Raw genomic sequence first — 288358 nt, 5'->3', positions numbered from 1 at the left:
CCTCTGTCGTCCCCTTCTCCTCCTGCCCTCAATCTTTCCCAGCATCAGGGTCTTTTCCAGTTCTTTACATCAGGTGGCCAAAGTATTGAAGTTTCAGCTTCAGCATCAGTCCTTCCAATGTATATTCAGGACTGATTTCCTTTAGGATTGACTGGTTGGATCTCCTTGCAGTCCAAGGGACTCTCAAGAGTCTTCTCCAACACCACAGTTCAAAAGCATCAATTCTTTGGCACTCAGCCTTCTTTATGGCCCAACTCGCACATCCACATAAGACTCCTGGAAAAACCATAGCTTTGACTAGACAGACCTTTGCTGGCAAAGTAATATCTCAGCTTTATAATATGCTGTCTAGGTTTGTCATAGCCTTTCTTCCAAGGAGCAAGCATCTTTTAATTTCCTGGCTGCAGTCACCATCTGCAGTGATTTTACAACCCAAGGAAAGAAAGTCTGTCATTGTTTCCATTGTTTCCCCATCTATTTGCCATGAAGCGATGGGGCCAGATGCCATGATCTTAGTGTTTTGAATGTTGACTTTTAAGCAGCTTTTTCACTCTCCTCTTTCCCTTTCATTAAGAGACTCTTCAGTTTCTCTTCGCTTTCTGCCATACGTGTGGTGTCATCTACATATCTGAGTTTACTGATATTTCTCCCAGCAATCTTGATTCCAGCTTGTGCTTCATCCAGCCCAACATTTTGCATGATGTACTCTGCAAAGAAGTTAAACAAGCAGGGTGGCAAGATACAGCCTTGGTGTACTCCTTCCCCAATTTGGAACCAGTCTGTTGTTCCATGCCCGGTATTTTTTCAGACTTACTCTTCTCTTCCTCTCCCACTGGGACTCCTGCAGTACAAATGTTCAGCCCTTTATTATAGTCCCACTAGTGTCAGGGTTCTGTTTATTTTTTCTCAGCGTATTTTACCTTTGTTATTTGGAATGATGCTAATTTGGGTATTAAAAAGGAGAAACATTACTCTGTTGACAAAGGTCTGTATAGTCAAAGCTATGGTTTTTCCAGTAGTCATGTATGGATGTGAGAGTTGGACCATAAAGAAGACTGAGCACTGAAGAATTGATGCTTTTGAACTGTGGTGTTGGAGAAGACTCTTGAGAGTCCCTTGGACTGCAAGGAGATCAAACCAGTCAATCCTAAAGGAAATCATTCCTGAATATTCTTTGGAGGAACTGATGCTGAAGCTGAAGCTCCAATACTTTGGCTACCTGATGTGAAGAATGGACTCTGGAAAAGACCCTGGTGCTAGGAAAGATTGAAGGTTGAAGGAAAAGGGAATGACAGAGGATGAGATGATTGGTTGGTATCACTGACTCAATGGACATGAGTTTAAGCAAACTTAAACTCATGGTGATGAGTTTGGGAGATGGTGATGGACAGGGAAGCCTGGTGAGCTGTAGTCCATGGGGTCACAAAGAGTTGGACATGACAGAGCATCTGAACAACAACAAATTTGTGTAATTTTTATTGTTCTATCTTCAAGCTCACTGATCCTTTCCTTTTCTCTTCCATTTTCTTGTTGAGCTTTATATTTTAGTTAGTGTAGTTTTCAGTCCTAAAATTTTCATTTGGCTCTTCTTTATACCTTTATTTCCTTACTGAGACTCTTTATGTTTTCCTTTGTTTTAAGCATGTTAATAAATTTTTATGAGTGCTGGTTTAAAATCTTTGATATATAATTAAAATTTTCTGTCACCTTGGTGTTGGCATCTATTGTCTCTCTCCATTCAGTGTGAAATCCCCATGGATCTTGGTATAATGAGTGATTTTTCTATTGAAACATGGACATTTGGAGTGTAGTTCTGTGAAATTCTGGGTCTAATTGAAGCTTTCTGTTTGCACTGGCTTGCTCTGACACTGTTCCAGCATGGAAAGAGGGGGTAAGAGGGCCACTTCTTTATAGCTAAGTGGGGATAGAAGACCAGATTCCCCACTTGGTCTCTGCTGACACTCGAGGGCAGGGGTTCCTCATTAATGCTGGGCAGAGGTGGGAGCTCCAGCACCTCACTATGCCTCCACCGATGCCTTCTTGGCTGGAAGAGATTAGATTGCTTCATTACTGCTCCCCACATGGCCACCACAAGTCCCTTGGGGGTGGGTGGCCTTTTACCACTGAACACTGATGAAAGTCCTGTCTCTCCAAGAGTCCTAACACTACCCCACTGGGAAGCAGGAGGGGCACCTTATTACAAACCCTTGGATGTCAGAGTTTAGGCTCCACATCTGACATCTGCTGTTGTGGGAGCTGTAGTTTTTGCCATGGTGTCTGAAGTAGAGCAGTTAATTCCTAACAGTTTTCTCTCTTGCAAGGTTGCCCTTTCCATGATCATTTGGCTAGAGAGAACAGACCTTTCTTAAGGCTTTTTTTTTTTTTTTTTTTTTTTTTTTGGTTTGTACCCACTGGCATCCCCAGGGTGCAGCTTCTCCAGCACTCATGCTTAGATCTAACATGGGGAAAAAAATCCCTTCTCTCAACTCTCAAAGAATCTTTTTATGTTTCTTTTATATATAATTTCCAGGCTACTTCTCAGAGGAATAGGGAAAGTACTCCATCTTCCCAGAAACAGACTTTGCTATGTAGCCTCTGAGACTGGCTTCTTTACTCAGCAGAAGGCTTTTGGGATCCATCTATTGATACCTGCTCTTGCGCCTATCAATAATTTGTTTTCTCTCTCTCTCCTTAACTTCTGAGTATTCTATTACATGTACCATTTTGTCTATACATTAAACTTTTGAAAGGCATTTTGGTTTTTTCTAGTTCGTGGGCTTATAGAGTTGCTGTAAATATTCATGCACAGATTTCTGCATGAACGCAAGTTTTCATTTTTCTATGGTGAATACCCAGAAATAGAATGGCTGAATTCTATGTTGAACTTTATAGGAAATTGCTAATCTGTTTTCCAGAATGGCTGTACTATTTTGCATTCTCACCAGTAGTATATGACAGTTCCTGTTACTCCATATCCTTACTCACACTTGGTGTTCTTATTATTTTTATTTTAGCCGTTCTAATGATGGTACTCATTGTGGTTTTCTTTACATTTCCCTAATAGCTAATGACACTTGACACTTTTTCATGCACTTAATTGCTATCAACATCTTTGCTTCAGTGAATTGTCTATTCAAGTCTTTTGCCCATTTTTTTCCACTGGCCTGTTTGTTTCTCTTTTTTTCCTGTTGAATATGAGTATTCTTTACATATCCTGAATACAATAATAACCTTTCAATATTATAAAACTAAAGCAAGGAGAGAGAAAGAAGAGAGGAATAAGGCAATCTAATACAATCAGCCATCACACCACAGCTTTCTGCCTGCAAAGTACTTCTCCTGAGGCTCAAACATGTAGCCTTGGCCACATTAGGACTATTTTCTATCACCAACAGAAGTCACAGCCTACTTAAAGTTCATGTTCCAAGTAATTGGTGTCTCTTCCCATGCCCCATTCTCTTCATAACTCACAAAATCCAATAAAGTAGAGCACGGGCTTAGACATTTGATGAGTGCTTGTTTTCACATTGTGATCTCCTAGATAACAGGGACTATGTCTGCTTCATTTTGCTTTTTCCTAGAACCTAGCTCTTTTCTGCATTCATTCAAATAATATTTATTTAGTTCCCTTTGTGTGCCAGGCAGTTTCTACTGAAAATACAATGATGAATAAAACAGAAATTGTTCATGGACTCATGTTCTTTCAGAATTAAGTCTGGAATATAGTAGATGCCTATGCTGTGTGGTTATTTTTACATTTCTTTTCTTGTTAAAAGATTTCCCCCTGGAGTTAATTGCCTTTAAAAAAATTGTTGGTCTATTTCCATATTGTTTCATTTAATTAAATCCTCTAACAATTATACCAAATTCCTATTAATAGTTTTCATATGCTCAAACACATCTATTTCCATTTTTTTCCTGGATATTTCTTAAGGAAAGTCCTCTGTATTCTTTTCCAACTGGACTAAATGCTCTCCAGGACTGAAACATGTCTGTTTTTCTAAGTCTTCTTTTATAACCTAGGTTCTTAGATACCAAGTTGTTTTCTTTTTAATTTTTTTAAATTTAAATTTATTTATTTTAATCGGAGGCTAATTACTTTACAATATTGTATGGGTTTTGCCATACATCAACATGAATCTGCCACGGGTGTACACGTGCTCCCCATCCTGAACCACCCCTCCCACCTTCCTCCCCATACCATCCCTCTGGGTCATCCCAGTGCAGCAGCCCCAAGCATCCTGTATCCTGCATCGAACATGGACTGGCAATTCGTTTCTTATATGATATTATACATGTTTCAATGCCATAATTTACTCTTTATTTTTCTGGAGTGCATGCTCTAGTACCTTTAAAAATATATATATGTGTGAAGTTATTTTTAAATCCATTCATGTCTCAAAATGAATTACTATATTCTCATATTTGATTAATAGTTTAGCTGGATATAGAAATCTAGATCAAAAATGATTTTCCCTCCAATGTTTTGATGCATTTCTTGATTTTATTCTACTTTCTAGGTGTTGAGATGTCTGATAACTTTCTGATTCTTGATCTTTTGCATGGACCTCTTTTTCTCTCCAGAAGAATACAGGAACTTCTCTTTGTCTACTATGTTCTGAAGTTTAACAATATAGTGCATTGGTCTGGGGTTTTATGCATTCATTGTAGCAGACATTCCAAGGCTTCTTTCATTCTGAAGACATGTGCTTTAGCTTGCAGAAATGTTCCTGTACCTTTTTTTTTTCATCTCCTCTCCCCTGATTTAATTTTCTCTCTTTCAGAAACTTTTATTAGCCTGATGTTGGACACTTTTATATAATACGTACCTGGATTTGTACAGAGAAGGGAGGCAACACACCAACAAGCCAAATCCTAGCTGGATTTACCTCTTTCTCCCTCCACTCTCTTTGCTTGCCTGTGTCATTTTTGACCAATAACCATTTTATTTATTTTGAACTTAAAAAAACTGTAATATAATTTCTTTACAGTGCTGTGTTAGTTTCTGCTGTACAACAATGTGAATCAGCTATATGCACTCTTATATACCTTCCCTCTTGAGATTCCCTCCAACCCCTCACTCCCATTCCACCCCTCTAAGTCATCACAGAGCCCTGAGCTTGGCAAAAACCATTTTAAAGTAGAAGTTATTGCTGCCCCACTCCCATGGCTTGATGTCATGTTTGTCCAGTTCAGATGATGTAGATGTTTGTCCTGACATCCATTCATCTTATATCATTTCATAGGCTTTTCTTTAGGATAAGCCCCCTTGAAGCATCCTGAGTGTTCAAAGTACTCAGAAGGAGGCCGTTTTTCCAGGAGCCAGCTGGGAGTGGAGGATGGAGCAGGGAAGCGTGTCCTCAGTGACCTGCTGTGATGGTGACCAGCCGGAGACCTTGCCTGGAAATGGGTAGAGGCATGAAAGGGCACCCTGGGAGGGGGCGTGTGAGGGCATCGTGCCCTCCCACTCCTCTGTAAGGGTGCCCCTAGCCTGTGTGTTTGGATAAAGAGTCCTAGCCCTTTTGAAAACAGGATGTCATCCCTGACTATTAAAAACTGCCCTGTGTGCCTGCCATCCTGCCTGACCTCAATCCCTGAGTTTTGGATAATCCAGAATCTTGTCTCCTCCTTAGCACTCGTTCCAACAACCCCTGTAATAAATTCCTCAGGAAACTTGGTGTCCTAGAGCTCCATATACAATACTTCTTTCAGAGGAAGGGCTCTGAGGGCTGTAGGAAGGAGCAAACTGAGGGAAGAACAGGCTGCAGTTTCCTCTGAGTGTAGCGTGGGTTCTGAGTTGTTCTTTGATTTTCCCTTCCTCCCAACTCTAAGCAAGGCTCGCTTGCTTTCCTAAAGAAGTGGCCAAAGAAATGTGTGCTGATTGTGGACTCCATTTCTAGACTGGCCCAAGTCTAACTCAGCACATGAGAGGGTTACCCCAAACCTGGGGTCAGGGCTGTGCCCCCAGGTATAGCTTGGCAAACCTTCTAGAAAGGATAGGCAGGACCCACTCTGTCCTCTCCCTGGCTTGTGGAAGACTCTCCAGCAAAGCACCACTCCAAACTCAGCAGACCTCCAGCCTGGTTCCAACCACACAACGTTCAGAGGCAGATTACAGAACCCTGGGTCATGCTCAGGAGGGGCTGAGCCTCCTGCAGTGGTTGAACTCCGTGTGGTCACAGGCCAGGGCTGCAGATCAAAACCTATGTCTGCTCAGCAGGGCTTTGCCATTAGTTTGCTATTCAACTTGGGCCAAAAACCAAACCAATCACAGCCTCAGCTTCCTCCTATGAAAACAAGGGAAATATTTCTCCCTACAGTTTGATTTGCAGTGAGACATGTGTTCCTGCTTGAATCTTAGCATTATTACTTATTCACTGTGCAACTGAGGGTGAATTATTAATTTTCTCATCTATACAAATGTAGAAAATAAATACAGTAAACATAGTTGTTGTAAGGAGTACAATAGTATTGTAAGGTTTAACACAAGGTTGAAATAACCACTATCACCCACCTCTGGAAGGTTCTAGTCCTCTCCCCTCTCCACACCACATCACTGATCATATGTGCTCCTCTCAGATCTAACTTGACATATGACTGTTGCCCGGAATATATTTAGTAAATTGAAAGGGGAAGAAAGGCCAATATTTTTTCTCAAACACTAACTGTTCTCAATATTTTGGATCTTTTTGATTCTGTCTTTTACATATGACTCAGTGCTTGGAACAGTGTCATACATATATTTGACATTTAGAAAACATTTGCCGAATAAACAAATTTAACAAAGATATGTAGAGAAATTGGGGTGCAGTTATTATGGATAAGTGAATTAAACAAAAATATGATGTTACTTTTTCTGCCCCCTAAGTTTGCTCACGCACAAGCCAGAAACCTGGGTATCTTTTTTGGGTCCTCCTACTCCACCACCTTCCATGGCCAGTTGATCAACACATTTGGTTCATTCTACCTCCTCATTATCTCTCAGGGTTTCCCTGGTGGCTCAGAGGCAAAAAATCCTCCTGCCAATGCAGGAGATATGGGTTTGATCCCAGAGTTGGGAGGATCCCCTGGAGAAGAAAATGGCAACCCACTCCAGTATTCTTGCCTGGGAAATCCCATGGACAGAGGAGCCTGGCGGTCTATAGTCTATGGGGTCACAAAAGAGTCAAAAACAACTTAGCAACTGAACGACAATTCTCTCTCAAGATTGTCCTCTCAACTCCAAACCCTGCACGGCATCCCAGGTTGAACTGGGGCATCTTTTGTCTACCGCCACAGCCTCCTCATTAAATAACCTACATCATCTTTTAAACTCCAGTTGGATCCTCCCACTCTCTTGCTTAAAATCCTTCAGTGGCTCCCCAATATCTGTAAAATGATTTCCAAACTCAGCTAATTATGAGAACACTTTAGGAAGAACGTTAAAAAAATCAAATCTCTGATGGTGGGTCCTAGGATCTGTGTGCATTGAAAGTTGCCCAAGTGACCTTGAAAATTAGTCAGATTTCAGAACCATAGGTTTCCAGGCTAAAAACCCAATGTTTGGACTTCTGTGGTGCTCCAATGGCTAAGACTCCTCACTCCCAGTGCAGGGGGCCCAGGTTCATTCCCTGGTCAGGGAACTAGTCCCACGTGTTGCAACTTAAGAGTTCCCATGCTGTAATGAAAGACTCCACATGCTGTAATTAAGACCCAGTGCAGCCAAATAAATAAATACATATTAAAAGAAAAATAAACTCTGAAGTCACACATTGCTCAGAATAAATAACAACTCCATATTTGAAATCTTTCTTATTAAAAAACCAAACAAACCCAATGCCTTTGCGTGATGTGGAAGGTTTTCCATGACAACCTTCTCTCCCCGCCTTCCTCTTTAGTAACCTTTCAGGTCTCCTCCCCTTCTTGAATGTTATGTTCCAGCACAGCTGAAAGCTGACAGTTCTCATACATGATGTTATTCCATCTCTGCTTTGAGCATTCTACCCCTTCTTCTCGCAATGCACTTCTCTACCCTACCCCCTGATAATTCCTATTTATCCTTTCAGCTTCATCTCAGCCATCAATGAGTTCATACAGAATGGCTCCATTTATATAAAGCTTAAAATAGGCAAAACAAATCTATGCTTTAGGGCCAGGTCAGTGGCTACTTCTTGGGGGCTAGGGGCGGTGGGTAGCAACTGGGAGGGGACAAGAGTGCGCCTTCTGGGATGCTGTGTGTTTCTTGATCTGAATGCTACTTCCACAGATTTATTCCAATTTCTGAAAATGCATCAAATTGCACAGTAGTGACTTGTGCAGCTTTTTTATGTTGAAACTCACATGAGAACTCCACTCACATGACACTTCCTCCAGGAAGCCCTTGTGGATATCCTCCCTTAGAGTCCAAACATCCTTTCCTGTTGCCACTCTGTCTGGTTCAACTCGATTTTTGGTGTTTAGCCCTCTGATATCATTGCTTTATTGCCATATCCGTCTCCCTACCTAGACTGTGAGCTACTTGAGGACAAGATGGGAGAATCCCCCGCACCTTCCCAGCGCTCTCATCCAGCTCAGAGCTATATGGAGAAACGTCCATGGATGAATGAAGAGAAAGCGAGCATCAGTGCAGTGGCAGTTACTCTTTCTACCCTTTTTTCCTGCTGAGAATACATAGTGTTTTGCTATTAATCTTTTAAGCAACCAGACCAAGAAATGTAAATGACTCTCACATGCCTCTCATGCTTGAGAAAAACTGACTACATCCCATAGCAGGGGCTCCAGACTCCACAACCCCTGAGGCTCACTCTGCACTCCCAGTGCCCCCCAGCCAGTAGCAGCTCTTCTGACCTCGTCGCCTGTAAACATCACCACCCAGAAGAGTTTCCATGGGATCACCCAATTGGCATTTGGTCACTGTCTTCCATTATTGCTTAGCTGGAGAAAACACTCCTGGCAAGTCATAAAACAACAACAACATTTTTTAAAAGGCTTTTAGGACCAGGGGGAGGTCTGTGGCCACTTCTGAGCTAACAGCAGACTCATTCCTTGGCAGGGATGTAAAGCTGGCAGAGTTCTCCTAGGATACTCCTCCCTTTCTTGCATCCTCTCTACCCCTACGCTTCCCCTGCATCCTTTCAGGAGACCCGCTACCTGCAGGTACCTAGGTTCTAAGGCTGGAAATCTCTCTTCCAACTAGCAGTTCTAGCTTTGGGGATAATGGCCACTTATATCTCAGTGTATAGTCAGAATCAGTTCCACTACAGTGAAAGAGTTCTGGACTTAGAACCATCAAATCTGGGTCTCAGTTCTCTTGAGGTCACCTACTGTCTTTGGACAAGTCACTCTAATTCTCTTGCTCTCTCTTTTTCTTAAACAAAATTTTATTTATTTATGTTTAGCTGTGCTGGATCTTCACTTCTGTGCAGGACTTTGTCTAGTTGTGGCGAGTGGGAGTTACTCTCTACTTGCAGTGTGCAGGCTTCTCGTCACAATGGCTTCTCATGCTGTGGAGCACAGGCTCTAGAACGTGTGGGCTTCAGTAGTTGGGCTCAGTAGTTGTGGCACACGGGCTTAGCTGCTCCAAGACATGTGGGATCTTCCCAGATCAGGGATCAAACCCACATTTCCCGCACTGGCAGGCAGATTCTCCTCCTTACCACTGAGCCACCAGCGAAGCCCCTGTCTTGCTCTTTTTGTAAGAACTGAGACATGAGCACAGATTGCTGTGAGCATTCACAATGACATAGGTTAATGCAAATGATTTACACACTGTGGAGTTCCACACACATATGAAGAGTAGTCATGGTGTGAAGAGGAGTCCACCTTTTCAAGGAGCCATTGCATTTTAAACCTTGTATCTTAAAGGAATGTCAACCACCACTGACCAAGATGGTGGGAGTGGGCACAGGCGGAGGTCAGAGGACTTTCTAGTAAGTGCACTCCAAGATGACTCACCTTCTTCAGGGGACTGTATTTCCATATCTGGAGCATCCTGCCTCACTAGTTTTAAACAGACTCAAACCTGAGTTTGCAGGACCCCTTTCCTGTATAGGAAGACCTATTCTCTAAGGCTTAATTGAAGCTCCAGTCCCATTAAGTGGACATCCTTGAGGGCCCACACCAGCCTGATGTCCCTTTGGGTAGAATTTGTGTAGTTCTCTGCCAACATCTATAACACAGGTACTCAGGCAAAGCCAGATGGGCAGGAAAACACATACCTCTGTCAGCACATAATATCATTGGTAGTGAATGGATAAAGTGAGTTTTGAAAGGCCATTTGTAGCCAAGGGTCTTCAGTTCACCAAAGAGAGAAAAAGAAAAAACCAACACCCAGCACCTAATTTTTTAAAACAGTCTCAACAAAGGATGCTCTAAGCCTCCCTCTGAGCTAACCATTACAGGGTATTTATGGGGGAGTGTCCAAGGAACTCCAGGTGAACTCATAGTGCCATCAAGTAAGAATATCTGATGGCGTGAAGGCTAAAGTACTTTCCTGTGAAGTTGGCCTGTTTGTCTCTTAAGCATCCAGGGAAGCAGAAGATGCTCATCCTTCGAAGTTCAAGGCCATTGATACAGCACCCAGTAACACAGTGATTATAATGAGAGGCTTTTGGTCTGATAGGCTTAGGATGGAGTCTTTGTTCTGCCATTTAATCACCAATGCAGGAGACCCGGATTCAATCCCTGGGTTGGGAAGATCCCCTGGAATGGTAAATGGCAACCCACTCCAGTATTCTTCTCTGGGAAATCCCATGGACAGAGAATCCTGGTGGGCTCACTAAGTTGGACATGATTTAGTGACTGAACAACAGTGAACATTGGGGATACATATATCTTTTTAAATCAGAGTTCTCATCTTTTCTGGATATATGTCCAGGAGTGGGACTGTAGGTCTATTTTTAGTTTTTTAAGGAACCTCCAAACTGTTGTCCATAATAATTGCAGCAATTTACATTCCCACCAACAGTGTAGGAGAGTTCCCTTTTCTCCACACTCTCTTCAGCATTTATTATTTGTAAAAATTTTTTTTGTAGGCTTTTTAATTATGGCCATTCTGACTGACGGCCACAGGACTGGAAAAGGTCAGTTTTCATTTCAATCTCAAAGAAAGGCAATGCCAAACAATGCTCAAACTACTGCACAATTGCACTCATCTTGCATGCTAGCAAAGTAATGCTCAAAATTCTCCAAGCCAGGTTTCAACAGTAAGTGAACTGTGAACTTCCAGATGTTCAAGTTGGATTTAGAAAAGGCAGGAACCAGAGATCAAATTGTCAACATCCACTGGATCCTCAAAAAAACAAGAGAGTTCCAGAAAAACATCTACTACTGCTTTATTGACTATGCCAAAGCCTTTGACTGTGTGGATCACAATAAACTGTGGAAAATTCTGAAAGAGATGGGAATACCAGACCACCTGACCTGCCTCTTGAGAAATCTGTATGCAGGTCAGGAAGCAACAGTTAGAACTGGACATGGAACAACAGACTGGTTCCAAATAGGAAAAGGAGTACGTCAAGTCTGTATATTGTCACCCTGCTTATTTAACTTCTATGCAGAGTACATCATGAGAAACACTGGGCTGGAAGAAGCACAAGCTGGAATCAAGATTGCCGGGAGAAATATCAATAACCTCAGATATGCAGATGACACCACCCTTATGGCAGAAACCAAAGAAGAACTAAGAGCCTCTTGATGAAAGTGAAAGAGGAGAGTGAAAAAGTTGGCTTAAAGCTCAACATTCAGAAAACGAAGATCATGGCATCTGGTCCCATCACTTCATGGTAAATAGATGGGGAAATAGTGGAAACAGTGACAGGCTTTATTTTTTTTGGTCTCCAAAATCACTGCAGATGGTGACTGCAACCATGACATTAAAAGACGCTTGCTCCTTGGAAGAAAAGTTATGACCAACCTAGACAGCATATTAAAAAGCAGAGACATTATTTTGTCAACAAAGATGCATCTAGTCAAAGCTATCGTTTTTCCAGTGGTCATGTATGGATGTGAGAGTTGGACTATAAAGAAAGCTGAGTGCCGAAAAATTGATTCTTTTGAACTGTGGTATTAGAGAAGACTCTTGAGAGTCCCTTGGACTGCAAGGAAATCCAACCAGTCCATCCTAAAGGAAATCAGTCCTGAATATTCATTGGAAGGACTGATGCTGAAGCTGAAACTCCAATACTTTGGCCACCTAATGTGAAGAATTGACTCATTGGAAAAGACCCTGATGTTGGGAATGATCGAAGGCGGGAGGAGAAGGGGATGACAGAGGATGAGATGGTTGGATGGCATCACTGACTCAACAGACATGAGTTAGAATAAATTCCGGGAGTTGGTGATGGACAGGGAGGCCTGGAGTACTGCAGTCCATGGGATCACAAAGAGTCGAACATGACTGAATGACTGTTCATTGTGGCTTGATTTGCATTTCTTTAATAATTGGTGGTACTGAGCTTCTCCTCATGTGCCTGTGGCCACCTGTGTATCTTCTTTGAAGAAATGTCTATTTTGGTCTTTTGCTCATTTTTTTGATTGGGTTTTTTTTTTTTTTAAATATGAAGTTGTATGAGGTATTTATATATTTTGAAAATTAAGCCCTTGTCAGTCGAATCGTTTGCAAATATATTCTCCCATTCTTCAGGTTGTCATTGTTTTTCTGATGACTTCCTTTGCTGTGAAAGGCTTTTAGGAATTTTCCTGGTGGTCCAGTGGTTAAGACTTGGGACTTTCACTGCAGTGGGTGCAGGTTTGAACCCTGGTTTGGGAACTAAGGTCCTGCATGCTGCATGGTGTGGTTTAAAAACAAAACAAAACAGGGGACTATTTTGTGATTTCCCTGGTGGTCCAGCAGCTAAGACCTCACACTCCCAATGCAGGGGGCCTGGGTTCAATTCCTTGTCAGGGAACTAGATCCCACGTGTCACAACTAAGACCTGGTGCAGCAAAATAACTAAATAATTTTTTTTTTTTTTAAAAAAAGCTTTTCAGTTTCATTCAGTTCAGTTCAGTTAAGTCGCTCAGTTGTGTCCGACTCTTTGCGACCCCATGAATTGCAGCACGCCAGGCCTCCCTGTCCATCACCAACTCCCGGAGTTCACTCAGACTCACGTCCATCGAGTCAGTGATGCCATCCAGCCATCTCATCCTCTGTCGTTCCCCTTCTCCTCCTGCCCCCAATCCCTCCCAGCATCAGAGTCTTTTCAAATGAGTCAACTCTTCCCATGAGGTGGCCAAAGTACTGGAGTTTCAGCTTTAGCATCATTTCTTCCAAAGAAATCCCAGGGCTGATCTCCTTCAGAATGGACTGGTTGGATCTTCTTACAGTCCAAGGGACTCTCAAGAGTCTTCTCCAACACCACAGTTCAAAAGCATCAATTCTTCGGCGCTCAGCCTTCTTCACAGTCCAACTCTCGCATCCATACATGACCACAGGAAAAACGATAGCCTTGACTAGACGGACCTTTATTGGCAAAGTAATGTCTCTTCTTTTGAATATGCTATCTAGGTTGGTCATAACTTTCCTTCCAAGGAGTAAGTGTCTTTTAATTTCATGGCTGCAGTCACCATCTGTAGTGATTTTGGAGACCAAAAAAGTAAAGTCTGACACTGTTTCCACTGTTTCCCCATCTATTTCCCATGAAGTGATGGGACCGGATACCATGATCTTCGTTTTCTGAATGTTGAGCTTTAAGCCAACTTTTTCCCTCTCCTCTTTCACTTTCATCAAGAGGCTTTTGAGTTCCTCTTCACTTTCTGCCATAAGCGTGGTGTCATCTGCATATCTGAGGTGATTGATATTTCTCCCGGCAATCTTGATTCCAGCTTGTGCTTCTTCCAGTCCAGCGTTTCTCATGATGTACTCTGCATAGAAGTTAAATAAGCAAGGTGACAATATATACAGCCTTGACGTACTCCTTTTCCTAGTTGGAACCAGTCTGTTGTTCCGTGTCCAGTTCTAACTGTTGGTTCCTGACCTGCATACAGATTTCTCAAGAGGAAGGCGGGGTGGTCTGGTATTCCCATCTCTTTCAGAATTTTCCACAGTTTATTGTGATCCACACAGTCCAAGGCTTTGGCATAGTCAATAAAGCAGAAATAGATGTTTTTCTGGAACTCTCTTGCTTTTTCCATGATCCAGCGGATGTTGGCAATTTGATCTCTTGGCAATTTCAGGTTGGCAATTGACCCCACGTCCAAGGAGCGGTGGCTGCTCGGGCGCAGGAAGGCCTAGAGGAGCTATCCCACGTTGAAGGTCAGGAAGGGCGGCGGTGAGGAGATACCCCTCAGTTTCATTAGGTCTCCTTTTTTTTTTTGCTTTTATTTCTTCTGTCTTGGGAGACTTATCTAAGAAACGATTGCTACAATTTATTGTCTGAGAATATTTTGTCTATGTTCTCTTCCATGAGTTTTGTGGTAATGACAGTTATTTTAAAATTTTGCTTCAGAACTAATTTCCTAGCAAATGGTCCTATACATGAAGACTCAGACTTCAGTAAAACACAAGCATAGTTAAATTCTATTTTTATCCTCCCAAGATTTGTTAGGAAAGAGAGATAGGATATCCAGAGAAAGGGTGAATTAAGGGATGTGATTTTCTATCACTCCATCCAGGATGTGGTACAAGCTGAAGGTGAAAAATGTATATGGGGGTTCATTCCAATAGCCTTAAAGTCCCACCCAAGGAAACCAGAGGCTGGGGGAGGGAATGGGAGTCAGTGTTTCATGAGGACAGAGTTGAGTTTGGGAAAGTGAGAAAGTTCTGGAGATGATGGTGAGGATGTTGCGTGATGATATAAATGTGCTTAATGCCACAGCTGTGTACCTAAAAATGGGTTAATATGGTAAGCTTTATGTTCTATATATTTATCACAATTCTTTAAAAAGACTCATCTGTGCAGTGGACTTCAGCCCTTAACAAGCTACTTTGGCTGTTGATAGGCAACTATCTATTGCTTGCATACTCAGTCATGTCCAACTCTTTGCAACACCTTGGACTGTCACGTACCAGGCTCCTCTGTCCATGGGGTTCTCCAGGCAAGAATACTGGAGTAGGTTGCCATTTCCTCCTCCAGGGAATCTTCCCAACTGAGGGACTGAACCTGCATCTCTAGCATCTCCTGCATTGCAGGTGGATTCTTTACCAAAGATTGATTCAACCTAGGCAGCCCATTCCAGATAGAGAGTTGTTGTAAGCTTCAGACTGTCACACACTGGCCATCTCTCATGGGGCCAGCTGGGGATCATCTCGTTTCTAAATGAGAATGAACAAGGATGGGGCTTCCCATGCACAAATGACTCCCCAAACTTTCAAAAACATTTGGCTAAAAGAAAAGTAGGCTCTTATCACTTCAACCACACCTTAGGCACTTAATCCCGCCTACCAGATTATAGTCACTTTGCATCAGCCAGTTTCCTAGTTATGCCTACAAGCTTCAACTATTTTAAGGAATACTCAAGTAACAAAGGACAGTCTCTTTATAAAGTGGACTCTGCTGAGGAGCTTCCAGTCCAGAAAAGGGATTATTCTGCCCAACCCTATTATAGTATATGGTCCATAAATATTTACTAAGCAACTGACTGGTTCATCGATTCCTTAATTCATTGATTCAGCAAACGCATACGAAGCACTCACTGCCCCAAGACTCGAAAGCCAGAGATGAGTAAGACATAGACCCTGATCTCAAAAAACTTAAAACTCAGTGGAAGATTATAAAAAGCTGACCATAATACCAGGAAGAATGAAATAGGTGCTTTAGGTGAGCTGCAAGTAAAGTACTGTGGGAGCTCAGAGGGAGAGCAGTTGCCCAGCACAAAGGAGACAATCACTAATATAAGTCTGATGCATGTGATGAACAATGAACAGAGTTGCACTGCCGGGCTCCCAGCGGTCTGCAAGGCGGTGTCCCATGCCCCACTTCACATCTGTGCTGCATGCTCACTGCAGACTCTCACCTGAGGCTCTGCAAAGGGCCCAGGAAATTAGGTGGCCAGCCCCTCCCAGCACTCTTGGCTCTGCATTTCTCCACTGAATTCGGGCCAGCATTGATTCTTCAGCATTGCCAACATGTCACACCACTTTACAAAGCCAGCATCTTACAAGCTCAGTTAATAACTCCCTAAGTGGATCTTAGGAGTCTCAGCCTGCAGAAAAATCAGTTCACTTCTGAACCCTGTTGTGACGAATCATTCCCCCCATTTATTAGATAGAGATCTTATCAATTTGGGAGATTGTTTTGCTCTGCCTATAAAATAGAAGAGAGAGAGAGAGAGAGAGAGAGAGAGAGCGCGAGCACAGGGCAAAAGTTAAAGGAAGGAGATGTGTATTGGCATCAGGGATTTTGTCAAGAGGTAGTGCCCAGGAGTGGACAATTTCCCTTTTGTATGAATAGAATAACTTGAGGAATTAATACAAGAAAATCCTAGCAGGATTCTAATTTTTCATAATCACAAGGTTTGGCACTTGTCAGCTTTGAGGTTTCCAAAGTGTCAGTCTGAGGGCTGAGTGGAACCAAAGAGGAGCCTTTGGAAAATGTGATCTCAACAGCTGGGGGATGCCTTGGGTCGGGGAGCACTGGAGTGGTCCAGGAGACAGTGTGAGTAGAGAGCTGTGAGTGACCGAGCAAGGAGTGGGGTTTGCAGTGCAGGATCTGGATTGGGGTCCTGACTCTCCAGATAACTGTACATGAGGCCTTACAGAAATCACTTCACCTTCATGAATCTCAGTTTTCTCAGTCTTTAAAATGGGGGTATTACATGTATATGTATGACTGAGTTCATTTGCTGTTCACCTATAACTATAATAACATTGCTAAATCAGCTATATGTGTGTGTTAGTCACTCAGTTATGTCCGACTGTTTGCAATCCCATGGACTGTAGCCCACCAGTCTCCTCTATCCATGGAATTCTCCAGGCAAGAATACTGGAGTGGATAGCCATTCCCTTCTCCAGGGGATCTTTCCAATCCAAGAATCGAACCTGGGTCTCCCACGTTGCAGGCAGGTTCTTTACTGTCTGCACCACCAGGAAAGTCCTGAATCAGCAACACCCCAATACAAAACAAAAAGTTAATTACAAGGCAGAGAGAGACTCACTGACTTAGGAACGGACTTGTGGTTGCCAGGGGAAGGATAATGATAGAGAGTTTGGGAATGACATGTACACACTGGTGTGTTGGAATGGAGAACCAACAAGGACATACTGTATATAGTGCATGAAACTCTTCAATCTTGTGCGGTGGCCTGGATCAGCGGGGTCGGGGGAGTTTGAGGGGGAATGAATACTTTTATATGTGTGGCTGGGCCCTTTTGCTGTTCACCTAAAACTATCACAACATTGTTAATCAACCATATCCCAATAACAAGTTTTTTAAAATGGGGGTATTTATATCTTCTCTGACAAGATGGGCCAGAGACTCAAACACCAAGAAATTCCTTTCTAAAAGATAGAAATCAGTCTAAGGAAGACTTAGATGCAATGAATTTGCAGGCCAAAGACTGCAGATCTAGAATAGGGTTAGCACACATTAAGAAATCTGCTTTGCTTTTCTTTCTTCTTCTTTTGAGTGTTGAATAGTCCATTGAATAGTCCTTACCTCTTAAGATTTCTAGCTCCCTAAAATGAGCATTAATTCTAATTATACTGCTAATTACTAATTCTACTTATTGAGCACTTTCTCTGGTCAGATTGGGCTTCCCTCCTATCTCAGTTGGTAAAGAATCTGCCTGCAATGCAGGAGACCCCAGTTCGATTCCTTGATCAGGAAGATTCTCTGGAGAAGGGATAGGCTACCCATCCCAGTATTCTTGGGCTTCCCTTGTAGCTCAGCTGGTAAAGAACCTGCCTGCAATGTGGGAGACCTGGGTTTTATCCCTGGGTTGGTAAGATCCCCTGGAGAAGGGAAAGGCTTCAATATTCTGGCCTGGAGAATTCCATGAACTAAGTCCATGGGGTCACAAAGAGTCAGACACGACTGAGCGACTTTCACTTTCTTCTGGCCAGAAAGAAATGTAATCCTCAAAACATTCCTATCAGATAAGAATTGCACAGATAAAGAAGGAAAGAGTCAGAGAGGGGAGTAATCTGTCCAAAGAGATTACTGGTCATAAAGCTAGAGGCAGAGACAGGTTTCAGATCTGGAGCTAGATCTTCTTTGAAGGTTGGTTCTGAAGATAAGGGAAGAGGATGGTTAATTCTGAACCAGTGTTATAGTTTCCTAGGCCATAAAGGATGAACCCTAAAGTGTCTCCCTTCTCTCTCTCCCTAGAAGCTTTGCTGTAGGAGAGTGGAGAAAAACCAAAGCATTATGGATGAAATAGACCAGTGCTGCCTGAACAGTAATCTAAAGAAGAGTAATTATGATTCTAGCAGCCACATTTATGGAGCAGTTACTATCTAGGCTCAGTACTTACCTTCATCTCATTTTAACCTGTAAAACTTCCCCATTTTATAAGTGGGTAAACAGATTGGTGGAGATGGAAATTCCACTGTCCACATCGTATACTGCAATGCTGCAGGACCCCTCTTGTTTCTGCTGCTTTCTCTTGAGACTTGAACCCATGGATTATATTAGTGTTGCTTGTGCAGCTCCCCCACTGCCAAGGCTAATAACCTTGGAAGAGAGCTGGTTTCTGGAAACTCAGCCTGCAGAGTACTTTGGACCTGCATAGGTCTTTGCGATTGCTTGCTTGTTGTACCGTGGATTTTGGCTGAGTTTGAGTTAGCCACAGAGGTTCAAGTCCCACACAGCTGGGTTTGAGTCCCAGCACATGGGTTCGAGTCCCAGCACATGGGTTCGAGTCCCAGTTTGTGGTAAATGGTTTTAGTAAGGCTGCCCCAAGGGTCATCAAGAGCCATGCTTCTGTGGCTACTCCACTGGTAAGAGTGCAGTATTTTAGATCTAGTATTTTATTGCATACCCATGCTCAATCAAACAAATAAAATAGGTTCTTAAATGATATAAAAACACAAAAACAAAAACAGAGTCTTGGAGTCCCAGAGACTGGTTATTTAGGTCAAAACAAACAATCCTTGTTTACAGCTCACAAAACACAGCCTGGTTTTGAGCAAGTGGTTAAGGTTGTCTTCAGCCTCTTTCCCTCCCACTCAACCTCAATATACAGACACACCCTTGGTGGTCCCCACATTTGACCCTCATGCTGGCAAGTGCCCTAAACCCACACGCTACTCTGGTTGTCTAAGTTGCTTCCACCCTGCACAGAGCCCCACGTTCCGGATTTTCTAAACCCCTATCCACTCTCTCCAAAATTAACCCATATCTCCCCTCCCCCACTCCTACTGAGACTAGAGGGAAGGGGTCAGGGCGCAACCATTAAAAAAATGACGTAGCCCTTGAGAATACAACAGACTGGTTAGAACTGATCAGACCCAAGATGGCTGAAGATTCAACTTCCGGTAGATCCTGAGGCTCACTATATGCTCACTGTAATACATTAGCATATGCTAAACAGCACACCCACAGGTGCAGGACACTTCCCAGGATGACCATAAAAGGCCCCAAAGTGGGCAGTGGCTCAGTTCCTGGAAATGCCCTCCCCTCCCCCAAAATAGTTGGAATAATTGGCTTATAAAATTACCCAGCCCATAAAAACTACCCCCTATCTTGGGCTGCTCTCACCCTCTGAGATGGACCGCATTCTGTCTATGGAATGTGTATCTCTCAATAAACTATTAATACTTTCACTTTACTATGGCTCACTCTTGAATTATTTCCTCCACAAAGCCGAGGATCCTCCCTTGTCGGTGCATCCCAAGGACTCACTGAAAACCTGGGACATGACCCTCCTCTTGCTGGGTAACCTTGGGCCTGTCAGTTAACCTTTGAGCTTCAGGTTCTTAATTATGAAACAGTGGTATCAACAATTATCCTGGAGGGTTCTTGTAAGGTCGATGATATGCCCTTTGTAAAATATTTATTATAGTGACTGGGATGTAGTTGCTCAGGAAGTTAATATTCTTTCCCTTCTGAAGGACTCACAGTTTGGCCATTGGAATATGTACAATGGTGTCACGGGAAAATGGGGTGCAAGAGGACAGTCATTGGCTGCTCTAAATTTTAGCTTCCCAAAGTTATGGGGGATAGACTTTATTCACTTGTGTATGTCCCTGATCTGATGTAGTGCCTACAAGTAACAGGTGCCAAATAAATGTTACTGAATAAATGAATAGATGAATGGACAAATGAATGGATGAGTGAGAGCAATCGGTACATTGAAATGAAATGGCCATCAACTCAAAGGTTAGCCTTCTCAGATATCATCTTTATGTGTTTGGATTCTGAAGACAGTTCTGAAGTTATGGTGCCATTTTGGTGTGTGCCTTTCTTACCAGTTGGAGAAAAACAGAAACTTGTTCAGAGGGAAATATCAGGGTTGAAAGGAGATCCCAATGACTTATCATGAGGAAGATTCATTGAGACTATCGGAGAAGAGAATGTTCTGTGTTCAAATATTTGAAAGTTGGGTAGAGGGTACGTGGAAGAGCATGTGGGTTGTTTGTTTCTCAAAGCCATTAGAACTAGGATCAGAAGTGATACTGTGGTGGGGCTGACTTACCATCAGCGTATTCTATTCTGTGCATACATTCAACAAGCACTTTTGGTCATTTCCTGTATCTGAGGCACAATAGAAGCTTGTCCGAAGAAGGAATTGTATGTACATTTTTATGCCACTTCAAGAGAAGCAGTAAGCAGTTGCTAGTGCTTCTCTTAGGGTCTTGAAAAATGTATGTACTTGCAAGGAATTCTGAAGTTTAAGCATTATTATGTTTTCTATCAATCCACTCCTGATTCGGTTCCCTCTTCCCTGTACATTCTCTCCTCCCTTAGTTAAAAAAAAAACAAGCAAATATGTTTAAATATCCATACCCTCTTTTCCTTAGATGAAAGAGAAAACGCTGAATATTTTTTTCTAACTTGAATTAACATTGTATGGACTGCATAGCAGTACACTGAATCATCTTCATTCCTTTTCACAGCTGCATAATGCTCCATTTAGAGGATACACCATGGTTTATTCTCTATCAACAGACATTTGATTCATTTTCAGTCTTTTACTCTCTTAATAGTGAGCCAATGAATGGCCTTGAGTATCACCTTAAATTTTTTGCCAACATATCTTTGGGATAGCATCCTAGAAGTGGGATTGCTGGGCTGAAGGGTCAGTGCATCTAGAATTTTGTTGGATACTGCTGAGTTCTCTTCCATGGGGCCTGTAGCCGAGGTCTCTCTTAATACTCGCCTCTCCCCGCATCTGCTGTTTGTTCACGAACTGCCCAGCAGTGTGGCCCACTGACTCCCTCCAGAGTTGCCTGAATCCAGACAAGTCAAAGAAGAGAGAGCATCTGAGGGTGACATGACGGCAGGTTGGGGAGGGCCCTGAGTGGAGACATTTAGCTGGCAAGAGTGTTTCTAAACCCAGAACTGTCCAGGGCTGCCAGGAGTCAGTAAACCTTTGTGATCTACCTCTGAGTTGGGAGATGATTCATGACAATATCGATATTAATCATTTGAATGATAATAAGTGACTAGGGAGAATGGGTAAGGCCTGTAAAATGGGTAAGGCCAGATGTGCCTCCATGCATCAAGGGAGGAGGGGAGAGGGCCTCCAGACCCCAGGGCTGGAAGAAAAGGACCTCAATCCTTCCCTCCAGGGAGACCCTGCCATTCCTCATTCATCTCAGCCAGTATGTCCACACTCCCAGACAAAGGCAGTAAGCTGGACGGCAGCTGCCAGGAACTTATTAGCTTATTTATAGCACAGGCTACTCTCACCCTCACCCCTGTAAAACTGCGTGAAGAGAACAACTCAGCAGGAAGGGCCGCACGGCCATCTGCGATTCTGTTTCCACAACAAATGCCTCGCAGCTGCAAGTCATCTGCTGGGCTCCCGTCTGTTCTGCTTGGGCACTTGAGCTGATGGCATTCAGCTGGGGCAGGGCCAGTGGAATCCCAACCCTCTGTCACCTCATCCCTTCCCAGGAACAGCCTGACACCCAGACGGCCCTGGAGGTCACCCTCTGTGCTCCGGAGAGAATAAAGAACAGTGCTGAGACTTCCCTGGAGGTCCAATGGTTAAGACCCTGCACCTCCATTGCAAGGGGCAGGGGTTCGATCCCTAGTTGGGGAACTAAGATCCCACATGCCCCACGGCTTGGTCAAAATCAAACAAACAAGAAAACAAAACAAAAACAGTTCTGGGACTAGTTTGCAGCCCATGGTTGGGGGAGGGGGTGGGAAGTGGTGGGGAGGCACAGACAGCCCTGAGACATCCTTGGCAGGTACCTCCACTTCTGCCCCAGTCCGCAGCAAATTGAGATTTTTTTTTTTTTAAAGGCTTGGAGCGCCTAGGGTCATAGAAGGAAGTGGCAAATTCCCATTAAGCACAGAAGCAGGTGGGTGAGATCCATCAGAAATGGGGCAAGTACACTCCAAAATATGCCTCCTGCTTGGAAAACTCAAAAGACTGGTTTTATGTCCACATTTTGTCACTGATGCAACTATTGAATCAGGCCCATGCTATTTTTAAATTGTGAGGGCCATGCTTCATTGTAAAAACAAAACAAAACAAACTGTTAGGAGCAGTCAAGACCCTTGTTCAGATCTGCCCATCTTAATTCAGCCAGCCAGGAGTCTCTCCCAGGCGCTTGCAATCAGTCTGGAGCTGTGAAAAAAAGGTGGCAAATAGACCCTACCTTCCACTGGTCCTACTCTTCCTCCTGACTCCAGCCCATAATGAATGGGGTGTTTCCCCATCACCAAGAGGCATTGATTAATTACGATTTTCAGTGCTCACCAAAAAGAAACCACCATCGCTACATCTGGAACACGGCTGACAACTGACTCGAGGATTCAAGTAGCTACTGTCAGGATGTTAAAAGCCTAGATACATGCTCAGTCACTTCAGTCATGTCTGACTCTTTGCGGTCATATGGACAGTAGCCTGTCAGGCTCTTCTGTCCATGGGATTCTCTAGGCAAGAATACTAGAGTGGGTTGCCATGCCCTCTTTCAGGGGATCTTTCCAACCCAGGGATTGCAGGTGGATTCTTTACCACTAAGCCACCAGGGAAATCTGGAAAGGCTAAGAGGTAATATCTCTTTCTTCCCAGGCTGGGCTCCATGGATGGCAGGGTGCAGTGTGGGAACTGAGGGACTGGCCTCAGGAGACCCACGGCTTTCAACTCTTTGCTGAGAGCTCAGCCGAACCATCCACTAACCACACCAGCCAAGAAGGGCACCCTCTCTTAACTCTCAGCCCACTTGGTGTCTGTTCTCATCTCCTGGTTCTCAGATTCTTGATTTTATACCCTAGATCCTTTATCTGTTCCTGGTCCCTTTAATTTGGCTAATTGCTGATCCTGGTCTTTTGGACTTAAAATTTCTCAGTTCAGCCCATAGCAGTCCTCACTCCGGCTCCCAGCAATGAAGGACAGCATCCCATCCTGATAGCTAAACTCCCCTGATGTCCCTCCCCAAAGAAAGCAGATGAGGGGTCCACTCTCATGAGATCTGTGTGCTGAGATGTTAGAACACTGGGTCTGAAACTGAATCCCCATAAAGCTGAATTCCCTTGCTGAATTTATAATTAACCTATCTCAAACTTTATTCTCTTTATTGTCCTGCTCCCAGTTTCCCTCAAGATTAAGGAGTATCAAAGAAAAAGGGGAGATTGAAACCAAGCAGGACACTACAGGGCTTTCCTGGGTATAAAATCCCCTCAATCTTCCCCATTTCTTGTTTGTAGAAAAGGGCTTTAGTCTCCTAGACCTTCCCTGAGTTCCAAAGAGTAGATTCAAGCAGTTACTAATTAGGAAAGTGAGGGAATGTAGAAACACAGGGAAAACAATCAAGAAAATAGTTCAGCAACGAAACAGAGTTCTAGTTCATCCTCAAGGGATATATCTAAGAATCTGACACAGGTCTTTGAGTTGCTCATCAGGAGCTAAGACCTCCACTTCATCCAGACAGAGGATGCTGACTGCATGCTGACCACCAGCATGGAGATATCAGCCTCCTTGGAAGCAGAAGGTTAGTGGTTAAGATTCCTGAACTACCACTCTGTTATCTTCAGTTTAGTCACTCAGTCGTGTCTGACTCTTTGCAACCCCATGAATCGCAGCACGCCAGGCCTCCCTGTCCATCACCAACTCCCAGAGTTCACTCAAACTCAGGTCCATCGAGTCAGTGATGCCATCCAGCCATCTCATCCTCTGTCGTCCCCTTCTCCTCCTGCCCCCAACCCCTCCCAGCATCAGAGTCTTTTCCAATGAGTCAACTCTTCGCATGAGGTGGCCAAAGTACTGGAGTTTCAGCTTCAGCATCATTCCTTCCAAAGAACATCCAAGGCTGATGTCCTTCAGAATGGACTGGTTGGATCTCCTTGCAGTCCAAGGGACTCTCAAGAATCTTCTCCAACACCACAGTTCAAAAGCATCAATTCTTCGGCCCTCAGCTTTCTTCACAGTCCAACTCTTGCACCCATACATGGCCACTGGAAAAACCATAGCCTTGACTAGACAGACCTTTGTTGGCAAAGTAATGTCTCTGCTTTTGAATATGCTATCTAGGTTGGTCATAACTTTTCTTCCAAGGAGTAAGCGTCTTTTAATTTCATGGCTGCAGTCACCATCTGCAGTGATTTTGGAGCCCCCCAAAATAAAGTCTGACACTGTTTCCACTGTTTCCCCATCTATTTGCCATGAAGTGATGGGACCAGATGCCACGATCTTTGTTTTCTGAATGTTGAGCTTTAAGCCAACTTTTTCCCTCTCCTCTTTCACTTTCATCAAGAGGCTTTTTAGTTCCTCTTCACTTTCTGCCATAAGGGTGGTGTCATCTGTTATCTTACGACCAACCAATCAGAAGAAAGTCACGCCCCCTGCAACTCTCACGGCAAATGTTGCCTTTAAAAGCCCTTCCGGGGAACACATGTATACCTGTGGTGGATTCATTTTGATATTTGGCAAAGCTAATACAATTATGTAAAGTTTAAAAAGAAAATAAAATTAAAAAAAAAAAAAAGCCCTTCCCTGAAAGCCATCAGCAAGTTTAGGTCTTTTGAGCATGAACTGCCTGTTCTTCTTGCTTGGCAACTGCGGTATAAAAAACTGTACTTCGCTTTGCCACAACCCGGCATCAGTAAGTTGGCCTTGCTGCACACTGTGAAGCGAACCCAAGTTTGGTTCAGTAATAGGTCCCTACCCGACAGGGTGGAGCGGGGGCATCAAAGCCTGCAGAAGCCAGTTCTTGAGGGATGGGCTTCCTGACCCATCCTCAGAGCAGAGTCCTGGACCTGCAGATCCAAGAGGCTCTCAGATCAGAGCTAATCTGGATTCTCAGCTCTGCAGCGAAATGGTCATGAGGTCAGTGACGTCACCCCTTTGTGCTGCTCCCTGCCTCTGTGTCACACTTGTGGAAAGGGAATGTAGCCTGCCATTCCAGTAGACAACACATGCTGCCCCACCATCCAGCCATCGGCCACTGCAGCTAGCCTCCCCTTATAGTGTAGCATGAGGGGAATTCAGGATGGAGAGAAACAGGAAATATTCTGTTCTCTGGAAACTGGGCCTAGATAGTTAAGATGCACATCTAAGGAATAATTTCAGTGAATTCAGACTCCGGCATCTTCCCACTCAAAGTGCTAAAATCATTACCTTGAGATGTCATTTTCTGTGATTAGCAATAATCTTTTCATGTTAGACCACATGGTTTTGTTTTCAGCAAAAACTCCTGTATATCCTGGCTCCTTCCTGACCTCTTCAGAGCGGTGCCTCAGAGCCATCCAAGAGGCAGCCTCCTGGGCTATAGTCCTGAGGAAGGTTCCCAATAAAACTTTATTTGTACCTTTCAGGTTGTGTGTTTTTCTTTGGTTGACATACTCCTTCTCTTCCAGGCTCTTCTCAGAGAAACGAGGCTTCCACTTACCTCCTAAAGAATATGTATTCCAGACACTTAGCGCTTCCTGTGTGCCACCCTTATTTTATAGATGAGGACGCTGAGTCACAGAGAGATAAAGTAACTTTTCCAAGGTCATCCAACCGGTAAGTTGCAGACTCAGGATTCAAACCCAGAAAGATTAGCCCTATCCGCTATGCAGAGTCAAATGGAGAGCTCCTGGCATATAATACGTGCTTGGCAAAAGGTAGTAGGATTAATATATTACCTCAGCTTAGCCTCAGCTGTTCTTTTTTACTATGTAACATTGGACTATGACAGAGAGGTCACTTGGTAAAGGGCCAGTTGTAGTCAAGTCAGGGGGACAAAACTACACAAAGTGATTCTGAGTGCCTGACCTTTGGCATTCATATTTCATAAGAGCCGGTTTGTACAAAAAGCCATACCAGATAATAATTTCTAACTTTGCTGAGGCACAAATCTGAATCATAGATACTATTTGGAAGTGAGTTCATGGGCACTGGTCTCAAGCACTTCATATTCCCTTCCCCTGACACAGCCAAAGGGCCAGCCCGACCCTCCTCCCCAGCCTCCCACATCCCCAAGGCAGTTCAGGAACCTGCTTCCCAACTGTCGAATTCAAGTTTGATTGTTCTATAATGAGCATCTGATTTCCTGAATTCCCTGCCCTGCATTACCCTCTGTTCTCCTATCTTCAGTGTTTCTCTGGGTATTTTCAATATGGAAGGGGATTCACCAGAATAGCTTCTAATTAGGCCTGATATTTTACTTGCTGAGGAGGCAATATTCATAGCATTAAGAAGGAACAGTCAGAGCAAAGGCATCACAGAAAATGAGAACAACCAGCCAGGTATTATACGTACAAATGGTCCCTCTGCCATTCTCACCAAGCTGAAAACAAATATTCTGAGATCATTGACTAGCAGCCAATTAAGTTAAATATCTAATTAAAAGAGAATTGGAACTGCTTTAAAATTGAACATATTAAATATTTGCCAATCCACACATGGTGGAATTGGGGGTTCTGAGTAGCAGCAGCAAATAAAATAGCTAGAGGTCTTAGCAGAAAGAAATGCAGAAAGCCTCATTTCTAAGGAAAATGCACAGATGGCCATTTTAAACCCACCTGGGTGAATACTTGATGCCTTGGAGGACGAGAACGTGCCGGCCGTGTAGATTGCAGGGGCAGTACCATTGTTCGGAAGCAGGCTAGCACTGGCCAGTGTTTCCTATTGTGTGGATGTTCCTGACAGAGAAGGAGAGCGTGGAATTTCCGCAGGGTGGCCAGAGGGCAACAGATTCTCTTCCAGTGTAAGTATGTCTCAGATATTGCATGGGACATATCTATACTAAAATTGTATTTGTTGTTTATCTGAAATTCAAATTTAACTGGGCATCCTGTGGTTTTGGCTCAATTTGGCCACTGTAAATCTATGTGTGCAAGTAACCCTCACGACCCAGAAGAGTAGCTGAGAGACAAAGGAACATCCTGGAGTGGCTCATGTGCCGCGAGGCTGTCATCTGAGTGTCTGGGCCCTTGCATCTTCATCTGGACAATTGGGAGATGCACACTTACTGTGCCGAGTTGTTGTTAAGTATCATTGGTGGAGTTATAAGGCACCTGCCTGTCACATTTTATATATTTAGTCAACAGTAGCTGTTATGCCATGTAGACAGTCTGTAGCCAGGAAGCAGCACACAGCACAGTAGTGCACAAAACAAGTTAGTTCTTATCTCCAAAGGAAAGAGAGTTGTTAGGTAAGACTAAGCATCATTTACGCATACCTACTATATACCAAGTACTTTGCAACATTATCTCATTTCAGCCTCATAACAACCCTACATAATAGGTATGATGATCCCCTTTTCATGGGTATGAAAACTGAAGCACAGAGAATTTAATTTAAATTTTATTTTTGGTCACACAGGGTCTTCGTTGGTGCACGCAGGCTTCCTTTAGTTGCGGTGAGCTGGGGCTACTCTTCATCGCAGTGTGCAGGCTTTCCATTGCAGTGGCTTCTCTTGTTACAGAAAATGGGCTCTGAGGTGCTGGCTTCAGTAGCTGCAGCACATGGGCTCAGTGGTTGCGGCTCGAGGCCTCCAGAGTACGGGCTCAGTAGTTATGGTCCGTGGGCTTCATTGCCCCTCAGCATGTGAAATCTTCCTAGACCAGGGATCGAACCCATGTCCCCTGCATTGGCAGATGGATTCTTTTCCACTGGGCTGCCAGGGAAGTCCAAATTTGACTTAATTTAATTTAAAATTAATGTTACAGGTAATGTTACATAAGAGACAGACCTGAGGTCCAAACCTGCTTAACTCCACATCCTGCACTCTTTTCTTTGTATTATTCTGTCCCACACCCCCAGATTCCAGGCAGGCACAATCCTGCTAGAATAACACATTAATCTGTTTGCCACAGAAGTGGCACTTTCTTAACCTCTTCACCTGAAGAGTTTTCACCTCTGATTATTGGAGGATTTCCTTTTCCTGTGGGAACCCAGCTACAGTCTCATGTGAAGTCAGTGAAAAATAGTTTTGGAAATTTTGAAACTCACTTTACTGTCAGCCTCACTGTTGTGCCTCCTTTGCACAAAGACAGATAATTGGAAACTGTTAAAATCAGAAAATACATAATCTTTTTATGTGGCTGGTGGGAAATTAAAGAACTATAAACTCTTTACATGCTTCTCTCATGGCCCATTCTGTCCTCATACACACTCCTCCATGTTTTTTAATGAAACCAGGAAGGCTTGTTGCTCCTTTCTGCTTAGGAGCTTGACTAGTGAGAACAGAAAATAAAATGGTGGGCAGGAAGGCTGCTGAGCTGGAAAAAGAGACGTTTTGCAGGGTGGCATTCAGAAGTCAGTATCTCTTTGAGCAACACGAGGGATCCTAGCTGGGGATCTCACTTAGGAAGGAAGAATCTCTCCCTTTGAGGGCAACCACAGTGTGGGAAGAACAGGACTCAGTGTTATTTCTTGCAGGACTGAAGGTATCAGAGAGACTTGGGGGAAGATGTAGGAGCAAGTGTAACACGCCAGAATGGGAAGTCAGACATAAAGCCGACAGTGTATGGAGAAATGTCCATCAGTCATATTTAAACTACTTCTCCCTCCGCTGACCTGGTCAGTTACCTACAATGTCAAGATGTGGACACAGACTCAGTGACAGCCAAGAATTTTTCCAGTATGTGCCTTCCTCATCAGACTTCATCTTGAACGTTTTATTGTTTTATTGAAAAGAACACCCCAGTATTTTGGGATTACACCCTAATTCTACTTAGTTCCATATTGTAATTTGACTCAGGCAAAGAACAACCTTTTCACCTCGCCCTTTACAATAGTAAGTTCCTTGAAAGGCACTTTGACGGGCTCACTTTGCTCTTTACTGAAGCTTACCCTTTCCCTCTTGTCTTCTCTCTCCCTCTGCAATCTCTTTCTCTTTCACGCTCCTTCTACTTTGTCAGCAAAACTTGTCTTTACTGGAGCAACCCCAGTAGACGATACATTCCCTTTCTAAGCTATGTCCCCACGTCAGAGCTGGTTCCGTGCCCATCTCTCCACTGGACTCCCTCTTTCATATCATTCATCCTTGGCTCACTAATAAATCACCCAACATTTTGCAACCCATCTCTAGGCCCTCTCCTTGGGCACAGATGGAGGCCCAGCCCCTCTTCTGCACTCCTGGATCTGAGATCTGGTGGCGCTTCAATACTGAGTTTATGTTTGAATGTCAGTGCAGAGCTGTTTACACATCTGCAGGCCCAAAGGGGCTCATTTACCTGGAGCTCTGACCTAAGCAGAGCTAGTTACAAGCCCCAGGGGCCCCTCAAGGGCTTCCTAGGCCATCTCGACAAGGGTGCAATTAGGGAGCTGTGGAGAATCATGGTTGCCCAAGTCAGGCTGCAGCTTCCAACAACAAGCTTTCTGACTTGCTACCAAGCTTCTCCCCTTGTTTATGTCAGCAGGTTCTCAAGTTGGAGATTTCCCAGTGGGGCTAAAGCCTTTGATACAGAACTATATTTGTCATGTGTTTATGTGCAAGGCAGGTTCTGAGACGCCCTCTTAGCCCACGTCTCTGAGCTCCCACTCGGGGCCAGATGTGTGGAGACAGGTCGGCTCCATAATGTCTGTGGCTTATCAGACACTTTCTTTAACCCAGTGATTCTGTAGCTTCAGGGCTGCCTAAGAGTGCGTGAAGAAAGCGGAGCTCTCTTTATATCTGTTTACAGGGATTCTGAAGCCATAGCAATTTGGAACACAACTTGTTCTTTTGCAGAGGTGGGAGTAAAGAACTGTGGTTCTTCTCATTTTTCTGTCGGTGTAGTGGATCTGCTTCATGCTCCCAGAGTGTGGCTGGTGTGAAAGGGAGAAGTATCCAGTAAAGAACACTGATTTGGTTTCCTTGGGTTGAGCGGTGGGGAGTAATGTTCATGAACATTAAATAGGTGATATTAAATTTTCTTCATAACAAGTGATGGTGGTGGTAGTGATTCTGGTGCTGGTGTTGACGGTGGAGTTAGAAGAGGAAGATGAGGAAAGAGAGGGATGCTCAAGGGAAGGACACATTTCTGTCATTATTGCTTCTGTTTCTGAGATCTTGGCTTGAACGATAGTCCAAATGGCATTCCCTTCCACTAGCTGCCCTATTAACTCTGAGTTTTGCTGTTGTTTAGTCACTAAGTTGTGTCCGATTCTTTTTCGACCTTATGGACTACAGCCCGCCAGGATCCTCTGTCCATAGGATTTCCCAGGCAAGAATACTGGAGTGGGTTGCCATTTCCTTCTCCAGGGAGTATTCCCGATCCAGGGATCGAACCCACCTCTGCTACATTGGCAGGCAGATTCTTTCCCACTGAGCGACCAGGGAAGCCCAACTCCGATTTTACCAGTATTCAAAATCAAGTTGTATGTTCAATGACTGGATCTGAAATGAGACAAGTACAGTAATTTCTCACAAAGCTTCCCAATATCAAGGTTGCTTGAAGAGAGTTGAATCGTCCGTAGGTGTCATTCTTCTTTAGCTCATTTTGTCACTTTTAGATACAGAAAGAAATACTAGGGAGGATTATAGTGTTTTGTACCCAAAAACTGCTGGAGGAGAAAAGGCATGGACTTTGGAGTCAAATAGATGAGAGTTAAAATTCCAGGCTTTGATTTCCTAGTTAATCACACTCTTTAAGCCTGACTTACCTTATCCATGAAATGAGAATAATAACACATGCCTGACCAAGTTATGCAGATTAAGTGAGACAGGGCCTGGCTTAAAATCAGTTTCTTTGACGCTCATACCATTTCCAGCAGGGGGTCTAAGACAAGATGAAGATGCTCGCTCGAGGCAGTTTTATTCTAACTTTCTGCTTCTCCTCCTTCTAGTCTCAGCCAGAACCAGTAGGCACTTCCTGTCCCAAACATTTTTGACGAGTCATATTTTCATTTATTAAGAATCATTTTGATTCCTGTGACTTAGGAATAACAAAGCTTCAGACATCAAAACAACCATTTAAAAAGAAGAGAGAGAGAATGCAAGTGTTCACTTGGTTGTTTTTTCAAATGCTGCCCAACTGTTTTTTTCCACTGAATGGACTGATACTGTGGTTGACTTAACCATGTGAAATGATTCTATAACAGTTTTTTTTTTTTTTACAATATCGGATGTTTTCCTTGATGTCTGGCCCAAATGCTTTTGTCTATGTTATTCTGTTACTCCTACTTATGCCATCTAGTACCTGAATAAAATATTTAGATTCCACCACTTGAATTTGTTCCTTTAAAATATTTATAAACCATAGTCATGACTTTGTCTAGTCCAATGCTATACATATTTAATTTTCCTTTATATACAAGTTCTAGTTTCTCTACATCACTTGTTTCCTCTTTTGAAATCTTTCCAAAGTTGCTTTTGCCTTGAGATGAGGAGATGCCTCTTAGTGGATTGTTATCAAACAGACTGTACAAAATAGCTGTTCTGGAACCTGGGGTATATCTGAAAGGTAGATTTCCTGACCTCACTGCCAGTGATTCTGATACGTGGTTCTGGGATGTAGGATCCTGGAAAGTGCATTTTAACAAACCCACATCTACCCTTACACCGTCTCCAGGTAATTCTGATGTGGGTTCCCTGTAGACACCTCCCCTCTTGGAAGCAATGTCACATTGTAGTTGATACAGTAACATGACATATAAGCCATTAGTTTCCCACGTTCTGATTTGCAATCGCATTCAGGCCTGTCTTCCTTAAATTACAGCAAGGTCACCTTGATTTCTATTTGAGTATTCCCAGACTGTCCAGTCACGTACATCATTTTGGTTTACAACTGCATATGGCTAAGCATATCCATTAGAGACAGCTTTTACCCATTTAAGTTCTAGAAGTTTCTCCCATTTCTATGCTCTTCAGTTTCTGGGTTGAAGGGCATAGGATAATGAAGGGGGGCTTTCACTGCTACCCACATAATCCTAGAAATCTAGCATTCTGCATCCTATGTAATTACTATTCACATCACATTTTTTATATGATTGTGACTCCAGTTAATAATAGCAATTATATTTGTGCAGCACTATATGACTTGCAAAATATTTCACTTCTATGATTTCATTTGATCTTCACAATAGCTCTGGTGTGGAAAGCAGGTTAGGCATCACACAGTTTCCATTTTACAGATGAGAAAATGCCCGGAGAGAATAAGAAAATTGGCCAGGGATTTATAACAGGTAAACAGAGGACCCAGGACTTAAAATGATGAATCTACTCTTTCATGACCCTCCACCTTAAGGCCACAATTTTTATGTTATCAGATCTATACTCTTGAAAGTTTGCTGATTAATGAATAATAATATGACTGCTTCACTAAGATATCTGTTACTCAGTATAGCTGTTTGAAATGGGAAGGATATATTCAAGTAGCACACTTTTAAGCTGCTTCTTAATCATCGCATTGATATTGTCCACAATTATATGTGCACTCAGTCGCTCAATCATGTCTGATTCTCTGCGACCCCATGGACTGTAGCCTGCCAGGCTCCTCTGTCCATGGGATTCTCCAGGCAAGAATATTGGAGTGGGTGGCCATTTCCTCTTCCAGGGGATCTTCCCTCCCAGGGACTGAACTTGCCTCTCCTGTGTCTACAGGCAAATTCTATACCTCTAAGCCACCTGGGAAGCCCCCACAATTATGTAACAGTTCTTAATTCCTCGAAGTTGTATTTTGAAAGTTAAAATAAAAGGCAGTGGCAATTCAGCACACTGTGAAAAAATACACCTATTATACCTCAAGGGTTCAGCCCACACAGACGCCACTGGCCAGAGAGAGAAGATAAAAAGGAGATCTCAGTTCTTGAATAAAGCCTAGGCCATGTGTCTAGTTGTCCCAGGCTACTGTCAGTCAATAGGCCATAGTTACTGAAAAGTATTTATTGGACACTGTTTATATCCAATCAAAGATCAGCACAATAAAGGACAGAAATGGTATGGACCTAACAGAAGCAGAAGATATTAAGAAGAGGTGGCAAGAATACACAAAAGAACTATACAAAAAAGATCTTCACGACCAGATAATCACGATGGTGTGATCACTCACCGAGAGCCAGACATCCTGGAATGTGAAGAGGATTTTTAGGGCAATGAAACGACTCATTATGCTACATAATGGTGGATACATGTCATTACATATTAGTCAAAACCCACAGAGCGTACAATACCAAGAGCGAACCCTAATGGAAACTATAGACTTTAGATGATGATGCTTCAGTGTAGGTTCATCAGGTATTGCAAGCATACCCCTCTGATGGGGGTGTTAATTATGGGTAAGCTATGCATGGGTAGGGTCATGACATATAGGAGAAATCTCTAGACCTTCTGTTCAGTTGTGCTGTGAACCTAAAATTGCTCTAAAAAATTAGAGTCTATTTAAAAATTGCATTAGGATGCCATTTATTTTGTTTACTGAGGCTTTTGTTGTTGTTGTTACCCCTATAAATTCTGTAACTACTCCTGTTGCCAGAGGCCCGGGGATCTGTCTTCCAGGACCTGTGTTTCGGGGGATACTCAGAGTTCCTTTGCAGAAGCTTGACATCAGCTAGGATCTGGCCTGAGTAACTGCTGATCCTTAAGGCTCACTCTGCTTCCTTGGTCCTCCTCCCCTTCCACTTTTCCTTCCCTTCCCCTCCAGTAGCTCTCACCTCTGCTTCTCCCCCAGTCTCTCTCTTTCTCTCCTCAACACCCTCTCACCCCAACATCCACACTTGGGCTGTGTATTCTCTGCGGTCTGCTCTATCTCCCTCCTCCCTGCCCTTCATTCACAACTGCCTTGTGATGAGGGAAGAAGCTCTTGAACACCTGTGAAATCCTGTCTGGGCGGCAAAAGACATGCTCATTGGCTGAATCATCAACACAATTCTGCCATGTGTAGGAGTAGGCCCCAATTCCCCCACAGTTCTCTCTTCTGTTTTCCTCCCTCAAAAGGACCCTGAACCCTGAAAAGAGGCTGTAGAACAAGAATATGGACTGCCTGCCCTGGCTGACTGCAGGGCTCAGATGGTCCCATCTCTTGTGGCTTCCCACATACCATGGCTGGGCATACACTCAAACCATAAACTCTGACAATGGCCACACATCCCTGTGTTGCTCACAAAGAACAGACAAACAGAGGCACAGGCAGGTGATGTCACATCAATCATAGGTATGACCAATCGGGACAAGATAGAGGTTTAAACCTAAGTTTTTTGACCCACCGTCTTGTGTTCAATGAGAAGCCCAGGTGACTCAGTGGCAAAGAATCCACCTCCCAAATGCAGGAGCTGCAGGAGATGTGAGTTCTATCCCTGTGTCAGGAAAATCCCCTGGATAAAGAAATGGCAACCCACCCCAGTATTCTTGCCTGAGAAATACCATGGAGAGAGGAGCCTGGTGGGCTACAGTCCATGGGGTTGTAAAGAGTAGGACACGACTGAAGAGACTGAGCATGCCTGTGTTCATTCCATTATTCCATGGACTCCCCCCTTTACAGCCCTCGACCCCATCACACCCAACTCTTTGAAAAGTCACTTCAGTCCCAGATCAATTGGTGTGAATGGGCCAACAGTGACGTTTTTAAATTGCAGACTTTTGGCTTAATAAATTCAAGACACTCTTCAGGTCTCCATAGACACATGCAGTCACTAGTAAAAGAAAAAAAGTCTCTCCTGCATTTTCCCTCTAATCTGAATTTATTCACCAACTTTTCTCCAGTATCTCTGCAGAGCCTTTTACAAATTGCCACTTGCAACCCTGCTAAAGGATGAAATGTATTGATGCACTCTTTCAGGCAGTGCTGTGGACTCTAAAAGCACAGACACTGCACCAGTGAATATGTGCCTGTATTGGATTTCTCAGCTGAACATCCTCAGAAGCCGGGACTGTTGCTTTTCCACACCAGCAGGCAAGGTTTGTGGTCCCTGAGCTCGTGGGAGGGCAAAGTCCTGTAGAGAGGCCATTGTTTTCCTTGCCTTTGCAGATAGCATGAGATCAACTAAATGATGGTGGCCAATTTCCAAGACCAAGTGCAAGAGCAATTAGGGGTACCGTAATGGGAAACAGTAAACTGTAGAAGATATTTGTAATCTAGCCAACAGAAGTCATGCTTTTTCTGGGAAACTGAAGTACTGAATGTTTGAGAGCCTAATGGGTTTTGAAGCCTCAGTAAGTGTGTGGGGATAGGCGCCAGGAGTGAGCAATCATTGTGACCGCAAGCCACCTCAATCCATATCTGAGAGCCCCACTGAGAATGGAAAGGCTCCAGGCTCTGGAAGCCATAAAGTCGTTCAGATTTGGGAGGCCCTGGGGAAGGCCCATCCTCAGTGCTCTCCGGGCAGCCGCAATTAAAACGTAACCTCTTGTCAGACACTGATGTAGGTGCTTTACGTATGTTATCTTGGCAAACCCTCACCACAGCGCTACTTGGACAGGTGCGACACGCTTATTGCAAAGATGGGGAAACTGAAGCTCAGAGAAGTTATAACCATGCATCTATTAAGAGGTAGAGCAAAATCCAAACTCAGTTTTATCTGATTCCAAAGCACATGCGTTTAACTACCCCAAGAGGCCACCTTACCTTCATTCATTCAGCGCTCAACAATATTGAGTGAGCATCTTCACTGTGCCCAGGCTTTGGCTAAGTATTCAGGCTTCGCTGATGAAAGAGATAAGGGACCATACCTTCCTGGAACTTGAAATCTAATGAGTGAGTGTCAGGTCTGCCCTTATGGTTGAGTAGGTTGGGTCCTCCACAAAGTCTCTTGGCCAGAGCCAGGGCTGGGGGGTGAGAGGTAAGTGGGTGCTGAAACCCAGTTTGCATTCTTCTACCTGCCCACAGAGCTGCATCTTTCAAAGGAAGCAATTTTTAAATATTTTCCCATAGCTTTATGAGAGCTATCTGGAAGTGCCCACCTTCCCTACACATTTCAAGTTCATGTCACTCTAAAAGACATGACTTGACATGGTGTGATAGGGCCCATGACAACCTTCAGGGCCCAGGGAATGTAAATCTGCACCAGGCCAGACTCTGGACAGTAAGGAGCTCAATAGCAAATCCAAAGAGAGTGTAGTCTGATCCATTTGACCTCCACTAGTGAAGCCCACACCCACTTCCAGGGAATCCTGACTAATCAACCAGGACTTGAACTAATTCCCTCCAGAATAGCGCTTGCATGAGGGAATCTTTCAGGGATTCCCAAAAATAGCACCTTCTCCAGATAAGGCTGAGCCTCTCGCTTAGCCCTGGATCTGCAGGTCTTCTCACAGCTGCCAGGCCCAGGGATGCTGTAAGGAAGGCTTCCAGAGATACTAATTGCAGGGAATAAGCCAGAAGAAAGGTCAAGGTGATGTCAAGTTCAAAGCCCAGAAACAGGAGGAGAGTATCCCTATTAGCAGAAATAGAGGCTAAAGAATGAGTTATTTGCGTATCCCAGATTTTAAGTTCCAATCATATAAGGGCTTGTATTTAAGGAGCCTTCATGCGTGAGATATTGTGTATAATTCTTCCCCAAATCCTAATATGATTCCCTTTTGATAGATGAGGAATTAATACCCAGACAAATCATTTGGCCAAGGTCACATAGCTAGGAACCCAGGTCTCCTTCATTGCAGGCAGATTCTTTACTGTCTGAACCACCAGGGAAGCCCAGAAGTAGAGCTAGACAGTGAGACATGGGTCCACTTGACTTGGGTCCACAGAAGACACGTGATTGTGTTTCAGCTTCCAAGGTGATGTCCTCAGCTCTAAGGATAAGGGAAGTGAGACAAAGGGAAGGTAGAGCAGTGAGGCAGATCGAGAGAAGGGAAAGGAGAGAGAAGCAAAGGGAGTAGAGGGCTGACCTAGTAAATTCTCACAGATGAGAAAGAAATACTGAGTTGGCCAAAAAGTACGTTCGAGTTTGTCCATAAGATGTTATGAAAATAACATATGGAATGTGTTACCACAGTTAGCTCTAAGTGGAGTTCATGGGTCTCAGCATCCAGGGCAGAAAATGAGTCAGAAAGGAGATTTTGTGCTTCTCTTCTGATCTCTCTTTTTACATCCAAGGGAAAAGAAGCCCTGAGACGACTAGCCTCTCCCACGAGACTCCCCAGGCTGTCCCAGAGGCAGAGCCAAGGCTGAACCCTGGATCTCCTGGCTCTTGGATCTGATCCTTTCCATGACCCCCTGCATGGGCAAGATCTGACCAGTGACCATGATGCTATAAACGGCTGTGGTCGTCCACCATCCAGTGCCTAAGCACCCGCCACTTGGCACCCACCTTCGTTATGTGGCTTGCAGAAAACACTGCCCTGGTCATATGAGCTTCACAGGAATGGAAAATTCCAGGTCAGTGAACAACCCTCCCTCCAGGTATCCTTCTTACCCAACCCTGCCTTCAGAGGCTCCCCGGCCCTCTGCCCCACCAGCAGTTAATATTTCACTCGGTGAGACTTGAGGGAACAAAGAACACGCATGAAGCTGGCCTTGAAGGGCCAAAGGTAGGCGCCGATGGCATCTGATGCAGCTCATAAATAAGAACAAATGTACTTTGGATGAGAACTGGCTTGGCCTCCTGCAGAACAGCTGGGCAGGCTATTCATAGGCGAGCAGAGCGTGCTATTTGCGTCTGCCTGGCATTTGAATGAGGCTCCCCTAACTGCGGCTGCCTGGCCGAGCAGATGTGAATCACGAGCCTCATTCACGAGCGAGGAGTGGCAGGGGCAAAGGCGACCTGCCTCTCCAGTGCAGCCAAGGGCATCCAGGGCCAGGAGGGGTGTGTCCAGGGATATCTCCTGCCCCTCTGGAGGGCTTGGGATCCAGAGAGTGCATTTTGTAGGAATGTCAGCCTGATCCCTCTCCACGTGGATGCTATGTGTCCTTGGACCCTTCCTGATCACCATCTTCATCCAGCATGTTGAGTGTGTGTTAGTCGCTCAGTGGTGTCCAACTCTGCATGGACTGTAGCCCACCAGGCTCCTCAGTCTATGGAATTCTCTAGGCAAGAATACTGGAATGGATTGCCAAGCTCTTCTCCAGGGGATCTTCCCAACCTAGGGATTGAACCCTGGTCTCCTGCATTGCAGGCAATTCTTTATCGTCTGAGCTACCAGAGAAGCCCCACCTTTGTCCAGGCTCCAAGGCAAACACAGGAGACCATCCACAGCCCCTCCAAGGCCCACAGAGAGGCCAAGCCCCCTCACCAGGCTGTGGTCCAATATCTCAGGTTTCTTGCATGAGAAAGCCAAGTGGAACGACTGTGGAAGGGCAATTCCCAGATGTTGCACTGAGTCCCCATGCCACCTGTTTCCTGGCAACCATACAACAAGCTTTCATGCTGGGGACTAAAGCGCTGAGGCTGGGGGGCAATGAGTGTGAATTGACTGACGTATGGGTGATTCTTTCCCATCCTTAGCACCAGCCACCCTGGAGATGTCACCCACTGCTCCTTCTCCTAGTTATGCAGTTAAGCATAGTTCTGGCTGGTCCTGAGGCAAGAATATGCCTTAAGGAGGGTCCACTCTGGTCCAAAGTCACCCCAAGAGGTCCACCCTAGGCCTAGGTACATCTAAGGAACCCTGAAAGAGTGCTTCCAGGGCCTCACTGCAGAATCAGCTCCACTCATAGCAGCCTTAATGGTTCATATCCATCTCAGGCCCAAAAGAAAAATTCCAGCTATACACCAAAAACAAAGTAGCATTTAAGTCCATCGACCCCACACATCAGGAATGGGCCAGGTCCTCCTTCCTGGTGGTCTCCACTTCGCTACACTGTTTCCCCCACTTCTGCTCTCACAGACTGGAAGGCCCCAAGGGTTCTGCACACGATGACACTGGGGGCCTGCGAACACCTAGTCAAGCCTTAGGTGTGTTTGGAGCTCATCCGGCTGTGGATGGCTCAGCTCCCCAGCTGAGCCAGGAGCTTCTCCAGGAACGTGCTGTGACTTCCTCTCAGTAGCCCCACACAGACGCTCACAGCTGGCACACACGCAAGGAACTCCCACGCATTTAACACCTGACCACATCTCTGCAGCACCTAGACTTTGTTCCCAATAGGGAGGGACCTCTCACTGTGGGTTTCTGTGGGCCCTACTGTCAGCTCGGACACAGAGTAGGTACATACTCACCACGGTTAATCTGACTTGTCTACCCTGAGGAAATACGTCTGCAAGTGATTCAACATTATGGCATAACAGACACAGACAGGACCATCTGATGCAAATTTACACTAATGAACATATTATGGTAGATGCTATGGATTCAAAGACTGATGCAAATTCCACCTTCAACAAACTAGTAACCTATTTAGAAAATTATACTTTTCCAGCAATCCTACTCCTGGGCATATACCTGAAGGAAACTCTAATTCGAAAAGGTACATGTTCTGCAATGTTTATAGCAGCACTATTTACAATAGCTGAGACATGGAAGCAACCTAAGCGTCTGCCAACAGATGAGTGGATAAAGAAGATGTGACACATATATACAGTGAAATACCATAAAAAAGAATGAAATAATGCCATTCGCGGCAACGTGGATGGACCTAGAGATTATCATACTAAATGAAGTCAGACAAAGATAAATATCATATAATACCATTCATATGTGGAATCTAAAAATAATGATACAAATGAACTTATTTACAAAACAGAAACAGACTCTTAGACTTAGGAAACAAACTTATGGTTACCAAAGGGGAAGGTGGGTGAGGAATAAATTGGGAGTTTGGGATTAGCAGATACAAAATACTATATATAAAATAGATAATCAAAAAGGATTTACTGTATAGCACAGGGAACTATATTCAATACCTTGTAATAAATTACAATGTAAAAGAATCAAAGACATATATATATCAACTGAATCACTTTGCTGTACACCAGAAACACGTAACATTGTAAAATCAACTACACTTCAGTTTTTAAAATTAAAAAAAAGGAATTATACTTTTTAATATTCTTTGTGAGCAAAGATGGTTCATACATAGAAGACATGGTGTTCAGGCTGTTTACATAGAAAAAGAGCAGGGTCTCCTGCTAAATCATACCTTCACTCAATGTTTATGGGCATCTACTTGGTACCAGGTTGCTCACTTAAATTAAACAAGGCACAGGTGAGTGCTGCATGGATAACTCACAGTCCAGCGGGGCCAAAGGCGTGTTTCAGGGAATGCCTTACCCTGGGGCAGGTGTTGCTGAGAAGTACGGCCTAAGCTCCTTGGAGGTGGGGGAGAGAGATGAATTCCTCCTGAGGTCAGGAAACGAGGATACAGTTTGAGAAGTTCTCCCAAAGGAGGGGCCATTTGAAGGATGGACAGATCCAGACGGACAATAGCAAATTCTGGGCTAGAAAGTGAAAGTGTTAGTCGCTCAGTCATGTCTGACTCTCTGTGACCCCATGGACTATAACCTGCCAAGCTCCTCTGTCCATGGAATTGTCCAGGCAAGAATAATGGAGCAGGTTGCCATTCCCTCCTCCAGGGGATCTTCCCTGGAGATCAAACCTACATATCCCGCCTTGAGGGCTGATTCTTTATCGAATGAGCCACCAGGGAAGCTGGAGGACATTAACAAAGGCGTCCAAACCCAGCTGTGTTTTGGGAATGGACTTGTCTCCCTGCAGCTACTATGGGGGATGGCTGGGTGACAGCATGAGATCAGGCGACACCTCTGGCTAGGGGATGAGTCCTTTGCTTCTCTTGAATAGGTCTGCCTGTCTTGAGGATACTTCCCAGTCTGAAATCGCTGCCTGGATCCACTTTTCCTAGAGAAGAGTTGGGTGAATGGCTAGAGCTGGGTGAACGGACTTTCTGACGTGCAGGGCAGAACTTTAGCTGGAAAGCAGGACCCACAGCATGACCAAGGACACCCTGGAGCACCTGGCAGGAGGCCATGCATGACCACACCTCAGGTCTGACCAGCTAAGTTTGGACAGATCCACTCTAGCTCTTTCCCCTTCATGTGACCAAGAACCTTATCATAAAAAAGCTGTAAAAATGCCAAACTTTAACCCTATTAAAGTCACACTGTTCTGGCCTTGGCCAGCCTGATGGGATTTTACAACTCACCCTCCACAACAGGAGTCCTTGAATAGCCCGAGGCCTGCCAGAGTCCATGATGAGTGACTAATGCCTTCACAGACTGGAGCCCACCCCCATTCCCACCCTCCCCTGGCCAATCCCCCACCTTGGCTCACTGTGACCTTCCACAGCGGCCTCCTGTTCAGTGACAGGTACAAAGTGAGAAATTTCCACTGTTCTGGACCTCGGGAAGAATGTATGAGTGTACCCTAGAGGGCTCATCAGCTAACATGGTATTTTCCTTGGGATTAATGAAGCGTGATGGAATTCTTAGCTGCTGTTGTAATGATTAATATGTCAAGTCAATATCACAAGAGAGGTGAACAGGAAAGGGATGCAGGAGTGAGCATGGGGCAGGGGTGGTTAGGGAGGGGGAAAGTGAGAAGGGCAGAGAGAAGGCAAAACTGGCGAAGGGAAAGGGAAGACAGAGAAGAAAAGGGGAGGGCTGGGAGACAGGGGGAAGGGGGCTGATGGGGTTTTATTCCATGGGTTACATTGGATCAAACAGGCCTAAGAACTTTGGTGGGGTGGGGGGCGGTGGTGGCAGTCCTCCTGCCCTGGGCCGTACTGGTAGAAAGCTGGGTTGAGTCAGTTCAAAATGAGCGCTCTCCTGGGAGTGGTTGTGAATAGAATGCTCTGCCTACATTGTGTCATGGGACGTCATGGGCGCTTGACAACTAAAGGATGTGTTTTCTCCCCAGAAAAATATGCAGAAAGAGAAACTGTGCAACTAGTGTCCGGGGGCTCACCAAACACCTAACCTTCATAAAAGAGCGAAAAAACAGCCCTGGACTTCCCTGATGGGCCAGTGATATAGATTCTACCTGCCAATGTAGGGGACATGGGTTGATCCCTGTTTGGGGAACGAAGGGCTTCACTGGTGACTCAGACAGTAAAGAATCTACCTGCAATGTAGGAGACCTGGGTCTGATCCCTGTTGCTAAGATCCCTTGAAGAAGGGAATGGCTACCCACTCCAGTATTCTTGCCTGGAGAATCCCATCGAGGGTGGAGCCTGGAGGGCTATAGTCCATGGTGTCGCAAGGAATCCAACATGACTGACTAATAATTTTGCTTGGGGAACTAAGACCCCACATGCCACAGGGCAACTAAGCCTGTGTGCCGCAACTACTGAATCTGTGCTCCAGAGCCCGTGAGCCACAACAAGAGAGGCCACTGCAATGAGAAGCCCACACAAACCACAGCTAGAGAGCTGCCTCCACTCACCTCCATCAGCGAAGGCCCACATGCAGCAATAATGACCCAGCATGGCCAAAATAAATGGGATAAATTAAGAGAGTAGTATGGAAACATACGCTACCATATGTAGAAATAGATAGCCAGTGGTAATTTGCTGTACGACTCAGGGAACTCAAACCAGGGGCTCTGTAAACCTAAAGGGGTGGGATGAGGTGGGAGGTGGGAGGGAGGTTCAAGATGGAGGGGACATATGTATACCCATCGCTGACTCATGCTGATGTACGGCAGAAACCAACACAATATTGTAAAGCAATTATCCTTCAATTAAAAAGAAATTTTAAAAAGAAAAAAAATCCCAGCCCTGTGTCTAACTGATGGTTTCAGCAGCTGGAAGTGTGTCGTATGTCTCAGCACCCCTCTGCAATGGGGGGTCTTCTGCAAACAGGTTTGAGAAGGGAACAGTGGCATCAGTCATGTACTTCCTTTCTGCCAAGCCCTCACCTTGCTCTGCAAGGATATGACCCAGCTCCTCCGACCCTCAAGCCCACAACTGAGGCAAACCCCAGGAGACTACACTCGCTGGTCCCCTCCCCTGCTCCAGGCCATCCAGATGCTCCCACAAGAACTGGCGTCCACCCTGAGCATGCTTGTGCCCCAAGTCCTTGAGGCCAGCTCACAGAGAGGCTGAGGGATGGTGGTCACGCTGCCAAAGGGAAAGATATTTGCAATGTAAATCAGTCCTGCCAAGCCAGGCTTTTTCCTCTCCTGCTGATTATTTTCATCAGGATGTATTATAATAATTTCATATTCTGTATAACCATGGGCTGGCTCTGTGTAAACACCCTCACCTTTATTGAAATCACCTGTCAGTTACAGGTCTCTGAATTCTCTTTCCTGTCCTTGCATCTACTCTTATCAATCACATCATGGGCCAGGTGGTTCAAGTTTACAGAACCCCATGTACTATCCTGTGGACCGTCACATGTAGTAGCTTTCCTAAAAGCAGAGGGGAGAGAATCAGGTTCTGGATGCCCTGAATGGTTAAAGTATCTCTGTGATCAGAAAACAGTACAAAGCTCCACTACAAACCCTGGCTTACGTTACAGCGGAAACCTGGCTTACATTTTCAGCAGAGGAAAGCATTACCTAATTCACAATCGCATTTTACGATTGCATTTTGGAATATATTTTTACACCTAATATTGATTTATCTATTCAGTTCTTTGTCCACATTAAAACCATTGGTAAGTGGACTTGACTCCAACACAACCACTTACAGAGCAGCTGGCCCAGGGGCTCACCAGTGTGTACTGAGCCCCTACCTACCCACCCAGGGCTTCACGTGGGACCCAGACCATGTTTCCTTAAGGCAAGAGGTCCTGAGACTTCCCTGGGGGTCCAGTGGCTAAGACTTCATGCTCCCAATGCAGGGGGCTCAGGTTCTATCCCTGGTTAGGGAACTAAGAATAGATCCCACATGCCACAGCTAAAAATTCTGCATGCCACAATGAAGATGGAAGATTCTGAGTGCTGCAACTAAGACTCGGTACAGCTAAATAAATAAACAAATGTTTTTGGAAGGAAAGAAAATAAAGGTCTTGCAAGGCAAGCTGTCTGGCCTTCTGACCTTCACCTGTGGGGAAAGGCAGGATTACATGATGAGAACCCCATCGATCAACAAAGAAGTCATGGTCTCAACATCCCTTCCCCACCCTACATGCCTGAGTGGCATCATGGGAAGAGGCAGCTGGAGCTCCTCTAAGGAGGAAGGGACCCATCGTCTAAAACTACCATGTTTCTAGTTCTCAGACGGGAGCTTTCATATTTCTACCACCTGCTATAGCATACCCACGATAACTGTTAGCTGTTTCCTTGATGGCCAAGTCCGGTATAGCATAAACCCCTAGCCCCTGTGCCTGGCACAGTGCCTGGCACCCACTGGCACTCAGTTAATGCACTGTAGGTGGTGGTGGTATCAAAGCACAGGGGCCAGATCAGGTGAAGGGGGGGTTGGTTACAAAGGATCACCAAACGTGGCCAGCAAGATGTCATTTCATTAAAAACCCTGTCCCTTGGCTCTTTGACAACAGGTGGGAACAAGGGCTCTCAAGGGAGAAATCAAACAGTCCCTTCTTTTTCGTCCTCTCTTCCAGCTCTGACTGCCGTCCACTCTCACGCCCAGCATCTGCCTCCCAAAGTCTGGACTGAACTCTGTGTTCTGGGAAGGGTGGAGTTTCTTACAGGAAAGTGAGTGGCAGGGGAGGTGAAAAGGGCAGTCTGGGTGGGGTGCTGGTGGGGCTGAGGCCACTGGGGCCTCTTCAGGCACAGGCAGGAAGGAGCAGGATAAGACTGCCCAGGGTGGGAGGTGGGAGTGTGTAGGGGAACCAAAATGGGGTGGAGGAGCCTTTCCTTCCGTCTTCCCCTCCCTGCAGCCATACCTTCACTTCCAAACATTTGACTCCTCACCCAGGGCAACCTGGAAACTCTACTGTTTTAGGTAACAGATGAAAGCAGAGAGCAGCCATGACCCTACATCCTTGTAGCTGCCTTGAGACCCCAGACCCTGGACCTCTTCCCAAATGCTCAGCTTCTTCGTCCGAGGAGGATAAGGGGAACATGGCTGGAGCTAGCCTGGAAAGGAAGCAGTTACAGACACCAGCTCTTTGAAAGGAACAAAGGCCATACAAATCCAAGGGATCAGCCCATCCCCAGGACCCCAAGGGTGACTGCTTCGTAGATAGACAAGGCACACCCATTTCCATGGGGATCATTTCATGGCTCGACAAAGCACCAGTGAGGAGTTGGCATGGGCATCTCCTCTGTGCCTACATCCCTTTCGGGCAATCGTCCTGTCCCTTACATTGGGTTCAGCTGCTATGGCCTCTGTGGAACAGTTAAGACTCCTGTAGCCTGGAGATAAAGTGAAGGCCCTTCTTTGACACCAGTAAAGGCTCTCATCATCCCCCCAAAGCATTGGAGACCTGGAGATATCCATGCCTTAATAACCAGAGTTGCTGTGCACTCTATCTAGGATCTAATTTACCTGGCCAACTCCATGTCCTAAACCCAGCATTTCTTCAATAAAGCCCATATCCATTTATCTTTATCTTGTGGCTGAAAATAACTCAAACTCCTGCTCTTTGTTCTTTAAAGGTGAAAGATTATGTCTATTAATAATACTTATCAAGTCTTTAGAGTCCCTGTTGAGCTCCTAGGGTTAATTCAGGCTCCAGTAAATCCAAAGTCTGGCTGGGAGACAGGAGGTGGCAGGATTTCACCTGCAAGGTCAATTTTTATCTAGAACAGGGCTATGCTGCATTCATTTGCCACCAGTGGAATATAAATATCAACCCACCAGGAATGATAGATTTTGACATGAGGAGTGGTGGGCTATTCAGAAATTTTAAAACAAAAAGCCTACGAGAAATTTATATGTCTTAGCACCAAGGGGACAGAAGAGCTAATACCTGTCATGTTGAAAGTGTCCTTACTTCTCTCCCTGCTCCCCAGTTTGATGACAGGTTCCCTTCTCATCCTTCCCATTAAAGCTTCAATTTCACCCTCTCACAGTGGCTTCTAGGACCACTCCTTCTAAGCAAATCCCATCTGCTATTCTTTTTAAAAAAATTTTTAGTTATTTACTTATTTTTGGCTATGCTGGGTCTTCATTGCTGTGTGGGCTTTTCTCAAGTTATTGCAAGCAGGGGCTGCTCTCTAGTTGCAGGGCATCTCACTGTGGCAGCTTCTCTTGTGGTGAAGCAGGGCTCTGGGGGGAGCTGGCTTCAGTGGTTGCAGCTCCTGGGCTCTAGGGCCCGGGCTCAGTAGTTGTGGTGCGTGGGCTTAGTTGCTCCATGGCATGCAGGATCTTCCTGGACCAGGGATCAAATGCATGTCTCCCACACTGGCAGGCAGATTCTTTACCACTGAACCACCAGGGAAGCCTCCACCTGCTATTCTTATCTAGGCAACGGGAACAGCCTGAATGAAGACTATAACTCAGGACAGAGTGTGGTATTTCTAGGGACGGGTGGATGGCCAGGGTGACTGCACTGTGAATGCCGGGAAAGCAGTACAAGATAAGGTTGGAGAACTGACAAGGAACAATCTGTGCAGAACTGGCAGGCCACTGTGAGAGGTTTATCCTTTATCCCAATGTCCAGACCAGGGAAGAAGGATTTGCAAACATTTTTCAGCATGTTTTAGTACTGTATTTCTTTTTATGGCTGAATAGTATTACATTGTATGTATATATCACAATTTGTTTATCCATTTATCTGTTAATGGACATTTGGTTTGTTTCTATCTTGTGGTTGTTATGAATTATGCTCCCAGAAGGAGTATATGTTTGTAAAATTTGTACCTATCAGATTGACAAAGATTAAAAACAACATTGAGATATTTTAAATTTCTTTGATGTTATAATGTTATTCGTACCAGTGGCCAATGAATATGTTCAAGCATAATCAGATTCCTTGATGTGGACAACAGCAGTCTTCTTGATGTTTGTCATCAATCAGTGAATCTGGAAACACGTGGTGGGTACTTTGTTGCTGATGCTGTTGTTCAGTTGCTAAGCTATATCCGACTCTTTGTGACCCCATCTGCAGTATGCCAGGCTCCACTGTCCTTCGCTGTCTCCCAGAGTTTGCTCAAATTCATGTTCATTGAGTTGGTGATGCTACCAAACCATCTCATCCTCTGCCGCCCCCTTCTCCTTTTGCCTTCAGTTTTTCTCTTCATCAGAGTCTTTTCCAATGAGTCAGCTCTTTGCATCAAGTGGCCAAAGTATTGGAGCTTTAGCATCAGTCCTTCCAAAGAACATTCAGGGTTGATTTCCTTTTGGATTGACTGGTTTGATCTTGTTTTTGGTCCTGGGCTATGTGCTGTGGCTGGTTGGATTTTTGAAAGAAGTTGTTTGCGAATGGACCCAAGAATCTGCACCTCTTTTCATTGGTTTAAGCAAAGTGATTCAGCCATGGTAATAGCACTGATTCAAGCCATACTGCAGGTTAGTGTTTGCGGAGACTCACTCCCCTAAGTTAGCCCCTTGGAGTAGAAGCGAACTGTCTAGAGGGTTCAGTGGAGACTAAGGAGATAAACCACATCACAGTGGGGCTTGAGCCACAGGGGGACCTGCCTGGAGCTGAGCAGACCGGCTGAGGGCTCCACGGAGCCTCAGGCTCTTTGGGGCCACTTTCATGGCTCCTCCATTTCTAGGGCGTAAGAGCCTCTGCCCGCCTCACCCCTCCTCCAGCCTGCCCGCTTCACTGCCCCGCCACCCTCCCCTGCAGCCACCCCACCCTTCCCTGGAACACAGAGTTCTCTGCTGTGGACTCTGGGAGGGCCCTGTATCGGGTGCCAGATGCAAGATGTGCTGCAGTGAGGAGAAGGAAGGAGGTAACTGGGAGGGAGGGAGAGAGGAGAAGAAAGGGACTGTTCTGGAGTTTCCCCCTCATGCATTCCAGCCCTTTCTTTTGATAAAAAGCAAAGGGAGTAATTTTTTTTTTAATAAAATGAAATCAAATTTTGTTTGTTGGATTTGGTCAGCTTCCTTAGTGGCTGAGACAGTAAAGAATCTGCCTGCATACCCAGGGAGACTGCAAAACCTGGGGAGACCCAGGTTTGATCCCTAGGCCAGGAAGATCCCCTGAGGAGGGCATGGCAACCCACTCCAGTATTCTTGCCTGGAGAATCCTATGGACAGAGGAGCCTGGTGGGCTACAGTTCACGGGGTCCCAAAGAGTCAGACTCTACTGAGCTACTAACACTTCCTTTTCCATGATCCCACTCAGCTTCCACATTGCCCCTCTCTTTCAGGACCCTCATCCGCAGTGGCAGCAACTACAGGAAGTACCTACGTGTGTGAGGCAAGGACAGGGCCCAGGAGTTCAGGTGGCCAGCTGTCATGTTTGCCAGGACCAAGGCTTCCCAGGACATGAGACTTCCAGTACGAAAACTGGGACTGCTGCTGCTGCCGCTGCTGCTGAGTCACTTCAGTCATGTCCGACTCTGTGCGACCCCAGAGATGGAAGCCCACCAGGCTCCCCCGTCCCTGGGATTCTCCAGGCAAGAATGGAGTGGGTTGCCATTTCCTTCTCCAATGCATGAAAGTGAAAAGCGAAAGTAAAGTCGCTCAGTCGTGTCCGACTCCTAGCGACCCTCTGGATTGCAGCCTACCAGGCTCCTCCGTCCATGGGATTTTCCAGCCAAGAGTACTGGAGTGGGTTGCCATTGCCTTCTCCAAACCTGGGACAGTCCCAGGCAAATTGGGATAGCTGGTCACCTTAGCAGGAGCTGACCATCTGGTAGAGTCAAGTTGACAAGTCATAGCACAGTGTGGCTTGTGGGCAGCAGCAGATGGAATAAAGAGCTTCCCCTTAGAACTGGAAACCTCTTCTTGGCCCTTAGCTCCCTTCCTGAAAGGACCCCAGTGCCTGTTTCCATGATGCCAAAGCTAAGCCCCTAGGACGGGCAGGCAGTGGTGTCGAGACTGGGCAGTCTCTGTCGTTTTCTAAGATCACTTTCATTATATCAAGCTGTGGGAGCCTGTCCACTGGCTCTGTAGTCAAAGGTCAGCTAAGGACAGGCAATTAGCTTGCCCCTTTGGGCCTTTCTCTTGGTGACACCACCTCTGAATTCAGAACAAAGGCTTCTCATTTTGCCTGCGCACGGAGTGTTGAATGTGAGAATGCTGCCACCTGCTGGTCACATGGGGCTGCTTTTCAGGAGGTGCGCTGACACCCCCGGAAGAAGAGTGACAGGTGATCCCAGGGACTGCGGAGCCCACAGGCCACAGTAAGACCTCCCAGAGTGCCCAGGGCCAGACCTCTAGGGAGAAGCAGCCAAGGACACCCTCAAAGTACACCTGGAAGAGCCCTGGAAGCCCCCCAGTGTCTGCACTCTCAATCCGGCTGTGGATTCCGAGAATTCCCAACTAGGCTGGATGCTCTTTTAGCTATTCAGTACAGTCCTCTGGGCCCCAAAGGTGTGCTGGAGCAGGCTGCACCAGAACCCACAATTAAATATCCAGAAATTGTACAAGCTGGCATAGCAGCTTGAAATCAGTCCTGGTAGGCCTTGCCTGGAAAATCCCATGGATGGAGGAGCCTGGTAGGCTGCAGTCCATGGGGTAGCTAAGAGTCGGACACGACTGAGCGACTTCATTTTCACTTTTCACTTTCATGCATTGGAGGAGGAAATGGCAACCCACTCCAGTGTTCTTGCCTGGAGAATCCCAGGGACAGTGGAGCCTGATGGGCTGCCGTCTATGGGGTCGCACAGAGTCGGACACGACTGAAGTAACTTAGCAGCAGCAGCAGCATAACATTTACACCATGAAAATTGGCAAATGCTACAAATCTCCCACCCCACCCCACTCGAGTGGCTTTGCCAACACGCCACTGCAAAGCCCCTGTCAAGCTTCAAATACTGTCAACTGGAAGAGGGAATGTATCAGCCTGCTAGCAGGAATTTTCTCAGATAAAATTCCATACCAAGTATGGAATCAGTATCAGAGAAAAGAGATATATTCTAAGAAGGAGGTTGTGGGGAAGACATTTAAAAAAAAAAGAAACTCCCTAAGAACTATGGGACTTCCCAGGTGGCGCTAGTGGTAAAGAACTCACCTGCCAAAGCAGGAGACAAGAGAAGCAGGTTTGATCCCTGGGTTGGGAAGATCCCCTGGAGGAGGGCATGGCAACCCACTCCATTATTCTTGTCTGGAGAATCTCATGGACAGAGGAGTCTGGCGCGCTAGGGTCCACAAAGTCCCAAATAGTCAGACACAATTAAAGCGATTTAACGGAGAAGGCAATGGCACCCCACTCCAGTACTCTTGCCTGGAGAATCCCAGGGACGGGGGAGCCTGGTGAGCTGCAGTCCATGGGGTCGAACAGAATCGGACACGACTGAAGCGACTTAGCAGCAGCAGCATGCACACAACAACTACTTAATGATTAATGGCCCTGGCATCAGAAACACTTGGAGTTGAGGGACAGAGCTGCTCCTTGGGAACTGGAAGACACTGAGCAGACGGCTTCACCTCTTAGCTCCCAGTCTATCTGGAATGAGGGCAATATTAGCAGCTTCCTCGCATGGTAGCTGTGAGATGATGCACTTAAATGCTTAGAATGTTGCCAGGCACAAAGCGAGCACTCAACACATATTAAATATTATCAGTCATTGATTAGAATCACAACTCAGCAGGCTTGGAACTGATCTTGCCATCTCCTTACTAAAACCAGTTTCACCTCTAAGCGTCCTTCACAGGGTTGGGCTCCTCCATTCTCCGCAGCAGCTGAATGTTGACATCAGCCTCACTTGGGGCTATTTATCTGCAGTTGTCCCTGCAGTTAGAACAGAGGACAAGGTATCCCCTAGAGCACAGAAATAAGGTGATAAGGTAACATCCTGAATGTAAAAACATTTAAGATGCAAACAACAGATGCTAGCAAAGTGCAGATTTTCTGTAAATGGGTTCCTGGCCATCCAGTACATGAGTTCAGAAAGGGAAGGATTCGGATATGATTTTAACCTATATGACCTGAATCCTCTTAAATCATATTGCCTTCTAGCCAGAAGGAAGCCAGAAGTCTGACATTTCTGATTACAAATCAGCTGGTCAGATGTAGTCATGTGACCACACTTAGATGGTAGAAAAGTGGAAAGGGTCTTGACTCAAAGCAGGGATAGGAGACATGTGTCTAACTGAAAACTAGGGGTTCCATTTTTAGGAAAGGGCTTCTCAGGTGGCTCAGTGGTGAAGACCCTACCTGCCACTGCAGGAGACGCAGGTTCAATCCCTGGGTCAGCAAGATCCCCTGGAGAAAGAAATGGCAACCCACTCCAGTATTCTTGCATGAAAAATCCCACAAAGAGAGGAGCCCAGCAGGCTATAGTCCATGGGGTCGCGAAAGAGTCAGCCATGGCTTAGTGATTAAACAATAATCGATATAAGCAACATAATCAAAATAAACAATAACATTTTTAGGAAAGGAAGAACAGATATTTGGGCGGGGGTAACCCACAGACTCTCCCACTGTGGATCAGTTTCTCCAGGCCTGCTCACTTCTTAACCTCAGGGTACCTCTAGACAACAATTCCCAGGATAAGCTACCCTAAATCCAGGCTGGGCAGGTGGCTGTGTTCCCTCCTGAATGTTCTGTCTGCTTCAGCATGAGGCACAAACCCCACATCCCATCAGGCACGGATCCCCACTCTATTACCTCTACAGCTCTTTTCCAAAGTTTCCCTTCTTGCCCGTCCTGCTCTCCCCACGGCACTTCAGGCCTCCATGATCACCAATCTGGGTGACTGTAATAATCCCTCATTGTTCTTTCTGCCTGCACTCTTGCTCTCCTTCAAACCCTGCAGCCTACACATCACTCTTCCTATAAAGCACAGGTCCCACCATGACACATTCCTGCTCAAGAATGTCCGTGGTTTCCCAGATCCTGCCCCAGATTTCTTGAATCTTGAAGGTTTCCTGTGACCAGGCCTTTGCCTGAATTTCTAAACCATTCTCCTTCACACATGTGAAGCTCCACAGGAAAGGGCTGCTCACCCCTCCTAGGCTATGACTGTGCCTCCTGCCTCCCTGTCTTGGCTCTGCTACTCCCTCTGTTGGCATCTTTTTCCTTCTCACTCAGCCTGTCTAGATCTTACCTGTCTCGCAAAGCTCAGGTCAAAGCCTGCTTCTTCCAGGCAGCCTTACCCAAGCTAGAGCTACTCCCACCCTCCCAAGCATTGGCACAGAATGTCCTGCTTCTATCAGGCTTGGATTGAAAGCATTTCTGCATTCCCTACTAGCATGAGCCTCCACAGGGCTGAGGGCCATGCTTGCTGGCATCTGGCTCTAGTACCTGCCATGTCGGTGAATCACAATAAATGTTGTAGATGGGATTTGCAGAGGAGGAATAGTGCTGCATGGAGGCAGGGCACATGGGGACTGGGTGTGAACTTGAACAGCTCACACAATGACCTATGAACCCGATGCCAGGGTGACCATTTACACCACTCGGGGAGCAAATTCAGACTCCATCAGAATATGCAAATGTAGTTACAGACCTTCCACAAAAGGGGAGCACCTTCTGGGCTTGTGTTTGAGGGGTTGCCTGAGGGAATGGAGTGGGACTGGTAAGGATGCCTGTCATCTTTCCCATTTTTTTTTAAGGATCAAGTGTGAGTAGCCATGAACATCAAAGCTTTTCGTGCAGGGCGGTGGGGGTAAGGCATTGACAGGAAACTTTAAATCATCTAGACAAACCTGTCATTTCTCAGTGAGGAACCCCAGTCCCAGAGCAGCAAGGTGGCTTGCCCAAGATCACATGGTCATAGTATCAGGCAGTACTTAGACTGTCCCAGTTTCCTGGCTACTATGTTCTGCTCCACTGCACAAGCTCTCCAGGTTAAAGGCACCATTAATTCCCAAGGAAACATCAACTTTTGGGAAATATGAGGTCATGGGGGTTACACACAGATTGTGTGTTTGTTTTTATGCTGGCCATTAAAAATTATTTTATGCTATACAACCCAAGAAGGAAGGCATGCGGTCAATTTTCAAAGCTTAAATTTTACATGTTCCATCTGCTATTTAGATTTTCCCCCTCTGTTCAATGTCACCTTTTTTCCTTAGAAAGGTATCAAAACAGCTTTTCCTTAAAAACTACTATATATATAAAATAGATAAACAACAAGGTCCTACTATGTAGCACAGGGAACAATATTCGATATCTTGCAATAAACCATAATGGAAAAGAATATGAAAAAATATATAGATGTAACTAGGTCATTTTGCTGTACAGGAGAAACTAATACAACATTGTGAATTAACTAAACTCCAATTTTAAAAGTTTTAATGGCTTTTCCAATTTTCTGAGATGTCTCACTAGGAGCCCCCATCCTGACTCCAGCTTCTAACTGGCTAGATTTTAGTGCAATAGATAAGACTTGTGACCATAGGCTACTGAAAAGCCCTTTGTGTGTGGATTACAAGGGGGTCACTCAGTTTCTCGTTCATTACACCACGCAGCTTTTTTGAGTTGCAAGGTTAAGGCCGGGGCGAAACGTTGATGGAAGGGAACATGAAGCACCAAACTGGTCTGTGTTTTTGTTCCCTCCAACCCACTTAACCTCCCTTAGCCGGTGAAGGTTATGACTCCAGCCCAATTCTCTAGTGACTCACTCCAGGAAAAGGACATGTGATGAGAACCTGGCTCTCATGGGACTGCTGGTCAGCGGTGCCAAGACAGAGATGGTATTGTTCAGGGAAGCCTCGGGAAGTCAGATATCCGGAGACAAGCATGCATGGGCAGCTCACCCCGCAGGCTGCAGGAGAACATATGTCCCCCACTGATCAGCCTCTGTATTTACTTCCACAAGGGCATTCAGAGGACTTCTGCAACGTTTATTCTCTTCAGTCTCAAATGCGGCTTCTCAGCGGGCCAGGAAAGGAAGGGATCGGCGTTCCTGGAGACCGGCTAAAAGCTTGGGTGCCTTGCCTGTTGTCACATTTAGTTCCATTCCCACATTAAGAGAAACATTTTTGCCTTTCACTTTTTACAGACGAGGAAATTTAGGTGCATGGAGTTTGAGTTTGGCCAGGCCCAGCCAGCTATTAAGTGGCAGACTGAGGAATCAAACCTGGGTCTAGGTTGACGTTAAAGGGTATTTCCAATGCCAGAAATGGGTGTCCTTTCCACGCTGTTTTCCAGCCTTCTGATAAAAGAAATGTTCACATATTGAGATATAGGGAAGTCATTCTGGCTTATACATGAGTTAACTTGAACTTTATGCTAACTACAATAGCTTGTTTGTGGCCTATCAAACATACGTGCTAATTCCGCTTTAATCATTAAAGAAAAGGGCTTCCTGGCCAGAAGTAAGGAATGTCAGTGTTAGAAACAGAGATCAAATACGCCTCTTCCTTTGATGATAAGATTCCTTTCCCAGGTGCCAAGACCATACTGTATGTGCTGCGTGTGGACACGCTGGTCTGTTTTTCTGAAAACTTGAAGACATGTGTCCCCACTTTGTTTAACGTTCTTTGTTCTGGCAAAATATAAAACTGTGCTGAAAACCCTGCTTCTCCAGAGCAGTTTCTCAGAATAATCTGGAGAACAGGCTTCAGGGCTAGTCCTCGGTTTGGCTGAAATAAAACTCTTCTCTGTTCTCGTTATTGATCGTTTATTGTTTTCGTTGACACCTCCTCTAAGGCAAGGCAAGTGGTACTGGCCACTGACCAGATGCTTCTGGAAGCTTTGTCTCTCCACTTACTTCCAAACTCAGTTTTATTCTGACCTCTTTCACTCCATATCTTCACCCTTGAAGACCCTTGCAAATGCACTTTCCCCATGAATGGTTCCTGAGCACATAGTTTCAAGAGATTTCTCCCCCATTCTCTCCTGCCCTCTGACCTTCTCAGCCCATGCTGCAAGCTCAGCCTTCATAGGGACTGTAGTTCAGCTCACTGAAGTTTGCACGTGCATTCGTAAACTCCCAGTTGTGCTCTAAACTCCTCAAAGGTGTTGGGAACAGCCTTGTAGAGCCTTGAGAAGGCTTAAGCATAACAAATAATAACAGGTACTGAATGATTACCTGGTTAATTTTTAGGAGAGGCTATGGGAGTCTCCTCCTTTTTGCCTTCAACCTTTCCCAGTCACGGTCTTTTCCAATAAGTCGCCTGTTCGCATCAAGTGGCCCAAGTATTGGAGGGGAAGGTGTCAAGAGGATAAGATGGTTGGATGGAATCACCAATTCAATGGACATGAACCTGGGCAAACTCTGGGAGATGGTGAGGGACAGGGAGGCCTGGTGTGCTGCAGTCCATGGGGTTGCAAAGAGTAGGACACAACTGAGCAACTGAACAACATGGGACTCTCTATGATTCTCTTAGGTAAAGAAGTACAGAAAACTCAGACAAGTGGCTGCTATCTCTGGCTCTTTAGCCAAGACTCACCTTTGCATCACAGTCTATAATCCTCTCCCCAACCTTCTGGAGGTCTCAGAGGAGACAGCCCTTTCCCTGCACTAAATCCATGCCTTCAACCAACCTGCCAGTCCTGGGCGGGGGACATGGGGTGGTGGGGGGAACCCTGCCCACTGGGCCCTGGGGCTTGGCTGAGTGGTCCAGGCTTTCTGGCAGCCTTGCCTGTTCCTTTGGCCCTTTCTCAAGTCTGGGTGCTCACTCCAAGCACCTTCCCAGGGCTCCATGATGAGGGCCTAATCATACAGGTCACCACCAATGTCTCAAATCCCCTCTAGGGACATATCTGCCAGCACAAACCCCAAATCTCATTTCTTTCTCCCTGGGATCCTGCCTGATTCCTTTCCCCTTAACTTACCATCCTTCCTTTCTGGGCACCTGTTTGTCTCCAGCACCAACACCCATGTGGCATGCCTGCTCCCATCTCTCACCCCTCCTCCCACCCCCAGGTCCCTGGGTCTTCAGAGTCAGCACCGCCCCTCCACACAGCTTGCTTCCTCCCCTCCTTTCTTCCTGTCTCTCCTCCCAGCCAGGCTCCAGGCACGGAGAGCACTGTGGCCCACCACATGCCCTATCCTAGCCCCCAGATTGCCCACCCACACCCGGGGGCCAGACCTACCCCTGGCTCTGAGCATGCACTTGCCTGTCTCCCTCACTCAGCTGGGAGGACCCCAAAGGTGCCACCACCTGTTACCTTGGTTCCTGATAACTGGCCCTGTGATCGCTATATTGACATTGGTCAATCACTGGTAACTGAAGGTGGAAATGAATGGCAATTGAGTTAATGGTGTTGGTTCTGTTCTCAATGCAGGAGATCAATTTACATTCGCAACTTAGGACCTTCCCTGGTGGCTCAGTTTTAAAGAATCCGCCTGCCAGTGCAGGAGACACGGGTTCAATCCCTGGTCTGGGAAGATCCCACAAACCGCGGAGCAGCTAGGCATCTGTGTGCTACAACTCTTGAGCTTGTACTCTAGAACCCAGGAAACACAACTATTGAGCCCACGTGCCACAACTACTGAAGCTGCACACCCTAGAGCTCATGCTGAACAGGAGAGGCAACCTTGATGAAAAGCCCCCGCTCTCTGCAACTAGAGAAAAGCCCGAACAGCACCAAAGACGCAGCACAGCCAAAAATAAATAAATAAAACGACATTCACAGTTCAGCCCCTGCCTGGAGGTCCCTGAAGTAGACTTGGAAGTATGGACTAGCAAAGGTGCTGTATCTGGAGGGCCCTAAACCTCAGATACGCAGATGACACCACCCTTATGGCAGAAAGTGAAGAGGAACTAAAAAGCCTCTTGATAAAAGTGAAAGAGGAGAGTGAGAAAGTTGGCTTAAAGCTCAACATTCAGAAAACGAAGATCATGGCTTCTAGTCCCATCACTTCATGGCAAATAGATGGGGAAACAGTGGAAACAGTGTCAGACTTTATTTTTTGGGGCTCCAAAATCACTGCAGATGGTGATTGCAGCCATGAAATTAAAAGACGCTTACTCCTTGGAAGGAAAGTTATGACCAACCTAGATAGCATATTCAAAAGCAGAGATACTACCTTGCCAACAAAGGTCCATCTAGTCAAGGCTATGGTTTTTCCAGTGGTCATGTATGGATGTGAGAGTTGGACTGTGAAGAAAGCTGAGCGCCGAAGAATTGATGCTTTTGAACTGTGGTGTTGGAGAAGACTCTTGAGAGTCCCTTGGACTGCAAGGAGATCCAACCAGTCCATTCTAAAGGAGATCAGTCCTGGGTGTTCATTGGAAGGACTGATGCTGAAGCTGAAGCTCCAACACTTTGGCCACCTCATGGGAAGGGTTGACTCATTTGAAAAGACTCTGATGCTGGGAGGGATTGGGGGCAGGAGGAGAAGGGGACGACAGAGAATGAGATGAATGGATGACATCACCGACTCGATGGACATGAGTTTGAGTGAACTCTGGGAGTTGGTGATGGACAGGGAGGCCTGGTGTGCTGTGATTCATGGGGTCGCAAAGAGTCAGACACGACTGAGCAACTGAACTGAATTGAAGTCTACAAGATGAGGACCCAGACAGAACAGTGACTTGCCCAGGGTCATCTGGTGTGAGTCACAGATCAGACTGGACCCAACTCTCTGATTCCACCACAAAGGCACTGCCTCAGTCATGCCTTCATAGTAGTAATACACTTGCTTTGCTTCTAAAAGTGTAATTCAGACCTGACTCTCCTCCCAGTGATTTCTAAATAGTGAGGGCTGTTCTTGGACTGCTAACTCTAGCTGCTGCTGCTGCTAAGTCGTTTCAGTCGTGTCCGACTCTGTGCGACCCCATGGACTACAGCCTACCAGGCTCCTCCATCCATGGGATTTTTCCAGGCAAGAGTACTGGAATGGGGTGCCATTGCCTTCTCTGTAACTCTAGCTAGCACTGATGAATCCTCTGAGGAGGAATGCACACAGGCAGGCAGGGATGCTGGCATCCTGTTCGGTCCTGCAGGATGTGCAACATGTGCAAGGTTGAGATGACACACTTGAGGCGTTCCTCTCTGCCTCCCACACCTGGCATTGTGCATCTCCCACCCTGCCACACCCTTCATCCACAGTTTGTTGGAGGCTGTTCTGGCTTCCCCCACCCCTGCCAGCATCATTCTTGTTGAACCTATTAGGGAGTTATTGTTGTTTGCAGCAAACAGCTGATGCCTCTGGAAAATGTAGCATTTGCTCATCTCTGTTCCATTTATCTTGTAGTTGGTACATTTTCTCTTCTTTATTAGCAGGGGCACTTACTGGAAAACTAGATCTCTGTCACTTAGTGGTTTCATCTGTTACTTCTGTTCAGAACCCACCTGGAGTCAGAATCCCATCTCTGTGACAGAACAATTGGTTGCTATGGAAACTATTGTACCACCCCGGGCACAGGCTCGCCTGCAGAGAAGCAGAGCTGCTGCACACAGAGGGTGGGGGAGGGATAAGGTGTTACAGAGTTCCGGGCATGACCTGTTAGACTAGTGACGGACTTTTCTAGGTCACTCTTCTCCTTCTGCTCCTTTTCCTCCCAAAACACTGTGTGTGTGACTTCACTTATCCATACCCTGCCCCCAACACCCGCACCCCCCACGGCCCCCTCCACTAACCACTCCACCCAAACTTGAAAATCTTCCCCTACCTTCTCTCTTCTGCCTCCAAGTCCAGCTTAGAGCTGGCTTCCTCACTCTGTGGTTAACCACACCTGAAAAGGCCTTCTTTAATCTAAACCTCCCAATTGTAGTGACTTTGCATTTAATTTATTTGAATGGAATCACTTGCTTAGTTTCTCATTGTGCTATTTTTTCCCCTCCTTCTTATCAAGCTCCTATACTTTCTCTTCCCAACGGTATTCTGGCCCCATCAGAGCACACCTGGGCCAGTGGTGTGCTCCCTCTCACAGACCCCAGGCCAGGCTCTGCTGACCACACACACACACACACACACACACACACAAGTGCAAGTGTTAGTCACTAAGTTGTGTCCGACTCTTTGTGGCCAACTCTTTGTGACCCCATGGACTGTAGCCCATCAGGCTCCTCTAGCCATGAAATTCTCCAGGCAAGAATACTGGGGTGGGTAGCCCTTCCCTTCTCCAGGGGATCTTCTTAACTCAGGGATCGAACCCAGGTCTCTTGCATTGCAGGCAGATTCTTTACTGTCTGAGCCACCAGGCAAGCTCTGCTGACCACAAGTCCTTGATAGATGCTACTCTTTGACTCCCAGAAAGCAGACAGACTCAGCCCCCAAGTGTGTCCGATTAAATCTACTCACTCTTACTTCCTGAGGATCAATAAGCCAGAGCGACAGACAAATTGTATAGCTCTGGGTATCATTTTGAACTTTTGACAAACGAATGAAAAGGAAAAACTCTAAAGCTTCAGTTGCCTGAAATACCCTCAGCTGATAAACAATGAAAAAGCAGTGCTTTGTTATTTAGAAATGTTTTATTTTTGTGGGTTTTAAATCAATTTCCTCTTTCAAGTTTTTCTTTGGTCTCATTTGCCTGTCACCTGGGACAAACGCAAGGAAACGTTCACCCCCGAGGCCCCGGACCCGCCTAGGTTGAACGTGGCCAGAGACCCTCTTCTGCATTTTCATGTGAAGGGCTACGCATGACTGCCCAGCCTAATAGCAGCTCCTCGTGCCTTGGAGAGCCTGGAACCCTTCCAGAGCACTCTTTAGATGAGGTTAAGCTTACAAACCTGAGTGTGGATTTGGGGTTATCCCTCTGTCAAACGGGCAACGTCCTTTTATCCAGCGCCTGGGAGCGCAGGGCCAGTGAAGCCCCCTCTTGCTGGGTGTGGTTGTAGGTGAACAGAGCTGTGCTGGATCACAGGGCGAAGGAGGCAACGTTGGATTTGGGGGTCCAACCTCCTTTTTCCGGAACCTGCCCTCCAGTCCCCTGTGGTGGGAGTAAGCCGATGGACATGTCCCCGTTAGCTAAGAAAGGGGCAGAAGTCAGGGGGCCTCCAGGTGCGAATCAGCCTTGGAGCTGGACGGAAGCCACTTCCCAGAAACTCCCTGGAAGAACGCCGGGCATGCGGGCTGCAGCTGCTAGGAAGGGCACCCTGAGCCCAGCAGTGAAAGCGTAGCTCTCCCAGCATTCATACCACGGCTGAGTCTGCTCATGAAAAGAGGTGCTGCCCCTTGAAGGCCCCAGCACACCAAAAACGAGTTCGGGCGTGGGTGCAGGGGATGGGCTCTGCGTGGGCAATTGCGCACGCGCGGGAGAAAAGACCGGATGTGGGAGGGGCCTGTCTTTCCCCAACCCTTAGGGCTGTTTCCCTTGTTGCAGGGGCGGGTCCCCTGAGGCCTGAGGAGGTGTTGGCAAGGTGTCCTCACCAGGTGAAAGCCCAGAATAAACACCGAACCTGGATCCCTCTGGCAGTGGGGCTGCAGAAGAGCTGGCTTTGGCCCATGGTGGCTGGGAGAAGGGGATACCCCTTTAACTCCAGGCTTGTCACCCCAGGGCCATGGGGAAGCTTGCCCTTGCCCTTCCCAGTGGGTACGGAGAAACCCTCACACCAGTGTCAGCCCCTCTGCCGCCCCAGCTTGAGAGAAGGCCTCTGTTCCCCATGGGATGAGGTTCCCTCTTGCTCTGCCCTGACTATAAGAGAAGAGGAAGTGCCCCCAGTGGCATCGCCCATGGGACAAAAGATGTTGCCCAGCAACGTCTTCACGTTTATTACAGTTACTGAAGGAGTCTAGGGCACTCTCCAAAACTCACTCACTGCTCGAAGGAGAGGCCAGAACTCCAACTCAGGCTGTGTGGCCGGAGCTCAGGTGGTGCGGAGGCCACGGGGGGCTCCTTCTGAGTTGGCCGCTCCAGAGACAGACCACAGGCTGGCTTTAGAGCCTTGAGGGGTGAGAGGCACAAGGGGGAACCCAAGACAGCCAGATTCCAAATGTTCCTTGAGCATCTGGGTGAGGTGCTTGGTCTTTTTCCAAAGAAGTAATTTCTTTCTGGGAGAGAGGGAAAACAAAGCTCAAAAACCAGAGCCTCAGAAATAGCCTGAGGCTGATCAGCCCTGAGGCCAGTGGCTATGGTCTCCCACGACAGCCTTGTCTGAAATAATAGAGGAGCCGGTGCACCAGGCCCCGTTTGCAAAATAGGTACCTTAGGCTCTGTCAGCCCAGATCCAGGAGTCAGACACTTCTTCAGATGCTGCTTCACAGGAGGGGAGGGAGGGAGGGAAAGGGGGAAAGAGAGAGAAAGAGAAAAAGAAAAGGGAAAGAAAGGAAGAAGGAAAGAAAGAAAAGAGCACAGAGAAGTGGAAAGGTGGGGCACCCAGCCAGAAGAGGACTGGGCAACCAGAGTGCCTGGACCAGGTCTGGCTGGAGTTGGAATAACTGCATTATGGGAAAGATTGAAAGGTTAATATGAAACCAGCTGATGCTGAAAAAGAACAATTAGGAAGGTTAAGGGGCTTCATATGAGGTTAATGGCTGCTGGAGGATAAAGTTTACAGCTTCCAGGAAAGAAGTCTGGCTCAGAGTAATCTTTTTCATTGATGGTTCTTGGTTGGGTTTTGCTGATATATTTTTTTCTTCTGGATAATTTAGAGAAAATGACCATTCATTCAGGTGAGATTCATTCTCTCCTTCTCTCCCCTACCCTTCCCCTTCTTCTCTCTTTCTGTTTGGCAATGTCCACTTATCTGCAGGTTTTGGAATGAGTTTTAGGGTCCCACCTGTACCATTTCCCCCCAGTGAGACTTGTGATGCTCAAGAAGAATATTCTCTTCAGTGCTGGTTGTGTTATGGGGGTATTTCAGGCCAGTAAGTGGTTTCATAGATCAATAGCTCAGCCCAGGAAAGGTGTTCTGCAAGCGTGCTCAGTTGCTAAGTCGTGTCCGACTCTTTGCTACCCCATGGACTGTAGCCCACCAGCTTCCTCTATCTGTGGAATTTTCCAGGCAAGAATATTGGAGTGGGTTGCCATTTCCTCCTCCAGGGGATCTTCCCAACCCAGATATCAAACTCTTGTCTCCTGCATCTCCTGCATTGGCAGGCAGATTCTTTACCACTGTGCCACCTGGGAAGCCCCAGAGATGTTCTGAGGTAAAATGTCAAAGAGTTAACTCAAGTGTGGAGAGCCAGCTAAGGAGACTGGGGCAGGGGATTCCCAAGCTTCTGCAACCCAGCAGCAACTTGGTTTCCCCCAGAGAGCTTTTAACATAACAGACTCCCAGCTCCACCTGGACCAGCTGAATTAGAACCTCTGTAGGAGCCCTTGGGAGTCTGTATACAAAGTTCCCCAGGCAACCTCAAGACCAGCCAGTTTGGGAACCACTGGCCCAGGGGCACAAGGAAGAAAGGCAAGGGCTGGGGCTACTGGCCCTTTACAGCATACTTGGTCATTTGTGTGACTTCCTAGGTCCCATCCCAGCTGTGGGTTTCTTGGAACAGACACTTTGTTTTACTCATCTTTATAGTCCCTGCAGAAGGCTGACCACATCCAGTTTTCAAGTTCACATTTTCAGAAGCCTGGGTGGTAGAGACCCAACTTGCACAAGACCACAGGAGCCCTGAGATGGTAGGGCCCTTAGAGACGCTCCAGTGCAGTGGTTTGCAAACTGTGCCCTGGGGTTCCACCGTGGAACCTCAGAGACCGCCAAGAGGAAAGAGCAGAAGCCCATGGAAGGGCTCTTCAGGCTCCCCTCCCCCTCCCCCTCTTCAGCCTCTTCCCCTCCACCTCCCCCTCTTCAGCCTCTTCCCCTCATACAGCTCTGTGTTACCGCTAAAGAGGAGCAGAATGTCACTTAAAATATGCCACTGGGACCTATAGGTCATTTTGAATTAGGATTTAAGAAACAGCCAGTGCAGAAAGACACCCTGACCCTCTTTTGTCCTCCTGAAAGCAGGAGACAAATCTCCCATTGAAAGGACCCTCCTTGTACCAGGAGGAAGGAAAGCGTCCTTATCACCAGAGACAGGAAATTTGGGGCCCAGAAGGCAGTATAAACAAACCCGGTTAGCTCTTCACCATTTATCCCCTTGGCTTGTCAACTCTTCACAAATGTGTTATTTCTTTATCTAAAAGGCCTAGAAGCTTCTTTTTCTGGTCACTTCAGGTCTTCATTCTCCTGTGAAGACATTCATGTACATGTAAAAAACTGATAAAATGCACATGTTTTTCTTTCATTGATCGGTCTCTGTCAGTTTAATTTTCAGACCCAGCCAGGTTCCCTAAGATGGTGAAGGAAAACTTCCCCTCTCGGTGCTATTTTTTTTTTTTTTTAAATAAAGACCCAGAATGGAAACAACCCAAGCACCTCGGAATGGGTGGATACATTTTATTTATTTATTTTTAATTTATTTATTCGTGGCTGTTGCTACGAGTGGGCTTTTTCTAGTTGCAAGAAGTGGGGGCTACTCACTAGTTGCGGTGCACAGGCTTCTCCCTGTGGTGGCTTCTCTTGGGGCAGAGCTAGGGCTCTAGGCGCACAGGCTTCAGCAGTTGCAGCACTCGGGCTCAGCAACTAAGTTAGTTGCTCTACGGCATGTGCAGTCTTCCCAGACCAGGAGTCAAACCCGTGTCCCTTGCATTGGCAGGATTCTTATCCACTGGACCACGAGGGAAATCCTCCCTACGCTATTGCAATCACCTATTTGGCTTTCCAGCTCCCACCCTCAGCAACCCCCAGTCCCAGTGCCTATCAATTTTCCATCCAGTGTCCAGAATAATTCTGTCAAACATAATGCTGGTCAGGTTGCTGTTTCATTCAAGAGCCTACATTGGATTTCCATTTCACTCACCCACAATCTGAGGTCCCCACACATCCTTGCCTGGCTGCCCCTTGCTCATCTGCTCCAGCTACACTGTCCCCTTTGTGCGCTGAACATACAGGCAGGGTCTAATCACACTGTTCCTTCTGCCTGAAACACTCTCCCCCCAGATGTCTGCCTCGCTGCTTCCTTTTTTCCTGACTACCACATACCATAAATGGTGCCCCATCCCATCAACCTCCAGTCCCTTCCTTTGCTCTGCTGAGTGTCTTTTCTACCAGGACATAAGCTCCAGGAGGAAAGGGACTTTGTTTTGTTCATACTGTATCCCCAGCACCGACAACAGTGCCTGGCACATAGTTCGTTGTTCAGTCGCTCAGTTGTGTCCGACTCTTTGCAACCCCATGGACTGCAGCATGCCAGGCTTCCTGTCCTTCACCATCTCCCAGAGTTTGCTCAAACTCATGTCCATTGAGTTGATGATGCCATCCAACCATCTCATCCTCTATCGTCCCCTTCTCCTCCTACCTACAATCTTTCCCAGCATCAGGGTCTTTTCTAATGAGTCGGTTCTTTGCATCAGGTGGCCAAAGTGCTGGAGCTTCAGCATCAGTCCTTCCAATGAATATTCAGGACTGATTTCCTTTAGGATTGACTGGTTTGATCTCATTGCTGTTCAAGGGACTCTCAAGAATCTTCTCCAGCACCACAGTTTCAAAGCATCAGTTCTTTGGCACTCAGCCTTCTTTATGGTCCAGGTGCTCCATTAAATAAAGCTGTTTCCTGAAATAATCAGGTTGGTTTTCAGTCTAAAATCATTCTGTACATTTTCTCCTTTATGCATGTCTATATTTTCTGAATTTTCTGCACTCACTGTATATCACTTTTAGTCACAAAATGAGCAATAAATGATGCCTTCTCCAGGACCATTCTTTAGGGGACCCTCTGGGGTCTGATTGGCGCCAGGTCTGTCCTTGGAGCCATAAGGAGACTAGGAGCAACCACTGGCTGCTGTTGGTGAACTGGGAACTTAGTCGTGCCAGGTAACAGCATCTTGTCTTGGAGTTAGCGGGAGAGCTGAGGAGAGGGGAGAGCAGGGAAAACATAACCAACAACGGCTGCGATACACACCCCTCTCTGCTCTGCGCAGTGCACACACAGACGCAAACACTTGAAGGCCCCAGCCTCCCAGGCCTGCCCCAGAGACGGCCCTGCTGCCCTGGGCCGAGGTTTCGCCGGCACCACCTGCTTTCCTCCCTTGTCTCTTTTCTTTAGGGGCCCTCTCTGGGCCCGGTAGCTGCCGCCTCCGCTCCTTTGAGTGACTGAATCTAAAACAAAGGGGCAGCACTGTGGCCCTGGGGGCAGGTCTCAGGCTGAGGGAGCCCCTCGTCTGGTCTCTGTGTCAGGGGCCCTGCCTCCCTAATGTTGGTGGCACTCCCAGGTCGTCCCATGACTCAGAGTTCCTGTTCACAGGAGCTCAGCAGTTCCGGACAACAGCACAGCCTCACACACTAGAGGCGATTCAGGAACTGAAAGCCCCTTCACTTGGTCATTTTCTGGTGGAATCTTTTCTGATCTGCTTCCGTAAAGCTCATCCGAAATAGACGTGGGAAAAGAGAACTAGGAGGCCTCGTTTCCTGTCCAGCCCCAGAGCTTCCCTCATGAGAGTAACTCAAAGCCCCAGAACCTGGCTCCTGCCTGTCTTCTTGTGAGGCACCAGCCAGGTCCCCCCACCTCCAGGGACAGAGCTGCTGTCTCCTGGGCTAAGACGAGCCTGGGACACTAAAGAGCCCGGCTCTGTCAACTTCTAGAAAGGGCCAAGTGGCAAATACTTTAGTCTTTCTGAGACACCTACAGTCTGGTCTCTGTCGCCTCTGCTTTTCCCCCCCAAAACCATTCTTAGTTCTTAGAAATATAAAAACCATTCTTAGAAATATAAAAACCATTCTTAGTTCACAGCCCTCACAAAATACAGACTGTAAAGCTGGGCAAGATACAGTCCTTGAGCCAAATGCAGCCCCCCACCTGTTTTTGTGAAATGAGGTTCTATGGGAACATAGCCACACTGGTCTGCCATGTGGCTGCTTTCAGACTCTAATAGAATCAGGCAGTTGCAACAGACTATAACCTTCCTGGTGACTCAGTGGTAAAGAATCCTCCTGCCAATGCAGGAGATATGGGTTCAGTCTCTGGGTTGGGAAGATCCTCTGGAGAAGGAAATGGCAACCCACTCCAGTATTCTTGCCTGGAGAATCCCATGGACAGAGGAGCCTGGTGGGCTACAGTCCATGGAGTCACAAAGAGTCAGACACAGCTGAGCACACATGAACACAACAAGAAGGCGGACAAAACCTGAAATAGTTACTATCTGACCTTTTATAGAAGACATTTGCCAAGACCTGCTTCAAAGTCCTAATATAAATGACTCACAGGTATGCCAGCTTTTAAAGTACTTCACACACATTCCTACTTCTTACTGGAAACATTGTTTGAGATTAGTAATTGTTCCATTTTACAGATGAGGAAACCGAGGACTGGAAAGGTTAAGGCTTACCAAAGGTCACACTGCTAATGGGTATTTTGGACCAGACAAAGCTGCTCTGGAAAGAGCAATCTCTGAAGCTTGGAGTCTACCTCTTGATCAGCTCCATCAGGGAAGGAGACAGTAAGCAGGTCCCCGGTACAGCCTCAGAGAGAGACACTGGGCATGGAAAGCAGCCGGGCTGACCTGCACAGGCACTTCTAAGAGTCTCGTGAAATGAGCAGGGACTTCCTAGTGGTCCAGTGGTTAAGAGTCTGCCTTACAATGCAGGGGACACAGGTTTGATCCCTGCTCTGGGAACTAAGATCCCACTTGCCATGGGGCAACTAAGCCTGCAAATGCTGTGACCACTGAACCTCTGTGCTCCAGAGGCCCTGTGCACAACTAGAGAGCCCGTGCACTGCAAGGAAAGACCCTGAGTGCCACAATTAATTAAAAAGTCCTCAATGCAAGTCCATTTTGTGCAAGTCCTCGGCACAAAAAGTTCAGAGAATATCTTCAGAGGCTGTCTGTGCACAGGGAAGGCTACTGGCTGACTGGCTGGCAGGAAAGCCACCCTTTCAAATCCACATTTGGCTTCTGTAAATAGTTAACAGGTAGTCATATCACTGTGAAGAGCAGGGAGCCACAGCAATCTTCTCACGGGGTTCTGGAGAGGGCCTTGCATCCCGCAGGCTCCCAGGACTGCTGTTTCCTGCAGAACTAAAGATGGCAACGCCATCACTGGTGTGAGAGAGACTCCCAGTGGACACTGGTGGTATTGCCACCCCTAAGAATCATTTCAGAAACACCCTCAGGTTCCTAGGAGCTCACTTCCTGGGCTGGGAGTGTAAAGGGCTGGTGTCATCTTGGAATCGTCGTCCCAGTACACACACTCAGGTGAAACTAAATGACTGTTGTCCTACTCCAAACCCTCCCTGAGGAAGGCTGGTGTGTGCAGCTCTCACAATGCTGCCATTTCAAAGAACGAGTTAGGAGTGCTTCCTTCAAGCCTTTGTGACCTTTCCTGCGCTTTTGGAGTCTTATCCATGGGGTGTGTCTGACTCCTGAAAACAGTTAGCCTTTGTGAAGCTTTGTTTGCTTTTCCTTCAGTCCAGCTTTGCTCCAGGACCTGTTTAGTGTGTCTCATGAAGTTATTAGTTTTGGCTATTGCCATTGTTCATGAGGTTTTTTTTTTTTTTTTTAATTGGAATTAAGCACCACAATTATAAATTAGGATCCCCAGTATTTCTAGAAAAGTCAGACAACACTGGTTCTAAGTGTTGAAGTCAGTGGTGGAAACTAGGGAGCTGGTGCCCCTAGAAGGGTTCTCCTGTTTGCCACAGCCCTCACTGCTCCCTAGTACCTCTTAGACTCATGTGAGTACCATGACCCTCTCCTGCAGAGCACTCGTTCCTCAGGGATGGAATTCCACGTGTATTGATTTAATATACTCCTTAGATGATGAGTTCAATGATGCCATCATGGAGATATTTTATTTTTCTATTTATTTTTAAATCCCTAGTGCCTAGGTGCCTAATTCACATTTGCTGAAGGAAAGTGGTGGCCAGAGGAAGAGGGAAGGGAAGAATTACTAATGACTTTCTGCAGTTGAAACAGAGAGAACTTAAATGACTTGCTCAGATTCACAGAACTAGCTAGTGACACAGCAGAAAGTTGGACCCAAATTTCGAAGGCACATTTCTACTCCACTTTATCATTCTCTGTTCTGGGGCCTCTGCAGGCCTCTTTGGACTGTGATGAAAAAATTGCACCCTGAAAATTGTTATGGCTTTGGAGGCATGCCCGGCCTGGCTCCTGACAGAGCTGGTGTGGGGGAATTGGGCTGCAGCTGGCTCCCTCTGTCACATGTAGGAGCAGCGCAGCCCTCTGGGCCCCCTCCAGGTGGGCTCCTGGGGCACCATGGCCACACTTAGTGGACATGTAAGACCCGGGATAATCAATCTGTTGGAAGAAGAAATGTGACCATCTGCCACGTTCTTGGGATTCCCAGGTGACTCAGTGGTAAAGAATCTGCCTGCAATTTAGGAGACCCAGGTTTGATCCCTGGGTCAGGAAGATACCCTGGAGAAGGAAATGGCAACCCACTTCAGTATTCTTACCTGGAGACTCCCATGGACAGGGGAGCCTGCCGGGCTACTGTCTGTGGGGTTGCAAAGAGTGGGAGATGACTGAGTACACACAGTATTAGGTTGATTTAGACATAAGACCTGTCAAAAGCATGTTAATCTCCATTTACAGATGAATAAACAGGTCCAGAGATTGAGTTTCCAAAAGTCACACAGCCAGTCAGTGCAAGAACGGGTTTTTAGACTTGATGTGTGAAATTCCTGAGCAAATTGTTACACCATGATACATGACAGCCTTGAAAAAGGACAGACCTGATTCACGTCCAGAATATAAGAAATTAACATCAAAAGAGTAAGGAGAGAGCAGGACCTAGGACCCAAGGAGGAAGTGCCAGTTGGAGGTCGGGAAGCAGAGGCTGCATGAGTGAGGGAGGAACTGGCGCTGGGCAGAGAAGGACAGCGATGATGCGCCTGAAGTTCAATGCACCGTCCTCTTTCTCCCGGCTGTGCCCTGCCTCTGCCCCTCAGTGCATGCGTGCTCAGTCGCTTCAGCTGTGTTTGACTCTTTGCGAACTCCTGGACTGGGCCCACCAGGCTCCTCTGTCCATGGGATTCTCCAGGTAAGAATACTGGAGTGGGTTGCCATGCTTTCCTCCAGGGGATCTTCCCAACCCAGGGATCAGACTCGTGTCTCTTGCAGCTCCTGTGTTGCAGGTGGATTCTTTACCGCTGAGCCACCAAGGAAGCCCCTTACATCTCAGACTTCTGAGCAAAAATATGTTTTATCTCCACTCTCTATGGACGCATAATTTCTCAGCAATCAGATGTCCTAGATCTGGAAGAAGAAAGTGGTGGTCCAGAGGCTTGGCTGTCCAGTTCAAAGGAAAATGCAGGGATGCGCTCCCATCCTTAGTGTTGAGTCTCTGACCCCTGCTTCAGAGAAAGGGGCTCAGGGTGGGAAGGGAGGAGAAACCGCTGTGTCCCAGGGAGGCGAGGCTCAGGAGCTCAGGCTTCCCACTGGGTGACTTCAGGCTCTTGTTCTGGAAATCATTTTCCTCCCTCTAGAGGGAGGGGTTAGGTGGGATGGCCTCTTGTGCTCTGTGGTTTCATGCTTCTCCAGCCCAGGCCTGGGGTGCAGGCAAGTGAGATAAGAACAAACACAATGGTGATGAAGAGTCATCCAAGACATTGTTTAATGGATGAGCCCAGAGCCTTTGAACAGCCGAAGATGGTGTTTGAAACTTATCTCACCGGCATGTACTTTGAACCTGGAGAGTTTCGTGTTGTCCATGAGAAAAACGATTGTAGATGTGAATAGTCTGTGGGTGCTGTGTTAATGGCAAAGGTCTGAGTGTCAGGCCCAGGTTCAAAAGATCAGGTCTTGGGTAGACGGCTGACCCTCTTTGAGCCCCAAACGCCTTGTTTTTGGAAGGTGCACACCTCACAGGGCGGCCAAGGGGTTAGATGAGTTTCCATAGAGGGAGCATCTAGCACGGGACCTGGTAGAATTCCTACAAATCATCTGTCCTCCTCCCCCCACCCCCCCACTGGAGACGACTTAGCACACACGCACGCACACTCCACTACTATACAGAAGAAGACTGATGGTCAGAAAGGGCTTCAGCACGTAAACAGAATTGAGATCTGAATGTTCGTCTGCTGGGTTCAACCCCAAAGCGTCTTCTCCTCCTGCCTTCAATCATTTCCCGCATCAGGGTCTTTAACAGAGTCAGTTCTTTGCATCAGGTAGCCAAAGTATTGGAGTTTCAGCTTTAGCATCAGTCCTTCCAATGAATACTCAGGATTGATTTCCTTTAGGTTGGACTAGTTGGATCTCCTTGCAGTCCAAGGGACTCTCAAGAGTCTTCTCCAACACCACAGTTCAAAAGCATCAGTTCTTCGGTGCTCAGCTTTCTTTATGGACCAACTCTCACATCCATACATGACTACTGGAAAAACCATAGCTTTGACTAGACAGACCTTTGCCGGCAAAATAATGTCTCTGCTTTTTAATATGCTGTCTAGGTTGGTCATAGCTTTTCTTCCTATGGTTAGTCAAGGCTTTTTTAGTATTGTCACTCCAGCTCCTCATAAACATTACTATTTACATAGGGTCTTGATGTTTACAGTGGTTTCTCTTACCCACTGTGATGTGGGGGGAGAGTAGTATTAATATTATCATTATTTTTCAGGTAGGACTAGGCTCAGGATGTCCCCTGACTTGCTGGAGGCCATGGCCCCCTCATCCACCTCTGAGAATCCTTCTCTGCATCTTGCCAGTATGGCTCCTCTGCCCTTTCATTCTTTAGCCCTAAGGCCTAAGGGGTTCTTGTCACCCAAAGGTAGAGTTGAGGGGAGGACCTACAGTCAGAGCACTCGTGAGTTCAGTGGTAACAAGACTGCTCTTTCTTTCCAGGGATTGAGTCATTAATAGTTCCTTAAATATGCCCATTCTGCAACTTAGAGTGACATTCAGTCTGCCAGTGATTACTGCTGCCGTGGGTGTGGCATGAGAGGGTGGATGAGTCATTTCACCCAGAGGCGCTCTCATCCGGGGCAGAGTTCTGTGGGGCTCACCAGCCCCTCCTGCCTGCCCCAGTCAGCCAAAGGGCTGAAACCTCTCCCTCTGACCACAGCAGTTCCTCAGGAAACTCCCCCACCAGGCTGCAGCTTTCTGACTTTGCTCCACTTTGTAACCCCTTCCTGGCCCAGCTTGGAACCCAAGGGTAGGCCCAAGCCTCGAGATTCTGGCCTTGTCCACACCATTTGCTCCTAGATAATTCTCAGGCCCCGTCATATCAGCTAAGGTCTTGGGGTCAGGCACACCTGGGTTCAAATCTTGGTTCTACCACTTACTGGCAATACAAATTCAACCATGTTGCTACACTTCTACAAATCACTGCTTTCCCATCTGTGTAATGGGAATAATAGCACTGCCTTACCTCCAAGTGAGGGGCGAGATGCAGCAGGCAATGGACTTAGCACGGTGACTGGCTCGTAGCAGATGTTCAGTGAATTTCTGTGTGTGTGTATGTGTGTGACTGTATGTCTCTCCTGAGCACCCAACTCCCCTCTACTGCGGTTCTGTTTTGCTTTTGTTTTTTACCACATATCAATATGAGTACCACAGGGCTAACCATTTGTATCTTCCCAAGCATCCTGATTTCACCCCTCCTTTTTCCTTTGGCTCTAACCTCTTCTATACCATTTTATTTTTCATAGCCTTTTGCAACTTTCATGTCCTCTGTCCATTTTTAACAGTTTATAATAACAACATACCATAGCAATATAACATTTTTCAGTCTTATCCAACAGGACAGGGAGTGGAAACTGATGGACTAGCTGCAAAACATTAACTGAAGCAATGAATTATTTTCTTTAAAAAAAGAATAAAAATTTGCAAAAGAGGAAAAACAGGCAATTCACAGAAGAGCAAGTGCAGATGCTCAAACAAATATGAAAAAGTGTCAGACTCTAGTAATCAGGGAAATGCAAATGTAAATAGCATTGAGCTGCTTCTTTACTTCTAACAGAATGATCACAGTTTTAAAAGACTGATAATACTGGGTTGGCCAAAAAGTTTGTTTGGGTTTTTCCATACCGTCTTATAGAAAGAAACCCCCGTATGAACTTTTTGGCCAACCCAATACCTATTGTTGGTAGGAATGCAGGGATAAAGGTTACTTTAATCATTGCTCTTGGATTCCATAGCTTTTGCAAATCACCCTGGCACCATCCATTAAAATTAAAAATACATAACCTATACCTTTTGCCTAGCAGTTCCTGAAAATCTACCCCATAGAAATTAAAATATCGGAATGTATGGCTATGTGCATAAGGATGTAGAATTAACCTTTTATCATGGAAAACAAGCAAAACCTAGAAACAGAGAAAATGCCCTTCGAAAGGGGTATTGTTGAATATATTATAACATGCCAGGGAATATTCTGCAGCCATTAAAAAGAATAAATTGGAGCTATGTCCCGTGACTCACGGGGATTGCCATGAATAATTGATGAGAAAAAGCAAAGTGCAGGAAATTGGTTATAAAATTTTAAAGATGAAATAATGCTACTGTCCCTCCCCCACCCTCCCTACCCCAGGTCCCCACTGTGCAAATGAGCCAATACACATGAGCATGGAGAAGAACATGGCAGTGTCCTGACCCAGTGGCCACTATGGTTTTGGGGGGGAGGATAGTTGTGTGGCAGGAGAGAGATGGGAGAAAGGAAGGGAGAACCCAATCTGAAGAAAAAAGAAAAGGAAAAAAGACGGCATTGAAATTTATGTGTGGTATGTATATATATATTTAATAGGGGCTTCCCTGGTGGCTCAGATGGTAAAGAATCTGCCTGCAATGCAAGAGACCTGGATTTGATCCCTGGCTCGAGAAGATACCCTGGAGAAGGGATGGCTACCCACTCCAGTATTACTGCCTACAGAATTCCATGGACAGAAGAGCCTGGTGGGCTACAGTACATGGGGTCCCAAAGAGTTGGACACAAGTGAGCGACTAAGCACAGCACAGCACATAACATGTATAGATTTAGGTATTAATGTAAAAATATCTGTGTGAGTAGATATAAGAAGAAAATTTTAAGTTATATGTACAAACCTTATATATTTTTGTTAACCTAAAGCCACCAAATGTACATTTCCTTCACCAATGGTTTCACAGACAGCCAAGATCTTTTCACTGAGAATAAGCCTGTTTTGCAGGGGGTTTGGCCCTATTCTGCCTTATGTACAAAAATCACACATTTAGTGCTTTGTCCTATAGTTTCTAATTTCTGTTTCTATAGACTGCACTGAGAACCTAGACACTTGGAAAATAAGTTTGTACAGGAATCGTTTAGATATTATGCTTCCCCTCAATCTATTCAGTTGTCTTGCCTACATGCAATTCAACAATAAACTTATTTTAGGATGTCACCTTTACTGTTTTTCCAAAACTGTCGCCTGGGTTCTTACAGAAACAATGACTCTTTTTCTCTTCTATTCACATTTCCTCAGTTTATGTGACATTTGTTAAGGTACAACGGCATAAAACAGACGTGGGAACAAATATATCTCTCTCTAGGTGACATTCACATCAACAGGTAGACGCCATTGTATGTGGCCTCCCGAAAGGTGTGGGCACCCTCTGGTGGCACATTCAATGTGCACCGCCACGTGGGAGCAGCACTCAGTATGTTTCACTGAGAGAAGGCACAGGGCCACGGATCCTGGCCAGTAAGTTACCAGAAGTAGAACTTCATTGGAAACCCTTCTGTGCTGTGAATTGGTAATCTCTGCTGGGTCACATCCAGCTCTCTGATCATCACTCTGTCGATTATCCTATGATTAAACATCTAAGGTTGCGTGTGGCTGTGCGAGTCATGGAGGTTTGCAGCCTTCTTCCTGCAATGCATCCTGGAATGTTCTTGTTAATATGGCAAAACATCTGGGTCAAGTGGCCTATCTGGGGTGGGCAGACCTCATGCTTACAATCTTGTCTTGGGACAGCTGATGCAGGGCTGAGACAGGACTCTGGCCCACCTTCAAATCCCCTGCCTGTGTAACTTTGGGAATGTCATCTTACATTACTACACCTGTTCCCTTGTTTGCAAAATGGGGTGATATTATTTAATTCACAGAGGCTCACATGAGATGAATGTTTTTAAAAGTATTTGCAGAAGGATAAGATCATCTGGATTATTTTCATCTGTGTACACCCTATATGGTGTTATCACTCACCTAGAGCCAGACATCCTGGAATGTGAAGTCAAGTGGGCCTTAGGAAGCATCACTACAAACAAAGCTAGTGGAGGTGATGGAATTCCAGTGGAGCTATTTCAAATCCTGAAAGATGATGCTGTGAAAGTGCTGCACTCAATATGCCAGCAAATTTGGAAAACTCAACAGTGGCTAAAGGACTGGAAAAGGTCAGTTTTCATTCCAATCCCAAAGAAAGGCAATGCCAAAGAATGCTCAAAGTACCACACAATTGCACTCATCTCACACGCTAGTAAAGTAATGCTCAAAATTCTCCAAGCCAGGCTTCAGCAATACGTGAACCGTGAACTACCAGATGTTCAAGCTGGATTTAGAAAAGGCAGAGGAACCAGAGATCAAATTACCAACATCCGTTGGATCATCGAGAAAGCTAGAGAGTTCCAGAAAAACATCTACTTCTGCTTTATTGACTATGCCAAAGCCTTTGACTATGTGGATCACAATGAACTGTGGAAAATTCTTCAAGAAATGGGAATACCAGACCACCTGATCTGCCTCCTGAGACATCTGTATGCAGGTCAAGAAGCAACAGTTAGAACCAGACATGAAACAACAGACTGGTTCTAAATCAAGAAAGGAGTACGTCAAGGCTGTATATTGTCACCCTGCTTATTTAACTTATATGCAGGGTACATCATGAGAAATGCTGGGCTGGATGAAGCACAAGCTGGAATCAAGATTGCTGGGAAAAATATCAATAACCTCAGATATGCAGATGATACCACCTTTATGGCAGAAAGCGAAGAAGAACTAAAGAGCCTCTTGATTAAAGTGGAAGAGGAGAGTGAAAAAGTTGGCTTAAAGCTGAACATTCAGAAAACTAAGATCATGGCATCTGGTCCCATCACTTCATGGCAAATAGATGGGGAAACAATGGAAACAGTGACGGACTTTATTTTGAGGGGGCTCCAAAATCACTGCAGATGGTGACTGCAGCCATGAAATTAAAAGATGTTTGCTCCTTGGAAGAAAAGCCATGACTAACCTAGATAGCATATTAAAAAGCAGAGACATTACTTTGCCAACAAAGGTCCATCTAGTCAAGGCTATGGTTTTTCCTGTGGTCAGGTATGGATGTGAGATTTGAACTGTGAAGAAGGCTGAGCGCCAAAGAATTGATGCTTTTGAACTGTGGTGTTGGAGAAGACTCTTGAGAGTCCTTTGGACTGCAAGGACATCCAACCAGTCCATTCTGAAGGACATCAGCCCTGGGATTTCTTTGGAAGGAATGATGCTGAAGCTGAATCTCCAGTACTTTGGCCACCTCATGCGAAGAGTTGACTCACTGGAAAAGACTCTGATGCTGGGAGGGATTGGGGACAGGAGGAGAAGGGGACGACAGAGGATGAGATGGGTGGATGGCATCACTGACTCGATGGACGTGAGTCTCAGTGAACTCCGGGAGTTGGTGATGGACAGGGAGGCCTGGTGTGCTGCAATTCATGGGGTCGCAAAGAGTCAGACACGACTGAGCGACTGATCTGATCTGATCTGATCTGATCACTCTGTATAATAGGCTCCAGTTTCATCCACCTCATTAGAACTGATTCAAATGCATTCTTTTTAATAGCTGAGAAGTATTCCATTGTGTATATGTACCACAGCTTTCTTATCCATTTGTCTGCCGATGGACATCTAGGTTGCTTCCATGTCCTGGCTTTTGTCAACAGAGCTGCGATGAACATTGGGGTACACGTGTCTCTTTCAATTCTGGTTTCCTCGGTGTGTATGCCCAGCAGTACTCCTGAATATTCATTGGAAGGACTGATGCTGAAGCTGAAACTCTAATACTTTGGCCACCTAATGCAAAGAACTGACTCATTGGAAAAGACCCTGATGCTGGGAAAGATTGAAGGAAGGAGGAGAAGGGGATAACAGAGGATGAGATGGTTGGATGGCATCACTGACTCGATGGACATGAGTTTGAGTAAGCTCCTGGAGTTGGTGATGGACAGAGAAGCCTGGCATACTGCAGTCCATGGGGTTGCAAAGAGTCAGATACAACTGAGTGACTGAACTGAACTCAACTGTACTGAACTGAACACCCTATATGTTTTTTGTAACAACAGGATGGCATGAGGGTTTACAACAAGGAGCCTACCCTTTGGAGGCAGATAGAGGGGATCTGGAAACACTTTCACCAGAATTTCACTGTACCTCCTGGTGCAAGTCACTTTCTCTCTCTGAGCATTAGCTTTGTCATCTGAGAAGTGGAGAACAAGAATCGGAAAATCACATCTAGCTTGAGCAGTGATGGTGGTGGTGGTGCTTTAGTCGCTAAGTCATGTCCAACTCTTGCGACCCCATAGACTCTAGCCTGCCAGGTTCCTCTATCCATGGGATTCTCCAGGCAAGAATACTGGAGTGGGTTGCTATTTCCTTCTCCAGGGTTTCTTCCTGACCTGGGTCTCCTGCATTGCAGGCAGACTCTTTACCAACTGAGCTACGAGGGAAGCCCAACGTTGAAGAGAAACCGCCTATGGTGAGAATTAGAGATTAGGGTCCAAAGATGTCTGGAACACAGGAGAGGCCAGATAGATGTCATTCTTGTGGACATGACTTAGTCCACAAGCTAAGATCTAAAAGAAACTTCATGTCTTTTAGTTTCTATAACTCAAGTCATTTCTCTTGAGTTCTCGTTTTGTTGGTAGAAAACTTCAACCCCAACCCTTCTGGGGAGCACCCCCACTCTGGCTCTGTGGACTGTGACTTTATGTTGAATGACCTGAGGTTTGAGGGTGCTTGACCTTGATCTTTTGCCCACACAGGTTGGCCTGGATCTCCTTTGCCCTGTCCATCTGACCTGTGGCTCTCTATTGCTTATAGGACACGGTTAGAGTGTGCAATTATCTTTGTGGCTTGGTACACAGAGCCAGGAACCAAATGAGTGCAAGACAATAGGGAAGGGTAGGGCCTGTGGATAAAGCCATGCCCATCTAAAAACATCAAAATCCGAAACAAATGGTTAACACCGTGAGGGCCAAACAAAAAAAAAGGGGCCTCTCTACTCCTCTGTAGTCACAGTGGGCCTTCCCTCACCTCGGCCTCGGCTGGGAATACTCATTCCCAGGGATCAGTTTTTCAACTTGTCCAAGCTCTACAAGCAAGGCCTTTCCTCCCATTTCTGGTGCTCCCTATCCCTTCCTTGTTGTATTTTCCTCCATAGCCCTTAGTGCTGTACTTTCCTTATTTATCCTGTTTAGTGTCTATTCCCCTCCATTAGAATGCAGGTCCATGAAGGCAGGTTTTCATTTCTTTTGTTTATTGTTATATCCCAAGTGCCCAGAACAGTACCTGGCACATAGTAGGCACTCAATAAATGTGTTGAATGAAATAAAATAGATGGATTTTTGAATGGATGGACATATGGATGACTGAGTGAATTCACTGTTGAATAGTCGAATTGGTTTCCTCTCTCCCCTTCCTATGATACTTGTGCTTTCAGAAGGTTCTCATCTGGGCTGCAGCTAGGTTGAGGTCAGCGAGGCACTCACTTTGGGTACAAAACTTAACAGAGAACCAAAAAAGCTCAGCAATTAAATAAGGATATTTAATGCAATCATTTGAAAAATCAAAATTAATGCCAAAAACTCTGTGATGAGCAAAATCTCAAATTTTTAAATGAAGACATGATCTGAAAGAAACTGCAGTGAGCTAAACTGAAAATTATTTAAGATTGTCACTTGATCAAGAGGAATTCTCAAACATGGCAATGTTCTGAATTGAAAATAAAGTAAGCAAAGAGGCAGGATTTGAAAGTTTTATGAGTTTCTTTCATTAAAGCCAGGAAAGTAACAGTCTAATTCTGGGGTTGGTATAAGTAAAATATTTAAATGTAAAATAATGTTAGGTTTTAATATTAATTAAGACTTTTCAATTTTCTTTTTTTTTAATAACACTGTACAGCTTGAGATATTAGTTCCCTGACCAGGGATTGAACCCAGGCCCACAGCAATGAAAGCACAGAATCCTGACCACTGGATTGCCAGGGAATTCCTTTTTTCATTTTTTTAAAAGCTGTTTTAATGTTCTGGAAAAATATGACTTGTTAAGAAAATACATGCACACACAGGAGCACACACTTTTCTTTTGCTGTAGGGTCTTATATGGGTTGCTTCTCAGTAGACACATGATGTCAGTAGACGCATGTCAGCTAAGCAGCTTTATGAGTCATCCCTCCCCAACAGGCCTCCAGAATTTTCACAGCCTGAACTACTTTCATCTAAGTGAGTAAGAGGAACCTCCATACTCTCCCCATAGTGGCTGCAACAATTTACATTCCCCCCAACAGTGTATGAGGATTCTCTTTTCTCCACATTCTCACCAACACTTGCTATTTCCTGCCTTCTTGATAACAGCCATTCTAACGGGCATGAAGTGATGTCTCACGGTGGTTTTGATTTGCATTACCCTGTGATTAGTGATGCTGAGCACCCTTTCATGGGTCTGTTGGCCGTCTGTATGTCTTCTTGGGAAAAATGTCTTTTCAGCTCCTCTGCCATTTTAAAATTGGGTGTGTGTTTTTACTGTTGTTACTGTTGAGTTGTATGGTTTCTTTACAGATTTTGGATATTAGCGCCATCCTGGATATATGATTTGCAAATATCCTCTCCTATTTGATAGGTTGTCTTTTCATTCTGTTGATGGTTTCCTTTGTTGTGCAGAAGCTTTTTAGATTGACATAGTTCCATTTGTTAATGATCCAGCTTTCCCACTTCTGCGTATTTATCCAAAGAATCTGAAAACAGTAGTTCAAAAAGATATATGTATCCCTATGTTCATCACAGCATTATTTAAAATAGGCAAGAGATTAAAAACAACCTAAGTTCCCATCAATAGATGAATGGATAAAGAAGATATGGTATATATACATATATATGTAGATATATAGATACACACACACACACAATGGAAAAAAAATGAAATCTTGCCATTTGCAATAACATGGATATACCTTGAGGTTATTATGTTAAGTGATATAAGTCAAACAGAGAAAGAAAATAACCTATGATTTCACTTCTATTGGGAATATAAAAACAAAAACAAACAAACAAAAAACAAAATAAATAAACAAACCAAATCAAACACAAAGATATAAAGAATGGATTCCCTGGTGGCTCAGATGGTAAAAAAAAAAAGTGAAGTCGCTCAGTCGTGTCCGACTCTTTGCGACCCCGTGGACTGTAGCCTGCCAGGCTCCTCTGTCCGTGGGATTCTCCGGGCAAGAATATTGGAGTGGGTTACCATTTCCTTCTCCAGGGGATCTTCCCAACCCAGGGATCGAACCCTGGTCTCCCACATTGGAGGCAGACGCTTTAACCTCTGAGCCACCAGGGAAGCCCCCGTGGTAAAGAACCTGCCTGCAATGTGGAAGATCTGAGTTCAGTCCCTGGGTGAGGAAGGTCCCCTGGAGAAGGAAATGGCAATCCACTCTAGTACTCTTGCCTAGGAAATCCCAAGAACAGAGGAGCCTGGTGGGCTACAGTTCATGGGGTCGCATGAACACAATGGAGCAACTACCACTAGGCTACCAGAGGGTAAAGGACTGGGGGAAGGGGAGGACAAAACAGGTAAAGGGGATCAACTGCGTGGTGACAGATGGAAATGAAATATTTGGTGGTGAGCACGCTGCAGTGTTTACAGAAGTAGAAACATGCAGTACTCATGAATTTATGAATGTTATAAACCAATGTCACCTCAATAAAAAACACATTTAAAAATAAATATTAAAAAGGGAAAGGAGGGCTTCCCTGGTGGTTCAATGATAAAGAATCATATCAAAGCAAGAGACATGGGTTCAGTCCTTGGGTCAGGAAAATTCCACATGCCACAGAGCAACTAAGCCTATGTGCTACAACTGTAGAGTCTGTGCTCTAGAGCCCAGGAACCACAACCACTGAGCCCACATGTGGCAACTACTGAAGCCCATAGGTGTAGAGTCCGTGCTCCACAACACGAGAAGCCGCAGCAGTGAGAAGCCGTGCACCGAACTAGAGAGTAGCCCTTGCTTGCTGCAAACAGAGACAAGCCTGTGACGCAAACAAGACCCAGCACAGCCAAAAATAAATCAGATAAATAAAATTTTAAAAAAGATAAAGATGTAAGATGTGAGAGGATCACAGGAGTCTGGTGAGGGAGGTGGTCTTGATTGGGACATTTTTCAGTGATTCCCAAATCAAGACACATAGGCCTACTACTTTGATCATTAGTTTTCCGTTTTCAAGAAGGGATTTTTTCCCTAATTATTTATTTATTTATGTGGCTGTATCGGATCTTTGTTGCAGCATGCAAACTCTTAGCTGTGGCATGTGGGATCTAGTTCCTGGAGCAGGGATCAGACCTGGGCCCCCTTCATTGGGAGCGTGGAGTCTTAGCCACTGGACCACCAGGGAAGTTCCCAGGAAGGAATCTTGAAAAAGAAATATTGAGAGGAAAAAAACAGATCAAGAAGAGGAAGAGCCTGGCAAAAGAGGAAGGGCTTTCTTATTATGCAGGCATCAGACGTTAACACAGGCAGCCCGGGCAACCCACACACTTGCTCACTTTGCTCTCACTTCCGCCATCGTCTACTCCTTCCATTCTGACCTGGAGGAATGGGTACCTCCCAAGATGACACGTGCCACAACCCCTCACAGGGTGCTGAGCTGAGCCAGGCCTCTGACTACATGGCCTCAGTGGCCAGTGCCATGTTTCCTGGGGGTGCTGTATAAGCCTGACGCTTGGTGAGGGGTTAAATCTGAGGGTGGATGTTAGGAGACAACCCTGGTGTCACACAAAAGCACTGGAGCCGAGGCTGAGATTTTCAGGCTCCTGCTTCTGGCCCCTTCGCAGGACTACCTGTTGAGTGGCTGGTCCAGTTCCCTTCCCTCTCTGGGCCCCAGGCTTTTCATCTGTCTAATGAGACCTGGGTTCAATTCCTGGGTCGGGAAGATCCCCTGGAGAAGGAAATGGCAACCCACTCCAGTACTCTTGCCTGGAGAATCCCATGGACAGAGAAGCCTGCCATGGGGCTGCAAGAGTTGGACACAACTTAGTGACTAAACCACCAATGAGACCTCTGAGGACCCCTAAGCTTTGAATCTAGAAGGTAGAACTCAGCATAATATTTGGTGCCTTTGATAGGTGGTCAACACAAGTGGTTAAAAGCAAGTCCTCTCTCTAGAAAATACATAAATTATGGATAAATTTTTCCTTTGAGTGAACATAAAACTTGGAAAAGCATTTCCAAGGACTCCCAACTATATGTAGAAAATAGACCACAGGCGCCTGTCTTCTCACAGTGTGGTTGGTGGTCAAGAGGCCTCAGGGGCCACATTGCCTGGGTTTGAATCCTGGTCTGACTGACCTCAGACAAGTGCACATCAGTTGTCTCATTTCTGAAACAAGGAAAGTTCTAGGACCTGCTTGTCCCTTGGAGAGGGCTACCAGTGGAGACAGAGTTTTGGGGAAAAGGGGCCAAGATGCAGAGATGGGTGTGACTAAAACCTAAGGCTGAAGGCTGAGGCTGTAGGGTAGACAGTTGATGGTGAAAAGGAGGTTCCAGTGGCTTTGCAAGAGGACACCCCCAGGAGGAGGACAGGGGTGGGAAGCACGAGGCAGTGTGGAAATGGGAGTGTGGAAGAAGGCAGATGACTGGGGGATGTGTACATGGGGCAGAGCCCGGCTGAAGAGGGAGAAGGGAGAGACAACGGGACAACCTGTCTCAAGATTCCAAATTAAACTCTGGTTTAAGGGGCTTTCATAGGTTCACTTCAGCTAGTGTCTGAAGCTAGTTCTTTGCGCAAACTTCCAAACAGGAGGTTGTCTTTTGACCTGGTAACTTTGGGTTCTGGGTAGAGAAACAGAGTCCTGAGAGGAAGAAGTTGCATACATAGCCTTTCAGCCTCCAAAGAGCTGAGCCCAGGCTGAGAAGCTGATGAGGAAGTCCTGCTTCAGGATAGGAGGGCAGTCCCCTCCTATTCTTTTTTTTTTTTTTTTTGGCCAGCCACTAGGCTTGAGGGATCTTATTTCCCTGACCAGGGATCAAACCCATGCCCCATGCAGTGGAAGCTCAGAGTCTTAACTGCTCGGTGTCTGATTAAAGCTCGGAGTCTTCCCGTCAGGGAAGTCCCAGTTCCTTAGTTTTTTTAGTAATGACAGTTTTATTAGGACATAATCCACATACTATACAACCACCTATTTAAAGTGTACAGTTCAATAATTTTAGTCTCTTCAGAGGTAGGCAATCAGTTCTAGAAGGTTTTCATCATCCCCCCAAAGAAACCTTGTACTCATGAGCAATCACTCCTTCCCCACACCCAACATCCTCCTCCCAGCCCTATATGGAAATTTTGTATAAATATAATTATATAACATGGGATCTCTTTTTAAAAACTGGGGTGCTGCAGACTCAGTCATGTCTGACTCTTTGCTACCCCATGGACTGTAGCCCACCAGGCTCCTCTGTCCATGGAATTTTCCAGGCAAGAATACTGGAGTGGGTTGCCATTTCCCTCTCCAATATATTTGCTCTATAATGTTGTTAGTTTCTCCTGTACAAAGAAGTGAGTCAGCTGTATGTATACATATATCCCCTCCCTCTTGGGCCTCCCTCCTACCCCCCAATCCCACCCTCTAGGTCATCACAGAGCACTGAGCTGGGCTCTCAGCACTGTACCACGGGTTCCCGCTAGCTAGCTATTTCCCATACGGCAGTGCCCATTGGCTTCTCTCACTGAGTATATTTTTAAGGTTCATCCACTTTGTAGCATGAATCAGAACTTCAGTATTTTGAGTTTTGAAAAACATTGTTTAATGTTATACAAACACAATATAGGTATACTCTGTGGTAAATATCATGTGGGTCAAGAAATAACAACGTTAACTCCCCTAAAGCCCTCATACCCCTTCACAGTCAGTATTCCCTCCCCACCCCGCCAACCACTTAGAGTAAGAATGACTTTTTCTTTACCATGTATCATCAAGCATTTGCATTCCTAAAGACCTTTATTACTTTTTATATTAAGTATTATTCCACTGTATGGATAGACCACATTTTATTTATCTATTTATCCATGTATGTGTATTCGGAGTATTTCCATTGTTTGGCTGCTGTGAATAATGACCTATGAACATCCACGTGCAAGTTTTTGTCTGGACGTATTTCTCTTGGGTATATACCAATGGGTGGGATTGCTGGGTCTTATGGTTACCTTCTTCTTCCTTCACATACACTTCCATTTTAGGACCTGGTATATATCCCACAAACGATCACAGGTCTGCCTGCCCTGCCACACTATGAGCTTCCTTCATCTTGAATACCCCACCGAACCTAGTATCTGTGTGTGTACTATGTGTGTGTGCAAAGTTACACGTCATGTTTGACTCTTTGCAACCTCAGGGACTGAAGCTCACCAGGCTCCTCTGTCCCTGGGATTCTCCAGGCAAGAATACTGAAGTGGGTTGCCATGCCCTCCTCCAGGGGATCTTCCCGACCCAGAGACTGAACCTGCATCTCTGCATCGCCTGTACTGCAGGCTGATTCTTTACCACTGAGTCACCAGGGAAGACCAACCTAGCACCTAGAAAGCACTAAAATATGTAAGGGGCCCTCCACTGCTTCAGATGATGCTTACAGGCAGAATAAGAAGAGGTCTTGAACTGACCATCCAATCTTATAAGAAGGCCTGGCAAGCTTGATCTCGGCAAGATCTTGGTAAGCTTGGCAAGTAGTGAGAGTGAAAGCCTGACTGACCTGTGTTCAAGGAAGAATGGAGAGAGAAGAGTCAGAAAAAGAAAGTACAGATCATTCTTTTGAGGAACTTTTCATAAAAGAGAGCAGAAAAGTGAGACAAGAGCTGGACGGTAAAGTGTAGTCAAGAGTATTTTGTTTTTTCTTAAAGATATGAGAAATGACAGTATGTATGATGTCATAGATAGCTAAGAGCTGATGATGGGAGAGAGGGGTGGACAAAGACAAGAGTGATGTCCTTGTGTAGATGAGGGGAGATGGGATCCCATGCAGAAGCAGTGTGAATGATCCATCCCCTGAAAGTCACATTGAAACCCTAACTCCTGCTGTGACTATATTTGGAGGTAAGGCCTGGGAGGAGGGGATACAGGTTAGATGAGGTCATAAGGGGAGGCCCCCAATCCAACAGAACTGGTGCTCTTCTTAAAGGAACAGATACCAGAGCTCTTCTCCCTGCCATGTGGGGACATAGCCAGACAGGAAGAGACCTCACCAGGAACCACACTGGCCAGCATCTGATCTGGGGCTTAGCCTCTAGAACTAGGACAAATACATTTCTGTTTTTTAAGTCACCCAGTCTGCGGTATTTTGTTATGGCAGCCCAAGCAGACTAAGACAAGAGGAGAGACTGGTTTTAGGAGGAGCGAGACAAGTTCACCCACAGTAACAGGAGGGGAGGCAAGGCACATGGGTGCTGATGCAGCTGGGTGTGAGGTGTGGGAGGGTGGGGAGTGGGAAAGGGGGTCTCCTCAGTGCTTTTTTTCAGTGATATAGAAAGCACGATGAGAAGTTGAGAATGAGGACACAGCGTTATCGGTGTAAGAAGAGCAAAATGATGAAGCAGCGAATGGACCAGCGTGATCCAACGAGGACATCTGAGAAACACTGGGAATCCCTTTGAGGTGTGCAGTCATTGAAGTGAAACTCATCAGCCAGGTGGTATGTTTTTCTCCAGGATGTTCAGCGGTTTGAATGGAGGGAAGGGAACTAGGACAAGTGAGTATAACCACAGCTGGGGTCTGGCCAAGTACAGGGGTAAAGAGTGAGGGTGGAGTTGCACTGATGAACACTGGAGACCCCAAATAGTGAGGAGAAGGAGGACTCAGAGGGGATTAGGGCCAGGGAAGAGGCAGGGTCGCCAGCTTGCAGGTCCTGGCTGGATTGCTGGAGTTTTGGATTAGGGCCCCTTGGGGTTGTGGTGTGGAAGACAGCAAGCAAAGAGGACATGCTAAGACGGCATGCTAGTGAGGGGCTGCTAAGTGAGGGGGACTAAGATAGTGAGGGACTGCGATATTGCTGAAAAGACCAGGAGCGGGGTCCAGGCAGTGCTGGGAAAGGAAGCTGAGATCCCTGGGGGAGACCATGCCAGGGTATTGGAAGTTACAGGTTTTGAAAACACTCCAATTCTGAAAGGGGCAGTGTTGAGAGTGGTTTCCACCTGGTGTTAAAATCTTCATGGCATGAGGAATAACAAAGATAACTCGGAAAAGGGCTATTGGGTGGTATGGGTCTGCTGGTGTGAGCATCAGAGCTGGAGAAGGAGCAACAGTCTGGAAGCAGAGCTGAGCCAGGATGATGCCCCTCCTCCCCCGAGCCATTGCACAAGCCACAGAGGAGAGGAGAGCTTGCCCTCGAGATGGCTGCCCGTGTTCATGAGGACAGAAAGGGGACGTGGACATTCATTAAAGAGGATACAAGGGGTTTTACTGGTGATAGATGGGGTCAGAAAAGGCCAACGAGACCATATCGGGACCCAAGCCTGGAAGATAAAGGAAATTCTGGGAGTTGCTTCGTCATATATATATACATACTTACATTATTTACAAACATTTACATCACTAGAAAAACACGTGTAATTAATAATTAAGGAACAAGCGAGTATCTAGTGATGTTCAGTGTGAGTGGCAGAGCAGAAACTAATGCCTGTTGTGTGTTAGTCCTTGTTTCTTCTAGGAAACGTCTTATAAACGGTCAATTTCAGGCAGACTTTCAGTTTCCTCAAGAAGAAGGTAATACATGAATGGTAAATCAGATGCCTTCCCGAAGCGATTGAAATAACTTAATTACCAGGTGTTCCATTTCATCTTCTGTTACCAAACAACAGGCACTATAAAAGAAATATCTCATATTAGAATAAAACACAGTCCATCTGTGCTGCAGTATACGACCCTCTTATTCTAATGCAGGAAGCACTTTTGTAATAAATCCATCAAAAGCAAGAGTTCTAGGGAGCAGAGATGGAGGGAGACTGGTCTTGGGTCCTTATGGGATGGTAGCTGGAGATCTCCCAGGAGTGCTATCCTGGTACACAGCACAAATTCAGAGCCCCAGCTTCTCAAACCAACTCAGTCTTGATCTTTTTACACTTGTGCTTTTCGCGTTTTGTTTTTCATCTGACATTTACTCTTCTATGTGACACATACAAGGATTTTAACTTTTTGTTTCTTCAAATATTTTCTAATTATGCTGTCATTTTAAAAGTAACTTCTCTTCACTACTTTAAGATGGAGTTTTTTTTTAATCAGATGCGTAATTCCTGTACTAAATATTACTTGATTATTATTTTCATTATGATGTTTGCCAAGTGTAGGATGGGAGAGAACTTATTTGACATCTTGCCATGTGCTGAATGGCTTGAGAGAGTATACTTGCTGATAACGTGAGTGGAATGATGACTTTAGTGTAATTACTGAGCCTATGACATGAACTATTTCTTTTATGAAGAATTAGAGCTCACTTTCTTCATGCTGAATTGAATCCTGGTATCTCCAAATAACAGACCTGAGCTTGTTAAGACCCATAGGTAAACTGCCACCCCTTCTAACAGCCATTTCCTTTGCCACAAGAATATCCTGGCCGTGGTTTTCTTCTTTCAGCTTCTATTCCTGATTATTTGTCTTTGTGGTGATAACAGAACACCCTTGAGTGACTCAGAGTAAATCAACCCAGCTACAGCCCTGCCTGAGAACGTTCCTTTGAACTGAGAAAAGGTCATTTCATGGCTTTTTTTTTTTGTCTTCCCCACAGTCTGTATTTCCATAGACCAGATCAGACCAGAGTTCCAAAAGATCTGCATGACTTTGGTAAAAGGAGTTCGTAAAAAACTGTCCATTAGTGTTCATTTTCATGTCCATTTGTGCTGGACATGAAAAGATGTTCAGGATCATTAGTCATTAGAAAAATACAAATTAAAACCACAACAAATTCTTGTTTTATATCTTCTAGTTTGGGGAAAATTAAAATAAAGAAATTTGACAACAAAAATAATTAGTGCTGGGATCAGAGGGGTTAGGTAAAGGAAATAGGCATTTTCCTTACTAAGAACCTTGTTGTTTAGTTTCTGACTCATGTCTGACTTGTTTGTGGCCCCACGGACTGCAGCATGCCAGGCTTCCCTGTCTTTCACTATCTCCCAGAGCTTGCTCAAACTCATGTCCATTGATTTGGTGATGCTATCCAACCATCTCCTTCTCTGTCACCCCCTTCTTCTCCTGCCCTCAATCTTTTCCAGCATCAGGGTCTTTTCCAATGAGTCAGCTCTTTGAATCAGGTGGTCAAAGTATCGGAACTTCAGCATCAGTCCTTCCAATGAATATTCAGGGTTGATTTCCTTTAGGATTGACTGGTTTGATCTCCTTGCTATCTAAAGGACTCTCAAGAGTCTTCTCTAGCACCATAATTTGAAAGCATCAATTCTTCAGTGTTCAGCCTAATTCTTTATGGTCCAACTCTTACCATCCGCACATGGCTACTCAGAGATGTGACAAATTTGCATTTCTTCCTGGTTATGCTTGTCCCCGCCTCCCCCATTCCTCCCCCAGCCCTGCCCCCCCACCACATCTGTTAACCCTTTAATAATTGAGTTTAGGGAACTCCCCTCTGCAGCCACAGTGGGCTCTTTAAATCTAAAAGGCATTCTTAAATAGGTAAGAAACACACAAAATACAAAATCTGAGCAGCCAACAAAAATATACCAAGAAAAGTAAGCTCCTCTCCCACACCCAGCCCCAAGCTACCTATTTATTCCTCAGGATGTTACCCTGAGATGTCAGTTTTCTCTTCCTAGCTCATCATCCCAAGGCAATATTTTTCATGAAAAATTCTAGTGCCACAGAACCTACAAATGCCTCCCTACTCCCATATCACTCATTTTAATGCTCTTGACTTCCAAACATTTTCTTGCAAATATGGTTAAATTTGATGCTAAGCAGGCCGACATCTTTATCAATAACAATGATGTTTGGTTCCTGCCTATGTCTCCGCCTCTGCTGCTTCTCCCAGCTGGAATGCCTTCTGTTTCTTACATGCCCATCCATTCTCCCCAGTGTGACCTTAAGTTTCTCAGAGGTAGGATCCCTAATATATGCTTTCTCTGAATCTCATACAACGTCTAGCCTCACTGGGTACCCTGATCTCAAGCCATCGGCTCACACAGTGCCTGCCATCTAGTCATCTCCATAAGAGTGCTTGTTGAAAGAATAAAGGAGCAAGTAAAGGAACAAGGCCTGGACTACCCCGTCACCTTTCTCAGTGGCCCTGGATGACAGCCCTCCCATGAACAACATCTCCTGTCATTGTTCATGAAGGCCACACATCAACTGTTACCATCAGGATCTCAGCAGAGGCCCTGCCTGGGATCTCACCCTCACCTGCCCTCACGAGCACTGCTTCAGATCTGAACGCCCCACCTCTGACCATAACCTCCAGGTCTTCTGCTGCTGCCCCCACACTGCTAGCACACCTGCCTCTCACCTCATCCGTGGCCGATCCCTTCCCACCCTCTCTCCACGGGGCCTCCTAGCCCACCAACCCCTGGTGGCCTCAGTACCCCTGCCCAGCCTGCACCCTGCAGCTGGCTGAGCTGTCTTCTAGAATCCCTTGCCCCAGGCCTTCTGCAGTAGCTGACTCGCCAGGTGACTTGGTCACTGTCCTGGCCAGCAGCTGGAGAGAAAGAAGCCTCCCAGCCCACCCAGTGGTCCCAACGGTAACACTGCTCTCAGACCATCACTGCCATCACCCTACTCCAACCACTCACCCAGTGGCTTTCATGAAAGCCAGCCAAATCGCTCAGCCAAGCCAAAGATCTTGACCACCGCCCTCCTCCTCTGCCTCCCTGAAGCTCTAATGCATGGCCTCTTCCCTTGGATCCATAACAGGGTGCCACCTGGCTCTCCTCCTGGACTCCTCCACCTCGCCCTCCACTTGAGGGCCTCCGGCTTCTATTTCTTGGTGAGCTCAGATGCTCTGGGAAGCTGTTACTGTCCTGACAAAGATGCTCCCCAACTTGTAACCTCAGCCCCAGCCCCTCAAGCCACTTCTCCAACTAGGTGCTGGATATCTCTACCCACGTAATGTGCCTGCACCCCAAACTCGGCCTGACTGAACACAAATCCACCTTCTCACACAAGGGCTCCATCTGACTCCTGCTATGTCTGGCAGTGCTGCCAAGGGTTGAAATTCCTGTTGCTTTTGGCTCCTTTCTTGAAGAAGAGTCATAACCAAAATAGCTAACATTTATTGGGCACCATTATGAGCCAGTCCTCCTCCAATGTGGGAGATCTAGGTTCGATCCCTGAGTTGGGAAGATCCCCTGGAGGTGAGGGCATGGCAACCCACTCCAGTATTCTTGCCTAGAGAATCCCATGGACAGAGGAGCCTGGTGGGCTACAGTCCATGAGGTCACGAAGAGTCGGACACGACTGAGCTACTAAGCACAGCACAACATGAGCCAGTCACTCTGAAGCATTTTGATTACACCAATTTGCTTGGTGGCTTCCCTGGTGGCTCAGATGGCAAAGCGTCTGTTTGCAATGCAGGAGACCTGGGTTCGATCTCTGGGTTGAGAAGATCCCCTGGAGAAAGAAGTGGCAGCCCACTCCAGTACTCTTGCCTAGAAAATCCCATGGATGGAGGACCCTGGTAGGCTACAGTCCATGGAGTCGAAAAGAGTTGGACACAACTCAGCGACTTCACATTCACACCAATACAGCTTCTCTTCTGCTTGGCTAGATTTATCCACTAACCAGTGTCCCCATGTTTTGCCTCTTGTCTATTTATTCATTGTATGCTTTACCAATACAGACATCTTCCCAAAGCATAGTGAAGTCGCTCAGTCATGTCTGATTCTTAGCAACCCCATGGACTGCAGCCTACCAGGCTCCTCTGTCCATGGGATTTTCCAGGCAAGAGCACTGGAGTGGGGTGCCATTGCCTTCTAGCTCTGCTCAAAAATCCTCAGTGGTTTCCCAGAAATAAATCACTGAACCTCTTGGTAGTTCTCTCTCAATATCCTGGCCTGGCTCAACCCCTATCCCATCAACATATGCTGCCTCAAAAGGGGTGACTTGCCACCCCCAACCCTGCACTTTCCAGACCTGAGCTTTACTCTTCCCCAAATTCCTAAAAGTCTAGCTCATTGGCCTCTGCCTCCTGACCATGGGGATTCTGCAAGGACAGGGACTTCTGGATCTCCTTAAGGCAACTTCCTTCACCCATGGCCACCATTCATTGTGTTTGGATCCTATCTTTTGTTCATGATGCAGGCCCAGCTCTGACCCTGGCTCCCTAAGTGAACCTTATCCTTGGCTCCATTTTCCTGGGATAGAAGAAGGAGGGAGTATATTTTTGGTGGTTAACAGGATAACCCATGGAATCTGAAGACCTAGATTTGAATCCCAGCTCTACCATTTATGAGTCACGTGACTTGACTTCTCCAAGTCTTCCATTTGATGTCTCTAAACAAGCTGTAAAGATACCCCCATGCAAGGCTCGATGAGAGGACTGAATGAGATGTTACATGGAAAGTGACTGGTTGGTGCTTAATGAACTATGGTGAGTAATCTGCTGATATTACTTATTACTGTTCAAGGCAAGTGACAGATAAGTAGAACCTGGCTCCCCAAAGAACAGGCCCTCTACATGGGGGTTGTTCTGCTTTCAATACATGATACATACCGTGCCCACTGAGCAGTCTATGGGTTACTTACCTAGGCCCCTAAATTTCACTGGCTACGACGTCCCAGAAAACCTACAAATGAAGACATTTTTGTCTCAATTAAAGAGCTGGAAAAAAAAGCTAAATTGTGGGGTTGCTGGCTAGAGGCCTGAACTGGGAAAACTCAAGAACACAGCCCTGTCAAGCTGGTCTTTCCTACTCTCCTAAATGCTCACATCAAATTGGCTACTGAGTTGAGCCAAAGAGTTGTTCAAAAATTGGTCATCAGATGATAGAAAAACAAAAACTGTTGATGAATGTTTTCTATAGAAACTTTGCATGAAGCTAAAGATGGAGGGAAGGCTAGAATATTCTGGACCAGCGCTGCCCAATAGGGATTTAATGTAAGCCACATAAGTAATTACACATGCTTACTAGCCACATGATACAGTAAAAAGAAATGGATGAAATTAACTTTATTAACTAGCCCAACATATCAAAAATATTACTGTAACAAATAATCAGAATAAACATTATTAATCAGATACTTTACATTCCTTTTGAAATAAGTCCTACAAATCTAGTGTTTATTTTATACTGATGGCATACCTCAGTTTGGACTCTCATATTTAACGGTTTCAACAGCCACATGTGGCTACCATTTTGACAGCACCAGTTTGGATGTTAAGATATGGTCTCACATGTATCCCTCAGTTTCCTCCCCATCAAAGGCACCAGTTAGCCTGGAGCCATGCTAATGATCCAGCAGCTGAGTCCACAAGGTTGAATGAGCTTGTCAAAGTGTCAACTAGCTGACTCTCCCGTTTTGATGGCTCCATGCCAAATACCTCATCTTTCCAATTCATGGCTTTAGGATTGAGATGCTTACTGAAGTAATTATTTGTTACTTTTTGGTGGGGGGTGGGGGGTGGGGGGGACTATATGGTGCTATCAGTACCTCCGCTGGGGTAACTTTCCTTCCATTGAATAAAGGTTTATTTTTGTTTGTTTTAATAAGTCAGTCAGTTGTTTTGGAGTTACATGGGTACACAGGGCTCTTTTTTTAGGTTCAGGAGTTGCGATTGTAGACATCTTACCCCCCACCCCCCCAAAAAAACATATGAGTAGAAAATTATTTTGGTTTCTGGGTACCAATCTGTTAAAGAGATTATTAACTATACTACTGCTATTTGAGGATTAAAAATAAATTTTTAAAAGAACACTTGAGTTCCCTGATGTTTTACTTATTGGTAATGATGCCTTAAAACCTTCTTCAGCTGAGTTTTTTATAACTTGTTTAGAGGAGATTCAGTTGACTGATAGTTGATTACTTAGAGATCTTCATGGTATTTGAAACCTATAATATAGAAATGGTATCTTTGGGAAATCACATTCTAGGGCCAATACCCCAAAATAGACTAGGTCAGTATTGGCCTATAATAGAACTTTCTGAAGTGATGGAATTGTTCTCTATTTGGTCTAACATGGTAGCCACTAGCCATCTGTGAACACTTGAAATGTGGCAAGTACGACTGAGGAACTAAATTTTAAATTTTGTTTAATCTTCATTGATTAAATTTTATATTTAGATTATTACATGAGGCTAGTACCCACCATACTGAACAGTGCAGGTCTAGGGAAACTGAAATCTAGTTTGTGAACTTGATTCAAGACACAAGTATGAAATGACATGGATCCAGGATGCCTTCACCTTGTGGAAGGCTTACTCTTCAACAATCCCTATGGGAGTGACGAATTGTAAGTTTCCTCTTGGCGAAGGCTGATACGGAAACTGTTAGGGCTTCAAGAACCCCTAGTCTGAAATTTACAAACTGGTCGGCATCCTCTAGGACTTAAGGAGGGGTTTCTTATCACCAGGAAAGAATAGGCTGGGACAGGGTCACCAGTTCTCCAGGGCATATGGGTTGCCTTCTGGATTTGGCCCAAGATCTCAGGAGACTGAGGAAGGCAATACAAGTAATACCATGTCAGCTTTACCCTCTCCACATCACCTGACTCAATAAAAACTCCGCCTTACCTCAGACTTGCTTCTGGGCTGTAAGTCATGGGAATTATGACCACAGCAGCCAAGACGAAGAATTTTGGGTTTTTTTGCAAAGTCTGGCTTGGAGACCAGAAGTGTAACATACGTTGAGGCAGACCATAGACAGGAGGCTGTGGAATGGTCCCAAGTATTACTGGCTGTGTTCCCACTCCTGTAATGCTCTCTATGGCCCAAGGATTCCTACCGCCTCAGGATAATGCAGAATCTCAGGGAACCCAATACACCCAGGAACCCCAGCCAACAAGTACAACAAAAAAGGTTTTGTGAAACAACTAAAATGTCAAACTTTGTTTTCATCTTCAAATTAATCATTTTCTGGCCTTTGAAAAACCAATTCCCATTTGAAAACTTTTTAAGGAAAAAAGTATACATACATTTTAAAAACAGCAAGCCACATATTACTGCTGGCAGTATGGCAAAAAGCACATACCTATGCCTTGTATTATCTGGAAAAAAAAAAAAAAGAAATACAATTAGCTGAACTGACCAAAACAGATACAGCTGACCCTCCTTCTATGCAGATTTCATATTTGCAATTTACCTATTCCCTAAAATTTATTCAAACCAATACCTGCAGTACTTTCATAGTCATACGCTGACACGGGCAACAAAATGCTGAAAACTGTTGTTCCCAACCGAGGTTCAAGGCAAAACTCTGCCCTCATGTTTTGGCCCTTATACTGTAGACACGATCCTATTTGCAATCTCCTTAGTGCCCACATGTTCCACATTTTGTGCTTTTTTGTTGCTTATTTCACTGTCTAAACTGGCCCTCAAAAACAGTGCTGAAATGCCAGAAGGACCATAATTGATGCTTAAATGAAGCTTATTTAACCCGTGTATTCTCTCTATAAGACACACAGCATTTCCCAAACACAAGCAGGCTGTGTGAGTCACAGAGAGAATACGCATGTTAGATAAGCTTCATTTAGGCATCAGTTATGGTCCTGCTGGCTGTGAATTTCACCATTCGTGCATTAATCACATATATTAAATAATGTGTCTTTAAACAGAAACACACATAAAACAAGGTTTTATATTGATTCCTTTTCAAACATGTGACCAGAGACTTGCAGGAACCTAACCCTATATCTCCCCTGGGAGTAACGATTCAATATTCACTAATTCTGTGTTCACAGTGATTGAATAAAACATAACTACATGAATAAGCGGCTTCCCTGATAGCTCAGTTGGTTAAGAATCCACCTGCAATGCAGGAGACCCCGGTTCGATTCCTGGGTCAGGAAGATCCCCTGCAGAAGGGATAGACTACCCACTCCAGTGTTCTTGGGCTTCCCTTGTGGCCCAGCTGGTAAAGAATCCACCTCCAGTGCGGGACACCTGGGTTGGATCCCTGGGTTGGGAAGATCCCCTGGAAAAGGGAAAGGCCACCCACTGCAGTATTCTGGCTTGGAGAATTCCATGGATATGGGGTTGCAAAGTGTTGGATATGACTGAGCGAGTCACTTCACTTTCACTGTGAATAAAGAGAATTGACCGTGTTTCTAAATAAATTTATATGCACAAGGTTGATACATATCAGGTCCAGTGCTTTTTTATTAAAAGCGGCGAATATTCCACTATTTGGCCATCCCATCCTGCCACTGGCAGCACAACTTGGCACCGTGTGCTTGGCAGGGCAACGTGGCAGCCGTGCACAGCAAGCCTCAGAAATGTTTACCATAGAGCAGCTGACACCGTGCTAAATGATGTGCCTACAGTCTCACTGAATCACTCCCACACGCTGGATTAGTGAGTGATCTAATGTTTCAGAGACTCAGGTTTCTCTTGACCTGATAAATATGCCTCCTAGGGCGATTGTGAGCATTAATTGAATCAATACATGTAAGAACCGTGATTAGTTATTGTGTGCTCAGTTATGTCCAACTCTTTGTGACCATATAGACTGCAGTCCACCAGGCTCCTCAGCCCATGGGATTTCCTGGGCAAGAGTACTGGAGCGGGTTGCCATTTCCTTCTCCAAGGGATCTTCCCAACCCAGGGATTGAACCTGAGTCTCCTGCATTGGCAGGTGGATTCTTTAACAGTGCATCACCTGGGAAGCCTGTTAGCTATTACCATTAACCTATTGGAATCTCTACTAATGTCCTTTGATTCTGCAGTTCCATCTCTAAGATGCTAACCTACAGACAGAATCAGTGATGTGCCTCTCTTCTCTCTCCAAAAAAGGCACAAAGATATTTACTACAGTCTTACAATATCAAAAAGATAAAACAACCAAAGTGTCCACAATAGAAAATAATGATGGTTCATCAGATGGACTCTATCCACCTACCAAAAATCTAAGGGCAGAACAGAGAGGATATGGCAAAATAATCACCACACATTGCTAAGGGAGACGGTAGGGTCACTAACAGCAAATACAACATAGATAAGAGACAGGGGAGAGGAGGAGAGGGGAGGGGAGGAAAGGGAAGAGGAGATAGAAATGAATGAATGAATAAGAATATGAACACACACCCTTTCCTCTTAGTTGGAGCACAGCTGGGTTAGAATGAATAGGCATTGGTTTGATTTGAGAGGTCCCTAGTTAGGAACTGTTAAGTTGTCCCACATACCTATTCTCTTCTCTTTAGTAAAAGAATTCAGATCTGCAGCTGGGCATACTGCCACTCACCTAAAAAATTAGTTTCTCAACCTTTCTTGTAGTGAGGTTTAATCATGTGACAAGTTTTGGGCAATGAGATGCAAGAAGGGTTGTGTGGTATTTCTCAAAAGTCTCCCTGGAAGGGGTAAGACACACTATTTTTCCCTCCCTGGGTCCCACTCCTGAGACAGCAGGGAGGTTGGCAGGAGCTAGATAGACCATACTTGGGTTTCTGACAACTGCATAAAGCAGCAACGTGACCAAAGCTGCCTACCTTCAATTATTATTATTACCTTTTTTAGTTGAGAAAAGTTAATCGTTTATCCTTGCTTTCAAATATTGTGGTAGTTTCAGGGATATAGCACAATGAATTAGATACATATATAAAGGCTGAGTGCCAAAAAATTGATACTTTTGAATTGTGGTGCTGAAGAAGACACTTGAGAATCCCTTGGACTGCAAGATCAAACCAGTCAATCCTAAAGGAAATCAACCCTGAATTTTCACTGGAATGACTGTTGCTGAAACAAGCTCCAACACTTTGGCCACCTGATGCAAAGAGTCAACTCATTGGAAAAGACCGATGCTGGGAAAGACTGAAGGCAAAAAGAGAAGGGGGCAAAAGATGATGAGATAGTTAGATAGCATCACCAACTCAATGGGCATGAATTTGAGCAAACTCTGGGAGATGGTAGAGGACAGAGGAACCTGGTGTGCCACAGTTCATGGGGTCCCAAAGAGTTGGACACGATGTAGCGACTGAACAACAACAACAAATTTTGTATCAATGAAAGGGATGCTATTGTGACAATCTTTTCTCAAGGTATCAACAGGGAAAAGCATCTTGAGCATTCAATTCTAAGGGCAAAGGTTAAATGAAAACTGTGAGAGGGCAAAATGCTTGAAAATCTTAAAATATCCCACATAATTCTATAAAGGATTTTATTTAGAACTTATTTCCTTCAATAATAGTAATAATAATATTTCCTTCAATATTTCAAAGGTAATAGAGTTATTTCCTTTGGCCACCTAATGCGAAGAGCTGACTCGTTTGAAAAGACACTGAAGCTGGGAAAGATTGAGGGCAGGAGGAGAAGGGGAGGACAGAGGATGAGATGGCTGGATGGCATCACCGACTCAATGGACATGAGTTTGGGTGAACTCCGGGAGTTGGTGATGGACAGGGAGGCCTGGCATGCTGCAGTTCATGGGGTCGCAAAGAGTCGGACACGACTGAGCAACTGAACTGAACTGATTTCCTTCAAGTATACTGACTCTTTGAACACCTGAAGCCTTTCAAGATTTCAGCTTGCTTGTTCATTCTGTAGACAGTCAACCTCTTTCTCCTCGTCGGTTGTGCACACTGCACACATGTCAAAGCCAAAAGCGCATTGGTTTTGTTTCTTCTTCTCACTGTAAAGCACACAAACTGCATTTCCACACTGTACGCCCTGGGCATTATGGAAAACCCGGTAAGTGGAAGTAATGAAGGAATGTTTGCGCCAAGCAGAACAACTGTCATTAGCTCTGCAAACGGTTTTTTTTAATATTCTTGGCAATTGTGTTACTTGTATAAATGCTTCGAAAGACACCTCTGTGGGCTTGGTCTTTCCTCTGTTTTTAGAGACCCAATCTATCAGTTACGAATTGGAAGCCATTTCGTACTTTTTCTGGAAGCATTTGTTTGTTTTACTGGAGAAGTCACACTGCTTTGTCTGAAAATGATATCATAACCTTAATGGCTTTATATCATGATCTGAAAAGTTTTTAAAAAGTTCAATATGTGGGAGACTTAGGGAGAATGGCTCAGGAGCCAAATAAAATTCAAATTTGTTCATATTCATTTGTTGGAAGATATCATTAAAAAGGATGTGATTGTAAGTTGACTGGACAACTGGACCCAGGCCATCAGAGGCCCAGCACAACCACTCCTGTGCTTGAAATGTACATGCTCCCAGCCAGTCCCACCATGCGAACTGTTTTTAAGGATGTAGCCTAGAGAGAGAACTTCAAGAGTTGTGAGACCATCAGGATGGTCTATATGACTGAATCGTGATCTCTATATGAATTCTAAGATTTGGCAGGCAGACATAGAGGTCTATTCCTCTTGAGGTCACCCAAGACAAGCCTCCTAAGTAAGCTCCCTTGCTTATTAAACCTGCCACCACTAATCTGGAGTGGCTGCCTTCTTCTTCAGTCCCTCCTTGCCCTTCATAACCAGTGGGCCAATTTACAAACCAACATCATTATATTCATTTTTTGTCTTTTTCTGTTTTATTTGCTTAGGAAAAAAAATATTCACAGAATCACCCTGCCCAGCCTAAGGAGACTCACATTCTCTGTCTGCCCTAGAATCCAGTTCACACTTTACAATTGTGGTATTATCCTGAAATACAGTATTTACTATACATTTCATCTCTTAGGCTTCAATGAACCACTTTCAAATTACTGATCCTTCTGTTTGTAAACTGGAGGTACAATATAAAAAAAAAATAGATAAGGAGAACTGTAAATTACAAATATACATGATACTTAAGCAACACAAAAAGACCATAGATGAGACAGATTGCCATGCTATTAATCAAATATTAGCCTGCACAAGCATACTGAATGCACTATCTTGTGGCGCATGTGCACACTTGGAGAACATAATGGTTATGAAGAATATTAGGAAGCAGTGAATAAGTGTGAGTAATTAAGAGAATGGACTCTGAAGCCAGATGGCCTGATTTCAAAATCAGGTTCTACCACTTACAGGTTTGTGGCTTTGGACAAGCACCTTAAACTCCCAATCACATCTTGGTTTCCCCCATAAAATAAGGATAATTATTAGATTGTGTGGGAACAGAATTAACATATGTATTAGAATGGTGCTTGACACAAAGTACTAAAAAATACTAGATTTATATCTAAAAAAAAAGTGGGACTTCCCTGGTAGTTCAATGGCTAGGACTCTGCGCTCCCAGTGCAGGGGGTCTGGGTTCAACCCCTGTTGAGGGAACTAGATCCCACATGCTGCAAGTAAGAGTTTGAACACTGCAATTAAAGATTCCATATGCCGCAACTAAAGACTCCACATTCTGCAACTAAGACTCTGTGTAGCCAAACAAAAAAATTTTTTTAAGTATCTGTGAAAACTATAACTCATTTTATGTTTCAAATTTGTGAAGCGAAAGTTAGCCACTAATCTGTGGTGTGAAATTCATGAATCACCAGTGGTCTGCAAACCCCATTTGTATATAGGACCTCTACCATAACCCATGCAGTCACTTACTCACCCTCTGGCACACAGGTTGACAAAGAGATGGAAGCTGATGTTTTGAATAATGGATTGCTAACGATACATTGAACACTCTGTGAAAGATCACTTTCCTTTAAGACATATGCTTCAGATGGACTTGAGCCACGGTGACACTGTACTGTTGGTGGACATTCCCACAAATATTGTATGAGGTTACCATCAACGTCATAGTCCACTTCCATGATCTCGCAGGTGAGAGTAATGTTTCCATCGTCAGACAATGAGCAAAATGTTGACGGTGATGGAGGAGGTGCTGAGGGGAAAAAAAGGGACGTTTAGTACAGAAAAGAATAATATTTAAACTCCTCATCCACAAATTCACAAAGAACTTCCAACTCCTTATGCACTTGAAAAGATAAGCAGACCACTCCTTGAGCACCAAGGTGAGAAAATTCTCTTTTCTTCTGGATCAGATCTACCTGCTCAAAGTGCAGATACGGGCCCCGAATCCTTTATCCTCAATTCTGAAATCCAAAGATGTCTGAAAGCTAAATGATTGTTCACAAATATTTGTTATCATGTTTTACTAAAAATACTTACCTGCTTGAGTATAAGGTGCTCCCCATTAACTAAGTGAAGTGCTTCCTCACACACACAGAGGAGATCATTTATATCACCTTTCTAAAATCTGAAAAAGGCTGAATTCCAAGACATCTGACTCAAATGAGTTTGCTAAAGGTTCTGAGGAGCTGTATTGTGGGCTGGTCCCACTCAGAGGCAGAGGAGGGCGTGGCACATGTCACACGCCTGCCAGTCTAGATGCATCACCCCCAGGTTTCTTCTAGAAACACCTGCTACTGGCTAAGGCAGTAGCCTTTGAGGATGAGTAAGACACAAGTCATGATGCACCATCATTTCTCTCTAAAGCCTCAAAGCTAATCAGCTGACCGTATCAATCACTGGTTCATTTATTAATTCATACACCTTCTTGCATCTCTCCTTTCCACCTAAAACCAATCATAAGAGATCTGAGAAAAAAATTTACAAAAATTGGTCATGGACACATTTGGATAATAAAATTTCAACACCTTATAAGTTGCATGTGGATAATAAAATTTCAATACCTTGTAAATACTAAAAAGCAAAGTAAAGTCCATCAAGATGATGCAATACTATACTGTCATTTAAAATATCTTCTAAGACAAAGGAACCCAAGCTCCAAATAATAATCTAAAAAACAAATATATACAATTCATCTTGCCCTCGTCTTCTCCTTCTGAGTTATCTCTGGCTCAGTTAAATAAAACACCCGGCCTGTCTTGTTAGACCTGAGTCATACATGACTTTCCTTTCTGCTTGGGGGCTTCTTCAAGTTTTAGGTTTAATCTAGCTCATATTATTAATTACATGCTGTCTTAAGGTTTGTTCTTTCGTTAAAAGAACTCGTACACACACACACACCACACAAGTGTGTATTCACTGCAGAGCACCTGCTCTCAGTAAGCAGAGTGACACATGGTGAGTCGTGGCAGAAACAGGCATCAGGAAAGCGTGCATTCAAGAGCAAAGGGCTAATGAAGGTGAGGAGGGCCCAGAAGCCATGCTTCACCATTTGGCCAAGACCAGGTCCTGAGCAGAAATGACAGCTGAACCCAGTGCTCAAGGAGTCAACCTGGAGCCTCTTCTAATAATCACTTCAGAATCCCATGGTCTACTGGAAAACCACAGGCCATCAGCCATGATCATTCAAAATCACATTTGCAGTCAGCCTTAAAAGAAAGGAAATTCAGACACATGCTACCACAGGGGTGAGTCTTGAAGGCATTATGCTAAGTGAAATATGCCAGTCATGAAAAAACAAATCTTGTACAATTCCACTTACAGGAGGTTTTTAGAGTAGCCAAATACTTAAAGAGACAGAAAATGGAATGATGATTACCAGGGAACAGGGAGACAGGAGGGAAGGGGGGATTAGTGTTTAATGGGCAGAGTTTTACTTCGGAAGATGAAAAGTTCACCATGTTCTGTTACAGATTCTAGTTTATTGATCTAGTTCAGCCAACGTTGGGTCTTTCCAGGTGGCACTAGTGGTAAAGAACCCTCCTGCCAATGCAGGAGACATGAGATGTGGGTTCAGTCCCTGGGTTGGGAAGATCCTCTGGTGGAGAAAATGGCAACCCATTCCAGTATTCTTGCCTGGAGAATCCCAAGAACAGAGAAGCCTGGTGGGCTATAGTCCATGAGGTCACAAAGAGTCAGACACGACTGAGTGACTGAATACACTCAGCCAATGTCTTGCTGCCCAAAGGACTAACCACAGCTATCATCTAACAAACATTAGTTATATCTGTCCCTTAAACAACCAGCAAGAAATGTGCCTACTTCATCCATAGGACAGCTTAGTTAATTGATATAGTTTTAGAATAGAATTAAGAGCTCACTATTCTGTAAGAAATGAGAATTTCTTACACATATCCGGTGACATTTCTATATTTTCATACATACCCCTTAATAAAAAGTCATATACCAGTCCAGACTTGTTAAGGACAGAGCAGTTAATCCTATTTATATGAACATTACCAGCCCCCATGCAATAAAGGTTGTTAAGAGGATGGGGAAGAACTATGAAACGTTGATGGTGGCAATTTTAAGGGGACTTTGAAGGAAGGAGGAAAGCCAGATGTTCACCTCTAGAAAAGCACAAAGATGCCCTGAACTCAGGAGGTACCAGGAAATCCCCCTGTCTAAAATATCTTTTCTGAAAGGGTCTGGTGTCTCTGGAAGGCTACTGAGTCTTATTATTTCAGTCTTAACAAACCCTCATGGAAGTATGACTTCCTCATTTCTAAAAAAAAAAATAAAGTGTGACTAATCATTTTGACATTCAGATATATATTTTCATAACCAAAATCTAAATTTTATTAACTCTAACTTGGAAATACCTTCTGGTTCTTTCCTTTCCAAACATCTGCTACCAACACCTCTGTCTACCAGGATGATCATGATAGCTTCCAACCTGGGGTCTCCTCTTCCTAATCCACCATAAATTGCTATCATCTGATTAACCTTCCAAAAATACATTTCATTAAGGCACTTCTCTGCTCCAGTATGAGACGCAATGGCTCTTGACTGCTGCTGCTAAGTCGCTTCAGTCGTGTCCGACTCTGTGCGACCCCATAGATGGCAGCCCACCAGGCTCTTCCATCCCTGGGATTCTCTAGGCAAGAATACTGGAGTGGGTTGCCATTTCCTTCTCCAATGCATGTATACATGCTAAGTCGCTTCACTTGTGTCTGACTCGGTGCGATCCCATGGACAGCAGCCCACCAGGCTCCCCGTCCATGGGATTCTCCAGGCAAGAATACTGGAGTGGGCTGCCAATTCCTTCCCCAGGCTCTTGACTGCCACAGGCTAAAACCCAGATTCCCAAACCAGAACCTGAAGTCGACACATTTAATATGGCCAATATTACTCACTGCTTCCTGATTGAAACTCACATGCCCTGCACCTTGCGCCTCCCCAGGCCTTTGCTGAGCCTCCTAAGAACTGTCCACTTGGCTTAATTATCAGAATCAACCACCACTGTTGAGTTAGAAGGCAATTTTAAAATTTTAATTATTTTTAAATTATACTTTTAAACATTTCATGAAGTTTTAAAAAGAGAAATTGTTTTGAACTCAGTTTTATTAACTCTATAAAGGGGCTCTTAAGAAGCATTCAATTCTAATTTAAATTCTGAGCCAATTTTTTCATTTGTTTGCCCTCTAAACTGCCAGAGCCCCAATTTGCAGGTTTTAAAGATTCTGTTTCTTCAGTGGCATCAACTGGTTCTAATGGGATGCCTGCACACCTTAACAAGCTTCACTTATCTAAAAGGAGTTCATAATCTCCTGGACAAACCAGTCACCCAGTCTGAGGGCACCCATTTCTATCAGTTGTACATCTCACCATCCAGATCAATTGCTTCCATATCTGTTGAGTGCCTATTACCTACTTAAGTCCTTTGCTAGGCTCTGAAGTTACAATGGTGACCAAGAGAGAAATTCTCTCTTCCTTCCAATGTCACCAACACTCAGTAGTTGAACTGGTGAGGGACAGCTGTTCACCCAGTTAGTCATCATATCCTGTTCCACTGAGACCACCACAAACAGGAGGTGGGGAGCTCAGACCTGAGCTGTTTTATTGCACTCTGTCTCTACTTCACCCCCTGGAAACCATCTTACACACTTTGTCACAGGCTGAATCTTCCTAAGACAGCCTTTAACCTAGAGGAAGTAGGCCTAGAACTATACTCACACCTCTGATAAGTTGAGTGGAAACTGTGACGCATCAGAGGGGAGAGATGGGAATGGGCTGAGCTGAGCTATGCTGCAGCACACAAAAGGCAGCTATGAGACAAAACATTACCAGGACATGTGAGAACAGCAAGGGAAGATGAATGTTAGCTGAACCTACTGTGATAATCATTTCACAATGCATGTAAATCAAACCACCATGCTGTATGCCTTAAACTTGGACAGTGATGAATGTCAATTATTTCTCAATAAAACTGGAGGAAAAAAACAAACATGTAGGTGTAGCCATCAGCCTCTGGAAGCCTGTAACAAGGCAAGTGCTTTAGAGATGGGGGAAAGAGAATAACCAGGAAGCATTAGTGAGAAGCACAGAGGAACCTGAATCCTATCCCCAGTTCCAGTTTAAAGTGATTAGAGGAGGGAAAATAAAATCCCACCACCTGTGTGGGGTGCAGGGGGAAGCACGAACTCCAATTCACAGGTATTCAGAGAGTTCTGAGTTCATGTTGCCACTACACCCTTTTTCAGAACATTCCCGGCAAGACAAGTGATGCTGCTGCCAGTGGCTGTGGCCAGCTGTGCTTTCTCTCGACCTCAGTCACATCCTCTCTTCTGAGAGGATGACCGGGAGCTAAAAGTGGCTCCTGGGTACCAAAAAGAGAGAAAAACCCTGACAACAGGTGATACAACCCATTGTTTTATTTCCCATAAACCATTGGTTAGTATTAGTCTCTTAAAATACTTGGAAATTTGCTATTTGAACAAACAAATTTATGGATACTCACCCATCACTTTGAGGTGGAACTCGGACTTATTTCTAACACCTGGGTATTCAATTTCATACAGACCCTCATCTGATTTTGTTAACCTGGTGATGGTGAGGTTACCTGACACAATGTCTAAATAAACTCTATCTTTAAAAGACTGAAAAGCTTCGAATCCAGATTGTGTTTCCCATTCTATAACTTTATTCTTCCCCTTCTTCCATATAATCTCTGTACTCGGTTGAAACTTTGAAACGTAAAAGGTTACATTCCCATTCATAGCTCCATAAATTTCTTGAGAACAGCTGATGAAATCTAGAGAGGAAAAAAAAAAGAAAGAAATTGATTAGGAAAAATAATATGACTTGATCAAAAATAGGAAACTATCTTTCAAGATGCTTTTTTCAAGGGAAAATGATTAAGTTTAGTGGTAAAAATTATTCATTAGCTACTTTTTGTACAAAGCTGATAAACTGCTGATAAAAAGTACAGGAGGTAGAACATGCTTAACCCTGTAGAGTTTATTCTTTAATAGGAAACGGGGTGGGGGGGCCCTTCCTTGGTGGTCCAATGGGTGAGAATCCACCCAGCAATGCAAGGGGACACAGGTTCGATCTCTGGTCCGAGAAGATTCCTACATGATGCAGGGCAGCTAAGCCCATGCGAGGCAACTACTAAGCCCATTTGCCTAGAGCCTGTGTTCCACAGCAAGAGAAATCACCACAATGAGCCTGCACATTGCAACGAAGAGTAGCTCCTGCATACCACACTAGAGAAAGCTGGCACCCAGCCATGAAAACCCAGCATAAGCAAAAGTAAAATAAATAAATTAAATAAATTTGAAAAAAAAAAAAAAAAAAAAAGGGAACTGGGGTCTGCCTAAATCCAAGAAATGGATTCAACATTTCTGGAGCACCATAGGTGGTTCAGCTGGTAAAGAAGCCACCTGCAATGCAGGAGACCTGGGTTCAATTCCTGGGTTGGGAAGCTCCTCAGAGAAGGGAAAGGCTACCCACTCCAATATTCTGGCCTGGAGAATTCCAAGGAATGTGTAGTCCACAGGGTCGCAAAGAGTCAGACATGACTGAGCAACTTTCACTTTCACACCAACTACATGCCAGGTACTGTGGGCCATGCTGGGGAAAGGGTGGCAAACAAGACAGGTATTGTTCCAGGCTCTCAAGGGAGAAGACACTGAGCAGGCAAGGAGAACCACCCAGTCAAGGGCCTTTCCTAGGAGATCATGCTGACCTGACACAGGATAACAAAGCACTGGAAGATAAGAGGAGTCAGAGAGATAAGAGGACAGGTAGGAGAGATGATCCAGCAGACAGGAGTCAGGGCATGAGTCAGGAATGTGCTTGGCATGTTGGAGGAAATAAAAGCAGTTCCAAATGGCTGGAAGAGAGCAAGGTGGGGGAATGGGTGGGCAATGAGGCTGGAGAGGCAGCCAGGGGCCAGATCACAGAGTCTGGGAGTGAGGGGCTGGGCGGAGTCAGGCAAGATAAGCTAAGGATTTGGAATTTATTGTAACTGCAAGGGAAAGTCATGGAAAGGTTTTAAACAGAAGACTGGCATGATATAATTTAAATTTCAGCAGGCTGACTTTGTCTGCAGGGTGGATGCTGGTTGATGAGCAAGTGTGGAGGCAGAGAAGCCAGAAAATAGGTCAGTGTGGTAGAAATGAAAGAATGGTGGATTGAGAGACCAGATTAGGCAGTGGAAATGGACAAGTGGACAGACTTGACATTTGAGAGAGAAATGAACAGGATTTAGTGACTGGATGAGAGGAGTTAATTGTGACTGTCAGGCCTCTTTCTTGGCTGACCACTAAATGAAATCAGAATGACTAAGAAGAAAGTTGGGGGATATGATGAAGTTTAAGGTCTCAAGGATTGAGTGCAATGGCACGTCAGAGCCAACTGTAGGCATCCCTGCTGGGCTCCATTCAGTGAAGTCTGGTTGATAGCTTGAAATCCACCACAGTGGGAGTTATTTACAGCAAAGAAATTGACTCATGCTTCAAATCAGAGCCTCCCGCCTCCTCCACATCAATCCAGTTGGCAAACATTGACTATCACTACTAGATTGGGATATTCTTGATACCCCAAAATGGGCTTAAAAACATCTTGCTCCAGACTTGACTTTCTTAAGACAGAAAAGCAGCTGTTAAGGGAAAGACATTCAAGACAAATTAAAACTTCACTGATTGAAATTTTTGGAGGTGCAATCAGCGTAACTGAAAGTACAAGAAAAATAAAAAATATTAAATAGACCAACTGTGGGCTTTCTTGGTCAAGCACTATTTCTCCCACCCAACCAGAGCCCGTGAAAAGGCATGAACAGGAGTAAGAATTGAGGTGTGAGAGTCTAACCACACACAACAGCAGAGGCTGGAAATGTCTTGTAAATGAATAAATGGATGAGAGTAAGCAGGGTGGTGGAAGAAGAGAAGAGGTCTGAGTTCAATCGCTTCTTCCTGGCTGCATAATGCTGGCTTCTGTCTTTTCAGGGGCGGGGCGGGGGGCGTGAGGCAGGGGGGTGTTTCCTGGGCTTGAGCACAGGAAAAAGAAAAGTCAGAAATGGAGCTAATGGCGGAAAATGGGGAGACCAGTTGAGAAAAAAATCACAGTCATTTTGAGTTGAAAGAAATCCCCATGATTAAATCACCCCCATTTCACAGGTGCAATGACAGGGAACTAAGAAAAATGAAAGAAAATGTTATTGAGTGCTTACCCTCTGCCGTTACATGTTCACATACTCTTGTGTCCCTTTTTAATCCTCTCTACATTCCTGTGCAGTCATGTTGCTAGTTCTGTATCACAGATGAGGAAACAGGGACCAGAACAGACCTGACCTGGCCCAGCCCCTCACTCACTCACAGGGGTCAGACACTGTGATCTGATCCCTGTCTGCCTCTCCAGCCTCATTCCCCACCCATTCCCCTCTTGCTCTCTTCCTTCCAGCCATTCAGAACTGCTTTTATTTCTTCCCACAGGCCAAGCACCTTCCTGACTCAGGGCCTGCCTTCTTGGAGGCACTGCTTCCTCTACCTGCTTCATCATCGCTCCTCTCCCGTCCTTACCCAGCCATTAACTGACTGATGGATGCTAAGCATAAGCAACTGATTAGACATCCACATGGAGCTGTCTTGGGTCCACAGGTCTGGGGCTCGCAGCGGAAGGTACAGATTTGGGAATCATCACATTTGCAGAGACTAGTCTACCCTTTCCTTCCTATAGTAAAGTCTTTTCTGTTGCACCTCCAAGACTGATCCTAAAGTAAGTTACTAATACAATCATTTCCAATGAAAAAGAACAGGAGAAAGGAGAGTGAGTTTTTCCTCAAGGTAACACACTGTGAACGAATGAATGAATGATCAAACATCAGCTAAGGAAAGGAATCAGCAGTGAGTTGGTTACTTTGCTGCTAACAGTGAGTGGTTGGAAAAGGGACCACTGGGATGCTTACCTTACTATGCCAGAGGGCAGAATGAAAAGGGCCCCAGCTTTCAAGCCAGATGGACCCAGGATAAATACTTAAAAGTTTCTGCCATGCTAGATTTCCTCAGCCTAAAATGAAAATCATAATGGCTCCCAGAAAAGATTGCTTTGAGATCTGAATAAGACTGAGAGAAAAAATAATAATAATAAAATAAATAAGACTGAGAGTCTATACAATGGCTGAAACGAAGTAGGCTTTCAACAGGGTTTTCTTTCTTTTTCTTTTAATGATTCACTGTGAGACTGTGTGAGAACTGGGCATAGAGTGCCTTTCCACTGTTGCAAAGTAGAGAGAGATAGAGGGAGGGGAAAAATGTATCAGTGATTGCTTAAACAGATATTCTATACTAGACAGATTTTTTTAACTATTGGAGATTTATTTGTTTTCAAGAATATTGAATGATCTTTTCTTTGTAAGATATGAAGGTACCTAGTACCAATATGTAGAGTGGTAATTTCCAATTGCAAAGACTCTTATTGTCTTACAAAGTATCACCATTACACCCAGTTTGGTAGTTCTCATAGGGCTAGAAGTCCAAAGTGGAACTCAAATATTTTCAGACAAAGTGACCTGATTTTTTATTTAGAAAATATGGTCACCATTAACTATTGGGTTAATGAAATGGGCCCCCCCACCCCCCTCAACTCCCAGCCACAAAATCCTCTGCTCATTTTCACTTAAGTCTTGAGATTCAGGTTGACTGCTATTTTTAGTTTATTTAATCAAACACTTCTATAGCACTTACTATCTGCTGGGCAGTTGGAAGAGCTCTACAAATATGTGTTCAGAGAATCCTCTTAACAATATTAAGCAGGTATTGTTTTTAAAAGCCTTTGACCTGTGTGGATCACAACAAACTGTGGAAAATTCTTAAAGAGATGAGAATACCAGACCACTTTACCTGCCTCCTGAGAAACCTGTATGTAGGTCAAGAAGCAACAGTTAGAATAGGACATGGAACAGTGGACTGGTTTCAAATTGGTAAAGGAGTACATCAGGGCTGTATATTGTCACTCTGCTTATAACTTCTATGCAAGAGTACTTCATGTGAAATGCCAGGCTGGATGAAGCAAAGCTGGATATTGTTTTAACCCTGTTTTGCAGATAGGCACAAAAAGATTAACTGACGAATTAGGTAGTGACACTGGATTTGAACTCTTCACCGCTGCTTCTTACTTGGCTTGTATGTGTGCGCTCAGTTACTCAGTCATGTCCAACTCTTTGCGACCCCATGAACTGTAGATTGCCAGGCTCCTCTGTCCATGGGATTTCCCAGGCAAGAATGCTGGAGTGGGTTGCCATTTCCTTTTCCAGGGTATCTTCCCAACCCAGGGATTGAACCTGAATTCTTGAGTCTTCTGCTTTGGCAGGCAGATTCTTTATCACTGAGCCATCTAGGAAACCCCTTCATATTTGGCTTGCTATATGGTATAAGGTTATTCAAGAGTGTCACGATATCTCAGGATGCAATTTCTAGAATGTATTGGAACAGCAGTTGTTGGGAATGAGAAAGTCAAACCATTCTAGTTGTGAGTCAAGCACATCTCTAAAGCCTACAGGTAAGGCACAAACTCAGGGGTCCCCAAATCACTGAATGTCAGGGCTGGACAGATCCTCAGAGAACCCTGCCCTGTTCCACACCCATCCTCATATACATGAGGAAATTGAGAAGGTTTGCTTGAGCAAGATACCAATGAGCCCAGATCTTCAAAATGTTACATGGGAACCCAAATTCAAACCCAAGTTTCATAATGCTGTTGCTTTAAAAAAAAAAAAAAAATTAGAAATTCAATAAGAAATAAGACAGGGCTTCATAATTAAAGACCAAGGGAAACTAAGTTGAAAGGAAGGTCTAAGAGTCTGCACTTCTCACATCTGATAGCAAGGAATATGTGACATGTGAAAAAGTAAGGAGGAAAAGGGGATGAGAGACAGTCAAATGCAGGAAGGAAGAAAAGCTAAAGGGGGCATGCAGGGAGAAAATAAGGAGCAAACAAAGAAGTCATAAGGACACAAAGTCATGGGAGCCACTGAGAAGCCTTTGAGAACTGGCAAATGAAACCCTGAAATAGAGACCAGCAAATCAGCAGAGAAGCCACGGACGAGGCAGGTGTGACACAAAAGGGAGCAGTGAGAGACTACAGTCCTAGCAAGTCTGGCTCACCTGGAGAGGGCTCCTCAGCTCCTCCCCATGTGGCACGTGGAAACTGCCAGATTTCCTCAGTTTCCAAGAAATGCTGATGTTCAAATTTTACATGAACATAAAAATCAAATTTTATGGAACGTCAAATTTTATGGAATTAGTTGGCAACTAATTCCAATCCGAGTGAATGGCTGAGTCAGGTCAGCCCCAAAGACAGGGTCATTCTCTATCTCTGCTGCATTGCCATTGCCCATGAAGGACATTCAGTAAATAAATATTTTTTGAGTGATAACTAAACTGATTTAAATATAACTTTAATGTAATACAAAACGTAGGGCTTCCTGAATCACAAAATTTAATAGTCACCCCAAATCCTGAGCTTTTTGCAAGACCCCATATCATTGTGGATATCAAGACCCTGATGCTGGGAAGGATTGAAGGTGGGGGGAGAGGGGGACAACAGAGGATGAGATGGTTGGATGGCATCACCAACTCAATGGACATGAGTTTGAGCAAGCTCCAGGAGTTGGTGATGGCCAGGGAAGCCTGGTGTGTTGCAGTCCATGGGGTTACAAAGAGCTGGACACGACGGAACAACTGAACTGATATCATTGTGGAAACTGGCTGAAGAACCAAGACTCGGCAAGGAGAGGTGAAGATGGTTAACTGAAGCTGCAGAATAAATGGCCTGGGACCCCTCAGACGCAGTCAGAAGAGATCTCTTTCCTCCTCACTGTCTGCCTCCAGCACCATAGCAAGACTGGAGGGTCTGTCAGCTCCCCACTTCCCATCCCCTTCAAGTTTAGCTAGGTTTCACCTACCACATGTTGTGGGTTTCAGGGCACTGCACCAGATAAGCATACCCACTCAGGACATCAGCCCTTAATCAATGTTAACACCTTGTCTGAGGTTTGAGGACATGCAGTTTTTTCACTTCCATTATTTAAACACAAGCTAACGGTCTTTTGGATTTTGAAGAAAGGTTTTTTTCTGGAGTTTTTTCTTAGAAACGAACAATATGATTTTAAAATACTTCCTTCTCTTCCTAAAATTTTTTCAAGGTTCCACATGGTTGCAGATTTTAGCAGTTGAAACAAAAATTCATTTGATGAGTAGAAAAAAAAATCCCCTGAAAGTTTCAGTACCCAAACATATAAATCTTGGTATTTCCCCCTGTGTGTATGACATCATAACGACAATTCAGTTAAAGATTCATTCAAGCCAGGAGCTAGGAAGGGGAAGCTAAGTCTCTGGAGACATGAGCACACATGTTCACAGTACAGAGAGTGGCCACCCTCCTCAAATGTCTTGGTCACTGTGATATCAAATAATCTGCTCTATGAAGTCCACAAAAATTCTATCCATCAGCCCCATGCCCCAGTCCTGGCATGGGAATATGCTCACTGGATACAATGCTGCTGTTGTTCAGTTGCTAAGTTGTGTCCAACTCTTTGGGACCCCATGGACTGCACATGCCAGGCTTCCCTGTTCTTCACTATCTCCCAGAGTTTGCTCAAACTTACGTCCATTGAGTCAGTGATGCCATCCAACCATCTCCTTCTCTGTCACCCCCTTCTCCTCCTGCCCTCAACCTTTCCCAGCATCAGGGTCTTTTCCAATGAGTTGGCTCTTTGCATCCGGTGGCCAAAGTATTGGAGCTTCAGCTTCAGTATCAGTCCTTCCAATGAATATTCGGGATTAATGTCCTTTAGGATTGACTGGCTTGATCTCCTTGGTGTCCAAGGGACTCTCAAGAGTCTTCTCCAGCACCACAGTTTGAGATACAAAGATAATCAAAAGAAGAGCATAGTCTCTTCATCCGAGGAAATTTAGTGCAGCTCGTTTCTCTAACCTAGCTCTTAATAAATTCAAACTGAATGAGCCCTAGATATTAACAACAGATCATCCAAATGAGCCCTAGACCAGCTCAGTCTCAATAATAATATTTAACAATAGCAACAACATCAGCACTTTTACTGAAGGCTCACTATGTGCCAGGTACTTGGTCCAAGACATAGATAGATGTGTGAATAGATAGGTAGATGGATAGGTTCATTAAATCCTCAACTTAACTCTGCAAGGTAGGCCTTACTCTTCATTGATTCACTCACCAAATATTTATTGAGTTCCTCCTATGTCCCAGGTACTGTACTAAGCAGTTAGGATACAACACTGAACAAATCAGACAGAATCCTGCCCTCCTGGAGTTTACATTATTGGTGGGGTTTGGGGGTGGGGGAAGGGGAGGGAAACATTAAATGAAAAAGTATATTAGGTGGTATTAAGTGCTATCGAGAAAAATGAAGCAGCGTATGGGGGGGGGGGATGATTAATAATGAGAAGGGAAGTTACTGTTATATGTGAGGTAGTTATAGCTAGCAAGTGAGCAAGGCCCAGAAAAAGTAAAGGAATGAGCTTGAGCATATGGGGAAGAGCATTCAAAGGTAATGCTCCCTGGAGCTCAGAGAGGTTCAGAAGCTGAGCACAGTCACCCAGCTGGTCCACGACAGAGCTAGTGTCCTGACACAGGCGGCCAGCTCCAGAGCCTGTGCTGTTGGCTGCAATGTGAGATGCCTAGATTTTTCCTTGTCAATTCCACCTACTTCCAGTCCCAGTCAGTGACTTCTCTGTTTGCATGATTTCCAAAGGCAGAAATCTACTGGTCTTAGCTATACCACCACAGCTTCCCTGTCTTCATCTATTTCAGACTTAAACTGCAGCCCCCTGCCTGCCAACAGACCATAACCCCCAGGCTCCCCAGTTCCAGAAACTCCACAGAACTCGCCTCACATGTGCTCTCAGCTGTCAAGCTATTTCTCGTCTCCTAGATGAGTTCATCCAGAATTAAGATGTTTGTTCTTTAAACCAACTTCCTTTTGCGCTTTCCTGTCTCCTGTCATGCTAAAATACTCTTCTTTTTGTTCCTTATTCTTGCACTTGAGAATGCTTCTCTCCCCAGGATGTTTCCCTCTCAATCTGTGCAGTCCAATTCAACAGCCACTAGCAACACGTGGCTCATGAGCCCATGACATGTGGTTAGTGCAAATGGAGATGTATTGTGAGTATAAGACACATACCAGACTTTGAAGATTAAGTACGAAAAGGGAAATGTAAAATCTTTCATTAATATTTTTTATATCAACTACATGTCAAAATGAAAATATTATGGATATATAAGGTTAAATAAAATATATTAAGATTAATTTTACCTGTTTCATATTATATTTCTATTTAACAGCATTACTCTGGCCTGCTCTTTCAATATACCCACATCATATCATGCTCAAAAATCACATTTGCCTTTGATTGTTCTAGTCTTGGATAGTACCTACAGCATGCTTTGGAGAATAAGGTTCTTACTAGAGCTATTTAAGATTATGAAAGTCTTTTTAAATCTATTCACCAAAGTCTGATTAAAGGTATTTCAATACACTATTGGTTATTTCATTAAAAATTTCTTTATAATCCCTATTAGTTTTTTCCAAGTACTCAGCTCATAGTTGAGAAACTCTATTACAACTAATTTATGATGACAGCCTTATTAGTTTCTTATTAATATGGATTTCTTATTATTAATATGGATTTCTTTAATGTGGATGTGCACATTAAACTTTTTTTTTTTTCCTACTTTTTAACTGTTACATGGGAAAAACATTCAGACACTACAGACCAGACAGCCTGATGGAAATTCAGACACTGATCTTGACAGACATTCAGGGAACATTAGGGAAAATGAAGGTCACTAGGGGGCATTCCCTGGTGGGCCAGTGGCTAAGACTCTGTGCTCCCAATGCAGGGGGCCTGGGTTCGGTCCCTGGTCAGGGAACTAGATCCCACATGCCACAATTAAGAGTTTACACGCCTCAACTAAAGATTCCACAGGCCACAACGAAGGACAAAGATCTTGCATGCCCCAACTAAGGCCTGACACGGCCAAATAAATAAATATATATTTTTTTAAAGTGAAGGTCACCAGGAACCAAAATGGGTTCATTTCCTCAGAACAAGCCTATCAAAATAATTTGGTTTCCTGAGATGGATACTTGCTTGATAAAACAGATCAAGGTCACAAAGGACAGACCTTTGAACTGAGAGCTTCCAACTGCAGGCAGAGAGCAGACATGAACTTCTTACGGTATTTCTGGGCAAGAGGTGCCCTCACTTTCACTGGCTTCACTTGAGCCCCAGTCCTTGGGCTAAGAGCTCATCAGCACAGGCACAAGCAGCATTGAGAAGGAGAAGGCCAACATATGCAAGGAAAAGAGACTGAAACCAAGAAAACAAAGAGGCCAAAGCAGAGAATCCCACGCCCATAAAGTAGCTACAAGACGTTCTCCTTTGAGGCCGGTAGACGGGTACCAAAGGCTACCTCCAAAGAGGAACTGCTTGAATGTCTTCCAGCCCTATTCTGGGGACGGGATCATTATCTTAGTCACACTTCATATTCAAACTTGTCTGAGCAAACGGAAAAGGTTGTATCCTGGTTTCACCTTCAGTCCTGAGATGGAAGCTTTTATCCGTAACTGCACAATCTAAGGTGCTGCTGCTGTGCCCTTCAGTAAAAACGTCAAAAAGCCTTCTGTACTCGAGAGTAAACAACATGAAAAGAAATCAAAAGACAGAAAACTTGTGCAAACAAAGGCTGATGCACGCAGGCAAACATTCTGCTTTTAAAGAGAGAAAGCAATGTCTACCCTCAAAGCTTGTATTAATTTAAAAACACAAGCGTAAGTCACGCTGGGACCCAGCCTCACCCCACAGCAGGCCAGCAGCTTCCACACCAGGTAGGGCCTGGCAGCCAGGGAGTCAGGGGAGTCACTGGAGTCAGCTGCCCACAGAATCTGACTGTGCCGCAACAGAAGGGTGCATGCAGCCCATATGCAGGCGCCCCTAGAACATATAGTTCTAGTTATCAAAAGGGAAGGAGAGAGTGCTGGTGGGCTCAGAGCTCACCAGCACAGGCACAAGGAGCACTGGGAAGACCAACAAGCACAAGGAAAAGAGATGGAAAAACAAGAAAACAGGTCATGTCCTACACAAGGCCGCTTCTCCAAGACCAGGAACCATAACCGGCCGATTCACTACATAGAAAAACCCAGAGAATTAGGCAAGATGAGGAGACAGAAATATAAAACAAACAAAGGAAAAAGACAAACCCCAAAAGAAGAACTGAGTGGAGATAAACAATCCATTTATCTGATCAAGACTTTAGGGTAATTCAACGAACTCAGGAGAAGAATAAACAGTGTGAGAACTGTACCAAAGAGTTAGAAAATAGAAAGATTCAAACCAAGCTGAAGAATACAATAACTGAAATTTAAAAACTACACTAGAAGGAATTAACAACAAAAACTTGATTAGAAAATAGGCAGGGGACCTGAATACACATTGTCCAAAGAAGGCAGAGATGGCCAACAGGCCTATGAGAAGATGCTCAGCATCACTAATTATCAGGGAAACACAAATCAAAATCACAATGAGATGCCACCTCACACCTGTCAGAATGGCTAGCAGCAAAAGGGCAACAAATAACAAGAGTTGCAAGAATGCAGTGAAAAGAAAACTCACGCACTGTTGGTGGGAAGGTAAATTGGTACAACCACTACGGAAAACAGTATGGCGGTTCCTCAGAAGATTAATGGAAACTGCCATAGGACCCAACAATTTCATTTCTGTAAATTTACCCAGAGAAGAGAGAAACACTTATTAGAAAAAGCACGCATACCAATATTCATTGCAACATTATTTACAATAGCCAAGATATGGAAGCAACCTATGTGTCTATAGATAGATGAATGAATAAAGAAGATGGGGTATTTACAAACAATGGAATATTACTCACCCATAAAAATTGAAATCTTGGCTTTTACAACAACTTGGATAGATATAGCAGGTATTGTGCTAAGTAAAATTAGTAAAACAGGGAAAGACCAATACCATATGATTTTACTTATATATGAAATCTAAGAACAAACAAAAACATTCAAAAGAGAAACTGACTCATAGATACAGAGAACAAACTAGTAGTTACCAGAGGCAAGGTGGGTAGAGGGGTGAGTGAGATAGGTGAGGGAGATTAAGAAGTACAAACTACCACTTATAAAATAAGTAAGTTATGGAGATGTAATATACAGCATAGGGAATATGGCCAATAATATTGCAATGACTTTCTATGGTGACAGGTGATAACTAGACTTATTGTGATCATTTTGTAATGTATAAAAATATTGACCCACTACGTTCACACCTGAAACTAATGTAATATTATAAGTCAATTAAAAAAGGGAAAAAACAAATAACAGTAATGAAGTGTACAAGTAAACAATTCAATTTTTAAAAATTATAGTAAAAAGAGGGCAACAAAATAAACTCCCAGATCTAGTTCTTTAAAAGTAGTTGTAAGTTGTTTTCAAAATTCCTAAAAGATACCTGTCAAAGATAAAAAAACAGCAGCAAATGCAAAAATGTGAAATTTGATTAGATCTTGGTATTTTAAAAGACATTCTTGTGACAATTGAAGGAATCTGAATAAGAGTAGAAGTTAAGTGATATTATGAAATTATTGTTAATTTCAATATTAACAAAATATTGTTAATTTACAAATACTATGTTATTGGGTTTATGCCAAAGCATTCAGGATGTATAAAACAGTACAATTATGGCAAAATACTAATAAATGAGTACATAAATAAACCTCCATTCTTAATTTCATGGCCCAAAGAAAGTTCCTCCACCCCTGCATTGTAGATTACAATCTACAATATTGAATACAATCTATGTGATTGGTAGTTTGCTGTTTTATATCATTTTACCTGCTTTGACAACATTACATTGGGCAATATATACATGTTATAAGAGATCAACTATGGCTATACCAATCATCAAAATGTTGTTTATCTGGACTTCCCGGTGGCCTAGCAGTTAGGATTCTAGGCTTTCACTGCCTTGACCCAGATTCAGTCCCTGGTTGGCAAAAGATCCCGTAAGCCACATGGTGCAGGGGGGGAAAGATGGTAATCTATTCTTGGGTTGGGAATACATGGACTCTGAGTCATGGGCTAAGTGCCAGCAGGTTCTATTGCTTCTCTGCTGTGTGAACTTTGACATGGTCTCAACATACTCAACTATTTTTCTCCTCTTTAACAGTCTCTACCTTATAAAACTAGTACAACAATTAAATAAAAAAAAAAAAAACCTTAAAACTTAAGCACAACACTTGGCACAAAGCATGTGCTTAACTCATGGCAACTATTATATCCACCCCATTGTAATACTGGATCTAGTTGGGTTTTTTTTAATAGGAATACACAACATTATTTTGACTTGGATTATCTTTTTTAAATAAAAACACATGAACTCTACAAACCTTAAGTCAAACAAAGTGTATGAATAAGTCTCACATAACAATGAGCTTCCCTGGTGGCTCAGCAGTAAAAGAATTCACTTGCTAATGTAGGAGCTAAAGGAGCCACAGGTTCAATCCCTGGGTCAGGAAGATCCCCTGGGGAAAGGCACGGCAACCCACTTTAGTACTCTTACCTGAAAAATCCCATAGACAGAGGAGCCTGGTGGGCTACAATCCATAGGGTCGCAAAGAGTCGGACACGACTGAAGCGACTTAGTACACATGCATATAACAATGTGAGATAACATAAGAATTTAAAAGGGAGAAACGTTTGACCAATACTTTACCATCTACTGTTCAGATTTAACAATCTGTACTGTGAAAAATATTAAAATAAATCAAAGAAAGAGACATTTTATTAAGTATTATATGACTTGGTTCCTGTGTACTAGGATCTAAAATCTGGTTGGAGAGATTAGGTCAACAAGAGCAGAATAAGGCAAGCTCCGCTAAAAGAGCAAACTAACAAAATCACTGTCTGGGGAGGCCTTACAAATAGCTGTGAAAAGAAGAGAAATGAAAAGCAAAGGAGAAACGGAAAGATATAAGCATCTGAATACAGAGTTCCAAAGAATAGCAAGGAAAGATAAGAAAGCCTTCCTCAGCGATCAGTGCAAAGAAATAGAGGAAAACAACAGAATGGAAAAGAACAGAGATCTCTTCAAGAAAATTAGAGATACCAAGAGAACATTTCATGCAAAGATGGGCTCAATAAAGGACAGAAATGGTATGGACCTAACAGAAGCAGAAGATATTAAGAAGAGGTGGCAAGAATACACAGAAGAACTGTACAAAAAAGATCTTCATGACCAAGATAATCACGATGGTGTGATCACTGACCTAGAGCCAGACATCCTGGAATGTGAAGTCAAGTGGGCCTTAGAAAGCATCACTATGAACAAAGCTAGTGGAGGTGATGGAATCCCCGTTGAGCTATTTCAAATCCTGAAAGATGATGCTGTGAAAGTGCTACACTCAATATGCCAGCAAATTTGGAAAACTCAGCAGTGGCCACAGGACTAGAAAAGGTCAGTTTTCATTCCAATCCCCAAGAAAAGCAACACCAAAGAATGCTCAAACTACCGCACAATTGCACTCATCTCACACGCTAGTAAAGTAATGCTCAAAATTCTCCAAGCCAGGCTTCAGCAATACATGAACCGTGAACTTCCTGATGTTCAAGATGGTTTTAGAAAAGGCAGAGGAACTAGAGATCAAATTGCCAACATCTGCTGGATCATGGAAAAAGCAAGAGAGTTCCAGAAAAACATCTATTTCTGCTTTCTTGACTATGCCAAAGCCTTTGACTGTGTGGATCACAATAAACTGTGGAAAATTCTGAAAGTGATGGGAATACCAGTCCACCCAGGAGGCAACAGTTAGAACTGGACATGGAACAACAGACTGGTTCCAAATAGGAAAAAGAGTATGTCAAGGCTGTATATCGTCACCCTGCTTATTTAACTTCTATGCAGAGTACATCATGAGACATGCTGGACTGGAAGAAGCACAAGCTGGAATCAAGATTGCCGGGAGAAATATCAATAACCTCAGATATGCAGATGACACCACCCTTATGGCAGAAAGTGAAGAGGAACTCAAAAGCCTCTTGATGAAAGTGACAGAGGAGAGGGAAAAAGTTGGCTTAAAGCTCCATATTCAGAAAACTAACATCATGGCATCTGGTCTCATCACTTCATGAGAAATAGATGGGGAAACAGTGGAAACAGTGTCAGACTTTATTTTGGGGGGCTCCAAAATCACTGCAGATGGTGACTGCAGCCATGATATTAAAACACGCTTACTCCTTGGAAGGAAAGTTATGACCAACCTAAATAGCATATTTAAAAGCAGAGACATTTCTTTGCCAACAAAGGTCCGTCTAGTCAAGGCAATGGTTTTTCCAGTGGTCATGTATGGATGTGAGAGTTGGACTGTGAAGAAAGCTGAGCACTGAAGAATTGATGTTTTTGAACTGTGGTATTGGAGAAGACTTTTGAGAGTCCCTTGGACTGCAAGGAGATCCAGCCAGTCCATCCTAAAGGAGATCAGTCCTGGGTGTTCACTGGAAGGATTGATGCTAAAGCTGAAACTCCAATACTTTGGCTACCTCATGTGAAGAGTTGACTCATTGGAAAAGACCCTGATGCTGGAAAGGATTGGGGGCAGGAGGAGAAGGGGACGACAGAGTATGAGATGGCTGGATGGCATCACCGACTCGATGGACATAGGTTTGAGTAAACTCCAGGAGTTGGTGATTGACAGGGAGGCCTGGCGTGCTGCAATTCGTGGGGTCCCAAAGAGTTGGACACAACTGAGCGACTGAACTGAACAACAGTTTCTATTTTTGAGCTTGGTACTCTCCCAGCACTACCTAGGTCCTGTCCACATGTTACCCCACTGATGCACTCCACTGCTGAATCCTGCCAGCCCACCCTTCAAAACACACCCTGATAGTTCCTATTCCTCACCCCATCATTTCTTACCCACCCTCAGCTAGTCATTGTTCCCACAGCCTCCTAACTGGTCTCCCTGCTTCTCCTTTTTCATCAGCAAGAACTATTCTCTATCCAGGATCCAGAATAATTAATTCATTTAAACACTCATCACAATTTCACTCCTATTCAAAACTCTCTGAGACTTCCTACTTCACTGGGAATTTAACAAGTTAGTCTTTAAGGGCCCACAAAACTTTATCTCTAGAATCCAGCCCTGACTACTTGTACAGTTTAATTTCCTATTTACTCTCCAGCAGGGTGGTCTCCTCAAAGTTCCTTAAATGTTTGAAACCTATTTCAGGGTTTTTGCTGCCATCCTCTCTGTCTGGAATACTACTCTCCCAGTCACCTGGCCTGCTCCATCACTTCCTTTTAAGTCTACACTCAACTGTTTTCCCTTTTAAAGAGACCTTCCCTAACTACACTATATAAAATACTAACTACCAGAGAGTGACTGAATGAAATATACCTCCATCCCACAGAGCACTATGCAGCTGTAAAAAAAAAAAAAAAAAAAAGGATGATTTCTATGAACTGATATGGAAAGATTTTCCAGACATGTGGTTAAGTGACAAAATCAACCTATAAGAGAGTACATTGAGTATGTTACCTATTGTTTGAAAGAGAGAGTTAGAAACAAACATATGTATCTGTTTGTATCTACAAAAAGAAACAGGAAAGACAAAAACAAACAAATGATACGTTGTAGGGGGAGAGATAGGGATGGAATAGAATTTCTGAGCACTTTTTAAATGGTCATCCCTCAGTATCCACAGGGTATCGGTTCCAGGATCCCAGTGGATACCAAACTGAGAGGGCTGAAGTCCCTTACATAAAAACGGCATAGTAACCTATGCACATCTTCTCATATACTTTAAATCATCTCTAGATTACTTATACTATCTAATACAATGTAAATGCTACTTAAATAATTGTAAATACAACATAGTTTAGTTCAGTCGCTCAGTCATGTCCGACTCTTTGCGACCCCATGAACCGCAGCTCGCCAGGCCTCCCTGTCCATCACCAACTCCTAGAATCCACCCAAACCCATGTGCATTGAGTCGGTGATGCCATCCAAATACAACATAAATGCTATTTAAATAATTGTCAGAATACAGCAAATTCAGGTTTTGCTTTCTGAGATTTTATGGAATATTTTTTCCTGAATATTCTTGATCTGTGGTTGGTTGAATCCACAGAGGCAGAACCTGCAAATATGGAAGGCCAGCTGTGTTTGGTTTTTATTTGAACCATGTTAACAGATTCCATATTTTAAAATTAAATTAAGGTGGGGGAAACCCTAAAATTGAAGAGACAGAAACACATTGATGTAACTATGTATCCATTTGATAACATAACCACACAGAAGAAAAATTAAGAACTCAGGTAACTTGAAAATACAGTGTTCTGTACATATTTAGTGGAATATATGGGAGAATAAAAGTTTTGAACTATATTTAGTAAAACTTGTGCTTGGGAGTAGTATTGGCACAGGAATTATGGAACTAGTTTGTGTTTAATGTAGATTAGGCAAATATTCTAATGCTACTAAGAATAGAATTCTTAGGAGGAAATGCTTAGGGAGGAAACAGAAGAACTGAATTGTTGGATTACTTTGTGGTAACCAGATAAAGGCATGACTTTGTGAAAGCTATTCCTAGCTCTGAGAACTGACAGGGCCTAGAAGCTGTGACTTCAGGAGCCTTGAGCACACCTAGTGCGTGTGTGTGCTCAATCGCTCAGTCGTGTCTTACTCTTCCCTACTCCATGGACTGTAGCTCATCAGGCTCCTCTAGTCCCTGGGGTTTCCCAGGCAAGAATACTAGAGTGGGTTGCCATTTCCTTCTCCAGGGGGTCTTCCCAACCCAGGGATCAAACCCGTGTCTCTTATGTCTCCTCATTAGCAGGCGGATTCTGTACCACTGAGCCACCTGGGAAGCCCTTAGCACATCTAGCACCCAGATCTTAAATTCTAAACACCATTCCCCACTAAACAAAAAAGGGAATCTAATGAGTCCAAGGCTGAGGCAGGAAAGGTACAAAATGAGTCCAGAACATCCTTCTACGCCAACAAAGAAGGAAGTGCTCAAAACTGAAGCTTGGAGGGGTTCCCAGTCACCAAATTCAGGATAACCAAGCATCAGAATGGATAATGACCAGAATGCTATCTTAAATGATACCCATGAGTCCTTACTAGTACTAAAAAATAAAATAAGAAGGGAGGTGCAAAAGCTCTTTGTTACTGAAGATTGTCAATAAAGTATATAGACAAATAGGGATAGAAAATTTCCATCTGCAACAATTTAGTGATAATGGACTCAGGGAAGAATTGTCACTGAGTGCTAAAACACGGGATGAAAGATTGTTGGAGAACAGGCTATTCACACAATCTCAAAGTGTTACTTAATGAATCTCGTATCACAGACATACCTTATTTTATTATGCTGCATTTTATTGCACTTTGTAGATACTGTGCTTTGTACACAAACTAAAGTTTTGTGGCAACTCTGCATTGTCAGATAGTAATCAGCATTCTTTAGCAATAAAATATTTTAATTAAGGTGTATGTACATTTTCTTAGACACAATGCTACAGCACACTTAGACTACATTATAATGTAAATGTCATTTTAAATGCACTAGGAAATAAAAACTCATATGACTTGCTTTATTGCGATATTTGCTTTATTGAAGTGGTTAGGAACTGAGCCCACCTATCTCCTATATTTACTCGCCTCTACAATAGAGAAATCTGATGGACCTCACCTTAACCAATCAATCAGCATTAACATCTCCGATAACCAGCAAATGGACTGCATCTGCACCCTGATGAGATGCACACCTGTGCTCAGGAAAGTCCACATCAGAATTTAAGCATGCACTCCAACACTGAGGGACATTTATATAAAACAACTTGTCCAGACCCTTCAAAAAGAGCAATGTCATAAAGTTTAAAAAAAGAAAAATGTTGGCAACAGTTTATATTTTTAGATTCAAGGGGATTAAAAAAGCATGGGGCTTCCCTGGTAGTTCAGCTGGTAGAGAATCTGCCTGCAATGCAGGAGACCCTGGTTCGATTCCTAGGTCAGGAAGATCCCCTGGAGGAGGGCATGGCAACCCAGTCCAGTATTCTTGCCTGGTGAGTCGCCATGGACAGAGGAGCCTGGCGGGCTACAGTCCATGGGGTCGCAAAGAGGTGGACAGGACTGGGCGACTAAGTATAGCACAACACAATCAGGCATGAGTACCAAACTTGATGTATGATCCAGGACTGGCTTCTGGACCCCATCTGAAAACAGTCTTTTATCAATGCTATACTTCCTGATGCTGAATATGGTGCCAGGGCTTACTGGAGACATATTATTCTTACAAGACCTATGTTGAAATATTTAGGGTTAAGGTGTTGTAAGAGCTGCAATTCTCAAACGGTTTAGCAAAAAACAACAACAAAAAGTAACTGGGTAGGTGTGGGTGTTTCTCTCTAGTAAACCAAATGTGATAAAATGTTAATAACTGGTGATTCAAGGAGAAAGGCATGCAAGTGTTCACTGTACTGTTTTTGCAACTATTCTAAAGATTTTACGTCTTTCAAAATTTAAGAAAATTAGTAAGAACTATTAACCACTTCCATTTCCCTTGCTCTGCACTACTAATCTCTGTATTAGTAAATGTTCACCACCACCCAACTACACATTCACTGCTTTCTTCCTTCACTGTCTCTCCCCCACTCTAATAATTATAAGCTTCCCTGTGCTGATACAGAGCTGTCAGTATGTGTTGAATGACCGATGCTCACAATCATTCTATGAAGCAGATGTTAGTATCCTTTCTCTCTCATGTGTGGTGCTTTCTCTTCAAAGGCAAAGATACAGAGTCACAGAGAAGTGAGGTAACTTACAGAAGTTTTAACCGTGAGGGGCAGGGCCAGGGTCTGAGATCCAACACTGTTAATCACTGTTAGGCAGCTTTCCCCACTGAGACCGGCTTGGAACCCAAAGGGCTCACTATCTGCAGAGCTATAGCGTTTTCCTTAGCGCAAAGCCTATTCAGAGAAGGTAATATTCATGCTTGCAGAACCAAATGACCTCTGAATAAATAGATGAATTAGATGGGAGAGACCACCATGAGGGGACTGTTTAGAGAGTCTTCCTAGAAGAGGTGTGGCTAGATGGGTAGACTGTTTTCAGTGGAAAAGAGCATAGCAACAGGCAGTGGTGGCCAAAGGTGCCTTCTGAGATAAGGGCGAGACCCGCACATCTGAAGGAATGACCTCATCCATTCAACCTCGGTATGTGCTTCTTCCTCGTGCTGACAGCTCCGGCCTACGAAACCCTCACAGCCTTCGGGGCCTGTGATGGTACCTGTCCGGGCCCCCTCTGCCTCCAATCCCTCTCAACTACAATCTTTTCTCTTCATTGCTGCCAGATTATTCTAAGTGGATGGGTCTGCTCCTGTCAGGCCCAGGCTCTAGGCTCTCCTTTGCCTGCAGGAGAGATTCCCAGCTCCCAAAGAGGACTTTCAGGGTCCCCCATGGGGCCTCAAGATCCCACGGGCACACCGCCTCTCCAGTGGTACTGATGACTCCCTACTGCCAAAGTTCACCCTCTACACTCTCCTCCTCTTTCTTCCTTGATCTCCTCCTCTTGGCATCTTTTCCCACATCATGGCATGATACCACCGGTCCTCGGAGGCTAGGTTCAAACACCCTCCCTTCCAGGAAGTTTTTGCTTCACGAAAGATATTGGATTTCACCAAAGATGTGGCTCTCTTCCCTCTGCACGCCGGCAGCACTTTATATTTACCTCTCTTACAACATTTAATTCTGTGCCTTACACTGTAGGTACTTTTGAGCACATGGCGACCCCCACCACGACCACCCCTACCCAGGCTGTATTCCATAGACGCATGCCTCCCACAGGCACTCAACACACTCTGAACGCAGAGTGGAGAGGAAAGGCTGATCAGGTGTGTGCGCTAAAGGGCCAGCAGGGGGATTCCAAGTACCAGTTAAGGGGGCTATTACTATGCTCCAGGTGTTTGGCTATGACTTAACTAGGGGCCTGTGTGGGAAAAGGTTGATGATGTGGGTGAGGAGGTAAAAACATGGAGACAAAGATACCTATCTTATGGGGCTGCCGTGACAATTTAACTGAAGAAGTGTGAAAAGGAGAAACACAGTCCTAGACACTCACACATTCGTCCTTTTCTGTTCAGAAGGGAGCGGGAAGCAGCACCAGCCACACTACTTAGAAACTCCGAATCGAGGCCCTCTCCTTCCGGCTGCGAGGCGATTCTGAACCACCGCCATCAGCCAGGGCGCGGCCGCGGGACAGGCGCGGTTGCACTTGGCTTTGGCCGCGGCGCGCCCACCCCAGCGCAGAAGCCGGCTCGCGCGCGCACAGCAGGATCCACTGCCCGTGGAGACCCGCCCCGGACAAGCTCGCGGGCTGCGGAAGCAGTAAAAAAAAAAAAAAAAGATCTGCTCAAGTTCTGGACGATGGCGTCTCGGGAAGTAGTAACTTAGTCACTGGGGTCGCGCAGAAAAGGCACCCCTTCCAGAAGAAGACGGGGTGGAAGATAAGCGGGGATCGGGGGTCGTGGGAGTTAAGAAGGATTCCCAAAGGGAGGAAAGAGCGCAGGGGAGGCGAACGAGCCGGAGTCTGGTTTCTTTTTCCCAGACCTCAGAGCCTGAGGAGCAAGTTTCTTACTGACCACCCTATGGTGATTTGTGGATGACACGACAAGGTCCCTCGCACGTGCCCCCCGCCACCTTCGCCACCCGAATTTGCAGCCGCCTTGGGCCGCGCCCGTCCACCGGGCCCGGAGACCGGGGGCCACTGACACCTCCCGCTATCGGTCCCTATGGGCTCCCGGAGGAGGCCTCCACTCACCCAATTTGAGGAACAGGTAGACCACTCCAAGGACCCCCAGGGCCCACCCATGGGCGCTCCCTGCGGCCATGGCGGTCCGGGCAGTTTCTGCTAATGGGTCGCAGCCGCACAACTCTGCGTGCCGGAGAGCCAGCCCCACTATGCGCCCCGCCCCGCCTCGCGCGCCCCGCCCCGCCTCGCGCGCCCCGCCCCGCCTCGCGCGCCCCGCCCCGCCTCGCGCGCCCCGCCCCGCCTCGCGCGCCCCGCCCCGCCTCGCGCGCCCCGCCCCGCCCCGCCTCCCGCGCGGCAGGCTGGCAGCGGATGCAGTCTGCGCGCCAGTCCTTTCCTCTTCTCGCGGACTCGGTTCGGGTCCCAGTCGTTCCTGCCATTCCGCAGCCACCCGCTTTGCTCTGTGGAGCTCTTTAGCAAAAGTGGCGTGCGTTTTTACAACCAGGTTTATCCTCGTTCCTCCCACACTTTTCTTTGGCATTTGGAACGCGATGGAGGCGCACCCGCAGCTGGGGGTATCGGACTGCCGCTCCCCGAAAGCTGCGCCCCACTGGGCGGGAAGTGACGAGAACTCTGGTGGGACACGGAGGTTCCGAAGCGCTTTATTCTTTCAGCGCTTTCCAGCAGCTACAGCAGCGCAGAAGTTTTACCTGCCGGTTAAGACGGTGAAGAACTTGCTCACAATGCAGGAGACCCAAGTTCGATCCCTGGGTCGGGAAGATTTCCCTGGAGAAGGGAACGGCAACCCCCTCCAGTATTCTTGCCTGGAGAATCCTATGGACAGAGGAACCTGGCGGGCTACAGTCTATAAGGTCGCAAAGAGTCCTGAGCAAGTAGCACACACACTCCCCATTTATGACTCGAGATAAAACAGCCTCTTTGAAACCACTCTTTCCTCAAATATTAAAACGAAAGGAAATGGGACATGTTAGACAACTGCTAGAATGTGTAGAGTTCCCTGGTGCAGCCCCAACCTCCCTACCTCTCTACTCTCCTCATTCGAGTGCAGTCACCTTTTCCTTAAGACTGACTCCCACCCCAGCACTCCCACCCCAGCACTCCCCTACTCGGAGTTGGGATTTCCAGCCTCGGGTTTCTCCCTTCTCCATTTGCTCTGGTTCACTCTTCCTCCTAACCCTCAGGCTGAGGAGTCAGAGCTGTTCACTCCCTCAGTGTTTGGCCTCCCCAAATCTCTGTCCCTCAAGCTGCAGTGGGCCCGTGCACACTCCATCTTATTGGCTAGTCCTCTCGCCTCAAATCCACCTGCTTCCAGACTCAGTTACTACTGTATTCCCAGAACCAGCTCCTGGCATGGGCCTCCATGACAGCTCCCTTTCTTTCAGACAGAAGCACCAGAGTGACCTCTGCTCAGCACTGTGGCTCAGGGAACTCTTCCTTACCATGTGAGCAGGAAACTCCTCCCATGAACTGGACTCATGAACTGGATCCTCTGTTGTCCTAACAAACACCAAACTGTTTGCCAGTTGTGAAAGAGTGGAAATGTGCTTTATTCTTGCTGTGATTGCCATCATCCTCAGGTGAGGACCCCAAAACCACTCAAGATACTTTAACTACACTGTAAGGATCCATAAATTATTTCTTAAATTAGCCATGAAATTGTAAAAGGTGTCTATATCTGTGGAATTTCTGGGACCAATGTACCATACCTAAGCTACCCTTCAGTTCAGTTCAGTTCAGTTCAGTCACTCAGTCGTGTCCGACTCTTTGCGACCCCATGAATCGCAGCACACTAGGCCTCCCTGTCCACCACCAACTTCCGGAGTTCACCCAGACTCACGTCCATCGAGTCAGTGATGCTATCCAGCCATCTCATCCTCTGTCGTCCCCTTCTCCTTCTGCCCCCAATCCCTCCCAGCATCAGAGTCTTTTCCAATGAGTCAACTCTTCGCATGAGGTGGCCAAAGTACTGGAGTTTCAGCTTTAGCATCAGTCCTTCCAAAGAACACCCAGGGCTGATCTCCTTCAGAATGGACTGGTTGGATCTCCTTGCAGTCCAAGGGACTCTCGAGAGTCTTCTCCAACACCACAGTTCAAAAGCATCAATTCTTTGGCACTCAGCCTTCTTCACAGTCCAACTCTCACATCCATACATGACTACTGGAAAAACCATAGCCTTGACTAGACGGACCTTTGTTGGCAAAGTAATGTCTCTGCTTTTGAATATGCCATCTAGGTGGGTCATAACTTTCCTTCCAAGCAGTAAGCATCTTTTAATTTCATGGCTGCAGTCACCATCTGCAGTGATTTTGGAGCCCTAAAAAATAAAACCTGACACTGTTTCCACTGTTTCCCCATCTATTTCCCATGAAGTGATGGGACCAGATGCCATGATCTTCGTTTTCTGAATGTTGAGATTTAAGCCAACTTTTTCACTCTCCTTTTTCACTTTCATCAAGAGGCTTTTTAGTTCCTCTTCACTTTCTGCCATAAGGGTGGTGTCATCTGTATATCTGAGGTTATTGATATTTCTCCCGGCAATCTTGATTCCACCTTGTGCTTCTTCCAGTCCAGCATTTCTCATGATATACTCTGCATATAAGTTAAATAAGCAGGGTGATAATATACAGCCTTGACGTACTCCTTTTCCTATTTGGAACCAGTCTGTTGTTCCATGTCCAGTTCTAACTGTTGCTTCCTGACCTGCATACAGGTTTCTCAAGAGGCAGATCAGGTGCTCTGGTATTCCAATCTCTTTCAGAATTTTCCACAGTTGATTGTGATCCACACAGTCAAAGGCTCTGGCATAGTCAATAAAGCAGAAATAGATGTTTTTCTGGAACTCTCTTGCTTTTTCCATGATCCAGTGGATGTTGACAATTTATCTCTGGTTCCTCTGCCTTTTCTAAAACCAGCTTGAACATCAGAAAGTTCACAGTTCACGTATTGCTGAAGCCTGGCTTGGAAAATTTTGAGCATTAGGCATTCCCTATCATCTGAAGATACTGGGAAGATGAGGCAGGTACAGTGTGTAGCACAGAAAGTGAGAAGGTCAAGTTTCTCCTCTACTCTGGGCTGGCAAGAATTCAGTTTAACTTGGAAAGGTAAGATGGAGTCAGACCTTTAAACTCTGGGGAGCCCCTCAAAACCTCTCAAAGGTTTTGAACTGGGACGTGATATAACAGCAAACATCTGTTGAGTACTTACAATGGGCCAAGCCCTGTGTTAAGTGCATTACCTGCATTAATTTCATCTTAATGATGTCCCTGTTTTTACAGATTAGGAAACTGAGGATCAGAGAAGGTAAATGACTTGCCCAAGGACACACAGCAAGGCACAGAACTGGGAGTCAGTCCAACCAAGCTTAAGTCCAAACCACCACTCTTACCCTTTCAGATTGGATGGGCAGCTATACTACTGTTTGGACTGGGCCAGCAAAAGCTGTCAACCCCCTCTGAGCAGGGCCAAGTAAAGGACCACCAAGTCACCTGGGACCGGGAAGCATCCCAGGTCATGGTCTCCAGGTACCAGGTAAGGAATGGTTCATTAAGTCTTCCTTGGTTGGCCATGTCTCTGGCCAAATGAATGATGCCAGCTCTTTCATTAAGAGACATGCTGTGGTTCCAACAAACATTTTTAGATACACCTATATATGCCTGGTAGCAGACTTCATGAATCAAACGTGGCTCAGAAAGGCTGGACCTGCAATGCATCAGGCAGATGACCAAAAAGGCCCTATCCATCTACTGAGGACTGGCCACCAGAAGGGTTGGATGTATTTTACATCCTGTGACCAGTGTGGAGAGGTCCAGTTTTATCTGCTTGTCACTGTAAAGAAACATGGACTAGAAGAAAGGAGGGCTTGTTCAGTCTGCCTGTGTGGCATGGATGGGCTGCTGCTCTTCCCAGCATGTCACCCTCTGGTTCTCTGGCTCTAGTTCCTGCCAAACTTGGAACCACACCCAGGAAGCTTAGGAATCCTAGATAGAGCAAAACACTGCTCCTAATCCTGCATACATGAAAATGGTCCTCGACCCATGTGGAAGTGTACGTTCACTTTATTTAAATAAACACTGGGCAAATTAGCACCAAGGGGGTGTGTGTGTGTGTGTTGAGGTAATTTTTATTCCGTAATATCCTGTTTCCCCTTTTCAAATGTTCCCCAGCAGAAGACAGCATTAGGAGAAAATTAGGCGAAAATAATACATAAGACTTAACATGGAACCATTCCAGGTACCCAAGAGATAAATAGTCACATTTCAACTCCTGGCCAAGCCAGCAGCTGCAAGAAGTTGATAAGCATGCAGCAAATGGGGCTGGGAAGCAGAGGAAAGAACATATTAAAAGCCTTTGAAAGGCCTGAGTTTTAAAAAGAAGAAAAAGAAAAAAAAAAAAAAAAGGAAGTACCTCCTTTTGCTTTTTACTTCCATCTAGTTCCTTCTGCACATTCTGTGAATTTTGAAGAATTACAGTTGGGTTCTGACTAACCACGTGTCACTGCTATAGCTTTAATCATGCCGTCATTCTTCCCAATTTGCAGATGTGGTGAACTCCCCCCACCCCCAAACCTCCCAGCATTTGAGTTGTGCGGGGAAGAGAGGCGTGTGCTGTGTGGCCTCACTGCACAGGAACCCACAGCTCTTGGGTTTTCTTCCATCCTGGAAAAGGTGTGCTGAGCATTTTGTGGTCAGGACAATACTAGAGTTGGAGGAAGGTGGTGAGGTCCTGCTGCCAAGACCAAGCAGAAGTTTGTCCCAAGTTCCTGCTCTCTTCTATCAGTTTCCTCTTACCATGTCCTGTCTCCCCACCTCTACCCCACCCACCTCCACCCAAAAGAAAGCTAGATTCTGAACTGGCCTATCTGGCCTCTGGGTCTGTGTGTTGAGAGGACTCTGGTCTTGACAGTCAGGGTAGATGCCACCTGGGAAGCCCTGTGTGTGTGTGTGTGTGTGTGTGTGTGTGTGTATGTGACACACATATGTACATACATACACATACATTTACTCTGTCAAATATACATATGTATATGTGTGTGTAAATATATATATATATATATGTATAAATATACATTTTTTAGCAGCTGACAGTAAAGTGTCTTGAGGAAGGGTTGTTTTATTATCCTGTATACAAAGGTGCCACGTGGGCTGGGGGTGGGGTGTGATAATAAAGGCCACAATTCACAAACCCTGAGTTTAGCAAGCCAATGTTAGGGGCAGAACTCCAGGCCCCCAGGGCATAGTTCATAGCCAAGAGTGGCAGATTAAGTGACGAGAAAGGACGACAGTGGACTCAGTCAATGTAAACAGCCATATTTTCAACATAATTTACTACAGGTCTCTGAAGTGTATATAAAACATTTTAGTGCAACATCTTACAAATAGTTTTCTTTTAAAAAAACAAACAAAAAACAAATCAACAGCTCTCTACATCATGCACGGGTAGTGTGTCTACCCTACTTTTTTTTTCTTCAACAGTAAACGCAGAGAAACCATTGTTTGAAAAAAACATGAAAACTTGCTACAGAAACCCCCTAGGGAAAGAGGGTGTGGTCATAGCCATGTCCTGGAATGGGCCTAGCACAGTGTTGTTTGTTATTAATGCAATATTGTAGATGCAGATAAGTTAACAGAGCTGTTGGCCGTTTTCCTCTCTGGGTCTCGCCTGTAGGCAACTTGCAATGAGGTCTCCCAGCCACTGGAGGACAGCATTACCACTCAGCAGATGCCACATATCCACAGAAATGGCCAAAGAAAGAAGGTCCTTGGGATTTTCATAGAAAGCAGAAAAGCTCACCCTTTGAGCTCACCCTTTGATGGTACCCCCTGGCCCAACAGAAAATGCACAGGAATTAAAAAAAAAAAAAAAAAAAAGACAATTATTAAAATACTGGCTTCGGTTTCTTTTTTCCTTTCAAATCTCCGGCAAGTGCTTCACTTATTTATATGCAGCACTGGCTTTTCTTTTTTCCGTGAACCTATTCAAACTCAAATCTTCATTACATGTCCCAGTTCCAGCCAGCCCTCCAGTATCTTTCCATTCAGACGGATGGAAAGTACATCATCTTCTCATGTGGACTCAGTCTATAAATGAGGGGCCAGCAATTTCCCACCGAAAGCCCATACCCTGACATGAAGAAATGGGGCCAAAGGCCATCTTCTTTCCTCACCACTGCGCCTGTTCTGTACCTCTAGAGCATTGATGCAGCACAAGAAACGGGCATGAGCATGGGGGGCATCGGTGGGATTAAGGTGGTGGTGCCTACACCGAGTTGCAGGAGAGGACTGGTATATCTGGGAGGGAGAGAACACAGCCTGTGTAAGCCCTTCAGAAAACAGCCAGGCAACAGCGTTGCTTTCCCTTGGCTATGACACATCAGAGCACCTGCCAAGCACCCAGGTAAGGATCAGTGTCCACATGGCCTGGAATCCCACAGCTTCCCCTGGCGTCTGTTCAGCCTCAGGATTGGGTTCCACACTAATCTCTTGGGTCAGACTTAGTTCCAGAACTCCCGGACACTTTTTCCAAAGTGGGTTCTCCCTTGGGATTCAAGCTGCAAGTTCATAAGGAAGGGAGATGGCACTTGTGGACAGCAAGGTATGAGGAAGTGAAGTGAAGTCGCTCAGTCATGTCCGACTCCTTGTGACCCCATGAACTATAGCCTACAAGGCTCCTCTGTCCATGGAATTTTCCAGGCAAGAGTACTGGAGTGGGTTGCCATTTCCTTCTCCAGGGGATCTTCCCCACCCAGGAACTGAACCTGGGTCTCCCGCGTTGCAGGCAGACACTTTACCGTCTGAGTCACCAGAGAAGTGGCCAGCAAAGTATGAGGAAGCCAGGCAAAAAAAAAAAACATCTTCCAGGAGCAAGCAAAAGGAAGCACTTGCAACTGAGGATGCTCCAGGGCCCAGGATCTTGCCCAACACGTGAAAAATAACAGGTGACATTGGCTTCACCAGGCTTTAAGGGACATCCAAATAAAAAGTCAACAATAAACAACCAAATCACGTAAAGCCACAAATGAGATCTAAGAAAGGGAAGGGTACAAAGTCCACGCATGTGATCACGTTCTGCTGAGATGGGGTAATCCATAAGGATTACAAAGGGCTGTGTCTGGGCTTCCCCTGGGCAGATATTCTTATGGCAGTGAGATGCAGGTCAAATGGTGAAGAAGAAAGACATCAATATCTTTGAGAAAGATGTAGTCAGAAGGAAGAAGGAAAACATAGTCTTCATACCTCCAGGGAGGTAGTTATTCCTCCCTGTTCTCCAACGCCAGGCTCTGGAAACCAGGGCTGGCTACTGTCCCAATGTTCATGAACCTAAGCTGTCAGCCGGCCCCTGTGCCTTCCGATGGTGTATGTGGTGGCTGCTTGAGCCCCGTGTGTTCAGCTCAGTTGCTGGCCCCTTTCCAGGCTCACTGGCCACTTGCCCTTAAGAGTTTGATAAAGCACCTGGAAACAGAAGCCCACCTGCTAACAGTTATCAGAGACTGCCCTTGCAGAACAGACCAAGCCAACAACCAGCCTTATTTCCTTCTTTCACTAATTGCTGACTTTGATCAATCTGAAAGTCAGTAGCTGAAAGTAACCTTCTGCCCACTTTAACTTGCAAAGTGTGCACTGTTCAGAGTTTCTGACTTGTTCTCCAACCAAGTCTGCTTATTTTTTGGCAAGGATAGGATGAAGCCTATTGCCCCCCCAGAAGGATAGGCTGGGCTGGGCACTATCTACTCCTAGTGGGGTTTATATGCAGGATTTATCTTGTACATACACAGTTCTTTGAAGCTAAATTCAATGCTTTCATCTTGACTACAAAGTGGTTCCAACAACTCCAGCTGAGGGAAAAGATAAGATACAAATTGGGCCCATACTACACATAATTTTCAAGTCTCGTTAAGGAAGTAAAAAATGTTGGAGTATATTCTGATCCATGGGTGGCATTTTCAAGTGTGCAAAAATGAAAAAAGCCTTGGAAGAGAGTCCTTTGCACTATAAAGTCTGTCCTTCCTTTTGCCATCAGTTGTATTTCAGAGTAATTCATCCACAACATCATGGAATCCAAAAAGGGTAGACCAAACGGATTGAAAAAGAGTCCCTTACAAATAAGAACCCCTGTAACATCTATATCTGAGAATACTATATAAACCAGCGAGTAGACGTGGCACCGGGAGCTACTCACCACATTACCAAAAACAAAAACAAGAAACCTAACTGGCAGGATGGTGCCATCTGCTCGAAAATAGCTAACGGACCAAGACTGCCACCTAGAGGCAGTCTGCCTCTGACAGATGGGCGACTCTGAACACTTCTGAAGTCTGACTGTGTTCTGCCCCAGAGGTCGGGTGCTGTCCGCTGTCTGGTGGTAGAGCAAGATGCAGCGAGGAGAGCCTCAGCTCCTCCGTGGTTTATGGTCACCTGCAGTCCCCTTAGTCTATGGCTCCTGGGTGGATACTGAGCACAGGGGGCTCCAGGCAAGTGGGGGAGTAGTTGAGGTGTGGCTCCTTGATCCACAACAGGGGCACCCCATTCTTCCCCTCGGAGTTCTTGCTGGAGTTCCGGCTCTTGAAGCGCACCAGCAGGATGGTGATGATAAGGATGCCAAAGATGGGGAAAGGGTAGAAGAAGACGAAGTAGAAGAGTGCGTCGTTGGAGCAGATGATGGACTGCAGAGTGGAACCTGAAAAGGACAGACAGGGAGACAAGACATGAGGGCTGAGAACCTGGATGGTTGCTCACTCCTGAAGACCCCACCCAGATCCACAGAAGTGACTTGGAAGAACTCCCATACCCACGCTATCTTTCCCCTCTTGCCACTAATGGAGGGCGGACTACCCATGTATTCTTGTTCTCACACTCATATCTCTTCGAATTCATAGTTAGAAGTTCAAACCAAGCCAGGTCTCCATTTCCAACTGTGAGTCAGTATTACCACTTGGAAAGCCACATAAGAAAGTGTAATTTACTGATTAGGTACTCAACTGTATCTGAGATGGTGAAGACACTACCTCCACTTCAGCTTGAACCCCCTTGTTGGTTCTATTTTACATGTCCCTTTGCATTCGGTTCTGCTGCCAATGTTCTTCTTTGGGATAGAACACATTCTCTACCTACCAGCTTCTGAGAGCAGGTTTACCAGAAATGATGGTTATTTGATTAATGTTACCAATTAAAAAGTCATTACGGCCCACTTACACATGTCTGCAGTGTATCTGTGGCTGCACAGAATGCAGTGTTAGTTGTTCCTGGATACAGAGGAGAATGAAACCCCACACCTCTCACCCCACCAAGGACTGCTCTGGACTGGAGCCTGGGATCTAGGAGAGTGCATTTTCTCTGTAAAAGAAGGCTGCTGGATGATCTCTGTGTTCTATAAAGCTTACTAAATTTGGATAGCCACAGTGGGCAGATAAAATATGCTCTAAACACTTTCCCTTGTACTTTTGGACTGTGGGTTATTCAGCAGATCTTCAGAGGGTCTAAAGTACAATTCAGGGGGTTGGGTGGTTTTTCCTTTTTTTTTTTTTTTTCTTTTTACTGAATAGCTGTTGTTCATCATTAAGAAAATTTAATACACACTTACATGTATCAGATTTCCAAAGTATATGAGACTGGTGATATCAACCACTTTTGACCAATGAAACCTCAATTTCATAAGTTCTATCTAATAAACAGAAAGTTATCAAAGAAAATAAAAAGCTGATGAAACTCAAAATTATCTGATACAATGTCATTCTGGGGGAAAAAAGCTGAAATTTCTAGCCTGTTTTTTAACTTCTACATCATAGGCTAATTCTACTGTAACAAACACCATTTTAGGTTGATCAGTTCCATATTTTGACAGAAGATCACTCAAAAGACTTCATTAGAACAAATAATTCAGGTCAGTATGATGAAAACATTGTGTTCTGGACCATTCTGTAGCAACAGCTGCTGGTTAACTGCTGCTAAGCTCTTACCAGATGTCCTGTAATATCACTAGGCTGGTCTTCCCAACTAATCATGCAAAATCCACCTAATCCTCCATGTCACCCTCCAAAATAAAAATGGCCCAGGAACTTGAGAAAAAGCAAGAAGGCAGTGAGGTACTTAGACTTCATTTTCTTTTCTTCTTCCCCTTCAGTTCCGTTCAGTTCAGTTGCTCAGCTGTGTCCGACTCTTGGCGAACTTGGCAGAACTCATGAACCTTAGCACGCCAGGCCTCCCTGTCCATCACCAACTCCCGGAGTCTACCCAAACCCATGTCCATCAAGTCAGTGATGCCATCCAACCATCTCATCTTCTGTCGTCCCCTTCTCCTCCTGCCTTCAATCTTTCCCAGCATTAGGGTCTGTTCAAATGAGTCAGCTCTTCACATCAGGTGGCCAAAGTATTGGAGTTTCAGCTTCAGCATCAGTTCTTCCAATGAACACCCAGGACTGATCTCCTTTAGGATGGACTGGTTGGATCTCCTTGCAGTCCAAGGGACTCTCAAAAGTCTTCTCCAACACCATAGTTCAAAAGCATCAATTCTTCAGCACTCAGCTTTCTTTATAGTTCAACTTTCACATCCGTACATGACCACTGGAAAAACCATAGCCTTGACTAGACAGACCTTTGTTGGCAAAGTAATGTCTCTGCTTTTGAATATGCTGTCTAGGTTGGTCATAAGTTTCCTTCCAAGGAGTAAGCGTCTTTTAATTTCATGGTTGCAATTACCATCTGAAGTGATTTTGGAGGCCCAGAAAAATAAAGTCAGCCATTGTTTCCACTGTTTCACCATCTATTTGCCATGATGTTGGGGTCCTTTAATGGACCAGAACCTGGTGGTCCGGAGTCGACGATAAGAAAGTGAAAGAGAGCCAGATGGAGGGAGAGAGAGGGGAAGAAAGAAAGACAGACAGACACAGGGACCCAAGCCCTGATGCAGCAAAGGTGCTTTAATGATCTTTCTGTGAGTATATATAGGCTGTTGTACAAGAAATTTCTTTCGACAATGATAAAGATCAGAAAACCAAATGTATAGTAACCATTACCAAGGTAACAAGGGATTAATAATGGTCACAAGGTCAGGAGACAATCCATATCTCAAGAAAGGGGTTCGGGACTAAGCAGTTTTATCATAAAGAGAATGTTTACTGAAGGAGATTCAAGCCTGTCTCACGTAATGACCTCAGTCCTGGGAGCAGCTTGCTGTTCCACTAGTTTCTGACAACAGAAACTGATAGGGAACCGAGGATTTATGAGAAACAGCACATAGGAATCCTCCTGTTAAACATTCCCTGACAATTCCCCCTTATTTATTAGTAATATTTGTAAAAAGGGTTCTGACCATTAGAGTTTGTTTAGTTTTAACAATTTTTGCATGAAGGCAACGGTAGACAACAAATATAATTGTTAAGACAATCACCAAAATTACAGTTCCAGACCTGATGTTGTGAGTAATGCTTTGAAACCATCTGTGTGGGTCTAGCCCAGATAATTGATCAGCTAGTCGTTCAGCTAAAGTTTTCAAATTAGTGGAAGAGGGCAGATTTTTAGAAAACATTTCAAAGATTTCTTTTTTTAAAATAATTGTACATTCAGAGAGGCATTATCATGTATGTTTTGTAAATGAAATTTGATTTGTTCCCAGTTGTAGGCACTATTTTTGAATTGAATAGGAGTAACACAAAATTGAGTAGAATGCCAATCAGTTTAGCATCACCTGTTTTTGTACATCTATTAACTGATCTCCAACCCATTTGATGGATTGTTTTTAGTTGCTGTATTTCATCTTGAATATCCTCATCTATCTGAGCCTGAGTGGCCCACATAGTATGGGCATCTTTAGTCCAATTTTGAATAAAATTATGTGTTTGAATTGGGGTTTGCAAAGCAACACCACTGATAGCAACGGTGGTGCAAATAGCTATTAATCCCAAAATGCCAAAAACCAGCCATCAAATGAATCGTTTAGATCACCCGAGCAATTTAGCAAGTAACCGGGAAGCAAGCCCAGCCATGGGATCTTCTTCCCAGGGTCGTTGGAGATTTATTGGTAACCACAGACTATGTTGAGATCGAAGAATCAAAAGGGATTCATTTCTTAAGGAAATAGAAGAGTTAAGGGGGCAGTCCTAAGATGGCGGAGGAACAGGACGGGGAGACCACTTTCTCCCTCACAAATTTATCAAAAGAACATTTGAACACTGAGTAAATTCCACAGAACAACTTCTGAATGCCGGCAGAAGACATCAGGCACCCAGAAAAGCAGCCCATTGTCTCTGAAAGGAGGTAGGAAAAAATATAAAAGATAAAAAGAGAGACAAAAGAGGTAGGTATGGAGATCTGTCCTGGGAAGGGAGTCTTAAAGAAGAGAGAAGTTTCCAAACACCAGGAAATACTCTAACTGGTGAGTCTGTGGTGAGCTGTGGAACCTCAGAGGGCAACATAACCAGGAGGAAAAATAAATAATTAAAACCCACAGATTATGTGCCCAGTGGTAACTCCCAGCGGAGAAGCAGTGCAGACGCCTGCATCCACCACTAGCAAGCGGGAGCTAGGCAGGGAGGCATGGGCTGCATTGCTTAGAGCAAGGACCGGGCCTGAATGTCCCGAGGGCAATCTGAGGGAACTAACTTGAGATAGCAAACCAGACTGTGGGATAGCTACCACACGAAAACCAGCTCACAGAACAAAGGACTGACTAGAGCTAGCCGGCTGCAGACTGGCCCATCCTCCGCCCGAGACAGGCAGGCAAAGGCAGCCAGAGCCGGAAGGGGGCAATCATGGCCCCAGAGAGGCATTATCTACCAATCTGCAAGTAGGCTTCGTTGCTAACCAAGACTTCTTGGGATTCTGGACGGTCAACATCTGCCTGAGATGGTGCGCCGGTTGTACACCCAGAAAACCGAGCAGCAGGGATGGGGGAGGCGATAAGTCACAGATACCATGCTTGCCAAACACCTGGTCACCTGAGCTGCTCGGACCTGGGAAGGGCACAAAACACAGGCCCAACCAAGTCTGTGCCTCTGTGGAGTACCCGAACCTGAGCGGCTTAGACCTGGGAAGTGCATACAACCCAGGGCCGGCCTCAGACAGTTCCCCGCAGAGCAACCTAGAGCCTAAGCAGTGTAGACTGGGAAAGCACACACGCCGTGAGCAGGGGCAGACCCAGTGCAGCCGAGACACTGCAAGCACACACCAGTGATATTTGTTTGCAGCGTCCCTCCCTCCCCACAGCACGACTGAACAAGTGAGCCTAAAAAAGTGTCCACCACTGCCCCCTTGTGTCAGGACACTGAAGAGGCCAGCAAAAAGAAGAAGTGAGAACAGAGGGAACCACCTTGGAAGTGACAGGTGCAGCAGATCAAAACCATGTAGTTAGCAACGACTACAAGGAAGGGGCCTATAGATCTTGAGAAGTATAAGCCAGATCAAGGAACTATCTGACAGTGAAGTATAGATGGAGAAGTCTTGAGCCAAATGTAAGAATAAGACTGAAAGCCAGAGGCAGTAGGCTTAAGTCCAAATCCTGAGAACACCAGAGAACTCCTAACTCCGGGGAACATTAATGAATAGGAGCTCATCAAACGCCTCCATACCTACGCTGAAACCAAGCACCACCCAAGGGCCAACAAGTTCCAGAGCAAGACATACCACGTAAATTCTCCAGCAACACAGGAACATAGCCCTGAGCTTCAATATACAGGCTGCCCAAAGTCACTCCAAACCCATTGACATCTCATAACTCATTACTGGACACTTAATTGCACTCCAGAGAGAGAAATCCAGTTCCACCCACCAGAACACCGACAAACTCTTCCCTAACCAGGAAAACTTGACAAGCCACCTGTCCAACCCCACCCACAGTGAGGAAAACTCCACAATAAAGAGAACTCCACAAACTGCCAAATACGGAAAGGCCACCCCAAACACAGCAATATAAACAAGATGAAGAGGCAGAGAAATACCCAACAGGTAAAGGAACAGGATAAATGCCCACCAAACCAAACAAAAGAGGAAGAGATAGGGAATCTACCTGATAAAGAATTCTGAATAATGATAGTGAAAATGATGCAAAATCTTGAAAACAAAATGGAGTTACAGATAAATAGCCAGAGACAAGGATTGAGAAGATGCAAGAAAGGTTTAACAAGGACCTAGAAGAAATAAAAGAGTCAATATATAATGAATAAAGCAATAAATGAGATAAAAAACACTCTGGAGGGAACCAACACTAGAATAACAGAGGCAGAAGATAGGATAAGTGAGGTAGAAGATAGAATGGTAGAAATAAATGAAACAGGAAAAAGGAAAATTAATGAAAAGAAATGAGCACAATCTCAGAGACCTATGGGACAATGTTAAACGCCCCAACATTTGAGTCATAGGAGTCCCAGAAGAAGAAGACAAAAAGAAAGACTGTGAGAAAATACTTGAGGAGATAATAGTTGAAAACTTTCCTAAAATGGGGAAGGAAATAATCACCCAAGTCCAAGAAACCCAGAGAGTCCCAAACAGGATAAACCCAAGGTCAAACACCCCAAGACACATATTAATCAAATTGATAAAGATCAAACACAAAGAACAAATATTAAAAGCAGCAAGGGAAAAACAACAAATAACACACAAGGAGATTCCCATAAGGATAACAGCTGATCTTTCAATAGAAACTCTTCAGGCTAGAATGGCAGGACATACTTAAAGTGATGAAAGAAAATAACCTACAGCCCAAATTACTGTACCCAGCAAGGATCTCATTCAAATATGAAGGAGAAATCAAAAGCTTTACAGACAAGCAAAAGCTGAGAGAATTCAGCACCACCAAACCAGCTTTCCAACAAATGCTTAAGGATCTTCTCTAGACAGGAAACACAGAAAGGGTGTATAAACTCGAACCCAAAACAACAAAGTAAATGGCAACGGGATCATACTTATCAATAATTACCTTAAATGTAAATGGGTTGAATGCCCCAACCAAAAGACAAAGACTGGCTGAATGGATACAAAAACAAGACCCCTGTATATGTTGTCTACAAGAGACCCACCTCAAAACAAGGGACACATACAAACTGAAAGTGAAGGGCTGGAAAAAGATATTCCATGGAAATAGAGACCAAAAGAAAGCAGGAGTAGCAATACTCATATCAGATAAAATAGACTTTAAAACAAAGGCTGTGAAAAGAGACAAAGAAGGACACTACATAATGATCAAAGGATCAATCCAAGAAGATATAACAATTATCAATATATATGCACCCAACATAGGAGCACCACAATATGTTAGACAAATACTAACAAGTATGAAAGGGGAAATTAACAATAACACAGTAATAGTGGGAGACTTTAATACCCCACTCACACCTATGGATAGATCAACTAAACAGAAAATTAACAAGGAAACACAAACTTTAAATGATACAATAGACCAGTTAGACCTAATTGACATCTATAGGACATTTCACCCCAAAACAATGAATTTCACCTTTTTCTCAAGCGCACATGGAAACTTCTCCAGGATAGATCACATCCTGGGCCATAAAGCTAGCCTTGGTAAATTCAAAAAAATTGAAATCATTAAGTATCTTTTCTGACCACAATGCAGTAAGATTAGATCTCAATTGCAGGAGAAAAACTATTAAAAATTCCAATATATGGAGGCTGAACAACATGATGCTGAATAACCAACAAATCACAGAAAAAATCAAAAAAGAAATCAAAATATGCATAGAAACAAATGAAAATGAAAACACAACAACCCAAAACCTGTGGGACACTGTAAAAGCAGTGCTAAGGGGAAGGATCACAGCAATACAGGCATACCTCAAGAAACAAGAAAAAAGTCAAATAAATAACCTAACTCTACACCTAAAGCAACTAGAAAAGGAAGAAATGAAGAACCCCAGGGTTGGTAGAAGGAAAGAAATCTTAAAAATTAGGGCAGAAATAAATGCAAAAGAAACAAAAGACACCATAGCAAGAATCACCAAAGCTAAAAGCTGGTTCTTTGAGAGGATAAATAAAATAGACAAATCATTAGCCAGACTCATCAAGAAACAAAGGGAGAAAAATCAAATCAATAAAATTAGAAATGAAAATGGAGACATCACAACAGACAACACAGAAATACAAAGGATCATAAGAGACTACTATCAGCAATTATATGCCAATAAAATGGACAACTTGGAAGAAATGGACAATTTCTTAGAAAAGTACAACTTTCCAAAACTGGGCCAGGAAGAAATAGAAAATATTAACAGACCCATCACAAGCAAGGAAATTGAAACTATAATCAGAAGTCTTCTAGCAAACAAAAGCCCAGGTCCAGACAGCTTCATAGCTGAATTCTACCAAATTTAGAGAAGAGCTAACACCTATCCTATGTAAACTCTTCCAGAAAATTGCAGAGGAAGGTAAACTTCCAAACTCATTCTATGAGGCCACCATCACCCTAATACCAAAACCTGACAAAGATGCCACAAAAAAAGAAAACTACAGGCCAATATCACTGATGAACATAGGTGTAAAAATCCTTAACAAAATTCTAGCAATGAGAATCCAACAACACATTAAAAAGATCATACATCATGGCCAAGTGGGCTTTATCCCAGGGATGCAAGGATTCTTCAATATACGCAAATCAATCAATGTAATACATCACATTAACAAATTGAAAAATAAAAACCATATGATTATCTCAACAGATGCAGAGAAAGCCTTTGGCAAAATTCAATATCCATTTATGATAAAAACCCTCCAGAAAGCAGGAACAGAAGGAACATACCTCAACATAATAAAAGCTATATATGACAAACCCACAGCAAACATTATCCTCAATGGTGAAAAATTGAAAGCATTTCCCCTAAAGTCAGGAACAAGACAAGGGTGCCCACTCTCACCACTACTATTCAACATAGTTTTGGAAGTTTTGGCCACAGCAATCAGAGCAGAAAAAGAAATAAAAGGAATCCATATTGGAAAAGAAATAGTAAAACTCTCATTGTTTGCAGATGACATGATCCTCTACACAGAAAACCCTAAAGACTCCACAGAAAATTACTAGAGCTAATCAATGAATATAGTAAAGTTGCAGGATATAAAATTAACACACAGAAATCCCTTGCGTTCCTATACCCTAACAATGAGAGAACAGAAAGAGAAATTAAGGAAACAATTCCATTCACATTGCAACAAAAAGAATAAAATACTTAGGAATAAATCTACCTAAAGAAACAAAAGACTTATGTATAGAAAACTATAAAACACTGGTGAAAGAAATCAAAGAGGACACAAATAGATGGAGAAATATACCATGTTCATGGATCAGAAGAATCAATATAGTGAAAATGAGTATACTTCCCAAAGCAATCTACAGATTCAATGCAATCCCTATCAAGCTACCAACGGTATTTTTCACAGAGCTAGAACAAATAATTTCACAATTTGTAGGGAAATACAAAAAACCTCAAATAGCCAAAGCGATCTTGAGGAAGAAGAATAGAACTGGAGGAATCAACCTGACTGACTTCAGGCTCCACTACAAAGCCACAGTCATCAAGACAGTATGGTACTGGCACAAAGACAGAAATATAGATCAATGGAACAAAATAGAAAGGCCAGAGATAAACCCACGCACCTATGGACACCTAATCTTTGACAAAGGAGGCCAGAATATACAATGGAGAAAAGACAATCTCTTTAACAAATGATGCTGGGAAAACTGGTCAACCACTTGTAAAAGAATGAAACTAGGACACTTTCTAACACCATACACAAAAATAAACTCAAAATAGACTAAAGATCTAAATGTAAGACCAGAAACTATAAAACTCCTAGAGGAGAACATAGGCAAAACACTCTCCGACATATATCACAGCAGGATCCTCTATGACCCACCTCCCAGAATATTGGAAATAAAAGCAAAATAAACAAATGGGGCCTAATTAAACTTAAAAGCTTCTGCACAACAAAGGAAACTATAAGCAAGGTGAAAAGACAGCCTTCAGAATGGGAGAAAATAATAGCAAATGAAGCAACTGACAAAAAATTAATCTCAAAAATATACAAGCAACTCCTGCAGCTCAATTCCAGAAAAATAAATGACCCAATCAAAAAATGGGCCAAAGAACTAAACAGACATTTCTCCAAAGAAGACATACAGATGGCTGACAAACACATGAAAAGATGCTCAACCTCACTCATTATCAGAGAAATGCAAATCAAAACCACAATGAGGTACCATTTCACGCCAGTCAGAATGGCTGCTATCCAAAAGTCTACAAGCAATAAATGCTGGAGAGGGTGTGGAGAAAAGGGAACCCTCTTACACTGTTGGTGGGAATGCAAACTATGACAGCCACTATGGAGAACAGTATGAGATTCCTTTAAAAACTGGAAATAGAACTGCCATATGACCCAGCAATCCCACTTCTAGGCATAAGGAAACCAGAATTGAAAGAGACACATGTACCCCAGTGTTTATCGCAGCACTGTTTACAATAGCAAGGACATGGAAGCAACCCAGATGTCCATCAGCAGATGAATGAATAAGAAAGCTGTGGCACATATCCACAATGGAGTATTACTCAGCCATTAAAAAGAATACATTTGAATCAGTTCTAATGAGATGGATGGAACTGGAGCCTATTATACAGAGTGAAGTAAGCCAGAAAGAAAAACACCAATACAGTATCAGTTCAGTTCAGTTGCTCAGTCGTGTCCGACTCTTTGCGACCCCATGAAATGCAGCACGCCAGGCCTCCCTGTCCATCACCAACTCCCAGAGTTCACTCAAACTCATGTCCATCAAGTCGGTGATGCCATCCAGCCATCTCATCCTCTGTCGTCCCCTTCTCCTCCTGCCCCCAGTCCCTCCCAGCATCAGAGTCTTTTCCAATGAGTCAACTCTTCACATGAGGTGGCCAAAGTACTGGAGTTTCAGCTTTAGCATCAGTCCTTCCAAAGAATACCCAGGACTGATCTCCTTTAGAATGGACAGGTTGGATCTCCTTGCAGTCCAAGGGACTCTCAAGAGTCTTCTCCAACACCACAGTTCAAAAGCATCAATTCGGCACTCAGCTTTCTTTACAGTCCAACTCTCACATCCATACATGACCACTGGAAAAACCATAGCCTTGACTAGACGGACTTTTGTTGGCAAAGTAATGTCTCTGCTTTTCAATATGTTACCTAGGTTGGTCATAACTTTCCTTCCAAGGAGTAAGCGTGTTTTAATATCATGGCTGCAGTCACCATCTGCAGTGATTTTGGAGCCCCCCAAAATAAAGTCTACCACTGTTTCCACTGTTTCTCCATCTATTTGCCATGAAGTGATGGGACCAGATGCCATGATCTTATTTTTCTGAGTGTGGAGCTTTAAGCCAACTTTTTCACTCTCCTCTTTCACTTTCATCAAGAGGCTTTTGAGTTCCTCTTCACTTTCTGCCATAAGGGTGGTATCATCTGCATATCTGAGGTTATTGATATTTCTCCCGGCAATCTTGATTCCAGCTTGTGTTTCTTCCAGCCGAGCGTTTCTCAGGATGTACTCTGCATATAAGTTAAATAAGCAGGGTGACAATATACAGCCTTGATGTACTCCTTTTCCCATTTGGAGCCAGTCTGTTGTTCCATGTCCAGTTCGAACTGTTGCCTCCTGACCTGCATATAGGTTTTTCAAGAGGCAGGTAAGGTGGTCTGGTATTCCCATCTCTTTCAGAATAATGCATATATATGGAATTTAGAAAGATGGTAATGATAACCCTGTATGTGAGACAGCAAAAGAGACACAGATGTATAGAACAGTCTTTTGGACTCTGCAGGAGATGGCGAGGGTAGGATAATTTGGGAGAATGCCATTGAAACATGTATATTATCATATGTGAAATGAATCGCCAGTCCAGGTTCAATGCATGATACAGGATGCTTGGGGCTGGTACACTGGGATGACCCAGAGGGATAGTATGGGGAGGGAGGTGGGAGGGGGGTTCAGGATGGGGAACACATGTACACCTGTGCCGGATTCATGTCAATGTATGGCAAAACCAATATAATATTGTAAAGTAATTAGCCTCTAATTAAAATAAATTTATATTAAAAAAAGGAAGAGTTAAGACAAGTATATAATTTGCAATTTATATAAATTATAGAACATAAAGTCTTATTGAATTGTAAATTTCCTACAGCTAGAACAAAAGGAAGGGGAATACAAGCTTGTATGAAATATGATTGATTATAATGAAAGTAATAGTTTTTATGACTACGATTGGTCCCTGTGAAATGTCCAGTCCAAGTCCCAGGTTCCTCGGTGCTTGCAGCAAGTTTCCAGATGTCCCATTGTTTAGGCCCAATCTGTTTATCAAGGACAATTCGAGGACGAGGGAGGGGGGCATTCCATCATCAAGCCACCCAAGAAGTCCTCTGTCATGGTAATGTTCCATTGTAGTATTAGTAACCTTCTATGCTATTTGAGTAACAAAATCACACACAGTGCTATTAATATAATCTGAGCAGTTAGATAACCGTATACCATGGAGTCCCCAATCAACAATTGTATGATTAGCCATAAACATTAATTTTCCTGATTTGGCCTGACATTTGTCTCAATGAACAAGAATATATTTAAAGCTCTTATTAGTAAACCCTTTGCATACTGTTCTTTGTTGTTTCCCTAATTCTTTCCCTAAAGTTTCAGTAGTATAAACATGGTTCATGGACAAAGAAAGGGCAGTAAATAATCCAAGCAATGTGTGGAAGTTCTTTTTTGGAGGCAGGACGAAAGCCCAAGTTTGTCAATTAACATTAATACATAATTTTATTGGGCCCATGCATAAGGAAAGATTTCATAGCCTAGAAAAATGTTAATTAGTCTTCCTTCCTCCTCAGGATGAGAGGGCCCCTCCAAGCTCCAAGGAGGGGACATATGTGTTGAGTCATTAGTGGATACGATTAGTCCTATATCTGTCCATTCTGTAACCTACAATAAAAAGGGGGGTTAGGCCCCCCTATAAGCCCATTAAGTGTGATCAATCAAGTCAGCCTAAGTGGGGGAAGCAAAAGCAAGCAAAGCAAGCACAGCGAAGAAAAATATTCTCAGGATTCTGAGGCGTTCCCTGTTGAGAAATCAGATTTTCAGTTTGATTAGTAAGGGTTTTTATCTGTCCCCAAGTAGGGAGATCATAAAGTTGGTGATGTCGAGTGTGGTTTTTTGCAAATTTTTAAAGCTGCCATGGCTTGTATTGGAATTTCTTCTTCTGGGGTTTTTGTTGTTTCATCTCTAGTTTGAATGTTGGGGGCCCCCTTAGGTTGAATCTTCTGAAGAGGAAGCCATATGAGTTCGTTGGATCCATCTGGAGAAATAGAAGTATACCCTTTTCCCTGTAAGATTAGTTTCTTAGATTTCCATTGATTAATCCGTCTTGATACCAAATGGGCAAAGGAAGGGAGGTGTCCTTCAATGTCTCGAAATGTTTTTCTGCTTTTGTCAAAATATCTCCTTGCAGTAAGTTTAAAAAATTTAAAATAAAGCTATATTAACAACAGTTATGGAGAAGGCGATGGCACCCCACTCCAGTACTCCTGCCTGGAAAATCCCATGGATGGAGGAACCTAGTAGGCTGCAGTCCATGGGGTCACGAAGAGTCGGACACGACTGAGCGACTTCACTTTCACTTTTCACTTTCATGCACTGGAAAAGGAAATGGCAACCCACTCCAGTGTTCTTGCCTGGAGAATCCCAGGGACAGGGGAGCCTGGTGGGCTGCTGTCTATGGGGTCGCACAGAGTCTGACATGACTGCAGTTACTTAGCAGCAGTAGCAGCAGCAACAATAGTTATAGAAAAAAAGGAAAGCGATAATGATGAAAACATTTCTAGGAAATATTGTAGTACAAAAAAAATCATCTAGAGATCCGTTTGGGGACTGGTATTGTTTGTGGTTTTGAATTAATGGGTTGATTTCTTCCTCATTCAGTACATACATTTTTCTTGATATAAAAAGAAATGGGATCTGACTGTATTTTAAGTGGTTTGTGTTATTTGGGGCAAAGGATTAGGAGCAAACAGTCAAACATTTTTTCCTAAGTGAAATTACTGAAAAGCTGATGCAGAACAAGTTGACAAATTAAACGTTGCTCACATCCAAATACCTGACTTGTCCCTGGAAAAGAAATGCAGCCCAGTGGCTGTTGAATCTCTCTGTTCAGTGTGTTAAAGAAGATGATTGTATTTTCAAGACAGACTGGAAAAGAAGGTGAATATTTTGTATTTTTGATATTCTTAGGAACAAATAACTTACTTGGCAAATGGTGTCTTTTTTACGTTGTTTTTGTTTTGCATTGTAAAATAGGCAGTGAGGTTGATGTTATTTTAAGAATCTTACAGACTGGAAACAGAAATAAAGCTACATTAATGATAGTTATAGGCTTAAAGAATATACTGCATTAGAATCTAGTAAAGTCTGTTCTGGATAAGGGAGATAAAAGTGTTCCTGTGTATTTCTTATTTGATTTTTTACTTGCAGTTACAGTGTGTAATGTGTTTAATTATGTCTTCTGTTTGTGGATTACAAGGAATGTCTGTAATCTGTTTTAATAGAGAATGAATGTAAAAATTGTTTTAATTTGCTTAGAAATATAGGCAGGCCATTGTCTGTTTTTATAGAATTAGGTGTTCTCATTATCGCAAAGTAAGTTAATACGTGGGTTATAATATATTGTGTAGTTTCACCTCAGAGAGGTGTGGCCCATATAAAAGAAGCATTTGTATCAATCGAGACATGTAAGAAGGAAGAGGAAGAACGTTCAGGGCAATGAGTTACATCCATTTGCCACAAAATTTTCTTTCATTTGTCATAAAACTTCTGTATTTTTTTTAATTCATTTTATTTGCCATTTCTTATATCTTTTTATTAAAAGCATATATCTTTTCTTTAGCAACTATTAAGTGTCTTGTATGTTAGCATTTTATAGATTGGTGAATATATTTATTATATTATATTTTATAATATATATTTATATATATATTTATATTTATTAAGTCTAAAATCTCTTTAGTTTTTTAGTAATAAAAAATTTTTTGTAAGAGGAAGTTAGCGTTCAGTAATTCATGTTTTAAAATCTTACTTCATTTGGAAATGACCTAGCTATTTAATTAACTTTTACTATTTAGTTTAGTATAACTCCAGAAACTTAAGTTACCCCAATCCTAAGAGATTATTTTAGATGATTATAATAATAGATTATTCTATTAAAAATATAATTATTTTTAATAGTTTATCTAAAAGTTTTCATCTATGTATTTATATATATATAAAAAGAGTTACCTTTTTGTTGACAAATTTAGTTTACCTTAAACCTAGGCACAATAAAAGTATTATATAATGTTGATGACTTAAGACATGTCTTAAGTAGATTAGCAAATAATTATATTTAAATTATATTTATATTTAAATAAACATTGTATTTACTATTGAATATTTTTCAGTTCATGTGGACTTGAATTTAAATAGAGCTTATTAATTTCATATTATCTAAAAATAAAGACATATATTAAGACATAATTTTAGATAGACAGGCATAGTTTTCCGCTTGAAATTTAAAATATGTTTTTGTTTTTTTTTTTTTTTTTTTGAGTTCCACCAATTTGTTTATGGCTGGAGTCCTAGATGGAGTGGGCTGCGTATCCCAAGGACATGATAAGAGTTAACTTTAGGTTTTTTCTTAGGCCTGTTTTTGTTTCCCAGGCAGAATTGGAGTTCCAAAAAAGTATTTTAACAAGTTAACCTTTTCCTAACTGCACATGTAAGAAGAATCGGTTTTGCAATTTCAAAAAAGATTTTAACCAGTTTTCTCTGGAGTCTAAAGCAATCTTGTAAATCAGTAATAATAATGTGCCAATTTTGAGAAATAAGTAATAGGTAATGGGATCTCCGGTTGTAATGTATCCATAGGTTTCATAGATGCATTAACCTTTTTTAAGGTCTGTTAAGAGATGCCATTTGTTAGATTTTTTTTTAATAACAAAAAAAAGGCGAGTTCCAAGGAGAGCAAGATTCCTCAATATGTTTTAATTTAACTGTGTGTCTATAAGTTCTTTAGTAGCCTGTAATTTTTCTTTTGTAAGGGGCCATTGCTCTGCCCAAATAGGCTTGTCATTCTTCCAAGTTATTTTAATAATTGCTTTGTTTGTTAAATGAGCAGTGGTCCTTAGGAAAAATGTGGAATGTATATCTGAATTTGCCATAGCATAAGTAAGTCCCTTCCTATTAGATTAAGGGGTGCATCTATCACATAAGGTCTTAATGTTGCAGGCTGGCCTTTTGGTCCTTCATATGGGTAGATTTGAACATTTTGATAAATTTCTTGTACTTTGGTTTGAGAAATCCCTGCAGTTTGGCAAGAGATTTTTTTGTATAAGCCAGGATTTGGGCCATAAGTGTTTGGAAAAATAGTATTTCTGGATGTTGAGGGTTTGAGGGAAATGATAGAATTTGCCCCTTGTTTTTGTTGTAGGGGACCTGGGGGGTCCCCTGTTTGGGGGGTCCCCTGTTTGGAGTTTCCTGGAATAGGTTTTCCTTCAATATCAAATTTAGATTTATAATCTTTGGCCCAATGCATTCCTCTACAGCAGCGAGGGCAAATTCTTGGAGGTTTTTTACTAGCCTTCTTAGGGCAGTCCCTTTTTAAATGGTTTTTATCTCCACATGTAAAGCATCCTTCATTTCCCTTTTTAAAGATAGCAGCCATTGTCTTAGCTAGCATTTGCATCTTTTAAGTTTCTGATCCTAAATTGTGACAAGCCTTCAAATAATCATAATAGTCCCAGACTCACGAATTGGAGCGATAGCTCTTAAACATTCCTGATTTGCATTCTCATAAGCAAGTAATTTCTCTAGCTGTTTCTTGGTTTCTTCTCCGATTACAGTATGAGAAATAGCAGTTTCTAATCTAGCTAAAAAATTAGCATAACTTTCATTAGGTTCTAACAAAGGAGAGACTTTTGGAGTTGCGCCTGTTGGCAGAGGAGGAGCATTTGGAGCAGCCGGGGCAGGGCTAGTAAGAAAATTTTGAAATATTTTATGTTGTTCTAATTGGGCCTTTTGTAAAGTTTTATCACCTACTTGATATTCATGCAATAAGTGTTCAGTCTGTTGTCAAATATCGTGAGGGCTAGAATTACCTTGAAATGGCAGAATTACAGCTTTCATGAGAGCCCATAGGGGCCAGAAATCAATTGGAATATTTTTTCCCTGCCTGGTGGCTTGCTCAACATTTTCTTTGACCTGGTGCCAAATTTCTAAATCAAAACTGCATTTATCAGGGAACCAAGGATTACATTTAACCATTGTTTGAAAGCAAGCCTCTATTCATTGACGTGAAACCAAAAATCCCTGCTTTAAACAAATGGTGAAGTAAAGTAGAGAAATAATGGGGCTTTCCAGCCATTTGACCCGTGTCTTAGTACTTACCAACTTCAATAGGCCCTGACCTCAATAAGCCTGGAGTCACTCCATCCAAAATGCCACGTATACCAGTGTCCATGTTCTGGGTGCCACTTGTTGGGGTCCTTTAATGGACTGGAACCTGGTGGTCTGGAGTCCACGATAAGAAAGTGAAAGAGAGAGAGCCGGAGGGAGGGAGAGAGAGAGAGGAAGAAAGAAAGAAAGACACGGGGACCCAAGCTCTGATGGAGCAAAGGTGCTTTAATGATCTTTCTGTGAGTATATATAGGCTGTTGTACAAGAAACTTCTTTCAACAATGATAAAGATCAGAAAACCAAACATATAGCAACTGTTACCAAGGGAGCAAGGGATTAATAATGGTCACAAGGTCAGGAGACAATCCATATTTCAAGAAAGGGGATCGAGACTAAGCAGTTTTGCCGTTAAGAGAATGTTTACTGAAGGAGATTCAAGCCTGTCTCACATAGTGACCTCAGTCCTGGGAGCAGCTTGCTGTTCCACTAGTTTCTGACAACAGAAAACTGATAGGGAACAGAGGATTTATGAGAAACAGCACGTAGGAATCCTCCTGATAAACATTCCCTGACACCGTGAAGTGATGGGACTAGATACCATGATCTTAGTTTTCTGAATGTTGAGCTTTAAGTCAACTCTTCACTCTCCTCTTTCATCAAGAGGCCTTTTAGTTCCTCTTCACTTTCTGCCATAAGGGTGGTGTCATCTGCATATCAGGTTATTGATATTTCTCCCGGCAATATTGATTCCAGCTTGTGCTTCCTCTAGCCCAGCGTTTCTCATGATGTACTCTGCATAGAAGTTAAATAAGCAGGGTGACAATATACAGCCTTGACGTACTCCTTTTCCTATTTGGAACCAGTCTGTTGTTCTGTGTCCAGTTCTAACTGTTGCTTCCTGACCTGCATACAGGTTTCTCAAGAGGCAGGTCAGGTGGTCTGGTATTCCCATCTCTTTCAGAATTTTCCACAGTTTATTGTGATCCACATAGTCAAAGGCTTTGGCATAGTCAATAAAGCAGAAATAGATGTTTTTCTGAAACTCTCTTGCTTTTTTGATGATCCAGTGGATGTTGGCAATTTGATCTCTGGTTCCTCTGCCTTTTCTAAAACCAGCTTGAACATCTGGAAGCTCACGGTTTGCGTATTGCTGAAGCCTGGCTTGGAGAATTTTGAGCATTACTTTACTAGCATGTGAGATGAGTGCAATTGTGCGGTAGTTTGAGCATTCTTTGGCATTGCCTTTCTTTGGGATTCTTCCCCTTATGTTGCTGATTTGCTAAAGAGAGACTAAGTTGGATATTCTAATGAGCCACAAGGTAACATCTAACAATATACCTGTACATGGTTGCTGTTGTTCAGTTGCTAAGTTATGTCTGACCCTTTGCAACTCCATGAACTGTAGTTCATGGGCTTCCCTGTCCTTCACTATCTCCTGGAGTTTGTGCAAACTCATGTCTATTGAGTCAGTGATGCTATCTAACCATTTCATCCTCTGCTGCTCCCTTCTCCTCCTGTTTTCAGTCTTTCCCAACATCAGGGTCTTTTCCAATGAGTCAGTTCTTCGCATCAGGTGGCCAAAGTACTGGAGCTTCAGCTTCAGCATCAGTCCTTCCAATGAATATTCAGGGTTGACTTCCTTTAGGACTGACTGGTTTGATCTCCTTGCTGTCAAAGGGGCTCTCAATTTGAGTCTTCTCCAGCACCATAGTTCAAAAGCATCAATTCTTCGGCACTCGGCCTTCTTTACAGTCCAACTCTCTCATCCGTATGTGACTACTGGAAAAACCGTAGTTTTGACTATATGGACTTTCGTCAGTAAAGTGATGTCTCTGCTTTTCAACACACTGTCTAGGTTGTCAGCTTTTCTTCCAAGGAGCAAGCATCTTTTAATTTCGTGGCTGCAGTCACTGTCTGCAGTGATTTTGGGGCCCAAGAAGATAAAATCTGTCACTGTTTCCCCCTTTTCCCCATCTATTTACCATGAAGTGATGGGGCCAGATACGTTAGTTTTTTGAATGTTGAGTTTTAAGCCAACATTTTCATTCTCCTCTTTCACCCTCATCAAATATATACATGTATAATGAAATCTAACTAAAATTTAATCTGGTGGAGCATCAACTTTATTATAAAGATGAGAGGGTATATGATCACTTTAATTCCTATTGCCATTTTTTTTTTTTCCACAAGGGCAATCAAGAGTCAGTTACTTAAACTGGTGTGTCAAATCCTAAATGCCCATAACAGCCAAGAAAATGGCTTAGCAATCCCCCATCAAGCTCTGATTTTTCTTCCAGACAGCTAGAATCAACAGTGACACCCTCCCCTGAAAACTTAAAAAACTTACTTGTGTCCAGAACGCGGATGCCGATGGGGGCCGACTCCTCCTCGGTCAGCCGGTACCATTCCTTTTGAGGGCTGGGCAGCCACTCCTCCACACGGCAGGAGTAGTTACCCGTGTCCCGGGGGCTGGCCTGCAGCACGGTGAGCCGGTAGAGGAGCGGGGAGAGCATCTGAAAGCGAAGCCTGCCCTCCCAGGGGCTACCCTCTGGGCCAAAGACGGCATCTGCACCCACGCTCAGCAGGGCTGTCCGCTCTGTGGGGTCCTCTTCCTCCTCTTCATCCACCTCCACTTCTTCCTCCTCCTCTTCCTCCCCATCTTCTGGGCCAGGGCTACCTCTTTTTCCTCCAGCTTTAGTCCTCAGGGAGTACCAGGCCACGGCGAAGCGGGAGTCCTGGCTGGAGCGAGACACGATGCTACAGTCCAGCTGGAAAGCTGCCTTCTCGAACACCGTGGCATTGGGGACCACTGTGTCCACCTGAAGGGCAGCATCTGGGGGAGACGAGGCTGTTTTAGTTTCTGCTCAAAACAACTAAATGTCCACCATTAAATATGTTTTAGGAATGCAGTAACATACAAGAGAGTTCCATGCCTCTATTGAAAGGAATGAGGGGGCATTGTATACAGAGAGGAGGAAGGAAATTCAAGAAAAACTGTTAGAGTACGGCTCACTGTGTACTCCACACATCACTCTGCAGAAGAAAATGTGTGTGTGCGCTCAGATGCTCAGTTATGTCTGACTCTCTGTGACCCCACGGTCTGTAGCCTGCCAGGCTCCTCTGTCCATGGGATTTCCCAAGCAAGAATACTGCAGTGAGTTGCCGTTTCCTACTCCAGGGGATCTTCCTGACCCAGGGATCATACCCGCATTCTCTTGAATCTCCTGCACTGGCAGGTAGGTTTCTTTACCACTAGCACCACCTGGGAAGCCCCATGGAAGAAAATAGAAAATACATTTTATTCCATTTGCTTGGAATATCTGTGGAAGAATTCACAAGGAGCTGGTAACATGGATGCTTATAGGAATCCAGAGGGAGAGGGGCACATTTTTCACTGTGACCCCTTGTAGTGGTTGAATAGATTTCTGCCCAGAGTCATGTCCATCTGGACTCTCTGAATTTCCTTAATTGGAAATAGGATCTTTGCTGACATACTTAGTTAAGATGTGCTCATAACTGATTTGGGGCAGGCCTACATTTCAGGAGAGAAGAGGGCACACAGAGACACATGGAGAAGGACATAGAAAGGCAGAGACAGAATAGAATGATGTAGCCACAAGCCGGGGAACACGGGGCCATGAGAAGCTGAAAGAGACAAGGAAGGACTCTTCCCTGGGAACTTCAGGGGAGCAGGGCCCTGATAACACCTTGATTTCACCCTTCCAGCCTCCACAACTATGAGAGAACAGATTTCTGTTGTTTGAAGCTACGAAGTTTGTGCTAATCTGTTATGATGGCCCTTGGAAATGAATTCACCCCCTTAGCAGCTTTTGAATTTAAACTGTGCATGTTGGTTGTTGGCTACAACACAGGAAACCCAAGGAGGTAAACATTCTCCAAGGACTAAAGCCAAGCAACAGATAATAAACCTGAAAGGGCTCCTTACCCTGAGTATGGAATCCCCAGGAGGATAACATGGACAGTGTCCTCTCAATGGATGTAGGAGATGCAGTCCAACCACTAAGAGATAACTGAACAAGTCGTATCCCACAGACGCCACCAGACGGCTCTATCTGCTTCTTTTGCAGGTTTGGGCTCTCTAGGGTAGGTTCTAAACGTGTAATTCATTTCCTACCTCCTCCCTTTGGCTCTGTTTATGAAATGCTCGTGCAAGATGCCAATGTAGCATCAACAAAAATAGACCGAATCGGATTCTACTTGGATGATGACCAAATAGGAGCCTTTCCCAAGTATTGTCCTGGGCTTTCAATGAATTGGCTGAATTGGCTTGCAGGTGAACACAAAGCAGGTTACCGCCACTTCTTTGGGGCTCTGCTAAGCCCCTCCACATTCCTCTCTGCACATCTGGAATCTCGTGTGCACCACTAGACACAAAGCTTAGGAACCAGCTATAGGTGATGGACATGGTGCATCAACCCAGCTATCACCAGGGATGCGTTGTGGGGCAAGGTGGGGAGAGGGTGATGGTGGTGGCAGGAAACGCTGGAGGGGCCAGAGGGCAGAAAGTGGCAGGACAGGAAATAGGTTGGCAGGCAACTCAAACTGTCTCACTCATCAGCTTATCCCTCCAGGGAACACAGCTGATGTGCCAACAGAAAAAGGCTGTGCTGGCCCAAGTGAGGCACTGGACCCATCATGGCAAGGTGGTAAGGGGCTGTGAACATTCAGTTCCCCAGAAGGGCCTCTTCCACCTAGTCTCCCTTTCTGTCTTCTAGTCTAAGGCTCACAATTTTTCGGAGCCCCTTCAAGGGGCTTCCCCGGTAGCTCAGAAGGTAAAGAATCTACATGCAATGCAGGAGACCCAGGTTTGATCCCTGGGTCTGGAAGATCCCCTGGAGAAGAGAATGGCTACCCACTCTAGTATTTTGCCTGGAGAATCCATGGACACAGGAGCCTGGAGGGGACTAACACTCAAATGCCTTGTTTACGTTAATCACTCAACACAAGATTTTTGAATAAAATTAATTTTCACCTTCCCACAAGCCCAGTCCCCTTAACATGCCTCTTTACCAACTTGGTTTTCTGCATCTGTCCCCTTGTAGAAGAGGCAAAACCATCTCCCCGGTCAGCCTTTAACACTCTTTCCTTACTTTCCCATGTTTAAGCTACAAGTAAAAAGTTTGTCCCTGCCCCTCCCAGAGGTCACGCTGATACTTCCAAGCTTGACCTAGACCGGTGACTCTGATCTGTGGTACCCCCTCTGGGGGAGGAATGTGGTTTCCCCTCTCCCCTGGTGAACCAAACACAACTACTAATCTATTCAGCAATAGTCCCACCCTGAAGAAGCACAAGCTAGAATCAAGATTGCCGGGAGAAATATCAATAACCTCAGATATGCAGATGACACCACCCTTATGGCAGAAAATGAAGAGGAACTAAAAAGCCTCTTGATAAAAGTGAAAAAGGAGAGTGAAAAATTTGGCTTAAAGCTCCACATTCAGAAAACAAAGATCATGGCATCTGGTCCCATCACTTCATGGGAAATAGATGGAGAAACAGTGGAAACAGTGGCAGACTTTATTTTTTGGGGCTCCAAAATCACTGCAGATGGTGACTGCAGCCATGAAATTAAAAGACGCTTACTCCTTGGAAGGAAAGTTATGACCAACCTAGATAGCATATTCAAAAGCAGAGACATTACTTTGCCAACAAAGGTCCGTCTCATCAAGGCTATGGTTTTTCCTGTGGTCATGTATGGATGTGAGAGTTGGACTGTGAGGAAAGCTGAGCGATGAAGAATTGATGTTTTTGAACTGTGGTGTTGGAGAAGACTCTTGAGAGTCCCTTGGACTGCAAGGAGATCCAACCAGTCCATTCTGAAGGAGATCAGCCCTGGGTGTTCTTTGGAAGGACTGATGCTAAAGCTGAAACTCTAATCCTTTGGCTACCTCATGCGAAGAGTCGACTCATTGGAAAAGACTCTGATGCTGAGAAGGATTGGGGGCAGGAGGAGGGGACGACAGAGGATAAGATGGCTGGATGGCATCACCGACTTAATGGACATGAGTTTGGGTGAACTCTGGGAGTTGGTGATGGACAGGGAGGCCTGGCGTGCTGCAATTCATGGGGTCGCAAAGAGTCAGACACGACTGAGCAACTGATCTGAACTGAGTTCCTTCAGTTTCCACATTTCATAAGCAATGCAAGGCGATTCTTAACTCTTAGACCTCTTTTATTTCCAGTCTTTTATATGTTCAACTTATATCAGAAAAAAAAGCTCTGAGGTACATCTACATAAAGAATCTTAGGCAAGCAGTAAAAATGGTGGTCATGAAATGCTTTCAATGACATAGGGAAAGGCTCACAAAAGAATGCTGGGGCCGGGGGGCAGGAGCCACATGAAACAGTAAGATGCTGACTTCATTTAGAGAGAGAGACACACACAGAGGGAATATGAAGATATGTTGTTTACTCGTAAGCTGTGTCTGACTCTTTGTGACCTCATGGTCACAAAGCCCACCAGGCTCCTCTGTCCATGGAATTCTCCAGGCAAGAATTATTGGAGTGGGTTGCCATTTCTTTCTCCAGAGGATCTTCCCGACCTAGGGATTGAACCTGCATCTTCTGCCTTGGCAGGCAGGTTCCTTACCACTGACCCACCAGGGAAGTCCATGAAGATATACAGTGAGATTACAGACTTTTTTTTTTTTTTTTTGGCCACACCATGTGGCAGGATCTCAGTTCTCCCACCAGGTATCGAACCAGCGCCCCCTGCAGTAGGAGCTCGGAGACTTAACCACGGGACTGCCAAGAAAGTCCCTACAGATAATTTTTTATTTCAAAACTGTATTTTTCTATTTTCCAAATGCTTTGTTATTAGTATGATCACCTTATATAATCGGAGAAGGAAGGGAGGCAGGCAGGCAGGCAGCTGGTTGATCCGGGCTACTCAACTGGCTAAACAGGAGGTGGACTCGAGGCTGCAGACTTAGGGGCCACACTGAGCACACAGGGTGGCAGGAAGGAAACCCGGGCAACCATTCGGTCTGCCCAACACACTGGCAGCGTGACACTTCTCTTTAGGCTTCAGTTCTCTCCAGAGTAAAACCTACACTCAGGGCCCTGGTGAGGACTGAACATGAACTGCCCCCCTGTGGCTGGGAGGGACGCAGCTGGCTGCCTCCTCCCATGCCGCCTGGGGCCTCATGTGGGGATCTACAAAACGGGTGGGAGGAGGAGGGAGATGGTGTTCAGCTGCTGCATCTACCATTTGTCTTTGGGGAAAGACATGCAGCACACTCAAGGCAAGGGGGAAAGGGGAAGAAAGCTCATGGGAAATACGTCTCAAAGCAGAGGCAATTCCCTCTCCAGCTTAGGCAAGACAGGAGGACAGAGATAATGTCCTCTTCTGTAACAAAGGCTGTATCTTCTCGCTGAAGTGTGTGCCATGATGTATGGGGCGGGCATAATTGTGAGGCTCCAGGATTCCACCAACAAAAAGAGCTGCTCTTCTTAGATGTGAAAGCATTATGAAAGCTTCCCTTGGCGCCGGTGACCACAAACAGAACCCTGGGATGCTGAGAACATAAGACAAAACATTCCTCTGGATACAGGTCCCAGTGCATTTCTGTCCCATGTCCTTCAGGGGACTGTCCTTAACTGACCTGTGGTCTGATAGGGATGAGTGATGACATGGTGTTTCAGAGGACACAGGAATCCTGCACATCTTTGCTTTAATTATGTGTTTTAATATAGAACAATAATTCTACCCAGTAATTATGCACATTTGGGCACTTTAGAACCAACAATAAAGAAAAGCATGAGGCTGCACAGAATAGTCATTAGCACCAATAAAATTATTAGGAAGTGAGAGTGTAAAGGCTACAGCTACTTCATTTTCTATTTAAATCATATGAATCAATTCTTTTCCACTGAAAATCCACAAACTGAATTTTCAGAACCACATGATTATACTGTTTCAAGATTTTTGCCACCTGTCTGAATCTGAATGTATTCTTTGAAAAGAAAATATTCTACTCTGTATATGGGCTTCCCTGTGGCTCAGTAAATAAAGTATCCACTTGCAATGCAGGAGACTGCCTACAATAAGGGTTAGATCCCTGGGTCGGGAAGATCCCCTGGAAAAGAAAATGGCAACCCACTCTGGTATTCTTGCCTGGAAAATCCCATGGACAGAGGTCCATGGGGTCCCAAGAGTCGGACACGACTGAAGCAGTTGAGCACTGCTCTGTATAACAGGCTCTAAATTCATCCACTTCACCAGAACTGACTCAAATGAAGTAAGTCAGAAAGAGAAAAACAAGTGTTATATATTAATACATATCTATGGAATCTAGAAAAATGGTATTGATGAACCTATCTGCAGGGCAGAAATAGAGATGGCAACCTAGAGAACAGACTTTGGACACAGCGGGAAAAGAAGAGGGTGGGACGAATTGAGAGAGGAACATTGAACAGACATTACCATATGTAAAACAGGTAAGCTAATGGGAAATTGCTATATAACACCGGGAGCTCAAGCCAGTGCTCTGTGACAACCTGGAGGGGAGGGATGGGTGACGGGTAAGAGGGAGGTTCAAGAGGGAGGGGACACAGGTACACCTATGGCTGATCCATGCTGTTGTATGGCAGAAGCCAACACAATAACGTAAAGCAACTATCCTCCAATTAAAAATAAATTTTAAAAAATATTCCAGGCTCTGGAATAAGTGACAAATGTTATTCTAGTTAAGAAATGGAATCACCTTAGGCCAAAGCCAGATGTGCAGTTTTTCACTCACTGGGGGAAAAAAAGATCTCAGACACTTGTGAGTGCACGTGTAAAACGTAAATGCTCATACATTTAACTGCAAGTAACTAATTAATTGTATTAATTAACAATGAGTTCATTTTGAAATTAATTTTATGCAACGCATAAACTATCACAGAGGGGAACCACCAAAGGGAGGGCAGGCCTGGGGAGGTTAACTCTCACCTGGTCGAGTGACGCGAACAGCCATCTGGCCAGCGGTGTCCTCAGCCTGTTTGTACCACATGCCACTGGGGCTGGGCAGCCACTCCTCCACACGGCAGCTGTAGGTGCCGCTGTCCTGCACAGCCACGTTCTGGATGAAGAGCCGGTACACACCCGGGGAAGGGCTCTCCAAGTGCAGCCGGCCCTTCAGGTTGTTCTTGGCTGCCTGCTCTCCATAGTGGAAGGTGGCATCGCGACTCAGGCGGGCCACGGTCTCCCGCTCTGGCTGGTTGGGCTTCCACACAAACCATTCCACCAGCAGCTGTGAGGCTGCGCTCGTGCGGTTCAGGACCACGCACTCCAGCTGCACCTGCCGCGTCTCCAGAACCGACAGGTTGCCCTGCTCTTGGCTGAGCTTCAGGCGGCTATCTGCATAAGTGAGGAAAGAGAAGTTGCCAAACAGAAAACAACAAGCCACTTGCACGCAACCTTTCCCCGTGGACGTGAGTGCATGCCTTCCAAAGACAGGAGGACAGCAGCAGGCTCACGCGTGCACCCTGAACACTCTGAGTTCTTGATCATGGGTCTGAGTTCCTGAGTTTCAAGGAATTTGGTGTTACAGTAGCAGCTGCCCCCAAATTTATAAACCTCATAGATTCAGATGCTTAGGAGAGGACAAGCATGCACGGTAGATGACTCCACGTCCAAGTGACAGCAGAGCATGAGGAGCGTGGACAACTGGAGGGGGTGGCAGAGCAGAGATGGAAAGGGCATGGTGAGAACCCTGCTGGAAGTAACAGCAAATTTTTAAAACTGACCACATTATGGCTAGAATATGCTGAGCCATCAACCTCAGAAGAACAGTAGGGGAAAGCCAATTTAATATGTACACCAGTTGGTCCTAAGAATTGCAGTTCTTACTTTCTCTACCAAAAAAAAACAAAAAAACAAAAAGACCATAAGGGTTTCCTCTCAAGATGGGAGCAGAACTGATCTAACATCAGTAAAGAAAAGACTGATACGGATGGCGGTTTGAAACCTCAGCCAATCAGATTGTTCTCCGGAGAAAAAGGTCATTAAACATAGTATGCTTTGATGGCATCCTTACAATTTCAAAAGGGCCCAAAAAGCCTCTTTGGACTAGAGGGGTTAAAAAGCTATGAAACTGTAAATGCACAGAAGCCCCTGGAAAGAACACCTCCTGAGTCAGGGAGGGGGAAGAACTTTCACTTTTAACTTTTCCACTTCAACACAGTCACAATATTTTATAAGGCACATTTATTCCACTTTTGTAATAAAAGTTCAAAAAATTTAAAAAAACTGAAATTTATATATTTTTTTGAAATTATATTTTAAATAACCAATCTCTGAAAATATATACATAGTCTCGTTGTCTCAGGATTGAAAGATTATTTTCTCCTTTGTGCTTTTTTAGTATTTTCCAAAAGTTCTATGAGTGTATGCTTTCTTATTAAGGCGAGTAGGGGGTACTGGAAGAAGTAGGGAAGGGGAAAAAAAGAAAAACATACAAACTAAAAATCTCAACTCGGGACTTCCCTGGTGGCCCAGTGGTAAAGATTTCACCTTCCAATGCAGGGGGTGCTGGTTCCACCCCTGCTTGGGGAGCTAAGATTCCACATGCCTCGTGACCGAACAACAAGAATGCAAACAACAGAAAACAATACTGTAACAAATTCAATAAAGACTTTAAAAATGGCCCACATCAAAAAAAAATTTTTTTAATCCAACTGAAAAAGGGGAACGTGTTGTTTTAATCTGTGTCCTGTGAGTTTTCTGTTTATAGTGTTAATATTCCCCACAAACAGAGATTTCACTAGCTGTGTTTTGACAAGGATCCTTACAGCCCTTGTGCCCCAGTTAGCTTGCTGCTGAGAGTCTGTAATCCCCAACAGGGAAATTCCCTTGATAAATTTAGGCTGTAACCAAGAACTTCTCAGTTTCAGCACAAATGAGAAAAGGGAAAGGCGGAATGATGACTAAGAGGAAACACATGGGGGCGGGGAGGGGTGAACATGACCTCCCAGTGGGGAAAATGGTCAGAACTGAAAACAGACACGAAGAACAGAAACCCAGGAGGACATCTGCAGGCCTAATGGCAAGCTTCAGGTCTCAAAAGCCCCAGGGACTGGCCTGAAGGCAGGGCATAGGTCACTGGAAATACCAACAGGAATCGTTTAGACTGGAGCTTCCTGTTTTATGCCTCAGAAGCGGTGGACCATGAGGTAGATGAGAATCCCAGGATCAGGGTGGTCTGACAAATGCAGTATCCTGAGGAAAGGAGGGGACCAGCCCCGTGGCATTCAGCCTGGGCCAGGCCACATATGGACTTCTGCATCTGCTTCCAGAACAAACTTTTATGGAGGTCTCCTGGGAGACAAGCCGTGAGAATAGCATGGTGAGGATAACAGGACCTGTGCTCACTCACGGGGCTTTCCGCCTACTGACTCTGAATATATAAATAGTAAACAAGTAACACATAATAACTGATGATAAATGAATGTCCACAGGTATAAATATGAACAGGCAGTTCATAATGACTTATATACAAAGAGCTGTTTCAGGTCGTGACGTGCTCTGAAGAGGCTGGAGAAAGGAGACATGGAGAGATCGTTGTTGTTCAGTCGCTAAGTCGCGTCTGACTCTTAGCGATCCCGTGGACTGCAGCACACCAGGATTCCCTGTCCTTCACTGTCTCGTGTTTCATGTGCAAACATGAGTTTGAGCAAACTCATGTCCATTGTGTCAACAATGCCATCGAACCATCTCATCCTTTGTTGTCCCCTTCTCCCCCTGCCCTCAAACTTTCCCAGCATCAGGGTCTTTTCCAGTGAGTGATTAGGGTGTCATTTTAGTTAAAAGGAGCTAGGAATGCCTGAGGAAGAATGCAATAGATGGACATCTATGGTTAACATGTTCTAGGGTGAGAGAATAACAAGCACAAAGGCCCTAGGGTGTCAGGGAAAGCAACCATTCATTCCTTATTCAACCAATATTTACTAAGGGTGTCATGCCAGTGGCTGGAGATCCAAAGGCACAGCACCTGTCCTCTAAGGGCTTACAGTATAGTGGAGAAGAAACGAAAACAATTATTATACTATGCATTTTCTATGGAACCCCTGGTGACATAGGAGAAACCAGGGAAGGCTTCCTGGAGGAGGTGCTGAGTGAAGTCTTAGGAATGGAGTAAAGACGGGAGAAGCGACAGGGGAGGTGCACTCCAGGAGATAGCAGCGTAAGCAAAGGAATAGGGTGGCAACGCAGCATCCCACAGCCCATTGGGAACCACAGACTGTGGTAACACTGAACTATAGGGCATGCAGGAATGAGGGATGGAGAGGGAGCTTAAGGCCACATTACGTGAAAAGCACAAAGAACTAGAACTTTTCAACAAGGAGAAGGGGCTCCCTCACATATTTGAAAGGGTATGACTCAGACTAATCTTGGGTTGTTCTGGGGCAGACCTAACACCTGAGAGGGAAATTACAGGGAAGGGGACTTTCTAAGGACCAGGGCCACCCAGAAGTGGAACCAAGTGGGGCGGAGGCAGTCAGCGCTCCCTCCCTGGAAGTGCGCCAGCGGAGGTCAGACACGGCTACCAGGGAGCAGAGTATAAACAGGATAAAGGTTACACTTACAGGATCTGAGAGGGGTCAAGGGGTGATTCAATTCGCAGGGGAAGGGCTCATTCCTGGGCTGGGATTGGGTGAAAAGGAAGAAGGGGGAAGCAGAGGAAGGAAACCAGAAAATCCCTTCCAGGCAGGAATCCTGGGTATGGAGCTGGCACCAGCCTGAGATCCGGGAGCACCAGGGACCCTGCCTTGCTGCACCTTGTGACCCCCATCTGTCGCTTGGGCTTTTCCCTGGTGAAGATGCTGTCTACAATAGCAGAGTCAAGAACACGTCTCTGAGTTTGCCATCAGTACCGGGACCCAGGAAGTAAAGTGGGCGGGCCCGCAGCGTGCTAGGATGACACTCTGCCACACTCACATCCAGCATGAGCCCCGCAGAGCCTGCCGCCCCCAGGCAGTCTCTCTGCCCTCAGCCCACTGCCCGGGCTGCACCCCTGCTCTTACCTGGCCGCTTCACAGTGACCTCCGTGCGCCCTGAAACCTCCTCTGCCAGCTTGTACCAGGCATAGTTGGGGCTCAGCAGCCACTCTTCCACATGGCAGTAGTAGCTGCCGCTGTCGCTGACCTCGGCTCTCTGGACAGTGAGGCTGAACAGACCCCCGGACACGTGCCTCTCAAACTGCAGCCTGGCTCTCAGGCCCTCCTCCTCGGCATAGGTGCCATACTCAAAGGCGGAGTTGTGGGTGGTTTTGAGGATGAGCTTGCCGTCAGCGTCCGAGGGCTTGTGAACATACCAGAGCACAGCGAAGTGGGAGTTCTGGCTGGTCTGGGACTTGACTGAGCAGTTCAGCTGGATGGGCCTGTTTTCCACCAGGGTGAGGGTCCGCTTTGATTTGCTCACCTGCAAATTGGTCACTGCAAAGCAAAAGGGGGCACTTTAGCAGAATCACCACATACTCCTGGAAATGTGGTCTGTCCCAGGTCCTGCCTCCAGGTTCCCCGTCTAGCACAGTTCCTAGAGGACCCAACACTGATGGGCTTCCCTCAAAGCATGGCTCAGCATAAGGACAGCAGCACGGACCCCATCTCATCCCAAACAGCCTCTGCCTTCCTCTGCCTTGCCTCACCCCCAGCTCAGGTCCTCACTGTCTCTCCTGGCTGCTAACCCCATTACAGAGCCTCCAGGGAGATGCGGCAAACACACACACCTGCCCATAGCATTTTCCTGCTGAAGAAGTTTAACAGCTTCCAACCGCTCATATTGTTTAGAGTATGCCCGCTCCATGTCCCTCATGAGGCTAAAGGTAGGGGTGCTCTGAAGAATAAGATGGTCCTGCCTGGGAATGGTCTCATCACTGCACCCCGAGATTTGGGCTTCAGAGAGAACTCACTCACTCACTGTTTTCTGGGATACGTGAGTGAATGAGTGAGTGAGTGGGTGAATGAATGAGAGTGAGCTGGAGAAATATGGTAGCAGTTGGTGGGAGGATGCTGGGGTGCTCTTTCTGGGGTAGGAGGAAGGAGAAGGTGGAGACGAAAATGATGAACAATGGGACAGAACAGAGCCAACTCCAGCCTCCCCTTCCCCTCTCTCCTGATCTACCCTACCTAATTAATTACCGTGCTCTCCTTTAAAGTGGCAAGAAGCCACGGTCTAATGAAATATATCTTATGAAGGTAATTGGAGATCTCACCCACTTCATCATTATTATACTTGGCTCTGCTTCCCCTACTCACACCATCCTCCCCTTACTGAAAAAGAGGGGGGGAGAAAAATCACAATTTCGAGTTTCCCTTAGGGAGCTAAAAGTAAAAGCATCATTTTACCCTCACCCTTCTCTTTATACTTTGTGTGTTGAGGACCAAATCAGCTAAGAAAGAAACTCAGGACAAGGCACAGACCCTGATAGGGAGAGCAAGCTGGGCTTCCTCCAATGAGTCTGCCCAGAGGGATGGCCAGGGCAGGTTGGCCTGGGCCTGTCTCCAGCATCCCTGCCGATCAGTCTCTTGATCCAGACACAGGACTGAGTCCACTGGTCATGCCTGGGTCTCTTCTGTCAGCTCCAGCTGGCTGGTTCTCTTAGAGCTGAGAGTGGAAAGGCAGGATCAAGGTCCAAGTCCCATGCCCCAAGGCAACTGAAACTTTTGAAAGCTCCAGACTGTCACCTGGACACCCAGATAAGCCACACACAAAGGTTCTGAGTGACTGAAAGGATTCAGCAAGCTAAGTACAGCAGAGACCGGTACACAATACCATGACTACAAAAGCAACTCTCAGGCTGTGTCTTCCGGTGCTAAATCAGGTGACACTCTTCACGAAGCTGAATTCACATACCTACAGACCTTCTCCAGGCATCAACACACATGGTTGAAATAACCTGGGAGAAATCTCCTGGGCCACGACCCCTCCCTTCTGGTTTCACCTTTTTTGGGCAACAAGCCCAGTCTCCTGCCTTCTCCCTTCTTCAAACGCACAAAGTCCTCCAGGGCGCTGGAATCCAGGGCAGGCTTCACCAACAAGCACCCAAGCTCTGGAAACTAGATTCATGTTAGCCTGCCAGTCGACTTTTCAGATCCGATCCCTCTAATACTTGAAACAACCAGCTCCCTTTTCATTCCTTTCCAACCCGATTCACTGCATGCAAATGATATCTATATCAGAGCAAATGACACCACCTGAATTATCTGGTGCTTGGCCAAAAAAACTGGGTTGTTCAGTGTAGAACAGAAAGCGATTTAAAATGTATTATTAATTGGGGCCAGATTATTTTTACAACTGTTACTAAGGAAACCTCCATTGCTATAGTAACTGCATATGTTAAACTGTATTCCTATGACTAAACTTCAACTAGTCACATGGTCTGAGAACAAGAATCCAAGGAACAGAAATGTTTCAAAGCATTTCTGTTTTTTTTTCTCCTTTCCACGTCAAAATATTGTGAAGTGTCGAAAAGCTTTAAAGAGAGGCATTTTTGAAATCTGGCGCATGTCTGACAGGTGGGCAAGGGGTCAGCTCTGCGTCTACGTTCTGAATTTCCTCTCGCGTCTCAAGGACAGGAAGGACCTTTTCTGAAGCCCAGGGGAGATGGCAGCCTGCACCAGTAATTAGGAAAACACTCTCGCATCCTACCCGGCACTGCCCTGGGCGATGTGCGGCCAGCCGGCACCACCTTCCTCCATGGGGTGGGGAGAGCCCGGCCCCCTTAAGAATCGGAGGCATTTTCATCTGCAAAGTGAGAACCATCACAGCATTCACCTCTGAGGAATGTTGTGCAGATTAAAAAGCAATATTCTATAGAAAGAAATTAGCACAGAGCCTGGTATAGAATAAACATGCAGGATGTTTTCACCATTCCCCTTTCTTTTTGGTGTCTGGGCTCAATCCCACAGTCAAAGCTCCCTACTAAGTCAAGAAATGCCAATCATAAGTTGCACACTTCCTACGGAAAGTACTGTCTGTGGACTGGCAGCATCCGTGACGCCTGGGAGCTTGTTAGAAATGCAGATGCACAGGGCCCACCTCGGGCCTCCCGAACCAGACTCGGTCTTTTTTTAAACAAGATCCCCAGGTGGTTCCAATGCACCTGAAAGCCTGAGAAACCTTTCAGCTGCCTGAGTGAATGGAATGGAATTAGGCAGTAAACAAAAAGGTGAAAGAAAAGACGCTGAGGACTCAGTTAATCCCCAACCATGAGTCAGCAGGAGGAAAAGGTAGGAAGATGGGTGAGAGGCTGCAGGCCAGATCCTTCCCACACCCCACACGCCTGCACAGATACCAGGCACTTCCCAGCTCCCAGAGCTGGACTGTACCCTGTTGGAGAGAAAGGCTCTTTCTGTACCTGGAGAGTCTCCATCTGAGGCTTCCGATCACCTGTGGACTTGCAACATCAGCATCACGTGGGGTGAAGACACTGACTTACAAACACTGTGCCCGGGGCCCAGGGACCTGCGGTTTCAGGAGCCCTCCAGGTGATTCTGATGCACCAAATTTGAGAAATCACAGGTGTGGCACCGAGGTGGCTGCAAGGAACTCTGGAGACAGCAGTTTCTGCGCAGTGGTGTGAGCAGTAGCCAGAGGGTAGCAAACAGGCAGTGAGGAGCAGAAGGACAGAGGGATGGCTCTGTCTTTGTTAGAGATCTGTGACAGTCATCAGTCATGTTAGGACTACAGGGGGCAGTAGCTGGACAGCAGGGATTTTTCAAATTGAGGGACGTAAGTCAGCCAGGAGACTGGGAGAGAGTGAAGAAGGGCTGCAGGAGAAGTGTGTGTGTGTGTTGTGTGTGTGCGCATGCATGTGCAAATCCCATCCATCTTCAAAAAAGGAGGGGAACTTCCCTGGTGGTGCAGTAGATAAGAATCTGCCTGCCAATGCAGGGGACACGGGTTCAATCCCTCGTCTGGGAGGATTCCACATGCCTCGGAGTAACTAGGCCCCCTGTGCCACAATTACTGAGCCAGAAGCCTGCAACCGCTGAGGCCCATGCACCTAGAGCCTGTGCTCTGCAACAAAAGCCACCAGAATGAGAAGCCTGCCCACCAAACTTGAGGAAGCCCTCACAAAGCAACGGACTCAGCTCAGAGAAAAATAAGTAAATTAAAACAAAACACTAAGGCTACTGACTTCTGCAACCCACTTCCCCCAACCCCCAAAAACAGAAAGGAGGGGGCAAAGGCACCTGCCAGTCAGCAGTTACCACACCTGAGAGTCCCTACAGCCTTACCACCACCTTAGCCCCCGCCCCTTCCCTCCTCGTGCTCATACCCTAGCTGAGCCCCTAACTGTCTTCTTCTCAGACCTTATACGCCAGCCTCAGTCTCACCAGGGAGAGCCTCCTAGGCTGCAGACAGGACCTCGCTGCTCCCAGCTTAGGGCATACCTGTGGCTCCGCACATAACAGTTCTCAACAGGACAGCAATGTTCTCAGGGACACCAGGGAAATTGAGGTGGGCGGGGGCGGTGGGGGGGGGGGGCGGTACAGAATATGAGATGGACTAAAGCCAGTAGATTCTGTAAACCAACCTGGGTTGACTCTGTGTAAGAGGTCTCTGCCTCGTGTCCCGGGTGACTTTCAAATGACATTCATCAAAGTGGAAACTCTGTGCCTAGTACCTAGCACTTTTCATTTTGCTATCAACACAATACTTTTTGTTTTTTTCCATAGCTTTAACATATGCTAGGCAAATCAATGGCACCCGACTCCAGTACTCTTGCCTGGCAAATCCCATGGACGGAGGAGCCTGGTAGGCTGCAGTCCATGGGGTCGCTGAGCGACTTCACTTTCACTTTTCACTTTCATGCATTGGAGAAGGAAATGGCAACCCACTCCAGTGTTCTTGCCTGGAGAATCCCCAGGAACAGGGGAGCCTGGTGGGCTGCCGTCTATGGGGTCGCAGAGGGAGCCTGGTGGGCTGCCGTCTATGGGGTCGCAGAGAGTCGGACACGACTGAAGCGACTTAGCAGCAGCAGCAGGCAAATCAAGGGAGGGGTTTCCTTTGCCTTGTTCAGCATTATCTCACGAGTTGCTCAGGATCTTGGAAACCGGTCCAGACAGCAGTGCTGCCCAGAGGTGGCACCACTGACAAGCAGGCAGAGCGATGGGGTGGGCAGCGGGGCCTCGGCCTGGCAGCAGCATGAACTGGGGCCCGATCCTCCCACAGTAGCCGCCCCCGAGCACTGACGTGTTAGAATTTATTGCTTCATTACAAACTACTTCTAAAAGAATTTCTCCATTCTGCCACCATAAGGGCATTGTAACATCACTGACTCAATGGACATGAGTTTGACCAAACTCCGGGAGATGGTGAAGGACAGACAGGGAAGCCTGAAGTGCTGCAGTCCATGGGGTAGCAAACAGCTGGACACGACTGAGCGACTGAACAACAATGAGCAGCAGCAGCAACAATTCTTAGAGATTACATGAATTTTATTTTAGAGTAGGAAAGGGACTACTACAAACTTATTAAAAAAAGGGGAACATAATGAGTGTGGCCCCAAGTCTTATCTGCCCAGTTTAGAATGTTCTTACTTCGCACAATTATGCAATCCTTTCTATGTGCTAAGCACTGCTCTAAGCCTTTTATAAATATTAACTATCTGGTCCTCACCAGACCTATGCAATAAATATTATCATCCCCAGTTCTATAAAGATACTTGCTCAAAGTCACACTTCTGATAAGTGGTAGAGCCAAGATTCAAACCCAGGCTGTCTGCTCTGTCCATGCTTCTAACCTTCATGAACTCTGATGCTCCATGCTGTCTTGTAGAAGTGGGGCTCCCCTGGGCCCTGCCAACCCAATCTCTCCCCAACCCCAGGCTTGAGTCACAAGCATGCTGCTGCCTCCCTTGTGATGTTCTTTATTCACAACTCTGAGCCTGAAAGCTGTGCTGCTCCTTCCTGCCCCCCACCCCCATGCAAACTGATTCTCTGCTCAAGCCTATGGCCTACCCCCTGGACTAGCCTCTGGCCAGCCTGAGAGGCAAGCCCTGTGACACACCCATCACTGCAGCTACAGCACCTAGCACAGAAGCTGGCACACAGCAGGTGCTCAAACGTGCTCGTAGAAGGCACTGGGAGGGAGGGGCGAGGAGAAACCAGCAAAAGTCAGGAGGTAAAAATAGCTAATTAGGGCAACCCAGACATGCCCTGTCTGCAGACAGAGCACTGACCCTTGCTCACTGACTCCAAACAGGTGCACCTGGTGTAACCATGACAACAAGGCCCGAGGCACAGGGGGAGGGCCGGGGGCTCCTCCAGGGCTCTTGCTCTCATGCTCATTCCCTCTCTCTACACCCGCTGGGCAGAAGCCACAGGCACACGAGATGGAAAGAGAACCTCAGGTCCTCCTGAAAGAAAGGAGGGGCCAACCCCTCTGAAGGATAGCACTGCCTGTCACCTACTAGACTGTGACAGGGAGAGCCCCTGTCACAGGCCCTGGGCTCACAGAAGTCAAAGAAAAGAGCCCTGAGCTCGCCCAACCTGCCAGGTCAGCAATAAGAAATTGGAGGAAACGGATTTGGCAGCATCCAGAGGGTATTAAATATTCATCCCAACTGCCCATCAGCAAAATCCCCGCAGAATACACCCACTGACAAGTTGGCTTTCTACACCGGAGGCTGTCCTCCTAGAAGCTTGTTTATTGCTTTGTCAATTTTAATGCGCAATATTTAATAGCCAGACCAAGATACGGTTGTAAATATTTGGAAAATGAGTGCTGACATTTCCCTTATTGCTTCTGTATTTAGGGATATGTAATTGGAGGGTGTTTGGGATGCTAAAGAAAATCAGAAGGAAGCAATGCTTCGAAATGAAAAGGAAAAATAAGTAATTAAGAGCTAAGAATCAAATATGCTGAACTAGCTTACAAGTCCCGCTTAAATGCCCCTGGTGGTGTCAAACTCTGCCTTCAATGGTAGTAAAGGCTAAGCTAAATCAACAAGACAGGAAGGGTGATGGTATTCCTTGAAGATTTCCTTATGGATGTGCATTTGGAACAGGAAGCGTGCATCCAGAATGGTCAATAATTGGATCCACAACATGTTTATCACTAGACTGTGACAGGGCGAGTCACTGTCACGGGCCCCGGACTCACGGAAGGGATTTCAAAGAAACACAGAGCCGTGGTGTGGCCAGGTCAGTCGGTGGCTCTGACAAGGACTGGTCTAGGGCACAAAGCACACATTTAGGGAGCAGATGACACCGGCTGTAGAGGGCGGATACAAGGACCGCCACGAGCGAGCCAACAGCCCCTGGGTTTCTACTGCATGCTGTTTGAACAAGCATACTCAACAAAAGCATCTTCTAAAAGGCCGGGCAGTGGGGCGATGATGTTCCTGTGGAAAACACCAGCGCAGGGTTAAGGATCCATGGTTTGAGAGGCAAGATGTGGAAGAAGAGTAAAAAGAAGAGAGGCCAGCACTGGATTGAGCTCTGGTGTCCCCAAGCCTTAGAGCCATCTGGTGGCAGAAGTGAGAAGAAATAGAGGTGTTCAAGGAGGCACAATTTAAACTCCTTCACCATTAGCAAACTGTGTCTGGAGGAACCTCTACAGGGACTTTGTGATTCCAATTTAAGAAAACAAATTTGAGAATCTGCTAAAGGGGTTCAGGGATGGTAAACCTGAGAGAGAGGGTAGATTAAATCAAAGTATATGTTACCAAAGAAGATTCCTGAGGGGGGGGGGAAATACCATAATAAAATAAAGAGCCTGGACTCTGGAGCCAGACTGCCTGTCTAGATTTGAATCTTGCCTCTGCCACTTATTATGGATCGCTGGGTAATTTATTTATCCTCTGTGTCAGTATCCTCACCTATAAAATGGGTGAACCCAGCACCCCCTCGTGGAACTGCATGGACTAAGAATGAAGAGCGTTATTGTGTATAAAGCATTCAGGGTGGTGATGGGCACGCCAGAAATGCTCAATGGAGATCAGCTGATATCACTACTGCAGTTACTGCTTCCACCACCAGTGCTGAAATACCTCCACACAGCACTCTACAAAGAGAAACTGCTTCTGTAAATGAGATTAACTGAATGCAGAAAGGATTTTGGGGGGGGTGGGGTTGGGTTGGGGTGGGTGCTACGCAGCATGTAGGATCGTAGTTCCCTGATCAGGAATGGAACCTGTGTCCTCTGCAGTAGAAGCACAGAATTTTAACCACTAGACCACCAGGGAAGTCCAAGAAAGATAATTTCTGATATGGTCTAAAAAAGGCCAAAGTCTCCCTTTCATCCACTCCAACTGCTTTTGAATGAAGTTCATACCTGGATTCCCACCCCTATTTCCCACTGTTTTTGGACTCTGGCAAGTCCTGATCTCTCGGAGCCTCAGATATTCCATTTATAAAACGAGCAAGCAGTACTTTCTTCTCAAGGCTGCAGGGAAGGTGACTGAGGGCCATCTACACCAAGTGTCCAATACACGTTCCAGCACGTGGTCAGCCCTCTGGCATTTCTCCACTTCTACTTTGTCCAAATAAAAGCTCTAGTAACAACCAGGGTGTGTGAGGAAAAGAGTAAAAATGAACACAAAGCCTTTGGAAAATATGAAGTGCTAAGTGCATAAATATTTGATAAGGAGCGATCAGAACACTTAAGGGGGATGCACTCTCTCTGGTGCTGTAGTCCCTCCCGGGAGCTGCACACGCTCAGCCTCAGCTCCCACCTTGCTCTCTGCAGCCCCCAGAGGGCCAGCCAAGTGCATTACCATGCACCTCTGAGCAGAGGCCAAGCATCCGGGCACTTGCTCCCAAGTCTCCCACGCCAGTCACTGCTTGTTCTCGCTTCATGGTGAAATCACAAACTGACTCAGTGTGAGCCATGTGAGAGTTGAACATATGGCCCTCAGAGCAGATCCTGGGTCCCCTAACTCTTCAGGGGGCAATAAAATGATATAATGCAAAATGGAGATACGTGGATATCAGAGCAACCTAGGCTCCTTGTTCCAATCTGTTTTCCATCTGACAAGCAAACTGTCCCTATCAAGGCTCCTAAACACTGGGAGCCTGGTTTCCTCATTAGCAAAATGGGCATAAAGACATCTGTATTATTTCATTGCTGGATGAATATGAAAAGAAAACAGAGGTACTAAGCACAAAGCCTGGCACCCAAGAGCTATTTAGTACATTTCTGTCCCCTTCCCCCTTTAGCTGTTATTGTTTCAGTTGCTAAGCCATATCTGACTCTGCGACCCCAGGGACTGTAGCCCACCAGGCTCCTCTGTCCATGGGATTTCCAGGCAAGAATACTGGAGTGGATTGCCATTTCCCTCTCCAGGGCATCTTCCCAACCCAAGGATCCAACCCACGTCTCCTGCATCCCAGGTGGATTCTTATCACTGAGCTACCTGAGAAGCCCTACTTCCCCTTTAGTAGCACCAGAATTAATCCAAATCCAAATAACTAGAATCTTCAATGAACGAATTCTTTTTTCTTTCCTTAAGTACTTCCATCTTAGCTTCTAAGTAGTAAGACAAACAAGCAAATATTAGGAATTTATTTGAAAAGGCAGCACCAGTCAAGGTCCTAGGGTCAGTACTTCCTCTGCCTTCTGTAGCTGGAACCACGTGATGGGCACCGAGGGGGTTCACAATCTGACCGTGAGAACAGAGGAGACCACAAAGGATGCAATTACTCAGACAGGCAGACAACCAGGTCCCTCAGCAACAAGGGTTCACACAAAACAGGGTCTCTGCTTAACCCCCCATTAACCTGCAAATCCACTTCAGCAGAACAGCCTGTTCCCTGGCATCTTGTTGTCCAAGTTTCAGCTCTAATTGGCCAGGGAACCATCCCATCATTTATCCAAGTCATTCATTCCAAACAGGACCCTGCTATGGGGCTAGAAGAGGTGAAGGATAAGCCCAGATGTTGCCACTCTGTAACCTCACGTTGCTGAAAATAACAAACACTGTGATCATTTGCAGTGGTGGAGCAGACCGGGTTTAGGCGCACACCATGGCTGTGAGCAATCAGAAACACCCTTTTTGCAAGGTGTTCAAACCATCTTTGCAAAGTCGGTGAGGTATCTCCGCAAAGTCTTTGCAAAGACCCCACCCTTCACTGCATGGCTGCTGGTGCTCTCCTGCTCAGGGCCAGGCTCCACCCTCTGCCTGCCACCAACCTAAATGAAGACAGGTACAGACACAGAGAAAACCGTAAGAGCAGCACAAGCTTACCCTCTCATTAGACGAAGGGCCTGATTAAGGTGAGAGTGTTTGCACACTGCCCCCTGACTAAGGCTCCCCAAATGAGTGTGTCCTTATGACCTGATGCAAGAGAGATTCCACCTGCCTGGGACAGGGGAGCTCTCAAGTGCTCAAATCCAGGGCAGGAGGGCAGGGCTTGGGTCAGGCAAACAGTGTGCGGGAAACGATTCAAACATGGCTCCATTCACCAGCTACATGACCCTGGGCTGATCACTTGACCTTTCCTGGGGTTGTTGTGAAATTTTCATAAAATAACCCCAAGCACCCAGTGCAAAGCAAACATTCAGTAAGAGCCTGTATTCTCCCTTTCGCCTCTGAGGTTCCTGTCTGCACACAGGGGACGCTGGGTACCTTGTTCACATCCTTGTTGCAAGGATCATAGGAGGTGGCATTAAGAGACAGGGCTTTCCACAAAACAGTCAGGTTGGCCTGCATACCTCACGGATATCAACATCTTCACACTTACACACAAACACATACAAGCGACTGGGGAAGTGTTCTGGATTAAAGGAATCTAAAGAGACATGACAACTAAATACGATCGTGACCCGTGACTCAATGCGGGTTTGGAAGGAGAAAACACCATAAGGGGCATTTTCAGGACAACTGGCAAAATGCTAGTACTGTCCTATAATCGTGTTAAATTCCCAGAGTCTGACAATGCTGTTGTGGTTCTAGAGTGTGTGTGCGCGCTCAGTCGTGTCTGGCTCTTCACTACCCCATGGAATTCTCTGGGCAAGGACAACTGAAGTGGGTTGCCATTTCCTGCTCCAAGGGATCTTCCTGACCCAGAGATCAAACCCACGTCTCCTACATTGGCAGCCAGATTCTTTACCACTGAACCATCCAGGAAGCCCGCTATTGTGGTTGGGTGGGACCCAGTCCTGATCTTCAGAGACCCACACTGAACTATTTAGGAGGAAAGTGTCCTGATGTTGGCAACTTAACTCTTAAATGGCTCAAAATCGACAAAAACGGACACACAGAGGGAGAAACAAACATGGTAAGATGTGAACAACTGGTCATCACAGAAAGGGAATACGAGTCTTGTAGCTTACTGCACATGTAAAATTTCTCAAACTAGAAAGCTGGGAAATAAGAGCAGCCCGGCCAAGGGCTCAGCACTCAACTCGTCCTGCCTCCCTGCATCTCATCAGCTGGAAGGGGCACGCGGGACCCACCCGGACCCTCACCTGGCTGTAGCACCCGGATCTCTAGCAGGTTGGAGGTCCGCTCGGCCAGTCGCATCCAGCTATTGTTGTAGTTCCTCCGCCACAGCTCCGCCACACACTGGTACTTGCCCGCCTCCGTGTCACTGGCTCGGCTGATGCTCAGCCGGACGTTGTTGCTGGATTCCGCCTTCTCGATGGCTGTCCGGGTCCGGAAGCTGGAAGATCTGTCCCCCCACTGGACTCCTCCATCCCGGGTGAAGGTCACCAGACTGTGGAACTCGATGGTGCCCACTGGCTGGAACCGCCACGTCACTGACACAGGGACCCGGGAGAGATAATGGGGTTTGATGATACACTGCAGGTCGAAGGAGTCGTTGTAGGTCACCCCTGGCGTGCGGGAGATGGCAGTGACCGCAAAGCCTGTTTCTGGAGAGAGAGCAGAGAGAGGTAGATAAGACACATCTATCTGCATGGAGACAGACACTTGGCTTCCTCAGGGCAGTGGGACGCAGTGACAGGGCTCCTGGCAAAAACTAACAGAACAAAGGCTCACACACGGGGCTCTTTTTTTTAAATTAATTTATTTATTTTAATTGGAGGCTAATTACTTTACAATATTAGAGTGGTTTTCGCCCTAGATGTCCATCGGCAGGCGAATGGATAAGAAAGTTGTGCTACATATACACGATGGAATATTACTCAGCTATTAAAAAGAATGCACTTGAATCAGTTCTAATGAGGTGGATGAAACTGGAGCCTATTATACAGAGTGAAGTAAGTCAGAAAGAAAAACACCAATACAGTATATTAATGCATATACTTGGAATTTAGAAAGATGGTAACAATGTCTACCTAAATGCGAGACAGCAAAAGAGACACAGATGTATAGAACACGGGGCTCTTTTGATGCTCAGGCCAGTATTACTTCTGCTAGCGTGTTGACACACAAACCCAACAATTCACAGGACCTCACAGAAAGAGGCTGGTGGTGATTCTCCTTAAGCAGCACTAGCAAACCGTTACCAATGAAACCTTCAGTTGGATTTCTGTTGCATCAATGCCCACCCCACGCCACCCCTGAACAGCAGAGACTGAGTGCATGGAGGCGGGACCATCCCTAGACAGCTTGGATTCCACGCTGAAACACGAGAAAGAAGCCCAGCGCCAACTTCTTTCATGTCCGGCCCATCAGCGCACTTGTGGAGAAGAGGGAGGTGGGGGAAGCAGGTGCCCATGCTCCCCAGGCAGGGCAGCTTGGGTTGGCTCCCCAGTCTGACCTCCAGCTCCTCATGGAATCCAGGGAAAAGAGATAGCAAAAGACCCACAGCAGGAAGGACCGATCTTCAGAAGGGGGGACCTTGGGCGAAGTGGGGCCCTGCAGGTGTGCTAGCCTGAGTCTCTCCATATTCCAGCATCCCTAACCCAAAATACTGACTCCTCAGGATGGGTGACTAGAGTCCCGTCAGCCCTGAGAGTATGATGGACCATTAACACATTGGTTATGATCCTAAAACTGAGGGCAGCCAGAATTTCCTGAGCACTATCTATGTGCCCTATCTAACAGGAGACAGGGATTAAGACCATCCCCATGGAAAAGAAATGCAAAAAAAGCAAAATGGCTGTCTGAGGAGGCCTTACAAATAGCTGTGAAAAGAAGAGAAGCGAAAAGCAAAGGAGAAAAGGAAAGATATAAGCATCTGAATACAGAGTTCCCAAGAATAGCAAGGAGAGATAAGAAAGCCTTCCTCAGCAATCAGTGCAAAGAAATAGAGGAAAACAACAGAATGGGAAAGACTAGAGATCTCTTCAAGAAAATTAGAGATACCAAGGAAACATTTCACACAAACATGGGCTCCATAAAGGACAGAAATGGTATGGACCTAACAGAAGCAGAAGATATTAAGAAGAGGTGGCAAGAATACACAGAAGAACTGTACAAAAAAGATCATCACGACCAAGATAATCACGATGGTATGATCACTCACCTAGAGCCAGACATCCTGGAATGTGAAGTCAAGTGGGCCTTAGAAAGCATCACTACGAACAAAGCTAGTGGAGGTGATGGAATTCCAGTTGAGCTATTTCAAATCCTGAAAGATGATGCTGTGAAAGTGCTGCACTCAATATGCCAGCAAATTTGGAAAACTCAGCAGTGGCCACAGGACTGGAAAAGGCCAGTTTTCATTCCAATCCCAAAGAAAGGCAATGCCAAAGAATGCTCAAACTCACACGCTAGTAAAGTAATGCTCAAAATTCTGCAAGCCAGGCTTCAACAGTACGTGAACCGTGAACTTCCAGATGTTCAAGCTGGTTTTAGAAAAGGCAGAGGAACCAGAGATCAAATTGCCAACATCCACTGTATCATCGAAAAAGCAAGAGTTCCAGAAAAACATCTGTTTCTGCTTTATTGACTATGCCAAAGCCTTTGACTGTGTGGATCACAATAAACTGTGGAAAATTCTGAAAAAGATGGGAATACCAGACCATCTGACCTGTCTCTTGAGAAACCTGTATGCAGGCCAGGAAGCAACAGTTAGAACTGGACATGGAATAACAGACTGGTTCCAAATAGGAAAAGGAGTACGTCAAGGCTGTATACTGTCACCCTGCTTATTTAACTTCTATGCAGAGTACATCATGAGAAATGCTGGGCTGGAAGAAGCACAAGCTGGAATCAAGATTGCCAGGAGAACTATCAATAACCTCAAATGCATATGACACCACCCTTATGGTAGAAAGTGAAGAGGAACTAAAAAGCCTCTTGATGAAAGTGAAGGAGGAGAGGGAAAAAGTTGGCTTAAAGCTCAACATTCAGAAAACGAAGATCATGACATCTGGTCCCATCACTTTGTGGCAAATAGATGGGGAAACAGTGGAAACAGTGGCAGACTTTATTTTTTGGGGCTCCAAAGCCACTGCAGATGGTGACTGCAGCCATGAAATTGAAAGACGCTTACTCCTTGAAAGAAAAGTTATGACCAACCTAGATAGCATATTCAAAAGCAGAGATATTACTTTGCCAACAAAGGTCCGTCCAGTCAAGGCTATGGTTTTTTCTGTGGTCATGTATGGATGTGAGAGTTGGACTGTGAAGAAAGCTGAGCGCTGAAGAATTGATGCTTTTGAACTGTGGTGTTGGAGAAGACTCTTGAGAGTCGCTTGGACTGCAAGGAGATCCAGCCAGTCCATTCTGAAGGAGATCAGCCCTGGGTGCTCACCGTAAGGACTGATGTCGAAGCTGAAACTCCAGTACTTTGGCCACCTGATGTGAAGAGTTGACTCATTGGAAAAGACTCTGATGCTGGAAGGGATTGGGGGCAGGAGGAGAAGGGGACGACAGGATGAGATGGCTGGATGGCATCACCAACTCAACGGACATAGGTTTGGGTAGACTCCGGGAGTTGGTGATGGACAGGGAGGCCTGGTGTGCTGCGATTCATGGGGTCGCAAAGAGTCAAACACAACTGAGCGAATGAACTGATCTATGTGCCAGGCATGGTGCCAACTGCTTCACTTTCATCTCACTTCATTGAATCCTCAAAACAACCTTGCAGGACAGGTGGGCTTAGCACTCTTTTCTTACAGAGGAGGAAACAGAGGAGGCCCAGAGAGGGTATATAAATTGCCCACTATCAAGCTGCCAGTAAAAGGCAGTCAGACTACAAACATGTATGTCACTGATTCCAGGGACTTTATCAGGTGGCTTTACTCCTGGGATGCATAAGGCAGTGGTTAGGTTAAAGGCACAGACCCTGGAGCCAGAAGCCCAACTTCGACACTTTCTGCTTGTGTGCCGTTGAACGAGTTACTTAATCTTCTGCCTCTATTTCCCCACCTGTAAAATGGGTCTTTGTAAAGAATGAATGAGTTAGTATATGTAAAGTACTTGGAATAGTACCTTCCAAGGTACTATTACAGTATTACTGTATCTTGTTAGATATATAGTAATACATTGTAATACTTATTGTTACATATATAGTTCGCTTTAAAAACAAACAAAAAAAAAAGACATAAAGGAAAGTATTTTAAACTCCATTGGTAAAAGACAAGGTAAGGAATGAAATCTTTTGGCAGTTGGGTCAGAATCCCTTGGTAAGTCCTGGCTGTGGGAACCACAGACATACGATGAATATGAAAAAAATTCAGAGGACAGGGACATCCCTGGTGGTCCAGTGGTTGAGAATCAGCCTTCTAATGCAGAAGACTGGGTTTGATCTCTGGTCAGGGAACTAAGATCCCACATGCCATGGTGCAACTAAGCCTGTGCCCCAACAAAGACCCAGAAAAGCCAAAAACTTAAAAAAAAAAAAAAAATATATATATATATATATATATATATATATGGTTTAAAAAAAATTCAGAGGACAACCTGATGCTATAAAATTACTTCTACTTCTATCCACCCCTCAGACATTCCTAGCCTCACAGGAAGGAGAGACTCCCCCTGTTGGACACCCAGGACTTTCCTCACAAGTTCCTTTCCCATATGTCCACAGAGAATGCTGAGCAGAGGTTCAGGGATTGAGCTGAACAGGAAACTCAACCACTAGATGAGGTTTCCAGACACAAAAATCTGAGCTGCATGGTGAGTGCAGAAGGCAGGTCAATCTTTGGGATTAAGCTTTGGAAAGGAAAAGTAGTTCTGATCTGGGGCGGGTGGTGACCCAGGACTATGGTGAGGGCAAAACCACTTGGGGCTGCCACTTCCAGTGGGGTGTGCCCAGAAACATCAGCAGCCCTCCCAACGAGGAAGGTGAGCATGGTCCAGGGGTGGGATGCGAAATCGCTGAGGACAACTGATGTCAGTCTCTTGGCAAACATGACAAGGTACCTTCCCAGCAAAGTAGCTGACTGGTCTTGTAAAATGTAATATACAGATTCTATTAGGCAGATAAATGTTGATGGAAGCCTCTTTACCCCGTGAGAAGGAAATCTAATATACCCTGGTTTTAGCCAGGGTATCAAGGTATCTTAATTTCATGCTAATCAGGAAATGGCTTTCTTTAGGAAGAGCCGTATGGAGGAAAAGATAAAAACACAGGCTTTGAAAAACATTTTAAGGCAGATTTGCTGGCTTCCCGAGTTCAAGACTGTGGGTCTGTCATTTAAAAGCTATAGCCCTGGGCAAATGAGTTATCCCCTCTAAGGAGTCTCCTTGTAAAATGACAGTGTTTACTTGTAGGCTAGGTGAGGATTCTAAGGGACAATTAAATGTAAGTATTTACACTCAGCCAGGAAGGGTAGTAAATGCTAAATAAATGGTGAAAGGTTTTGTCCTACCCTTCTCTGCCAAGCTCTAAACTGCCAGGAGGGCTGAGCCCTTGGAGAGGAGGGCCTGGGTGCAGGAGGGAGAGAACCTACTTCCATTCGTCCAGCTTAGTTTCAGCAGTGGCCTTTGTTCCTCTACCTGGGACCACCCAGGCCAGAATCCTTACAACTTCATTCCTACCACCCAGACCCAGGAGTAGTAACAGTGCCCAGCTGTCACCCATCCCCTGGGCCCACCATGCTGAACCACTGTTGGTTCCCTGAACCCCATCCATACTTCGTCAATGCTTTCTTCAATCAAAACCTTTGGAAGGTGCCATCCATTTCCCATGTGCTTCCCTGGTGGCTCAGATGATAAAAGAGTCCACCTGCACTGCAGGAAACCCAGGTTCAATCCCTGAGTTGAGAAGATCCCCTGCAGAAGGAAACAGCAACCCATTCCAGTATCCCATGGACAGAAGAGCCTGGCAATCTGTAGTCTATGGGGTTGCAAAGAGTTGGACACAACTGAGTGACTTTTTCTCATAAGTGTCTTAATACAGGAGCATCTCCCGCAATGGCCCCACCAAAAGACAGCAAAGCTTACTTACCGAGAGCGGTGATGGAGATGAGAGTGCTGGCCCGGCGCTCCCCTGCGATCTGCCACTCGTTGTCCACTGCCCGCACCCATTCGGTCACGTGGCATTCATACTGGCCCTCGTCTTCCTTCCTGGTGTTGAAGATGCTCAGGCTGAACAAGTTGGGCTGCACCTGCTCCATCTGGATGCCCCCAAAGCTGTTGCGCTCCCAGTAGGATGCGCCGGGCTGCACAGTGCCGTCTCGGTCCAGCCACACGATGTTGCTACGGCGGTTCTGCCGGTCCACCAGCTGCCAGATGACGGAGAAGCGGCTGAGTGGCCGGCCTGTCGTCCGGATGCTGCAGGTAAGGTGCAGATTGTCGCCCTCCAGGATGACGCTGGCGTTGCTGGCCACATCCACAAAGATGCTGCTCTCTGGGGAGAGGGAGAGAGTGCCACACTGGGGCTTTCTGGGCTCCACTGTGCCCTCCCCACAGACATCACAGGAGAAAGGGTACAAATGTCACTCTATTCAGGTACAGGGGACCTGGGAGGATGCAAGCCCTCTGATGCTTGCTGCCACGAGCCCTGGCTGGCTCTGGGCTTTGCTGCCTGGGATTTTAGATCTGATAACCTAGGAGGGCCTTTGCTGGGTGCAAAGATAACATGTGGGACACTGAGGGCCTAAGACCTGAGACTGGATCAGAACCTAAGAAATATGTCATCAAACATTACCCTTAGGGCATAAAACAATTCATCAGGTCCAGTCAGCCCTCCATATCCATAGGTTCCACATAAATGGATTCAACCAACTGTGGATAGAAAAGATTAAAAAAAAAAAAAAATTCCAGAAAGTTCCAAAAAACAAAACTTGAATTTTGGCAAATTGGCAACTCTATATAGCATTTACATTGTATTACGTATAAGTAGTCTAGAGATGATGAGTGTGGGTTATATGTAAATCCAAAAAGCCACTTTGTATAAGGGACTTGAGCATTCTCAGATTTGGGGTGGTCTTGGAACCGATCCCCCTCAGAGTCTGATGGATGACTGGAATGTGTTCAGCAGGGTTAAGAATTTTTGACTTGGATTTTCAGTGAGTTAAATAGCTTGAAAATTCTACTTCACCTCATCTTCCCATCATTTAGGGCTACAGCAGTCAAATGAAAGCTGAACATTCATATGTGTCATTTGAGTCTTTCAGGGCAATATTAGGAAGTAGAAAAAAAAAGTGACAGGAAGTATTTGGAGGACAACATGTGCTTTCTTCCTTGGTTGTGGGCAATAATGCAGCAGCAATGCTTCATTTCACAGAGCGAGTGGTGAGCAACCTTTCAGGCTTCATCAACACAGAGGAACAGACCAAAGGCAGCGGCTCGCCTTCCCATGGCCATCCACCTAGCCCAGGGGTTCTGCTGCTCTCGACCTTGACTTTCTGCCAATCGAACTCCAGGATAAGGATTCTACTCCCTTTATTCCTTTGCTACTCACTTAGCTATCTGACCTCCTTCAATGGAATTATTTAAGCTCTACATGCCTTCTTCACTGGGGTGGGTGGAGAGAGTGTTATTTATATTGTGAATTTTTAAAAGATTATAAAGTAAATAAGCCAATGTCTATAAATCACCTAATACATAGGTTTTCAAAAACTGGCCATCATGATAATTAATTTTACTATTCCCATTAACTATTTGTTTTTCATAAAGACTTTGGGTATTTTAATCTATCTTGATTATGCATATATTATTTTGTATAATTATCTATAGAGCTCAAAAAGCAGGGTATAAAAAAACCAGAAAGTACCAGATTGATTCAGCTCCAATTTTCTGGGCACCATCCACATGAAACATATACAACAATTTTGAATCAATCAATCAATCTAATCCCAGATCAAGGGGCACACCCAATTACTGAGGGGAAAAGCATATCCACGACCATGCATTTGGAGTCAATCTTAGCCCTGTGTTTTCCCCACAGGCAGAAAGAGGCAAAGATAAGCACTGAGCCCGGGCATGGAGCTCTTGCTATAGTGAACGTGTCGGCCACCCATTCTGGATAAGCTTGTTTCACGTGAAAAAAGGTCTAGATAGACAGAGTGGGGAATAGGAATTTTCCCAGGAGCCACACCAAGATGATTCACGGCGATGACAGATCTCCTGAGTAGCGGCATCTACAGCACTCCTGGCTAAAAGCTAGGATTTGGAGGCAGACAGACCAGGTTCCAGGCCCCCGTCTACTGCCCACTAACCCTGCAGTCTTGGGGCTCTTACTTAATCTACACAACCTTTCATTTCTCATGTGCAAAATGGAAGTACTAATAGTCCTACTTCTAAAGGTCATGACACTGAGAGTATCAGATTGGGTAATTATTTTTCATCATTGTTCATAGTAACAATATTCCTCTTTAGATTAAAGATGTCATTAATGTCTTTAGATTAAAGAGTCATTAATGACTCACTTCCAGTGCTATCAGTTCAAAGCGAGAAATTAAAGAAGGGCAACTTTGGCATCAATGGAAAAAAAAAGTCTCCTCTTGCCTTAAGCAGAAGAATGACTTACAGGGCATCACTCCCACCCCCTACTATCACCCTAATGGGCTTTTTTATAAGCCCTGGCTCATTTGTTACGAGGGCTGCTGTTTGGTAATCTGCTGTTTGAGCAAGCCTGAAAAAACCATGCAGTTAGACGTGAAACTGCAAGGAAAAAAAAAAAAATTCTGCAGCCCAGGCAAAAGCAAATACAGACACAAAGCTAACTGCCCATTAAGACTATTTACAAGTGTTTCCAGGCTTGAGAAAAAGGCAGCCAGCAATTTAAAACTCCCTGGATTAAATGAAAACCAGGACAGAACTAATGAGAATCTAAGTGCATGGTCACAACGAAATTCCAAATCAGGAGACCGATGGTGGAGCACAGGCTAAGCGCAGAGCAGTGGATCTGGCGTTAGAAGCAGATATTTCTAATGCGATGCAAGCTTGACCACTAAATGGAACCGGCTCAGCCGCTTCCCTGTAATGGTGCTCTGGTCTCTTCATTCAGAGGATGAACAGAATACTACTGGATTGGCGGGCTGGGAGTGGAGAAGGAGATGATATACGCAGAAGCAGTTTGGGCTCTTGGGAGTTAAAGCGCCATTAAAATCCAAGTTTTTACTATCACCATTACCAATGTGATTCACTGTGTTCTTTGGTAGACTTACCCAAGTGGCCTTGGGGCAGGATCTGGTGCTGCTGGGGGACTTTAACTACCCAGTTATCTGCTGGAAAAGCAATATAGCAGGCCACAGATCATCAAACAAGTTCTTGGAAGGGGATGGGGGAAATTGCTTAGTACAAAAAACAGAGGAAGGACACAGTGTGGCTGTCCTTCACTGGATCCTTACAGAACAATGAGGAATTAGTTGCAGATTTAAAAGTAGAAGTGTCCGTGGTTAAGGCAAGCACAGACTGACAGGAAAATAGTAAAGAAGGGGCATCCAATTCAACAAATTCCATTCTACAAATATTCAGCAAGCATCTACCCTATGCAAAGCACCATGCTAGGCATTGCAGGGGGGAATAAGAAAGAAAAGAATTTCAAGACAATGAGATGTGTGTCAGAGAGCAATTAAGAAAAAAAATAAGCACAAAAGAAAGTCATCCTGTTGGTGAGAAAAGAAAAAAAAGAGTGGCAAGACCCCTGTTGTCTGTTTTTTTCTTCACACTTGAAACTGTATTAAAAATGTCAAAGTGTAAATAAAAATGTAAAGGGAATCATTACAGGCCTAAGAGAAAGAACAGTTTGAGCAGTGGAGAAAAAGGTTAAAGGTTAGTTTAAAAACTTCACCATCTTGTTTAAAATCAGAGCATTCTAAGGTTTCTCTTTTTACTAAAAATAGAACTATGAGAGAAATGAGATATTAATAAGGACATGCTGATACTATGAATGATTAAACCCAAGATAAGCAAACACAGGCGGTCCCCTAATCCCCCAGTCCTGACCGATACCCACCCAGACAATGCCAGCTACAAGCAGGCAGGGAGCCCACCTAAGCAACCCTGGAAATGAGCTAAGCTTTAAAAGCCTATGCTCCAGGATGATGTGAGAGGTCCCATCCACTGACTTTTAAAAACCCACTTCCAGAAGGGAAGAGACAATTAGGGAAATGCCAATCCCTACACCCTCAAACCCAGAAAGCAAATCTTTCCTAATAATGCTCTTTAGGATTTAAAATCCTCCCATAAAAGACCAACCCTCTTAAGTAAGGTTTCAAGACAGGCACCCACCCATTTCTTCTGGGATTTAATTCCCACATGGGAGTGAACAGCTGTGCTGGAGTCCTGGTTGGTCTCCAAGCTGAGCTGGCACTGTTGGCGTTTATACAGAGCTGCCAGGCCCCTCGCCAGCCTGCAAACACACACCTGATGCTCTGCCTACAAGAGCAAGGAGGGGGCAGGGTGCTAAGTGTGGGCAGGTGAGCTGGAGAAAGGAGGGGGCTTTTCTCTGCCAGCTGCTTGAACCTGCCCTGCCCTCCCACAGCTCTTCTCTTCTCCCCAGACTTCCCTGAGATGATGTTAGCTCCTGGACCAGACCAGTGGGAGGAGGGAAAGGAAGCGGCCCCTCCCTACACTTACTGATGGGGAGGACGATGATGGGTATGTTCTTGGGACGCTTGCTCTCCTTGTCGATGAATTCCCCAGTTACTGTTTTCTCCCTCTCCGTCACACGACAGTTGTATTTTCCGCTGTCCTCCTGGCGGAGGTGGTAGATCTTCAGCACAAAGACACTGTCGCTCTCCTTGGCCACTTGGAGCTCGCCCCTGGCCTCCCGATGGGCGAATTCACTGTTGAGGACTGGCACGGCGTTCGGCCCCATGCTGGCGATGAGTGAGCTGTTGAAGGCCCAGGAGACAGCGAAGTAACGGTCGGGAATGTTCTGCGCCTCCAGGATGCATCTGAACTCCATCGGCTCTCCCACTGTGTACAGCCGCTTCTCCGTCTCCAGCCGAACGGTGAACTCTTTGTCTGAGAAAACAAATAACAAGGTGGATGCATTCTGGGTGACCAAGGGCCCCAGCGCTCCAAGCTGCATCAGCAAATTCCCACCGTCACCACCCTCTCAACAAGCTGACTACTGGGAAGGCGCTGCCACACCTGTCTTAAGAGAAAAACTCTTGACTATCTCAGAGGAAGCTCAAAGGTAGCCAGACCCAAAAAGTTTAAGGGTCTTCTTAATCCCAATCAAGGTGATGAAGCTCTGTCTGCAGCTTATAATGCCTTAGATTTCACTCCCAGAGATCAGCAAGCAATATCACTCCTAATTTCACTTTCACAGCAGATTACAAAGGTCCAACCTTGATCTATATGCCCAGAACTCCATCAGAGCATCAGGAGTACAAATATTTTCAGTAAATATTATAGACATTACCCTGCTAGACTTGTGAGATAAAATTACCCAGTGGCCCAGGTGCTGACCCCAATCTTAATAAAAATTCTTTCTCTCAGTCTATTTATCTATCTGGAGAGACAAAAAAAAAAAAACTGTCTATTTTTCTCAGTCTATTTATAGAGAGAGAGAAAAATGTCTTCCACCCTCATGTGAATATTGCAAATAAAAAGACAATCCCTAACAAAATTGCATAGGAAAAGTGAAAACTAATGTCTTTTCACTAGTCCATCATCCGCCGGATCAATCTCTAGAAAGATGGAGGGGGCAAGTACCTACTTCCACTGACAGCCACATGACCTCTAAAACAATCAATGAACCCAAGCACCCTTCAAAGAACAGAAGCTTAATCGGGAATGGGGGGAGGGGGCAGGGCAATGATCAAAGAAGGGCTTACTGCCACTAACTGTCCCGCACACCATGTAATGGTGTGTCTGTCAACGCCATGAGACAATGAGCGCGTCTCATGGGCACTGGTGGCAGGGGACAAGGGAGTGAAGGGCTGGAGAAGCTTCTGGAAACAGTCACAGAGCCTTGGGTAGGGGGGCTGTAGCTTCAACCACTGCCCAAGTCCTCCTCCTCCCAGTTCCAGCTCTGTTCCTCTAAAGAGAACACGGAAGGAAGAATCTCATCACAGGGATGTTTGAATTCCTTGTAGAATCATAAGCTCCAATCTCAACTGTCTTCCTTACACTGGCGTTCCTACGTCTTTACCTCTATTATTAGGGCCTTTGCCTCATTCTTTTTTTTTTTTTGGCCACCCTGTGTCGCATGTGGGATCTTAGTTACCACGACCAGGGATCAAACCCTCGCCCCCTGTGTTGGAAGCACAGTCTTAACCACTGGACTACCAAGGAAATCCCACCTTGCCTTGTTCTTATCCCCTATCCCATGCACTATTCAAGCAGATGAGAATCCCATTTCCCTAAAAACACAGGAATCACAAGAGCACTTGCTTCCACATTACCCTTCTCGTTTCGTACCCACCCATTCCTCAGGCTCTCCATCTCCTCCCTTCCCACCGGAGCCCGTGTCTTGCCCCAAATACCTATCTTCTCCAGCGAATCAGCCTCTTCCTTTTATTACCCAAACTTGCTGACAAAGTGAACTAGACCCAATGACTCTAGGGTCTCACTTCCAAAGTGACACCTGTTGCCTCTGCTTCGCCTCCCAAAAGACCAACCTGAGAGATGTGGGTTTCACTCTGCCAGCCTCTGTCTAGACACACACACCCACATGGGACTGAACCCATGTCAGCTGCCAGACACTGGCTTTCTGGTCAACCACACTGCAGTAACTTATAACTCAACATCAATGATTTAAACAAACAAAAAAAATCATCCCTTCCACATAAATGCCACCAAAGTCTTACAAACAGGTGCCCCAGACCTCAGACTTCCCACTTCCTCAGAGTCAGGCTGGTTGCAACTGTGGCAGTCTTCCTGAGACTCTTCTGATCTCATGGGATTCCCCCTCCTGGCATGGTGACGCCTTCACATTGCCAGGTTAAGATAAGATTCCTCCTTTCCACCCAGCAATTTGCCCTTGTTCTTTCCTAGTCAATTAAACCTCCATACACTGATGTATGCTTTTTCCAATCCCCTCTCCCTCCTCAGCTCACTGAAATGTTGCTTCTGACCTTCTCCCACACTTCACTGACTGAGCAAATGTCTCCAGTGATACCCCCGCCCCCCAACCCATCACAGCGGAAGGCTTAGGTTTGAGCCTCTGGACCAGCTCTCCTACTTTGTGTCCATAACACTTTCCTCCCTGCTTCTTGCCAACTGGCCTGACCACTCTGTTTCTCTGTCACTGGGACTGGCTTCCTTGACCACCTCTCACTGCCACAGTTCTCCTGGGTCCTTTCCCAATTTCACCCCACGGGCTTCTCCTGGGGCCTCATCAGTTTCAAGTTCAACCTCAAACTGAGCTCCATGTCTGATGACATGCTGGCTGCTTCACACACAGAGCATCTCCATGAGAGTCTGCTTGCAGGATGGACTCCTTGACCAAAACTGACAAGAACAAGAGAAAAGCCAACCACTGCTGCCACTAAAGGGGAAGCAGAGGCTTTCAAGTATGACTTGGCACATTACCTCATCCCTCCTTATCACAGTTCAAGGAATCACCCTGAGCCCCAGCCTCAGGGCTCCCGATAGTTGGGTTCCTCCTTCCCTAGTCCTCTCCATTCTGTTTGCCCCTGGCACCCACTGCTCACTTGCCAGGTCAGTGCCACTGACCCAGCTGTGGCCTCATCAGCCCTTCCCTCCCTGGTCTCCTGACTTCAGATCCAACCTGTCAGCTCAACCCTAGGTGGCCTCCATGGTTTTTCCTTTCTAAAACCCAGTCTGACTGTGCCACTGATGTGTTTACAAATCTCTATTCCCTCCTCCAAGTGTCTACAGCAGTGATTTTCAGACTTTGCTTGGGCAGAGGAGAGCGGGGGTCTTCCTTTCCGCATACAAAGTATTTTATTGCCCAATATAGAAAATGTTTGATTGAGACAAGGAGGGGACACTGTAGGCCTCACATGCCTTCCTTCAGCACCTCCCACCATGGCGTCTACCCACGCACACCAACACGCACACACGTCCACCCACAAAGCGACTGCTCAGGCACCTCTATGGGGCTCTTATGAGTCCAAGGAGAACAGCTTGAGAGATGCTTGGACCACAGAGTCAAAGCCAAGCTCACATTACAGCACATGGGGCTTCAGGCCATCTTTCCCATCTCCTATCTCTTATCTCTCACCACTCATATCTGGAACTCAACATCTGCCTACCCTTGATTCCTCTGTGCTTGCCAAACATGACAAACAATTCTGTACCTTTATGCTTCTCCTCCTGATGCCTGCTCAAGCTTCAAGCCTCAACTCAAAGTCACCAAATGGGTTGGTTTTCCTGACTCTGCTTAAACGACCCCATCCAGGAAAAACACTGTTGTCAGAAGAATGATATTCACTGTGTCCCCAGGGCACCCCATCCACCACACCATCATCACACTCACTGCCCTCCACTCAGACCCTGGCTTTCATATTTGCAGTTCCCTAAGGCAGGGACCAAGTGTTCTTCATCTCTGAGTCCCCGAGGCCTATCACCACACCTGCAGTGCTGCAGAGACTTACTAAATGTTGACTGAAATGAAGTAAGAGAAGGGCAACACTGGGGCTACAACCACTGAACCAGAACATCACTGGGACACGGAGTGACGTCATCGACTTTTTGGTTTTTTTCCACCTAGTTTTCCCTTTGCTTAGTCTGGATACATTTGCTGGGGCAAATTAAAAAAAAAATCCTCATTCCAAATTGGCAAGATTAAAATAAAAGAAGATTAACTGATGCAACCTAATTTAAAAGCATTAAGACTCAAAATGTGGCCCAGACTTTTGAAGCTGCTCTTAAAACCAGCCAGGAAGGGAAGGGATAAATATGAAATAAAGCACCTTCTGTGGATTTCTTAGTACCAGAAGTTTCAGAAGCCGCTAAATACTCTGGATCCTACAGAACACATAAAGTGCTCCCAGTCCAGGAGCCTAACCTTCCTTGTAAAGTTCTAACATCCATTAGGTACCCAGAGAATCGCTTCCGCCCTGTTGGCTCTAGAGCTGTGCTTGACAAAGTACACAGTGGAAGTGTACTGAAAACTCAGCTTCCCAGGTCCCACCCTGGAAGCCTGACTCAGGAATCTGTACTGCCCAAGCCTGGGTATCTGTGCTATTAGGTAAGTCAGAAGCACAGCCCCAGAATGACAGAACAAGAGAACCAAGCAGAGACCAAGACCACCACCATTTAACTGGAGCAAAGGGGGCAGGAGAGTCAAGAGACAGGTCCTGAAGACAAGTCCCCCCACAGCTTGTACTTCAGGCACTCCAGCTGTCTCCCACAAACCACACCTCTGACTGTCAGAACAAGGCAGCCCCTCATTAGAGGTGAGCACCGATGCAGGACCCTTAGGCACTTCCTGCATCTCCACGCCGGCACAACCATACCCTCCAACCAAAACCAGTGGACTGAGTGCCCACAGTACGCCTGCCCCCAGCCCAGCTGAAGCAGCACCAACAGCTGTCAGCTCTAATCTGGAGCCCAGCTGGACTCAGGGGCTGGGAGAGCACAGTGAGAGAGGATCAGGGCTTGGGATACCTGGCCCCTAGGGACCCAGAGTCCTTGCAGAGTCGTCAAAGGAGTCTGCACCACCTCCCGCCAGACAGACTCACCGGTAGGCTGGACGTTGACCACGGTCCCCTCAGAACGCTTCCGGGTCATGGGGTACCACGAGCCGTCCGGGTCCTGGATCCACTCAGTGGCCTCGCAGTAGAACTCACCCTGGTCAAAGGGCTGCAGGTGGAAGATGGTGAGGCGGAAGGTGGTGCTCCCCAGCTTGTCCAGGCGCACCTCCCCCAGGCTCTGCCTCTGCGCATAGTCGCTGCTCGACTGCAGCACAAAGTTGCGGCTCAGGGCGATGACCTCCACCGGCTTCTCGCCGCCCCGCTGCCGGAGCCAGGCCACCGACAGGTGGCTGTGCTGCAGCGTCTCCGTGGATGTGTCACATGTGAGCTCCAGGCGGTCCTGCTCCACTTTGTGCAAAGTCTGGGGCACAGCGGTGGCCTGCAGGGTGTCCGGGATCACTGCAACACAGGAACCGCCCCAAGCACGGTCACTAGGCCACAGATCTTACACTCGAGGGGCTGAGTGCCAACCCACCCGGGCTTCCACAGTTCTGTGGGGCCATGGACGACCCCGGGCAGCACAGAAACAGAACGACACTTCTGTCTGGATTTGGACTGCAACTGTTTGGCACTTACGCTTCCTGTCTGGTATTTCAATAACACTCGCATAAAAAGTGGGTTGGGAGCAGAGGGATAAATTGGGAATTTGGGATTAACAAAGACACACTACTATATATAAAACAGAAAACAACAAGGGCTTACTGTGTAGCACAGGGAACTATATTCAATATCTTATAATAACCTATAACAGAAAGCAATCTGAAAAAGTACATATATATTTATGTGTGTGTGTAACTGAATCACTCTGCTGTACACGTGAAATATTGTAAATCAGCTAAATTTAAAAATTCAATTAAAAATTTGATAAGATAATGTTTGCAGACACTGCATTTCATTTTACACGATAAATGAACTCACTGAAAATAACATGTCAAAGAAATTTTATGTCAGGTGAAATAAGACCTTGTTGTTCAAAGTGAAATTGCTTTCAGAAACTTTAACTTGGCTACTGACTCATCTTCAAAGAAAAGGAGTTCCTGGAAGTTGGAATGTCACATTTTCTATACAACTTGCTCATTTTCTCCTTTCTAGCCACTCCACGCCCATGTTCCCCCAACTCACGTCAGCAATGCAGTACTCTAGAAAAGCTATTTCTTCTTCTTTTTTTTTTTTTAAAAAAAAAGGGTTGTGGCAGAGAGAAACAGCAAGGTCCTCAATTTTTTAGTAGGCTTAATTTTCACATAACTCATGTGTCAACATGTGTTCGTGGGCTGGAAGGAAGCCATGAAATGGGGATGAGTCAGGCAAGCGATAAGATTACCTCTGTGGTCACCTGGTCAGCATTTTACTCGGGAGACTAAACATCATCCTCTTCTCTGATTTGAAGGGTGGAAATTTTGATTTCGTTTTTATTATCATAATTAAGCCTGGAAGTTATGACTTGGACAGAAAAACAGAATGGCCTTGATATTTCTGACCCTTCACACTGGGAAACACCGTGGCCCAGAGCCAACCATGCAGAAATCTCCCTCCTCCCTCCCTCCCTCCTCCAGCTCCCTCCCTCATCTGGGGAGCACAGGGGTAAAAGGAGACTGGTGCACCAAGAGCTGGCGCACAATTCCTCACTCTGACACCAAAGGACACACAAACCCACTCCAGGTCTGAGCAGAGTCCTGCAGCCACACTTGCTTCCTGACACAGCAGCATCCCCAGTGGCTCAGAGGCGCCATCTAAAGGCCCATCATTTCCTGGAGGTTTGGCCTCTTCCTGCAGATGACACATGCTTCATCTTCCTCATCGGTTCTTCAGCTTACCAACCACAAATGTCCTTGCCTTATATTTTTATATCCCCTTTCATCAGTTAGAGAGGGTCCGTTAACCTCCTCTTAAGTTCTTAACATCTGCATTAGATCTTCTTCTTTAAGTTGCAGCTTCAACATTCTATTTACAAGTGAACACACAAAACTTGCTTCACCTATGCTACTTGGTGACCTCTAAAATATTTGGGGAGCTTTGGATTCTTCTTTTAAAGTCAAATGCTATGTTATGTGCTCAGTTGTATCCAACTCTTTGCAGCCCTGTGGACTGTAGCCTGCCAGGCTCCTCTGCCAATAGAATTTTCCAGGCACGAGTAGTGGAGTGTGTTGCCATTTCCTGCTCCTGGGGATCTTCCCAACCCAGGGATTGAACCTACGTCTCTTGAGTCTCCTGCATTGGTAGGTGGATTCTTTACCACTAGCGCCACCTGGGAAGCCCTAAAGTGAAAGTGAAAGTGAAGTCACTCAGTCGTGTCCAACTCTTTGCGACCCCGTGGACTGTAGCCTACCAGGCTCCTCCGTCCATGGGATTCTCCAGCAAGAATACTGGAGTGGGTTGCCATTTCCTTCTCCAGGGGATCTTCCCAACCCAGGGATCGAACCCAGGTCTCCCGCATTGCAGGAAGACGCTTTAACCTCTGAGCCACCAGGAAGCCCTAAAGAATCGAATAAAACTGTATTATAAAAGAACTGACTTAGTGTTATGGACTGAATGTTTATACTCCCCCATCCCCCAAATTCCTGTGTTGAAACCCAATCCCCACTGTGTTGGTATCTGGAAATGAAGCCTTTGGGAGGTGATTTGGTCATGAGGATGAAGTTCTCATAAATGGGATTAGTGCTCCTTTAAAAAACTTTTTTTGGCCGCACTGCCTGGCATGTGGCAGTTCCCCAATTAGATCCCTAGTTCCCCAACCAAGGATCTAACCTGAATCCCCTGCATTGAAAGCATAGACTGCCAGGGGAAAAGATTCGGGGATTAGCGCCCTCATAAAGGGACCCCAGACAGCTCTCTCGTTCCCTTTCTGCCACATAAGGAGACAAGAGAAAGTTAGTACTCAGCAGTCCCCATGAGGGCCCTCCTCAGAACTGACCACACTGGCACCCTGATTATCCAGACTTCCAGCCTCCAGGACAGTGAGAAATAACTGCTTGTTGTTCAAGCACCCAGTCAGTCTAGGATAATTTATTTTAACAGTTTAAACTCACTACGACACTCAGGCAGAACATCAGCCACAGGAACACAGTTATCTCCTTACCCACGACGGTCGTCTTGGCACTGTAACTCCCGAAGTACCGCTCGTCGGTGCTGGGCGTGTGGCACTCGTACACCCCGGCATCCCGGGTCTGGAGATCAATGATGTGTAATAAGGCCAAGTTCCCCTGGACCCGCTCCACGTAGATCTGCCCGCTGCGGACACGCTGCGTGTAGATGGCATAAGAGAAGGTGTCGTCCATGGTGCTGATGATCTGGATCTCGCGTTCTGGGGCCTTGGGCATGTAAATGGACCACTGGAAATTCTGCTCAGAGGGCCCCTGGAAGCCGCTCACGTTGCACCAGATGGTGATGTGAGAGCCCTCCGTGCGGTACAAGGGTCCTTCCTGGATGCTGACTTGCCGCTGCGCTGACACGACACCTGTGGGGGAGACACACACGACGGGCTCTCTCACGTCTCAGACTAAAATGCAAAGCAGGCAGCAGTCTACAAAGGGCTTGTTATTCAAGTGACATGATAATAATATAAATAACTTAGCGGCCCTCTCCAAGGCGCTCTGTGATTTATAAATATTAATTAAAACATCCCGTGGTAAGGCACTGTCCCGAATTTGCATATATGAGAATGTGATCGTGCAAGGACATGGTCCTGTTATTGATTCAATGGCTGACCCTTGGGAATTTCATTTAGTCTCTCTGTCATTTAGGCGGCAGTTTTATATCTATTTATTAGTGCTCTTTATAAAGTTTTTAATAAAATGAGCAGGGAAAGTTGCATCCTTGGCACAAATTCAGAGGAGAACAAAAGCAACCACCTTGCAGTCTGGCTGAAATTAAATGCTCCTTTCTTGATTAGAGAGCTGGAAGGAGGGAGTCCTGGGTCCTTTCTTTGGTTCCGCACCCTTATTTGCAAAGGTAGCTACTCTCAGGCCACCATGGACACATTCCTTACACCCTGTTCCCTCCACATGTGGAGGTGGAGCTGAGCTCCTAAACGCTGCTGTTCACATGAACAGGAATGGGAAGGGCTGACGCAGAACCCTGCTGCCCAGATGCCCACACACCACCGATGGGGGCAACTATCAGTGCCGCCCCAAGTCAAAGACGTTTCCAGGCTGCCCTGGAAACTGGGCTCTGATTCACCACCGGCTGCCCCGCCTCCTGGCTGGGATCTGCTTCTCCAAGTGGCCTCTGCCTGCCTTCTCTATGCTCTTAACATGGTCTCCCCTCGAAGACTTGGGGACATGGAAGATAGTGAGTTTGCTTTCTCATCCCATGCCAGCACAACTGACTCTGCCTGAACCACTGAGAAGGCGGCAGGGGACATGAGCCTGTGGCAGGTAAGGGCTGTTGCAGCTCTGCCAGGAACTGGAGCTGGTGGTGCCATCTTGGACAAGCGGCTTTTCCTTTCTGGACCTTGATCTCTTCACCCATAAGATGATTTCTAGGAAGGCTTTGGAGGGGACTAGCATGTGTGACTAGCTTTGTCACTTATTACCTGGGACCTTGGATAAGTGACTTAACTTCTTGAAGCCTGTTTCCTCATCCATAAAATGGGGATAACCATGTGTGCCTCACAGAGTTATCAGAAAGACTGAATAAGACAAGATCTGTAACACCCCTAGCATAGGGCCTAGCCTATAATTAGTCCTTAAAGAAGAGCTGCTTGATCAAACCAGTCTATTCTAAAGGAAATCAACCCTGAATATTCATTGGAAGGACTGATGCTGAAGCTGAAACTCCAATACTATGGCCACTTGATGCGCAGAGCCGACTTATCAGAAAAGACCCTGATGCTGGGAAAGATTGAAAGCAGGAGAAGAAGGGGATGACAGAGGATGAGATAGTTGAATGGCACCACCAACTCAATGGACATGAGTTTGAGCAAGCTCCGGGAGTTGGTGATGGACAGGGAAGCCCAGTGTGCTGCAGTTCATGGGGCTGCAGAGAGTCAGACAGGACATAGCAACTGAAGAACAACAAAGGAAGAGCTGCTAACACGGGCCTCTCCTGGCTGGAACATTCTATGGCTCTGGACCCACAGGAACAGGATTTTGGCCAGTGATCCCTCAAGGTCAGGCCAATGGCCTCTTGACAATGACACCATCTCTGGGCCACCCACTTCCACCCACAGCTGCAGCCCATTCCCATTTTCATGAAAACTTCCCCCACTCCCCCTCTGAAAGGCAATCACGGCTGCCCCAGTGTAAACGTATCTGAAGTGGATCCAGCTGGGGAACAGCTGGGATGGCTCAAATCCTAGTGGGAAGCATCTCTAAGCCCAGCCTGGGGTATGCTTGAGCCTTAAAGCAAACTGATCTAATCTAAAACAGACCTTACAAGGAAAGGCCTGTGGCTTATAAACTTTTATTTATGCAGCAGCTTTTCTCCCAAACAAAATCTTACATGGAATCCCATCTTGGCTTAAGCAACAGAAGTAAGGAAAGTGAAAAAGGGGGTAAGAGGGTGGCAAATCAAATCAAAGCGGTATGTGGATTCACTTGATATACTCTGGTTGACAGCATTTACGACTATATTCAAGATCGTTGGCAAACAGCTCATTAGTTATTTTCAGTATGTTAAAATGTAGTGTGTTGCATTTTTACTATGCGTACTCTTTCTCTGACAATGTAAAAAAACAAACTACATACATATATATATATGTATATATAGGTTTCCCTGGTGACTCAGACGGTAAAGAATCCACCTGTGATGCAGGAGACCTGGGTTTGAGACCTGGTTGGGAAGATCCCCAGGAGGAGGGCATGGCAACCCACTCCAGTATTCTTGCCTGGAGAATCCCCAGGGACAGAGGAGCCTGGCGGGCTCCATGGGGTCGCAAAGAGTCGGACACGACTGAGCGAGTAAGCACTACATATACATAGTGACACTTGAGCCAAATGTTTGAAGTCCTCCGGAAATGGAGAACTTTGAAAACAATCTAACTACATTCATAACATTTAGGTCTCCCTGCATTTTAGTGTTCTATGACAAAATAGCCACAACCAGTCCCCACCTGCTACAAAGAGGACTGGAGGCAGGTCAGGACAAGCCAGCATCTTTCTTTAAGGCAAGACTTAACCTTAGACCTGCACTGGAATCACCCAGAGACCTTTAAAAAATAACAGGGCCTGGACCCCACCCCATGTAACTGATGTGGTGTGCAGAAACCTGGGCATTAGGTTTTTGTTTTTTTTTTTTTTAACTCAACATAGAGCAGTGTCCAGATGTCTCTATCGATAGAGTGTCAGCCAGGGGCTCAAACGAAAGAGCAGATGCTGATTTAAGGCTCTCAATAGCTTTGAACTCCTGCCTTCACTGATCTGGGTCAAGCAAGTCTTATTCTCCTCCAGTGAATGGGCAATTGGGCAATAGAAAGCAGCTGAGGCCCATCAGACCCTGGCTGTGGTGACGCCGGCATGCACTAGTTACAGGCCTTCAGAAGCACTGCAGCAGGGGGTCATACACATTATTCCCCAGAAAGGTAAACAGTGTTAAGTGGCCTGAATGAGCCGGGGCACCAGGGTCAAAACAACTTGTCTCCTGTCGGAAGCTGGTTATAAACAGTCCTGACAAATAAATAAACAGATAGTAGACTGTACTTTAACCACACACATTCAGCTGCACCTGCTTATTAAATATCTCCTTAATTTCCTTCCCACCGCACAAAGGGCCTTTGAACACTGAAAATAATGCTGTTCTTAGGAAGTGGACCTTAGCATAGAAATAGAAATGAACTTTTTCTTCTCAGCGGTCTAATTCCCCTTCCATACGCCCCACCTTCCCCATTTCCTTCTCCGGGCACTGCCCCTACTATCCAGATCTCATTTTCCTAAAGCTGTGCTGTGCTAAGTCACTTCAATCACGTTCAACTCTTTGCAACCCTGTGGCCTGTAGCCCACCTGCCTCCTCTGTCCATGAGATTCTCTAGGCAAGAATACTAGAGTGGGTTGCCATGCCCTCCTCCAGGGGATCTTCCCAACCCAGGGATCGAACCTGTGTCTCTTATGTCCCCTGCATTGCTAGGCAGGTTCTTTACCACTAGCACCACCTGGGAAGCCGTTCCTAAATGCTGCTACCTTCAAAAAGACCCAGGTCCCCAACCCCAGCCAAGGCATCCCCTAACTCCACTGCACCTTTCATCTTCCCTCAGCCTACAACAGAAGGTTCCTCCGGGCTGGGATCACCTTTTTTTTAAGTAATATTTTTTCTTTAGACATTTCTGTACTCTCTGAATTATTTTGCAATAAGCAAGTATCACTTTTTAAATTAAAACAATCCAAGTATTATATATAACTGTATAAAAAGGACTAGACACACGCAAAAGACAGTAGAGTGGGAAACAAAAATAGGAACAAAAAACAAGGGCAACAAAAAATATTAATGAAAATGGTAGATATTAATTCAACTATATCAATAATTGCTTTAAAGGTCAACAATCTAAATGTACCAATTAAAAGACTGAGATTGTCAGAGTGGATTAAAAACACGACCCAACAATATCTTGCCTACAGGAAACCACTTTAAACATAAAGACACAAAGATTAAAAAGAAATGGGTGGGACTTCCCTGGTGGTTCAGTGGATAAGAATCCGCCTGCCAATGCAGGGGATGCAGGTTCAATCCCTGGTCCACGTGCCTCAGGGCAACCTAGCCTGTGCACAACTGCTAACTCGGCACCTAAAGCCTGTGCCCTGCAACAAGAAAAACCACTGTAACGAGAAGCCCCACTCACCGCAACTAGCTAAAGGCTGCACTCAGCAATGAAACCCCATGCAAACAAAAGTAAGAAAAGTCAACGAGTGGAGAAAAATATACCACGTTAATACTAATCAAAAGAGCTGGAGTGGCTATATTAATTTTAGACAGACTTCAAAGTAAGGAAAATTATCAGGAACAAAGAAGGACATTACATAGTGATTAAAAGAGTTAATTCTCCAAGAAGATATAACAGTTCTTACTGTGTATGCATGGAACAACAGAGCCTCAAACTACAGAAGGCAAAAAGTGAGACAACTGTAAGGAGAAACAGACAAATCCACTATCATAGGTGATGACTTCAACACCCTTCTCTCAGAAATGGACAGAATCAGCAAGCAGAAAATCCATAAGGAACAAAGCTGACCTCAACAATATCTTCAATCAACTGGATACAATAGACATCTACAGACTTCATCCAACAACAGCAGAATACACACTCTTCTCATGCTCCCATAGAACATTCACCAACACAGACCACATTCTGGGCCATAAAGCACCCCTTAACAAAAAATGTTTAATAACTTCTTTTCATTTGTTTATTTATTGATTTGGCGGCACTGGGTCTTAGCCGTGGCACGTGGGATCTTTCACCGCAGCACACAGACTCTGTAGTTGTGGAGCCTGGGCTCAGGAGTTGTGGCATGTAGGCTCTCTAGCTGTGGTGCAAGGGCTTAGTTGTTCCGAGGCATGCGAGATCTTAGTTCCCTAACCAGGGATCGAACCCATGTTCCCTGCATTGTAAGGCAGATTCTTAACCACTGGACCACCAGGGAAGTCCACCCTTAACAAATTTTTTAAAATAGAATATAATATCTGTTGGCAAACCAAAATGGAATTAACCTAGAAATCAATAACAGATAACTGGAAAATAGCAAAATATGTGGAGATTAAACAACACACTTCTAAATAACACACACACACACAAATCTCAAGAGAAATAAATTTTTTAACTAAAAATACAACTTATCAAAAACTATGATATTCAGGGAAAGCAGTGCTTAGAGGAAAATTTATAGCATTAAATTAGAAAAGAAGAAAAACTTTAAATCAGTAAGTTTCCACCTTAGGAAACTAGGAAAGGAAGAGTAAAGTAAATCCAAAGTAAGCAGAATAAATTAGAGCAGGGAAAAAAAAGAATTAGGGCAGAAATCAATGAAATTAAAAAGAGAAAATCAATAGAGAAAGGCAATGAAACCAAAGGCTGGTGTTTTTAAAAAATCAATAAAATCAATAACCCTCTAGCTAGGTTAACAAAGAAAAATAATATAAGTTATTAGTATCCAAAATGAAAGAGAGGGAATTGTAAGATCCCATGGAAATTAAAGAATAGTAAAGGAAACCTATGAACAACTCTGAGCTTCCCAGGTGGTGCTAGTGGTAGAAGAACCTAGCTGCCAATGTAGGAGACATAAGTGAGGCAGGTTCAGTCCCTGGACTGGGAAGATCCCCTAGAGGAGGGCATGGCAACCCACTCCAGTGTTCTTGCCTGGAGAATCCCATGGACAGCAGAGCCCGGTGGGCTACGGTCCACAGGGTCGAAAAGAGTCGGACACGTCTGAAGTGACTTAGCAACAGCAGCATGAACAACTCTGTGACCACAAATTTGATAACCTAGGTGAAACAGAGCAACTCCTTGAAATAAACAATCTGCAAAACTCACATAAGAAGCAAAGATGATCTGAATAAGTCTATACCTATTAAGGATAGGCTTAATAGTACGGGCTTCCCTGGTGGCTCAGCTGGTAAAGCTGGCTCAGCACCCTCACCTGCAATGAGGGAGACCTGGGTTTGATCCTTGGGTTCGGAAGATCCCCTGGAGAAGGGAAAGGCTACCCACTCCAGTATTCTGGCCTGAAGAGTTCTATTGACAGAGGAGCCTGGCAGGCTGCAGTCTATTGGCTCGCAAAGAGTCAGACATGACTGAGCAACTTTCACTTTCACTACACCTATTAAAGACATTGCATCAATAATTAAAAACCTTTCAAAACAGAAAGCACCAGGCCCAAATGGGGTCACTGGTGAATTCTACCCAACGTTTAAGGAAGAAATTATACCAATTCTCTACAATCTCTTTTTTGGGCAGAAACAAAGGGAATACCTCTTCCTAACTCATTCTATTAATATCAGGCCAGCATTACCCTGATACCAAAATCAACAACGGCATTATAAGAAAAGAAAACTACAGATCAATATTTCTCAAGAACACAGGTGCAAAAATTCCCAAGAAAATATTAGCAAATCAAATCCAAAAAGTATAAAAAGACTTATATACTAGAACCAGTGAGATTCATCCCAGGTATACTTATTCAATATTGGAAAATCAGCTAATGTTATACATCGTATCAAACTTTAAAAAGGAAAAACCACATGGTCATATCAACAGATGCAGAAAAAGCATTTGATAAAATTCAACACTCATTCACTATAAACTCACAGTAAACTAGGAATAGAGACTTTCTCAACTTGACAAAGACCACCTACAAAAAACTTTTAGCTAACATCACTCTGACCAGTGAGAAGCTCAAAACTTTTCCACTAAGATCAAGAACAATGCAAATATGTCCCTTCTTGCCATTCCTTTAGAATAAGGCAAGAAAAAAGAGTATACATATTGGTATACTCTTAAAAGGTATACATAGTGGGGAGGAAGACAAAACTCTTTGCTTGCAAGTGACATGACTCCCTGTATAAAAAAATTTGATTGCCAAAATACTACTGAACTAATAAGTGATTATAGCAAGATTGCGGGATACAGTAGGTTAATATAGAAGTCAACTGCTTTTCTATAAACCAATAATTAACAAATGAGAATTTAAAGTTAAAAGCATAATAATCACTTACATTACCATCATAAATTTAGTCAACTGATCTCTGACAGAAGGCAAAGGCAAAACAATGGAATAAAGATAGCTTCTTCAACAAATAGTGTTCAAACAACTAGATACATACAAAAAAAAAAAAAAAAAAGAATCTAGACACAGACCTTACACACTTCACAAAAATTAACTCAAAACAGATTAGGGACCTAAGTGTAAGATGCAAAACTATAAAACCCCTAAACGATAACACAGGAGAAAGTCCAGATAACCTCTGATATGGTAATGTCTTTTTAGCCACAACACCAAAGGCATGATCCATGAAAGAAATAATTGATGAGTTGGCTTTCATTAACATTTAAAATTTCTCCTCTGTGAAAGCCAACATCAAGAGAATTAAAAGACAAGTCACAGACTGGGAGAAAGTATTTGTAAAAAGACATATTTGATAAAGAACTGTTATGCAAAATATAAAACCAAATCTTAAAACAATAAGAAAAAAAAAACCTGATTAAAAAATGGGCCAAAGATCTTTAACAGACACCCCACCAAAAAAGATATACAGATTGAAAGTGAGCATATGAAAGGATGTTCCACGCCATACATCATCAAGGAAATTCGAATTAAAACAACAAACGAGATACTACTACACACCTATCAGAATGGCCAAAATTCAGAACACTGACACCACCAAATGCTGGCGACGACATGCAGCAAGAGGAACACTCATTCATTGTTGGTAGAAATGCAAAATGGTACTAACGTTTTTGAAGACAGTTTCATGGTATCTTGTAAGACCAACCATATTTTTACCATACAATTCAGCACTTGTGCCCCTTGGCATTTACACAACGAAACTGAAAGCTTCTATCTACACAAAAACTTACACATGGATATTTACAGCAGTTCTCTTCATATCTGCTGGAACTTGGAAGTAAAGGAGATGTCCTTCAGTAGGTGAAAGGATAAACTGTGTACATCCAGACAACCAATTATTGTTCAACAGTAAAGAGAAATGGGCAATCAAGCCATGAAGATATGGAGGAACTTGAAAATACATATTATTAAATGAAAGAAGCCAATCAGAAAATGCTACACATTGTATGATTCCAAGTAAATGACATTCTGCAAAAAGCAAAACCATGGAGACAGATCCGTCTCCATGAAGATCACTGACAGTGGAGGGCAGGGATATGAATGGCAGAGCACTAATGTTTTTAGGGCAGTGAAAATACTCTGTATGATACTACAGTGATGGACACATATCATCATGCATTTGTCCAAACCCACAAAGTGTATAACACCAGTAGTGAACCCTGAGATAAACTATGGACTTTGGATGATTATGGTATGTTAACATATTCCTGGTTTAAAAATTTACCACTCTGATGAATGATGGTGATAATGGGGCAAGTTGTGCATGCCTAAGGGACTAAGAGGAACTCAAAAGCCTCTTGATGAAAGTGAAAGTGGAGAGTGACAAAGTTGGCTTAAAGCTCAACATTCAGAAAACGAAGATCATGGCATCTGGTCCCATCACTTCATGGCAAATAGATGGGGAAACAGTGGAAACAGTGTCAGACTTTATTTTTTTGGGCTCCAAAATCACTGCAGATGGTGACTGCAGCCATGAAATTAAAAGACGCTTACTCCTTGGAAGGAAAGTTATGACCAACCTAGATAGCATATTCAAAAGCAGAGACATTACTTTGCCAACAAAGGTCCGTCTAGTCAAGGCTATGGTTTTTCCAGTAGTCATGTATGGATGTGAGAGGTGGACTGTGAAGAAGGCTGAGCGCTGAAGAATTGATGCTTTTGAGCTGTGGTGTTGGAGAAGACTCTTGCGAGTCCCTTGGACTGCAAAGAAATCCAAACAGTCCATTCTGAAGGAGATCAGCTCTGGGATTTCTTTGGAAGGAATGATGCTAAAGCTGAAACTTCAGTACTTTGGCCACCTCATGTGAAGAGTTGACTCATTGGAAAAGACTCGGATGCTGGGAGGGATTTGGGGCAGGAGGAGAAGGGGACGACAGAGGATGAGATGGCTGGATGGCATCACTGACTCGATGGAACTGAGTCTGAGTGAACTCCAAGAGTTGGTGATGGACACGGAGGCCTGGCGTGCTGCGATTCATGGGGTCGCAAAGAGTCGGACACGACTGAGCGACTGAACTGAACTGAACTGAAGGGACTAAGGGTATATGGAAAATCTCTGCATCTGCCTCTTCATCTTACTGTAAACCCAAAACTGCTCTAAAGAAAACAAAGTCCTTATAAAGAATTCATACAACTCAACAGCAAAGAAACACTCTGATGAGAAAATGGGCAGAGCATCTGAACAGATTATTTTTTCCAAAGAAGACACACAAACAGCTAACAGACACCTGAAAAGATGCTCAACATCACTAATCATCAGGGAAATGCAAATTAAAATCACAATGAGGAATCATCTCACACCTATTAGAATGGCTACTATTAAAAAGACAAGAAATAACAAGTGCTGACAAGGATGTGGAAAAGGGGAATTTTTGTGTCCTGTTGGGAATTTAATTGGTGCAGACACTATGGAAAAAAAGAGAGAAGAAATAAAAAAAAAAAGAAGCTAAAGGCAAAGGAGAAAAGGAAAGATATACCCATTTGAATTTGGAGTTTCAAAGAATAGCAAGGAGGGATAAGAATAGCAAGGAGGGATAAGTGATCAATGCAAAAAAAAGAGGAAACAATAGAATGGGATAGACTAGAGATCTCTTAAAGAAATTTAGAAATACCAAGGGAAGATTTCGTGCAAAGATGGGCACAATAAAGGACATAAATGGTATGAACCTAACTTATTTAACTTACATGCAGAGTACATCATGAGAAACGCTGGGCTGGAAGAAGCACAAGCTGGAATCAAGATTGCCGGGAGAAATATCAATAATCTCAGATATGCAGATGACACCACCCTTATGGCAGAAAGTGAAGAACTAAAGAGTCTATTGATGAAAGTGAAAAAGGAGAGGGAAAAGTTGGCTTAAAGCTCAACATTCAGAAAACAAAGATCATGGCATCCAGTCCCATCACTTCAGGGCAAATAGATGGGGAAACAGTGGAAACAGAGGCTGACTTTATTTTTCTGGGCTCCAAAATCACTGCAGATGGTGACTGCAGCCATGAAATTAAAACACGCTTACTCCTTGGAAGGAAAGTTATGTCCAACCTAGATAGCATATTCAAAAGCAGAGACATTACTTTGCCAACAAAGGTCCGTCTAGTCAAGGCTATGGTTTTTCCAGTAGTCATGTATGGATGTGAGAGTTGGACTATAAAGAAAGCTGAGCAAAGAAGAATTGATGCTTTTGAACTGTGGTGTTGGAGAAGACTCGTAAGAGTCCCTTGGACTGCAAGGAGATCCAACCAGTCCATCCTAAAGGAAATCTGTCCTGAATATTCATTGGAAGGACTTATGCTGAAGCTGAAGTTCCAATACTTTGGCCACCTGATGCGAAGAATTGACTAATTGAAAAAGGCCCTGATGCTGGGAAAGATTGAAATGCGGGAGGAAAAGGGGATGACAGAGGATGAGATGGTTGGATGGCACCACTGACTCAATGGACATGAGTTTGAGTAAGCTCTGGGAGTTGGTGATGGACAGGGAAGCCTGGCGTGGTGCAGTCCATGGGGTTGCAAAGAGTCAGACACCACTGAGCGACTGAACTGAACTATGGAAAATAATACAGAGGTTGTACAAAAAAATTAAAAACAGTACTACCGTATTACTCAGCAATTCCACTTCTGGATATTTATCTGAAGGAAACAAACATACTAACTCAAAAACATACATGAACATCTATATTCACTGCAGCATTATTTATAACAGCCAAGACATGTAAGTAACCTAAGTGCCCATCAACTGATGAATGAATAAACAGCATATGGTATATAAATACAACGGAATATTATTCAATCATAAAAAGGGAGGAAATCCTACCATTTTCAAGAACATGATAGACCTTGGGGGTGTTATGCTAAGGGGTGGAGAGGTGGGAAGTGGGTGAAGGTGGTCAAAGGGTACAAACTTTCAGTTACAAAATAAACAAGTCCCAGGGATATAATCTACAGCATGGTGACTACAGTTAACAATACTGTACTGTATATTTGACATTGCTAGGAGAATAAAGCTTAAAAGTTCTGTAACTATGTGTGGCAATGTAGTTAACTAGTTAATGTTAATTAACTAGATTTGTGGAGGTAATCACTCTGAAACCAAGCAGGATCCTGCCGGGTCTTCCTGGATACAAAAGCCCCTCTCTGTCCCCCATTTCTTGACTATAGAAAGAGGCTTTAAGTCTTCCTAGGCCTTCCCCATGGAGGAGGCAATGGCACCCCACTCCAGTACTCTTGCCTGGAAAATTCCATGGACGGAGGAGCCTGGTGGGCTGCAGTCCATGGGGTCACTAGGAGTCAGACATGACTGAGCGACTTCACTTTCACTTTTCACCTTCATGCATTGGAGACGGAAATGGCAACCCACTCCAGTGTTCTTGCCTGGAGAATCCCAGGGACGGGGGAGCCTGGTGGGCTACCGTCTATGGGGTCGCAGAGTCGGACACGACTGAAGCGACTTAGCAGCAGCAGCAGCAGCAGCAGGCCCTCCCCAAGTTCCAAAGAGCAGACTCAAGCAGTAACTAGTTAGAGAACTAACGAAATGCGGGAACAAAGGAAAAGCAGTCTAGCAAGAAAAGTAATGACAGCTTAAGCAACAGTACAGAGACCAAACAGAGACTCTGGGCTCCTACTTACTCCGCAAGAGACACGCATAACAATCTGATACATATCTCTGAGTTGTTCTGCAGGAACCAAGACCCTTCCCACCTAAGGTGGAGGATGGAGACTATATGCTGACCACAAGCACTAGACCCCAAACTGGTCAGAACCAGAAGGTTGATGGTTAAGGTTTCCAAAACAATACCCCATTATCTCACCACCAACCACGGAGAAGAAAGGTCACGAGCGGATCACACATTCTGCAACCCTCACCTCTAATGTTGCCTTTGAAAACCCTTCTCTGAAAGCCATTGGGGAGCTTGGATCTTTTGAGCATTAGCGGCCTTGCTGGGTGCCTGCAATAAACACTGAGCTTTCCTCACCACACCAGGCAGTAGATTGGCTTTGTAGTGTGTATCTGGCAGGAGACCAGAGTTGGCTTTGGTAACAATTTTACCATACATACAATATTGAATCATTATGTTGTACACTTGAAACTAATATAATGTTATATGTTAATTATAGCTGAAGAAACATAATTTTATAGAAAAAAGAAACTCATAAACAAATAAAAGGACTAGAAAGAAAATACTGGGTGAAGAAAATGGCAACTGATTTTTACTTTCTTCTTTATTTTTACTTCTTCCCTTAGACCTCTGCAAAGAGTATAATTAGGAAAAAACATTTAACCAAAATAAAAACAATGCATGATTACAAAATTTCTTCTGTCTTGACTAATGTGATATATGAATAATAATGAAACTGAGCAGGGCTCTATGGGACCCTCCTGGATACAAATCCTTTTCAGGTCCCCTGTTTCTCATTCATAGGAAATAGGTTTCATCCAGCCTCCTCGACCTTCTCTGAATTCCCAAAAGCAGATTCAAAGAGTTGCTAATCAGAGAATTTAATGACCAATTGGAGTAAACTCAGGAAGACAGTGGCGGATAGAGGAGCCTGGCGTGCAAAGACTAAACAACAGAGAAGGGAGAGAAATGTAGAAATTGAGAAGAAACAGTCAAGAAACAATAGTACCACCATGGGACAGGGTCTGGATTCTTCCTCAAGGATCACACAAAAACAATCCCTTTAAGGGCCTTCCCTGGAGGTCCAGTGGTTAAGACTCTACACTTCCACGGGGCACAGGTTCAGTCCCTGGTCAGGGAACTGAGATTCCCCCATACTTTTGTTGTTGTTCTTTGTGTGTTAGTCGCTCAGTTGTGTCTCACTCTTGGCGACCCCATGGACTATAGCCCACCAGGCTCCTCTGTCCAGAGAATTCTCCAGGCAAGAATACTGGAGTGGGTAGCCAGTCCCTTCTCCAGGGTATCTTCCTGACCTGGGGATCAAACCTGCATCTCCTCTGTCTCCTGCATTGCAGGCAGATTCTTTACCATCTGAGACACCAGGGAAGCCCATGCCATGTGGTAAAACCAAAAAAACCAAACAAACCAAAAAAACATCAATACTTTTGAATTCTGCAGGTACTAAGCCCCCATCCTGCCTCCCTGCTGGCTCAGACGGTAAAGAATCCGCCTGCAATGTGGGAGAACTGGGTTCGATCCCTGGGTTGAGAAGATCCCTTGGAGGAGGGCATAGCAACCCACTCCAGTATTCTTGCCTAGAGAATCCCATGGACAGAGGAGCCTGGAGGGCTGTAGTCCATGGGGTCTGCAAAGAATAAGACATGACTGAGCGACTAAGCACAGCACACAGCAGAGGTAATAAGGCCCCCTCCCCAGGTAGAGGATGGTTAACTTCAGGTTATGCTGGAGATTCCTGGAACACCACCCTATTACCTCACCACCAACCAATCAGAGTCGGACATGACTCAGCATCTTCACTTTCTTTTTACTTTCTAACCAATGAGAAGAAAGTCTGCACACAGCAGAAGATAAAGAAGACTCTGACCACCCACCCAGATGAACGTTCCCTTTCATGGTCAAACAGAATCTTCAGAGCTGGGAGTTGGGCATGAATGTCATCTCCCTAGGTTATCAACCTCCTGAATACAGCAACCTTTCCTTTCCAACCACACTCATCTCTTACATGGCTTTCAAGCAGCAAGCAGCCAAACTCAGGTTCAGTAACAATAAAAACTATGTATTTGGTTTTTGTCACTGATTCCTGACCCACAGCTCCTAAAACTCTTGGAATTTCCTGAGTTATACCGTCTTGTCATTCACAAGGAGCCTCGTGGAACAAACAGAAGTTTATGCTAATGAGGTAATTCAAGGTGAGTCGTTAGTTTCAGAGGGGCTGGTCATGGTTAGAGGGGTGGACCTCTCAGCCCCACCCTCTGAAGTTAAAGGAGGAGAAAGGGGTTGGAAGTAGAGTTTAATCACCAGTGGCCAAAGATTTAATCAATCATGCCTATGTAGTAACACCACACACTGCCCCCACTGCTCTGCATAAAAACCCTAAATGACAGGATTAGGAGAACTTTCAGGTCAAAGTGCTGGGAGGTAGCACACCTGGAGAGCTACTCCCTCAGACCCGCCCTTTAATAGAGCTGACACATGTGACTTAACAGGAAATGCAGAAACAACGGAGTGCGACTTCCAAAGCTAGGTCATGAAAAGACACTGGGGTTTCTGCCTCACTCTACGGGCTCACATATCCTGAGGAAAGCCAAATGCCATGTCACAAAGACACCAGGCAGGCCGATGACCAGGCCCACAAGAAGCCTAGTGCCAACAACCAGCCATGGTGGCCAAAACTAAGCCACCCTGGAACCGCCTCCTCCAGCCCCAGACAAGATTTCAGTGACTGCAGCTTCAGATGACATCTTGACTACACCCTCCCTGGGAGCCCCAGCACCAGAGCTAAAGCTAAGATGCTCCTGCATTCCTGATCCACAGAAACTGTATGAGAGAATAATGCTTACTATTGTTTTATACTCTGGGTTTTTTGTTTGTTTGTTTTTGCTTTAAGAATTATATTCACAATTGCAGTAACTAACTGGTTCAGCAGAACACAGTTTCTGCGATCAAGATTTTTATTTTAGGACGATTTTTTTAGAGCAGTTTTACATTTACAATAAAAGTGAGAAGAATTTACTGTTCCTTTAAGTTTTGAGGTAATTTTTTTTGTACCAACATATGAATGATAAAGACACCAATGGGTCTTGAAATGAAATGAAAAATTATATTACATGAACTTGTGTATGTTCTTCTAGAAAAGAGTTCCATAAACTTCAAGAGATTCTCAAAAGGTTTCAAGATCCAGAAAAAAAAGAAAAAGATTAAGAATCATTGCTTTAGACAATAAATAGTCAGGGGGAAAGGCTATGTCCTTTCAGATTAGTTTGGACAGTTTCTACTCACATGAACACATGATATAGCTTAACTAGTTTTTCAAGATACTGCTCATTCCTGTTTGCTCCCACTTTCTCCTTTGTGCTGAGTCCTAGACAACCTGGCTAGGGGCCGTATGATTCAGGAGTTAGTGAGCAGGGAGGGGAGGCTGCTGTGCCTGTGAAAGTCAGCTTCTCATGCATTTCTGGAACATGCCTGGGCTGAGAGACTCACATCTCTAAGCACAGGATCTAATGTCTAATTCAAGACACGTAAGTGAGCGTGTCGAAGTGTCAGAAGAATCTAGCTCACCATCCCACATCTATTCCAGTTGTGACCTCTATAATCCTCAGAGCTCAATCAGCACACAGCTTTTACAAATTCTACATGTGACTCGGCCACATAAGTATACTTCTTTATCTGTAAAATGGGAATAATGTAATACCACATATATCCATCTCAGAGGTAATCCTAGAGATCAAATACTACTGTGAAAGTCATCAAATGAACATTTAAAAATTTCTTCTTGGTTCTATCAACATGAGATAGGTACCAATCCAAAAACAGGAACAGTTTTTCTAAGTACAAAACCATTAAAGAGAACATTAATGTTTGAATTTCAGTTAAAAATGCAAAACTGCACAGGCAGTAAATTTATGTTAAAAAAAAAAATACTGTACTTAGAAAAATGACCAAGCAAAACATTGATACTGGGCTGAATCTTGAGTGGTGAATGATTTTTTTCCCCCTCTCTTTTCCTTTCCTCTATTTTACCATTTTTTAAAAATAAGCAAGTATGCGTTTTAAAATGAAGGTTAATGACAAAGATGATAAGCACTCTCATGTGTCAGGCAGTATCCTAACTTCTCTGCATACATCATCTTATTTGATCCTTACAACAAATAAAAGATTTAACTTCGCTAATCTACTCAACGTCTCTTGGCCTTATTTATCTATTTTTTATTTTTTATCTTTTCAAATAGGCTTCTCTTACCGCAGAGTGTGGGCTTTAGAGCAGGCGGGCTCACTCACCCAGCAGCAATGTGGGATCTTAGTTCCCCGACCAGGATCGAATCTGCATCCCCTGTATTGGAAGGCAGATTCTTAACCACTGGACCATCAGTGAAGTCCTCCAAGGGGGATTTCATTATAGCCTAATTTACCAGGTGAGGAAAGGGTCTTCCAGGTTAAATCACTTTCTCCATGACAAAGAACATGATTAATGGTTTTCTGAGTCTGTGGTTCATACTGAACATGCCTAGTGAATATCAGTGATAAGTGATGACAATCCACCCACTGAGCTTCCTTGCCAACTCGGTCCTGAAGACTGTGATGGGGTATCTGCAGGATCTCAGGTTAAAAATGCCAAACAGACCGACCATGGAGTGGAGACCAAGCCTCCCAAGGGCCTCACAGAACAGAAAGGCTCCCAAGACAGCAGTGAGGAAGGCCACTCCAATGACAAGGCTGGGGAATCCCCAGTTTCTGGCCTTCAGCCAAGGGAGGACAAGAAGGGGCACGAGCTAAAAACAACCTTCATTTGATCCCTTTCTGGACAGGGGACAGACAGACACAGAGCCTGGCAGGACCTGCAGGTCCTTACTTTCACCAAAACACCCCTTGAAGCCGCCATCAACATCCGCGTGATATGTGCAGTGGCATGATCCAGCAGCAGACCTGAAGAATGGAGCTACCTCCGGAACCTTCTCTGTCCCTGACCTCTCCAGCACAGGCAGGAGCTGTGAGACTCTGGCTGGTTACTTAACCTCTCTGTGCCTCAGCACCCTCACCTCTAAAGTAACATATTCTTCATAATGTTGCTGAAGGCATAAATGATTTAGTCCATTTAAGACCCTTGGTGCCTGGCCCATGGTAAGCGCTCAATATGCATTCAACTAGTAGTAATAGTAGTGTGTGCTAAGTTGCTTCAGTCGTGTCAGACTCTGTGCAATGCTATGGACTGTAGCCCGCCAGGCTCCTCTGCCTGTGGGGATTCTCCAGGCAAGAATACTGGAATGGGTTGCCATGCCCTCCTCCAGGGGAACATCCCAACCCAGAGATCAAAACAGCGCCTCTTACATCGCCTGCATTGGCAGGCCGGTTCTTTACCACTAGCGCCACCTGGGAAACCCCGGTAGCAATAGCAGTCCGTGATATTAGCTCTTGCTGTGAACTAACCTCTCCCACATCACCACCACAGGTTCTATTATCCAAACACGAGCATGTGTGTGAAGTCGCTTCAGTAGTCTCCAACTCTGCGACCCCATGGACCATAGCCTGCCAGGCTCCTCTGTTCATGGGATTCTCCAGGCAACAATACTGGAGTGGGTTGCCGTGCCCTCTTCCAGGGGATCTTCCCGACCCAGGGATGGAATCCACTTCTTATTTCTCCTGCACTGGCAGGCAGGTTCCTTACCACTAGCACCACCTGGGAAGCCCTATCCAAACAGCAGTAACAGTATCTCCTGTCCCACATGCTCTTCTGCAACAAGACCAATAGATGAAGTTTATCCCTTTCCCTCTGAATCTGGGCAGGTTTGTGCCTTTCAAGGCTAGGTCATAAAAAGCGATGTGGCTTCCACTGTGCAACCTGAGGCCATCATGGAAGAAGTCCTGAGGCTGCCATGCTGTGAGGGAGTCCAAGGCCCAGGAAGAGGCCACGGGGAGGATACTCTAGTGCAGAGTCCCACCAGAGCTCACAATCAACAGCCAGCAGCACCAGCCAGGCACGTGCAGGACAATACTTCAAGGTGCCAGGCCTGAGCTGTGAGCCGCTGAGATCCCATCCTCAGGATCCTCTCCGCCAAGGCCCTAGACACTGTAGAGCAGAGAAGCCACTCCTGCTGTGTCTGCCCAAATTTTCAACCCGCAGACTCTGTGAGCATAATAAAGTGATTATTTTAAGTCACTGAGTTTTGGAACAATGTGTTACATGGGAAAGATAACTAGAACTCTGCTACCCTTTCAGCCGACACTTTCTGAATATCTATTACAAGAAGGGGACTAGCATGGAGATTGTGAAGGAGAGATGAATAAGACAGTTTTACCCTAAGCCGACAATCCCAAAAGAAAATAAATAAATAAACATTTTAAAAACAAACAAAAAACATAACTCCCCAAAGAAATACACGTAACTAATTAATACTATACAACAGGCTGTGATGACAGTGAGGTGCAAAGTACAAGGCGAAGACCTCTCAAAAGGACAGAAAGTAAGGCCAAAAGCGTTTTACAGAAGTAGTAACATGGGTCTTGAAGCAAGCAAGGAGATGTACATGTCATGTGAAAACACTGCAATATGTCCCAGTATTAGCCAGAGGTGTGCCAAGGTCTCTTGTGCCCCGTGACTGTGGGGCACATCAGAGCCAGGTGGGAAAAGACACCGAAAGGCACAGTCCTAAAGTCAAACCCCTCGTCTGGGCCAGAGGAAGCTGAGAAGAGAGAAGTAGGAGACAGATCAGATTTGTGTTTCTGAATCATCAGCCAAGTGGCAGGTGGAGGACAGAGCAGAGGGCAAGACTAGAAGCAGGGAGACCAAATTAAGAATCAGGTGAGACAAGATGAGGAGGGCCTGACCTGGTGTTAAGTTCAAGGACAAAAATATCACTCATTTATTTCTTCGTTCTTTTTTTAATTGAAATCCCCAGTGGTACCTAAAAGAGATGTTCTAGAGACAATGATGAATAAATGTTAAATTATTGATGCCACTTCTAAAGTGTGACTACCAGCTCCAGAACAAAGAGGGCTGCAAATGCAATGAATCACTTCATCCCAAACCAACTTTGATCTCCGTGACATCCGAACAGCTGAGTCACTAGGCTGCCTCACATCCCAGGACATTTAGCTAATAAGCCCCTGGTAGTTTGAGCTTTTGCCTAATTTACTCATTGCTAAATGTTGAAGCTGCCACCTTATAGGACTGCTAAACTATGACTTCAAAAGTTTTCTAAACATTCTAATACTTACTTGATTTAGACAAAACTTTAAAAAATTTTAGTTACAATATAACAAACCTTTAATCAGTTATGACCAACCTAGATAGCATATTCAAAAGCAGAGACATTACTTTGCCAACAAAGGTCCGTCTAGTCAAGGCTATGGTTTTTCCAGTGGTCATGTATGGATGTGAGAGTTGGACTGTGAAGAAAGCTGAGTGCTGAAGAATAGATGCTTTTGAACTGTGGTGTTGGAGAAGACTCTTGAGAGTCCCTTGGACTGCAAGGACATCCAACCAGTCCATTCTGAAGGAGATCAGCCCTGGGTGTTCTTTGGAAGGACTGATGCTAAAGCTGAAACTCCAGTACTTTGGCCACCTCATGCGAAGAGTTGACTCATTGGAAAAGACTCTGATGCTGGGAAGGATTGGGGGCAGGAGGAGAAGGGGATGACAGAGAATGGGATGGCTGGATGGCATCACTGACTCGATGGACATGAGTTTGGGTGAACTCCAGGAGTTGGTGATGGACAGGGAGGCCTGACGTGCTGCAATTCATGGGGTCGCAAAGAGTTGGACACAACTGAGCAACTGAACTGAACTGGATCTCTTCTGATTACCAGATCTAACCCTGTTTTCCCCTCCTTTTCCCAGAGGTTGGTATTGCTAAGAATTAGAAATGGATCACTTCTCACTTTTTAAAAATTACTTAATAAAAATATATATAAAACCATTGAAAATATACACTATTGTTCAGTTTTTTACATAAACATCATCATTCCATACAGAGATGTTCCTTAGTTTTCCTCAGCATTTTTAAGATTGAATGTAATTCTGGGTCTTCTTTTATAGAGCTGTATAATGGCACCCTACTCCAGTTCTTTTGCCTGGAAAATCCCATTGACGGAGGAGCCTGGAAGGCTGCAGTCCATGGGGTCGCTAGAGTCGGACACAACTGAGCGACTTCACTTTCACTTTTCACTTTCATGCATTGGAGAAGGAAATGGCAACCCACTCCAGTGTTCTTGCCTGGAGAATCCGAGGGACGGGGAAGCCTGATGGGCTGCTGTCTATGGGGTCACACAGAGTCGGACACGACTGAAGCGACTTAGCAGCAGCAGCAGCATATAGTATTCCACCAGAGGCCTACAGCACATTTCGTTTATCCTCATATTGGTGGATATTTAGGGTGCTTTTTTCTTGGGTGGGGGGTTTCTTTTGTGTTTTTTTGCTTTGGCTATAACCAACAAACCCTTCTTTTTTTCACGTGCCTTCAATTTCTTGTCCTTTCCTCACCTGAATTTATGACATCTTCCAGCTCCTCTATCCTTGACTGTTTAAACAACAGGGAAGACATGGGTATGTCCAGGATGGCTCTTTCATCCCACCATGTGGTTGGCATGAGGACCAGCCCAAAAGACTGCACCTCCCTGCTCTTCCACCTGGGCCCCTCCTCCCCTGTTACTCACCTCTTGCCAATACCCTCCACTCCTTTCTCTAAAAGGCAGGGATAATGCTCCAGAGTCTTACCCACCCCATAATATTCTTCACCTGCATCACCCCTCTCCCCAACCTGAGGATGGCATGGAAACAACCTCTGGGAGGACAGGCAGCCAAGGGGTAGCCCTGTAACCCTGCCAACCATGCCCATGGCTATGAGACAGATCCTCTCCCAGTTCCATCACGGTTCAAGGCAGCAAACCCAATGGAAAATGGTTATAATTGAATATAAGTACCAGCATTTGCCTTCTGCTTTCCGGAGGGGAAGAAAATTTAAAAGATGGAATCATATTACTTGCCTGTAAATGCTCTCCCCGTAATTACCCTAGATCTACTGACCACTGTTTCCCTCCATCCGGTCTCAAAGATAACAGAAGTGAGCTGAGTGTCAGGCTGATTCTTTTTAATAACAAAGTGGCCTCATGGCACAACAGCCCCTGCCAAGTCCAGGGGCCTAGAAGCCATAAGCTTACCGTGAGTTCTAGTAAAGGAGCACCACTCAGAACCAGTGAATGCCTTGGTCCTTCCCACAAGCCTCCATCTCAGAACTGCTGCTACTTTAGGCTGCATTTCTGGACCAAAGGTGTTTCAGCTGCTCTAGATTCTGAGTCTGATCAAGAGGTGTCTGCTGGGCTTCACAACAGTCTCTTCACTCTGGGCCACACCCTCCCCTCACACAGAGAGATTTCTCCTCAGCCACCCTCAACTCAGTCCTCCTGCCCTTCCTCCTGGAAGCTGGCAGGTCCCATCAGGAAGAGGACCACCGAGCCCAGGTCCTGCCTGAACCATCTCAATGGGCTTCTTTGAGCAGCATCAGGATGCCTGCTTGCCCAGGCAGCAGAGGACCTTCCCAGAGGCCTTCCCTGGTGGCATCAGGAATAAGACGTGACGTGAAGGGATGGCCACTGCGTCAGGAAGCTCACAGGGGGTCAGTCTGCCATGTTCCTTGACACATGCCCCACCTTCTGCCTCCCAGTACCCCAGACTAGAAAGTGGGGGCTGTCTCACTGCCAAGGGGCACCCAGGTGTGAACCCAGGTCTGTAGGGGACCTCACACCAGTTTCCCGTTCCTGGCACAATCTGCCCCTGTAAGCCTCCTCATGCGATATATGAACGCTCTTCAAGTCCACCCAAGGCCCCTGCCCCAGGCCTTCTCCTCCAGGTGCGCTGGCCTCTCCAGGCTGAGGCCCTCAACAGGGAGTGACTGTGTCACTACCTGTGCCGCCCTGGGCGGCGCTCAGCCAGAAGAGACTTCTGTAAACATGACGGGTGTGTGAGTCGATGACTCCAGCAGGGCACTGGCTCCCAGTGTCCACTTCTCCAAGGTTAGGAAAAGCCCTCACCAGTTGGTTCCAGAGGTTCCCAAGCAGGGTCCCATGGAAAAGGGCGGGCAGCTTTGGGAGCTGGGCTGTCTGCTCAGGACAGGAAGGGCAGCGGCTGGGTGGGCAGCAGAGATGACCATCCTCCTGGACCACAACCACCTCCGACACATGTGGGCCGCCCTGTTAGGGTAATCACAGGAAACTGAGCCCATTCAACTAGCTGGAGTGTGTCAGCGGAGGAAAGTGAAGCGGGGGGTACCCACAGAGAGGAGGTTCAGAGCACCCCGAAAGTATGATCACAGCACAGCTAAGCCTTGGAGGGCCCAGGACTGAAACACTTGTGTGACCCAGGCCCCGTCCTCAGGACAGCTCCACACCACGCTTCAGGGAGGTGCTTCCTGTCCTTGGCCTCGGTTTCTGGGCTCCAAAAACACAGCCTACAGGTACCTGCTGTTGCTGCTGCACTCACTGGCAGCTCCCCGCTATGCCTCCTGATGCAGATTCCCCAGCAGCAACCTCAACGGCTGATCAACTCTTAACCAGTCCTCCCAAACTGTAGATCTGAATATCAGTCATGACATACACGGGCTTCCCAGGTGGCACCAGTGATAAAGAACCCGCCTACCAATACAGGAGATGCAAGAGATGCGGGTTCAATCCCTGGGTCAGGAAGATCCCCTGGAGGAGGGCATGGCAACCCATTCCAGTATTCTTGCCTAGAGAATCCCATGGACAGAAGAGCGTGGCAGGCTACAGTCCACGGAGTCGGACACCACTGAAGCAACTTTGCACGCATGCACGTGCACACGACACACACTTTCATCCCACCCAGGTCCACTAGGCTTGACCAGACACAATCTGCACTCCATAACCAGGCATACAACTACTCAGAGCAGCAAGGACCATGCAGGGAGGGGAACACCCTCTGCTTTAAGTGTAGAGAGCCAGGCACCCTGAAATGCATCTGCTGCTACTGCTGCTACGTCGCTTCAGTCGTGTCTGACTTTGTGTGACCCCACAGATGGCAGCCCACCAGGCTCCCCCGCCCCTGGGATTCTCCAGGCTAGAACACTGGAGTAGGTTGCCATTTCCTTCTCCAATGCATGAAAGTGAAAGTGAAGTCACTCAGTCGCAACCAACTCTTAGCAACCCCATGGACTGCAGCCCACCAGGCTCCTCCATCCATGGGATTTTCCAGGCAAGAGTATTAGAGTGGGTCTAGCACACTAATAAAACACCAACATCTATACTCAACTAAAAATTCATAGTTAAGTGCACTGACATGGTTTCTGGGGATCCCCTCTCCACCCCCCCACCTGTTACACAGAATATCAATTTGTGGCCCCACCCCCTATCTCGGCTTTAACTTTCCTTGTTGGTGTTCAGTCACTAGCTCTTTGCCCTCCTCTGTGGGCAGCCCTGGGGTTGCATATTGTTCCCAATTCAATTAGAGGAATAGGATTTGAGCAGGACTGTGAACAGGTGGTGGGCAGTGAGCCCTACTTGTTCTTAATGGGGGCACAGATGCGTAAGACAGAACCATGACAGTGGAGATTAATTCTGTAACAGCCCTGAACAAAGAACTGAGGAGAAGGAACCTAGACACATTACTGGACTGTGGAGGGCTATGCAGGCAGAGTGCAAGACCCTTCGAGAAGGAGGCAGATGAACGGAGCAACACACCCTGGGGCATTCCCAGAAGCTGGGACAGGCGCACCTAGAGACTGGGTTAATTACAGCACTGCCCCATGTGGTGAAATATTATGCAGCCATTAAAAATCACAGAGAAAAATAATGATGGATGTCAACACTGTTGAAGGCTCATTACTAAGTTACAGGAGGAAAAGGCTCTAAAAAGGTTTGAAAGTATTTTTGTAAAGAAAAACACCCCCACACTCCCACACACATGGGTGGGGAAAGTTCTGAGCTGACATACAGGAAAATGCTAGAAGGCAAGAGGGTAACCGATGACTATTTTCTCTCCACTCAGGGGGTTTTCTGTGCTCTGCATGGATTATGCTTATAATGAGGACAAATGGTCCTAAGTCATTTCTCATGTCACCTTCCTCCTCATTGTCCAAGAAAGCAGTCAAGAAGGGTGAACATTTTAATGCAGATGGGCCAGAAATTGTGTAAGTTGTAGAGGGGGGGGCGGGTGGTGGGTAGGGCTGGGGGTTGCTGTAAAACAGGGAAGGGGTTGAGATAGAAACTAATGCCAAAGTGAGCTGGGGCCAGACTGGCCAAGTGGCCGGGCAGGTGTGTGATGTGTCACGTGGTTAATCAGTTGCCTTCTATTTGAGCTACGTTCTGCTCAAGGGCCTGGTTGAACAGGTTTGACCTCATCTCCTTTTTGCTAAAGCTGTTTAGTCACTTCCCTAAAACTCCTTATTTTCCAAGTTATTAAACTTTCCATTTCAGGTTCATCTCTCTAACGTTATCGCTTCTGCTTCTTCCAACTAGACGCCTCTGTGCAGCATTAACAGATACCATGAGCCTTGATGACAAATTTATCCTTCCAGGGTACAAAGAAGGTACCTGAGTGACGGATAGTTGGAGAAATCCCAAGAAAGAAGTTCAGGCATTAACATGCAGGCAGCCACTGTTACACAGGGCTGTTTCTTAATCCCTACTGAACGCAGCAAGTGTACCATCCAAGGCCCTGGAGAAACTTGGAAGGAACAAGATCTGGGTTCTGAAGATTTGCTGAAAGTGAAGTGAATGTGTTAGTCACTCAGTCGTTGTGACTCTTTGCAACCCTGTGGACTGTAGCCCGCCAGGCTCCTCTGTCCCTGGAATTCTCCAGGTAAGAATACTAGAGTGGGTAGTCATTTTCTCCTCCAGGGGATCTTCCCGACCCAGGGACTGAACCTGAGTCTCCTGCACTGCAGACAGATTTCTTTACTGTCTGAGCCACCAGGGAAACCCAAACACTTGCTGAGGCCCCCACAAAGTGAGGAGGGCTCACACACCTTGGCCCTATGGTGGCAAACCCAGCCCTCTTTCTATAAGGAGCCCTGGGCACACTCTCCAAATAGGGACAAGATGAGAAACCCGCTCTGAGAGGAGACAGAAACACAAGGTAAGGATGAAACTGAAACCGAGGCTTCCTCCCCGCTGTCGGCAGAAGTGGACAAGAAGGACTGAGTCCCTCCTCGGCTCCAGGCACTCACCAAATGTGCCCCACACCAACTTTTTCCCAGGTGTCAGCTCATTTCAACTTCACAGCCATTTCATGAGGGAAGTGCACTGACCCCATTTCACAGATGAGACGAGTAAACTGAGGCTCAGAGAAATTCGCTGTCAGTGGCTGCAGAGCCAGCTTTCTTACTCATTCCACAAATATGGATGGCACTCTTCTTTGCTGGGCACTGTGCAGACCCAAACCCCAAGTCTAGGAGGGGGAGACAGATGCGTACATGCAGGCTGCAATATGCTCGAGGGGCTGTCAAGGACACTTGGAGGACACAGGAGAAGGGCCCCTTTTAACCAGGGGAAGTCAGGAAAGGCTTCAGAGAAGGAGTTTCCTTGAGCCAGATTTTAATTAAGAGGAGTGGGCATCCCTGCTGGCTGAGGGCAGGAGGACATACTACAGGACCTCAGCACAGAGCAGCCCGAGTTGTGTGCAGGCCTCCAGGAGAGAGCCAGAGGGGCCAGAGTGATGTTGCAGTTGGTTGCTGACAACACGATCTCCCATCCCACCAGTTCTGCTTATGTAACTTGAGGAGGAAACTGAGGGGCAAAGGAAGCCCAAGAGGAAGCAGCAGAAAGGGGTGGATCAGGGTGTGGCTGGATGCCATGCTAAACAGACTTTGGCCCATGGACCATAGGCAATGGGGAGGGGTGTAAATAAGAGAAAATCAATCAATCTATCTATCTTCTGAATCATGTCTCAGGAAGATGGTTCTGGTGAAGATTCCAGCAGTGATCCAGATGAGAGCTGCTGAGGTCCCAGCTAGCAGAGCACAGAGAGTGGAGGGGGGTGGTCTGGCAGGAAAAATTCTAAGGAAATGACGCCAGGAGTCAAGAGTGCATGAGGATGTCTAGGGAGCCATCCAGAACAACCCCTATAATCTTAGGCAACTGGGTGGGTATGCCGAATGGGGACAGAGGAGGGGTAGGCTTAAGGGGGAAGTGGATGATGTCATCACTGGACAGAGAATTTATCCCTGGGCCCATCCAGCTCTTCAGACCATGCCATCATGTACAGCTAGAAATCATCTCCTCCAGCCAGCCCCTGCCAGGACAGAGGGAGCAGAGACCAGTCACACAGCTGATGGATGGCAAGCACTCAGACGGCAGGGGCCTATTAGGCCATAATAAGCCAGCGATCAATTGGAGAAAGTTGCCAGAAGACAGTGAATTCCGGGCTGCTCCCAAATACTTGGCATTCTATCCTCAACGTCTCCATTGGCTGCAGACCCCACAGCTCCCAAAGAGGGCATCATGACCACAAAGGTCAAGATGTAGCAGAAGTCAACAAGGGCAGAGCCTGTTCCTGGAAAGCAGTCAAGGACTCTAGACTCACGCAACCTAATCAAGGAAGGAATGATTGCCAGAGAGAGGAGAGACAACCAACATTCAAAATAGAAAGTGATCCCTGTAACATAGGCTCTGATAATACGGCTGTGAAGGTTATCACTTGGCTAGAGCTGCATATGGAGAAACTCAGAAAATGTTGACTATCCCCAAAGGTCTCCAGCCCACCTGGTGCTGATAACTGGAGTAAGCAGTTACCTTTGGCGGTGGCCAGATGAGACAAGGATCTGGTGTGGTGGTGGGCATGGGCTGTCAGCGTCTCTTAGCACAGCAGACTGTCATTGCACAGTGACATATCCCCCAGGACTGAAACAGCATCTCAGAAACCACTTTCAAGATCACTGTGGAATAACTAACCACACGACGTGACAAGTGAGGAGCCTCTGCAGGTGGAGAGGAGAACAAACCCAGAAGGCAACCAATGGGCATGTGGATGCTGAAGGATTAGTTTTTAATCCTGCCCAGCAATCCTTTTTCAGCCATATATTTCTGTTTTCCCAAAGTTAGGAAGGACTTTAAAGGAAATCCATCCTCCAGGGAGGGAAGAGAGATGGTACTCATTAATGCAGAGCCATCCTTGTCTGACACGATTAACTCACCAGACCTGCAGAGCCCCAAGAACAGGCCCCAGTGCATGAGGATGGAGGTGCGGGGGGGACATTTGGAGAGCAAAGGACCTACATAAATCCTGTTTCCATAGAACCTCCAAGCAAATCCAGAAAAAATAAAGGACTACAGTGAGTAACAGGTGAGGCAACAGACAGAAAGGGGCTCTGAGAAAGTTCTAACTCCTGGTGGGTAGGGACTGTGCCATTAGTATGTTTACAGAATATTTGATTCACTTGTTAAGGCAAAATTCCAGAAGTATGAGGCCCTGGGAGCGCAGAGGAGCGTTTCTTCACTGCAGCTCTCCTTGACAGGCTCATTGTAAAGTAATGAATTTTGTGGACACTCAGAGAGAAAAAATAGCCTCAAACGCTCCGGATCGATGCTGCGCACTGCAGAGAGACCGCCTTGGGTTTCTATCAGCTGCATCTTGGCCCTGTGCAGAGTTCAGTGGCAATCTGTCCCTTTGAAAGTAGACTAAGGAGAAGTCAGCCACAGGCCTGCACACAGCACCAAACGTCTGCACACTTGGATCAGCTGGAATACCCCAGGTTCAAGCATTTTTGTCCAGAGCTGGGCCAGGAACTCCCCACTGCCTGCTCCAGGGAACTGAGAGGTCTCAGCAAGTGACCGTCCCCACCAGGATGTACAGCAGAGTTGGTCTGGGTTTTTTTGTGTGTTTTGTGAGGCCAGGGGAGCAACTTTAGATAATATTTTAGTTTCCTCTCTAGTGCCAAATTCCCTATATGCAGAATTTAAAATTTTTTTTAAAATTTTAAGCCCAAATAAACAAACAAAACACAAAAGGGAAAACACCTAGACAATCCCAAAAGTCCCTTTTCAGGCTGAATAATTTTGTGATACAAAAATCCAAAGCCTCAGGACCTCCCCTAATTATATATTTTCCCCCTTTCAAGAAATTTTACATGTAAATGATAGAACAGGATGAAATATCTGAATCACTACCTTAGGAGTAAAAGAACACTTAGAAACCACACAAAGCAGAAATGAAGCCACCATGAAAGGAATCTGACTTAAATTAGAAGCAACATTTAAAATTATAGGTTCAGAAAAGCCTGAACAAAATTCAGGGTGAAGTCAGCTCTGAGTCTGCAGGCCCTGACTGCTTGTGAAGGCGGCTGCAGGACTGGCCTGGAGAGGAGGTGCCAGCTCGTGAAGCACCACCCTCTCTACCCCATCCCTTGCTATGGAGGCTGAAATGGACGCCAGGGAGCAGAAGTCTGCAGTCAGCATCACAGCAGCAACTCAGAATAGTTTCTGAAGAATACCTATGAAACCAGTCACAGCTATGGTTTTTCCACTAGTCATGTACAGATGTGAGAGATGGACCACAAAGAAGGCTGAGTGTCGAAAAATTGATGTGTGGTGCTGTAGAAGACTCTTGAGAGTCCCCTGGACTGCAAAGAGATCAAACCAGTCAATCCTAAAGGAAATCAGTCCTGAATGTTCATTGGAAAGACTGATGCTGAAGCTGAAGATCCAATACTTTGGCCACCTGATGCGAAGAGCCAACTCATTGGAAAAGACCGTGATGCTGGGAAAGATTGAAGGCAGGAGGAGAAGAGGGTGACAGAGGATGAGGTGGTTGGATGGCACCAACAACTTAATGCACATGAGTTTGAGCAAACTCAGGGAGGTGGTGAAGGACAGGGAAGCCTGGCATGCTGCAGTCCATGGGGTTGCAAAGAGTCAGACACGACTGAGCGACTGAACGACAATGTGAAACCTAACATCAGTGACCTCAGTGGGGATGGGATGAGAAGCAGACTATTTTCACAGTCTACCTCCTAAGTCATCCTTTTAAATTAATTGGGTGGTTGTGTTACCTATTCAAAAATAAATGAACAAAAATGCACGCCATACCAAAATAAAATAGGAAAACAATTTTTTAAAAAAGACAACAATAATTTAAAACTTCTCCTAATGAAATGTCATTTCGAAAGCTAAGGGGGAAATGGGGCAAGGGGAGGGGGATGCAGAGGGCTGGAGCTAGTGAAGAAAACAACTGATAAGCAAGAGCCCTATGTCCTGGCCAAACCCGCCACTCTCCTGTCCTCACTGTTCATATCTGCCTCGGAGTCCCCACAGCAAGCCCAGCTATGCGCCCAGCACATCTGGTTCTCCTCCCCCACCCCTGCCCACATCTCCTCTGTCACTGGCTGCGTCCCCTCCTGCCCCCTGCCCAGAGACTCAGGTTGCCCACCGGGGTTGTGCCCCCCACTCCCCTCTGCTCGCCATCACACTATTAGGGAGTTCATCTGTTCCAGAAGCACTTGATCACAGGTGTTATTTCCCAAAGTTGTCTGCAACACGATCTCCCATCCCACCAACTCTGCTTACGTGACTTCGACATTGTTCCCATGAAGAGATGGGATCTGTGTTTCTTCCCCTTTAAGCTGGCTGCGCTTATGACTGTGGCTGATGACTGCACCCCCTGGAGAAGGAAATGGCTACCACTCCAGTATTCCTGCCTGGAAAATTTCATGGACAGAGGGGCCTGGTGGGCTACAGTCCAGGGGGTCCCAAAGAGTCAGACTCGACTGAGCATGCACACACGCACGCACGCCTGTGGCAGCAGTGACCCTCTGTGACTTCACCCGGGGCTCCGAGAGCCACATGAGCAGCCTGACTGCTGAGCACCCCGTCTTGAGGATCCCAAGCTAGCGCCAGGAGTGACTCCATAAAACAATCAGATGGTAGCCCTGCCATTCCAGGTCAATACTGGCCCAGTCCCAGCCACTGGCTGACCACCACCCCAAGAAAGAACCAAGACTTAGCCACCAGCCAAGCCCTTCCTGGAGTCCTGAGCTACAGACAATTCCTGAAAGAGAATAAAATAACTTTTGAGACACTGAGATTTGGGATGACTGATTACGAAGCACTAGATAACTGATAACCTACCTCTAACAGCGGAATCCCAAAGACCCATCTCAACCTCACTTTAGGTGCCCACTTCTTACTGATTCCAAGGCACTGAGCTTGACTGAGCCCTTGAGCTTCCAGTTCCCGAAATTTGTTTAAATAAATTCATTGTGTCTGCCCATAACATCTGTTCCTCCAAAACTGTCCCACTGATGTCTGCCTTTCTAAGTTCTCCTCCTGGCGTTGAGGAGGTCAAGCTCTCCTCCTCTCCTTGTTTAATTTCACCCCCACTCATGGAACTGTCCCTAAACTCTGTATCCATAGGAGCTCTTAGACCCAATCCTTCCTCGCCTCTCTGCACCCACGTCTACGTCCACTTTCCCAGGCCTTTACCCAGGGCTGCACCAGCCACCCCCCTACCCCTCATCCTTCCCACCTCCCCACACACAGGACAGGAAGGACTATTTTGTTTGTTTTACACCCACGATCTTCCAGAAAGGACTCCAGGCAGCTTGAGCACCAAGAATTCTCATCTTCAAACACAGGGATGACCATTCCCTTTGGGGAGAACTGAAGCAGTCTACCCACAGCGTTCAAAGAATCAAATAAACACCCACTGGTTATGGGCCCCTGGCCTCCACCCACCACACGGAGCTGAACTCGGAAAGATTCCAAGGCTCCTCCTCTGGAATGGCCTTTTCTCTCCTCCACACCTTACCAACTCCTGGTCACACTTGGGGGCCCAGCTCATTTGTCATCTCTGCTGGGAAGCCCTCCTCACCCTCACAGGCTGTGAGTCACTTTCTCCCTGCATGGTGTCTGCCCAGCACCAATGTTTATCTCTGCACTCACCCACCTCGCAGACTCAGAGCACCTTAAATCAGGGCCTCACCTTAACCCATCTCCTGGTTACTGCTTGTGGGATAAATGTATCGGTTCTTCTCTAGGAACATCCTCTCTGTGCAGCTCCCCTCCTCACAGGGGCTGACATCACCCCGCACCCACTCTTGAGGCCTCCCTCAGCCTCTCCTTGAACAAAGCAGGACCCCTTGTGCAGCTGAAAGCCTCACTCCACAGCCACCTGTACTGGGAAGAATGCCCCATCCCAGGTTTACGATTCCTCCCATGCTCAAAGGCGCCTCTAGAAGCATCTGTTCAGCTGGCCAAGCCTTCACAGCTTGATCTTCACACACTTCTCAGTCAGCCCTAGTTCCCCTTCAGGCTTCAAGCACATCAGCAGGAGGGCTGGTCACAACTTTCCCCAGCTCAGAACAGTTTTCCCCGCATATGGTTCTTATGCCTGGAGGAAACGCTGCTCTCCAGTAACATTAGTGAAATGGATGGTGATGTTCTTAGCGTCCTAGGTCTTACTCTAGAAAAAGCATTAATACTGCTGAATCCCCAGGTTTGAGAATGGTGAGTGTTAGTTGCTCAGTCATGTTTGACTCTCTGCGTCCCCACGGACTATAGCCTGCCAAGCTGCTCTGTCCATGGGATTTCCCAGGAAAGAAAACTGGAGTCGGTTGCCATTCTCTTCTCCAGGGGATCTCCCTGACCCAGGGATCGAACCCAGGTCTCCAGCATTGTAGGCAGATTCTTTACCATCTGAGCTACCTGGGAAGCCCTTTGAGAATGATGCCTGACACTTAACAGGAGCTCAAAATTATTAGCTGAATGAATGAAAGAATGACCAGTCAACCGGCTCAGCCCTGACATGAAGAAGCTCTGGTCTGCCAGGCCCCTCCACACCAGGCACTGAAACCCAAGAGGTTGTATGGCTCCCCTAAGGTCATGAGCAAGCCACTGAGGGAAACTGGAACCCCCGTCTCTTGGCTCCAGGCACATGGCCCTCCTTCTGCCCAAGTGGGTAGCGTCCTCACCACCCACCCCTTCCACATTCCAAAGACAGCGTCTCCACAAGAAGTTCTGGATGGTATCCAGGAATATTTTTCTTCCTGGCTTTAAAACAAATTGTGACAAATGGCTCTGCAGATCTACTGGGCCATGAAGCCAAGCAGATGGGACTGCAATTCACACTATTAACTTAAATTCCACTTGATGCTAATTTCAAATTAGGGCATTTTATCTAGAAATTATAAAAAGCACTTTGAGGGGGGATGTACTTGTAAATAAATTTGCCAGCAGATCCGTTTACAAACCTAGTTGCTCCTGGCCACCCTCAGTGATCACAGATTTTTTTTTCCCCACTCCCCCTTACTCTCCTCCACCAAAAAGTCCTGACTCATGTAAACAACGATAGATTCTTGGGGTCCACTGGTCTAACTGCCCACCTAAACTTGACTCCTTGTGCCTGCAGACCCTCTCCTGGCAGAGACACGTCACCACTGATAGCAGCCCAGGAGGGAAAGTTCTACTGGAAAGTTCTTTACTTTGAACTGAAAGTGGGCTCCAGGATCCTGGACAAGCCCCGTCTATATCACTCATCCATTCAAGGGGTAAGAACTGAGCATATTCTAGGCACCAGACACTGAAGAGGCACTGAGGCTACAAAGAGACCCACAGAATAATCCTGACCCTCAAGGAACTTGCCACCTAGAAACTCAAGCTTCTCGAATCCCAGGCTGAATAGCTGGTGATCTTTTGTGGCTGTGCATGACATGGACTCGGTCTCTTTCCCTGTTTCTAACAAACAGGCTCCAGTTCACCTCTGTGCCACCAAGGGTGTGGCCCAGAACTTCACGCCATTTCTGACACGTGCTCTGGCCAGCACAGGGCATGTAGACTACCATACCTCAGTTCTAGACACCACATTTCCTTTAGCTGCAGACAAGGCAGCTTTGTTTGGTGGCCATATCACATGGTTGATGCCTGCCAGCATCAGCCCTCCATCCTTCCCACAGCCTCTCACTCCCACACTTGGACTGCTGGATTCAAAACCTTTCAAGTATCTCTGTCCATCCCACTGGGATCCAGACCATCAGCCCATCTCCTCCTTCATGATCAAGACACATACTTGCTGTCCTTTCTTGTTTTAAAGTCATGTACATAACTTTAAATCATTTGGAAGAGTATGACCTCTACCTTCATCAAAACAGACTAGAACAATGCAGAAAGGTAGAGGACTGAATCCTACAACACCTATCCCAGCCAGAGAACTCTGACGATGATGCTTGGAATATTATTTCCCCACATTTGTCTTGCCTGTAAGTATATGAGATCACGGTGCCTCTTGCTGGCATCCACAGTAGGTATCATCAATAAATACACCAATTTGATGCCAAATTCGAAGCCATCCCACACCTGGTGGCTCAGACGGTAAAGAATCTGGCTGCAATGCAGGAGACCCAGGTTCGATCCCTGGGTCAGGAAGATCCCCTGGAAATAGAAATGGCAACCCACTCTAGTATTCTTGCCTGGAGAATTCCATGGACAAAGGAGCCTGGCGGGCTACAGTCCATGAGGTTGCAAAGAATCGGACACGACTGAGCGACTAACACTTTCACACTTCCACACATATTAAAAGTAAAAATAAAGTTTAAAAAATGTTCTCTATCTTCCCTCTTTTGGTGGCTTCCTGCAGAGCAACTGGTGAGAAATCTCAGCGCTAGGCTGCACTTGCCTTGCCCTCCTCCACCCCTTCACCCGAGCCCTGTCCCTTCCTCGCCAGAACCTCTCCAGTTCCTCCGCCACCATTACCAACCTGATCCACCTGTCTTCTCTTCAACCTTAAAGCTCTTTAGCAAATTTTAAAACTTGTCTCCTTACTGCCACTCTCCCCCTCTGCCCTGCCACTCTCCCCCTCTGCCCCAGTCAGTCCACCCAGTAACTCACTGCCACTTAAGTCGGCTGCAGCAATTTTCCGCCATATGCATAATGGCCCACCACTTGGCCCATCCCTTCAAGCCCAAACACCTCCTTTTGGTCCTCAAGGCTTCCAAATTCTGGCCCCTCTCCCACATCTATCTAATCTGACTCCCACCAGTCCTTCCAAAATTTGCCTTTTCCCCCCAAGTCTGCTATTCACACCTGTCTGCTAGTAGTCATTTGGTGTTGCTTCCAATGTTTTCCATCTTCCAGTGTTGGAGAGCTAAACAATAAGGGAAAAAGAAAAAGGGAGAAGGGAAGAGAGAAGAGGAAGAGTGAAAAGAAAGTGAAGAAAAGAAGAAAACAGAAAGACGATGATAGCACCCCCCTGCCAGGCCCTGCTATAAATGCCCAGCACACAGGACAACACTGAGCCTTGACAGCAACAGGAGGCAGCTGCCATCCTCACCCTCATGTGCAGATGAGAGTGGCACTGAGAGGTTAAGTAATCTGCCGGGGCAGCCATGGAGTCATTCCATGGAACCACTCCACTGCATGATAAGTGAGGAGATAAGCGTGGAATTAAGCACCACCCAGACAAGGAGCCAACTGTGCCGGTACTGGGGGAGGCGGGGTCAGTCTAGAGAGTCAGGGAGGGTGTCACACGGAGGTCACCATGATCTGAGTCTTGGGAAGCAGGAGTCGGGCAGGCAGCCCAGGAACAGGTATGGGGAGGTACTTATGCCATGTGAGAAGCCAGGACACGTGCAAAGCCAGAGGACAAAGGGTGAGTTCACCAAGACAGCTTGCGAGGGCTCTGGCTGGAAGCAGGGCTGGACGGAGGTGGCTAGTGAGCAGAGATGAAGACGAGGTGAAGGGACCTGATCTTAAGAGGTCTGTCTAGCTATAGTGGGTGCATGCTCATTCATATCCGACTCTTTTGCAACCCCATGGATTGTAGCCCGCCAGGCTCCTCTGTCCATGGCATTTCCCAGGCACGAATACTACAGTGGGTTGCCATTTCCTTCTCCAGGGGATCTTCCTGACCCAGGGATCGAACCCTGCTCCTGCATGGCAGGCAGATTCTTTACCACTGAGCCACCCAGGAAGCCCCTTGTCTCGTTATAGATGGGCCCTTAATCCTGTGACACATCAGATCAACCACTTCTCTTCTCATTCTCTAAACCCTCCCTCTCCCAAGGCCTGTGAGCCCTACTCCAGTGCAAACCAGATGTAGCTGCTGCTGCTGCTGCTAAGTCGCTTCAGTCGTGTCCGACTCTGTGTGACCCCATAGACAGCAGCCCACCAGGCTCCCCCGTCCCTGGGATTCTCCAGGCAAGAACACTGGAGTGGGTTGCCATTTCCTTCTCCAATGCATGAAAGTGAAAAGTGAAGCTGAAGTCGCTCAGTCGTGTCCAACCCTCAGCGACCCCATGGACTGCAGCCCACCAGGCTCCTCCGTCCATGGGATTTTCCAGGCAAGAGTACTGGAGTGGGGTGCCATTGCCTTCTCCGAACCAGGTATAGAGACAGGTGCTAACCAAGTGCAGGTTTTGTGGGGCCAGTCCACACACAGGCAAGGCAGGATGCCCTCCTCAGCCTCTCTCACTGTCCTCACCTTCTCCAACACGGAAAAGAAAATACAATGCCACTGCTTCTTCTATACGCTTGGTGAGTCAAATCCTTAGGGCTTCATTACTTGGCTTTTTCTAACTATCAATAGAAGCGTTGGAAAATACATGGAGCCATGGACTTGTAGAAATCCATTAAATTTAGGGGACAATCTGTGATCTAGTATCACTAAATGGCAAAGGAAATAAGCATTTTCTCAGGATTGGACAAGTGTGTTTAGCTTCGGTTTAGATGCTGACAACATCAGGTGACATAATGACCATCTCAGGCTCATCATATGAAAAACAATTAAATTCAATTTTTGAATGAGGAATATTTGAAACATATAGAAAATATAGAGAATAATAAATACCTGTACACATCAAAGACTGTCAAATCCTCACATTCTACCTCACTGGCTTTAGATTTTTCTCTCAAGAAAGAAGGCATTTGAGACACTGATCGAGTCCACTCCCTTCCCAATTCTGTTACCCCCACCAACTCCAGAAATAACATCCTGAACTTGGTATTTATCACTCTCATGCATTTTTATGCTCTTCCTATATATGCATGTATCCAAAAACATAGTTTTGGCACGATTTAAAACTTTTTAAAATGGCATCACACTGTAAGCACTCTTTTGCATCTTTCTTACTCGGCAAAACATTTTTGAGAGTAATCCTTGTTGACATATGTCACTCTAGTGAATTCATTCTGATTGCGGCAGATCACAGATCACTGTAAGAATATTCATCGTATGTATCACAAATTTTAAATTCATTTTTCTGCTGATGAACTTTTCAGAGCTTTCCAACATTTCACAGCAGTAAATGTTCTTGTAAATGTTTGTCTAGAGGTATCATCAGTCACAGGAGACTTGGCCCAAATGGCTCTGCAACACTGGGGCACCAATTTCATATTCTCAAGGTCAGTGTTTAAGTATTCTTTCTGTATCTTCCTCAACTCCTGGTATTGTTCATCTATTACACTATCACCAATATGACAGGGATGAAATGTTATCTCCTTGTGATTCTGCAAATTAATTTTAAATGAGAAAATAATAGGATTGATGCTGAAGCTGAAGCTCCAATACTTTGGCTATCTGATGCAAAGAGCCGACTCATTGGAAAAGACTCTGATGCTGGGAAAGATTGAGGGCAGAAGGAAAAGGGGGCAACAGGGGATGAGATGGTTGGATGCCATCACCGACTCAACGGATATAAGTTTGAGCTAACTCCGGGAGATAGTGAAGGACAGGGAAGCCTGGCGTGCTGCAGTTCATGGGGTCACAAAGAGCTGGACATGACAGAGACTGAACAAGAACAATAACGTAACTAATAAATGCAGCTTAGTGGGCAAGATTTTTCCACAACATATGGGAATAGAATGTGTGGTCCTTGGATTTTTTGGAAAATAATACAGGAAGGATAGGGAAGTGAGAGAGGGTACAAATAAAACAAGATTGGCCATAAGCTGGTAATTGTTAGAACCGGGTGATGGGTGTGTAGGGGTTCATTATCCTATTTCTTCCACTTGAGTCTGTATTTGAAATTTTCCACAATAAAAAATTAAAATACAGAAAAACAGTTACAGCATCCAGAGCAAAGAAAATGTGAAGAAGAGGCACCTCTGTGACAGTGGAAGGAAGGCAGCCTTCAGAAAGGGCAGAGCCTGGAGCTGCAGGGAGCAGAAGACAAAGGGAAGCTGGAGAAGGGCTGTGAACTGTGTCGTGATTCAAGCCAGGAACATTATTTATGAGATTAGTGTTTTTGATGACCCTTCACAAATAATAAAATGTTATTACCTAATAAAATGTTATCATATTTTATTTTATTTTGAAGAAAACAACCTTTATTTCAGGTACATGGAAATGTCATTTCCTCCTTCTGACACTCAGAGGTTAAGTGGCAGGACAATTGAGAGTATGGACTTTGGAGTCAGAAATACCTATAAAATGTTATCAGATTTTACATGTACGATTGATACAATGAGGACCATTCTAAAATCACTCGAGTTTTTGTTTCATGAAATTTTACTCTGAACTACAGAACATTTGTTTTCATACTCCCAAATTTGTTGTTTAATATGTGAAAACAGGTTAAATGATGTGACCTGTTACATCATTTAAAAAAAATTTTTTTAATGAAAAAAAATTGGCTTTTAAGTCTAGAATGACTTCAGTAAGGATAAGAGGTCATACTGCATGTATTTGAGTGAAACTGCAATCATGATGAATCATATGAGAGCTCTGGATGCTTCCAAGCAGGTAGACCTGAGTCCCCACGCTTAAGGGGCAAAGGGTCCAGGTAAGAGAACTGGTCAGGATGCCTAGGATGTAAAAGATAAACCCCAAAGAAACCCAGAGTGGGATTCTAGACAAAGCAAAATGTGACCAGAGAACTAAAAATTCTTGTCACACAGAAAGAGGCAGATCAGCTCAAATGGGTTAAGGAAATGTGGAAAAGGAAAAGCCTCAACCAGAGGTACAGCCAGTGGTTCAGAACCAGGACTCAGGGTATCTGAAGCATCTTGAATGGCAGGAAGTGGCCGTGGCAGGCACGGGGCAGAGGCCCCACTGCAGTGTCATCAATCACAGCGCCAACCAGGCCTCGGGAGCTCAACTGGCAGGTGTCAGCAGGGGGCCCCCAGGGCCACCTGCCAGCAAGCCCAGGGCAAAACCCACTTAGCCAAGTCATTTCCAAGTTCCTCTGCAAGTTGCCGCCTGAAATCATCTCACCTTGGTGGAACTTCTGTCCCCCACATGTCTCCACTCGCAGTCCTCACTCCCCCACTTCTGCCCTGAAGCAATTATTCACTAACCACAGGGATCCGCCAGCCAGTAGCCAAGGCTGGGGGTCCAGAAAGCACAGTGTGAACAGTGAGAGGGGCCGAAGTTGTGGCGCCAGCTCCTCTGCGGAGGCAACGGGCTCCAGAGCCCACCATCTGGTCCCATCCCCTCCTTTACAGAAGAGGAAGCTGAGGTCAACCTATCCAAGCTCCCTTGACCAGTTCCCAACAACAGGGCTTAGTGAAGCCAGATTCCCAGATCAGCGCTCTCATCCCTCCCACAGCACCTCCTTCACCTTCCTTTCTTTTTTTTTTTTTTTTTTTTGGCCACATGGCATGGGGATTTAGTTCCACAACCATGACTTCCCTGTAGCTCAGACGGTAAAGAATCTGCCTGCAACCTAAGAGACCTGAGTTCAATCCCTGAGTTGGGAAGATCCTCTGGAGAAAGGAATGGCAACCCACTCCAGTATTCTTGCCTGCAGAATCCCATGGACAGAGGATCTTGGCAAGCTACAGAGTTGGATACGACTGAGCGACTAATGCTACTAATCAGGGATCAAAACGGTGCCCCCTGAAATGAAGGCAAGGAGTCTTAACAACTGATCCACCAGGGAAGTTCTGTGTCTCCCCCCTTTAAAAGCATCCTCCTGGTGCTGGAATCCTGGCGTTGGTTCTGTTCACACCCAGGGTCACCGAGGTCTCATCTGGATGGACACTCGTGGCAGGACATTCAGAGGCCTCGACTCACTCCCCTGTAGTTCTTTGTGTCCTCGACTCCAGGCTGATTGTCAATAGCTCTATTCTCTTTTGTGAACCTATTCCTGCCAGTCTAAGGGAGCAAGAAGGCAATTCCCAGGCCTGGTGCTCAGACCCTGACCATTCTCAGCAGACAGTGCCTGGTGGTAGCCTGCCCCAGGGGCACTCATCCATACCTGGTCCTCCTGAAGGTGCCAGGAAACAATCAGATTTAAGAAAGGGGAAGGGAAGGGGGCCGAGGCCAGGCCTTCACGCACTCAGGAGGCTTCCCCATGGGCATTGAAATCCCCAGGCAACAGGGATGCTATTCCCACTCCACTGTGAGGAAGCTGAGGGCTAAGGGGTCAAAGATTCACCCAAGGTCATCAAGTCAGCAGGAGTCAGGGAAATGGCAACAGCCAGGGCTTCCCACTCCGAGGGCAGGGCTCTTTCTGGCCCTGCAGGCAGGTTCACCAGTGGGCTCTGATCTCCCCAGACTTGTGACCCCTATTCACAAGTGCATGTGCTACAGGACAAACAGCCACACGTTCTCACTCCGGATATCACTGCTTTAGAAAGGATGGCCCGTGCTTCCTTCCATGGACCCCTACCAAGACCACCATTCAGGAAATGTTGCCACAAATAAAAGAAAAAAGTAACACCCAACCACCGGTCCTCAAACTCCTCCTCTCCATTTCCCCTGGAGGTCACATCAGCACAAACTGCACCGCCTCTACCGTTCACTGGCTTGGTCAGAACCTCAGCACATAACAAGAAAACAATCCAGGACCCTGCAGTCACTGGACACCTGTTCAGGAGCATCCTGAGTGAGCTCCAGTCCTGAGATGCCTATGAAGTTGCAGCCCCCACACAGCCACCCGGGCCCCCGCAGACCGTCCACCAAAGCTGAGCCTGCCCACAGCTCCCAGTGGCTCCTGTTCCAGCACTGGCCTGGAGCCATCCTCCTGGGGCCATGACGGCCAGGAAGTGAGCACCACAGGTGTGGAATGCTCCAGTGTCCACACTGCCAGGGGGTCCCAGTTATAGCAGGTAACTCTTAGTTGTTAACCAGGTGAGGTCCAAGGGGAACGTGAGCAGAGGATGCCCATAAGGAATGGGGCTGTCAGAGAAGGCCGCCCTGACTGGCTGGAGGGCACCTTGGGAAAACCTCTCCAGCATCACCTGGAAACCTCTCCAGACATCCCCTCTTACAAGGGCAGGCTCAGGACTCATTAATGTGACTATCAGGCACTAACACCTCAGCAGCAAGTGACCCTACGGGATAACCAGAAAGGCCCGAGATGTACCAATGTACAAAATCAAATGTACTAGGTCCCCTTCACACTCTGCTCATGGGAGTGTGAGATGCGCATCACTTTGGGAGACAATCTGGCAGCTTCTTAAAAAGTTAAACACACACTCACCATATGGCCCAGCAATCCCGCTCCTGGTGTTTACTAGAGAGAACTGAAAACCTACGTCCACACAAAGACATAACACACAGAAAAGCAGCTTTATTCATAATAGCCCCAAACTGCAAACAGATCAAATGTCCTTCAGCTGGGGAGTAGAGACACAGATGGTGATACAGCCACACAATGGAATACTACTCAGCAATAAAAAGGAATGAACCAGACACACACAATCATGTGAATGTCTCAGAAGCATTTTGATGAGAGAAGCCAGATTCACAAAGCTTCATACTAAAAAACACTATTAAAAATTTTTAAAAAGGCTTCATACTACAGGATTCCATGTGGACCACATTCTGGACAGGGCAGAGCTGTAGTTACAGAAATCAGATCAGTGGCTGGCGGACCTGGAGGTGTAGGGAAGGAATTTTAGGGGGTGATGGGAACACTCTGTATGTGATTGTGATGGTGGTCTCCATGACTGCTTACACGTGTCAACACTCAGTGAGGCACACACTTAAGGCTGGTGAATTCTGTTGTATGTAACTTATACCACCACCATGTGCATTAAAACAATGCTAGGTTCCTTTTGCTTAACTAGAGTTCAAAGAAGTGGCCTGGGCTGGTTGTGACTTGGAGAAATCACAAAGCCTTGCTGTGCCTCAACTGTGCCATCTGTACAAGGGCCGCATCACGGTCCCCTGGCTCGAAACTATGAGGGTGACGTTGGAGGGTAAAGTTGGAGGATGGGAGTGAACGCGCAGAGCTGGCTTGAAGCGGGGCTCCATAAGGTCAGCTTCTGCTCCTCCATCAGTGTAAGTGAGCGACTCTACTGATCCCTAGGCCTTCAACTACCCCCGGGCAGGGATGACCTGGAGCCCCTGTGACGAACTGAAACGCTGCGGAGGGTGAGGGACAAAGACCACAGTCTGGTGGGGTGGAGGAGGGTGGGGGGTGGGGGGTCATGGATGTAGCTGCTGGGGGCAGGGCTGAGGCCCAAGACAGCACAGAGGCTGGTGGTGGAGCCCAGCACTTGACCATTTTGCTCAAGGCCAGCCTGGCTGTGGCCTGCAGGCCTCTCATTTCCTCTGCTTTAACGAGGGGCCACAGAAGTGCTTTCCCACAACTGCATCACCTCCCTATACGGCCGTCAGCTTAAACACAGAGCCGAGTCGGGGCAGGACAAAGTCTCTGTTATGACACATTGCGGTTCATTTCCATCCATTCAACCCTTGGGCACAAGCTCTGGCCACTCCCCATCACTTCCCACAGGCGCCAGGACAGAGCATTCCTCCGCCTGGCTTCTGGTTAAATGCCACCCTCAGGATCTTTAGACGAAAGGCGGGGTAGGGTTTGGGGCAGGGAAAGGGTCAAAAAGAAACAATGGATCCAAAGGACTTTCCAGGAACTTTAAAAGTATGGAAATTCAAGGTGTGGTTCTCTACAAGGTCTAATTTTACTTAGAAAGTTCCTCTAAGCACAATACACTTTCCAGCCAAGACAGGGCTAGTTTTGGCTCCTAAGTAATGAAGGTGGGAGCTTCCTCAATTCTTGGAAGATAGCTAGAATGAGGCAGAAAGTGGCCGTAGAAAAGCATCCACAGGAAACTAGGCTTGCCAGAGGCAGAATCAAAGGAGCTGTCAGAGGTGAAACGCAGAGAGGGTAGACAGCTAAGCTGGGCACCAAAGGAAACTGGGCACAGAAGCACAGCTCCCTCAGGAGAGCCTGGAAAGGCTTCTTGCCCATTACATGCCCTTGTTTCAGGTGTCTTAGGCAAGGCCACTATCTCCCCAGACCGTCCCCGCCACCCAGTGATAAACAACTCCCTTCCACCAGGACAATATGGTTGCACCCTCTCTGCCTGGCACTCACAGGGCCACTGCAGGCTCTCTAGAGCAGCAGTCCCTAACCCCTCTGGCACCAGGGACCAGTTTTGTGGGAGACAATTTTTCATGGGGGCAGTAGGGAACGGTTTCGGGATGATCCAAGTGCATTACATTTATTGTGCACTTCATTTCTGTTGTTATCACATCAGCTCCACCTCTGATCATCAGGCATTAGATCCTGGAGGTTGGGGACCGCTGCTCTAGAGTGCAGCCCAGCATGGTACACAGAGGACATCAATGCTGCTCCCCAAAGGACCAGGTGTGCCTGTGCTTGGTTGCTCAGTCATGTCTGACTCGTTTCCACCCCAGCCAGGTTCCTCTGTGCGTTGGATTCCCCAGGCAAGAATACTGGAGTGGGTTGCCATTTCCTACTCCAGGGGATTTTCCCAACACAGAGATTGAACCCCATGTCTCCTGCACGGGAAAGCAGACTGTATACCACAGCGCCACCTGGGACTCCCGAGTAACGTACCAGGAGAGCACGCAAACAGAGACCCTGAAGAACAGGCCAGAGACAGCAGTGCCAACAGGAACAGGTGCTGAGGAGATGGAGAAGGGAAGGGGGAACAGTGGTGGATGCTGTGACGATGCCAGGAGCAGTGGTGTGGCAGGTGGCAAAGAGGTGAAGGTGCGGGGCGGGAGAGAGCCAGGCAGTAGCTCCCTATGTGGGGAGGACCCCTTGGAGCCACCTCAGCATGGAAGAACCTCAAAGCTGGGGAACGCCCAGGGGCCATCTGGTCAAAGGCCCGGAGATTTCAGCTACAATAGCCTCGCCAAGGCTGAAACAAGAAAAGCAAGATAGCGTGAGGGAGGTGACAAAGGGGTCCAAAGGTAGCTGTTCCTTTATGGCTCGCCACTGTGTACTGTGGCCTAAATCCAATCTCCAAATGACATGTATGTCTAACTAAGGCAATCTGCGGCCGTCAGCTGATGAGGGTGGCACCCTGGTCCTGAACAACGATGAACAATCACTACAACTTATAGAGCATTTCCTACACAAAGACTCTCTCCCGACGGTTCCACTAAATTCACCCAACAACCCGAACGAGTGGCTCCCGTTATTTTCAGATAAGGAAAAGGGCATTTAGAAGAGTTAAGTAATTTGCTCCAAATCACACTGCTGGCTCAATAACCAGTGCTTATCGAACGGTGATCAGGCGGACGGAGGGATGGATGACTGGATGGACTGATGGATGAAGGCAAGGCCAGGCTGACAGACAGCTCCTCCTGCGACTAGACGTGGCCCTTGTGGGCCTGTCAGAGGGAGCAGGGAGAGCTGTGAATACACCGAGCCCATGAACAAGGCAGCATTCACAAATATATATGACAGCCCTAGTCTGCTGAAAGCAGAGGAAAAATAAAAACACCAACTCTCCATGAAACAGAGAAAGAGTCCCTCGCTGTCTTTAAATTTTCAAGTCAGAGAGAAACACCCCAGTGGCCCAGGCCAGCTGTCCCCAGGTCTGAAGGTTTTCTTCTAAGTGTCTGTAGAGTCAAAGTCTCCAGTAAAAGGAGAAACAGGACACAGCAGAGATCACACCGAGGCAGAAGAGGCCTTGCACAAAGGCCCTTCCTTTGTGTCTAGCTGTGCTTTGTTTAAAGCAAGATCAGATTCAGCATCTGCACTTTTACTCGCTGCCTGACGAAAACCAGATGCCAAATGCCTCCCAGCTCTGCACCGGGGCCCCTGCCCTTAGGAAAACAACTTGAGTCAGCCACGCCAGCGCACACAGCCCCGAACAAAGTGCGCCTGTGCTCTCAGGGCCAGCTCGGCACTCCTGAGCCTTTAAGCAAAGCACATTTAGAATCTTTTCAGACTAGGAAAGGTGAAAAGGACTTCAGACCTCATTCTTAGTCTAGTCTAGAAGTCTGGAACTTTTTCCCAAAGCTCTCACCTTTAGCCAGGTGAGTGAGATGCTCAAGCTGGTCACCAGTTAGATACCAGTCACCAAAACATTCCCCTCTGAAAGCCACTGATATCCTGGTGACCGTGGACAGAGCAGTCATCTCTCTGGCATGGCTCAGAGACAGGGATCCCCTCCCTGGAAAGCTAAAGGGCCTTGGGGCAGGGGGTAGGGGGAAAGTAAACTCACCCTCCAGAAATACCGAGAGTCCCACAGAGAGAAGGAAAGTCAGCCAGCATGCTCTAGCCCCTCCAACACAGATCTCTGAGCAAATCAAGTCAGAAGTTGGTTGACCTGAAGATCACTTATCACCCAGCTCACACAAATAGCAGTTAGAGTGCCACCCTGTCACAGCTCTAGAAGGATTCCACAAAGAGTCCCAGACTAAAGATGAAGCAATGCAAGTCTGGAAGGATGGCCCTCTTCCCCTTGTGACCACATCCCCAGCCCCTGGCCCATGGCCCCAAGAGTGCTGTGGCACGGGAGGAGGAAGTGAAGAAATTTAGGCTTTTAGCTGCCTCGGCCAGAAGATGACACCTGTCACCTCCTCACCCGTTTGTTTTATTGGCTCACATTAGCCACACGGCCTCAACAAATCTGCCAAAATTTGAAGGAAGGTGCGCATACCTGGTGAGCTGTTGCCTCTGCCACCTCATCTGAAGTCCTGACCTCTCATTCCCAAGGTCAAGCCCCTGTTTTCATATGAATTCAAAGCCTCATTACTTAGAGCTTCCATCATTACCTCAAACCCCACACAGCAGCTTCCGAAATTCAGTCCCCTCTTCCAAATTTCCATTTTATGTCAAGTCATCACACTCAAACTCTTACAGTCATCTTCTAGATGCAAGATCCAATCACCCCTTCATTCAATCCTCCCTTCTTTTAACAGTTACTTTCCTTCACAATTTTCCTTTGATATCTTCTGCCATGCCCTCCTGCTTTCAACTCACATCTCATCACAAACAACTGAATCATTCCAGGAGCTTAAACTGGTCATTCAGCTTTTATTTTCTTTCCTCTGATCGACCTGCCAAATCCTTCCTTCCAGCGGCCGCTTTCTTGGTTTCTTCTCTGCTCAAAAGCCCACGATTCCCGCACTGCATAAATCAAGGGTCACCTTCTAAGCCTGCAATTTGCAGTGCTCTAGAATCTGCCTGTGGAATTAGGACATAATCTCCCTGTTCTCTGCCAGAGCCTCATCCACTCCTGTCTCCAAAGGTCTGTTCATGCCATCCGCTCCTCACTCTTTCTACACAAATCCTAATTCTCTCTCAGGGTCCATTCAAATACAATCTCCCCACTGGAGTCCTTCCTACTAACATACTTAACCTCTTTCTCCTCTGCTTTACCACAGGGGTAAGTACTGGCTCTGAACACTGTGCCTTGTGATGAGAACCTACCTTGTTTTATAAGAGAGAAAGAACGTTTTATTGTTTTATAAGAATAAATCCTATTTCCTGCTCCCTTGAGGGAGTATCTAATACAGGTTGCCTTCAACTGTAAGCAGTGGGAAACATCAATTCTGTTACCCGAAAAACTGGGTTTACCTCTTGGTGGATGCTGAGCCAAGAGAAACACAACCACGCCAAAGATTAGGAGAAGAAAGAATTTATTATTGCAGCAAGTAAGGAGAACACCAGGGGTCTTTCCCAAGGCAGTGTCACCTTGAACAACAAAGTTAGGCTAAGAGTACATACATATTCATGGAGGCTTGAGAGTCCAAGTTTTAGTGGACTGAAATCACAAGGATTAGAAAAGGTTAACACCATCATCCCTTTTTGGTTCAACTCTCACATCTATACATGACCACTGGAAAAACCATAGCTTTGACCTTATGGACCTTTGTTGGGAAAGTGATGTCTCTGCTTTATAATACACTGCCTGTCTTTGTCATAGCTTTTCTATGAAATCTGGACCATAAAGAAGGCTGAGTGCCAAACAATTGATGCTTTCAAATTGTGGTGCTAGGGAAGACTTAAGAGTCCCTTGGACTGCAAGGAGATCAAAATAGTCAACCCTAAAGGAAATCAACCCTGAATATTCATTGATAGGACTAATGCTGAAGCTGAAGCTCCAAAACTTTGCCTACCTAATGTGAAACGCTGACTCATTGGAAAAGACCCTGATGTTGGGAAAGACTGAGGGCAGGAGGAGAAGGGGGTGACGGAGGATGAGATGGTCGGGTGGCGTCACTGACTCAATGGACATGAGTTTAAGCAAAATCTGGGAGATACTGAAGGATAAGGAAGTCTGGCAAGCTGTCCATGGGGTCGCAAAGAGTCAGACATGACTTGGTGATTGAACAACATCATCCCTTACATTCCAGTTGATCTGGAGGTTAAACATTTCAGGCTGATCTTTACTACTGAAAGAGAACTGGGAGTCTTTTTAACTGATATACTATCTTTGCTAGCCTTACTTCTCTTGCCTGATAACAGCTCTTGCATTCTCTTGTTCTCTTATGATCATTAACTACTGAGATCTGTTCCAGGACAAGCATTGTGGCCAGGCTTAGATCCCAAAATAACTCAGGCCAAAAATGACTTCTCTTATGTCAAGAAAGCCATGCCTGGTTCTCTCTCTCGGGTGAGCCCCTACTCTATCTGCTTATAACTCCTCTGGCTGAACCAGTGACAACAGAAAGTGCAAAGATCAGCCTACTCAGCCTTCAGTGGCTCTGTCATTAAGGACCCTGTTTCTTCCCATCTTTACCCCTCTGACAGCCTCAACAGATTTGCTTTCCTCATGGTGACAAAATGGCTGCTCATTTCCAAGAATCTAATGGAAGAAGTTGCCCCTTCTGTGTTTCGTTTTAAGAGAGAAGACATCTTTCCAAGAATCCACTCCCTTCCCTCCCCAGAGGACTTCTTGTATCTCACTGGCTAAAACGATGTCACATGCCCTTATCTAGACCATGGGCATAGCTTGAATCAATCACCTTTTACCCTAGAGCTGGAAGCAGAGCCACTTTTCCTTGAGTTGGGGGGTGGGGGTGGAGAAGGGAGGCATGACATTCAAACTACATGAGGGCTCTGCCAACAAGGAGAGAGAAAGGGAAAAAAATGGCTGCCGTGTAGATAACCAACGTGTCTGCCGCAGGCAGGACCCAGCGTCATGCATCTGTGTGCCTTCCCTCCCCCGCCACCCCCATCCTGTGCTGGCACATATGGCTGCTCAACAAATAGTGGTGGAATTGAGCCGAACGAGGAATTATCCTGTGGGTGTGAGAAAACAGTGAGCGTTACAATAGTGTGGCACAATTGGACATTTGTGCAGAGAAACTGGAAAGAGAGCCATGAAATCCAAACAGATGCAAAAAAAAAGGACTTAGCAGAGGAGGCTGGGAAGCCCTAGTCCAAACCCTAGGCTGGGCCTGACTCCCAGTTCTACAGCCAGAGAGCAGGCCCCAGGCCAGAATGCTGGGCTTCTCCCAGCAGGGCCCAGCTGGGCTTTTTCCTCATTTCAACCCTTGCCTCCACTGGGCTAGGGTCTACATCCAGCCCGCAGCGGCTCAGGCACAAAGGAGGCTCCCGATGAGGTCTGTAGTGCCTAGCCAGTCACTGAGCACATTGTGGGCACCACAAATCCGTGGACCATGAACACCTGAGCGCAGGAAGTCTGGGCTGTGAAAACAAGAGCTCCCTTCACTCAGGATCACACGTGGCTCCTTCAACAGGGCTCACGGGTCTCTCTGCCTTCTTCGGGCCACCTTATTCCTGTCTTTGCCTTCTAGCCCAGCTTTCCAGCACACGCTCCCAGATTCTTCAGGCTACGGACAGCACTCCAGACCCAAGGCACGTGGCTCCATCTTTGACTGGAAAATGCACCAAGAACTGCAGAGAAAATCTACTGAATCCAAGGCTCTGAAGTCTCATGGATGCCCTACCTCTGCATCACGAGTCCACGAGTTTTTAGCTATTGGAAGTTTTAGAGTTCCTTTTCAAATACGGTAGCTAGGATTTCATTGGCTACAGAAAACTGTGTTGAGGACTTCCCTGGTGGTCCAGGGGCTGAGACTCCGCGCTCCCAATGCAGGGGGCCTGGGTTTGATCCCTAGCCAGGGAACTAGATCCCTCATGCTGCAACACTAAGAGGTCACATGCTGTGACTATGCTCTGGCACAGCCAAGTAAATAAATAAACATTAAAAAAAAAAAAGGAAAGAAAGAAAACTGTGTTAAATACAGGCATCTAAGAACTCATCAATTCTGACACGTAGTCAACATTCAGCACACAAAGAGGGCACAATATGAGGTCAGACTGTGCGACCTAATTGCTGATATTCGACTGTTTTTGACCTCTAAACATGGCAATGTTACACAGTTCAACCTAATATTTACACTATGCCAGGCAATAGGCTAAGGAAGGGCTTGGGACCCCAGGACCAACTACCGAGCCATAATTCCTGTCCTGATGGAACTTACAGTCTAGTCCACTAAATCATTCATTAAAAAGTCATCTCGGACACTGTCACAATGAGTGAAATAAGTCGGACAAAGAAAGACAAATATCAAATGATATCACTGATATGTGGAATCGAAAAAAAATGAGTACAAATGAACTTCTTTACAAGACAGAACTAGACTCACAGATGTAGAAAACAAACTATGGTTACCCTGGGGTAAAGAGCAGGGAAGCAATAAATTGGAAGATTGAGATTGACACATATACATACTATTATACATACAACGTGTGTGCTTAGTCACTCAGTCGACTACTATATATAAAATGTGTGAGCTTAGTCGCTCAGACTTGTCTGACTCTCTGCGACACCATGGGCTGTAGCCCACGAGGCTCCTCTGTCCATGGAATTCTCCAAACAAGAATACTGGAGTGGGCTGCCATTTCCTTTCCAGGGGATCTTCCTGATCCAGGGACTGAACCCAGATCTCCCACATTGCAGGCAAATTCTTTACCCTCTGAGCCACCAGGGAAGCCCACGTGTATATAAAATAGACAACTTAGATAACTAATAAGGACTTACTGTATAGCACAGAGACCTCTACTCAATACTCTGTTAGGGTCTATATGGGAAAAGAATCTAAAAAAAGAGTGGATACATGTATATGTATAACTGATTCACTTGCTGGGCACTTGAAACTACCACAGCATTGTAAATCAACTATACTCTAATAAAAACTAATAAAAATAAAATTGTTCCTATAGTAAATCTGCTCACCTTTCTGCAATATTGTCTACAGGAAGTGTTTGCATATGTGTGTTCAGGCTGACACTGTCCAAATCATGAATGCCATATATTCCCCCCACATTATAGGCTGTAATGTGCATCCCTGGGGTCTCAGACAGTAAAGAATCTGTCTGCAATGCAGGAGACCCAGGTTCCATCCCTGGGCCGGGAAGATCCCCTGGAGGAGGGCATGGCAATCCACTCCAGTATTCTTGCCTGAGAAATCCCATGACAGAGGAGCCTGGCAGGCTACAGTCTATGGGGTCGCAAAGACTGAGGGACATGGGGACAGGACTGAGGAGACTTAGCACACACACACGCACAAACCACCCAAGGATGGCTGTGTCTCCTCCATATAACACACAAACACATTGTTAAACTTATTAGATTGTGTTACAGGAGACAAGTGCTGGTGCTGTGGAAACATTTGGCTAAGTGATCTAACTAATTTTGGGAAATTAAAGGTCACCAACTTGGGATTTCTGATATTGCTGATAATTCTGAATTAGGTCCTCGAAAAACAGGTCCTTACACCACACATAAACTGCCAGCAGCATACACACAGGGGGTTTCATGGGCCTTATTCAAAATATTTAAGAGAACAAACTGCTCTCAAGCACAATCCCAGTGTCTCAGAAACACCATTTACATAAACAATTGGTATGTTAATTGCAAATCAACCTTGTTTCTCTCCTAAAGCAGCATCCCCCAAGGATCTTTATTAGGTGTTCTGTTAGCCTAGTTTGAGTTATGGTATTTACTTAAAAGTACCAACAGTGAAGTTCTTGAGAAATATTTGGTAACTCAGACACTTTCCTAATTCAAACTAATCTTCTTCATTAGTCTACATTGTTAGGGATTTTACCATCCTATTAAGAGACAGGAGCAAAGGCTGCACTTGGTTTAATATTCACCAAATTCTTCTACAGGACATTTCTGGTAGTGAGAACCAGAGCTAACCTCAGAAAGTGGGTGGAGGGACTTCCCAGGTGGTCCAGAGGCTAAGACTCCGTGCTCCCAACGCAGAGCCTGGTTAGGGAACTAGATCCCACGTGCTGCAACTAAGAGTTCATATGCCTCAACTTAAAGATCCCACGTGCCGCAACTAAGACCTGGTGCAGCCAAGTAAATACATGAATAAAGAGTAAAAAAATTTTAAATGAACCTGTAAATAAATAAAAAAGAAAGAAAGAACGTGGGTGGGGGGGGGAAAGCAATGACAATTGGGAGAGCAGCTGTAATCCAATTCAGTCTAATACATGACACCTATATAAAGTTACACTGGAATTCCAAGCAAAGCACATGAGAACTTTAGACCCTGCACCCCCGATCTTTTGATTGATCTGATGTAATTTACTAAAAAATGTCAGTGAACAACACTAACCAGCAGGCCTCCTGTCTATTCTGTTGCATTTCCGTGAGAGCCAGCCCTGCACATGCTGTACAGACATCAATGAGCTTGGATGGCATCTTCACACGAGTTCAGCCTGTCATTGTTCGCTGTACCCGCACAGAGATTCAGTAAAACACTAGTCACATTCATGGAACATCTTGAACTCTCTTGACACAGCAAATGATCAGCAGGCCCTGTTCCCATGCCAAAGGCAAACAAAACCCGTCGCCAGCAAGAAGGATGCCCAGTCTCTCCGAAAGATGCCAAGGCCCCTATCCGGTCTCCTCTGCAGAACCTTGCCAATCTCTGGGATGCAGGCAGGATGATCAGGGACCAGCGGAGATTATGCTCTGACTGTCTTAAGAGATTAGTTACTTAAAATCCTCCACATGACTTCAGTCATCCCCCGTTACAGATGACAGAGGCAAAGCCTACTTGATTAAAGCTGAATGCCTACACATTTGAAAACGGGAAAATACGCAGAAGAAAACAAAAGTCAGATTGCTGATGGGCAGAGCATCAGCTCCAGGACATCAGGGGCTGCTGAATAAATGATGACAAGGAAGCACATACATTAACCATAGATGCATCATAAATACCACAGCCCTCTCGGCGCTTACAGTTACTTACTTTTCCCCATAGCATAGACTGAGTCTGGCCTTATCCTCAGACGTGGCCTGGCCCTCCTGAGATTCCAAATATGGGAAATTACAGCTCTTCTGTGGTGGGGTAAGAAGGGGAAGGCAAATGTTTGTATTGCATAGTGTTTTAATTAAAACAAAGGTGACGTACCCCAGAGCCTTTTTCTCTTCTGCTGGGAGAGTTTTTCCAGGCCTCCTTCCACTCTCTCCCCATACAGGCCATCAGTTTCTCCCTCACCTCCAAAATAATTCCCCTTTAAAATAAGGGGATTATGCATAAGATCTGCTAAGATTTTTCTAAAGTGAATTCAAGTCCAGAGGCACAATCATTGTCTTACCTAGTTTCAACCTTCTTAGCAATCCACCCTTGCGGGGTAGGGGGTGGGGTGGATGGACCAGGATTCAGATTCCAGTATGAGAAAGAAAAGGACTGCCGCTCCTCCCAGTTGAGAGGTACAGGGACACCCAGCTAAAAGCTATCCCCCATCCTGACGAAGGGAAGGAGAGCGACCTCAGCCGGAGCTCCGAACGCAATCTGGCTTTCCTGTAATGCAATACCAGCAGACAGATTGCAAAACTCGTCAGCAAGCTATCTTACTGTACTGGAACATCAGAAGACATTAAGAAACTGCTCAGCAAATCATCTCTAAACAGTGTCACAGAGGGTTGTCTAGCTTGGGGATGAGCCGGGAACAAGTCTATCTGCACAATCACTCCTCTAATAAACTAACAGACATGTCCATCTGCGAGGCAGAATCCCCAACAGACCATCCATCTCCAGATCAACACAGAATCAACGCAGAACAAAACCACTGAGGAAAACCAGAAAGGCTTCTGAAGAAAGCTGCAGGTGGAGAGAAGGCTGGCCCGGCACACAGGGTCTCCCAGGAGTAGTACCACCTGCTTTGGGGCTCAGGCCAAGGCCACCAGGCACAGCTTACAACCCACCTGGGACCTTCTGACTTAGGGGATGAAGCAGGGAGAAACACCAGGGACAGGAGAGAGAAGCGCAGACCAGTGCTGCTCAGGGATCATCCCAGGTCAAGGGAGGACCTCTGAGAAGGGGCAGATTTGGAAGAGTCTGCCCCACCCACCTCCCACTGAGCTGACCCAGCAGCTTCCAGAAAACAACAGTGGTGAGAGCTCCAGGTTCTGGGACTGAGTACCAGGTGTGTGTGTGTTAGTCGCTCAGTCGTGTCCAACTCTTTGAGACCCCATGCACTGCAGCCCGCCAGGCTCCTCTGTCCAGGGGATGCTCAGGCAAGAATAGTGGAGTGGGTTTGCTACTACCTTCTCCAGGGGATCTTCCTGACCCAGGGATCGAAAGAATGCAGATCTCTGGCACTGGCAGACAGATTCTGTACTGTCTGAGCCACTAGGGATAGGCCCAATCTTAGCGTCACCACACCCTCAACACCAAAGTCCTCAGAAGGAAGTTTGGTATGGATGCTGTCTCCTATGTGATGGCAAAGTATGTGATTATTCTAGTTTTCTTTTGTTCTGTTCTGGTGGGCTTCCCAGGTAGCACTAGTGGATAAGAATCCACCTGCCAGTTCAGGAGACACAGTTCAACCCCTGGGTTGGGAAGATCCCCTGGAGAAGAGAATACCCACTCTGGTATTCTTGCCTGGGAAATTCCATGGACAGAGGTGCCTGGGGGGGCCTACAATCCACAGAGTGGCAAAGAGCTGGACACAACTAAGCGACTGAGCACAGCAACAACAGGAATTCAGAGCCAAGTATGAAAATCCCAGTTCCAATACAAAATTCCCATCAGTTAATAAAGACATTCCATATATCCGGGACTCGGGATATTTGCATATTTTCAAAACAAAGAATTTGCCCTTACCTCTCCCCAGCCCCAGTCTCCCACCAGCATTGGTACTATCTCTTACTTCTAAAGGGCTCTTCACCAGGACTGCCTAGGGTATGTGTAATTCATGGCTGCTGAAGAAGAGTTGAGAACAAAACAAGAAGATTTAAGAAACAGCAAGAAAAAGACTTTACCTTAGGGACAGAAAAGAGTTCCCTAACGTCAGAGGTGTTTTTAGTTAATGCTTCTATTTATCAAAGATTAAAATACATACCAGGTGACTACTTAAAATGGTCATGATGGTGTTAGCTTTTAGTTCTTGGTATCTGAGATAACAGAACAATGAGTGCTTGTAGAAGGCACTCAGGTATTTCTTGAAGGAACAGATCAAAGTCTTTTCAGGAAAGGACTGTAAGGAGGCTCTAACACAACAGAGCTCTCTGGATGGGTGGCAGCAGGTCAAACCCTGATGTTTAAGAAGGGTTGGCTGTGATATGCGAATCCAACCACCATCCCTCCAAAATAGCAACTATTTTAAAAATCAGGTCTAAAGGTGAACCATCCAAGAAATCTGTTTTTGCTCCTGAGGTTTTAAAGAAAGTTCATACTAGTGAACTTGAGAAGTAACCCAACACTTTGAAATGATCATCTTTTTACAGCAATAGCTGCTCCAGCAGGACTAAAGGAAAAAAATTATCTTCCTTTGGGTTAAGGTCTTGACTGTCTGGTAGCCAGCAACCTTAAAGGTGACTCCAGTCCAGTTCACTTTAAATGGAAGAATCATTTGGGAGCTGAAAATGCAGGAAAACTTCTCATTTTTTTTCCTAGTCTATGAACAAATAAGAGCAGTTGATTGACTTGGACACAAAATCCAGTATTTACAATTGTCCTCTCAATGAGTTTTAAATGGGCTTTATTTAATTCAAGATTATAACTAAGATAGTCAATAAAATATGGGTGTGCTTAATTTGTTAAATGTATGTGTTTCTAGAGAAAATATTCAGAATGAACAAGTCAATTATTTCTCTTAAGTACATTAACACTTAAGGGCAGTGTTTTCATTATGACTGTTGGTCTTGATACCACAAGACAAAATTATTCTGTTATATGGCTATTGAGTAAGACTTGCTGCTCCCTAATGACTTCACCAATTAGCTTCTACTAGCTATAAAATAAGAAAATCAGTTCTGATATGGGTATAAAATTAAGACTGAAAAAAGAGTGGAATAAATCACCCCTTGAGAATCAAGTTGTTGAACCATATATTCTTGTGAGTCCATTTATGTCAAAAAATCTATATTTGTGTGAGTGTATGAATAGAAATGATAAGGAAAAGCCTGGGAGAATATGTTGTATCAAACTATAAAGAAGGTATTTCAGACTCAAAGAGGGACATTGGGCAGGGAGGGGAACTTCCACATTTTACTTTCCGGTCTGTGCTCCTAAGTGTTAGTCGCTGAGTCATGTCCGACTCTTTGTGATCCCATGGATTGTAGCCCGCCAGGGTCCTCTGTCCACGGGATTCTGCAGGCAAGAATACTGGAGGGGGCTGTTCTCCATTTCCTTCTCCAGGCTATCTTCCGGACCCAGGAACCTGGGTCTCCCACCTTGTAGGCAGATTCTTTACCATCAGAGCCACCAGGAAAGCTTTCTGTCTGTGGTCTACTAGATTTTTACAACAGAACTATATTCACACGGCACTCCATCCAAAAATTAAAAGTCAAAGAAATAAAGCAAGCATGTATCAGCTATCCTGTGAAACTGCAACCAATAGCTCATCACCTTTCTTTTATATAACATTTTACCCTGAAGCACTTTATTTGTTGTTTTAAATTATAACTTAAATCAGTGAAAATCAAGTCTTCCTTCCCAATGTATGTGTTGCATCTCAAAGGTTGCAAAGTTTCCTTCTCTGGAAGTCTTTAGGAAAGGGGCGGGGCAGTGGGGGGAGGGTACCTGGCCAGGACGGAGGAGGCATGGTTTGCCCTGGAGCAACAAACAGTTACTCACACAAACATCTCCCATTCCTCCTCCTCCTCCTCCTCCAAGCCCTTCCTACCAAAGTCAAATCAAAGTCGCCAATGCAATCTGTTAATTTTACCTAAGGAGCAAACACATCCTGGTTAAGTTACCCAAGCTCCCTACAGCTCTTAAAGTAACACTTGAGGGTGGAGAAGCTGGCCACCTTGAAAGTTTCAAAAACAAGTAACCATGATACCACTTCCACTAAGGTACAGACACAGGGCTAAGGTACACAATGGATCCAGGCTACGTGTGAGCACCAAGTCGCTTCAGTCGTGTCCGACTCTGTGTGACCCCACAGACGGCAGCCCACTAGGCTCCCCCGTCCCTGGGATTCTCCAGGCAAGAACACTGGAGTGGGTTGCCATTTCCTTCTCCAAGGCATGAAAGTGAAAAGTGAAAGTGCAGTCGCTCAGTCGTGTCCGACTCTTCGCGACCCCATGGACTGCAGCCCACCAGGCTCCTCCGTCCAGGCAAGAGTGCTGGAGTGGGGTGCCATTGCCTTCTCCGAGCACCAAGCTAATTTTGCTTTAAAACCAGACTACTGTACCAAATGTGAGAGATCACACTGGTTATCATGTAGAAAAAACAGATTAATACTACCTAATAAATGCTGCCTTTCTAGGAGACAGAAGATTTCAAATTTATGGGACTCTTGGGGTAAGGAGAGTTAATAAGAAGGATCCCTGAGAAGACAGGCAGCCCATCTCATGACGTGGCTCCATTATCAACAACACAAACAGGATCCAAGGCCCAGCTGAGAGCAGAGAAGGTGTTTGCAGAGGTCGCCGTGGAAAAGGAAGAGCAGAGTAAGGGGAAATGGGTGTTACAAACAAAACAATCAAATACATGAAAATAACTCCAATTTAAGGCAATCCTGAACAGATCCCACAACATCAAAGAATTATAAGGGAAAAGAACACATAGCTGGTATCAGATTTCTTCCCTGCTTTAATAAAGGAAAGGTCTGGGGACCTGTAAATTGATGGCAAGAGGTCACCACAAGAAGACTAGACACTGATCTCTTTGAGTTGTTTTGTTAGGATTATGATGAACAAAAGCTCTTCCTTCAGTACAAAAACAGGTTCCCTTTACTTCCACTCAAGAACCCCCACCTCCAGTAATGTCTCCTACCCTCTCTGTCACTTCTCCTATCTACACACATCTACAGCTCTCTGTTATCTGCCATCTGTCTCTGGCCCAAATACCTACACCAACCAACAACTCCAATTCTTCCAACCAGCACCGTTAGGACCCAGGCCCACTGACACTAGGGCTTCCCCACCCCTTCAGAAGGCTTCTTGGGACTTCCTGGTGGTCCAGGAGGTAAGATTCCGTGCTCCCAAAACACGGGGCCCGGGTTCAATCCCTAGTCAGGGAACTAAGATCCTATATGCCACAACTAAGACTCAGTGCAGCTAAATAAATAAACAAATAAGAAGTCTTCTCAAAGCATCCCCTTGTGTCCTGGAGTCCTCCATCCCACAATTCTGCCAGGATCTCACTCTCTTATTATTTAAAAAAAAAAAAAAAAACTGCCTAAAATGCCAGCCCATCCAGAAAACCTTTCCAGATTGAGCATTTGAGGGCTACTCCAGTCACACCCCTTCCCTGGACAAAGAATTCCCTTTACTCCTCCTGCTTAGCTGAAGGCACGAACAAACTTGCCTGGCCTCTCCTTCCCCAACAAGACAACAGTCCTTGGAGAGCCTGTGGTTGTCCACTTGCAAAGTCACTTACCACCCTTTTTTTTTTTCACCCCCTGCTTTAGCTTACCACCTCGAGGGCAGGAACATGGTTGTGCAAAACCTGGATCACCCAGACGAAGGGAAATACAGTATTCAGATGAATTTCATTAGACGGCTGGGCAGAAACTTTGCTTCAACTCTCATTATCATAAAGCCTATTATAAAGCTTTTTAAGACCCATCTGACCACTTCCCAGCCTGAGTGGAGTTAATATAATTTAATCTTTGATTCAGAGTCTTACAGGGCCCCTAGGCTCATCCTTCTCTTCTGCTACTATAATTAGAGTTGTGGAAGATGGAGAGACTGGGCTGACAGTGGCTTGGAATGCCAGTTTTTAGAATCAATCCCTGCTGCTGCCATCTTGTGATTTCACCTTCCTGAAAGTGGAGTTCAAAAATAAAAGCAAAATCCCACTTAACTGGGGTTCCAGTTAAGGGAGGCCCACTGCCATGGTCTTTGTTAAGTGTCTGCCACTGGGGTCCATGATTAGTCACTTAATAAAGGGGTCTTGATGAGGGAATTTGGCAAAATGTGATTTTCTACACATAAGAAGCTTGATTTTGATGCAACCACTCATGTCTCTGAAAATCAGGGCCATTCACACACAGGTGTCCTAAATTTCCTTAAATTAAAATCCAAGCCTTTACAAGGAATAGCTGTGCTCACATTGAAGCAGCAAAGAAACAGGTGTCCAATCACAGTGAACAAGGAACTCCCAAAGGAACCTACAGATACTAATCACGGTGCCATAGCTCAGAGTGCACAAGGCCAGGGACCACGAGAGGCCACTGAGTAGAGCCACGTCTTCCAGTTCCTGGGCCAGGGCTCAGCAGAAGTGGTCTGCCTGGGCTCCAGGGACCCAGTCTAAGCCCAAATCCCAAACTCAATTACAGTCCAAACCAAATCTCTGTGTCCGGCATCATCCCACATGAACTGGTCCCTAAAACCACTGACAGTCATTTATCCAGTCCCTAAAGGGCCACTCTGCCATCATTATGACTGCTGATGCCTCTGCATTAGCAGGACTCTCCTGGGAAGAGAATAGCCTCGTCAGTCAAAGCCCACCCATTTCTGAAAGCCCAGTCCAAGACTTCTTCCCCAGGGTTTTTGCTGACAACTACTGATTACATTGAACTTTACTTTGAACTTCACAGGGGTCTGTGGACAGAATTCAGGAGACAGATGAATTTGAATGAGAAAAAAACTGTATCCTTATTTTCACTAATCTCTTAAGTGAATGTTGGGGCTTCCCTGGTGGCTCAACGGTAAAGAATCCGCCTGCAACGCAGGAGATACGGGTTCGATCACTGAGTTGGGAAGATCCCCTGGAGAAGGAAATGGCAACCCACTCCAGTATTCTTGCCTGAAAAATGCCATGGACAGAGGAGCCTGGCGGGCTACAGTCCATGAGGACGCTAGAGTCAGACACATGTTAGCGACTAAACAACAAGAAAGTAAATAGCAGTTCCTTTGATTATGAATGTAGGTAAGTATCATGGCAATATATTCAAGACCTGTGACTCTGTCACAATACAAATCATACATACTTTCATATCACATCACAGTGGATGCAGATACCTCAAAACATCATTTGCACCCTTCACTACACCAAAATTACACAACTGTTAGATCTTGTTATTTAATGTGTTATTAAAGAAGTTTAGTGCTATGTTATAAATTTGTTTTTGTTAATATTTTGGTGAGGGTATTTCAATAAAATTGATTTTCCCTAATCCTATGTTATTTATTTATGCATTTGAGAACGTTATCCTAAGAAGAGGTCCACAGACTTCAGCAGCTTGCCAAAAGGATCCATGGCACAAAAAAGGTGAAGAACCCCTGTTTGGTGGAGTAAACGCACAAGCACTATAGCCAGACAAGGCTGGATTCAAATCCAAGCTCTGTCAATTTTGAGCTCTTTCCTTTTGAGCAAAATGCTTTAAACTCCCTGAGTTTTGAATTTCCTCATCTTGATCAAGGGAGCTGATACAGAAACAACACCTACCTTGCGAAATCATTCAGTCATCAAAAAATTAAATGAACAGCTACTTTGCTCCAGGCACACGGCTGAGTTCTGGGGCTACAGTAATGAACACGCCAGAGATGGTCCCTACACACTTTATGCAGAAGGTCATGCTATATACCAGTGACTGGCACCTAAGAATTCTATAAACAATGCTACCACTAAAACCACCACTCTGAGTGTCCAATTACATGCTGATTTGTGTTGCTTCACGTAACAGCTGGTTTATCTAGCTCTTGTCTTCCCATTAAGGATTTTAAGAGGCCGGCGGGGTGGGGGACTCATACTCAGACAGACAACTTGTAGGATGAAAGAACATGGGATTTGAACCAAGTGGTCCTGGTTTCAAAACCCTGTTCTGCCACTTCCTAGCTTTGTAAGTGTCCCAGAGACCAGTACCTGTCCCTGCTAAATCTGTTCTCTCCTTCCCCTGTAATAACAGAACCCTAGTTTTTGGCTGGACACTGAGAATTAAGGATATTTCCAAGCCTTCCTTGCAGCAAAGTATGGTCATGTGACCAAGTTCTAACCAATGGGGATGTAAGCAGAAGTGAGGGGTACACTTCTGGGAAATGTCCTTAAATTAAAAGGGCATGCCCTTTACCAATCCTTTTCCTCCTTCCTGATGGTTGGGGTTAGCACAACCATCTTGGACTATGAAATGATCTTGGGAATAAAGGCACGCACTTGAAACAAGGCAGAAAGGGTCTGGGTCCGTATGGCTGTGGAGCACCATTTCAAGCTGGTACAGTCATCTAAAGAATTGATGCTTTCGAATTGTGTGCTGGAGAAGGCTCTTGAGAGTCCCTTGGACAGCAAGGAGATCAAACCAGTCAATCCTAAAGGAAATCAACCCTGAATATTCATTGGAAGGACTGATGCTGAAGCTGAAGTTCCAATACTTTGGCCACCTGATGCAAAGAGCTGACTCACTAGAAAAGACTCCAATGCTGGGAAAGATTGAGGGCAAGAGGAGAAGGGGGCAACAGGGGATGAGATAGTTGTATGGCATCACTGACTCAATGGACATGAGTTTGAGTAAACTCTGGGAGACACTGAAGGACAGGGGGTTGTCCTTCACTGAAGTTCATGGGGTCGCAAAGAGTCAGACACGACTTAGTGACTAAACAACAACAGTCATCTACCTCCAGGTGGGTTCCTGAACCTTCCTGGATCTCAATATGCCCAACTACAAAAAGATGATAATGTAAGGTCTCTATCTGGCAGGACTGAGGACTCAAAGAGAAAGGACTTGCTTCACAGCAAGGGCTAGAGTTAGGAGAGTTGCTAACACTACTATTCTCTTGCTGCAGTAACAGACGTAGGAGACTGGGACATCTTAACACAGCCCTGGGTACCCAGGGGTGGCTCAATGACTCATACAGTTGAAAGGCATCTTAGCTAGCCTAGTCCTGACAAGAATTCCCTTCTCTGGCACCCTTGTCGAATGGTCCCCAGGAAAGGGAAGGGCATTGCTTCTGGCAAAATTGTTGGGACAGTGGTGTTGGCTCATCCATAAATCACAATCCTTGTCTTCTTCCATCAGAACCCTTTCCCTGACTGCTCCTAGCCACCTTGCTGCTTTCCTCTGCCTCCTCCCTCTCCTCAGCCTTTGATCACCCCAGTCCTGCCTCTGAGCTCACTCCCACCAGAACATCAAAGTTCCTTTCAATCTCTTTTGGAAGCACTCACTGGCCTCTCCCCTAAGAAGCCTTCCCTGACTGGGAAAGAACTGATCGCTTCCTCAGTCCACGGTATTAAAATGAGAGGCTTTTCAAACTCTACAAATGAAAATTCTCTCCCACTGGAGAAGAGCAAGAATGACCATGAGCCACTCACGAGTTCTCTGTGTCCATCCGGGGATGTCCCAGTCTCCTACATTTTTCACTGCGAACACTTTCAAGCTATTTCATCTTGTTTGCAACATCAGCACTGGACTAGAAGGCATAACTCTTCATGGTTATGCAAAATCACAATTTGCTTTATGTGCCTAAAGCTTATATTCATCTTTCCTGATTATTCCCTTCCTGCTCTCGCAGCCACAAATCCTATTCTGTCTCCCCCTGACACTGTGGTCACCTCTCCATGTCTCTGTCACTCATGCAGAGCTGCTCCCAGGCACCGGCACAGCTGCAAGCAGCCTCTCCTCATTCCCTCTTTCACACTCAAGCCACATCCACACCATCCCCTACTCTCTCTTCTCTTCTACACCTCTGGCTCCACCCATTCTCAGCAGTGGAAACTTTATACTATCCTCGTGGCTCAATCAGGCCCATGCTTAAGATGGCTTTAGAACTGGGACAAGGGTAGCCATAGCAGCTGATGGTTCCCTAGTGAGGTATGCACTCAGAGGTGCAAAAGGAAGAAACAAGACACAGTGGTCAAGACAGCAGGATTGGTACCCAGGCAGGCGGAAAAGGAGAAACTTGACCTAAAGCCTAGACAGTGACAAAGGAAGGGAGCAGAAAACATGGGTCTGATGATGGCGAGGGGGAGACAAGCATCTTGGATTTACCCTGTTTACTCCTTACACACTGTCACAGGGATTTCTAACTCAAACTGCCCCTTCTAGAGGCTGGCAGCATGTGGATCAGTCTCATTTTGCAGAACACTTAACCTTGATCCTACTTTTTACAAACAAAATTTTATTCCAAGCATGTGACCCACCTGGACACAAAACCTTGAGCATCTTTGCTATTTTCAATTCATATTACACATTAATTTTCATTACACAGCAAGAATGATGACGCATGAATCAGACCACACCAGGCTGCAAGCAGGTTATAAGACCCCAACCTGGGTTTTGTTCCCTGTACAAAGACCTGCTGGTCTCCAAGGTTAAAAAGTAGTAGTCACTCCCCCTCCCCGCCATGCTGCCAGCCATCGAGTGATGAGAAAAGGTGAGATTTCACCAGTAGGGATCAAAAAAACCAGGGCCCTCCACAGCGCTAAACCTCCCCACTCTCACCCAGGTGTGGTCTTCGGCCACCACTCCCCTTCAGCACCACCCTGACACTCATTTTCCTCCATGGCACCTGTTCACACTTGACGCTGGGAGTAGAAGACAAAAGTGGCCCAAGCTCCACTCCACAGAGCAGCCCAGAGGGGAACAGCAGGGGGACCAGCTGGCAGCCTTACATTTCTGGAGCAGCCAGGAGAAGCAAAAGGCACAAATGCCACATTTCCCTGTCTTCCCATCAGTGGTTCCATCTCCTGCCCTGGGCCCCACCCTTCCACTCAGCCCTCTTTCATGCTTTAGCCACACCATCCACCCCACACCCAAGCTTTCCAGAGGGCTTTCCCTACTTGTCTCTTGAATCCACATGAGTCACTAACTACTGATTTTAAACCCAGACACTAAGTGAATGGCAAATACCAATACAACATTTACTATTGGTGAATGGAGAGCTACCCGTCTTCTTAATTCTGCCTGAGCACACAAGAGACAGGGAAACACTGACCCACACCTGAGCCAAAGACTGACTAACTTGCCGCCAGACTGGGTGTCTGTGTGAGTGCTGCGGAGGGGAGCGCAGAGCTGGCCATGGTGAACTCACTCTCACTCGCTGGATCCCTAACTCGGCTACACTTTGGAATTACCTAGGACAGCTAAAAGATACATGCCTGGGTCGTCCTCCCAAAGAACCTGGTTTAACTGCTCTGGGGTTGCTGCCTGAACATCGAGATTTCTTTAAAGCTCTCCCAGCGATTCTGGGCTTCCCAGGTGGCTCAGATGGTAAAGAATCCGCCTGCAATGCAGGATATCTGGGTTTGATCCCTGAGTTGGGATGATCCCCTGGAGGAGGAAATGGCACCCCACTCCAGTATTCTTGCCTGGAAAATCCCATGGACAAAGGAGCCTTATGGGCTCCAGTCCATGGGGCCCCAAAGAGTTGAACACAATTGAGCTCACAGGCACATATTATGTGCCCTAGACATTTTCCAAAGCAGTCAAGACATTTACAATACCTTATAACCTTTAACTGTCAGGACAATCCTTAGAGGTATCACTCGATTTTTACTGAGATTCAGACATCAATCACTGTCAGGCTGAGATCTGACCTCGGGTTCTCCCATCTCCAAAGTCCACTCTCTTTCTGCCCTTCTGTGAACTCTTGCAAGGGAGTAGACAATGCATGAAAGCAATCTCCACTAGTAGCAGGTCACAAGTCCCATAAACGCAAGACACCGAGATGTGGAGATGGAAACACCACGAGCAGCAGTGATGTCCTCTTCTGAATGCAGGGGACTGAGCTGTACCCAGAGAGCAGAGAGGGTGTTCAGCTGTGAAGTCTAAGGAGATGGAGGGAGAGGATGTACCACATCCGGCCAGGGAGCTTACCCTCAACCCAAGATACCGTATTTAAGATTAAGACAGCATTCAAGGGCATGGAAAGCACTATTGATTCTGAGAATGTTGGGCAAAGGGTTGTGGGGTGGGAGGGCTCTTCAATGGGAGAGAATCCTTAAGAAAGGTGTCAAGGGTTCACCTCTCAAGCCAGAGTTTCTCCATCCAAGCTAAGCATCCTGACCTTCAGTGGGGGCACAAAACCCAATCCAAGCATAACCCCTATCAGGCACCATTCCTCTAGTCTATCTTCTTCCCAGAACTATGATCTTAACTTCCTTGGGGAGGGGACATATGACCAGACCCTCAAACATTTTGTCTACACATCACTTACATGAGGCAAAGCTTCAACCCTTATTCCATCCATTCCTACTTCCCCCCTCAAAAAACCCACCATCATTGTCAACTTTCCAAACCAACTTTCCCAAGAGTGGGAATAATGTCACCACTTCAGATTAGGAATTAATGTGGAGCAACACAGATGAGAAGAGGAAGATGCTGAAGCACTACGTTTAGAAAATACAAGAAACCAATCCATAATCCACATGGAAGTCCCTCAACATTGACTGAGATTGGGGGGGGGGGGTGGTCAGGGAGGGGTGGACCCCACAGCAAGGCCCAGGACAGACACTAAGGACGGCTAGTGTCCTTCTTCAAGACAACAAACAATATGCCTCCTGGGTCAGAAACGGGGCTCTGGATACTCTAGTTCAACCTGTGGCACACACCGCTGTCTCCCGGGGTCCCCCCCAAGCCGTGTTGATGGGAAAGAACCACAAGGAATTACAGGAACCAGGAGCAGGTTAAACTTTCCATCGATCGCGCTGATAAGCAGCACCACTTACCCAGCACAGCCAGACAGCTCAGCACTGGGAAAAAGCACTTCATGTCGGCAGCCAAGAGGAGACACAACGCACGGCGCTTCCTCTCCTCCCAGCTCTTAATCTCTCCTTTCTGGCAATCCACTTATAGCTGCAGAGGACAGTTTTGGAAATAGAACTCAATTCAGGGAATGAGAACAGGTTAAGGAGCTCATCAGGAGGGAGTGTGGGGGCGGGGAGGGGCGGCGGGTGGCAAGTGTTAAACTCCTCTATGCTAAAGGAAGGGTCCAGAACAATTCGGAAGGCGCTCGAGGCTCCTGCCACATCCTGTGCCTTGTGGCTTCCACTGGAATTGTAGATTGCTGTGAATTAATCCTCAAGGAAAAGGAAAAAGAGAGTCTGAGAAAATCCTTTCATCCACTGATTATACAGAAATGTCCTTGGCTTCCCGGTGAAGGTGTCTGTAATCTCCCTCATTCGGATTCCACGAAAGGGAACACGGCAGGTTTTGTCAAAACCTTTGACGGCCAAATCGCCCTGGCTGACATCGCCTGCTTTGGGTTTCTTCATCAAAAAGTCCGTCCCCATCCATGGCGGGGCTGCCACCTGCCCTAGACCTGCCCGAAACACACGAAGCAACTTGGCGTTCTTCCGGCAGCCCTGAAGCGGTCCCACAATGCCAGCAGATTTCTAAAACAAACACAACAGAGATTTATTCGAGGCAAGCACGGCTGCAGCACAACCGAGAGGGACTGAGCGACACCTGGGTCCCGATCCGGGATCAGGACGGTCCACCTTTGCGGTCTGACCTTGGCTAAGTCGCTACCTTCGCCTCCGCCTCAGTTTCCCCGCCCGGAGTAGAGCAATCATGGGAAGCCCGATTGTTCTGCAATACTTTTACCAAACGCTTCACTCCAGGGAATTCCCTCCGCCTCCCACCAAGCCCCGGCGCCGCGGGTAGCCCCACCCTCCGCGGGGGCAAATCTGGAAGGGGCTCCGAGGTGGGGCCGCCACTCCCGGTTCCACCCTCGGCACCCGCCCCAAACGTGGGAGCTCGGCTCGCGCCGCGTCCCAGGTGGCCCCGCTATTGTTTTACCTTCCCGGGTGTTTATTTTTCGCTGACTGGAAAGAAAAGAGGAGGGAGAAGAGATACCGGGGCTCCGCTTTCGCTGCCGGGGCGCGCTCGCCGCGCGCCCTACCGGCCCGGGGAGGGGTCTCGCGCCGACCCCCGAGCGCAGCCGGCGCCGAGCCCGCCGCCGCCCCTCCCGCCGCCCTCCCCCGGGCTCCGGCTCCCTTCGCTGCCGCCCCTCCCCGCGCCGCCCGCGCGCCCACCGGATACCAACCTCGCCGCCGGCCCTCTCCCTGCGCGCGTGGGTCCGTCGGTCCTTCCGCCCGGCGCACGCCTCTGGGGACGCACAGCCTCCTTCCTCTGCTCCCGCAGCTACACCGGCAGCCGCGCTCCGGCCCCTCCCCAGGCCCCGCCCCCCTCACCCGGCCCGCTGCACCCGGGCCAGCCGAGCGCGGGGAGAAGGCGGCGGCCTCGGCGAGAGGCACCGCCCCCGGGCCCGCCCCTTCCCACCACCCCTTCCCCACCCCCCCGACCCCTGGAGAAGGGCTACCGCTCTGGGGGACGGCCTTGGGGCTCCGCGCGCCGCTGCTGGCGCCTCACTCGCACCTGCGGGTGGCAAAGGCCACCCGAGAACCTGGGCGCAGCTGGCGTGGGGGCCGGGCAGCTCTAAAAGTTAATCAGGGGGGCTCACGCGCACACTACCCGGCCACCGATAGGATGCACAGGCCCTTCCCAAAGCCCAGCAAAGGACCCCGGAGCCTGCAAGAGGGCGGCCGGGAGCGCGTCCCCTGTCTGGGAAACATAAACAAAGCCCTTTGCAGGAGACTTGAATCTGCTCATGATCCCCACACTGCACTTCACGCTGTGACAGAATTTCCTAGACTTTGCGATTCGAATTGGACTCTGGAAGAAGTCTGGATTCTAACCTCGGCTCTTCCATTTCCCTGCTGCCTATCTCCGCCGAGTTATCTAACAGCCCTGTGCCTCAGTTTCCCCCCACCTGTTATATGAAGAAATGGCCTGTGCTTAATAGGGTTATATGAGATGACACACTTGTAAAACACTTAGGATGGTGCCTGCTACACCTTAAGCACTCAGTAAAATGTAAGCTATAATTATTTTATGAGGAACACTCCAAGCAAATACAATTTCATTCATTCAAAACTTGTCCAACACACATACTCAGGTAGTGGGTGAGCACAGACTAAAGGTGACCAACGTGGAATAGGACAGTCTTGCCCCTGGAGCTTGCAGTCTAGTAAGGAGATCATAGAACAGGTATGGCAAGAAAAGTAGAGTGTTGAAGAAGCCCATGCAAGGTCCCTGAACTTGTGTTGAGGGGTCAAGGCATGAGAAGGATGAGGGGTTGATCAGGTTAGGTGCAGGGAAGGCTTCTCAGAGGAAATGAACACCAAGTAGAATCTAAAGGAGCAGAAGGAGGCACCAAGGGCAGAGAAAATGGGGAGGGGAGGTCTGACAGGCTGCTGAATCAATAATCTCAAGAGGCGGGAGTGAAGAGACAGTGGTCCAGTTAGGGGACCAGAAATCTTTATTAGGCCCAAACTTGTCTGTAAGAAAGAAGTGACAGGGACTTCCCTAGCAGTCCAGTGGTTATGCAATCACCTGCCAATGCAGGAGGCACCAGAAGAATCCCTTGTCAAGGAATTAAGATCCCACATGCCTCCTGGCAGCTAAGCCTGCATCCTTCGAGGAAGACTCAGTGCAGCCAAAAATAACTTTAAAAAGAAAATAAGGAAGTGACAAGAAATAGGAAGAGAAGAAATCAGGTGTCGGAACCTGGAGGGCTTTGTCTTGTGTGTTAAGGGGTTTGGACTTTAGCCCAGAGTCATAGCAAATTCCCTGAAAATTTTGAGTCAGGTAGTATTGACATCAGATGTACATTCTAGAAAGACCACTTTGGCCTAGGTGTGGAGGATGGAGGGAAGGGGAGTTCTACGGGAGGCTAACCATCTCCAGACAAGAGATGATGGTGGCCAGGACCATAGAAACAGAAGAATGAGTGGGTCAGGAGCTAGGTTCTGTGGAATACCAGGTTGAGGGTGAGGAACAGGGCAGATAAACCAGTGCAATCTCAGCAACTGAGATGAGAATACGTAGGATCAGCGTTAGAAATACTCAAGAGGCATGCAATGAAGACGTCCAAAAAGCAACTGGAATGGGATGATGGTAGAGTGGAATTCCAAAGTGAGAAACGGATATAGGTTTGTAAGGTATTTTTCACCTCATTGGAAAATATTTAGTGAAGTAAATAACAGTAAAAATATTTAGTGAAGAAATAGTCTGATAATTCACTGATAGCAAAAAAAAAAAAAAAAGTTAATTACTCCTCCCCTCTCCAGGGTGCAGGCAATGAAGGACATGCTATGGAGATGCAAAAATGACTAAGGGGTCTTATTTGCCCTCACTCTTCTCTCTTGGCTGTAAATTTCTTGTGGGCAGGATCTGCCCTTTAATTATCATTTATCCCAAACAACTCTTGACATTGTGATCTGCATACAATAATTACACTATAAATACTTCAACTGAATTGAATTAAATTAAATTTTCATCACATCTGCCAAGTATTGTATTGAAAATCTCTTCTTGTGTTAAATATTACCTCTTTCCCCCAATATAACCATGACTCCGGCATCTCTCACTTCTCCTTATCTGCTGTGAAAGTGACTCAGTCATGTCCAACTCTTTGCGACCCCATGGACTGTCCATGGAATTCTCTAGGCCAGAATACTGGAGTGGGTAGCCTTTCCCCTAGACACCTTCTATTATTTACTGAGCATCTACTATGTGTCAAGAAAACTCTCCGCTCTCACGGTGCTTACATTCTCATGGGAAACACAGACAATGAGACAAATATATGACACAATATGTGTTCTGAGGAAAAGTGAGATAAGGGAATTAAGCGTGTCTGTGTGGGGCTTAAGGGGAGTGACATTTGAGCAGAGATCTGACTAGAAGGGCTTCCCAGGTGGCACTAGTGGTAAAGAACCTGCCTGCCAATGCAGGAGACATAAGATACACAGGTTCGATCCCTGTATCAGGAAGATCCCCTGCAGAAGGGCATGACAACCCACTGCAGTATTCTTGCCTCGAGAACTCCATGGACAGAGGAGCCTGACAGGCTATAGTCCATGGGGTCACAAAGAATGACGCAACTGAAGTGACTTAGCATACAAGCACGCTGATTAGAAAGAGTGAGTAAGCCCTGGAGATCTCTAGAGAAAGAGCATTCCAAGCATAGGGAATAGCAAGTACTGGCTCCTTAACATGCTTTGATAATAGGTGTGTTCATGTGCCTGAAATGGCATGGGAGAGAAGGAGAAGGAGAGATATGAGCAGGGAGGTTGCAGAGCCTAAATCCTGTTCAACTCTGCAGGCCTGGGGACAATTTAGTGTCAGGAGGTAGAAATGGAAGATGGACACTGAAAAGGTGGGAGAGGACCATGGCTCAGACTAAGGAGTAGAGATATAGGTTGTGAGGAATGGATGGTGTCTGAAAGCATTTTGAAAATAAATTCAATGGAATTTTCTGGAGTACTAGATATGGAAGTAAAACAGGAGGGAAAGGGTCAGGACACAAAGTTTAAAAAAATGACATAGCCCAGGACATTGACACAAACTGAGTGAAGTCGCTCAGTTGTGTCTGACTCTTTGCGACCCCATGAACTGTAGCCTACCAAGTTCCTCCATCCATGGGATTCTCCAGGCAAGAATACTGGAGTGGGTTGCCATTTCCTTCTCCAGGGGATCTTCCCAACCCAGGGATTGAACCCAGGTCTCCCGCATTGTAGGCAGATGCTTTACCATGTGAGCCAACAGGGAAGTCCAACATAAACTGAGTAGAACCACTAATTCAGGATGGCAGCCAGTCAACTTCCACTAGACCTTGAGCCTCAGCATATTCTCATTGTAACATATCAGCAAGCTAAATGACCCACCCACCAGCAGCACAACAGCTCTGAGGCCAATCATTAAAGGCCAAGAAGTGAGCAGTGGCCCAGTTCCTGAAAATCCTTGCCTCTTCCCCAGAAATAGTTGGAATAATCCTCCCACTCATTAGTCTATGAAACTACCCAGCTCATGAAAACTAAACCCATCATATTTCAGGACCACTCTCTCCTTCTGAGGAGGCCCATGCTCTATCTGTGGAGTGTGTTTCTCTCTAAATAAATTCACTTCTTACCTATCACTTTGTCTCTCACTAAATTCTTTCCGAGATGAGACGTCAATAACTGCAACTTCTTTAAGTCCTGAAACCAAGTGTGTGATCTCAGCTAAAAGACGTGGGTCCCAATCTGAGTTACATGGTTTCAGAGGGGGGCAAGAAAGAGGAGAGTCAAGGAATCTTCCAGAAGATCCACCTCCATCTGCAACTGAGATGTCAGACCCCACCAGGCTGCCCAACTCCTTCTCCAAGGCCATACTTCCTAAGCACTCTCTCCCCAGGCCTCTGCCCAGGCCACTTCCTCCATCCTTGAACCCTATACTCAATTATCCCTTCTCAACCCAGCCCACCTCCTACCACCTAGACCCCTGGGATCAATACCAAATCAAATCCCGTAGACAGAGTTTTGGGTGAAGTAGAAAAAGATAGCTTTATTGCTGTGCAAAGCAAAGGAGGACATAGCAGGCTAACGCCCTCAAAACCAAAGATCCCAACTTGGGAAAGATAGTGACAGTTTTATAGTAAAAGAAGGTGTGGTCAGCTTGTGCACATTCTTCTGAAGGGTTAGTGGTGAGGTAAGTAGGAGTCAACATCATAAACCTCAAGTCCAGCTGGTCTGGGGCCTACATGCTTGAGGGCAGCATACCGTAACTTCTCCCACCTGGAAGAGGTTTCAGTATCTGCAAAATAGCTCAAAGATATTGTTGTGTGTATCCGTTGATGGGGAAACAGGACATTGTCCCAAGGCTGCTCTTGTTTCTCCCTGATCTCACATCCCCTCCCTTCCCTAATTAACAATAGATTGAATCTGCCCATTCAGTTCAGTTCAGTTCAGTTCAGTCGCTCAGTCGTGTCCGACTCTTTGCAACTGCATGAATTGCAGCACGCCAGGCCTCCCTGTCCATCACCAACTCCCGGAGTTCACTCAGACTCACGTCCATCGATTCAGTGATGCCATCCAGCCATCTCATCCTCTGTCATCCCCTTCTCCTCCCACCCCCAATCCCTCCCAGCATCAGAGTCTTTTCCAATGAGTCAACTCTTCGCATCAGGTGGCCAAAGTACTGGAGTTTCAGCTTTAGCATCATTCCTTCCAAAGAAATCCCAAGGCTGATCTCCTTCAGAATGGACTGGTTGGATCTCCTTGCAGTCTAAGGGACCCTCAAAAGTCTTCTCCAACACCACAGTTCAAAAGCATCAATTCTTCGGCACTCAGCCTTCTTCACAGTCCAACTCTCACATCCATACATGACCACAGGAAAAACCATAGCCTTGACTAGACGGACCTTTGTTGGCAAAGTAATGTCTCTGCTTTTGAATATGCTATCTAGGTTGGTCATAACTTTCCTTCCAAGGAGTAAGCGTCTTTTAATTTCATGGCTGCAGTCACCATCTGCAGTGATTTTGAAGCCCCCCAAAATAAAGTCTGCCACTGTTTCCACTGTTTCCCATGAAGTGATGGGACCCGATGCCATGATCTTCGTTTTCTGAATGTTGAGCTTTAAGCCAACTTTTTCACTTTTCTTTTTCACTTTCATCAAGAGGCTTTTGAGTTCCTCTTCACTTTTGGACCTCAGGAAAGATCATGGAGGCTGAATGAAGGCTGCGTCCTAGAATCAAAGAAACAGGGGCACAAGGTCTTGTGCCCAGGAGCCCCAGGGCCCTGCATGGTATCACACCGCCTGGCTGATCTGTCACCTTTGGATTTCCATCTCCACCCCAGGTACCTTGTGGCCGGCTCCAAGCCTAGTATCTTTCCAATTTCCACACTAATGGACCATCTTAAACCTTCAAAGGGCAGTGCCAACTGTAAGGTAGGGAGAGTAAAGTACAATTAAAAGCATGACTTTGCCCTTTGGGTGGAGGAACAACCAAGTGTTAAGTAAGCGCTGAAGAGCTGGCCCTTCAGGAGATAGTCCTCACATAGAGAAAGGCTCAAGTCGTAAGGGAAGGAGAAGCACCCAAGGAGGAGCGAGGACAGAAGTCCCCAGTCAGCAAATCTGTCTAGTTCCTGGGCTAAACAGGAGCAGTGTGCATCTCCTGGACTGGCCTGGAACCAGGCGAATATTTTGAATGTTTCTGAAGACTGTAATCTTCGCCCTCAGGAAAACAGACCCTCCTGAAGCCCGCAGAAGGCTGCTCTCGGGAACAAAGGTCCAGTGTTGCCTGATTTTCTTACTTTTCAGGAAAATCAGGAAATCCAGACCTTAGTTGAATTCTTCCTGATTGTATTCATTGGAAGCTAGTGTTTAAAAACAAACGTTGTTGGAGAACACAACAGCACCAAATTTGTTTGTGGATAAAACATGGAACAAGTGGTTCTATCTGTTCTATCTGACATCTCCAGACCCACTGTGGCTGCAATCAAAAGACTAATATAAAACCATAATTGATAGAAAGTTCTGCTTTTAAAAAAAAGGAAAAAAGAAAGGAGGCATTAACCTAGTTGTCTTTTGTCAACTGAAAGAAAGTTGCGGGCAAGGCATTTTGCTTAAAGAGAGCCTGACGCTGTGTGCTCGCAAGCAGTGATGTTAATTGTTCCTAATATGTCAGGAATGCTGGGTGGAAACAGCACTGCTCCCAACTCACTGAACAGCCAAGTCAGGGCTCAAAGTGCCACTAAACAACCCTCCTGATAGAAGCTTCCTTCTCGGTGATTACCCTTCTATGCAGGTGAGGATCCCCAGAGCTGAAGACTAGGAATAGCTTATGTAGGGCACCATCTGTCTTTAAAAAATACAGTTGACTCTAATATCTTGAGATCGGGCTGGTGAAGGGGTAGGCCCCTAAAACTTTCTCCATGGGTGGGTGCTCAGAGGGGCTTCCTAGGGTGCTCAGTGGTAAAGAATCTGCCTGCCAATACAGGAGATGTGGGTTTGATCCCTGGGTTGGGAAGATCCCCTGGAGAAGGAAATGGCAACCCATTTCAGTATTCTTGTCTGGAAAATCCCATGGACAAGGGAGCCTGGCAGGCTACATACAGTCCATGGGGTTGCAAAGCGTCAGTTGTGGCTGAGCATGCACGAATGCTCAGAACCCCAGGGATGCCATCTAGTGATAGAGAAGTCTGAATGTGCCCCCCAGCCCCATGGGCTTCCCTGATAGCTCAGCTGATAAAGAATCCTCCTGCAATGCAGGAGACCCTGGTTCGATTCCTGGGTTGGGAAGATCCTCTGGAGAAGGGATAGGCTACCCACTCCAGTATTCTTGGCCTTCCCTGGTGGCTCAGCTGGTAAAGAATCCGCCTGAAATGCGGGAGACCTTGGTTCGATCCCTGGGTTAGGAAGATCCCCTGGAGAAGGGAAAGGCTACCCACTCAAGTATACTGGCCTGCAATTCCATGGACTATATAGTCCATAGGGTCGCAAAGAGTTGGACACGACTGACTGACTTTCATTCTCCATGGGCTTCCCTGGTGGCTCAGATGGTAAAAAAAATAAATAAAATCTGCCTGCAATGCAAGAGACCTGGGTTCAATCCCTGGGTCGGGAAGATCCCCTGGAGAAGGAAATGGCTACCCAACTCCAGTATTCTTACCTGGATAATTCCATGGACAGAGAAGCCTAGGGGATTATAGTCCATGGAGCTGCAGAGTCGGAGAAGACTGAGCGATTAACACTTTGTTACTTTTATCATGGAACTCCGAAGGCTGGTTTATTCCAGAGGGAAAAAATTAGATTCTATTCATCGAACGTTCTCCTTCCTCCACAAAACCCCACAGCTGTGCTCGCTTATTCTCCAGCTGACAGAGAACAGTGGGTCTGGAGAATGCCTGGGTTTGTGTGATCTACGCTTACTGACACTCAACTCTGGCCAAGTTACTCCGTTTTGCTCACCCTAGGTTCTTGGTTTGTAAAAAGGGATCACAATAACACCTGTCTTCACAAGGAGCTTGTAAGGATTAAACGAGCTGATGTATAGCAAGAACTTAGTGGGGACTTCCTTGGTGGTCCAGAGGCTAAGTCTCTGTGCTCCCCATGCAGAAGGGCCCAGGTTTTGATCCCTGGTCGGAGAACATAGATCCTACATGCTGGACGATGTGGCCAAAAAATTTTTTTAAAGAAAGTACTTAGCAAAATGCCTGGTACTTAGTTCTCAGTACACATTAGCTAGTCTCGTCTCTCATCATGAACCTCACACGGTCCAAGGAGCCAGAAATTCTAGCTTTCAGTCCAGACTCTACTGTTTATGCTGTCTTTTGACTTTTCTGGACCCAAATTTCTTCTGTAAAATGAGATTGGTCAGATTAGTCAGAAGATCCCAAAATGCTGTGCATGAATTACTCCAGCATCATTAAAATACAGATTCTCCAGCCTCAACCAGGCAATTCCATCTCCAAGTATTGCTGCGAAACTGGACTAGATGAGTTTTAAGGGCTCTTCCAGCTCAAAATTTTATGATGAATTTTCACAAATTCATGATGCCATCTCCTCTAAGTCCATTTCTGATTTTGGTTGGGAGGACTCTCCACTACAATAGCATGGCACCTAGCTCAAAAAAATTAGAAGAGCTTGTCATTTCTACCATTATTCTATTCTAAACCTGCATGTGTATGCTTAGTTGCTCAGTCATGTCTGACTTTTTGTGACCCTTTAGACTGTAGACTGCCAAACTTTTCTGTCTGTGGAATTTTTCAGGCAAGAATGTTGCCATTTCCTTCTTCAGGGGATCTTCCCAAATAGGGATCGAACCTGTGTCTCCTGTGTCTCCAGCACTGCAGGCGGATTCTTTGAGCCATCAGAAAAGCCCATGTTCTAAACCTAATCCTGATCATTTTGAGAGCACCCCCTGCATCCTTCTCTCCCCAAGCCTTGAGCATTTCATTGCTCTTCATTCCTCCTTTCCAAAAGTCTCAGCAAATCCTAATTGTTTTTGTAACCCAACAACAGCCTTAGATGGGCCTTTTACACTCAATTCTGGCTCACCGCCTGTGCTTTTCTCTCCTTGCATTCCCTCCCTTTGCTAAAGAATGGAAATAACCCAGTGCCTGTGGGCAGGCAAAGATTCTGAGCTCAGGCTGAATGCCATGGCACTCGTGTTGGAGTGATTCCTCTGAGCTAGATTGTCTGACCCCAATCTCTCTCTCTTTCAGTGTCCCAGGGCAGCCAGGCTTGCTGCCAGGGCTGGCTGCCACTTTCAAGCGTGCTGTTGCCCAGGTGGAAGACTCTAAAGAATTTGGCTTGGCCTCTCTGGTGTAAAAAACAATGTTAGTTTGATCATAGAGCCTCTGTCTCCTACAGGGGAAGGTGTGTCACCAAAGATCTAAGATTCGAATGAGACGGACCATGAGCTTAGAGCAGAACAGAGCCTTCTGGATGTGGGGGTGCTCTTTCTGAGACATCTGTTATTCCACTGATCACCCAGGCTGTTTGGCCTGATCTGTCTGGCATGTAGCCTGTTTCTATAAAAGAGTGCAAAGACATTGGCGAATCTCACCCAAATATATATGAGCCCAGCTGACAGTTTCCAAAAGTTCACTTGGAAGTTAATTATTTGAAACTCAGAACATATTTCCCTGTAAGAGTAAAATAATAAATGGTGATTATATTTCCAGACTGACACACAAGTCTATTTAACCCTTTATGTGCTTCAAATGCTACATATTTAAGAGGAAAAAAGCAGCCAACCAACAATACAGTTGAAACACCAGAGATTAAATAATACTGAAAAATAACATTGGGACAAGGATTTTTTTTTTTTTAATGTAGCAAATATTCAGTTAACATAATGCACTGTTCTATGCCCTGAAGTGTTAGAGAAAGCAGGCCTGCTTCCTACCCTCGGGGGAATTTACATGGCTTTGCTTTTTCTGTTCATGGTCTGTTTTCTCCTGAGAAGGTAAGCTCCCCGTGGGCTGGAATCTGGTCTGCTTTGTCCCCTAGTGTATGCTACAGCGCTTTGTGTAATGCCTGCCACAAAGAATGTACTCAGTAACTATTTGTTGAATGAATGAGTAAATAAATTCCAGTCAGAGAGAGGCAGTAAACAAGTAAGCAGATACATACGTGACCAATGCCAGGTGATAATAAGTTCTATGAAGAAAAATAAAGCAGAGAGTTCAGGGATGGGGATGACTATTTCCCATGGGGTGGCTGTGAAAGGCTTCTCTGAAGAAATGATACCTGTGTGGAGATCTGAAGGAGGAATTGACTCAGGGAAGAGGTCAGAGAAGAAGGACTCCCACTTCTGGTGTCAGACCAGGACATCTGGACCAAAGTTCCCACAGTCAACTAAAATGCCCAGACAAAGTTTAAATAGTATTAAAAATGGGGTTATCAAAGTGGCAAGGAATTACTAGGCAAAAGGTAAGCGAAGAAGACAACCGCTACCCAGAGCCATTGTTATTCTGAGGACACCTGTGAATGTGCAGTAAACATCCGCCAAACTGAGCCGAGATTTTGGTGGCCTCATAAGCCAAGGGAGACAAACACCAAAGCTCAGGAAGAAGGCGGGGGCTTTGAGCTTGAAGCTGGGGAGACCTTGAGCCTAGAACTTCTGTTAAAGAGGTTACAGCTGGAGACCAGCACCAGGCAACTTCTAGAAGCAAATGAAAATCCTTTCGGATCCTATCACCTTAGGCCTCAATTATCTTCAAGTGACATTTCCCACATGTAATCAGAAATAACCAGAAAATAACACCATATGAGTGAGAATCAGCAGAACACAGATCCACAAATTCTTAAGATACTGGAGTTATCTGACATAGCCAATAGAATAACTATGCTTACTTTTCTCAAAAAATAAAATTAAAACTTGAAAATTTTGTCCGAGAACTGGAGGTTGTAAAAAGATCTAGAGAAAGAGCAGCCCAGGGTGAGAGGAAAACAAGTGCAAAGGTCCTGTGGCAGATTTGAGAGAAAAAATCAGTGTGGCAGAGTGAGCATGACAGAGAGAAAGCTAGAAGATGAGGTCAGGAAAGAAGGCCCACGCAGTTTCCAAGGGGATGGGAATTTTATGTTGTTTTTTGTTTTTGTTTTTGTTTAGAATTTTTGGCTGTGCCATTTGGCATATGGGATCTCAGTTCCCTGACCAGGGGATTGAAACTTTGCTCCCTGCATTGGAAGGGCAGTCTTAACCACTGGGCCACCAGGGAAGTTCTGAGAATTTGGGTTTTATTCCATGTGTCAAGAGAAACTGTTGGAAGGTTTACAGCATTAAAGTGACATGATTTAATTTACATTTTTAAAAGGTTAGTTTGGTTGTTGTATAGGAAATAGGCTATAGGGAAGGAAAAAGTAGACACAAGGAGACCACTTAGATCATTGCAAGGTCCAGGTGAGAGATGATGGAGGCTTAGTCTAGGGTAGGGGAGATGGAGGTGGTGAGACGTGTTTGTTGTTTAGTCGCTAAGTCATGTCCCACTCTTTGTGACCCCATGGACTGTAGCCCGCCAGGTTCCTCTGTCCATAGAACTTGCCAGGCAAGAGTACTGGAGTAGTTTTCCATTTCCTTCTCCAAGGACCCAGGGATTGAACCTGCGTCTCGAGTTTCCTGCATCGGCAGGCAGATTCTTTACCACTGTACCACCAGGGAAGCCCCAAGTGAATTTGGGATATACTTTGAAGGGAGAGTTGACAGCTCTTTTGATGGATTGGGCATGAGATGTGAGGAAAATGTCAGAATAAGTCCCTACCCCTGTGTACTCTCTATATGACCCTGTTCTCCCCATCCACACATGGTCTCTCCTTCTCTCTCAGTAGACAACTTCCTAATTGTAATTTTCAGCCCAGTTCTTTTTTCTGAGCGTTATCCCTATGAAGCCCACTGCCTTTTGAAATGTTCTGCCTGGATGTCACCAGATCTTAGACTGAACATGCCCCAAACTTAGCTCATTATTTTGCCTTCTAAACTATTTTTTCTCCTCATCAATTTTCACTCTATCATGTAAGTCAGAATGTAGGGATTAATTTTAGACTCCTCACTTTCCATGTGCAACTGGTAACCTGGAAAACATCTCTTAAACCTGTATTTTCGATGGACTTCCCTGGTGGTCCAGTTAAGACTCTGTACTTCTAATGCAGGGGGCATGGGTTCAATCCCTGGTCAGGAAACTAAGATCCCCCTTGCAGTGTAACCCTTCCCCCTACAAAAAAGCCATGTGTTCCTTTCTGTTTTCATGCCTTCTGTCCTTTCTTTTTTTAAGATTTAAATTTTTATGTATTTATTCTTGGCTGTGCTGGGTCTTGATTGTTGTCCATAGACTATCTCTAGCTGCAGTGAGCAGGAGCTGCTCTCTAAATAAGGTGTGTGGGCTTCTCATTTCATTCCAGGGCACTGGCTCTAGGCACATGGGCTTCAGTAGCTGTAGCACATGGGCTTAATTGCCCCGTGGCATGTGGAATCTTCCTGGATGGGATTGAACCTGTGTCACCTGCATTGGCAGGTGGATTCTTAACCTCTGGGAAATCAGGAAAGCCCCAGCTTTTTTGTTTCCACTTGTGCCCAAGAGCCTTCCTCTTTAGTTCCATCCACAAAGTCCCCTGGCAAGGGCCATATACCCTCTATCACCTCTACCCTCTTCCACTGCCTGTTTCCCTGGAATTCCCAAGTTTTGCTTAGTCCAGACCTCATGGCCCTTGGAACTCAATGAAGGACAGCATCTCCAATAAGGCTTTGGCTGAAGCTGACAGTGTTTAGGAGCCCACATATGTGTTTTAAGTTCACAGCACAAATTACCAAACATGGATGTTAGCAAGCTGCCTTCATAATCACTTGTGATTTCTACACCACTTCTGTGACCCCCTGTCCTCTTTCCCTACTTTTCTTCAGTTATAATTTTCTATTTTTGGACAAGGGGAATGGGGAGCTGCAGAAAGGGAAGAAAAGAACTTGAAAAAGAGAGAACGAACCAAAAAAGAAACACAGGGAAGCAGGAGGAATGAAGGAAGAAGCAGAAGGGAAAGAAAAGAAGAGAGAAAGAAAGAAAGAGAGAGAGAGAGAGACAAAGAAAAAAAGGAAAAAAGAAAGAAAGAGACCCTTAAATTAAGTAACCACACATGTGTCTGAGGCATATATCTGCAGTATCTCTACTTAAACAGCAGGGACCTCATGGCAGATATTACACATTTAATTGACTAAAGAAACCAATCATAGAACAAAGCCCCTTTCTTTGTGAGATGTCATATGATAACCCAAACACAGTAGTTGCTGTTTTTCTCCAGACACTATCAACCACAGCCGTCTGTCTTGGTCCTAGACTGTTTAAAAAAAAAATTTTTTTTTCTTTTAATGTGTGCATGTGTGTATCAGTCACAAGACCAAAGTAGTCTCCGTTGCAACAATGGCCGCCCTGTGGAATTCAGCTGGGCTCTCCCAGCCCACAGCCGACTCCTGGCTGCCAGATGTCAGCCAGCCCAGAGGTTCTCTTTCATCCTCACCCACCGCAGAGCCATTTTGGTCTGTGCTGTGGTGGGGGCTGACAACCCTTTGCAAGCTCCACCCCAGATCTGAGGGAGGCCTAATCTTGCCTGAGGCCCGCTGTGGGGAGGGGGAGGGTAAACAGCAAAGCCTCCTGGGAACGGAGATGGGGTGGGTTAGATTTGTTCTCAAAGTTCAGCCACTGCTGCTTATTAAAAGGCTTATTTTCAACCTAGGAATCCAGTCCTTACCATGAAGGAAAACCAGGACAGATCTTGTTGACAGCTTTAAAAGAAGCACCGTGAGCTGTGGACGTGGAAGGGAGCACGCCATGTGTCCTCCTCCTGTGGGTCTTCCCCGGCGGTCCTGGGTCCTACTCTCCAGGCAAGAAGCAGTTGGACGGCTCCAGACCCCACCACGTCCACCACCTCCTTCATCCCTTTCTCTCTGGATGCTTTCTTGTTCTCCTCTTCCTCCTTTTCGTTCTCTTCTTCCTTCTTTTTCCCTTGCACACTGCAGATTTAGAATAGCCATGGGACTCCAGCAAGGCAGTCGGAAGACTCACCCCACAGAGATGCTGCCCAGAGGGCCCCAGAACTGCCAGCCCCACTTCTGATCTGTAAGAAAATGCAAGAAAAAAGTTTCCTCGTCTGCAAAATGGAGATAATAGCATCCGGTTCACGTGAGGAGCTCTTGTCGTGCTTCGTTCACAGGTTCAGCACAGAGAGTTCAGTGGTAAGACGCTGGCTGCAATCTTACTACAGCATTTAGCATGTAGTAAATGCTCAGTGAATTCAGTCATTTAACAAATATGATTAGACACCTACTAAATCCTAGGCTCTGTTCCAGGTGCTGGGGGAACAAAACAGACAAAAACAAGATTCCAGTCTCACGAAGTTAACCTTCTAGGAGGAAGAGAGAAATGAGAAACAAGTAAGGAAAATAGGATGTCAGATGATGAAAAGGTCTGTGAAAAGAATAAAGCCAGGCAGGGGATAAGAGTGCTGGAGTGGGGAGATGGAAGGTGGGATTGCAATTTCAAATTGAACAACCAATACTCCTGGAAAGTGATGTTAAAATAAAGCACTGAAGGAGGTTAAAGAGCCCAGCCTGTGGGTGTCTGAGGGAAGAATATTCTGGGCGGGGAGACGGTAAGTGCAAAGACCTTGAGGCCAGAGTGCACCAGGTGCGGCTGAGAAGCATCTAAGAGGCTGGCGTGGCTGCAGTTAAATGGGGATGGGAGAATAGTTGGAAATGAGGTCAGAGAGGTAAAGGTACATGTGTGCAGGAGGGAGCAGTGGTAGCAGGCAGTACAGTCATGTAGGGACTTGTTGACCACTGTAAAAACTTGGGAGAGTTTTATGGAGAGGAGTGATACAATCCGATTAAGATTTTAATAGCAGTGCTTGGGCTGATGGGTTGAAAATAAACCAGTGGGGTCAGAATGGCAGCAGGGAAACCAGTTAAAGTCCAGTGCAGTAGTTCAGGTGAGAGATGGTGGTAGCCTTGACCCAGTGGTAGAAAGGAGGTGATGAGAAGTGCATTGGATTCAGGATATATTTTTTTAAGGAAAAGCTGACAGAATTTTGATGATGGATTCCATGAGGAGTGTGAAAATAAGGAAGGAGTTCTAGAATGTCTGTAAGATTTGGGGCCTGGATGAAATTGCCCTTTTGAGTGAATGCTGAGTTTTGTTTTGGACATCGTGAGAGACTCTTGCCTCAATAGTCCCAGTGAGTCATGCATGGAGGCTTGTACACTGGAGCTTGCCCTCCTTGAAGACTGTCTCAGACATGTAAGAAGCCCAGGCTGCCCTGCTGCAGAGGCATAGGGAGGACAACCAAGAGCTCCAAATAATGGCCAGACACAGAAGTGAGGGCATCTGAAACCACCCAGTCCTGGTGAAGTCTCCAGAGCACTTGAGTCTCAAGAATGTCCCATTGGTCCAGCCACTAAACTTTAGGGTTTCTGACCAGCAACAGTTAACTGGTACAATCATGTGAAATTTGAAATGTCTTATGGGTGGCATGAATGGTAAAGAACCCACCTGCCAATGCAGCAGACATAAGAGATGCAGGTTCAATCCTTGGGTTGGAAAGATACCCTGGAGAAGGGCATGACAACCCACTCCAGTATTCATGCCTGGAGAATCCCATGGACAGAGGAGCTGGGCAGGCTACAGTCCATAGGGTCACAAACAGTCAGACACGACTGAAGCGGCTTAGCACTCACAATCGTATCAGTTCAGTTTAGTTCAGTTCAGTCACTCAGTCGTGTCCGACTCTTTGTGACCCCATGAATTGCAGCACGCCAGGCCTCCCTGTCCATCACCAACTCCTGGAGTTCACTCAAACTCACGTCCGTCAAGTTGGTGATGCCATCCAGCCATCTCATCCTCTGTCATCCCCCTCTCCTCCTGCCCCCAATCACTCCCAGCATCAGAGTCTTTTCCAATGAGTCAACTCTTCACATGAGGTGGCCAAAGTACTGGAGTTGCAGCTTTAGCATCATTCCTTCCAAAGAACACCCAAGACTGATCTCCTTTAGAATGGACTGGTTGGATCTCCTTGCAGTCCAAGGGACTCTCAAGAGTCTTCTCCAACACCACAGTTCAAAAGCATCAATTTTTCGGCACTCAGCTTACTTTATAGTCCAACTCTCACATCCTGTACATGACTGCTGGAAAAACCATAGCCTTGACTAGACAGACCTTTGTTGGCAAAGTAATGTCTCTGCTTTTGAATATGCTATCTAGGTTGGTCATAACTTTCCTTCCAAGGAGTAAGCATCTTTTAATTTCATGGCTGCAGTCACCATCTGCAGTGATTCTGGAGCCCCCCAAAAAATAAAGTCTGACACTGTTTCCCCGTCTATTTCCCATGAAGTAATGGGACCAGATGCCATGATCTTCGTTTTCTGAATGTTGAGCTTTAAGCCAACTTTTTCACTCTCCTCTTTCACTTTAATCACATACGCATAGACATTCAAATTGGGATGTCAAGTAGGCAGTTGAGTCTAGAATCCAGGGGATTTCCAGGCTGCAAACACATCTTGAGAATCATCAGCATTATCAATGGTAGTTAATGCCATGAGACTGATAAAAGCACCAAGGGTGTGAATACAGGTAGAAAAGAGGAGGAGTCCAACAACTGAGCCCTGGGACACCAGAATATCTAGAAAGGAAGAAGAATTGCAAATGTGATTGAGAAGGATCAACTGGTGCAAAAGGAGAAGAACCAGGCATGTGTGGTGTCCTGGGAGCCAAATAACAGATTGTGTTACTGGTAGAAAGAAGAAATCAATTATGTCAAACACTGCTAACTGATTCAGTAAGATGAGGGCTGAGAACTGATCATTGGATTTAGTCAAGGAATGTCTTTAGTTACCATGAGAGGAACAGTTTTAGTGGAGTGGTAAGTGGCAGCCTGCATACAAGGAGTTGAAGAGTGAGTGGGAAGAGAGGAATTGGAGCCATGGCCATAGATATCCCCGTTGAGAGATTCTGAGATAAAGAAAAATAGGGAAATGCATTCATAGAGGTAGAAGGATGTGCAGTCAAGGAGGAGGTCTTAAGGTTGGGAGCATGTTGTTTATGGATGGGAATGATTTAGTGGAGAGAGGAAAATTAAGTGATGCAGGAGACAGATTTGCCACATGATGTTCCTGAGATGCAGGGCATAAGTAAAGGCACTGGCCTTAGCTGGGAACAAGAATGGGCCCTACATAAAGTGGGAGGAAAGGCAGAATACATGGGCACTGATGTAAACTGGTGAGTAGATGTTGGTAGAAGTATGTGGAATTTCACTGCTTATGTTTCCTTGGCAAGGTCATTGGCTGAACTTGAGGCTAAGGGAAGAGGTGTTAGAAGGTCAAGAAGGAGGTGTGTAGAAATGACTGGTGGCCATTATATGATATATCTGTGGGAAGTTAAGGTTCTCATCCTTCCTGTTACTTGCCAGGACCAGCTCAGGATTCTGGGAGAGCCAGGCTTTGTATAGCCTTAATGTCAAGTGCCTTTGGCGGGAACTATAGTGCCCAGACAAAGCCACTTTTTAGTTCCTCCGTGACACAAAAGCCAGTTTTGTTCAGATCTGCGGGGGTCATGTTCTTCGACCCAGGGGGTATCTTGTCCCCAATCAATGCTATGAATCTTAATTAGCGTGAGCCAATCAAGATAATTCTGTACCAACAATTGTTTTTGGGCTGTACATGTGTTGCAATTTCTGATCAATAACATGTGAGGGGAGACCTGCTAGCAGTCTCTTAGAAAAGATCTTCATAAGATAAAATAAGTCAGACCAAGAGTGAGAAACATTGTACGAGACCCCTTATATGCAGAATGTAAAAAGAAATGAGGCCTTACAAATAGCTGTGGAAAGAAGAAAAGCGAAAAGCAAAGGAGAAAGGGAAAGACATTCCCATCTGAATGCAGAGCTCCAAAGAATAGCAAGAAGAGATAAGAAAGCCTTCCTCAGTGATCAATGCAAAGAAATAGAGGAAAACAATAGAATGGGAAAGACTAGAGATCTCTTCAAGAAAATTAGAGATACCAAGGGAACATTTCATGCAAAGATGGGCACAATAAAGGACAGAAATTGTAGGGACTTAACAGAAGCAGAAGATATTAAGAAGAGGTGGCAAGAATACACAGAAGAACTGTACAAAAAAGATCTTTATGACCCAGATAACCACAATGGTGTGATCACTTACCTAGAGCCAGACATCCTGGAATGCGAAGTCAAGTGGGCCTTAGAAAGCATCACTATGAACAAAGCTAGTGGAGGTGATGGAATTCCAGTTGAGCTATTTCAAATCCTGAAAGATGATGCTGTGAAAGCGCAGCACTTAATATGACAGCAGATTTGGAAAACTCAGCAGTGGCCACAGGACTGGAAAAGGTCAGTTTTCATTCCAATCCCAAAGAAAGGCGATGCCAAAGAGTGCTCAAACTACCGCACAATTGCACTCATCTCACATGCTCGTAAAGTAATGCTCAAAATTCTCCAAGCCAGGCTTAAGCAATACGTGAACCATGAACTTCCAGATGTTCAAGCTGGTTTTAGAAAAGGCAGAGGAACCAGAGATCAAATTGCCAACATCCGCTGGATCATGGAAAAAGCAAGAGAGTTCCAGAAAAACATCTATTTCTGCTTTATTGACTATGCCAAAGCCTTTGACTGTGTGGATCACAATAAACTGTGGAAAATTCTTCAAGAGATGGGAATACCAGACCACCTGACCTGCCTCTTGAGAAACCTGTATGCAGGTCAGGAAGCAATAGTTAGAACTGAACATGGAACAACAGACTGGTTCCAAGTAGGAAAAGGAGTACGTCAAGGCTGTATATTGTCACCGTGCTTACTTAACTTATATGCAGAGTACATCATGAGAAACCCTGGGCTGAAGGAAGCACAAGCTGAAATCAAGATTGCCGGGAAAAATATCAATAACCTCAGATACGCAGATGACACTACCCTTATGGCAGAAAGTAAAGAACTAAAGAGCCTCTTGATGAAAGTGAAAGAGGAGAGGGGAAAAGTTGGCTTAAGCTCAACATTCAGAAAACGAAGATCATGGCATCCGGTCCCATCACTTCATGGCAAATAGATGGGGAAACAGTGGAAACAGTGTCAGACTTTATTTTTTTGGGCTCCAAAATCACTGCAGATGGTGACTGCAGCCATGAAATTAAAAGACGCTTACTCCTTGGAAGGAAAGTTATGACCAACCTAGACAGCATATTAAAAAGCAGACACATTACTTTGCCAACAAAGGTCCATCTAGTCAAGGCTATGGTTTTTCCAGTAGTCATGTTTGGATGTGAGAGATGGACTATAAAGAAAGCTGAGCACTGAAGAATTGCTGCTTTTGAACTGTGGTGTTGGAGAAGACTCTTGAGAGTCCCTTGGACTGCAAGAAGATCCAAGCAGTCCATCCTAAAGGAGATCAGTCCTGGGTGTTCGTTGGAAGGACTAATGTTGAAGCTGAAACTCCAATACTTTGCCCACCTGATGCAAAGAGCTGACTCATTTGAAAAGACCCTGATGCTGGGAAAGATTGAGGGCGGGAGGAGAAGGGGATGACCAAAGATGAGATGGTCGGATGGCATCAGCGACTTGAGTTTGGGTAAACTCTGGGAGTTGGTGATGGACCAGGAGACCTGGCGTGCTGTGGTTCATGGGGTCGCAAGGAGTCAGACAAGACTGAGCAACTGAATTGAAAAAGAAATGGTACAAATGAACTTATTTACAAAGAAGAAACAGACTTACAGACTTCGAGAAGGCACTTATGGTTACCAGAGAAAGGATAGTAGGAAGAGATAGGGAGTTTGGGATGGACGTGTATATACTGCGATATTTAAAATGAATAACCAGCAAGGTCCTACTGAATAGCAACATAGATTCCACTCATTGTTATGTGGCAGCCTGGATGGGAAGGGACTTTGGAGGAGAGTGGATACAAGTATATGTATGGCTGAGTCCCTTCATTGTTCACTTGAATCTATCACAACATTGCTAATCAGCTATACCCCAGTACAAAATAAAAAGTTTTAAAAAAAATAAAATGGAGAATCAACAAGGACCTACTTGTATAGCACATGGAACTCTGTTTAATGTTATATGGCAGCTTGGATGAGAGGGAAGTTTAGGGGAGAATAGATACATGTATATGTATGGCTGAGTCCCTTTGCTGTTCACCTGAAAATATCACAACATTGTTAGTTGGCTATACTCCAGTACAAGACAAAAAGTTTAAAAAGAGAGAGAGAATCATAGGAAGAATGATTTCTCTTCTTGGCTTCCCAGGGTTATCTGTGTGTAGAACCTGGGACTGCAGCAGCCACACTGAGGCCAGGTCTAAGGGTGGCCCACATGGAAGAGGGGAGGGCTTTCAAGACATCACTGAGCCACTGAATTCAACCTGGGCACCTCCCTACCTCCTGATGTCTCAATATGTGAGGTATTATTATCTATTTTCCTTATTGATACTGCCCTTTTGTCTTGGTTCATCTGTGTTTTGCAACTGGAAGAATTCCAATACCCAGTATATCACCAAAATAGATACAGAATTCAGCATGGCTGTATTGAGGATATCAATTCAACTCAATGCAATACAGATAAAATGAGAACAATGTACCAGGCACAGTATTAGACATAGATGAATAAAACTCCCTTACCATAAATTACTCATAACAAATCTATGTGTGTCTGTATTAGGGGAAAGGGATAATAAAATACAGAAATTACTATTCTAGAAAGCAGAATATAAGTGCCTTGAAAGAGATATAGGAGTTCAAAAAAAATATTGATAATATCAGTTAGGGGAAACTGGGTTAGTCTCCATGAAGGAAGTAGAATAGAAGCTGGGTCTTGAAAAGTAGTAGGATTTTTGGAGAGAGTGTGAAGAGCTTCCCAGGTTGGGAAAGATAGGAACCGTACTAAAAGGCAGAATCTGGTGAACTGAATCTAAAGTGAACTGGTCTGGAAAGCCAAGGAGTACATTTGGTTCAGCTGGCTTATGGAGCCCATGTAGACGAGGAGAGGAAGTAATGTTGAAAAATTACACTGGGTCAGATTTGAGACACCTTGAATACCAGGCCAAGCCTGGATGGGAAGGGAGTTTGTGGGAGGATGGATACGTGCATATATGTGGATGGATACGTGCATATATGTGGATGGATACGTGCATATATGTGGATGGATACGTGCATATATGTGGATGGATACGTGCATATATGTGGATGGATACGTGCATATATGTGGCTGAGTTGCTCTGCTGCGCACCTGGAACTGTCACAACATTGTTAATTGGCTATACTCCAATATAAAATAAAAATTAAAAAAATAAATACCAAGCCAAGAAATGAGGGTCTGCTTAGTCTGCAAATGGCGGGCACTGGAAATTTTCTCAGTAGACAGGTGACAGAATCAGAGCTGAGTGTGGGAAGATCCATTTTTAGTAGAGGGACCAAAGCCTGTTCCATTTTTTACCCAATAATAACTGTTTCAATTATTTGCCACACCCTCAATACTCACAGACATTAATATAGATGCACCTAAAGCCTCAGCAAGAACAAACGAGAGAATTACATTCTTAGACCCAAGCAGTGGGAAGGAGGACTGGGGACAGATCATTTACCCTGACCTTGTACAAACCTTTCCAACCCTCCTTCTTAGATACCACCCACTTTTAAAATCCCTGTAATAGAAAAGAGTCCCCATTCGGTTTAAAATCTGCACCCAGAATCCATGCTGACACCAGGGGTACAGTGGTTCTCTATTTTCTAGACTCAAAAGTTTTATACAGTGGAGGGCTTCCCTGGTGACTCAGATGGTAAAGAATCTGCCTACAATGCCAGCGACCCAGGCTGGATCCCTGGGTTGGGAAGATCCCCTGGAGGAGGGTATGGCAACCCACTCTAGTATTCTTGCTTGGAGAATACCATGGACAGAGGAGTTTAGTGGGCTACAGTCCATGGCGTTGCAAAGAATCAGACACAACTGAGTGACTAACACTTTTCACTTTCCTCCTATCGATCATGGTACCCCTTGAAGAACATCATGAAATATTGATGTGTTTAAGTCCAAAATACAGCCTATGGTTTAGCACAAAATTATGTATTTAGCTACTATATGCTTAAGTTGCTTAGAAATGTTAAATTTAATTAAATTTACAGACACTAGCACACAATATAAAACCACAACCATAAGCTCAAACACCTGTCCATAGAAAAAACAAGCTGTCAAGCTCAGCACTGGCGGCTATGTCTGGGTCCATTAATATTCATTCGCTACTTGCTAATTCTCTCTGTCATCTGCTAGCACTGGCCAGTGGACAAGCAATAACAGGTGCCAAAGATTTAATAAAAATGTAGAGAGAAAAAAACAAAAAGCTGGAGAAATTCTATCCATTAACTTAATTTTTCTGGGAATTAACCTATTTCTTCATTTACTCAACAAAGATTGATTGAGCAGTTACTGTATGCCAGGCATGATGCCAAGTGGAGGAGACGTGCAGAGGTAAGGTGCAAGCCTGTCTTCCAGGAGATGTGGCTATGGTCGAGAAAATGCTAACGGGACAAGAGGAAGCAGATACTGAGGTGGAAACAGAGCAGAGACCCTGAGGAGCCTAGAGCCCATGGCCAGGCAAGACATCCTGGAGGATGGGCCATGAGAGGTAAGTCTTTTTTAGTTTTTAGTCTTACATAGAGTTTGCATTTATCTATTTATTTGTTTGTTTGCTGCGCCTTTTGGCATGGGGGATCTTAGTTCCTCTGACCAGATATCATACCCACACCTGCTGCAGTGGAAGCCCCAAATCTTAACCACTGGTTTGCCAGAGAAGTCCCAGGAGGCAAGTCTTGAAAACAAGCCCAGGTTATCTCAGCCAGTGCTGGGCAGAGACCAGCGCAATGTTCATGGAACCACCAGGGAGGGCAGGGCCACTACTGGGTTACCAACTTTCACACTTGGTGAGACAATGATCATTCAGAATACCATCTGCCATTTTCATAATTTTATGGATGAAACAGCCTTTGAGTACCCGAAATTTAAAAAAGAAAGAAAAAGAATTTGGAAGTGCGTAACTTCAGAAAAAAAGATTGTCCCGTACTTGGTATAATTTTGTGAAGAACTTATCACATTGTTCTTATTTGTCTCATTTTGCTGCAGATTCATGAAAGCGTGAGTGCTGGAGCTGCAGTGGGGAGAAAAGCTGGATAAGGCACTGCAGCAGAGCAAAGCAACTGGGACAGAGGTGCTGAGATGTCTGAGATCTCATCTTTCTGGGCTCCCTGGGTTTGGGGAGGGATGTGGAGCAACCTAGCCCCCAAAGCTGCGTCATGAACTTCCAGGGCCCTGGACATGCTTTCCTTGGGTGGGGGGAGAGGGGTGAGGGGGTAGTGAAGTGGGCAGGGCTTCTTCTATAAAATTATTGCAAATTATATTTTATGATTGTATCGGTATAAGGAATATAACCTTCGACCCTAATTGTTCATTCTCTTCCCTCTGATGTTAAAAGAAGTTTAAACATTTTTGTGGGCCCCTAAAAGTATTGCGGGCCTAAGGAGCTTTGTCCACTATGCCTAATGGATAAATCAGGCCTGACGGTCCTGAGATTGGGGGCAGCACCCAGTGATACAGGGCACCAGAGGGCATCATCGGGCCCACACTGGTTCTGCCTATGGAAAAATCCGGTCCTGCCTGAGGAGCAGGAGTGTAGCAGAGGAAAGTTGAGGAATAGTGACAAGATGGCCAGATCCCAGAGAAGCGTGTGGATCTGGTAAATGAGCACAGCCAAGACTGGACACCCCAGAGGGCAGAGCACCACTTGACAATGGCCAATAGGACAGACTGGCCTCTTCCGGCTTCAGGGACAAGAAACAGCAGGGACCAGCCCTTCCTAGAAATTCTGCCAGATGGTCTAGCATCCTGGACTTGGCCTGATCTACATTTCATCAGTTAGGGCCAGACAAAGCTTTCAGTTCAGAGCCCCCCCTCCACCACAATCTCACCCAACCCCCACACCCAACCCCGCCCCTATTGTGAACTGGATAAACTGAGGCTAAATTTTAGTCTCACTGTCCATTTTTGTGTTCAAGTTTTGGGTGTGGGTTTGTGGGAGGGAGACATTGGGGCTGTGACTGACTGGTTGCTTTTTTGCTTGCTTCTGCTCAAAGGAAGTCTTATCTAGGGTATGCAGGGCTGCAGGGCAGGGACCAAGGCCATTTAAATGCATAGGGCACTTGAGGTCACCGGTGGGAAGACAAGAGAAGGGAAAAAGAGAGAGAGAGGGAGGAGGCACGGCAGGAACACATCACAGGAGCCCAGTTGATGTTTTTGAAAGAATGATGTCTCCTTACATGTATGTGTGCTCTGATATAGTCTCCCGATTTTTCTACTCTAGCCTACGTAAAAGGAGTCTAAAGTGTATAATAATGAAAACTGAGAGAATAGAAATGGACGAAAGGTAAATGTCTAACTAGAATAATGTCTAAATGAGTAAATAGGATTTTCATGCCCTCTGCTGATGTCTTTCTGCCCAATATTTTATAGTGAAAAAGTTCAAAGCTACAGAAAACTAGAAAGAATAGTGCAGTGAATATTCATGTACCCCTCCCCCAGATTCACTAGTTAGCATTTTGCCACATTTGCTTTTTCCTTTTGGGTCTATGTGCGCCTGGCTGTTGTGCATGGTTTGTGTGTTTTCATGAGTGTATTTGTGTCTGTGTGGGATTTTTTTTTCTAAACTATTTTGAAGTAAGTTATAGATACCATGACACTTCAGTATGTAACACTAAGAATAATGACACTCTCCTAAAATATCATTATCATACTGAAGATATTTGACATTAATGCAATAGTATTATCCAATGTGGAGCCCAATTGTCTAAAAAATATGTTTTATAGCATTTTTATAATCCAGGATCCAATCAAGTTCGCTCATTGCAATTTGGCTCTTGTCTCTTCTGAATCTCCTTTAATTTGAAAGAGACCTCTGCCTTTTAACTTCTTTGTCTTAATGACACCGTGTTATCAAAGAGTTCAGCTGGTTGTCCCATGGAATGTCCCCTGGTCTGGGTTTTGTTGATTGCTTCTTCATGATTGTATTTAGACTGAGTGTTTGAGGCAAGAATACTACGCAGGTGAAGCTCCGTGAACCCCACTGCCCACAACAGGAGGCCATAACGTCAGTTACCCTCAATGTTTGTGATGCCAAGTTTAATAATTTGGCTAAGGGAATGTCTATCACCTCTCTCCATTGTAAAGACAACTTTTGACCTTTGTAACTAACAATTATACTGTGGGTGTTAAAGTCTTTTTTCTTTTTTGGAGCCAAAAACCATCTACTTTTCCCAGATTAAAAAAAAAAAGTCTCCTCTCAATTGTCACATCAAAACCCCCCACTGACAGTATGGTGAACTCACATTGGCACCCAAGAGGCTGCTCCTATATCAGGAAGCTTCATGATTATGATCATGAATACTCATAACATTTCCTAAAGTTTTTGTAGCATTTTACAGTTTGCAGAGCATTTTCACACATATTACAGCTTTTTATTTTCCCCTAATTTTCTTTTCCTTCAATAAGAAAGGAGACTGTTTAGAATCACTCACTCATTCATTCACCCATCCATCCATCCCTTCATCCCAGTCACATCCAGGCACTGAGCTAGAGGCAGAGGACTTTCCAAGATGAGTGAGGGGATCAGGACTAGGTGAGGAGATGAATACATAAACCTCAGTAGAGAGACATGATCTGGTGTGTAGAATGTGGGGAGGAAAGGAAACCCCCCACCCCAACAAGAGAGAATCCCAGGCAAGTGGAAGGGGAGCCTCCAGCCTGCCCTAGACATTCAGTTCAGTTCAGTCGCTCATGTGAAGTAACATATAAATAAATAGGTAAAGTTTTAAATAGAAAAATTAATTTAGCAGAAATTCACAATAAATTCTAGAAATTGCAATACAGTTCATGTCTTTATGTCTTAGGTATTGATTCTCAGTTCAGTTCAGTTGCTTAGTCGTGTCTGACTCTTTGCGACCCCATGAATCACAGCACGCCAGGCCTCCCTGTCCATCACCAACTCCCGGAGTTTACTCAAACTCATGTCCATCGAGTCAGTGATGCCATCCAGCCATCTCATCCTCTGTCGTCCCCTTCTCCTCCTGCCCCCAATCCCTCCCAGCATCAGAGTCTTTTCCAATGAGTCAACTCTTCACATGAGGTGGCCAAAGTACTGGAGTTTCAGCCTCAGCATCAGTCCTTCCAATGAACACCCAGGACTGATCTCCTTCAGAATGGACTGGTTGGATCTCCTTGCAGTCCAAGGGACTCTCAAGAGTCTTCTCCAACACCACAGTTCAAAAGCATCAATTCTTCGGCGCTCAGCTTTCTTCACAGTCCAACTCTCACCTCCGTACATGACTACTGGAAAAACCATAGCCTTGACTAGACGGACTTTTGTTGGCAAAGTAATGTCTCTGCTTTTGAATATGCTATCTAGGTTGGTCATAACTTTCCTTCCAAGGAGTAAGCGTCTTTTAATTTCATGGCTGCAATCACCATCTGCAGTGATTTTAGAGCCCCCAAAAATAAAGTCTGACACTGTTTCCACTGTTTCCCCATCTATTTGCCATGAAGTGATGGGACCGGATGCCATGATCTTCATTTTCTGAATGTTCAGCTTTAAGCCAACTTTTTCACTCTCCACTTTCACTTTCATCAAGAGGCTTTTGAGTTCCTCTTCACTCTCTGCCATAAGGGTGGTGTCATCTGCATATCTGAGATTAGGTGGGAAAACAAGTTTCTTCCCCTTTAGTGTCCTCAGTTGGGTTTTCTGTTACTGTTGCCAAATGTGTGCTAAGTGAGGATACAGTAGTCTCACTTGCAGATGGGAAAATTAAGCCCCCAGAAGTAAAATAGTTTAACCAAATGACATTTCACTTATAAGTGCTTGGTTCTTGATTCTGGGGGCCTGATCCCAAGCACCACCTCTATGCTGGTCCCCTAAGGGAAGAGATAAGCGTATCTCCCGTGGTCTGAGCCTTGGTGTACTCCCTGACTCCCCTCTTCTGCATGCAGAGCAGAGATGGCCAGACAGAAGGTATACTTATTCAGGCAGTATGAGCATCAGTCACTTCCTTCCAGGCACTGAGTGATGGGCATTTCAGAGCAGGGAGCAATTTTCTTAAGTTCTGCACTGTTCACATGGATGGATGCAGTAGGGTAGGGGTGGGGTTACACAGTTGATCAGCCTGCACATGAACAGACTATCTGAAGGTCACGAAGTGCCCTGTGTAAACACAAATCCAATGCCTACGTTTTGGAGAGACTGAATGGGTGTGTAAAAAAAAACAACTGAGTGGCTCCAGGAACAGAGTTAATGGGTGGGAGGAATCTACTGGACTTGGGGCAGGAGCGTAGGCTCACTGTTGCAAAGAGTAAGGCTCAGCAGCCAGCTGTGAGTTTGAAGTACTGGGGCAATTAGGCATGAGCTATTTGCAGGCAGAGAAAAGGTGAGCTCAGCGGCTCAGTTCCAGGTGCAGCCTTGATGCTAAGGATTGTCACCCTCAATAGAGGCTGTGAAATGAGGCACAGGGTTATCTTTGTGAGCTCGGGGCCCAGAGTCGGAAGCATTTAAAGTACATCTTCTGAGCTTTAAAAGAGACACCATGTATTTAAACACGAAAGTCACGAATTCTAAACCACTGGCTGCTAATTGTCCCATTTCCCTTTAAGTTTTAGTAGAGTCTGCTGATACAGCCTGTATTTGTGGTGGTGGGGTATGTGTGTGGGGTAGGGGAGGTAGTGAGAGGGGGGAAAATGTGGCATTTTTGCCAGCATTTGCCTTTTTTTTTTTATTTTGGTCTTTTTTCCCCTGCTGTTCTCCACCCCTACAATAAGCTGAAGCAGTGTAAGTTACAATTTATTAGCTGGTTGCTATGGGTTACACCAGTGCTCCACAGATATTCCCTTCAGAAATAGTAACATTTAATGTAATGTAAAACAGAACTACTGTATACCACTTGGTTGGCTTCTGCTGGCTTGCAATATTATATCCTTCCCTGCTGAGATTGAAGCCTCGGGAAATTAGCTGGTGCCATTATTTTATTACGATGATGGGTGTCTGCCCTACCCCTTGTTTCATGAAAAAGAGAGTTTGCAAACCAAGAGTATCGGCAGGATCTGGGATGCTAACTTGCAGGGCCACGCGGTGTCTGGAGACAGAGTGTCTGTTTCATCTTCCTGTTCATTATTTAAGGCTGTCTTCTCAAAGCTGAGTCCCTGTAAGCCCAAGGCCACTTACCATTTCAGGGAGGCTAGTCGTAACTACTGATGGGTTTTATTTAGTTTGCCATCTGTATAATATTTGTAGCAGACTGGTTAACAAAAATTTGTGGGCTGGTAAATTTTTAGGATAATATTTAGCTGCGAGGGTGATTTATAAGGAAATTGTTAGGAGATGGCAACCCCGACTAGATCTTAAAATAAACCCAGTATACGAGAGAGAGGTATTTCCAGGTCACCTACATTCTCTTTTCTTCCTTCTGTCTCCGTCAACCACCCACCTCATCACTAAGCCGTCCAGAGCACACCTTCTACCAATTGCCTCTTGCTTCTGCTCATGGAGCCGTGTCTCTTTCACATGTGGGTTACTGGGTCGAAATACGATTGTGTAGAGTGTGCTTCTGCAGGAAGAGTGCTGGGATGATGGAAAGAACATGGGATCTAGAGCCAGAGGCACCTTGTTCGAAGCCTGACTCTGCAACTTTCTGTCTGCATGACATTGAATAAGTCCCAACTATTTGGAGCCTCAGTTTTCATATGGTGAAACAATATTTGCCTCGAATGGGACATCCTTAGGAAGAGAGGGGGAAGGTATGTAAAATCACTTAGCATGGCGCCGGCTCACTGTACGTATTTTAAAAGTGGTCCCACTTACTGTTTCATGTCTCTGGAATGCGGGGTATTATCGTTCCCTCTGCCATACTGTCCATCTGGGCAACTCTTGCTTTTTGCTCAAGACTAGTTCGCATACAACCTCTTCTGTTGTCACACTTCCATCTCCTGCTTCGAGTACTGTCTTCCTCCTGC

At 45.4% G+C, this 288358-nt stretch overlaps 2 protein-coding genes and 1 long non-coding RNA gene across 8 annotated transcripts; 1 reads left to right on the top strand and 2 right to left on the bottom strand.

Moving 5' to 3' along the window:
* Positions 1 to 83054: 83054 nt before the first annotated feature.
* CD58 (CD58 molecule) lies at positions 83055 to 125521 on the bottom strand. Of its 2 annotated transcripts, none has more exons than XM_006058685.4 (6): positions 125368 to 125521; positions 103946 to 104239; positions 98903 to 99178; positions 93447 to 93462; positions 91004 to 91044; positions 83055 to 86124 (listed from the first exon to the last, which is right to left on the bottom strand). In XM_006058685.4, the coding sequence occupies exons 1-5, from the start codon at positions 125435 to 125437 to the stop codon at positions 91026 to 91028; spliced, it is 675 nt and encodes a 224-aa protein (XP_006058747.1). In that variant the 5' UTR covers positions 125438 to 125521; the 3' UTR covers positions 83055 to 86124; positions 91004 to 91025. The 2 variants fall into 2 exon arrangements, with proteins under 2 accessions (XP_006058747.1, XP_044800440.1); XM_044944505.2 differs by lacking the exon at positions 125368 to 125521 and adding an exon at positions 124669 to 124810 and having other exon boundaries at positions 93391 to 93462.
* On the top strand, positions 123629 to 124855 carry LOC123334006. The gene is made up of 3 exons (XR_006551715.1): positions 123629 to 123764; positions 124317 to 124441; positions 124691 to 124855. It is a non-coding gene; the product is annotated as an uncharacterized LOC123334006 (long non-coding RNA).
* Positions 125522 to 130606: 5085 nt separating the features above from the next.
* On the bottom strand, positions 130607 to 259636 carry IGSF3 (immunoglobulin superfamily member 3). 5 transcript variants are annotated; one of them, XR_003110041.3, is made up of 13 exons: positions 259500 to 259636; positions 258181 to 258846; positions 193701 to 194078; positions 190613 to 191023; positions 185589 to 185978; positions 184175 to 184234; positions 181009 to 181410; positions 175172 to 175576; positions 163777 to 164187; positions 159704 to 160111; positions 153095 to 153580; positions 150739 to 150861; positions 133853 to 133989 (listed from the first exon to the last, which is right to left on the bottom strand). XR_003110041.3 is itself a non-coding variant. In XM_025288027.3 (12 exons), exons 2-12 carry the CDS (start codon positions 258221 to 258223, stop codon positions 133739 to 133741), a joined length of 3645 nt encoding a protein of 1214 aa, XP_025143812.1. In that variant the 5' UTR covers positions 258224 to 258846; positions 259500 to 259636; the 3' UTR covers positions 130607 to 133738. The 5 variants fall into 5 exon arrangements, 4 of the variants coding, with proteins under 4 accessions (XP_025143812.1, XP_044800438.1, XP_025143814.1 ...); XM_025288027.3 differs by lacking the exon at positions 150739 to 150861 and having other exon boundaries at positions 130607 to 133989; XM_044944503.2 differs by lacking the exon at positions 150739 to 150861 and having other exon boundaries at positions 130607 to 133989; positions 258181 to 258307; positions 259500 to 259610.
* Positions 259637 to 288358: the final 28722 nt, after the last annotated feature.

Source organism: Bubalus bubalis, chromosome 6 (genome assembly GCF_019923935.1).
Source record: "Bubalus bubalis isolate 160015118507 breed Murrah chromosome 6, NDDB_SH_1, whole genome shotgun sequence".
Taxonomy (NCBI): domain Eukaryota; kingdom Metazoa; phylum Chordata; class Mammalia; order Artiodactyla; family Bovidae; genus Bubalus; species Bubalus bubalis.
The sequence above is the reverse complement of the archived record's forward strand: the minus strand, read 5'-3'. Positions and strand labels throughout refer to the sequence as shown.

Bases quoted from the DNA above. Each gene is read 5' to 3' on its own strand.
- CD58 (XM_006058685.4), bottom strand. From the start codon at position 125,437: ATGGCCGCAGGGAGCGCCCATGGGTGGGCCCTGGGGGTCCTTGGAGTG. The intron at 104,240-125,367 runs GTGAGTGGAGGC...TTTCCTCTCTAG, and splicing joins CTACCTGTTCCTCAAATTGG to ATTTCATCAGCTGTTCTCAA. The intron at 99,179-103,945 runs GTGAGTATCCAT...TTTTCCCCTCAG, and splicing joins GTTCCACCTCAAAGTGATGG to CACCTCCTCCATCACCGTCA.
- IGSF3 (XM_025288027.3), bottom strand. From the start codon at position 258,223: ATGAAGTGCTTTTTCCCAGTGCTGAGCTGTCTGGCTGTGCTGG. The intron at 184,235-185,588 runs GTAAGTGTAGGG...TTGCTTTTCCAG, and splicing joins CATCATCGTCCTCCCCATCA to CAGATAACTGGGTAGTTAAA. The intron at 160,112-163,776 runs GTAAGAGCAGGG...TCACTTATGCAG, and splicing joins GGTCACTGTGAAGCGGCCAG to ATAGCCGCCTGAAGCTCAGC.